The 241,149-nt window shown below is 33.1% G+C and overlaps 1 protein-coding gene and 2 pseudogenes across 2 annotated transcripts; 1 reads left to right on the top strand and 2 right to left on the bottom strand.

Annotated features, from left to right (window-relative positions):
• The first annotated feature begins 1,282 nt into the window (after positions 1-1,282).
• Positions 1,283-155,986, top strand: SYK (spleen associated tyrosine kinase). 2 transcript variants are annotated; one of them, XM_031943755.1, is made up of 14 exons: positions 1,283-1,931; positions 51,085-51,533; positions 70,292-70,452; positions 94,237-94,375; positions 103,607-103,688; positions 104,046-104,098; positions 105,963-106,031; positions 109,917-110,007; positions 112,029-112,206; positions 113,941-114,150; positions 125,889-126,078; positions 128,658-128,798; positions 132,488-132,600; positions 154,128-155,986. In XM_031943755.1, the coding sequence occupies exons 2-14, from the start codon at positions 51,120-51,122 to the stop codon at positions 154,198-154,200; spliced, it is 1,914 nt and encodes a 637-aa protein (XP_031799615.1). In that variant the 5' UTR covers positions 1,283-1,931; positions 51,085-51,119; the 3' UTR covers positions 154,201-155,986. The 2 variants fall into 2 exon arrangements, with proteins under 2 accessions (XP_031799615.1, XP_031799621.1); XM_031943761.1 differs by lacking the exon at positions 105,963-106,031.
• Positions 155,987-220,948: 64,962 nt separating this feature from the next.
• LOC111719519 lies at positions 220,949-224,356 on the bottom strand (annotated as a pseudogene).
• A 3,758-nt stretch (positions 224,357-228,114) lies between these two features.
• On the bottom strand, positions 228,115-229,315 carry LOC111719518 (annotated as a pseudogene).
• Between the last annotated feature and the right edge of the window lie 11,834 nt (positions 229,316-241,149).

The raw sequence follows: 241,149 nt of genomic DNA on the forward strand, positions 1-241,149 counted from the left end.
CTTCATCAGAATCCTTGGATATATTTTTTCCAGTTTTTTGCTTCTCTTCTAATCTTATCTGCATTGGTTTTGTTTATGCAAAACCTTTTAAATTTTTAATATTAACAAAATTATCTTTTTGCATGTCATAATGTTCTCTAGTTCTTCTTTGGACATAAATTCCTTCCTTCTCCACAGATGTGAGAGGTACAAAATCCCTTGTTCACCTAATTTGCTTATAGTATTACCTTTTATATCTAAGATATGAGCCCTTTTTGATCTTATCTTGGTAGAGGCTGTTGGGAGTTGGTCAATGTCTAGTTTCTGCCATACTGTTTTTTCCAATTTTCCCAGCAATTTCTGTTAAATATTGAGTTCTTCTCCTAGAAACTGGAGTCTTTGGGCTTATCAAACACAAGATTACTATAGTCACTGGCAATATATTATGTCTTGTGAACCTAACCTATTCCACTGGCCAACCACTTTATTTCTTAACCAGTACCAAATGATGACTGCTGCTTTATAATATAATTTTAGATCTGGTACAGTTAGGCCACCTTAATTTGCATTTTTCCATTAATTCCCTTGAAATGCTTGACCTTTTGTACTTCCAGATGAACTCTGCTATTATTTTTTCTAAATCAATAAAATAATTTCTTGCCAGTTTTATTGGTTTGACACTGAATAAGTAGATTAATTTAGTTAGAATTTTCATTTGTATTACATTAGCTGAGTCTATCCATGAGCACTTGATACTCTTCCAATTATTTAGATCTAACTTTATTTGTGTGAAAAGTGTTTTATAATTGTGTACATATGCTTCCTAACTTTGTCTTGACAAATATTTTATCTTATCTGCAATTATTTTAAATGGAATTTCTCTTTGTATCTCTTGCTGCTGGAACTTGTTGGTAACACATAGAAATGCTGATGAATTATGTGGATTTATTTTGTATCCTGAAACTTTGTTTAAGTTATTGTTTTTAGCAGTTCTAAGCTGATTTTCTAGGATTCTGTAATAATAACATTATATCATCTGCAAAGTGATAATTTTATTTCCTCATTACCTCCTCTAATTCCTTTAATTTCTTTTTCTTCTCTTACTACTAAAGCTAACAGGAAATCCTGCTTCTGTAACAGGGAGAATCTTTTCTCCCAGCCTCCTACCATGTCGCTCACCTCTTCCTAAATTTCCTCTGGGGGCAAAATGAGTTGCTTTCCTGGAAGACTAAATGCATTAAGGATTGTTTCAAACAAGTACCACCCCTCTGCCACTTTGCATGTCAGTAACCTTTCATTTGGCTTCTTACAAGATCAGGCTGGTAAAGAGTACTGTGCTCATAGTTTTCTGAGTTCAGTGGACTACCCCGAGGTGTCTTCAGTACTTTGGTAAACTAATAGTAAAGACCCCTACATGTTCCATGCAAATGGAAGGAAAGGTAGTTTAAATCGTTGTGGGGGAGAGAAAAGAGGATTGGGGGAGTCGGAGACAAAAGTAGTTTAGAATAAAAAAGGAAGTTTATTTCTTTTCTCAAGATGCATTATTAAGGAAGTCACAGAAAATGAGGAAGCGAGGAGGATTGGTGCCTTGCTAGTCCGGAGCACAAAGTGACGAAGAGCTGAGGGGGTCCGGATACTGCACAAGGTAGTTGCGGTAGCCGGCCCAGTTTCTCTGTCTTCGGCTTCTGGTTTGAGAATTTAGTCTCCTCAGTTCACCGGGTGAGAGAGGCTACCACTGCCCGGAAACCGAGCGTGGAGGAGCAACCAAGCCATAAAAGCCACAGGACAATTCGAACTTTGAGCCTGAAAACCAGTACCTTCGTGAACCACTTCTACTTCTCGTTTCTCCTTGGTCACCCTAGAGAACATCTAATTAGCCGTGGGAAGCTTTGCCTCTACTTTCCTCTGAGTTGAGCTAGCTCTCCTCCCATTGTTTCTCCACCTACGGTCAGGTAAGACTGAATCTTCCTCCGCTCTTCTTTTGTCCCCACCCTTCCTCCCTGAATTTGCTTCCCTGGTTGGTGTGTTGGCTTATTGCGGAGGGAGTGCTACGACATCGAGTCCTTTTTTTTTTTTCCATGGAAGCTTCTGCTCTTAACTCTCTAGGTTGAATGCATCGGATTGCTGTTGTTTGAAGGCATCATTATATATATATATGTAACAGATACATAAAAATGTAGTATTATTTTGAAGGAATTGGATTGTGCAAAGTGCCCGAAAGGGAAGTGCAACCTTTCCCTCACTTCCCCGTTCCCTAAAATCTTCTCCCCTCCCCTCAGAACGTCTCTCCTCCTCTCCCCCCAACTCAGGCATTTTCGTTTGTGCCTCTTGTTTTCATAACACGAAGCAAAAGTTTTAAAAACTTTATAGTAACATATATTCTGCATTGCTTTTAAAACTTACTAAGGCTCAATTTATAGGGAAAGACTGAAAACACTATCCATTAAGCAACAAGCATTTAGGCTCTGCCAAAAGCCTTGGGTATACACACTTAAAATTTGTTCTTGTTTTATTCAATCTCTACTCAACCCAGACATTAATGTGTGGGAATCGAATAGTGCAGTTGTGAAATGTACGAAGGAATTAAACAAAAAAAAAGGAATCATAGAAAAGAAACAAAATTGTCAAGTAGATAGAGTGAGGGACTTAGTTTCAGAGTTCAAATATTGCCTCAGATCTTTTTTACTAACTCTGACCTAGGGCTGGACAAGTAAAGTCTCGCACTCTTATCTATAAAATGGGAATAATAATAGCACCCACTACTCTGGATTGTTGTGAGGATTAAATGAGATAGATAGCTCAGTTAACTTTAATGAACTATATAAATGCTAGTCACAGAAACTGAAAACAAAATTTACTCCTGTCAATTTCTCCAGAGCAGACTGAAAATTAACTAAATTTGCTATACTAGAAATTGGTGTCTGATTAACTGCTATTTGAAACCATCCCTCTTTCTCTTAAAATGAAGGTGGTAGTAAAGTCCAATAAGGCAATTAGGCAAATTGACTACCATATAGCATAATTGAACATAATTATAGTATCTTTAGTAATAAAATTTTATTGGAATTTAGTTCAATAGGCCATTAAGTTTATACAGAAACACAAAACCTAAGTGACTTTGTAAAATAATTTATTTCTTCCAGTTGAAGAATTTAGAATTTACTTGTTCGAGTAGAAATCTTAATTTTTATTATATTCAAGCTTAGCTTAGCCTGCCAAAGGTTATTTTAAGTAAAATAGTAAACGTAAGAGGAAATGTAATATTTGAACAGAGTTGACAGTAACTTTTGTTGAGATATTTAAAATACTGATCAAAATTAACATAATTTGAAAGTTCTTAGTTTGAATTTTTTTAAAGAAGATTTTTATCCTTGCTTGAGAACCCCACAATTTAAAAAAATACAAAAAGGTCTACAAATAGGCCTCAAGTATATGAAAATTGAACAAATGTTTAAACTCAGTACAATAAAATCTAGGACTAGTGCACATATTCATTTATTATGTCATGAAAATAGAATAGATGAAAATGGAAAATAGTCTATTTCTGACTGATAATCTTGCTTCTAAATATATTGTATTTTTATGATCATTAAGTCTACAATATTTTACTTTTAAAAATTGAAATTAAAAAAGCATAATTTCTTTTTTGGTATCAAGTGGTTTTGATAAATTGAAGCAAATGAACATTTTGACAGCTGAAATTATTTAGTTGGAGCCTATTTAATTTTACTTGTAATTCTAATCTAAACTTTAAACAATTCCAATGGAGTAGAAAAAGATATTGCTATTGTATGGGGTTATTCCATAATTTTTAATTAAAAAATGCTAAGTTAGGGTATGACAAATATTTGTGTTCTTAGCATGATTATAACGTTGCTAGACTATTCTCAATTTCCCTCATAATTTCTTATTTGATTTTGTTGGTATTGGTGATTTTTGTAGATTTTATTTTTAGGTATCATGCTGAAATGTGTCGTTAAAGCATAGTTTTATGCCATCCAAGACTAAGGGTAGTCTTGTCTCCTTTTTGATGATGTTTGTATCTTTGATTTTGTTTTCTTATGCCTATAAAATCATTTATAGAACAATTGCAAATTTAAGGTAAAGAGGTGGCCTTACTCTACTGCTATTCACTCTGTGAAAACATCTGGCTAGTGTTTCTTCATTTTAAATATATTCCTTTCATCCTATCAAAAAAAGGGCTTGTCTTGTTTTTAAGGTTAATGTTCAGAAATAGATTCAGAATTTTGTTTTCTGTATCTTTTGAAATTATGTATTTGTTTATATAATTAATTATGCTCTTAAAAAAAATCTCATCTCTAGTACGAATACAACTTTGTTAAAGGAAATTATTTTCTGGAAGTATTTCCATAATTTTCTTTTAACATTATTTAAATTTTTTTCACTAATATTCACTAGTGATATTATTTTATTGTACATTCTCAGCTTTGTTTCTTGTCATAAAAGTATTTGATCATCTTTTCTCTTTCATCTTGAGAATAAAATTTGACAATAAAGCACTTGGGTTCATTTTTGAAAATATATCACTAAATCCAGAAATTAATTAGGTGTTTTACAATGTATTAAATTGGCAAAGATTAACAAAATTGACAGTAAGTAGGCAATCCATGTTTTTGTCCCCTTTCACTTCTGTAAATAGTATTTTATAACTATATTTAAATAAACCGTTTGGGTGTAGGTAGATTAATGCAAACTTTAAAAACCATTTCTGAGAGTACAAGTGCTTGATAGCATAACTATCATTTGCTCTTTGAATGTTTGATTTTACTTGTTAAATTAATTTGTGCCAAGATCTTTGTTTTCCTCTTTGGCAATTTATTTATGAATTGCTTAATTTCCTTTTCTTACATTGATGGTTTATGAGTTCAATTTCTTCTTTTTTTGGTTAACATAAAAGTTACGTATTTTTGTAGATAACCATATTTTTAGAATTATCTTTTTTGTTAGTGTATAATTGAGTTGATCATTATTTTTATTTTTTCCTTTGTAAATTCATCTTTTAATTTTAAAAAATTGGTAATTTAATGTTTCTTTCTCTTTTTTCTTAAATGGGTTGGATCATAGTTTGTCCATGTTTCATACATTTTTTTAAAAGCTCATAATTTTCTTTATTCATTTCTGGAGTTTTAATTTTTGAGTTTATTTTTCCTAATTTTCAGGATATTTTTGAAAATTTGGGGGTTGATAATTTGGTTTTAGAATCTAATTGTCTTCTCAGTTCATTGATCCATTCTTTCCCAATTTTCCAAAATAAATTTTTAAGGAGCACTGCTTCATTTTTGCTTATTGTTTTACCTATTGTGTCATTATTATTATCCAACATATTTGTTATTTCTTATTCATTCTTTAACTCAGTCATTATTTAAACATTTTATTTCTTTAACTCTCTTTATGTCTACTTCTTTTGGTTATATTTGCTTGATTTATTACTAATTTCATTTCATTATAGTGTGTAAGAGATGAATTTATTAGTTCTCTCTTTTTCCGTTTGCCCATAATTCCTTTATGCATTCTCAGAATTTTGATAAATATGAAAAGAATTCCTGGGATATGTATATTTCTAAGTTGATCAATCAACACATAATTATTAAGTGCCTACAACGTTTATAGTAGCATTGTGCTAGGCAAGTTTTGAGGATTTAAGTAGAAAAAAATAAACAGTCTCTATTTGGAATAAGCTTATATTTTAATAGAGGAGACAAAATATGTATAAAATGTTTATCACATAACTATAAAGTTAACAAATATGCAAAATAGTTAAATACCAAGTAGTTCAGTGGGAAGGGCACTAGCATTTTGGGGGATCATGAAAATGTTCATGCAGAAGGCTATGTTTGCTCTGTGTCTTAAAAAAACTGAATAACTCTTTGAGACAGAGGTAGGAATGGAGTCTATTCCAAGCACAAAGGGCAACCAGGCACTGAGGATGGAGGTAAAACATTTTGTATGTGGAAGAAAAGGAAGGCTAATTTGGGAGATGACAGTGGATATGGGTTTCAGGAGAGGGAAACAGGGAACAATTGTTCCCTGAGACTGAGAGGTAAATAGGTGCTGGACAGGTTCTGATGGGCTGGAAAACTCCAAATAGGAGAGTTTATATTTTGTCCTTAGTGCAGTAGGAAATCACTAGAGTTGATTGAATAAGGATCTACATTTGAAACCAACATTTAAGGAAAATTACTTTAGGTGTAGTGTGTGGAATTGACAGAAGTGTAGTCAAGGCAGGAAGGAACTTGTTTCAGTCATCTAGGGGAAAGGTGATTAATGCCCAAACTAACAGTAGCTGTATGAATTTTAAAAAGGGTTCAGAAGGGAAAGATAGCATGAAGACAGAAATGACTGTATTTGACTGATGGAATATTTGAGATGAAGGAAATAGGAGTCCAGAATAATGCTGAGGTTATGAGCCAAAGGTCAGTCAAATTTAATTTATACAACACTTTGTTCAGTAGTATATTTTCCTTATTCATCTTTCTGTTGAATTTATTAGGCCCTAAGAGAAGCATATTAAAGTTTTCTGCTATTATTGAATTAATATCACTTTCTTTCATATTTTTTTATTTTCAGTTTCAGATACTCTTCCTCCCTCCAGACCAATCTCACCCACTGAGAAGGCAAGAAATATGAATATCAGTATATTTTTGCTTATAAGCAATAAGCTTCAATACCATTTGGTTTTTATAGGCTTAATATTAAATTTTCTTTATTTAATACCTTTAATACAGCTAAGTGGTGTGTCAGATAGAATATTAGACTTGGAATCAGGAATATTATAGTTCAAATTTTACCTTACTTAGCACCACAAGCACCACAAGCACAAACACCACTTACTTCTCAACCTCAGATTACCATCTGTAAAAAAAGAAGGTAATAATAACAACTACCCAAGAGAGTGTTTTGGGATTAAAATGCTTTGAAAACCTTTAAATACTATAAAAATGCTAGTTTATGAAAATGAATAATGTTTCCTTGTTTATGTCTTGACATTATTAGTTATTACTGTCTTATCCCAGATCATGATTTTAAATGGAGTTTATAGTTTTCTTTTTTCTATTAAAACTTTTTATTGACAGAACATATGCCTGAGTAATTTTTTACAACATTATCCCTTGCTTTCACTTCTGTTCTGACTTTTCCCTTCTCTCCCTCCACCTAGATGACAAGCAGTTTTATACATGTTAAATGTGTTATAGTATATCCTAGATACATATGTGTGCAGAACCGAACAGTTCTCTTGTTGCACAGGAAGAATTGGATTCAGAAGGTAAAAATAACCTGGGAAGAAAAACAAAAATGCAAACAATTTACACTCATTTCCCAGTGTTACTTCTCTGGGTATAGCTGCTTCTGTCCATCATTGATCAATTGGACCTGAGTCAGTTCTTCTCTTTGTTGAAGATATCCACTTCCATCAGAATACATCCTCATACAGTATCATTGTTTTGTTTTGTTTTTAAATTTTTAAAAATTTATTATAACTTTTTTTTGACAGAACCCATGCCAAAGTAATTTTTTTTACAACATTATCCCTTGCACTCACTTCTATTCCGATTTTTCCCCTCCCTCCCTCCCTTCACCCCCTCCCCCAGATGGCAAGCAGTCCTATATATGTTAAATATGTTGCAGTATATCCTAGATACCATATATGTGTGTAGAACCAAACAGTTCTCTTGTTGCACAGGGAAAATTGGATTCAGAAGGTAGAAATAACCCAGGAAGAAAAACAAAAATGCAAACAGTTTACATTCATTTCCCAGTGTTCTTCCTTTGGGTGTAGCTGCTTCTGCTCATCATTGATCAATTTGAAACTGAGTTAGGTCTCTTTGTCAAAGAAATCCACTTCCATCAGGATACATCTTCATACAGTATCATTGTTGAAGTATATAATGATCTCCTGGTTCTGCTCATTTCACTTAGCATCAGTTCATGTAAGTCTCTCCAAGCCTCTCTGTGTTCATCCTGCTGGTCATTTCTTACAGAGCAGTAATATTCCATAACATTCATATACCACAATTTATCCAACCATTCTCCAATTGATGGGTATCCATTCATTTTCCAGTTTCTTGCCACTAAAAAAAGGGCTGCCACAAACATTTTGGCACATACAGGTCCCTTTCCCTTCTTTAGTATCTCTTTGGGATATGAGCCCAGTAGTATCACTGCTGGATCAAAGGGTATGCCCAGTTTGATAACTTTTTGGGCATAATTCCAGATTGCTCTCCAGAATGGTTGGATTCATTCACAACTCCACCAACAATGCATCGGTGTCCCAGTTTTCCCACATGGTTGGATTCATTCACAATTCTACCAACAATGCATTGATGTCCCAGTTTTCTCGCATCCCCTCCAACATTCATCATTATTTTTTCCTGTCATCTTGGCCAATCTGACAGGTGTGTAGTGGTATCTCAGAGTTGTCTTAATTTGCATTTCTCTGATCAATAGTGATTTGGAATACTTTCATATGACTGGAAATAGTTTCAGTTTCATTATCTGAAAATTGTTCATATCCTTTAGCCATTTATCAATTAGAGAATGGCCTGATTTCTTATAAATTAGAGTCAATTCTCTATATATTTTGGAAATGAGGCCTTTATCAGAACCTTTAATTGTTTTTTTTTTTATTTTTTTCTTTGCATTTTTATTTTTTTTAAATTTTTAATAGCTTTTTATTTACAAGTTCTATGTATGCATAATTTTACAGCATTGACAATTGCTGAACCTTTTGTTCCAATTTTCCGCCTCCTTTCCCCAACCTCCTCCCCTAAGTGGCAGGATGACCAGTAGATGTTAAATATATTAAAGTATAAATTAGATACACAATAAGTATACATGACCAAACCGTTATTTTTCTGTACAAAAAGGAATGACTCTGAAATATTATACAATTAGCCTGTGAAGGAAATTCAAAATGCAGGTAGGCAAAAATATAGGGATTGGGAATTCAATGTAATGGTTCTTAGTCATCTCCCATTATTCTTTCGCTGGGCTTAGCTGATTTAGTTCATTATTGCTCCATTGGAACTGATTTGGTTCATCTCATTGCTAAAGAGGGCCACGTCCATCAGAATTGATCATCATATAGTATTGTTGTTGAAGTGTAGAATGATCTCCTGGTCCTGCTCGTTTCACTCAGCGTCAATTCGTGTAAGTCTCTCCAGGCCTTTCTGAAATCATCCTGTTGGTCATTTCTTACTGAGCAATAATATTCCATAATATTCATATACCACAATTTATTCAGCCATTCTCCAATTGATGGGCATCCACTCAGTTTCCAGTTTCTGGCCACTATAAAGAGGGCTGCCACAAACATTTGTGCACATACAGATCCCTTTCCCTTCTATATGATCTGTTTGGGATATAAGCCCAGTAGTAACACTGCTGGATCAAAGGGCATGCACAGTTTGATAACTTTTTGAGCATAGTTCCAAATTGCTCTCCAGAATGGTTGGATGTATTCACAATTCCACCAACAATGTATTAGTGTCCCTGTTTTCCCACTTCCCCTCCAACATTCTGCATTATCTTTCCCTGTCATTCTAGCCATCTGACAAGTGTGCAGTGGTATTAAGAGTTGTCTTAATTTGCATTTCTCTGATTAATAATGACTTGGAGCATCTTTTCATATGGTTAGAAATAGTTTCAATTTCTTCATCTGAGAATTGTCTCTTCATATCCTTTGACCATTTATCCATTGGAGAATGGCTTGATTTCTTATAAAGTAGAGTCAATTCTCTATATATTTTGGAAATGAGTCCTTTATTAGAACCTTTGATTGTAAAAATATTTTCCCAGTTTATTGCTTCCCTTCTAATCTTGTCTGCATTAGTTTTGTTTGTACAAAAACTTTTCAATTTGATATAATCAAAATTTTCTATTTTGTGATCAGTAATGATCTCCAGTTCTTCTTTGGTCATAAATTCCTCCCTCTTCCACAGATCTGAAAGGTAAATTATCCTTTGTTCCTCTAATTTATTTATAATCTCATTCTTTATGTCTAGATCATGAACCCATTTTGACCTTATGTATGGTGTTAAGTGTGGGTCAATGTCTAGTTTCTGCCATACTAGTTTCTAATTTTCCCAGCAATTTTTGTCAAACAGTAAGTTCTTATCCAAAAAGCTGGGGTCTCTGTGTTTGTCAAACTCTAGATTGCTATAGTTATTGACTGTTTTGTCCTTTGAACCTAACCTATTCCACTGATCAACCAATCTAATCCATAGTCAATACCAAATGGTTTTGGTGACTGCTGCTTTGTAATACAGTTTTAGATCAGGTACAGCTAGGCCACCTTCATTTGATTTTTTTTTTTTGATTAATTCCCTTGAAATTCTTGACCTTTTGTTTTTCCATATGAATTTTGTTGTTATTTTTCTAGGTCATTAAAATAGTTTCTTGGGAGTGTGATTTTTTTTTTAAATAGCCTTTTATTTACAGGTTATATGTATGGGTAACTTTACAGCACTGACAATTGCCAAACCTCTTGTTCCAATTTCTCCCCTCCTTCCCTCCACCCCCTCCCCCAGATGGCAGGATGACCAGTAGATGTTAAATATATTAAAATATAAATTAGATACACCATAAGTATACATGACCAAACTGTTATTTTGCTGTACAAAAAGAATCGGACTCTGAAATATTGTACAATTAGCCTGTGAAGGAAATCCAAAATGCAGGTGAGCAAAAATATAGGGATTGGGAATTCAATGTAATGGTTTTTAGTCATCTCCCAGAATTCTTTCGCTGGGTGTAGCTGGTTCAGTTCATTACTGCTCCATTGGAAATGATTTGGTTGATCTCATTGCTGAGGATGCGTCCATCAGAATTGGTCATTATATAGTATTGTTGTTTAAGTGTGATTGGTATTGCACTAAATAAAGAGATTATTTCAGGGAGTATTGTCATCTTTATTATATTCGCTCAGCCTGTCCAAGAGCAGTTAATATTTTTCCAATTATTTAAGTCTGACATTATTTGTGTGGAAAGTGTTTTGTAATTTTGCTTATATAATTCCTGACTTTTTATGCATTTTATGCAAATATTTTATGCTATTGACAGTTATTTTGAGTGGAATTTCTCTTTGTATCCCTTGCTGTTGGATTTTGTTGGTGATGTATAAAAATGCTGAGGATTTATGTGGATTTATTTTGTATCCTGCAACTTTGCTAAAGTTATGAATTATTTCTAATAGCTTTTTAGTAGAATCTCTGGGATTCTCTAAGTATACCATCATATCATCTGCAAAGAGTGATAATTTGGTTTCCTCCTTACCTACTCTAATTCCTTTAATCTCGTTCTTGACTCTTATTGCCAAGGCTAGCGTTTCTAATACAATATTGAATAATAATGGTGATAATGCGCAGCCTTGTTTCACTCCTGATCTTATTGGGAAAGGTTCCAGTTTTTCCCCATTACATATGATGCTTACTGATGGTTTTAAATATATGCTCCTGACTATTTTAAGGAAAAGTCCATTTATTCCTATCTTGTCAAGTGTTTTTATTAGGAATGGATGTTGGATTTTGTCAAATTTTTTTTCTGCATCTATTGAGATGATCATATGTTTTTTGTTAATTTGGTTATTGATATAGTCAATTATGCTAACAGTTTTCCTAATATTGAACCAGCCCTGTATTTCTGGTATAAATTCTACTTGGTCATAGTGTTTTATCGTGGGGATGATTTTCTGTAATCTTTTTGGTAATACTTTATTTAAGATTTTAGCATCAATATTCATTAGGGAGATTGGTCTATAATTTTCTTTCTGTGTTTTCAACCTACCTGGTTTAGGTATCAGTACCGTGTCTGGGTCATAAAAAGAATTTGGAAGGATTCTTTCAATCCCTATATTTTCAAATAGTTTATATAGCATTGGAGTTAATTGTTCTTCAAATGTTTGGTAGAATTCATATGTAAATCCATCTGGTCCTGGAGATTTTTTCTTTGGGAGTTGGTTAATAGCTTGTTCTATTTCTTTTTCTAAAATGGGACTGTTTAGACTATTTGCTTCTTCCTCTGTTCATCTGGGAAACCTATGTTTTTGAAGGTATTTATCCATTTCATTTAAGATATCAAATTTATTGGCATAACGTTGGGCAAAGTAACTCGTAATTATTGCTCTAATTTACTCTTCATTAGTGGTGAGTTCTCCCTTTTCCTTTTTAAGACTAACAATTTGATTTTCTTCTTCCTTTTTTAAAGTCAGATTTACTAATGGTTTGTTTTGTCTATTTTGTTGTTTTTTCCATAGAACCAACTCTTAGTTTTATTAATTAATTCAATAGTTTTTTTTTACTTTCAATTTTATTGATATCTCCTTTTATTTTTAGAATTTCAAATTTAGTGTTTGACTGGGGGTATTTATTTGCTCCTTTTCCAGCATTTTTAGTTGCAAACCCAATTCATTAATCTTTTCTTTCTCTATTTTATGCAAGTAGTCCTGTAGATATAGAAATTTCCCCTTATTACCATTTTGGCTGCATTCTACACATTGTGGTATGACATCTCATTATTGTCATTTTCTTTGGTGAAGTCAATAATTATGTCTATGATTTGTTTTTTCACCCAATCATTCTTTAGCATGAGATTATTTAATTTCCAATTATTTTTGGTCTATTTTCCCCTGGCTTTTTATTGAATGTAATTTTCATTGCATTGTGGTCTGAAAAGGATGCATTTATTATTTCTGCCTTACTGCATTTGAGTTTGAGGTTTTTATGTCCTAATATTATGGTCAGTTTTCGTATAGGTTCCATGAACTGCTGAGAAGAAAGTGTACTCCTTTCTGTCTCCATTTAGTTTTCTCCAAAGATCTATCATACCTAACTTTTCTACTGTTCTGTTTACCTCTTTGACTTCTTTCTTATTTATTTTGTGGTTTGATTTATTTAGTTCTGAGAGTGCAAGGTTGAGATCTCCCACTATTATAGTTTTGCTGTCTGTTTCTTCTTGCAGCTCTCTTAACTTCTCCTTTAGGAATTTAGATGCTATACCACTTGGTACATATATGTTTGATATTGATATTGCTTCATTATCTATGCTACCCTTTAGCAAGATATAGTGCCCTTCCTTATCTCTTTTAATTAGATCAGTTTTGGAATGTTGGAAGGCATGTGGGAAAACAGGGACACTGATACATTGTTGGTGGAATTGTGAACATATCCCACCATTCTGGAGAGTAATTTGGAATTATGCTCAAAAAGTTATGAAGCTGTGCATACCCTTTGATCCAGCAGTGTTTCTACTGGGCTTATACCCCAAAGAGATACTAAAGAAGGGAAAGGGACCTGTATGTGCCAAAATGTTTGTGGCAGCCCTGTTTGTAGTGGCTAGAAGCTGGAAAATGAATGGATGTCCATCAATTAGAGAATGGTTGAGTAAACTGTGGTATATGAATGTTATGGAATATTATTGTTCTGTAAGAAATGACCAGCACGATGAATACAGAGAGGATTGGCAAGACTTACATGAACTGGTGCTGAGTGAAATGAGCAGAACCAGGAGATCATTATATACCTCAACAATGATACTGTATGAGGATATATTCTGATGGAAGTGGATTTCTTTAACAAAGACAAGATCTAACTTAGTTTCAATTGATCAAGGATGGACAGAAGCAGCTACACCCAAAGAAAGAACACTAGGATTGTAAACTGCTTGCATTTATGTTCTTCCAATTCTCCCTGAGCAACAAGAGAACTGTTCGGTTCTGCAGACATATATTGTATCCAAGATCTACTGTAACCTATTTAACATGTATAGGAATGCTTGCCATTTGGGGGAGGAGGTGGAGGGAGGGAGGGGAAAAATCAGAACAGAAATGAGTGCAAGGGATAATGTTGTAAAAAAAATTACCCTGTCAATAAAAAGTTATTAAAAAAATAATTAGATCAGTTTTGGCTTTTGGTTGATCTGAGATCAGGATGGCTACCCTGCTTTTCTGACTTCACCTGAAGCATAGTAAATTTTGCTCCAGCCTTTTATCTTTACTCTGTATGTATTGCTCTGCTTCAAGTGTGTTTTTTGTAAACAACATATTGTAGTATTCTGGCTTTTAATCCAGTCTGCTATTCACCTTTGCTTTATGGGGGAGTTTACCCCATTCACATTTATGATTATAATTACTAATTTTCTATTTTCTGCCATCTTATTAACCCCAGATTATGTTTTTCTCTTTCCTTTCCCCCTTACCCCTCTCTCCAGTATTAAACTTGTAAGTACCCCTTGCCTCATGCAGTCCTCCCTCTTTAGTATCCCTCCTCCCCTTATAGAGTTCCTCCTCTTTTCTTAAACAATTTCTGTATTCCCTTCTATTTAGCCTACTCCTTCCCTTTTGTCCCCCCACCCCACTTTTCAATGAGATGAGAGAAGTTTCTCCATAAACCGAATGTGCCATATTTTCTCTTTGAGCCAGTTCTGATGAGAGTAAGATTCGCACTGTGTTCATCCCTCTTCCTTCTTTCCCTCAGATATAATAGGTTTCCTTTGCATCTTTGTGAGATGTAGTACCTCCACTTTTCCCTTTTTTGGTACAATTTTCTTTCCACCTCTAGATCCTTTTTTATATTATAACTATAAAACCAAATTATACTTGTACTCTAGTTCTCAGGAGTTCTTTTACCTTTTTATGCTTCTCTTGAGTCCTATATTTGGAGGTCAAACTTTTTGTTTAGCTCTGGCTTTTTTTCATCAGAAATAAATGAAATTCACCTATTTCATTGAATGTCCAAGTTCTTCTCTGGAAGAAAATGCTCATTTTGGCTGGGTAACTTATTCTTGGCTTCATATGAAGGTCCTTAGCCTTTCAGAATATCATTCTAGGACCTTTGATCCTTTAATGTGGAAGCTGCTAGAATCTGAGTAATCTTTAGGTCCTGTGTATTTGAATTGGTTTTTTCTGGCTACTTGTAGTATTTTTTTCCCTTGTCTGATAGTCCTGGAATTTAGCCAAAATATTTCTTGGAGTTTTGAGATTTTGGTATCTCTTTCAGTAGGAAATCAATGAATTCTTTCAATGTCTATTTTACCTTCTGTTTCTATAACATCTGGGCAGTTCTCTTTGATGATTTCCTAAAAAATAGTGTCTAGGCTCTTTTTTTCAATCATGATTTTCAGGGAGTCCAATAATCCTTAGATTATCTTTCCTAGATCTAATTTCCAGGTCTTTTGTTTTCCCAAGTAGATATTTAACATTTCCCCCCCATTTTTTCATATTTTTGGTTTTGCTTGACTGAATCTTGGTGTCTCCTCAAGTCATTCATTTCCATTTGTTCAATTCTGACTTTTAATGAATTATTTTCTTCATTTGCTTTTTTATTTATTTTCGTAATTGTCCAATTGAGTTTTTAAATGAGTTGTTTTGATTTATGAAATTTTTTTCTATTACGCCAATTTCATTTTTAAAGGAATTATTTTCTTTTTCCAATTCACTAATTCTGTTTTTTGGGGAGTTGATTTTTTTATCCATTCTATTTTTTAATGAGTTACTTGTTATCCAGACCCTCTTGCAAAGCTTCCCTTTCCTTTTCCCATTTTTCTTCTAGCTTTTTTTAAAGAGCCTTTTTAATTTTTTCTATGAGAACCTTGTGTGATGGGGACCAGGTTATAGCACCATTTGGGGCTTCATCTGCAAATAATCTGCTTTTAGTCTCTTTAGGGTTCGAAGTCTGCTCTCTTTCAGTATAGAAGCTATCTACAGTTAGATCCAGTTTTGCCTTTTTACTTATTTTAACAAACAAACAAAAAAAGCTGCACTGTGCTTTTGCTGCAATGTGGGGTTACTGTGCTCTTCAACAGACAACAGGAAGTAGCAGTGAAGCACAGTGGGACAGCAATGGCTACACTGGGATTAGTGTCTGCACTGATAGTGTTGCTTTCTGAGAGTCTCTCACGGTGCTGGGTGGGTGTGGCCAGGTCCAGAGAGACACTAGTGTTCTTTGGGGTTATAGTCTTTACCCCTTGTATTTATAGTTTCTCTACTGATCTACTGACTTGCTGCCAGAGCAGAGTAGCCAACACTATGGTAAAGTTCTCCCTGCAAATTTTCAGCCTGCAAAGATTCTGCCCCCCACTCTGGTCTGCTCAGCGCTGATTCCCATGCTGTTACTGTCTACCTGCCTGATTCTGTGCCTGGCCTAGGCCTGTTCTGTCCCTGCATGCGAACAAAAACAGACCTTTTCTGGAAAATTTCGAGATTATCATCTGTTGGTAATGTGTTGTATTTCTATTATTCATGGGTTTTGATAGTCAAGCACTAATTTTGAGGCTGATTTTCATAAAAAATAGTTTGAGGGTAAAGGAGAGCTCAGAAAGACACATGTGTCTTCTCCACCATCTTGCCTATGCCCCTCCCTCCTAATTATTTCTTTAATTTCTTCTTCATTGCTGGTAGATTTACCCTTTTCAGTTTTAATACTGACAACTTAGTTTTCTTCTTTATTTTTAAAAATCAAATTAACCAAGGATCTGTTTTATACCTTTAATCATAAAATCAGTTTTTTCTTTTATTAGTTTAATAATTTTTTTACTTTTGATTGATTTTCAGGATTTCTAATTTGGTATTTAATTTGTTCTTTTTTCTATTTTTTTAACTGCATATTCAGTTAATTTATTTTCTTTCTCCATTTTATTGATGTGAACATTTAGAGGTATAAAATATCCTCTAAGTATTTTTTCCCATTCTATAAAGTTTTGCTATGTTGTTACATTATTATCATTCTCTTTGATAAAATGATTAATTGTTGCTATGATTTGTTGTTTGATCCACTCATTCTTTAATATTTCTGCTTTTCTCCATTTGATTGTGAGTGTTTTATACCCTAATACATGGTCAATTTTTGTCTAGCTGCCATGTACCATTGGAAAAAAAGGTATATTCCTTTCTGTCCCTAGTCAATTTTCTCCAGAGGTCAATCATAGCTAACATTTTTCAAATCTGTTCACCTCTTTAACTTCTGTTACCCCTTGTATTTATTGTTTATTTTTGTGGTTAGATTTGCCTATTTCAGAGGAGTGGGAGTGAAGTGTGGTCTTCCACTAGCATAGTTTTACTATTTCCTAATGTAGTTTTTTTTTTAACTTTTTTTTTAGATATTTGGATATTATACCACTTGGAGTATGTATGTTAAACATTAATATTGCTTCATTATCTATGGTATCTATTAGTAGGATATAGTTTTTCTTCATCTCCTTTAATTAGATCTGTTTTTGCTTTACTATCTGAGATCATGGCTGCTACTCCTGCTTCCGCCCCCCCCTCCCCCCCCACTTTGGGAATATTTCTGTTTTTTTTTTAATTCATTCAGCTTTATGTTAATTTTTAATGGGATAATTCATCCTATTCATATTCACAGTTATAATTGCAAACTATATTTCTTTTCATCCTGGTTTTTCTGTTTGTTTTCCTTTCCCTTTCCCCCACCCCCCACCCCATCCCTTATCACTAGGGTTTTACTTCTAAGTATTGCCTCTCTCAGTCTGTTCTTCTATCAGCCCTCTCTCCTTTTCTTTTTCTTTTCCCAATAGAGTAAGATAGAGTTCTCTAACCAACTGAATGCATGTGGTTAGAGTGCCATTGGTGCCAAATCCAATGAGAGTATGTTTCAAACAATATTCAACCCCCCTTCTTTCCCTTTATTGCAATAGGTGTTACATACCTCTTCATATGTTATAATTTACCCTATTCTGGCTCTCCCTTTTCTATTCTCCCAGTACAGTCCTCTTTATCCACTCCTTAATTTTTTAATATTACCACATAAAATCAATTTATCTCCATACCTTCAAGACTATGTGTACTCCTTCTAAAATTGTCCAAAAAAAATACAGATCTTAAGAGTTACAAATATAGTCTTCCTATGTAAATATGTAAACAGTTTAACCTTATTGAATAACATGTTTTCGTTTTGTTTATTTCTTTCCTGTTTATCTTTTAATGCTTCTCTTGGTTTTTTTTTTTTTTTTTTATTGCTCCATTTTCCAGGTCAGTTGTTTTCCCAATGAAGTATTTTACATTTCCTTCAATTTTCTTCATTCTTTTGATTTTATTTGTCTGATTGGTGATGTCTCATAGAGTCATTACTTGCTCAATTCTAATTTTTAAGGAATTATTTTCTTTAGTATTTGTACCTTTTCCTATTTGGCCAATTCTATTTTTAAAGGAGTTGTTTTCTTCACTGGATTTTTTTCCCTCCAATTTGGCCAGTTCTATTTTTGAAAGAGTTTTTTTTTTTTTTTTTTTTTTTAATTCACTGTTATGTTTCCTTTTCTAAGCCAATGACTTAAAAAAAATTATTTTCTGGCATAACTCTTTTTTTCTATCTCCACCATGATTTTTTCTTATTTCTTATTTGATTTTTAAGATCCTTTTTGAACTTTTCCAAGAGGAGTTTTTGCACTAGACACCAAGTCATATTTCATCTTCATGGCTTCTTCTGAGTTTGTGTTTTGATCTTCCCTATCACCACAGTATCTTTTTATGGTCAGGACTCTTTTTTTTTTTTTCTTGTTTTGTTTTATTTTGCTCATTTTCTAGCTTTTTTCATGACTTTAAATTTGAGCTCTATTTTGGGGATATAGGAGATATTGTCCTAAGCTTCTTTCACTGGGGATCAGAAGCCTACTTATTGACTTTCTACTCCAGGGCCCCTAGAGCAGGCAGCTTGCCCACCACATGGATGAACTATTTTGCCAGGGTTTCTGGGGCTGGCAGTTTTCCTGCTATGCTGGGGTTAAAGGCCTCACAGCTGACCTGCTGTGCTAATGGCCTTCTGAACCAATACTGTATGACTTTTGGTGGATGATTTGTGCTGTAGCTAAGAGCTTCCCATAAGCTTGCCTGGATACCGTCTGCTGCAAAGGGCTGCACTCCCTTTTTATCCAAATGAGTCAGACTTTTCCTGGAGTTTTTCTAAATTATCTTCAATTGGAAAATTGTTTCAATCCATCTTTTTGTGGTTTCTGTCATTCCAGAATTTTTTTAAAAGACTTGAGTGAGTGTTATGCTGAACTTAGGGAACTTTTTGACTTTTCTCCACCATCGTGACTGCAGCTTGTAGTTTCTGGAAGTATGATAAATTTTGAATCTATTCCTTCATTTTTACTTTGTATAAAAGTTTATTATATGCAGAAAATTTGGGGGTTTGGTGACTTGTCTTTTCTTCTATTTTTCTTTTTATTAAGGGAGTTTAATCCATTAATATATAAGGTTATATAAGGGGGGTTGTATCTTTTAGTAGATATAGAATGACAGACATAAAGAAAGATAGATGGATAGATAGCTAGATAATGGTGCATAATGCATTCTAGTGTTAAAATTACTTTTTTTTTTTTCTGGAGGCAATTAGTTTCTTCCATATATTTTGCTTATGTTAATTTGAACCTGGCCTCTTTCCTCTCCCATTCCCTTTAATTCTTTCTTTTTTTGGTTACCTCTCTTGGTTTCAAACTATTTAGATTTACTTTTACTGGTATTTTTGTACTGTTTTTTATGTGTAGCCCTCCCTCTTCCAAGCTTAGATTACAATGTAGTTACTAAATCTCCAAACTTCTAATGTCACTCAAATCAGTGTTATTAATTTATAATTTCAAAGAAATATCATTTTTATTCCACCTTTTCATAATCTTTCTTCCATATAGGAAGCCATTCAGCCATCCAGCAGTGGAAGATAGTAGAAAATGATCTGTAACATAATTCAAGGGGCTTTAATGCTTTTATGTTTCTTTCTCTTTTTTTATCCTCTTTATATCGGTGGTTAGGTTCATAAGTATTAATTGTCTTGTCCATACTCAAACTTTCATCTTATGACAAGTCCTGAATGTTTTCCTGTGCTAAGTTCCCTGTGGTGATAACTATCTGTACAACAGAAAGCAAAGAAGAATCTGTTTTGCTGATATACAGTTTCTGTAATTAAAGTTTCTTAACTATTTGTGGATATTTAAAAATTATAGTGTTTAAGCCCTACAAATTATAATATACAGTTCTAAAATGTACTGTAAAATTGATGAAAAGTTTTGAAATTTCATTTTGTGTATTTGTTTTCTAGTCTCTAATTGAAAGTTAAATATCCATGTTAGAATTAAAAGAAGGGATCAAATAAAAGAAAGTAAATGTTTTGTTTCTGAAAACCTTTTTCTATTCAGCTTTACCTCACAAATAATGATTTCTGGTTGATGATGACAAGTAAATCATAAACATATTCATATGACTTTTGTACTTCACGACAGTATAGGGAAATAGCAAGGTTTTGCACTTTCCAGAATACAGTAACTTCCTCCTTTAAGAAAAAATCAGTCATCTGACTTTTTTCTTGTCTTCAACTGGGATAAAGTGACATAAGAAGGGATATATTAAAGGCAAAGAAAGATAACAGCATTAGAGCCCCTTGAAATTTAATTATGACAACATTAGAAAACATATATAGTTTCCTTGATCATCTATTTCAATTAGTTCTACTTTTTGCTTTTGCTTTATCTAAGATCTTGATTGCTATCCCTGCTTTTTTTTTATTTAAACTTCATCAGAAGTATAGTGGATTCTTTTCTAGCCTCTTATTTTAACACTTTTGTGTGTCATTTTGTTTCAAGTGTGTCACTTGTAAACAACGTATTGTTAGATTTTTATTTCTAATTCATTTTGCTATTTTCTTGTTTTATGAAAGAGTTCATTCCATTCAGATTCATAGTTAAAGTTACTGTCTTTCCCTTTATCCTGTTTTCTTCTGTTTATTTTTCTTTTGCTCCCCATTTGCTTCCCCGTTTCCCCCAACACTCCTATTTAATTTTAAATATCATTTTACTTTTTCATTTAGCTTTTTCAGGAATTATTATTCATCTTTTGTCCAATTTGTGTACACACACAGACACGCAGACACACACACACACATATATGTATACTTACTCATAATTGTCTTAATCTTCTCTAGCAACACAGTAACTTTTTATGGTCAGCTTCTTCTTTCATTGTTTGTTTATATTCCCCACCTCTTTCCTGACTTTGAATTTTTTGTTAGTTTGGATCTGCTCACCCAGGGGTTGGAGGAATGGTCCCAAGCTTTTAAGCTTTTTCATGCTGTTGTTTTCACAAATGGTTTTGGGGATTTATAAGTTTTTAGTTCTCCCAAGGTGAAGTGATATAGAGAGAGGTCTGGTCATTGCTATCCTGATCTTTACTCTTGTTCTTACCTAAGAAGGGACCATGTGTCCTTGTATCTACAAATGCTCCTCTCTGCCCAAACATCAACCAAGAGGTGGCTATGGGAAATGGAGTTTTCAAATTGTATCCAGTCTAACACTGCTGGCACTGTGGTCCCTGTTATCTCTTTCTCACTTGTTAGTGAATCCAGTCCTAACTCTGGATTGAGAATTCCTGAAACTGCTGCTGCTCCTGTCCCAAACTGCTTCCAAAGTTCAGAGCTGGTGCTGTTACATACATTTCCTAGCCCAGTGTGACAGAAACGCCTTCACAGATACTTTAGACTTTTAAACTTGCTTTGGGTTAGAAAAATGCCTCACTATAATTTTTTGTTGGCTATGCCACTCCAGAATTTTATTTGTAGTGCTATTTTTTTTTTTGGCAGAGGCAATTGGAGTTAAGTGACTTGCCTAGGATCACACAGCCAGGAAGTGTTAAGTGTCTGAGGTCAAATTTGAACTCAGGTCCTATTTTAAACTTGGGTACTATTTTAAAGTTATTTGGAAGGAAATGTTGGTCAGCTTGGTTGTAAACCTCATTCTACTCTGCCATCCTGGTCTCACTTTCTAGTTGGTTTGCAATTTCTTTTATCAAAGAAGAAGAAAGAAATTTCAGTTTTCTTCAACTTTTGCATGTACCTTTGGTAGAGGAGATTAAAAATGAATATCATTTTTACAGCCAACATTATACATCTTCATTTTCATATCTACATATGGGACCCTTGTAGAGTATCTTTTTCTGTTTTGATGGACATTAAAATGAATTTTTGAAGGAAAGTGAATTTAGAATCAGATCCAGACTCTGGAATTGCTGTCTCACAACATGAGATTTAAAAAAAACAATAAAAAGGTTTGTATTATTAATAAATAAATTGATTTGAAATCATATCCTTAATTTTTTTCTATTTTTTAGTCTTCTGATATATTAGTAGATATGAATATTCATATATGAGTATTCATATTTTAATACATTAGTAAATATAAATTCTCATTACTGTACATATATGGTAAATAAATATACATACATTGGGGTATTGCTTAACAAATGAAGTAAAAATAGTCTGGAAAACACTGGTCTAAAGAAAGCCTTTCAACTTTTGACTTTAATTTAAACTTAGATATGAATAAGGTTTGGGAGTATTTATGTTATTTTCTTTTATAGCTCAGGTTGACACCAAGAAGTTCCAGAAGTTAGCTAAAATTTGTTTATTTTTTTCCAAATTTATATTCATGTTAACTCTTGACAGTGAGTCAGGTTTTTTACTTAAATTATCATATCAACCCATTTGCCTTACAGTTTCCTCTATAGGATGGATAAAATTAATCTATTTGGAAATTTATATACTTCACCAACACTTTGCTTTACTAACCTAGAAAATGTTGAAGGAATTGATGAATCAGCCATGATTAAATTTCTGGTTCTTAGAAACTTAACACATTCAGTTCTACTTTAAAATCCAACTGTTTTATTCAGTTTGGAAGGCCATGTTACTCTTAATTTTCTTTTTTTAGGCAGGTAAGTATCACAGTAGATACAGTGCAACACTATAAACAAGGTTGGAATGAGGACCAGATAAATTATTATGTAAAGTACTTTGCAACCCTTAAAGTTATGTAAATGCTAGCTAATTCCATTCTATCAAATTGAATATTTGATTGATTGTAATGAATATTGACTTTAAGTTTAAAAAATATCATTGATTCCCCAAAGCTTAACTTTGGAAATTTTCACAAGAGAATCGATATATCCAGGACCTGTTTATTGATTTTTATCTTTCAGCTCTGTTTGAATATGTTGTAAAACTTCCTTTGATATCATTTTTGAAGGTTTTTATACTTTTATCAATATGCTAATTTTAAAAAAGAAAGTTGCTGTTGAGATTCAAGGATAAACTGGTCATTGGGTCAAGTTGAAAAATATAGTTAATGATATTTTCCCAAGTATAATGTTTGTCCTATAGAACTTATTGTTGATTTTGACTATATCTTCTTTACATTGTGGTCATGCTTCAGGAAAATTAGTTAAATACACATTATCATGACCAAAACAATCAAAATGATTCTCCTTCCTAGTTTCTATCTTATATGGGAAATTATAGCTATATGATTTATGGAGGTGATTTTGCTTGTTAAAACTCAAAGTGATTAACTATACTGTCTATAAATTTTATTATCAATTTGGAGTGGCATATATACAAATGGTGTCTATTAAATGGCAAAACATGTTTTGATAAGGAATTAACCACTGCATACAAATTGTTGGTGTCAGCAAACAATTCTTACTCAATAAGGCAAAAAATTAATATTGTTACCAAAAAAACTTTTTGTTTCTCTTCGTTATTTGTATATGTTAATTTATTTCTTATTTGTATGTTGTCTAGAAATTCTTTAAGATAAAAATAGAACTGATCTGTGTAAATCTTTTTTCTTCTTTTTTTTTTTTTTACATCTTTTCTTAAATTAGATTCATTAGTGTGGGAAAATTCATTTGTAATATCGGGGTGATTTTAATGACTTGTGAGCCAATTCTTAAGTAAATAAGCTTATTTAAAACAAAAATTAAAATTTCTTATTCATGTTTTGCATATTCTAATTATAGTTTATACACATTTAAGTGTCTTTTTATTGTAGAGTTAGCTGATTTGATAACTCAAAATAAAAAGCCCTTAGCATATTATGATAGCTTCCTTAATATATGAGTTTTTTCAAAGCTAAAAATGTTTGTTTTCAGAGAAAAAAAAATCTGAATTCACAGCTGATTTTCAAATAAAGATAAATAAAAGATCAAGGATGATTTAATGAAGGAGCCAACTTATTTGTGAGAACAGCAGAAACTTTACTAACCAGATTATGAAATCACATTTCATCTAGTAGTCACCAAAAGTAAAACAAAACAAAACAACAAAAACTCCAATTTTTAGTTCATCAAATCTATGTTTTCACTTACTGAAGAGCATACCATGTTCATAGTTCCAGAGCTGTTCTATGCATATAGTCCATTAAAAACAAATTTGATCATATGCCCATATCAATATTTTAAAATTTTCTTTAATACTTAAACCTTGTTTCCTTATGGATTTCTAAAACCATACAGAATATTAAGATAATACTTTTCTAGGCATGTAGACTTTCTATGGAGTCCCCATATACCTAGGCATCAGTGGAGTTTCCATTCGAATTGAAGGAATCTTAAGGCATTCCAAATTCAATTGTAGTCTTTCAGAGTTTTTTCAGAATTGACTACAGCTATGGTGGAATAAAGGTAGGAAGGATATCATTGAGAATTAAATCACTGGTAGACTATATGGAGATACTTGGCTGAAAAAAATTTCCTGAAACAATCTTAATATTACCTTATAACCAAAAACAACCCCAGGATTCATGCTTGTATCTAAGGAAGTGTTCTGGTCACTAAGTGAGGTAGGATTATTTGGCATTTGGTCATGCAGTTGACATATGTCAACAAGCCTCAAAATATTACAAGTCTATATATTCTTGGAGTATATGGGTTGTGAATAATAATCAGATGTAACAAAGAAAAATGGGGGAAAATATGGTGTACTGCTTTAATTAAAACCATCAGTATTCTTACAAAGTGAAGTGAATGGAACCAAAATATTGTATACAGTAACAGCAATGCTGTAAAAATTAATTGTTTGAATGTTAGTTAGTATAATCAATACAATGAACAATCCAAAGGACCTGTGATGAAGAATGCTATCCACCTCCAGAGAGAGAAATGATGAATTCTGAGAGCAGAATTAATTTTTTCTGGTTTTTTGGTAACAGTTAATATGAAAATATGTTTTGTATGACTTCACATGTATAATTGACATAATGTTTCTTGTATTCTCAATGGGTAGGAGAAAAAGATAATTTGTAACTCAATGTAAAAAAATGTTAAAAATAAATTAATTGACTTGTTATACAATGAAAATGTTTTCATTTATATGTATATGACTTTGAACAAGTTAACTTTACTAAGCTTATCATCTCATTTATAAAGTGATGGAGTTAGACTAGGTCATCTTCTAGCCTGTTAGAAAAAAATTTAAATTTCTTTTCAATTTCACAGCAGAAACTTAAATCCTTTTATATGATTTGCCCAGTTAATCAAAGTGTAATCACACCCTTTCCCCATCATTATGGAATGTGGCTATTATCTAAATAGGTCATAAATAAATCACTTTCCTGGACTGTTGAAATTTTGGTCCATTAAGGGTCATAGAAGTTTTTTTAAAGATACTTTTGATAAAAGTATTTCTAAGTTGATCTTTTATACAATCTTATAATTCTTTATAAATTATAATTTAAAGTTTTCTAGTAATTCAGAGTCATTTTGAAACTTTAATTATATTGTAACTGTTAAATGATTTCAGTTTGCCCCAACGTAATTATGATGCAGGAGTATACTTAATAGTAAGCATATTTAGGATAAAATAGTTGTAGTTATGGTAAATGTTGCTCTTATACAATATAGAATATTTTTTCGACTTAACTCCTTTATTCTTTCTTCCCCTCTTTTTTAAGATTATAGCTTTTATTTTCAAAACACATGTAAAGAATTTTCAGTTTTCAACATTCATCCTCGCAAAACCTTGTGTTCCAAATTTTTCTCCCTCTTTTCCCCCACTACCTTCCCTTAACAGCAAATAATCCACTATAAGTTAAACACTAGCAATTCTTCTAAACATATTTCCACATTCATCATGCTGCACAAGAAAAATCAGATCAAAAAGAAAAAAATGAAAAAGAAAAAGCATAAAATACTTTGAGACATAACATGACATAAAAGACAGAGATCATGTTGGGAGACATGCTTTTGTGTAAAACAAATATATGACTTGTGTCTGCAATTCAAAAGTGAAACATTTGACAACTTCTAGTTTATTTCATTTACTATCCTGAAGGCTTGTATGTTTAAAGGTCTTTATTTTTTGTCTTTTTTAAGTTAAAGAGGCCAATTTTGAGACAATAGATCTGGTCTTAGTTGTTAGAATCCTTACAAAGTGATAAGTCAGTTGCCTAATTTAGCATGGACTTAGCAAATTCTCTAATTCACTAATGTATTTAAGTACTCATTGGTGTTCACAAATCCCATACTTCTTATTGCACAAGAAAAATCGGACTCAGAAAGGTAAAAATAACCTGGAAAGATACACAAAAATGCAAGTAGTCCATATTCATTTCCCAGTATTCTTTCTCTGGTTCTGTCTGTCTTTGATCAATTGGAACTGAATTAGATCTTCTCATTGTCAAAGATATCCATTTCCATCAGAATATATCCTCATATAGTATTGTTGTAGAAGTGTATAATGATCTCCTGGTTGTGCTCATTTCACTTAGCATCAGTTCATGTAAATCTCTCCAAGCTTCTTTGTATTGATCCTGTTAGTCATTTCTTATAGAATAATAATATTCCATAACATTCATATACCACAATTTACCCATTCTCCAATGGATGGGCATCCATTCAATTTCCAGTTTCTAGCCACTACAAAAAGGGCTGCCACAAACATTTTGGCACTTACAAGTCTCTTTCTCTTCTGTAATATCTCTTTGGGATACAAGCCCCATAGTAATACTGCTGGATCAAAGGATATGAAGAGTTTCACAACTTTTTGAGCATAGTTCCACATTGTTTTCCAGAATGATTGGATCGATTCACAACTCCCTCAACAATGCATCAGTGTCCCAGTTTTCCCACATCCCTTCCAACATTCATCATTATCTTTTCCTGTAATCTTAGCCAATGTGACAGGTGTGTAGTAGTATCTCAGAGTTGTCTTAATTTGCATTTCTCTGGTCAATAGTGATTTGGAACACCCTTTCATATGAGTAGAAATAGTTTCAATTTCATCATCTGAAAACTGTCTTTTCATATCCTTTGACCATTTATCAGTTGGAGAATGGCTTGATTTCTTATAAATTAGACTCAATTCTCTATATATTTTGGAAATGAGGCCTTTAACAGAACCTTTAACTGTAAAAATGTTTTCCCAGTTTATTGCTTCTCTTCTAATCTTGTTTGCATTAGTTTTGTTTGAACAAAAGCTTTTTAACTTGATATAATCAAAATTTTCTATTTTGTGATTAATAACGATCTCTAGTTCTGCTTTGGTCACAAATTCCTTCCTCCCCCACAAGTTTGAAAGGTAAACTATCCTATGTTCTTCTAATTTATTTATAGTCTTATTCTTTATGCCTAAATCATGAACCCATTTTGATCTTATCTTGGTGTATGGTGTTAAGTGTGGGTGCCTGCCTAGTATCTGCCATACTGATTTCCATTTTTATCAGCAGTTTTTGTCAAATAATGAATTTATATCCCAAAAGTTAGGATCTTTGGGTTTATCGAACATTAGATTGCTATAGTTATTGACTATTTTGTCCTGTCAATCTAACCTATTCTACTGATCTTAGTCTGTTTCTTAGCCGATACCAAATGGTTTTGGTGACCACTGCTTTGTAATATAGTTTTAGATCAGGTACAGCTAAGCCACCTTCATTTGATTTTTTTTTTCATTCATTCCCTTGAAATTCTTGACCTTTTGTTCTTCCAGATGAATTTTGTTGTTATTTTTTTGAGATCATTAAAATAGTTTCTTGGGAGTCTGATTGGTATAGCACGAAATAAATAGATTAGTTTAGGTAGTATTGTCATCTTTATTATATTTTTTTGATCTATCTAAGAGCACTTAATTTTACAATTGTTTAGATCTCACTTTATTTGGATGGAGAGTGTTATGCAGTTTTGCTCATATAGTTCCTGACTTTCCATTGGCAGATAGATCCCTAAATATTTTATGCTATCAACAATTATTTTATAAGGATATAAGGAATTTCTCTTTGTATCTCTTGCTGTTGGATTTTATCGGTGATGTATAAAAATGGTGATTATTTATGTGGATTTATTTTGTATCCTGCAACTTTGCTAAAGTTGTGGATTATTTCTAATAGCTTTTTAGTAGAATCTCTGGGATTCTCTAAGTATACCATCATATCATCTGCAAAGAGTGATAATTTGGTTTCCTCCTTACTTAATCTAATTCCTTTAATCTCTTTCTCAACTCTTATTGCCAAAGCTGGCATTTCTAATACAATATTGGATAGTAATGGTGGTAGTGGGCAACCTTGTTTCACTCCTGATCTTATTGGGAATGGTTCCAGTTTATCCCCATTACATATGATGCTTACTGATGTTTTTAAATAGATGCTCCTAATTATTTTAAGGAAAAGTCCATTTATTCCTCTCAAGTGTTGTTAATAGGAATGGATGTTGGATTTTATCAAATGCTTTTTCTGCATCTATTGAGATGACCATATGGTTTTTGTTAATTTGGTTTTTGATATAGTCAATTATGCTAATAGTTTTCCTAACATTGAACCAGCCCTGCATTCCTGGTATAAATCCTACTTGGTCATAGTGTATTATCCTGGGGATGATTTTCTGTAATCTTTTTGCTAATATTTTATTTAAGATTTTTGCATCAATATTCATTAGGGAGATTGGTCTATAATTTTCTTTCTCTGTTTTCAACCTGCCTGGTTTAAGTATCAGTACCATGTCTGTGTCATAAAAGGAATTTGGTAGGACTCATTCAATCCCTATTTTTTCAGATAGTTTATATAGCATTGGAGTTAATTGTTCATTAAATGTTTGATAGAATTCACATGTAAATCCATCTGGTCATGGAGATTTTATCTTAGGGAATTGATTAATAGCTTGTTCTATTTATTTTTCTAAAATGGGACAATTTACTTCTTCCTCTGTTCATCTGGGAAACCTATATTTTTGAAGGTATTTATCCATTTCATTTAAGTTATCAAATTTATTGGCATAAAGTTGGGCAAAGTCACTCCTAATTATTGCTCTAATTTTCTCTTCCTTAGTGACAAGTTCTTCCTTTTCATTTTTAAGACTAACAATTTGATTTTCCTCTTTCCTTTTTCTAATCAAATTTACCAAGGGCTTATCTATTTTGTTGGTTTTTCCATCGAACCAACTCTTAGTTTTATTTATTCATTCAATAGTTTTTTTACTTTTAATTTTATTAATCTCTCCTTTTATTTTTAGAATTTCAAGTTTAGTGTTTGACTGGGAGTTTTTAATTCACTCCTTTTCTAGCTTGTTTAATTGCAAGCCTAATTCATTGATTTTCTATTTCTCTATTTTATGCAAGTAGGCCTCTAGAGATATAAAATTTCCCTTTATTACCTCTTTGAGTGCATCCCACACATTTTGATATGCCATCTCATTATTGAAATTCTCTTGGATGAAATTATTAATTGTGTGTATGATTTGCTGTTTCACCCATTCATTCTTTAGGATGAGATTATTTACTTTCCAATTATTTCCCTTACCCTCTTTTGGAATTCATTTGCATTTGCATTTTTCTGTTGACTCCTCTGAGACTGGATAAGTTTTCTATTTCTACTTTCTTTTCCTTAAATCAATATATTTTGTGGTGTTTCCTCAAAATCCCAATTCCTGCTTCGTCTTAATTTAATGATTTTTTGTACTTTTGTTAATCTTTTTTTTTAATCATGCATATTTTAATTATATCAATTAGGATTTTTAAACTTTTTAAACTTTTTTTTTTTGCTTTGTTACATGTCTAGTATTTTTTACTTGAATGTTCAATCTCTTTTCTCAGTTTTAATAAAGTGTATATAAAATATATACATTTTCACCTAAGGACTGCTTCCATTGAATACAAAATTTTTGATGCATTTTTCCATTTTTAAATTTTCTTTTATAGAATTATTTATTTTTCTAAAATTTATTTTTAAAATGTATTTAATTAAATAATTTAAATTTGTTTTTAACACTGACCATCAATTTATTAGGATTAAGGTATTTAGCCCCAAATAATTTTTGTCCTTTCTTCAATGTCTTTTTTTAGCATAATATTATAATGTAAACATAGTTTTCAACATTCAATCTTGAAAAGCTTTTTATTTGAAATTTTCCTCCTTCGCTCCTGACAGTGCCTCCTCTAGAGAGCAAGTAATCCAAGGTTAAACATGTGTAGTTCTTCTAAACATATTTCCATATTTATGAAAAGGAAAAATAAATGAGAAAAAAAAGCAAGCAACGAACAACAATAAAGGTGAAAACTTTTCTCTGATCCACATTCACTGCTCATAGTCCTCTCTCTGAATGCAAATGGCTCTCTCCATCACAAGTCTATTGGAATTGGCCTGAATCAACTTATTGTTGAAAAGAGCCAAATCCATCACAGATGATCATCACATATTCTTGTTGTTACTGTGTACAATGTCCTCTTGCTTCACCTAGCATCAGTTTATGTGTCACTCCAGGACTTTCTGAAATCAGCCTGCTGATCAATTGGTATAGAACAATAATATTTCATTACATTCATATATTATGACTTATTCAACCATTCCCCAATCGATGGACATTTACTCAGTTCCCAGTTCCTTGCCTCTATGAAAATGGTTGCTACAAATATTTTGGCACATGTGAGTGCTTTTTCCTTTTTTATTATCTCTTTGGGATACAGACCCAGTAGAAACACTGGTAGATCAAAGGCTATATACAGTTTGATAGCCTTTGGGGCATAGTTTCACATTGCTTTCCAGAATAGTTGGATCAGTTCACAACTCTACCAATAATGTATGTGTTCTGATTTTCCCAGATCCCATCCAACATTTATCATGATCATTTCTTATCATCTTAGCCAATTCGACAGGTGTGTAGTGGGTTCCTAAGATTTGTTTTAATTTGCATTTTAGACTCTAATCAATAGTAATTAGAGCATTTTCTCATGTGACCAGAAATAATTTAATTTTGCCATCTGAAAATCATCTGTTTATATCATTTGACCATTTATCAATTGGAGAATGGCTTGCATTACTATAAATTTGAGTCAATTCTCTATGTATTTTAGAAATAAAACATTTAGAATCTACTATGCTTCAGATGAAGTAAAAAAAACAAAGGCAGTCATTCTGATCTCAGATCAAGCAAAAACAGAAATTGATCTAGTTAAAAGAGATAAGGAAGGGCACTATATCTTGCTAAAGAGTAGCATAGATAATAAAGCAATATTAATACTAAACATATATGCACCAAGTAGTATAGTTCCAAATACACACACACACACACACTCACACACACATATAACAGCTCTTTTCATTTTGGGAATGGCTGAATAGATAGTGGAATAAGAAATTGTGCTATAAGAAATGATGGGCAGGATGTTCTCAGAAGAAACTGGAAAGACTTCTATAAGTTGATGTAAAGTCATATGTATTTTATATAAAGTAACTCAATATTTTAAAATTTATCAGCTGTGATTGACTTAACTATTCTCAAATGATCAAAGATAACTCTGAGGGACTTAAAATGAAAAATGCTATCCACTCAGAAAAAGAACTGATGGTGCTTAAATATAGGTAGAAACATACTTTTTCAACTTTATTTTTTGTGAGGCTTTTTTAATCTAGGTTTTCTTTCACATAACTATTATGGAAATGTTTTGCATGACTACACATGTATAATATATCAAATTGCTTGCATTCTCACTGGAGAGGAAAGGAGGAAGGAGAGGTGAGAATTGAAACTGAAAGTTTTAAAATGATTGGATAAGATAGCAATAAAAAGAAATAAAAATTTTTGGAAGGGAATAGAAATACAAGCATATTGGTAGAGCTGTGTTTTGGTTTTTGCTATCATGGAAAGCAATTTAGAACTGTAACAAAAAAACATTATGTGTATCTTTAGACTCAGACCGCTATCAACTTTGTGAGTCAAAAAAATCAAATAAAAAGGGTAAAGATTCAAAGGTACAAATATATGTATTTATGACAGTTTCATTTGATGTAACTAAAACTGGAAACTAAGGGAATATTGATCTCTTGGGGAATGGTTGATAAATTAAAGTAAATAAAGTAATGGAAAATTGTTTCACAGTAAGAAGGCATGAAAGGACAATTACAGAGAAATTTCTAAATTAAATAGTGTTTATGACCTAATTGAAAATGAAGGCAGTAGAACCAGAATTGTATATATAATGACAACATTGTAGAGAAAAATAACTGCAAAACACTTAAGAACACTGATGCAGTTACCAACCACATTTATACAGAGAACTACAGATGTTAAAAATACCAACCTTCTAACAGAGGAACGGGCTTTTGAAATAACATAAGTGTGAACTCCTGTTTACCTATGTACATTTGTTACAAGTTTGTCCTTTCTTTCTAAATAGGGAAATAGGAACTTGTTGGGGAGGTAGAAAGCAGGTGCTTTCCAGAATAAATGTGAGAAATTAATATGATAAAAAAAAGAAAGGAAAACATTGGATGTTAGAGAAGATGTGGGATAACTGAGACACTAATTTACTGGTGATGGAGTTGTAGCTGATCCAAACCTTCTGGGGAACAATTTGGAACCATCCCAAAAATGCTATAAAATGCTGCATACCTTTTGATTCAGCAACAAAACTGCTAAGTCTATATCCCAAAGACATCCAAAAAAGGAGAAGGGACCAATTTGTACAGAATTATTTGTAGTAGCTTTTTGTGGTAGTTAAGAATTGAAAATCTAAGAGTTGTCTATCAATTGGAGAATGACTAAACAAGTTGTAGTATAGGATTGTAATGGAACATTATATGTAAGAAATAACAAGCACAATCATTTCAGAAAAACCTGGAAAGACTTACATAAATTGATGTGTAGTGAAGTGAACAGAACCACAGTAAGAGCAACACTGTTTGAGGAAGAACTGTGAATGAATAAGCTATTCACAGCAATACAATGATCAAAAAAAAAAAAACAAAAAACAAAAAACTAATGATGAAGCATACTATCTTCCTCCAGAGATAGAAGTGATAGTGTTTGAATACAGACAGAAGCACACTATTTTCTTCTTTGTTTCTTTCTTTTCTTTTCTTTTGTCCAAGACTTCTTGTACAAAATGACTAATAAGGAAATGTTTTACATAGTTGTAAAACAAATAAAAAAGGAGACAAAGCATAAAGTTAATGAAGCATTTGTTAAATGTATGAGATCAAGTGTCAAGTTTCTGAGGCAAGATTTGAACTCAGGTCCTCCTGAACTAGAAGCAATTTTTTTTTGTTTGTTTTTAAGTTTTGAGTTCCAAATTTAATCCCTCCTTCCTTTCCCCACTTCCTGAGATGAAAAACACCCAGATACTGTTATACATGTGCAATCATGTAAAATATTTTCATATTAGTTATTTTGTATAGGAAGACTCAAATACAATAAAAAGAATGAAAGAAAGTGAAAAATAGCATGCTTCAGTTTGTATTCAAAAATATTCATTCTTTCTTTAAAGGCAGATAGTATGAGTCAGTATTAGTTCTTTGCAATTGTCTTGATTATTGAATTGTTAAAAATAGCTATGGTATTCATACTATCATCAAACTTCATCAAATAATAATATTATTATTATTACTATCCACTTCAGTTTGCATCAGTTCATGTAAATCTTTTCAGATTTTTTTTAAAGAAATAATCCTTCTTGGATCTAGCAGCATCCACATTAAAGGATCAACGGGCTTGGAATCTGATATTCCAAAAGGCTAAGGAACTTGGTATGCAGCCAAGAATAACTTACCCAGCCAAAATGAGCAATTTTTCCAGAGAAGAAGATGGACATTCAATGAAATAGGTGAATTTCATCTATTTCTGATGAAAAAACCAGAACTAAATAAAAAATTTGATCTCCAAATATAGGACTCAAGAGAAACAGAAAAAGCTAAAAAGAAATCTTGGGGAAAATATTTCTGTTATAAATATACATAAAGAAGACATATATAATTTAGTTTTACAGTTGTAATATAAAAAAGAAACTAGAAGTGGAAAGGAAATTGTATCAGAAAAAGGGTAAAATGGGGGTACTACATCTCACAAAGAGGCAAAAAAAATCTATTATATCTGAGGGAAAAAAGGGAGGGGGATGAACACAGTGTGAATCTTACTCTCATCAGAATTGGATTAAAGAGAAAAATATTAGACATATTCGGTTTACAGAGAAACTTCTCCCACCTCATTGAAAAGTGGGAAGGGAAAAGTGAAAAGGGAAACTAAAGGAATACAGAAATTTTGAGGAAAAGGGTAAGAAAAGGGAGGAACTCTAAGGTGGGGGGAGGGATCCTAAAGAGGGAGGGCTTCATGAGGCAAGTGGTACTCACAAGTTTAATACTAGGGAGAGAGATTGGGGGGAAGAAAAGGAGAAAAGCATAAGCTGGGGTTAATAAGATGGCAGGAAATACAGAATTAGTAATTTTAACCATAAATATGAATGGGTAAACTCTCCTATAAAGCAGAGGCAAATAGCAGACTGGATTAAAAATCAGAATCCTACAATATGTTGTTTACAAGAAACACACTTGAAGTAGAGTAATAAATAAAGAGTAAAGGTAAAAGGCTAGTGCAGAGTCTACTATGGTTTAGGTGAAGTCAAAAAAGCAGGGGTAGCCAATCTGGTCTCAGATCAAGCAAAAGCAAAAGTTGATCTAATTAAATGAGATAAGGAAGGGTACTATATCTTGCTAAAGGGTAGCATAAATAATGAAGCAGAATCAATACTAAACATTAACGCACCAAGTGGTGTAGCATTTAAATTTTTAAAGGAGAAGTTGAGAGCTGCAAAAAGAAACAGACAACAAAACAATAATAGTGGGAGATCTCAGCCTTGCTCCCTCAGAATTAGATAAATTAAACCACAAAATAAATAAGAAAGAAATCAAAGGGGTAAATAAAATACTAGAAAAATTAGGTATGATAGATTTTTAGAAAAAACTAAATGGAGAAATAAAGGAGTATACTTTCTATTCAGCAGTTCATGGAACCTATACAAAAATTGGCATATATTAAGACATAAAGATCTCAAATTCAAATGCAGAAAGGCAGAAATAGTAAATAAATCCTTTTTAGACCATGATTCAATGAAAATTACATTCAATAAAAAGCCAGTAGAAAATAGACCAAAAAGTAATTGGAAACTAAATAATCTCATCCTAAAGAATGAATGGGTGAAACTGATGATTTCACCCAAGAGAATGACAATAATGAGATGGCATACCAAAATGTGTAGGATGCAGTCAAAGAGGTAATAAGGGGTAATTTTATATCTCTAGAGGCCTACTTGCATAAAATAGAGAAAGAGAAAATCAATGAATTAGGCTTGCAACTAAACAAGATAGAAAAGGAGCGAATTAAAAACTTTCAGTCAAACACTATCCTTGAAATTCTAAAAATAAAAGGAGAGATGAATAAAATTGAAAGTAAAAAAACTATTGAATGAATAAATAAAACTAAGAGTTGGTTCTATGCTCTGGGAGATGACTAAAAACCATTACATTGAATTCCCAATCCCTATATTTATGCCCACCTGCATTTTTGATTTCCTTCACAAGCTAATTGTACAATATTTCAGAGTCTGATTCTTTTTGTACAGCAAAATAACGTTTTGGTCATGTATACTTATTGTGTATCTAATTTATATTTTAATGTACTTAACATCTACTGGTCATCCTGCCATCTGGGGGAGGAGGTGGGAGGTAAGAGGTGAAAAATTGGAACAACAGGTTTGGCAATTGTTAATGATGTAAAGTTACCCATGCATATATCCTGTAAACAAAAGGCTATTAAATAAATTTTAAAAAAAAAGAAAAAAAAAGAGTTGGTTCTATGGAAAAAGCAACAAAATAGATAAACTCTTGGTAAATTTGATTAGAAATAGGAAAGAAGAAAATCAAATTGTTAGTCTTAAAAATGAAAAGGAAGAACTTGTCACTTAAGGAAGAGGAAATTAGAGCAATAATTAGGAGTGACTTTGCCCAACTTTATGCCAATAAATTTGATAACTTAAATGAAATGGATAGATACTTTCAAAAATATAGTTTTCCCAGATGAATAGAGGAAGAAATAAATTGTCCCATTTTAGAAAAACAAATAGAACAAGCTATTAATCAATTCCCTAAGATAAAATCTCCATGACCAGATGGATTTACATGTGAATTCTATCAAACATTTAATGAACAATTAACTCCAATGCTATATAAACTATCTGAAAAAATAGGGATTGAATGAGTCCTGCCAAATTCCTTTTGTGACACAGACATGGTACTGATACTTAAACCAGGCAGGTTGAAAACAGAGAAAGAAAATTATAGACCAATCTCCCTAATGAATATTGATGCAAAAATCTTAAATAAAATATTAGCAAAACAATTACAGAAAATCATCCCCAGGATAATACATCATGACCAGGTAGGATTTATACCAGGAATGCAGGGCTGGTTCAATGTTAGGAAAAGTATTAGCATAATTGACTATATCAAAAACCAAATTAACAAAAACCATATGGCCATCTCAATAGATGCAGAAAAAGCATTTGATAAAATCCAACATCCATTCCTATTAACAACACTTGAGAGGATAGGAATAAATAGACTTTTCCTTAAAATAGTTAGGAGCATCTATTTAAAACCATCAGAAAGCATCATATGTAATGGGGATAAACTAGAACCATTCCCAATAAAATCAGGAGTGAAACAAGGTTGCCCACTACCACCATTACTATCTAATATTGTATTAGAAATGCTAGCTTTGACAATAAGAGTTGAGAAAGAGATTAAAGGAATTAGATTAAGTAAGGAGGAAACCAAATTATCACTCTTTGCAGATGATATGATGGTATACTTAGAGAATCCCAGAGATTCTACTAATATATACTTCAACAACAATACTATATGATGACCAGTTCTGATGGACCAGGCCATCCTCAGCAATGAGATCAACCAAATCATTTCCAAAGGAGCAGTAATGAACTGAACCAGCTATGCCCAGAAAAAGAACTCTGGGAGATGACTAAAACCATTACATTGAATTCCCAATCCCTATATTTATGCACACCTGCATTTTTGATTTCCTTCACAAGCTAATTGTACAATATTTCAGAGTCTGATTTTTTTTGTACAGCAAAATAACGTTTTGGTCATGTATACTTATTGTGTATCTAATTTATATTTTAATATATTTAACATCTACTGGTCATCCTGCCATCTAGGGGAGGGGGGGGGGTAAGAGGTGAAAAATTGGAACAAGAGGTTTGGCAATTGTTAATGCTGTAAAGTTACCCATGCATATATCCTGTAAATAAAAGGCTATTAAAAAAATATATATATATATATAAATCATAGCTTAAAAAAAATAATAATCCACAACTTTAGCAAAGTTGCAGGATACAAAATAAATCCATACAAATCATCAGCATCTTTATACATCACTAACAAAATCTAACAACAAGAGATAGAAAGAGAAATTCCATTTAAAATAATTGTTCATGGCATAAAATATTTCAGAATCTACCTGCCAAGTCAGGAACTATATGATCAAAACTACAAAACACTCTCCACACAAATAAAGTCAGATCTAAACAAATGGAAAAATATTAAGTGCTCTTGGATAGGCCAAACAAATATAATAAAGATGACAATATTACCTAAACTAATCTATTTATTTAGTGCTATGCCAATCAGACACCCAAGAAATTATTTTAATCACCTCGAAAAAATAACAAAATTCATCTGGAAGAACAAAAGGTCAAGAATTTCAAGGGAACTAATGAAAAAAAAATCAAATAACGGTGGCCTAGCTGTACCTGATTTAAAACTATATTATAAAGCAGCGGTCATCAAAACCATTTTGTATTGGCTAAGAAACAGATGAAGATCAGTCAAATAGGTTAGACTGACAGGACAAAATAGTCAATAACTATAGCAGTGTAATGTTTGACAAACCTAAGACACCAACTTTTGTGATAAGAATTCACCATTTGATAAAAACTGCTGGGAAAATTGGAAATTAGTATAGCAAAAACTAGGCATTGGCCCACACCTAACACTGTATACCACAATAAGATCAAAATGGGTTCATGATTTAGGTATAAAGAATGAGATAATAAATAAATTAGAAGAACATAGGTAATCTACCTCTCAGACTTGTGGAGGAGAAAGGAATTTATGACCAAAGAAGAACTAGAAATCATTATTGATCAAAAAATAGAAAATTTCCATTATATCAAATTAAAAATCTTTTGTACAAATAAAACTAATGCGGACAAGATTAGAAGGGAAGCAATAAACTGGCAAAACATTTTTTCAGCTAAAGGTTCTGATAAAGGCTTCATTTCTAAAATATATGGAGAATTGACTCTACTTTATAAGAAATCAAACAATTTTCCAACTGATAAATGATCAAAGGATATGAACAGACAATTTTTAGTTAATGATATTGAAACTATTTCTACCCATATGAAAACGTGTTCCAAATCATTATTGATCAGAGAAATGCAAATTAGATAGTGCTGAGATATCACTACACACCTGTTAAATTGGGTAAGATGACAGGAAAATATAATGATGAATGTTGGAGGGTGTGTGGGAAAACTGGGACACTGATGGCATTGTTGGTGGAGTTGTGAACAGATCTAACCATTCTGGAGAGCAATTTGGTACTATACTCAAAAAGTTATCAAACATACCCTTTGATCCAGCAGTGTTACTACTAGGCTTATAGCCCAAAGAGATATGGAAGAAGGGAAAGGAACCTGTATGTGCAAAAATGTTTGTGGTAGCTCTTTTTTTAGTGACTAGAAACTGGAAATTGAATGGATGCCCATCAATTGGAGAACAGCTGGGTAAATTGTGGTATATGAATGCTATGGAATATTATTGTTCTATAAGAAATGACTAGCAGGATGAATAAAAAGAGTCTTGGAGAGAGTTACTTGAACTGATGCTAAGTGAAATGAGCACAACCAGGAGATCATTATACACTTCAAACAATAGAATATGATCATCACTTCTGATGGATGTGGCTCTCTTTAACAATGAAAGGATCCAAATCAGTTCCAATTGATCTGTAATGAACAGAATCAGCTACATCCAGAGAAAGAACTTTCAGAAATGAATATGGACCACAACATAGCATTTCCACTCTTTCTGGTATTGTTTGCTTGCATTTTTATTTTTTCTTCTCAGGTTATTTTTATCTTCTTTCTAAATCCAATCTTTCTTGTGCTGCAAGATAACTGTATAAATATGTATGTATATATTGTATTTAACATATATTTTAACATATTTAACATGTATGGGACTACCTGCCATTTAGGGGAGAGGGCAGAGGGAAGGAGCAGAAGAGTTGAAGCTTAAGTTTTTGCAAGGGTCAATGTTGAAAAATTACCCATGCATATGTTTTGTATATATAAAGCTATAATAAAAATTTGGGAGAATTTGAATTAAAATCCCCCTTTTCAGTTTTCTGTATCCTTTGTAATCGTGGATACATTGATTTTGTTTGTACAAAAACTTTTAAATTTAATATAATCAAAATTATCCACTTTGGATTTCATAATGTTCTCTAGTTCTACTTTGGCCACAAATTCTTTCCTTCTCCACAGATCTAAGAGATAGACTATCCCTTGTTCTCCTAATTTGCCTATCACCCTTTATGTTTAAATCATGAGCCCCAAATCAATCTTATCTTGGTATAGGATATTAGATGTTAGTCAGTTACCAGTTTCTGCTATAATATTTTCCAATTTCCCCAACATTTTTTGTCAAATGGTGAGTTCTTCTCCCAGAAGCTGGAATCTTTGGGTTTACCAAACACTAGATTACATTAGTCATTGACTACTATGTCTTGTGAGTTTAATCTATTCAACTTTTCCACTACTCTATTTCTTAGCCAATACCAAATAATTTTGATGACTGCTGCTTTATAATGTAATTTTAGGCATGGTACAGCTAGGCTACCTTCATTTGCATTTTTTCATTAATTTCCTTGAAATTCTTGACTTTTTGTTCTTCTAGGTAAATTAATTTCTTGACAGTTTGATTGGTATGGCACTGAATAGAACTGTCATTTTTATAGTTTTAGCTCAGTCTATCCATGACCACTTGATATTTTTCCAGTTGTTTAGATCCAACTTTATTGTATAAGAAGTGTTTGGTTATTGTATTTATATAGTTCTTGGCTTTGTCTTGGCAGGTAGACTCCCAAATATTTTATATTATCTATTTTTATTTTAAATGGCATTTGTATTTCTATTGGGTGCTACTGGATTTTGCTTGTAACATAAAAAAATGCTGATATTTATGTGTATTTATTTTATATCCTTAACTTTGCTAATTTTTAATTGTTTCAATTAGGTTTTTACTTGATCCTCTAGGATTCCATAAAACTATATATACCATCATATCATCTGCAAAGAGTGATAATTTTGTTTCCTCTTTATCTACTTAAATTCCTTCAATTTCTTTTTCTTGTTTCCAAAGTTAACACTTCTAATACAATATTGAATAGTAATGATGATAGTGCGCAACTTTGTTTCATCCCTGATCTTATTGGGAAAGTTTTTAATTTATCCCAATTACATATAATACTTTCTGTTGATTTTAGATAGATGCTACTTTTCATTTTGAGGAAAACTTCATTTATTACTATGCTCTCTAATGTTTTTTTAATAAGAATGGGTGTTACATTTTGTTAAATGTTGTTTTCAGTATCTATTGATATAATTGTATGATTTCTTAGTTTAGTTATTGATGTACTTAATTTTGGTAATAGTTTTCCTGATATTGAACTAGCCCTGCATTCCTGGTATAAATCCTACTTGGTCATAGTGTATTATCCTGGTGATACATTGCAGTAATCTCTTTGTTTATATATATATATTTTACATCAATGTTCATTAGGGAAATTGGTCTATAAATTTCTTTGTTCTGGCCCTTCCTGGTTTAGGTATGAACACCATATCTATGTCAAAAAGGGATTTGGTAGGACTTCTTCCACTATTTTTCCAAATAGTTTGCATAGTATTAAAATTACTTGTTCTTTAAATATTTGGTAGAATTCACATGTAAATCCACCTGGCCCTGGAGATTTTTTCTTAGGGAATTGTTTAATAGATTGTTCAATTTCTTTTTCTAAAATGGGACCACTTAAGTAATTTGTTTCCTTCTCTGTTAATCTGGGTAATCTATATTTTTGTAATCATTCAACCATTTCACTTAAATTATCAGATTTGTTGGCATATAGTTGTGCAAAATAACTCCTAATTCTTGTTCTAATTTTGTATTCATTGGCAGAAAGTTCACCCTTTTCATTTTTGATACAATTTGATTTTCTTCTTTCCTTTTTCTAATTATATTAACTAAAGATATAACCCTTTATAAATCTTACTATTATGTTATTTTTTTTATAAAACCAAATTTTAGTTTTGTTTATCAGTACAATAGTATCCTTACTTTCAATTGTATTAATCTCCCCTTTTATTTTCAACATTTCAAATTTGGTATGTCATTGGGAGATTTTAATTTGTTTTTTGTAGCTTTTTTAGCTACATGCCCAATTCACTGATCTTCTCCCTTTGTATATTATGCAAGTTAACATTTAGAGAAGTAAAACTTTCCCCAAGGATGGCTCTGGTTGCATCATATAAATTTTGGTATGTTTTCCCATTGTTGTCATTCTCTTGAATGAAATTATCAGTTGTGGCTATGATTTGTTGTTTTACCCACTTATTCTTTAGGATTAGATTATTTAGTTTCCATTATTTTTGGTCTATTTTTCCCTGGTCCTTTATTGCATGTAATTTTTATTGCATCATTATCTGAAAAAGATGCATTTACTATCTCTGCCTTTCTGCATTTGATTTTGAGGTTTTTAATATCCTAATACCTGGTCAATTCTGTGTACATTCTATGTATCACTGAGAAAAATGTATATTCCTTTGTGTCTTCAATTTTTTCAAAGGTCTATCATACTTAATTTTTCCTAAAATTCTAATTACCTCCTTAACTTCTTTCTTATTTATTTTGTGGTTCAACTTATCAAGTGCTGATAGACCAAGATTGGGATCCCCCACTTGAGTAGTTTTGCTCTCTAATTCTTCTTGTAGCTCTCTTAACTTTTCCTTTATGAATTTAGATGCTATATCATTTGGTGCATGTACGTTTAGTAATGATATTGTTTTACTACTTATGATACCTTTTTTTCTTAGCAAAATGTAGTTTCCTTCCTTAACTCTTTAGTTAGATCTATTTTTGCTTTTGCACTATCTGAGATCAGGATCACTACCCCTGCCTTTTTTATTTCAGCTGAAGCATAATAGATTCTGCTCCTGCCTTTTGCCTTTACTCTGTATGTATCACTGTTTTAAATGTTTCTTGTAAACAATATATTATAGGAGTTTGGCTTTTAATGCAGTCTGCTATCTGCTTCCATTTTATGGGACAATTCACTCCATTCACATTCACAGTCAAAATTATTAACTCTGTATTTTCCCTAAGTTATATTTTTCTCTTTCCTCCTTTCTCTCCTCTCCAGTACAGCTCTTTCCTTTTATAGTCCCTCCCCCTTTCTTACCCTTTTCCCTTTTTACTTCTGTTCTCCCTTCTATTAGCCTTTCCATTTCATTTCCCTTTTCCTCTCCTACTTCCCTACAGGGTGAGACAAGTTTCTCTATGAAGCTAAATATATCTGATATACTCTCTTTGAGCCCAATCTGATTAGAATAAGGTTCATACAATGCTCATCCCCCTTCCTATTTTTCCTCAATTGTAATAAGTCTTTTTGTTTCTTCATGAAATGTAATTTACCCCATTTTACTCTTCCTTTCTTTTTCTTCTGGTACAATTCCTTTTCCATTTCTAATTTCTTTTTTTTTTTATATCATCACAATAAAGCCAAATTATACCTACACTCTCTAAGTATATTTGTAACAGAGATACAGTTCTCAAGAATTAAATATATCATCTTCCCCTATAGGGATGTAAACTTTTTAACTTTTAAAAGAAATAATTTTTTTATTTCCTTTTTTACCTTTTTATGCTTCTCCTGAGTTCTGTATTTGAAGATCAAATTTTCTGTTCAGTTCTGGTATTTTCATCAGAAATAGATGAAATTCATCTTTTTGCCTGAAAGATAATGCTTAAAATTTTGCTGAACAGTTGATTTTTGGCTGCAGTTCAAGCTCCTTTGCCCTCTGAAATATCATATTTCATGCCCTTAGATCCTTTAAATTGGAAGCTACTAGGTCCTGGATAATCCTATTTGTGGCTCCTCAAAACCCAAATTGTTTCTGACTGCTTGTACTATTTTCTCCTTGTTCTGATAATTCTGAAATTTAGCTACAATATGCTTTAGAGTTTTCATTTTGGGGTCTCTTTGAAGAGGTGATTGGTAAATTCTTTCAACTGCTAATTTCCTCTCTGGTTCTAGGAGGTCAAGAAAGTTTTTCTTGATGATTTTTGAAAGATATTGTCTAGGCTATTTTTTTCATTGTGGTTTTCAGGTATTCCAATAATTCTTAGATTGTCTCTCCTGCATCTATTTTCCAGGTCAGTTGTTTTTCTAATGAGGCATTTTACATTTTCTTCTGTTTTTAAAATTTTTTGTTGTTTGACTCTTGATGTCTCCTTGAGTCATTCACTTTCATTTGTTCATTTCTAATTTTTAGAGAATTATTTTGTTCAGTTACGTTTTTATCTCCTTTTGCATTTGGCTAATCCAACTTTTAAATGAGGTGTTTTGTTCATTAGATATTTTTCTATTTCACAAATTTGCTTTTCAAGGAGTTGGTTTCTTTTTCTTTTTTGCTAAATCTATTTTTAAGGAGTTTTCTTCAGACTTTTTCTGGCTTTCCTTTTCCAAACTCTCCTACAAAGTTTTCATTTCCTTTCCCCATTTTTCTTCTAACTCTCTTTTAAGATCTTTTTTGAATTCTTCCAAGAGAACTTTGTGAGGTGGAGAGCAACTCATATCACCTTTTGGGTCTTCATCTGGAGACTTTTACCTTTAGTGACTTCAGGGTTTAAAATCTGTTCTTTCTTGTCTCCATAAAAGCTATTTATGGTCAAAGCTCTTTTTGCTTTTTTGCTCATTCTTAAAGGTTGATATCTGCTATTAAGGCAAAGGGGATATTGTCTCAAGCTTTCTCTACAGATGATAGTAGCTCCATGCTGCCCTGGGGCTGGTGCTGTTGACTTCTGTCTGCTGCTGGGTGAGCATGGGGAAGTACCATCTTATTCTGGAGTTCAGGGGTTTACTATTTGCCTTTTTATAATTGGATTGAATGTCTCACATGTGCTCTGCTGATCCACTGGCTTCTGAATCAGGACAGAGTAACCAACACCGTGGTATTTTGGTTAAGAGCCTCCTGGCAGATTTCCTCTCTGGGAAGAGGACACTTCACCCTAGGTCTCTGTGTTGTACCTGCACTTGGCCACCTCTCCTATGCCCAATTGAAACAGACCCTTTCTGAAGTTCTTCCAGAATATCTTTTTTTTTTTAAAATTAGTTACATTCCAAATATTTGTAGGTTCTGCACTTCAAAAGCAGTTCAGAGGCTTGCTCTGATGTAGATCTGAGGCAAACCAGGAGAAGCTCAGACAAAAATCTATCTACTCTCCACCATCTTGGTTCCCTGGAGTTTCTCTTAAGGGGTAATTAGTAAATTCTTTCTATTTTTACTTTCACTTTTTTTGAAATATGGTATTCCAGTAGTTTTGGGGGCATAATTTTCCAGTAATTTTGTTATACATGGATATTCCCCTCTTAACTTAGTTTCTACATTGCTTGTTTTTTGATAATATAAAACATATTTTCTTCTCATTTCTCCTTCAATTTAAAAATTTTATTTCACTATTTCTTATTGTTTCACAGTCATTGTTTTTGAATTTCATCCTTATTTTCAAAGAGTTTAGTTCTTTGTTACTACCGTCTTATCATAAGGCAGTAATTAATTTTTCCATTCTCAATTCTTAGCTATTCTGTTTTGCATCTCTTATTTTATTTCATTTTTGGAATGTTTTTTATGGTAGTGTTTGTCTTTTAAAAATGTTTATAGACTTTAATTTATTCTTTTAGAAGTGTGTTTCACAAGTTGTGATAGCTTGTGGTATGGAAGCTGTCTCTTCCCATGTAGCAATGTTAGAAACAGGGCTTAAACACAAGCCTTAAGCCCAAATTTCCTTGAATTACAGACTCGTATTTTATCTATTTCTCAGTGTTGCTATAAATAAAATATTAAAATTACTTGGAGAATATTGGGCATTGAGCCTGTGAGTAAGATTTTCCCTTAGGTAATTCACATAAGGGATAATGCCATGAGTTGCTATTATTTGATATCAAGTATTTTGGGTAAAGAATTTTATAGTACTTTTAAAAGATTCTGTTAACACAGCTTCAAGCTTTTTCTCCAAATTGTGGAGGTGCCTGATAGTTTCAACGTATTTTGATTGTATAAATAGAGCTAACGAATGTTTTGAAAAATCCAGGTAATAAACCAAAAAGATAAATGGTATCTATAAAAATGTTTTAATGAAGTGTCTTTGGCTGAATGCATGCATCAATTAATGTGCAAATTTTTGGTGATTTTGTTGCAGGTGTGGGCTGTAAAAATTACCCTACTTTAAATAGACAGTTAAAACAAGTTTTATTCTGAGTTAAGATTTTCTACTTCTTGTTTTTCAGTTTGTTTTGCATATTTTACACTGAGAGAAAGGCCTACTTCCCAAATTACATACCCCTTTTGTGTTGGTGATAGCTTTTACTAGCAACCACACATTTCCTACATTTACCTTTGGTTCTCTCTTTCAGAAATAGACACAACTTCAGTGGGAAGAGTTGTATGTCCTAATAGAGAACATACATGTAGAAGCATACATGTATGTATGCTTGGCCATACCATCTTGTGTGGCCAAAATATACACATGATGGGGGGGGCAACAGAGCCTCTCCCAACACTGGTTGATAAATAGTATCCATTGTTATGGGTCATTACATAACTTAGTTACATTTTTGTGAAATTCTAAATTGCTTTTTGGAATGTTTCTATCTAATAATAATGCATTAATGTTTCAATCTTTATACAACTTCCCTTCTCCCCATTATTCCTATCTTTTGTTACCTTTGCAAATTTTTGAGGTATGAATTGATTTACTCAGCATAGTTTTAATTTAGTATTAATAATTTGGAGAATTATTATTAGTAGTAATTAATAGTAATATTAGTACTATTATTAATAATTTAGAAAATTACTTTCTATGGTTCTTAATAGTTTATAATTCCTCTTTTAGAACTGTTTGTTTGAATCTTTTGACTATTGATCTATGTGTTACAAATATGAGTGCTTTTAAATCTGTTTTCAGATGACAATAATGAAGACCAGTAAATCACATAAAGATGATTCATATTCTAACTTCTCTGTGGTAATGATTAATGACCCCTTTATACTCTTAAAAATGATTGAGAACCCCTATCTCCAATAATTTTTGTTTACATGGGTTGTATCTATCAATATTTATTAAATGTTTTTATATGTTATAAAAATAGTTTTGACTTTGCAGATCCCCTGAAAGTGTCTCAAAGATCCCTGGTGGTCTTTTTTTACACAAAACTGCTCTAGGATGTTCCATTTCTAAGAAAATGCTGGCCAGCCCGTTTAATATTAATTAAACTTCATTCCAGCTGTCTACAGGAGTTACAGATGAGTTAACTCAAAAGCCACTCCCCTTGGAAGTCACTAGAGCATAAAGTGCTACAGGTGGTGATAGACTCATCCACCCACTTTAATTAAGCTTTTTACTTGTTTGACAAGTCTCATCACTTGTTTCAGATTACTTTTCCCTTCATATATGTATCACCTTCCTCTCAATACAAACTTAAGTGTGATAATAAGTTGTATAAAGATTGAAACACACCCCAAATTTGGGGTTCCAGGTTGGTGTCTCAAGATGTCTTAAAAGAATTTGTAGGCTTAGACCATCTCCAAATCAAGAGAAAAATATTTTATTAGTATGCCATTGACTGGTGGGATAAATTCCAAAAGAAAAGTTAGGGAAACAGGGGAAACAAAGTCTACATATAGAGATAAAAGGTTTTTGAGTATGTTTACATTAGTAGTTTTAGAATACTAATTTCTGTGGCTTAGACTCAATGAGCTTCAAAGAAAGTTTTCTACAGATATGCTAATTTTTTGGCTTAAAAGTTAGTTGGAGTTAAAGTTAGGCATCTTCCTTTCTGAGCCAGCATTGCCGGTCATAAAGTTGATCATTCTTTTTTGAAGTCAATATCCTGGTCATAAAATTATAATCTAAAAATAATGTAAAGGTAAGATACAGTATACTCCTAAAACCAGACATCTTGGAGTCAAAAAGCATACACTATCTAAATGATCAAAACAACTTGGAGCCATGGGTACAGTATTACAATCACACCATTCCTCATTCAAATAATATTCCTGAGATTATAATCACGTCAGCAGCAGCAAAAATCTTTTTAGAGAGCAATGTGTAGCTGTTTTCTTTCACCTAAGCATAAACAGTGGCTAAGAACAAGGAAATGTTTTGGTTAAACACTTTTAGAATTTATACTTGGAAATTTTCTTTGTAGTTTAGAACTGGGAATACCTACTCCAATGTAAAGGAAATACTTAATTTGAGGAGCATATTCAATTCAATTTGATTTGATAAACATTTATTAAATATTTGCTATGTATCTAGGGATACAAATTTTAAAAAGAGACAATCCTCCTTTCATAGAATTTGCAATTTAATGCAAGGAAACAACACATAAAAGGAAGCTAAAAGTTGTATAGGGTATGTACCTAGAGGTGTGGTGTTCTGTGGAGTATAAGTCCAGCAGAACAACTTATGGGTAATTATTACCTGGAAGTTTGTGAGCCCTCTCTAAAGGAAAGATCTGGGATGGATTTTGTGCTCTGTACTTTAAATTTCCAATCTTATGGGAGAGGCAGTTGAGGGTAATTTGAGAAAAGTTTAGACTATCCATAATCAGAATGTTAATAGGATATCTGCTCATCATTTTATCATAAGGTGTGGAGGTGTTCTGTGGAGGTAAAGCCTTGCAGAATTGCTGATGAAAAATGAATGACAACTGTAGTAAGAGAAAAAGCAGGTCTTTTTTTATTGTGTTTCTACTTCTTTTCTCTCTGCCAAGAATGACTTTGGTTCTAGAAATAACAGAAATAAAAATGTATAATGGGGAGCTGATAGCCGAGAAAAGTAAGAGATATGATTTTTAAATGCAATAGTCATTCTTTGAGAACCAGATCTCTGAATTGCTTATTACAGTGTTAAATCAAAAGAAATTTATTTTAGAATTTAATTAAATTTAATTTTTTTGAATTTAATAATAGGGCTTGCACTAAAAGTAAAGATATAATTTCATCATTATTTGCGCCTTTGATAATGTTTGTGTCATGCATATAACATATTACTTTAATATTATAGGAGTACATATATATGTATTTGTATAACTATATATTGATATCTTTTTGTTTTTCAATCATTTCAGTCATTCCTGACTCTTCAAAATCCCATTTGAAGTTTTCTTGGCCAAGATGCTGGAGTGGTTTGCCGTTTCATTTTCCAGATTATTTTACAGATGAGGAAACTGAGGGAATCAGGGTTAAGTGACTTACCCAGCATCATACAGTGAGTCTCAGAGGCCACATTTGAATTTAGAAAGATGATATTCTTGATTCCAGGTCTGGCACTCCATTCATTGTGCTACCTAGCTGCCCCAAATTGAAAGCTATAACTATGTATATTTTTATGTGACTGAATCTGAGATTTCATTGTTCTAAGGGAATTCCAAGGGAAACATCTCCAATATCTCTGCAACTTTTAGTATTAGAGAATTGCCTGTGGCACAGAGAAATTCAGCAGTTTGTTCAGTGATACCCAGATGCGTGTCAGAGGGTTAACTTGAACTCAGATCATCTTTACTTTGATGTCAGCTCTCTGTCCACTTTGGTTTTTTCTGCTCCCTGTTTTTTTTTTTCCCTTCTCTTCATCTCTCCCTTCCCCCTTCTCTTTAACTCATTAAAATATTAATATACAGAAAGGCCAGTGATTTTGGTCATATTTTATATTTTAAAGTTTTTTTTTTGGTTAACTTTTCCATTGAATTTTGTTGTTAGTCATTCAGTTGTATCTAATTCTTCATGACCCTGTGGACCATACAATCCGTGGATTTTTCTTGTTAAGGCTACTGAAGTAGTTTTCCATTTCCTTTTTTAGTGGTTTAAGGCAAAGATTTAAATTACTTGCCTAAAGTTACCTAGTTAGTATCTGAGGCTGCATTTGAACCCGGATCTTCTCCTGTATCCTATTACTTACAAAAATAATAGCTTTGTTTCTTCTTATCTATGCTTTTATTATTATTAATTTTTCTTGTTTAGTGGTATAGCTAGAATTTATGTTAAATGCTAATGGTCAAAATCAAACTTATTGATTTCCCCCCTAAACTTATTGTAAAGACTCTAATTTACCTCCATTGCATGTAATGTTGGCTCTCAGTTTATGTATGTGTATGTGTGTGTGTGTGTATATATATATATATATATATATATATTATATTTTGTATTTGTTTTTCATGGGAAGAACTCAGAGTTCAAAGTAATCCTTTTGCCTACTCTGTGATGCCAGTGCAAAATGATCTGTTTTGAGTAAAGATAAATTGAATTGAAAAGATGAAAATTCTGTATATATTATGTTCATGTGATTTGGGGAGGGTTCTTATTAATAAGGTCTCTCATTTTTATAGTTTTCCTAATTTGGAATGAACTTTTCATGCCTAGTATAAACACTACTGGATTAAAATGATATATGTTTTAATGTATTGCTATAGCCTTGTTGTTGTATTTCATTTAGAAGTATCGCATCAAATATTCTTTAAGAATATTGGTCTATAGTTTTCTTTATCTGATTTGTTTCTTCCTGGTTTAGAAATCATTGTCATATTTAGTCATACAATGAATTATGTATGTAATATTGAAATCAATTATTCTTTGAAAATACTTAATAGTTTGTTATTCTCAGTATTACAATCATATTACACCTACTCTGAAGGATTTATGATGAAAAATTCCATCATACTCAGATAAGAAACTGATCAATTCTGAATGTAAATCGAAGGATTCTCTACCACTTTCTCTTTATTTTTAACTTAATTTTTCTTTAGGGTTTTTATTTTCAGTAAGGTAGAAGATCTGTTTTCTTTCATAACTTGACCTTTATGGAAATGTTTTGCATGACCTCACATGTGGTTTCTTAATTGTGAGTGGGGATAAGGGAGACAATCTGGAACTCAAAAATTTTTAAAAAAATGTAAAAAAAATTGTTTTCACGGTAACTGGAGGAAAAATTAAATAAACAAATTTTTAAAAAAGAAAAAGAAAAGAAAATGCTTAGTAGAATTCACTCTGTAAATCCTTCTAGTCCTGGCATTTTTTTTCCTTCTGGGAATTAGTTATTGATTGTTCAATTTCTTTTTCTGAAATTGTGTTTCATTTAAATTCTATTTTGCTTCAGTTTGCCTTGACATTTCATATTTTTATAAATATTCATCAGTTTAATTTGTCATTTTCATTTAGTCAGTTTTGTTGATATATAATTTGGCAAACAAGTTTGGGAAATAATACTTTTATTTTTTAATTGTGAATAACAAACATTTTTATTGAGCTCTTACTATGTACGAGGCACTGTGCTAAACTCTGGGAATATAAAGCAAGGCAAAAAATATTTATGTTGTAATTTATCCTTTATATATCTCTTTTTAAATCAGACTAGTTAATGATTTTATTTGTTTTTGATTCGTCTTCAAAGTTTGTCATTTGGCCAACTGTTTTTTCTTTCACTTTTGTTAATCTCTCTACTGTACCACATTGATCCCCAAGGAATTTGTTGTAGATAATTATTAAGGATTTTTGTAGTTTTAAGAATCCTTTGCTCCCCTCTCCTCCACATTTGGTTAGGTATCCTCCTGTTCATCTGTAAGTTGACTATACTTTTTCATTTCTCTACTAGGTATAGGAGAAGTGCTTTTGGCCTAGTAAGCGGCTATGGCAGCCAGCATGATTGATAGTGCAAACCACTTACTCTTTTTCTTTGGCAACATCACCCGTGAAGAAGCAGAAGATTATCTTGTTCAGGGAGGAATGAGCGATGGACTTTATCTGCTTCGCCAGAGTCGCAACTACCTGGGTGGCTTTGCATTATCTGTGGCTTTTGGAAGGAAAGCTCATCATTACACCATTGAGAGGGAGCTGAATGGGACATATGCCATTGCTGGAGGGAGGACCCACACGAGCCCTGCTGAACTCTGCATTTATCATTCTCAAGAGTCTGATGGCCTGGTCTGTCTTCTGAAAAAACCTTTTAATAGGCCACCTGGAGTAGAACCTAAGACTGGTCCATTTGAAGATTTGAAGGAAAACCTCATCAGAGAATATGTAAAACAGACATGGAACTTGCAGGTGAGCTATTTACTGGTTTCAGTGGAAAGAAATTTTATTTCTATTTCAATTTCAATTTTATGAGTCTTTGTTTTTTACTATACCTTTATTATACTCTTTCATCATATATATTTGATGTAGTGTTTCAGTAGGCAGCAATTTAAATATATATTGACTTCAGCAGATACAAATCATGTTTTTAAAAGTACCTTCCTTTTTTGATGATCACATATCAAATTTTAAAAGATTGATATTTCGAATTTATTTTTTTCTTTCTGAGGTATGTCATTTTTATTCTTTACTCCCAATTTATTCTACTCAAAGAGCATTTCTTAAGTACCTTCTGTGTAAAAGACACTGTGTTAGGTACTGGAAGAGACGCAAAATTTAGATAAGATATGGCCCCTGACTTCATGGAGGGAATATGATATATGCAGATAACTGTAATATAACTCATCACTGACTTAAATGCATATACTTTTGCAATCCTTCATATCAAACTATAAATGCTATAAATCAATAAATTTATTGCTTATTGTGTTTTAAAAACTACTTACCTTGTAATGTGCCAGGCACTAAGCTGGATATAAAAATAAAAGCAATCATGACCTCCAGGATCTTATATCCTAACTAAAAGTAGACAGTACATACAAGAGAAGGAGCAGTAGGGGTGAGGAGGAGGGAAAATAGCTAACATCCTGACTTTAAAAAGAGTTAAAAAAAAAAAATCCTGAGCTCTGGTCTTGATCACCAATGGCTTGTTGGACATTAACAGTCTTCTTAGAGGAATCTCAAATTTAATATATATCAAACAAAATTCATTTTTTTCTCCCTTAACCAACTCCCTTCTACTAGTACCCCTGTTTTATTCACCAAGATTATGCAACTTCAGGATCATCAACTCCTTGTCCTGTTAATTACCAAAACTTGCCAAATCTGACTACAACATCCCTCAAATCCATCCCTTTATCTCTATTCATATAGCTGTCAATCTGGTTCCTCATTATCGCTCATTTGGACTATTGCAGTACCATCCTACTTGATCACTTTGTCTCCAGTCTCTCCTTTCTCTAATCAGCTTTCACCCAATTGTCAAAAGGATGTTCCTAGAGGACAGAACCTTGACCAAAAAGCTAAAAAAAAAACTCTCAAAAAGCAAAGAACAACAACAACAAAATGCAAACTCTCAGTTGGTTTTAAGTTAATATACAGACTCCTCTGTGAGCATTTAAAACTCTTCCCACTCTGGCTCCAGCCTACTTTACAAAGTTTATTACAAATTACTGCCTACTCATACATTTTACAGTTCATTGAAACTAGCCTACTGGTTAGTCTTGATAAATAACATTCTATTTCTGAACTCAAATGCCCATTTTTAGAAAGCACTCTCAAGTTCCTTTCACATTCTATGCCCTACATAAGGCCTCATTTGATTTCTTCAACTTATCTTCTCCCTCTACAAGTGTCTCATATACAGAGACCCCTTATTTTGCTTTCTCTGAAGCTGCATTGCTAAGCAGAGTTTTCAAGTGGTTAAGTATTTCAAGAGGCACTATCCTGATCAGATCAACTTAGCCAGGATGTTGCCAAAAAAACCCACTTCCTGAACAGTGAAACTTTATGTTATTCATCTCTATCCTCTCTAGACTCCCACTGTTCATGAAAGTTGATCCAACTCTTAATAGGATCAAGGGGCAAAAATTTGAAAAAGAATAAATACATGGATTTAAGGAATTTGGAATGATTAGATTTGCCATCACAAAGAGACTAGCCTCTGGTGTGACTATGACTACATTACTGTAGTAAAGTTGTTTTTAAAAAGAATTGTACAAAATGTGACTATTTTGTTCCAGTCTTAGTGTGTTTTTAGTATTCTGAGTCTCAATTTTGCTATAAAAATCCTAAATTCATAGTCTTGAATAGTCAATTCTTAGCTGTCTATTTTCTTACTCTTCTATCAGAAGTTATTAAGCATCTAATGCTTTTTACTTTGTACAGAAAACTGAAAAAGGATATAAGCTTTAGCTTCTTGAAATTTCAAATATGTGACTTGCCTTAACATATGCCTATATTTTTTTATAGGATTGTGTATTCTTAGTTCCTCAGACTCTTCTTTGAATCCTTTCCCTTCCCATTAATGAAGGATTATTTTAGTATCAAATATGGGACTCTAATGGAAAAAAGAAAATTCTCTTGTTAAAACAAGTTGTATTATGGATTATCTATAAATGTATTACTTATAAATGATTCCTCACATATAATATAAATTTCTTGAGGGAAAGAATAGTTTCATTTTCGTTTTGTCTCCAGAACTTAATATAGTGCCAGGTCCATGATAAATGTTTGTTGATTTATTTATTAACTGATGAGAACATTTTTTTTCTTTTTTTAACTTTCAAATTTATTTTATTTAAAGAAACAGAATAAGAAAAAAAGAAAAACAGAAAATGAATACAAAACAAATGAAACAAAATAAAAGAGAATATTGGCATATGCCCACCAGAACATCAGGAAGGATTCAAAATATATGACAACAAATACCAGTTCAAGAAAGTATATATAGTAGTAGAAGACATTATGTTCACGAGTGTCCATCTTTTCTTTACTTCCTTGTAAATTGTTCTTTTGTTCTCTGTTGCATACCATTTTTACTTTATTCTTCCTCCCCTTTTATTGCCTTCCCCCTCCCAAGTGGGTTAAGAAAGGATATATTTATATATGCATATGTAGAAATATATATACACATACATAAACACACATATAGCTCCCTCCCCATATCTTCTCTATCCCTGCTGATGCTTTGTTTTAATTCTTTTCCTAACTTGTTATGATTACTTAACCTCCCAGGGTCACACAGCTAGGAAGTGTTAAGTGTCTGAGGCTGGATTTGAATTCAGGTCCTCCTGACTTCAGGGCTGGTGCTCTATCTACTGCACCATCTAGCTGTCCTCTCCCCCCCCCCCCACCTTATTTCTTTTAAGTTTTTGGAGGATGCTATACCCTTCGTAGTATATATGTTCATATATATGTGCGTATATGTGTATACATATATGTGTGTGTGTATATGTATACACACACACATATATTTAACTCATTCCCGATGTGAATAGGTTTTCAGAACTGAGTCCTCTTTCCCTCTCTAATGCCTTTGTGCCTATTCTTCCTCTGCATCTCATTTGTATAATATAATTATGATTTTTACCTTAACTCTACCCCAGTCTTTCTTTTGAGCTATCAGATTGTTGATGTCAATCTTAAACATATGCTATAAATTATTTCCCATGTAAGACATAAACGATTTTTCCATGTTGAATTGATCTTTGATATTGATTGTTATATGTTGAATTTTCTATTAAGTTCAGGTTTAGTTGATAGAAACTCCTAAAAATCTGTAAGTTCATTGAATGTCCATTTTTTTTCTCATTCAATATTTATAGATAATTTTACTGGATATGACATTTTTGGTCACAGGCCTAATTCTTTTGATTGTCAGTAGATGTGATTCCAGGATCTGTGCTCTTTTATTGTGACAGCTAATAAGTCCTGTACAATTTTAATTGTAGCTCCAGCATATTTGAATTTCTTTTATTTGTTTCTTGCAAGATGTTTTCTTTGATTTGGGAGTTTTGAAATTTGGTAATAATGTTTCTATGTGTTTTCCATAAAGGATCTCCCTAATGTAGTGATTGGTGGATTTTTTCTATTTCTACTTTCCCCTCATGTTCCAGGATAATCTTCTTTGATTATAACTTGCTTTAGAGTGTCCTTTTTTTGGTCACAACTTTTAGGTAGTCCAATTATTCTTATGTTTTCTCTTCTTGATCTGTTCTCCAGATCTGTTGTTTTTCTTTTGTTTCACATTCTTCTCTATTTTTTCTCTCATTGCTTCACTGGTTTCCTCTTGCCCAATTCTAATTTTCAAAGAGTTATTTTCATCTTTGAGACTCTGTATCTCCTTTTCTAGTTGCTTAACTTTTCCCCCATAATCTTCTTGCTTTTCTTGGATGTTTTTTATTTTTATCTTTTATTTTTTTCTCAAAGTCTCTCATTTGATTTTTAAATTCTCTTTTAAGTTCTTTCTGGAGAGGAAGCCATTGGGGTAGAAGCTTTTATTACTTTAGTGTCCTCCTCTGAAGATGAGCCCAGGCCTTCCCTGTTCCCATAGTATTTTTCTATAGTGGGGTTCTTTCTTCTTTTCCATTCATTTTTTTTAAATAAGTGGTATTAGTGTAAGGACCTCTAATCTTGGGCTGGGAGGGGTATGATTGCTGACTTCACTTAAGCTCTCCCCTCTGACCAAGAATCCCAAACCAAAACTGTCCCCTTTAGCAAGTGTCTACAGTCAGTAGTAACCCTGACTATTTCTGCACATATGAATGTGCTAGTTCCTTCTCTTCCAGAGCCATGGCTCTGCAGCACAGCTTGGCCTGGCATTGCTAATCAGGCAAGATTCCCTCAGTCTTCCAGGACTCAGACACAGATTCCAGAAATAGTCGAGGAGGTGGCAGTCTCTCTGGTTTCTGCTGTAGCAGAAGTAGCCCCAGGGTTCCCCACTTAGTGTTTCTTCCAAGTTAGCCCAGAGGTGTTTGCACTTCACATGGTTTAATACTTGGCCAGGTCTTTCTTTAGATCTTCTCTGTTTCTAACTGGAGCACCCCTGTTCTACCCCAACTCTTCTTGATTTTTCATCCTATGTTCACCTGGAGGTGAAAATTTATGCTATTTGTAGGGGAAATTGGGAGAGTTTGAAATTTATCCACCTACTTCTCCATCTTGTAGGGGAAATTGGGAGAGTTTGAAATTTATCCACCTACTTCCTCCATCCATTTTTTTCTTTTCAAAAAAGTTATTATTTATTTGAACATTCTTTTTAAAAAAAATTGGGCTTCCTGGTTTTCTCCCTCTCTCTCACCACTCTCTCACCCACTGAGAAAGCAAATAATACATTAATTATACATGTGAAATCATGTAAAACATAACCATATCACAGAGTAAAAGTTCCCCAAAGTAAGAAAATTATACTTTAATTTTCATTTTCAGTATATCAATTCTTTCTCTGTAAAGTGGATAACAGTTTTTTCATTATAAGTTCTTTGGAATTTTCTTGGTTGACTGTATTGATCAGAGTAGCCAAGTCTTTCACAGTTGATCATCATTACAACATTGCTGTTACAGTTCACAATAATCTCCCAATTATTCTCACTTCACTTTGTTTGAAAATGTCAGATTTTCTATTTAGTTCTGGTCATTTTATGCTTTGAAGTCCCCTTTTTCATTGAATGACTATTTTTCCCCCTGAAGGAGTACACTCAGTTTTGCTAGGTATGTGATTCTTGGTTGTAATTATTGGTTGTGCTCCTTCCAAGCCCTCTGTTCTTTTGATATGGAAGCTGGTAAATTTTATGTGATCCTAACTGTGGCTCCATTATGTTTGAATTATTTCTTTCTGGATTCTTACTTTCTTTTTTACGTGGGAGCTCGGGATTGAGAATTTTCATTTGGGATCTCATTTAGGAGTTGATCAGTGGATTCATTCAGTTTCTGTCTTGCCTTCTGGATGTAAGATATTGAGATAATTTTTGATAATTTCTTGAATGATGGCTCTATTTTTGATCATTGGTTTTCAGATGATCCAATAATTGTTAAATTATTTCTCCTCCCAATTTTCCAGGTCAGTTGTTTTTTCTGAAAAGATATTTCACATTTTCTTCTATTTTTTTCATTACTTTGACTTTATTTTATTATTCTTTATAACAATGACTCCTGGACTCATTAGGTTCTAATTTTTGCCTAATTCTAATTTTTAAGGAATGATTTTTTTTTCAGTGAGTTATTTTCCTTTTTTTTTTTCATTTGGTCAATTCTGCTTTTTAAATAGTTCTCTTCTTAAGTGAATTCTTTTTTTTTTTTTTTTTTTTTTTACCATTATTAGCTCAATTTTTAAAGGCGGTATTTTCTTCAGTATTTTTTGTGCCTTATTTACCAAGCTGTGAATTCTTTTCATAAGTTTTTTGCAACTGCTCTCATTTCTTTCCCTAACTTTTCCTCTATCACTCATCTTTTTCTTTAACTCTTCCAGGCATTCTTTTTGACATTGAGTCCAATGAGCATTTTTTTTTTTTTTTTTGAGGCTTTGCTTGTAGCTGCTTTCACATTGTTATCATCTAAGTTTTTGATTTGGTCTTAGCTGACACTACATTAGTTTTTATGGTCAAGTTTTTTATTATTTTTATTTGCTCATTTTCCCAGACTATATCTTTACTTTGAGCTTTTTGTGAAAAGGGACTTTGCTCACCTGTTTGTAGGTGCTAAATTTCAGACTTTTTTCATGTTTTTGTTTTTAGAGGTAGTTCTGATGGTCTGCAAGTTTTTGGTGGTTCTAAGGTGGTATTATCTTGGGAGTGGTATGGTTGCTGCTAAATGGGTTTTGCATTTCAGTCTTTATTAAGGAATGGCCCTTATATTTACAGCTACAAGTGTATAAATATTATGTTCTATATGGAATGTTTTTGATTTTTGACTTTTTAGAGTCAGAGATGTATGTTTAGCTTCAAAAGTTTTTTTTTATTAAAATACATTTAATTTATATGTTAGATATATTTTGTTTTTACATCACCTACCATTCCCATATAACTCCTTGTCTTCTTCCAGTTTTTTCTCTTCAGAACTTTAGATTTCCAAATCTCCTAATATCTCTATCTTTTCCTTAGAGAGATGCTTTATATCAGATTCAATTTTTTTCTAATAATAATGAGTTTTAAAATTCTGAATTGAGAGATAAAAGTTCTCATCCGTACTCACATTTAACTTTTTTAATATACAAGTTTCTTTTAAGACTCATTCTAGATTTTATTATTATTCCATACTATCTTGGTATTTCTGTATTTCATCAGACTTTGGGCCTCTTTCTTTGCCTTATGTTTAGGAGAGTTTTTTAAAAATTATATTAATATCAATTTACAGTTTCAAATGCAATTCTTTTTTATATAGGGAAATTTAACATCTGTTATTGTTTGGCAAGTTCATAATAAAAAAGAAACATTCTCTTTCAGGAGAGAAACATTCTCTTTTCTGTTGTTAGGATACAGGTTTTCCTATGTTGGGTCCTTGCCTTGAGTATCTTCTGGAAATAAAGCATTGGCCATGTCCGATTTCATTCTTTTCTATTTAGACCAAGAACAATTATCCTCCCATCTAGTTTTCTCCCTCCACTCCCTGTTGACTGAGCTGAGAGAGTAGCTTTTTGTGAGGCAAAGGAAGAGAAGTGAGATATATGTTTTAGACAGAAACATGTAGCTTTGATAAGGGCATTCTATAATGTAGGGTCAAGCCCCAATAATAAGATATCATATTACCAGCTTTTCAGAATAAACTTTTAAAAGAAGAAATTGGATAAGTGGAATAGCTAGATGGTACAATGGATAGAGCATTGGTCCTGAAATCAGGAGTATCTGAGTTCAAATCTGACCTCAGATACATAATACTTCCTAGCCATGGGATCCCCAGGCAAATCACTTTACTCCAATTGCCTCAGCAAAAAAAAAAAGAGAGAGAGAAAGAAAAGAAAAGAAAAAAGAAATTGAACAAGCCAAACTCTTAACGTGATTGAGGTAATTTTTTTTTCCTGTTTATAAATTAATCTGAATTGTTATTTTGAAATCTGTTATAACTTATTATAAGTAAGGCAAGTTATATTTTTCTTCATTCATAGATTTAAAAGAAGTATAGTAGCCAAAAAAATATTCAGTGTTTTCTTAAGACAGTGACTATTAGAGACAAGCGGGAACTTAGTAAAGTTGGTGGATTAGAGACATTTTAACTGAACTCTCTCAATATTACCATCAAAACTACTTTAAATTCATGCCTGAAATAAAATTTTGGAGTGACAGAATCAACAAAAGATTAGAGTAAGACACTTTTCTAGACTAAAACAACTAAGGAAGTCAACAGGAGAGAGCTCTGACATGTTGGTGGGTACAGGCCTGAGCATGACAGGAGCATCCATGATGGATTTTGGAGGCATCTCCAACAGCAGCAGCTTTGGGAGCTCTTGGCCGGGAGACAGTAAGGTGGTGAGGATTTTTTGCTGGCACTGATTGGAAAATCTATTGCCGATTAGCAGTTTTTGGTTACATTTCCAGATGAATAGCAACGTTTGTGGCCTTTTACAAAGAAGCAGTATCCCAAGGGATTAGAACAATGTTTAACAAATAGTTGGTGTTTGATAAATTTTAGGCAGCTAAGTAGCTTAGTAGATACAGTGCTGGGTCTGAGGTTAGGAAGATTTGAATTAAAAAAACAGCCTCAGCCACTTACTAGCTATGTGGTCCTTGATAAATCACTTAATCTTGTTTGCCTCAGTTTGCTCATCTGTCAAAAGAACTAGAAATGGAAATGGCAAGCCACCATATCATATCAAAGACATTATCTTTCCCAAGAAAACTCCCAGTGTGGTCTTGAATAGTTGACATGACTGAAAGAATTGAACAGCAGTAAATGTTTATTGACTGTACAGTCTGATAGCTTCCAGTTTTGCAGACTTTAAAGTGACAAAAGAGGTTTTTTCATTTATTGAGGTTACATCTCTGTACAATTCTTTCAATTCTTTATTTAGGGGACTGGCATTCAAGAATCTTTACTCATCCTATAACTATTTGTTTATGATGTGAGTGGATTATATGATCACTTCCTTGAACAAATATTTCCTGGAATGGTATAGTGGAAACCAAAAAATAGCATTTAGGTACCTGCAAATGAAAACTTTTAGAAATCTATGTCATATGATGTTTTGCAGGCCTTTGGTTTGCATGGTTATAGTGATATTTAAAATTCATTTTGAGACATTTATATGTCTCCTGACATGATCATAAGAATTTCCTGTTAAATTTTTATTTTTCTTTGTTATTCCCTCCATCTTCTTCATTGAGACATGGTTCTATCTTGATGACAATTTCTCTAGCTTTACTTTCCAGTGTAAGTTGCATTTTCATTCATTCCCCTGTCATGGTAGGGGAGTTGATTTATTTTTTGCTTTCAATTGCTACTTCCAGGCTCACCCTCTTACTACAGTTACTCGATAAATCAACTCTTCTCCTTTAGGGTTCATTCAATCCTTATTCATCTAGTCAATATTCTGGTGGCCATTTTGCATAGCTGTCCAAAATAGTCATCTTCCTTCTTTAGTGAGTTCAGTACCTGGTTCAAACCCTTTCTCCTTTCTCCTGGTTTCATACTAGGAGATTTCATCATACCTGATATTCCCTTTAATACCCTAATCTCCCAATTCCTAAATTTACTAATTTCTCAGCCCTACTTCCTACATGTGCCACAAACACTAATAATTTTATTTTACTTTATTTGTCAACACCCACAAGTATTCCACATTCTTATCCATGAATTCATAATTTCCTTTATCTGATCATAATCTGTTACCATTCCATTTCCCCTTCTGCTTTTTAGCTCCTAATTGATCCTCACAACCATCTATTTCTCTCCCCTTAAGTTCTTTCTAAGGCATCACCTTTGTACTATTCTCTTCCCTTTCCCATTGTGATTCCCTATTAAATCAGTTTAATTATATATTCTCCTCTGCTTATTTTTAAAGTTAATTAATTTAATTATTTTTCAGTCACCAAAAATATGCATTCTTTATTATCTCAATTTTCACTCCATTTTAATAATAGCCTTTTATTTTCAAAATACATGCAAAGATAGTTTTCAGCATTCACCTTTGCAAAACCTTGTGTTCTAAATTTTTCCCCCTTCCATTCACCCCCTCCCCTAGAAAGCAAGTAATCTGATTTATGTTAAACTTGTGCAATTCTTCTCTCTATATATATTTCCACATTTATCATGCTGCACAAGAAAAATCAGATCAAAAAGGCACACAGAGCATTTGAATCTCACTCTCATCAAAGTGATCATCACTGATCAAAGAAGGAAAGAAAATATTCACTTATAATTTGATATAGAAATACAATTTATATATGTGTTTAATGTATTATTATGTATTATGTATATGTATATTACAAGCACACATACACACAAATTCAAACACATATATAATGACCCTCCCCCCAAAAAAGCATCGTGTGCTTCAAAGTGAGGCAGAAAAGATCCCACTGGCCTTTTTTCTCCCCATCTTTCTCCAAGAGAGATTTTATTTCCCCAGAAGGGGAACAGGAGGTTGGGGCTGAAGCTAGGTTACTCTGTTTTTCTCACACAAAAGGTATTGGGATAGAATTATATCTATCTCCTCTCTTAAATATTCTTAGTCTAGGAATGTAGTTTTAGATTCAAACTAAATGTTCATTAATGGGGAAAGAAGATCCTATCAGTTCCACAATGAATACATGTAGCAGGAAGCAAAGAAACCCATTTATCCAAATCATTAGCAAAACGGAAATCAGAAAAAAGTATACATAGGCAAATATATACCAGATAATACAGAGTGAAGGAATTTTTCTACTGAGAATGAGGTAACTAAGCTTAACCAAGAAAGTGAGAGAGAGTCTTAGATTTCACAAGGGGAAGTTCCCTGAAGTCTCTAATCAGTTCCATATGCTGCATGAGACCAACAGCCTCTGAAGCCCAAAGGACCTTAAGAGTCACACAGAAAGTCCAAAGAGGTGGAAGTAGTCCTCCAACTCTTCTTCCCTCCTCGTGCAGGCATAGGCATTGATTTCTATCAATAAAAGGACAGTCCTCTTTCAATGGGCTTTGAGTCTTGAGTCACCCACACACATACATTTATATTTACACATTATATATTCATATGTACATAGATAGCTATCATTCTGCACTTTAAGTACCTCACCTCTCATCAGGAAATAGGCAGTATGTTTATCAATAACCCTTTGACCATTTCACTGACTAGATTTCCTAATTCTTTAAAAGATGCTTATCTTTATTATATTGTTGTCATTATATAATTATTTTCCTGGCTTTGTTCACTTAGTTTCTTTAAGAGTATTTTAAAGCATAATAGTATTTCATTACATTTATATAATAGAACTTAGCCATTCTTCAGTTGATAGGCTTTCAGATTTCTATTCTTTACCACCTCAAAAATAAGTATAAATATTTTTTGTACATTTTTAATTAGAATGTGTTTTATTGAGAAATAATTCATCCCATAATCAATCTTCCTTCTAATTCTCCTTCTCTCCTCTATCTTTTCCTTCCTGTTTTCCTTTCTCTCTCTCTCTCTCTCTCTCTCTCTCTCTCTCTCTCTCTCTCTCTCCCAGTTCAGAAGAGAGTGTTTCAAGTCTCAACCATCTCTGTTTTTGTGTAGGTTCTGCTTGTGTATCCTGAGCACATTATATATTATTCTTTAACTTTCCCCTCCATTCCTCCCTGACCTAGCATATTTCTTTTCCTATCTCTTTCCATTCTTCCCTTAAGACCATCATTATGGTCTCCCAGGACTTATTTAATTAGACTCCCTCTATGACTTTGTGATGATAGGGTTAAGAAGCTTAGTATAATTCTTAGCACAATGCCTAGTACATAGAGATGTTTTAAAATATTTGGTGATTAATCAATCATCATATTACTTGACACACATATCATCTCCCAATATTAGAATGTAAACAATTTATCCTCATTTAATCCTTTATAACTGTTCATATTTACTGTTTTATATTTATATTTATAAACACATATATACTGTGTTTGAACTTCAAATTTTCTCTTAGTACTTGAATTCTTTCTTTTTGGTTCCTTGCAGTATTTTTTCTTTAACTCAGAAACTCTAAAATTTATCTACAATATTACTGAATGCTTTCATTTTGAAAGTTTTCATTTTGAGATTTTGTATAAGGAGATGACTGATGGACTTTTTTTTTCTATTTCTTCTTTGCCATTTGGTTCTAAGAGATCTGAGAAGTTTTATTTTTAAGATATGATGCTGAGGCTATTTTTTTTTTGGTCTTGGAATCTAATAATTTGAATATAGCTCTGTGCATATGAAAATTGCTACATACTTATTTTTGTTGAAAATTTCTACACAAAAGTTACAAAATCAGTGCCAAGATATTTTTATGCAGTAAACTAAAAAAACTTGTGTAGAATTGCTCTTATACATGACACATTTCCACTTGAAAAACCAAATTGGTATTGCTTGTGAAATTAAATTCCACATTTATAAAGCATAATTTAAAGCCAATACTGTCAAAGTAAATATAACCAGATATAGTGGTTTCGAACATTTATATATTCAAGAATTTCTTGAAATTCCATTGTTAATAACTTAGCATTCTCGGATCATTTCAGAGATTAAAAAAGAACTTGATATATACATATTTCTTTACTTGTCATTTGTGAAGTTTCCAACTTAAATGTCTGTGTCTGTTATCTTAGTGAGGAATGCTTTTATTGGCAGATTGTAAAGGATTATGTCCATCCCACTTAGTGAAAAACAAAACAAAAAAAAAAGCTTTTAACCTATTTTTTAAAAGGTTTTTTTTTTTATCAGTATCTGATAGACAGATATTGAAATCAGATATATTGAGTTTTCTGATATGAGAATTTTTACCAAATGTGTGGGGAGAAGAACTGCATATACCAATAGTGGAGAAAGTGCCACTATAGGAATTAAGTATTTTATAGTGAAATCAGTTCAATTCTGCTATTGTTTGGTATGTTGACTGCAAATAGTCATATCCCAGAGTATTAGCAAGGAAACCAAAGTATGATATGATAATTGTTTAAAAACTGCTTAGTTTCACCAAGTTTTCCTTAAACAAAATTTTTTTTTTCAAAAGAAAAATGTCCTTTGAAATTATGGTGGCCATTGTGTTGATTAGAGTTCTCATGTCTTTCAAAGTTGATTATCTTTATAATATTGCTCTTTACTATATAAATTGTTCTCCTTGTTCTATTTATCTCACTCAGCTTTAGTTTATCCAGGTCTTCACAGGTTTTTCTTTATCATTTCTTATCATGCAATTGGATTCTATCATTTTTTATAATTCATATAATCATATTGTTCAGATGCCCAGTTGATGGACATGCTTCAATTTCTAATTCTTTGCCACTACAAAGAATAAGTATTTTTATGCATATGGATCCTTTTCCCCTTTCTTTGATCTCTTGGGAGAAAAGATCTAGTAGTGATATCACTGGTCCAGAGAGTATGCACAGTTAAAAGTTTTTTGACCAGATTACTTTCCAAAATATTTGGACTAGGGTTCACACTTGATCAACAACAGTGCATAAGTGTATCTATTTTTCCCACTTGGCCTCTAACAATTGTCATTTCCCTTTTTTTGTTCTCTTAGCCAATATCAGAGTTGTTTTAATTTTCATGTCTCTAATTATTAGTGATTTAAGGGCATTTTGTCATATGGTTATTAATAGCTTTGATTTCTTCCTCTGAAAACTTTCTATTGATATACTTTTATGGAAACAGTTTTTATTTTTGTAAATTTGATTTAGTTTCCTATATTTGTAAAATAAGAACTTTGTCTGAGTAATTTGCAATAAAGATATTTTCCACACTTTTTTCTTTTTTTTTTTTAACATTAAGTTAGCTGCATTAGTTTTCTTTGTGTGAAAACTTTTCAATTTAATGTAATCAAAATTATTCATTTTTCCTTTTGTGAATCTTACTATCTCATTTGGTCATTGTCTGACAGGTAATTTTTCTGTTTCAGTAATTTGTTTATGATATCAGTCTTTATGTCTAAATTCTGCACACATTTTGAGTTTATCTTGGTCTGCTATGAGATGTTTATCTATGCCTAATTTTTGCCAGAGTACTGTATGCTTTTCCCTATATTTTTTTAAAATGCTGAATTTTTGCCCTAAGACCTTGGAATTTTGAGCTTATCAAATATTAGATTGTTGTGTGCATTTGTATATTGCGTTTCTAATCTTTTCCACTGATCAATATTTTTTACTTAATGCTAAATTATTTTCTTGATCACAGCTTCATAGTATAATTTGAGATCTGGTATTTCTAGGCCTCCTTCATTTTTTAAAAAATCATTCTTTCAGGTGAATTTTGTTAATTTTCTAGTTGTATAAAGTAATATTTTGGTAATTTGATTATAGTGATATTGAATAAATAAATTATTTTGGGTAATATTATCATTGTTAATATTAGCTAAGCCTGCCCATGAACAACTAATATTTATCCAATTATTTAGATTGCTTTAATATTGGAAAAGGAAATACAGCAAGAGTGTCCATTGCCATCTTATTTATTTGACTGCTGTGTAGATTACTTTATGCAGAATGCCCAGGCCTAATGAGTCAAAAGCTAGAATTAAGATTTCTGGGGCAAATATCAAATATCATACAGATGATACTACTCTGATAACTTAAAGTGAATTTGGATATATAATATCAAGAAAGCAACAAACATGAGCTTGGACAAACTTTAGGAGGTAATTGAGAATAGACAAAACTTGTGTGCTATACAAAAAGTTGATTCATGACTGAACAACAAAAAAGATTTCTAGGTATCTTGTAGAAGCCAAGATGTCGTGAAGTAAGTTGTAAATCATCATAACTTGTTATGGGCCAGAACTCTTAAATAAGGATTCTTACAAGGTGTTAAGTCATTGATGAGACAATGGTTATCTAGTTTCACATAGTGATTAATAGTTCTCTAAATTCAGTATGATTGATTTAATCTTACCACAAATAATCTAGATTTGTTTTGGGATAACCAGAGAAGAGCCAAAGAAAGACCCTAGGATAGGATTTAACCAGTATAAAGTACAAATACCTCCAGGCTAGCTCTACAGAAACTGCAACTGGGGAACCCTGGGGTTAGTTGGGTTTAGCTGGAGCCTTAGCCTGAACCACAAGAACTTTCACCTCTCAGACAACATGGGGAGTTAGAGGACTGAGTCTGGGAAAACTGAGGGAACCTCTGCTGATTAAGAACAGCAGAGACATGGCCCTGAGCCATGAAGGAACCAGCATGCCTGGTGAGTACAGAAGTAGTAGAGCAGGGACGCTGCTGATTTGGGGCATTTGCAGGAAGGTGGAGTTTTTGATTTTAGGTTTCTGGTCAGAGGGGAGAGCTGAGGTAAAGCTAGAGACAGTATCTCCCCTCTCCACCACAGGATTTTAGAGATTTTTTAAGAAATTGAACAGGTAAAGAAGAAAGACATACCATAGAAACCCCAGAAGACAGGGGTTCACCTTCAAAGGAGAACAGTGAAGTAAAAAAACCCTCTTCTACTCCAAAGGGTAATGTTAAATGTCTACCTGCCCAGAAAGAATTTATAGAAGAACTCAAAAAAAAAAAAAAAAAAAGACTTTAAAAATCAAGAGACTACCAAGAAGCCTGAAGGCTGAACTTATGTTGATAATGAGTCAGTGAATGGCAAGAGTTTGTAAAACATGCATTAGACAACATAGTTAGCAAACAGAGGATTGCCCCTGCCTGGCCATTTTAACAGACTTGTATCAGGAGTTTGTTTGGACAATATCAGTAAGAGATGAATTTTATGATTTATAATCAGCAATTCCACAAACTACTTTTTTTTTAAATTCTGAAGAGATTAATTCAGCAACCTTCCAAGAGAGGTTTGGGATGTAAGCCCAGTAGAAACATTGCTGGATGAAAGGTTATGCACAGTTTGATAGCCCTTTAGGCCTAGTTCCATATTGCTCTCCAAAATGGTTGGATCCACCAACAATGTATTAGTGTCCCAGTTTTTCCAGATATCCTCCAGCATTCATCATTATCTTTTTCTGTCATCTTTAGTCAATCTGAGAGGTGTGTAGTACTACTTCAGAGTTATCTTAATTTGCATTCTGTGATCAATAGTGATTTAGAGCATTTTTTTCATCTGACTAGAAATGGTTTTACTTTCTTCATCTGAAAATTGTCTGTTTGTATCCTTTGCCCATTTATCAATTGAAGAATGGCTAGTATTCTTATAAATTTGAGTCAATTCTCTAACATATTTTTAAAATGAAATCTTTATTAGAACCCTTGCATGTAAAAATTTCTCCCCAATTTTATGCTTCCCTTCTAATCTTGTCTGCATTTGTTTTGTTTGTACAAAACTTTTTTGAATTTAATATAATCAGAATTTCCTAGTGTACGCTCATTCTTCTTTGGCTACAAGTTCCTTCCTTCTCCACAGATCTGTGAGGTAAATTATACTTTGTTCCTCTAACTTGCTTATAATATTACTCTTTATGTCTAAATGATAAACCCATTTTGACCTGGTCTTGGTATAGGGTATTAGGTGTTGGCCAATACCTAGTTTCTACCATACTGCCAGCAATTTTCCCAGCAATTTTGGTCAAATAGTGAGTTCTTATCCCAGAAGCTGGGGTTTTAGGGTTTACCAAACACTAGATTAATATAGTATTGACTAATGTATCTTGTGAACCTAACCTATTCCAGTGATCAACTACTCTGTTTCTTAGCCAGTAATGGTTTTTGATGACTGCTGCTTTATAATGTAGTTTTATGTCTGCTACAACTAGACCACCTTCATTTGCATTTTTCATTAATTCCCTTGAAATTCTTGACTTTTTGTTCTTCCAAATGAATTTTATTATTTTTTCTAACTGTGTAAAATAATTTCTTGGCAGTTTGATTGGTTATGGCACTGAATAATCAATCAGATGTATTCTAATAATATTAACTTCAACACCCCCATTTTACATGAAGAAGTGATCTTATTCAATCTAAGGTAAGCCTTTTTACATTAACAGGTGATCCCATTCCATTTTCTACATCAAATTTCCCTCTCTATCTTCTCTTTCAATAATCTTCAGTCACTTATTGTTTACTGGTTACTTTCCTACCATCCACTAGCATGTCCGTGGCTCCTCATTTTCAAAAAAACACCCATCATTTGAGATGTCATTCCATATCTCTCCTTTCTTTTGTAGCTTAACACCTTAAGAAAACCATCTACAATCAATGCCTGCTCTTCCTTAATGCCTGCTCTTCTTTTCCTTTCTCTTTTTAACTCCCTGCAGTTTGACTTTTGACTTCATTATGCAACCAAAACTGCTCTTTCTAAAATTTACTAATGTTCTCTTAATTCCCAAGTCTGCAGCCTTTCACAATGTTGATCACACTCTTTTGGATACTCTTTCGCCTTTGGTTTTTTTGTGATGCAGCTCTCTCCTGATTCTGCTATTTTTGTCTGAATTCTCTGGATCTTTATCTATATGCACAAATTAACTGTGAATTTCCCCCAAGACTTTGTCCTCAGATTTATTTTCTTTTCCCTCCATACTGTTTAATATGTGATTTCATCAGCTCCTCCCTTTTCAATCATCATCTCAAGGCAGATGACTCTCAGTTCTACTTGTTCAGCTGTGACCTCTATCCCAATATGTTTCCAGCATCTCCATCTATTTATTAAACATATCAAATTGAATGTCCTTTAGATATTTTAAATTTACTATATTTAAAACTGGACACCTTATCTTTTTTTCTCCCAAACTCTCTTACTTTTCTAAGTTCCATATTAATTTCAAGAGTACTGCTATTTTCTATCATTTATGTTTACAACCTAGTTGTCATCTTCAACTTTTCACTCTGTCATCTCTTACCATATGTAATCAATTGCCAAATCTTATGGATTTTGTTTTTGACCTATTTTTCATATATGTCTCCTTTTCTCTGACACTGAGACTATTTTGGTGCACCAAAATGGGTGCACTTAGTTGTCCTAAATCACAAATCTACTCTATTACCCCATTCTTTAAGTATTTATGAAGTGCAAGGCATAGAACTAACTCCAATACGAATCCTTCCTCACAAGGAGTTTACATTTTAATAGGAGAGACATAAAGGATATGTGCAAATAAACAAAAGAAATGTAAAATGAACTAATATAAACATATATGCAGTAGTTGAAATAAAAAAAAAAACCTTGTAAGGAAGGATACTAGCAGTTGGTGAGATCAGGAGAAGTTTTATTCAGAAGTTATCACCTAAATAAACTGCATTGAAAGCAAGAAAATTTATGAGGTGGAAATTCCTTGCATGTGAGAGTATTTTGTGCCAGGTAATGGCCTAAGCCATGGGAATACAAAGAGAACACTATCTTTTGATAGTCCCTGACCTCAAGGAATTTACAGATGAAGACCACAGGCAAACAAATGTACACAGAGCAAGGCATATATAGGACAAGTAGGAAATAACAAATAAAGAGAATACACTAGAATTAGAATCCAATATTTTATTCATTATGTTACATCAATCCAATTCATTGAAACTTTTTGGGGTCTTAAAAATAACTCTTGAAAACTGGAAAAAAGAAATTTCTCCTGATTTTTGATGTTCAGTTCTGTTACAAGCCTTTATTAAGCACCTGCTAATATTCTTGGTTCTGAATACATAACAGCAATGAAACAGTCCTTGTTAGGAAGGAAAGCCCATTGTATTGAAGGAACATGTATAATATAAATATATATTATATAATATATATATAATATAAATATATATTATAAAGAAAATTGAGAAGAGATATAAGAGTTCTAACAAATCAAGGGGAAGGGGAGAGCTTAATGTAGTACCTGAGTTGAATCTGAAAAAAAAAGACAATAATTGTGAGAGATGGCAATGAAAAGTACATAGGGAGAGTTGCATGAGTGAAAGTGGAAATGCAGGGGTCTAGTCCCTGGACAGACTATTGGAGAGTAGGTAGGAATATATTTTAGCTGAAATAAGGAATTCTTAAAATTGAGTAATATGAAGTTTTCTCTTTTCTGATAATAAAATTTTTTTTTTAATTATCTTAGGATAATAAAAGACAGTCTTTCTTATCATACTCCTTTCCCCACAGGGTCAAGCTCTTGAACAAGCTATTATTAGTCAAAAACCACAGTTGGAGAAGTTGATTGCTACCACTGCTCATGAGAAGATGCCATGGTTCCATGGGAAAATCTCTCGACTTGAGTCTGAACAGATTGTCTTAATCGGGTCAAAAACAAATGGAAAATTTTTGTGAGTATTTTTCTTTAAAAACATTGATGACCAGTAACTGCAGTTCATTTTTTTATCTATATGAATAGAAAAGTGAGGTAGGATGAGATTTTTTGAATAATAACCCTAAAATGATATACAAGCTTAAAGAGCTCTTGAAATTTAGTTGAGGATAAATGAAAATTTTGTAGAGAAAATATGAAAACCTCATGTTCATGTTTTTCTCATTGTAACACTAAAATGAACTTCTTTGGTGATAATTAAAGAAAATATTATTAAGTTATATCACATACCTTTGATGTCAAATACAGGTTGCTTAACATTCTGTACATATACACATGCATAGCCATATTTTCATGATTCTTTTCCTAAATGATTTCAGGATTGTGAACACAGGGTGATATGAAGCAACAGAAAGTGAAGAAAAAAAAACAAAACCAAACCAAATCCTTTGAATGATTTTTTAAAAACATTTTATGAAAAACAGTCATGTCTGATTGATTAGAATCAATGCAAGAGTACAAAAAAGAATTGATACATACATATATATGAAACTTAGGGGAATTAGTCAAAATCCTTTATCCTTTTTCATATTAGGTTAAGTGAGAATTGAGTGAGTGGATTGAGTTCTCTACTTTCCTTAAGGTGAGCATTTGTTTTTTACCCTCATAAAATCTGTATCTGAATACTATTATGACAAAGCATTCCATAGTCAAAATTGCCCTTAAATTTTAAATAAGATGGGATTATTCTCATCAGAAGGGCAGCTTTATAGTTATTAAGACATGGAGTTCAGGTACTGAATGTGGACTTTGGAAAAGTCACTTTCCTTCTCAAAGCGTAAAGCAACTCCCTCAGACTATAAATTATACAATTGATGTTCTTCATCAAGAGAAAGCATTTCCCCCACTAGAATTTCCTTGCACTTATGAAATCACAAGTTTCATAGTCCTAAAATTAATTATGTATTTTTTCTTTGAAGAAATAAACTTGTCCTTTAATACTTTGTTGGTTCTGTGATCACATCAATGTAGGTACTTCTCACAAGGCAGATTACATTCATGTCTTCTATTCTATACAACTCTTATCAGTATCTTCTCATGAATTTTTTAGCGCATTCCCCAATATACTAAGTAGCCTTCCTCTAGGTTTCTTGATATTATGTGAAAAACAATATAGCATATGATTTGTCTAAATATTATTCGTCACTTTATTCAATGATCACACTAGTTTCTTTTTAGGCCATACATTATTTTGGTAGCATAGATAGAAATTCTTGTTTACACAGTTAAAAATAGACTGTGGCAACTAACACTTTTGTGACCTGAAATCTTATTTCTTCTGAGTTTTAGTACTGCATTATTTTTAGCTATATAGATAGAATGTTAGAATATGAATGTTTTTAAAAAATGGACTTTTTTTTGAGTGAAAAGAGTGGGTCATTAGAATAGTCGCTCAGATTCCTAAATGCAATCAGAACCACTCTATATTAGAGAAATCTTTTCTCTCATCTTCAGCCTCATCCTATCAAATGGTTCTTTTCCCCTGTTTCCTTTAAACTTTTCCAAGTCTCCCATCAAACAAAAAGAAAAAAAAAAACTTCCATAAACCATACCATGCCATCAAACTATTATTCTCTATTTCTCCTTTTTTTCTTAACTAATTTCCTGTAAAAATTGTTGATACTCTCTGCCTTCATTTCTTCTTTTCTCATTCAACCCTTTATAATCTAATTTCTGACTTTATCAGTCAGCTAACACTTTGCTTTGTACAGTTACCAAGTGATCTCTTAATTCTCAGTTTTCATCCCCCTTGACTATTCTCCTGCATTTGATGCAGCTGACTTCTCTCTCTCTCTCTCTCTCTCTCTCTCTCTCTCTCTCTCTCTCTCTTTCTCTCTCTAATTAAGAGCATTTATTGTATTCTCTACTAAGGTTTTGAGGACATAACTAAATTCTGGAAAACCTTCACAACAGAAGGATATAAATACAATAAACATTATGAAGCAGATATGAACAGCTGGGAAGAACTGTAACCAAGAGCCAACTGACTGAAGAGAAATTTTCAGCAATTTTTTTAGTAAAAAAAAAAAAAAGAAGGGATAGACAGGGGCTTCAGACTTTACAAGGCAAAAATGTCCTAATACATTCAGTCTTGGCTAGATTGTAACAAAATGGAAAGAGGATTTCTATAATACAAAGCTCTCACTACAGCACGCTGTACATACTGGTGTTCCAAGCCCTCCCCCCTTCCCAGCAATGCTGCCACTTGGATTATTTGCTGATGTAGAAGCAGATCTTCTCCTTGATCCAATTTTTTATAGGGCTGGTATGTCTGAGTGTCCGCTCGGTATACAAGGCAGTTAAGGTCCACCACATCATCAATGAAATCAAGCAAGATATTTGGGATGGAGGGATTGTTGGGTTTCATTCTCTTCAGATGCTCTTCATACATTTTACAAACTCTTGCCATTCACTGATTCATTATCAGCATAAGTTCAGTCTTCAGGCTTCTTGGTAGGTTGTACCAACAAAATGGTATGAGACTTCATTTCCAAATGTAAATTGCTCCCTCCATTACTCCCCAAGTTAGCCAACTCCTCACAGGTCAGAACATAGTATTTATTGTCTATGAGATATACTTAAATGCATATACGTATATATATACTTAAATGTAAATGGACACAACTGAGGAACAGTGTGTTCTTGTCTTGTGTAACCTGAATCTCAAACAAACTACACATTGTCTCAACCTATTATAGTTTAATTCCAAAATTCAGGGTGTTCATTAGAGTAAAAAAGCACTGATCTGTGAAAAATAAGCTCTGGTTCCTACTTTGTAGATCTCAGTTACCCAATTAAAATAAAAGCAATGTTTGGGGACTTTTTAAATTATTGTTTTGGGCCTTCTAGAAAATAACTATTTGACAGATGGAAAAAGGAGAAACTTTGGAAAATTGTGATCAACTGCTCCAACTCAAGGTAGTCTTCTCAACATGTTTAAAATCCCCATGCTTATAACTTGCCTCACAGTGTTGGGCCCACTATAATTGGGACAGAATCAATCAAATTGCCTAACTTTTCATGCTCTTCCCTTTTCTCTATTTTGCCTCCTTGGTGAGCCAGTTCAACTCCACATTGTCTTTTTTTTTTTTTAATTCTTAATTTCCTTGATATTTCACCAATTATTCCCTGCCAAGTCTCATTCCCATCATTTATTACTTTTTCCCCTATCCACATCCTGCTGAACAAAAATGGAGAAATTCATATAACTGTTATGGCTGAGTCCACTGTAGATTTTTGTTGCACAAGCCCAACTGGGTGCTCACTGCTGCTCAATCCTTATATATACCTGCTTTATCAATTTGCTATCTCACTTTCCACAGATACTCTTCCAAACTTTACTCATCCCTCCTTAAACTTCCTATGATTTCCCCTGTCTTCACTTTTTTATCTAGACTTTTAATTTAATTTTATTATTTTATATTTTATCTTTATTTATTTATATATATTTCTTTTATAAATAAAATTAAGGCTATTTGCAGAGAACTCCCTCTTTTCCATTCTTTTTTTCCTTTTTTTGCTGAGGCAGTTGGGGTCAAATGACTTGCCCAGCTAAGAAGTGGTAAGTGTCTGAGACCAGATTTAAACTCAGGTCCTCCTGACTTCAGGGCTGATGCTCTATCCACTATGCCACCTAGCTACCCCAAAACTCTTCATTATTTTCATCAAGCAGATGCCTTATGCCACTATTTCCTCCTTCACCCATGTCTGATCTGATGAGGTGGCCTTCTTCTTGCTCAAGTAATCCCATTCCATCCTGTCTCTTCTAACAGATTAGTCTCCCTAAAGTAGAGACATTATCACTTGTTTTTAATCTCTCCCTGTCCTGGGACTCTTTCTCTACTACCTACAAACATGTCTATGTTTCTCTCATCCTGAAAATAAAAGAAAACATAACAAAATAGCAACCCTCCTTCACTTGACTATATTGCTTTTGTCTTTTGTAGCTAAACTACTCAAAAAGGCCATTTATAATAAGTGCTTTCTCTTTCCTCTCATTCTCTTTATAATCCCTCATAATTAGCTTCCAATCTTAATCATTCCACCCAATACTGCTCCCTTCAACGTTACTAATGATCTCTTAGTAGTCAAATTCAATAGCCTTTTCTAAAGTCCCATTCATTTCCACTTCTCTCCAGCCTTTGCTACAGTTTATCACTATCATCTTTGATGGTCTCTTTTCTCTAGGTTTTCAAGATGCTACTTTCTTCTAGTTCTCCTCTTATCAATCTGACCCCTCCCTCCTTTTCCTTTGCTGGGTCCTCATCTGGACCACTTCCTTTAACCATCGGTGTCATAAGTTCTGTCCTGAGCCCTCTCTTTTATTCTCTTTATACTGCTTCATTAGGTGATTTCATTAGCTCTCATGAAATTTAATTACAGCCTCTTTGCTGATATTCCTCAAATCTACCCTTTCCATTTCATTCTGCTTTCCTCTGATTTTCAACTGCCTTTGGACATCTTAAACTCAACATGCCTCAAACAGTACTCATTATCTTTTCCTAAAGGCACTTTTTCTTCTAACTTCCTTATTATTGTTGAAAGCAACACTTTCCTCTGAGGCTTGTAACTAAAGAGTCACTTTATTTTATTCCTCACTGGCTTTACCCCACCTCCATGTCCAATCTCTTGCTAAGGCCTGCTGATTTCATCTTCGTGACATCTCTCCTGTAATCCTTCTCTCTTCTGGCACTACCATCTTGCATTTGAACTATTGAAGTAAAGTGCTAGTGAGTTTGACCATCTTAAGTCTCTTCTCACTCTAATTCATCTTCCATTGCGCTACCAAAGTGATTTTTTGAAGTTCAGGTCTCACCATGTCATTCCTCTCACCTCACTTCTTTCTCAAACTCAAATAGTTTCCCTGTCAGCTCCAAGATCAAATACAGAGTCCTTTATTTGTTATTTAAAAACCTTCATAGTTTAATCTCTTTTTCATCTTAAATCTTTCTCCCATAACACTGTAAGATCCAGTAACACTCTCTCCTAAACCTCTGGCTTCTTTTAAATCCCAATTAAAATCCCATCTTTTACAAGCTCTTTCCCAATCACTTTAAATTTGAATGCTCTCATTTTGTTAATTATTTCCTGTTTATCCTGTTTATAGCTTGTCTCAGTATGTATTTGTTTTCATTTGCCTCTCCCATTAGATTGCAAGCTTCTGGTAGACAAGTACTGTCTTTTGCCTATTTTCTCAGTACTTAATGCAGTGCTTGGCATCATAGGTGCTTAATAAATATTTATGTATTGATTTCTCATTAGCCCTTCCTTCAGTTGTGTCCTTGACCTCCCACAAGGAGGGGGCACATTTCTTGACTTCAAACAAGGCCACATTTAATATCTTGTTTTCTTCTTTTGTCATTATTTTACAAAGTTAAAAAAGGCTTGATAGGAGGCAATGAAATGGATGACCTTAAATTTCAAATTTCTATATTTCCTTTGAGATTCTATTTTTGACAATCTCCTCCACAGCTGAGATCATACTGTTTTGCATTTGTCATAAAGGAGAAGTAGATCTGTTACTCTAAAATTAGAGAAAAAAACAGCTTTATGTTGCATATGTCTCAGCTGGTAATCAGATTGTAGTTTCCTTCAGTATTTTTTAAGATGTCTTGTATATATGGATAAAATATATTTGAATCTAATTTTTAATTGTTCATTTTTACCCTTCATCTTCCCCAAAGTCTTTCTATTAGTGTTAATTTCATTGGTTCGTCCATAATCTAAAAGACTACTACTATACTTCCTTATCATGTGCTTTTTTTTTTCCTGTTCCTCATTGTACATTAGTGCATTTATTTTTACTCTGTGGTTGTAAGTTCTGTTTTAGAGTGGGTGGCAGGAATGTGTGTGCCTTTGATAACATTACTAGATTTGGCATTAAAGGATTCACTTGGTATGTGTGAGTTTTTGTGTGTTTGTATGCATGGGTATGTGTGTGCTCATTGATAATAAATTCTACATTTATTATCCCACAAAAGGAATGTTCATCTTGCTTTTGTCCTAGAAAAAAAGCAATTTAAATACATTGAAATGAGATTTCACTATTTTGTCGAATTCTTATAAAAAATGAGCTAAACACATTATATTCAATACTTCAAATTTTCTTAAGTTTTTGAAATGTCAACATTTTGAGACTTGTGAGGAAAATGTAAATATGTCAGGAGCTATATACAACCAGAAATGCTCTAAAAGTGTCTCAGAAGGAAAATGTAAAGAAAACAAAGTATTATTTTAAAAAAATAATAACTTTTTATTTTCAAAATACCTACAAAAAGTTTTCAACATTCATCCTCACAAAACCTTGTGTTCCACATTTTTTTCTCCTTCCTTTCCTTCATCCCCTTCCCTAGACAGAAAATAATTCAATATACATTAAACATGTACAATTCTTCTACACATATTTCACATTTGTCATGCTGCTCAAGAAAAATCAGATCAAAAAGGAAAAAAATGAGAAAGAAAACAAAATGCAAGCAAACAACAATAAAAAAGGTAAAAACACTTGTGATCCACATTCAGTCTCCAGAAACCTCTTCCTAGGTGCAGATGGCTCTCTCTATCACAAGTCTGTTGAAATTGGCCTGAATCACCTCACATTGTTGAAAAGCACCATGTCTGAAAAACAAAAGATTCAGTCTAGGACAGCACAATAAGAGAAACAATCCGGTACTGGGGGCAGAGATCAGGTCCTCCCATAGCAAGTATTGGGACCAGACTAATGCCCAGAAAAACAGATGTGACCCAGGGATTGCATCTCCATCTTCAAGAAAAGACCCAGAGTCCTGGAAGTTTACACATAATTCAACAATCAGACAGTCTGTGCCCTATTTAGAATCTTGGAAGCTTGGGTTTGAATGAAAGCAACAGGGAGAAGCCAGACAATTTCTATAGTAGATGATAGAACTTCATCTTAGTCACCAAAGTCAAAATTGAACAGACCTACCCATACCATCCAGATGTAAAGAATAGCTTTATAAAATGGAAACTGTCATAGTTCCTGTAACAGCACAGTTAAAATAGCATTTATTAAAAATGAGTAAGACTTCTATCCAAACATTAAAAAATGATACGGTAATATGTGTGACCTTGAGCAAGTCACTGATTTCCCTATGCTCCAGTTTCCTCAAACATAATAAAGGATTTTATGTCCTTTGTCACTCTAGATCCTTTAATTCCATGAATTTTACCTTTCATATCTGGGAATATCTTGCCTGTTTTCTTTTCTTTCTTAAAACAACTCAGAGATCTGTGATCTAATTGGTTCAAGATTTCCTTTTAGAGTTGTAGGTTGCATCCCATCCATGCCAGCCTATCCTATTTGATTTATATGTCTCTCCAGTGGTTCCAAAATAGTTCATAGTTCTAAAATGCTAGAGGCCTTTCCACTTTCCCCTACATCAAGAGAGTATCAAGATAGCACTTTTTATGATCACCTTTGTCATCCTTCCCTTTCCCCATGTGAGCAACCCAACTTTTATTACTGTATTTCTTCAGAAATCCTTGATGATTATGTGTTGCAATCTGCTCATAGCCACTGTGGATCTCTCCATTACCTTTGGTGTGATACTAATCTTTAGTTCTTTTGAAGCAATGATATTCCACCTTGTCTTAATTTAATATCCTTCATAAAATGTTTCTATTCTAAATATAGACCTTTATTATGGGAAAATTGAGGGTTCAGTAAACAGTTTCTGAAATTTCACCTTATAGCAGAATTGTAAGAAATTTAACTCATACCTTCCCAATTTTACCAGTATCCTTGACCACAAAAGATAGGTTTTTTTTTGATTCAGAAACCTTGCATGATTTCCTAATTGCTAAATACTGTAAAGTATCTTACCTATATATTTTTTCTCACTTTTGAAGATGAGAAAACAAGTTTGGAGAATTAAATGACTTTTAACATTGTCATACAACTAGTAAATATAGGATAGAAGCTTTAAATTGAAATCTCAACTAAACTCAAAACTCAGAACTCTTTTTATTATATCATATTTCTTTATCTTTATCTATATCTTTATCTTCCTCCAAATAATGCTATCCCAAGCCCTTTGCTATCTTACTTTGATCTATCTTTTTATTTTAAAAAACTATTCTTTATCACATATACTCATGCTGTAGCCAAGTAATACTAATATGGGCCTTTTTTATTTTGTATTATTCTCATCCTCTTTTATCTCTGTGCTATGAATTTATATGGATTTTGGCTGTATGTCCTTTGGTCAAGAAGAATATTGAAATTCTTTTTTAGATGTTGATGGGGATCTATGAGATTTCTAAGAATTTTTAAATGACAGTTACTTTTTAGTAACTTTTTATCTTCCTGAACTTAAATTTAACAGTTCTGGGAAACTATAGCCAAAAGTCCCTAAAATGTTCATGTCATTGAATCCAAAAATACTAGTAGAGGAGGTAGAGGATATAGGGGAAAGTATGTATAATATTTATGTGTGTGTGTGTATGTGTGTGTGTGTGTTTATGTGTGGGTGTGCATAACATATATGGCAGTACTCTGTTGCACATCAGATATTTCCATAAACTAAGAAATGACTGAGTAAATTGTATTATATAAACATTATAAAATATTACTATGCTGATAACCAATGTGATAGATTCAAAGAAATATGGAGAGATTATAAAATGATGTCATGATCACACTAATTAAGGAAAAGTACTTTGAAAGGCTTCAGACTGTTTGAAGCAGTAATCAAACATAATTTCAAAAGACTCATGGTGTTATGGGCCAGAACTTGAAACTAAATTGCTTAGTAAGTGGAATTGAGGAGACAGTGGTTAAATCTAGTTTAGCATTGATTTAATCCTACAACAAATAATGGTTTCCTAGTGATATAACGATTGGTGTATACTCAGTGTAGAACATATAAGGAGGAGCTTTCAGGGCCAGAAAGGGGAAGCCCACTAGAAGCTTTCTGAGGCCGAGACAGATTCATTCCATTGTCCACCTTTGTTGTGGCTGGAGGCTCAAGCACAAACCTTTGGAAGTTGACGAGATTCAGAAGCCAGAGAAGGCAGTTGGGCAGAACTAAGGAAGATAGAGAAGTGATGGCAGGCTGTCCTGTGGAGAACACTGAAACCAAGATCCAGAAGGCCTCCAGAAAACTAGCTGAGCCCCAAGTAAAGGAAATAAGACTTTGAAGGAGACCATAAAGGATTTGGACTTTAACTCCCGGCTGCATTTGTGGGGAGTACTGAACTGAATTACACTTTAGAGAAGAATATTACATCATGGTACAGTCTGTCTCCCATGTTTTGGCAGAATAGTTGACAAGACATACAGTGCAGGATTTATATTCTCAGACATGGCCAATGTATTATATTACTTGAATCTATTTATATGTTACAAGAGAGACCTCTGATTGGAAGATATATGGGGAAAGAATATTAATAAATCGTTTTTAATGTACAAAAATAAACATGAACAGATTGAGCAATTTTCTTACATATTAAATAAAAATTCATCTTTTTGGCACTTAAAATTCTCTACAGTCTGATTACTTCATCCCTTTTCAATTTTATTATACTTTACTTCATTTTGGGGCTTATTTGCTGTTCCTTAAAAATGATATTCCAGTTAGAAGTTGGATAAAACAAAGATAGCAGAATAGAGAAAACACTACAGTCAAGCTCTCTCAACATCACCCTGAAAATTTTTTTTAATAATGCCTAAAATAAAATTCTGAAGTGGCAAAACCAACCAAGTGGTGGGATGAGACATTTTATCCACCCCAAGACAATTTTTTTTTCTTAAAAAAAAAAAAAAAAACAGAATAAGAAAAAAAGAAAAACATAAAATACAAAACAAAATGAAACAAAAGAGAACTTTGTCATGTGCTTTGCAGAACATCAAGGATCCAAAATATATAACAACAAATTAATAGTTCAAGAAAGTATGTATATTAATTAATGGAAGAAATCATATTCATAAGTGTGCATCTTTACTCATCATTTGCATTTTATTCATTTTCCCTTTTTCATACCCTCTCAAGTCAACTCTAGTTAAAGTAAGGTATATTTATAAACACATATGTACATATATACATACACATTCCCACACATACATTCACATATATCTTTACTTTGCTTTAATTCTGCTCCTAAACTTACTTTGCTATTACTTAACCTTCCCCCACTCCTGAATCTTTTCCTTGTCTTCTTCTCACACCCTTTGCTTCACAGTCCACCCATCCTTCCCCCCTTTTTTCTTTATAGATTTGGAGGGTGCTATATCATTAGGTAATATTTGTAGTGTTGAATGTTAAACTTATTCCTGATATGAGTAGATTTTCAGAACTAGGAGCTACTAGGAGCTACCTACTCTAATGCCTCTGTGTCTGTTCTTCCTCTGCACCTCATTTGTATAACATGATTACTATTTTTATCTTTACTCTATCCAATCTTTCTTTTGAGTTTGCCCTATTGTTGATGTAAATCTTAAGCATAAAGTATAAATTTTCCATGTAGAAAAAAAATAAACAATTTATCCATGTTTAAACAGTTTGTTCATGTTGAGTTCCTTAAAACTGCTCTTTGCCTCTATGTATTAAATTTTCTGCTGAATTCAGGTTTGGTTGATAGAAAGTCCTAAAAATCTGCAAGTTCATTGAATGTTCATTTTTCCTCATTCAAAATTAGGGATAATTTTGCTGAGTGTGATATTTTTGGCTACAGACCTAATTCTTTTGATTGCCTTTAGATATGATTCCAGGCCTTTTATTGTGGCTATTGATAAATCCTGTACAATTCTCTAATTGTAGCTCTGGCATATTTGAATTGTTTTTTTTTCTTGGTTCTTACAAAATTTTCTCTTTGATCTGGGGATTTTGAAATTTGGCAATAATGTTCCTATGTGTTTTCCACAAAGAATCTCCTTGAGATGATGTTTGGTGGATTTTTTTCTATTTCTGCTTTCTTCTCTTGTTCTGTCACTCCAAGACAATTTTCATGGGTTATTTCCTACATTATTCTGGCAAAGTCCTTTTTTTTTTGGTCACAACTTTCTGGCCATCCAATTATTCTTACATCTTCTCTTCTTGATCTGTTCTTCAGATCTGTCACTTTTCTAAAATATTTCACATTCTGTTTTATTTTTATTCTTTATAATGTTTTGTTATTTCATGGGTTCTCATAGCTTCACTGGCTTCCCCTTGCCCGAGTCTAACTTTCAAAGATTTATTTTCATTTTTGAGTCTCCAGCCAACCCAGCTAGCAGTCCCCATTTGATGTTTCTATAGAGCTAGCCTGGAGTTGTTTGCATTTCACACTGGTTAATCCTGGCCTGTGATCTTTCTTTGGATCTTCTTGAATTGCACTGGGGAGACGCCTGTTCTGACCCAAGTCTTCTTGATTTTTCACCAGTTTATGTTTACCCCTAGGCACAAACGTGTTCTCTTTGTGGGGGACATCCAGAGAGCTTGAAATTTGCCACCATCTTCGCAGAATCCTCCCCACTCTCCAAGACAACTCTGAAAGGATAGATTTATGGCACTTAAGTGGGTGCTAACTTGCAACATACATTACATAGTAACATGAGTTACAGAACTTGGTTCTTGTGAAAGCCCCAGGAGCAGCAGCTTTAGACTCTCATAGTAATAGGACTGGACAGTTGGTAAGGAGAAAACATGACCCTTGTGCTAGCATTTGGCACAGAACAGGGCACTATTTTGCCAGTTCCATTGTCCATACCTACTTCCAGCTTTCAATTCCATTCCAATTCAATTCCAAGGGAATCTCGAGGGAGCAGGGGCTATGAGGAGCAATAGTCCTCTTGCCTGTAAGGGATCAGAGACTCTTCCTAGATAAGAAACAGAGCATTGAAGATAAAAGCAGAGACCAAATATCTTCTGGGATAACCACATCTTGAAAGCATCAAAAACTTTCAAAATTGCAGAATCAGTTCTGAAAACAATAACATGAAAAACCTGAAGGTTGGAAGAGGCCAGTCCTTTCTCCCCACAGGTGGTCAGAGCCCAACTTTAACATAAAATTCCAAGTCAAGGAATAGACTGAGAAATGAACAAACAACAAAAAAGTCCTTGATCATGATAATCTACTATTGTGACAGAAAAGCTTAAGAAAAAACTTCAAAGATTACAAGAATGTGAAAACAGCTATAAGTAGAGTCTCAGAAAAAATGCAAATTGCATAAAAGCCCAACAGGAATTCCTGGAAAAAACTAGAAAGTTATTTTAATAATCAGAAATTGGCCAAACATAAATGACCACCACAGGAAAAAAAAGCAGGTACAAAAGCTCACTGAAGAAAATAATTCCTTAAAAAGTAGAATTGGGATGACTATGAGATATTAAGAAACAAAGTCAAAAGAATAAAAAATAGAAGAAAATGTGAATATATATTGGAAATATGTATGATATGGAAAATAGATCAAAGAGATAATTTATGAATTATTGTACTACCTGAAAGCTATGATTGAAAAAAAAAGGAGGTTAAACATCATATTTCAAGAAATTATAAAGGAAAACTGTCCCTATATTTTAGAACAAGAGCATAAAATAAAAATACAAAAATCCACCAATTACTTTATGAAAGTGATCCCAAAATAAATACTCCTAAGTAGTATTGTAGTCAAATCTAGCGCTCCCAGGTCTAGAAGAAATATTGCTAACAGTAAATGTTCAAATGACCTAGAACCCTAGTCAAAATCAGTTCTCATGTTTAAGGACTATTGGATTTGAAATATGATATTTTGGAATGCCAAGGAGGTAGGATTATCACCAAGAATAAGTTATTCAGCAAGAATATAATCCTTTTGGGGAAAAGATGGGCATTTAATTAAACAGAATGCCTTCAAGCATTTCTGATTTAAAAAAAAGGTTTAAAAAGAAAATTGAAATACAAAGCTCAAGAGAGGTATGAATGAGAAAAATGAAAGAAAAATCACAAAGGACTCAAGCTTAAATTGTTTACATATCTATCTATCTATCTATAAATAGATAGATAGATAGATAATACCTGTAACTCTTAAAAACTTTATAATTATTACAGCAGATAGAAGGAATCTACATAGACAGAGGGAACATCTAAGTTGATTATGTTGGGGTTATTTCCCCCAAAATATGGAGGTATGAGAAACCAGAATGGATTAGGAGAATGGGGAAGGGAGAAGAATGGGAACATTATCTCACTTAAAGAGACATTCAAAGAAGACATTATTATTATTATTATTATTACGATAGGTAAATTGGAGGTGGGGTGGGCAATGCTTGAACCTCACTTATACTGATTCACTTAGGAAAGAATGCATACTCATTTGGGTATAGTATATATCTTACTCTACAGATAAGTAAGGGGTGAAAGAGATAAGAGCAAGGGATGAGAGATGATAGGAAGAAAGACAGATTAAAAGAATTAGTGGTAAGAAACAAAAAAAAAGACTTTTGAAAAGAAAAAGTATAAAAACCGAGACAGAAAATAAAGAGTAGAAAATAGGATGAAAAAATAGTAATAATAACTATAAATATAGATGGGACAAAATGACCCATAAAAGGAAGAGGATTGTTGAGTAGATTAGAAATCAGATATCAACTATCTGTTGTTTACAAGAAACACACTTGCAATAGAAATATAGAAACTGTTAAAATAAGGGGCTGGAAAAGAATCTGTTATACTTCAAATGTGTGTGTGTGTGTGTGTTTTTTTTTTTTTTTAATGATAGGGATAAGAACTCATCATCTCTGAAAAAGGAAAAAAATAAAAATAAACCTAATTAAAGGATCTCAGGGAAATTGCATTTTGCTAAAAAATGGACAATGACATAATATCAATACTACAGAAATATATCTATGTTTCTAATACACACACACACACACACACACACAGATACATACACACATGGCACAGAAATCCTTAAAGGAAAAGTTAAATAAGTTATAGAAGGAAATAGTAAAATTGTACTAGTGGAGGAACTCAATTTACCATTTACAGAACTAGATAAATCTAATGATAAAATAAGAAAGAAGTGAGGGAGATTAATGTAATTTTTATAAAAGCTATATATGATAGACCTGTGGAGTAGATAGCATCTTCATTAAAATTAATATTTATTAGGGCATAAAATTTTTTCAAAGAAAAGCAGAAATACTAAATGTGCTCTCTCTGTATTACAACGCTACAAACATACATTCATTACAAAGCTGTGGAAATGTAGATTAAAAAAAATTTTTTTTTTATTTAATAGCCTTTTATTTACAGGATATATACATGGGTAACTTTACAGCATTAACAATTGCCAAACCTCTTGTTCCAATTTTTCACCTCTTACCCCCCCACCCCCTCCCCTAGATGGCAGGATGACCAGTAGATGTTAAATATATTAAAATATAAATTAGATACACAATAAGTATACATGACCAAAACGTTATTTTGCTGTACAAAAAGAATCAGACTCTGAAATATTGTACAATTAGCTTGTGAAGGAAATCAAAAATGCAGGTGTGCATAAATATAGGGATTGGGAATTCAATGTAATGGTTTTTAGTCATCTCCCAGAGTTCTTTTTCTGGGCATAGCTAGTTCAGTTCATTACTGCTCCATTAGAAATGATTTGGTTGATCTCGTTGCTGAGGATGGCCTGGTCCATCAGAACTGGTCATCATATAGTATTGTTGTTGAAGTATATAATGATCTCCTGGTCCTGCTCATTTCACTCAGCATCAGTCCGTGTAAGTCTCTCCAGGCCTTTCTGAAATTATCCTGTTGGTCATTTCTTACAGAACAGTAATATTCCATAATTTTCATATACCACAATTTATTCAGCCATTCTCCAACTGATGGACATCCATTCAGTTTCCAGTTTTTAGCCACTACAAAAAGGGCTGCCACAAACATTCGTGCACATACAGGTCCCTTTCCCTTCTTTATAATCTCTTTGGGATATAAGCCCAGTAGTAACACTGCTGGATCAAAGGGTATGCACAGTTTGATAACTTTTTGAGCATAGTTCCAAACTACTCTCCAAAATGGTTGGATTAGTTCACAACTCCACCAACAATGCATCAATGTCCCAGTTTTCCCGCATCCCCTCCAACAATCATCATTATTTTTTCCTGTCTAGATAAAAAATTAATTGAAAACTAAATCATCTATTTCTGAAGAATGAGTGTGTCAGAACAAATAGAAAAAAATCAGTAGTTTTGTTTAAGATAATGATCATAATGACACAATATACTAAAATTTGTGGGATGCAACCAAAGCAATACTTAGGAGAGATTTTATATCTCTAAATGTGTGTATCAGTAAAGGAGAAAAATAGTGAATCCATGGGACAGCAAGGAGGCACAGTGGATAGAGCACTAGCCCTGAATTCAGGAGGACCTGAATTCAAATTTGGTCTCAGACGCTTAACACTTCATAGCTGTTTAACCCTGGGCAAGTTACTTAACCCTAATTGCCTCAGCAAAAAAAAAAAAAAAAAAGTGAATCCATGATTTGGGCATGGCATTTAATAGGTGGGGAAAAATTACGTCTCTGAACACATATATAAATAAAAGAGTAAATCAGTGAATTGGACATGAAACTAAAATAAAAACTAGAAAAACAACAAATTAAGGACCCCCCCAATTAAACACCAAAATGGAAACTGAAAATCAAAGGAAAGATGAACAAAACTGAAAGTAAAAAATTGAACCAACACATAAAAATAATGCCTACTTTTGTGGAAAAAACCAAGATTAATAAATTATTAATAAATTTGGTTTAAAAAAACAAATTACAATATTAAAAATTAAAAAGGTGAATGCACTACTGCTTCCTTTCTCTGACAAAATATCCAAAATCAAGAATATTCCTTAATAATTTATTACCAGTTAAAAGAATACAACAATCTATGTGGAAAAAGAATACATGGGTAAATAAAATTTAATGCACATATTATGATATTCAGTTGGATATTAGTAAATCAATACATATTTAATAGTAAAACACATCTGATGGACAATAAACTAGGTACAAAATGGAATTGTGGGAAATTTACATAATGCTTTCAGTAGTCCCAAGCTGTTCCTTAACATGAAAACTTTTTTTTAACATTGATATTCTCTCAAGTTCTTTATTGTTGTGAGTGAAAGAATGAAAAATGAAAATTGAGTTAGAACAAATGGCATAAGTAGTCAATAGTATATGTAAATAATGATGATATGTATGTAATAACTGAGGAACAAAACCCAGGATTTAGGTTGATCATGTAGTGAAAGAAAAAGATATCAAGTAGATATTATTCAAGTGGTGTACTATTGCCAAAGAAATATTTCACCATGGGTTTCTTGAGGCTGAGGAGAAGAGGAAGAGCATTCTAAGCATATGACCAGCCAGCAGAAAGACATAAAGTTGTAATATAATTTTTCCTCTTATTTTTCACTAGCATTCTCCTTCTTTTTACGTTTTGAGTTCCAAATTCTTTCTTTCCCTTCAGCACCTCTTCCACTAATTGAGAAAACATATAATATTATATCAATTACACATGTGACATTATGAAAAATATATTTTCATAATAGCCATATCACACACAAAAAGCAAGAAAAACAAAGCAAAACAAATATTTTGATCTATAATCAGACAGTATTTTTCATAATGGGTTCTTTGAAATTGTCTTGGATTTCCCCTAACTGATAAATGGTCAAAGAATGTGAATAGACAATTTTTAGATAATGAAAGTAAGCCATCTATAGGCATATGAAAAAATACTCTAAAACAGTATTAATTAGAGAAATGCAAATTAAAACAACTCTCAGGTACCACCTATTAGAGGGGATGTGGGAAAACTGGGACACTAATGTTTTGTTGATGGACTTGTGAAATAATCCAACCATTCTAGAGAGCAATTTGGAACTATGCTCAAAGGGTTATAAAATTCTTCAGACCCTTTGGTTCAGTAGTGTCACTACCGAGTCCATATCCCAAGGAAATCATAAAGGAGAGAAAAGGACCCACACAAGTGAGTAGATGCCCATCAATTGGAAAATGGCTGAATAAGTTATGGGTTATGAAGGTAATGAAATATTATTTTTTTATAAAAATATTTTGGAAAGTCCTGGAAAGATTTACATGAACTGATGCTGAGCCAGAAATATATTATACACAGTAACAGCCAGATTGTGCAATGATCAACTATGAAATATTTGGTTCTTCTCAGCAGTTCAGTGATCCAAGGCAATTTCAATAAACTTTGGATAGAAATGTTATCTGCATGCAGAGAGAGAACTATGGAAACTGAATGTAAATCATAATATGTTCAATTTTTTTCTTTTTTTTTCAGTTTTTTCTCTTGTGATTTTTCCCTTTTCTTCTGATTTTTCTCTCCCAACATGATTCATTAAGAAAATTTTTATTTTAAAAATTAATGTACATGTATAATCAGAAAAAAATAGAAAAAAAGGAATTTTCTTGGATCATTGTATTTTTTTTTTTATTAAATAACTTTTTATTGACAGAACCCATGCCAGGGTAATTTTTTACAACATTATTCCTTGCACTCACTTCTGTTCTGATTTTTCCCCTCCCTCCCTCCACCCTCTCCCCAAGATGGCAAGCAGTCCTATACATGTTAAATAGATTACAGTAGATCTTGGATACAATATATGTTTGCAGAACCGAACAGTTTTCTTGTTGCTCAGGGAGAATTGGATTTAGAAGGTATAAATAACCTGGGAAGAAGAACAAAAATACAAGCAGTTTACGTTCATTTCCTAGTGTTCTTTCTTTGGGTGTAGCTGCTTCTGTTGGATCATTGTATTGATCAGAGTAGCTTAGTCTTTCACAGTTAATCATGATTACAATATTTCTGTTACATTAATGCACTGTTGGTAGAGTTGCCATACTCCAGTTGGTGGAGTATATATGGATGGATATATATAATCCATCCATATATACATATATACATATACACATACAGTTTTTGAAGCAACTTTTTTGTGGTGACAAATAATTGAAAATTGACGGGAGACCCATCATTTGAGGATTGACTGAATAAGTTGTGGTATATAATTGTGAGGGAATATTATTATTTTTTAAAAAATGATGAAGGGAATAGTTTTAGAATAACCTGGGAAAACTTATATGGCTGACTTATAAGAAGATTTTATAAGTGAAAAGTGAACAGAACCAGGAGTATATTATATGCAATAACAACACTTCCTCTGGTGTGTGTGTGGGAGGGTGTGTGGGTGTGTATGTGTATGTGTGTGTGTGTGCACGTGCATGCATATGTGCCTGTGCATGCACTCATGTGCATGTGCTAGATGCCTTATCCCCTGCTAGTTCATTAATTATGGTGATATGGAGTAGGAGATTAAAACCCAATCTAATCCAATAAATTTTTATTAAGCACATATGATATGGTAAGTCTGGATATGTAGTTAATAAGAAAAACTATTTTAAATGTATAATCTAAGGGGGGAAACAACACACAAAAGAGAAAAGAAACAGGGATTAGGGTGGAATGGGCTATAGAGATGTAGTGAGCGCAGGAGCATCCCATTCTGTGGAGTTGAAACCAGGCATCAGACATCTTGATGTCCTTTTAATTTTAATTTTAATTTTAACGTCAGATGCAAAGTGCAAAGTGCTTTTCCCCTCCATAAGAGAAGGGATTGGACAAAATATGGTACTCTGTCCTCCAGTCTCTCAATCAGAGGGAGTGGATTTAGTTAAGGCTTATGTTAGCAGCATGGTGGTGAATTTAGAAGTTATAAGTGTATCTTGGGCAGAATTTAGAAGTTATGAGTATATCCTGGGCAGAACATTTTATTCCATAGAGTTGAAACAAGACAGGGCAGCAGATACAAAGTACCTTTTCTTCTTTCTAGTTACTACTATAAGTAAAGAGTCTGCCTTCACGAAGTGCTGTTGAGCCTGAATTTCAAAGTATTAATTAAATTCATTTAACCATTTAGAGCTGCTAGAAAGATAGATAGTTTGCTCAGCCAACTGAGGAGTTCCTCATTGACTGAATCAAAGACTCCACTTAGTAAAAGAATCACAAGCATAGAGACATCCTATTTACATCATAAAATTTCATCTTGTGTGATTACATTCTATGATTTTATCAATTGAGAAGAGGAGGGAAATTTCTTCCTTCACTCTTGAACTAGAGTTCAGAATACTTTAAATCATTGATTTTTCTGATGGAGTGAAGCCAGGTTTTGTAAGCTTCATCTTGTAGCTTCTTTACTTTAAATTCAGAGAAGTATTATGTTTTGTGCAAGACAGACAAAGGACTTGATCCCACGATATCCATGTTAGAATCTCATGGTAGACACTAGTTGTGTAGGACCATTAACAAATTTCAACTTTTAGAACCTCAATCTCTTATTCTCCAAAATTTGCAAAATAATACTTGCAATTTTGGTTGAATAAAAACTGCTTCAGGAAAGAAACTAAATTTTGTTTTGTCTTTGTAATTTCAACACTTATTGCCATGGTTATTGTAAGGGTATTGCTTTGAACCCTTTAAAAATGCTACATGCATTTGAACCATTATGGGAATAGTTTATTAGACAGAGAGTGGAATTGTATTATTTCCATGTCAGATCTTTAGTAGTGAAAATTAAATTGCCAAGACATACAAACTTCACCTATATCAAAGGTGGTTGTTCTACCTTGTATTAGGAAACAAATCTAGCAAAGCTAAATTATGATTTATATTTATTGATAACACAAAATAATACTGATCCTGATAAACCAGAAATTAGTTAGAGAATTCAAGAATATTGGACAGTTAAGTTAATGAATAATAAACATGATTTTTTTGGTTACTCCTCTGTTTTAATAGCATTCTATTTTTTGGGTAAGGGATTTTTGAATGTATTTTTCTGTTGGCAAAAATGTGTTCCCTAAGTAATAAGAGTAGGAAAAGGAGTAACTTTGATCTGAGTGGGAAGAGCACATTTCAGAAAGTGATTTTCAAGTCTACTCTAATGATTTCTGATAATCTCAAAGAATTTAATTGAAGAATCATTTTAAACAATAACTCTGTTAAATTAATTAAAGGAACATTTTGTTATGTTTACAAAGGAAGAGGAAAAATCATAACTTGAAAAAATAGTATTAGAGAGCTGGAGGAGAATATAAACCTCATTCTTAAAATTGTAACTGAGTGGATTAAACAATCCAATAAATGAAATAGAATGACAGCTCAGATAAGAAAACAAAACCTTACATTCTATTGCTTACAAGAAAAACACTTTAAAAAACATACAAAAAGTAAAATGAAGAGTTGAAAAATTGGCAATAAATCAGGTGAATCTAAAAAACAGGAGCATTATTACTATTACATATTAATGTAATATTAAAAAAGCAAAAAAAATTCAAAAAATTAAAATGACAAGGAAACTGATGCTGAAAGATATCATGGAAAACAGACCAATACTAGTAAGTAATATATACACACCAAATGCCTTCATCCAACTACATAAAGGAAACATTATCTAGGTTACATACAAATGAAAAATATAGACCAAAAACGACTTAACAATGAAATCCTAAATAATAAGTAGGTCAAAGGACAAATCATAGAAACAGTTGATAAATGAAAAAAAACATGCAAAAATTTCTGGGATACAATTAAAGTGGTCTTCAAGAAGAAAATTATAATTTTAGAAACATACATTAACAAAGTAGAAAAAGAATTAGTAAATTGAATATGTTGAAATATTTTGGAAAACCAGTAAATAAACAATCCTAAAATAATCACAAAAGGGAAGATATTAAAATTAGAGGGAAATGGGTAAATTAGAAACAACCCCCCCCATAAAAATGATAAATAAAATTAAAGCTGGTTTTTAGACTCATATAATATAATGGATAAATTCCTTAGCTGATATGATTAAAAAGAAGAGAACAGAAAATCATATCAATAAAATAACATATTAGTGATAAACTGAAGACAGTTAATATAATATATCTCCCTTCTTTTCACAAAGAAGTGGGAGATGATTATGGCAGAATAATATCTATACCGGCACATGTGGTCACTGGACTAGGCATTTTTTGATAAATGGTTTTTCTGTGTTACAGTAAATAGCTCACTCTAGAAGGGAAGAGAGGTTCTGTTTGTAGAAATGACTGTATTGCATATAAAAAGAAATCAATAAACAGTTTTTATGTTTTTAAGGGAAAAGAATGAAAACAATGGCACCTTTCAGAGTCTGCCTGTGACTAGCAGATGTTCCACACTTATTGAAGCCATTAATATCATGAACTTAAATTCCTTTGATATCAGGCCTGTGAGTTTCCTTCTTTAACATCCTGTCAGCTGCTATTGGTTTCTGGTCATGCTAAAAATTCATCATTGTGAGTAACTGACTTTGTTGGTGACAGTATTTTCTTATTGTCAGGCTTTTCAAAACTGAGTTTTTATCTGCTTTCATACACACTTAAGAACATATGAACATAGAATGCAATTTTCTAAGATTAGTGCTTTTTTTTTTAATTGAAGACTTTAAAGAAAATGATAAATAGACCCAAAGGATCTATTTCTTCTGCATACTCTCTTTATTTCCTTTTAGGAATACATTTCAACTGTATTTCTTTTCATCCTCTGCCATCTCACTCTGTCTACCTTCAGTCTTTCTCAACATGAGGTTCTTTTTCAATGACTCCTATCTTCTTATTATACAGACAACATATTAAAGCTTCAGCTTAATATTTAATCTTACAGTGAACAGTATGAATTAATAATTTTGGTATTGACTGATTTGATTTCTTTTCTGTTGAAAGGACTCTACAGCATCACAATTTTAAAGCACTGATTTTATGGCACTTAGCTTTACCTACACTTTCTTAGCCATACATTATTATTAAGGGAAAAAAAAAAAAAAACTATAGCTTTGATTAGTTGGACCTTTGTCAGCAAGTTGTTGTCTTTGCTTTTTTAGCATGCTGTCTAGACTTTCCATAAGTTTTCCTTCCAAGAGGCAAGCATCTTTTAATTTCATAGTTGCAGTCATCATCTGCAGTTATCTTTGGGTGCAAAAATTACAAAATTTTACGCCACTTACATTTTTTACTTCCTTTGCCATAAAGTGATATTGCTATGGTCTTGGCAGGGTTTTTTGCTTGTTTATTTTTGTTAAACTTCAAGCCAACTTTTACCTCTCCCTTTTATCACTTTCTGTAATTAGAATAGTATAGTCTGCATATTTGAAATTGATATGTCTCTTGGCAAATTTAATTTTGATTTTTGATTCACAGTGATATTTCACATGATATACTCTGCATATAAATTAAATAAATAAAGTGACAATATATAGCTTTGTTGTACTCCTTTTCCAGGCTCAAACCAATCAATTGTTCCATGTTTGTTTCTAATTATTGTTTCTTGGCTCACATGCAGATATCTCAGGAAACATGGAAGGTGATCTGATACTCTCATGTCTTTGAGAACTTGTCACATTTTGTTGTGATCCACACAATCAAAGGCTTTAGTGTAGTCAGTAAAACAAAGTACATGTTGCTGTCTCCATAATCCAATGAAAGTTGGTAGTTTGATCACTGGTTCCTTTGCCTCTTTGAAAACCAGCCTGCTCTTCTGGTCATTTTTGGTTTATCTGTTGCTAATGCCTGGCTTGCAGAATCTTAAGTATAACCCAGCTGGTGGGTGAAATGAGCACAGTTGTTGGATGTTTTGAACTTTCTTTTGCATTGCTTTTCTTTAGGATTGGGACATAAACTGCTCTTTTCCAATCTACTAGCAACTGTTGAGTTTTCCAAATTTGCTGGCATATTGAGTGCAGTAATTTGATAACATCATCTTTTTGGATGTAAAATAGCTCAGTTAAAATTCTATCACTACTAGTCAGCAATAATGACTTCCTTAGGTCCTTTTATTTAATTCTCTAGGTTGTATGACTCTAAATTCATCACTACACCTTTGTAATTATTAGTGATATAAGATCTTTCTTCTTGTTAACTCACCGAAAAAATAAAAAGAGAATGGAGGGAATCTTTGCATATTAAACCAGCTAGTACTCTTTTTTTTTTTTTCTTAATAAGGTATCAGCCTGACTTCTTCCTGATATGAATGCTTTTCTTTATGAGCATTTTTAATGCTTCAGTAGAGTGACAAGATACTAGAATTTATTTAGCTATTTCTTTGTCCTACTCCTTCTATCTTAAATTAACCATCATTAGGAAGATTAGATATTTGAGTTGACTGAAACATTTAAAATAATTGTAGTATTGAAATTCCATGGCTAATTAAAATATTTTGGAAAGTTCTTGAATTATACACACTTAGGCAAATATTATTTTCTCTATATGAATCTGTTCTCTTTTGTATATAATGAGGGAATAGAAATTGATTTTCTCAGAGTCTTATCATGACCATTTTTTTTGGTTTTATGATTTTTATATTTTGCGAAGTTTAGGAGCTTGGATGCATGGAAAATAGATGGTTGTAGGGAATGAATAGGAACTTTGGAGTCAGAATAACTTACTTGATTCTTGCGTCTGCCATTTTCTAATTATGTGTCTGTGGGCTTCAGTTTTCTCATCTGTAAAATAATGGGGCTAGATTAAGTAATTTATGAGAGCTGTTCCACCTCTCTATTTCTGTGGTTTTGTGAGAGCACTGGAACACTGAATCTGACCTGGAGGTTGACAAATGTGAATTCCAAGTGTTTGTCATCTGTTCATTTATTCATTTCTAGAATCCAACAAAGACAGTTACAGGGACTGGGTGTTTGACTCTGTTTTTTGTTCTTCTCAGGATCCGTGCAAGAGACAACAATGGATCATATGCTCTCTGTTTACTCCATGAAGGAAAAGTTCTACATTATCGCATTGATAAAGATAAAACAGGAAAACTTTCTATCCCTGATGGAAAAAAGTTTGATACCCTTTGGCAGGTATGAAATAACATGGTTGTCCCATTCGCTAAAACTTGTCTTCATTTAATCTCTTAGAAAATAATAGTGATGATTAAATTTTGTAATTTATTATATTATCTGATGTGCTATATAATATCTCATGTGACTTGAACAAGTTTATTGCCTTCTATTTCATTTTTTTCATTAATAAGAAATAACTATTAGATTAGCTCCTATAAAGTAAAAGATATACCTTTTTAATTGATTCTGATTTATTTTCAGACAAAAAAAAGTGTGTGTGTGTGTGTGTGTGTGTGTGTGTGTGTTCACATCATAAATTATCACAATTTTCACTGCCTGAAAGGTTAGGTAAGTTAGATTTTATTCTTCCCCCCTGGATTCTCCAGTTCTTTTAAGGGAAGTGGGAGATTTCTAGACTTTTTATACAAGAGTCCAGGTCCATTTGTGCTATTCAATCAATTCTAGGGAGTGATCCCTTGCTTCCCAGTTTCATTTTGCTACTATCAGCTGGATTTATTTTGACAAGGAAATAAAAAATAAGACTGATGGTTAAACCTTGTAGTTTATTCTGTTGCAAAGATATAATCACAAGTATATACATTTACTCCCCAATATATAGAAGGCATAATATATATTATATAGGTGGTTGGTTATGAAAGACTTTGAATGTCGAGCATTTTGTATTTGATCCTAGTAGCAATCAGAAGCTCCTGAAGTTTATTGATTAGAGATGGTAGTGACATTACCAGATATACACTGGATTGGAGGGGGGAGAGATTTGAGGCAGGCAGACCCATCATCAGGCTATTCTGGCATCAGCACAATGATATCTGGACACAAAGGATAGAGTGCTGGGCCGGAAGTCAGAAAGACTTGTCTTCCTAAGTTCAAATGGCCTCATATATTTCCTAGATGTGTGACTAAGTCACTTACCTCTGTTTGCCCCAATTTGTCATTTGTAAAATGACTTGGGGAAGGAAATAATAAGCTACTAACCCCAGAATGGAGCTATGAAGATTCAGAACAACTAAACATTAAACTCAGCATCACCAACCATAAATACAATTGTTTGGTTAGTGCAAGAAGTCAAAAATTAGTCATCTATCTCCAGAGCTAAATATTCTTTATTTGGTGCCTCTTCAAATTTACCTCAGGATACTTGGAACTAATTTTATGATTATGAATAACTACTTTATAATCTGAATCTGAGTTTCTTCATCTGTAAAATTAAGAGACTTATCTGGATGATTTCTAAGGCTCATTTTAACCTTGAGTATTTAGATAGAGACTAAAACTATGAGTTCATTGGTGAGAGCAGAAATAAGGAGGGATGAAACAGGCTGCACTGATAACCTGAGTTCTGGCAGCTCTCCTAAGAATAAAGAGATATTCAACATAGAGAAGAGTGAGTATGTGTGTTCATAAAGAAAGAGGATGGTTCATAGACTTAAATTTGGAAGGAAGGAAAAGGAGAATTGGAATAAGCACTTATCAAGTACTCATCACTGTTTTAAGTACCTTACATATATTGTTGTATTAAATACTATCATTAAATTATATTTCAATTAAATATTATTTCAATTAAATATGACAATAATACTAAAATAGCATCATTGTATTTATAATTAAATAAACCATTCTAGGATGAAGTAATAAAGACTGAATTGTTGAAGTACACCCATATTTGTGGAATCTGCTGCCATCTATAGCTTGAAAGTATACTTAATTTACACTATCAAAGAGATAACAAATGTTTGAAGCAAATGAATTCCACCTTAATTTTGGTCTGTTCTAAAGTCTTTGTCAAAGAATGGTGAAAATAATTGTGAGTTACTTTATAGTTCTTTGGAATGAAAGTTTTCATTTTTAAAAAAATGGTTCATTCGGGTGTGTTCACATGCAACTTTTATTTTTCATTCTGCAACCATATATTATTCTTCATATCATGTCTATCTGTGTTCCTAAATATGGGGGGAGTATCTCCAGAAAATCATTTCCAAAAGAGGTTCCAGAAAATTTGACTGCAAAGTGTTCTTACTATCATCATTGTCATCATTATCACCAATTATTATTTTATTGCTTTAGTAGTAACGTTACATAATGCTTTAAGGTTTACTTTTTTCACTTTAACCTTATACAAGATAGTACAAATGAACTCTCAGAATATGAAAATATTTCTACCTGGGAAAATGAACTTTTATTTGTAATTCTGTCTTTTTCAGTAGTCTACTTAAAAATAAATAGATCAACACATTAGAAAGAACTTGAATATTTTTTAAAAAGCTGTAGTTTCATTTGTATGGGTACCATATACATGCTCTTTACCTTAATATATGGTTTAATGAGTTGCTATAGCCACACACACACACACACACACACACACACACACACACACACTTTAATGGCAAGCTTCATGAATTTTAGCTATACTGCTTCCTAAGTGACACAATACAGTATTCCATACAGCATTCTACCAAACCAGTACTCAATTTTTCTAATTTAACAGAACCTGTAAGAGCTTGCATTTGACTAGCATCACTTTTAAAAACCAATTCAACCCTATAGCATCATGAGTCATCGCTATAGAACTTTAATTAATGAACTACTAGTTACACATTTATTGTTATTCCAAAAAGATATTTCCTTTCTGACAAAATTCAGTAGTAACTATCATAATAATAATAATATGTCAGTCATTATCAACCTAATTTTTCACCACACAATTTTTAGGTAACCATGACTAGAATGTATTGAAGTTTGTGACTCAGGTGCAGAACTGAGCCTGCTGACCTTTAATTATCATCATACAGATTTACAGAAATAATTGTCTGGGGAAGACTCTGGGAAGATGGTGGGGTAGATTGGTAAACTTTGAGCTCTCTAGATTTCCCCCACAAATAGAACAGATTTGCACTCAGGGTGAACATAGACTGATGAATAATCAAGAAGTCTTAGAACAGACGGGGGTCCTTCTGATTCAACCCAAGAAGAAAGAAAGACCCAGGGTTGGAGATTAACCCATGCTCTGGGTTCTCTTGATAGAAAAACCAAGTGGGGAGCACCACTTCAATGAGATCCTTTGTAGAACACACATAGGAACATTGCTGCCAAATTTCAAAAGCCCCAGATTAAAGAGAAAAATTTACATGAATCAAGAAAAAAAATAATTCAAATATGCTGGAGCTACAATTAGAATTAACAGGACTCATCAGCCGCCACAATAAAAGACAGCAGGTCCTGAAATCACATCTGCTGACAATCAAAAGGACTAGGTCTGTGGCCAAAAATATCACATCTAGCAAAATTATCTGTAATATTGAATGAGAAAAAGTGGATATTCAAAAAACTTACAGATATTCAGGACTTTCTATCAACCAAACCTGAACTTAATAGAAAATTTATTATATAAGAGCCAGTATCAAAGATCAGTTTCAAGAAACTCAACATGGACAAATAGTTGATTTTTTTTTACATGGGAAATGAATATCATATGTTTAAGATTGACATCAACAATAGGACCCTCAAAAGAAAGACTGGGACAGAGTTAAGGTAAAAATAGTAGTTATTTTATACAAATGTATATACAAATATACCATAGCCTGCTTGGAAATTGTGGGGGATATGAAAGGGGGGAAAAGATTAAAGTAAAAATGGTGGGTAGCAGAGAACTAAAGAACAATTTGCAAGGAAGTAAGGAAAAGATGTACACTTATGAAAATAATTTCTTTTACTAATATATATATATATATATATATATATATATAAAATTTTTTGATCTGGTAATTTGTTGTTATATATTTTGAATCCTCCCTAATGTTCTGGTGGGCATATGACAGTTCTCTTTTGTTTTGTTTCATTTTGTTTTGTATCCCTTTTCTGTTTTTTCAGTTTTCTTATTGTTTTTTAAAATAAAATTAATTTTAAAAAATTATATAAGATATCACTGATATATTTGTTTAAAATAGAATTTATAAGTTATCTGATATGTTAAAGTTATGCTTCAAAATTTAACATTGTGAGTCTATGCTTTCATATTATAGATGATAAAAATATGAATTGTAATAGTGACATTTGAAAAGGTGCTTAATCTGATAAATGTTGATGGACTTTGAGCACATTACAGATTATTGTTAAGGAAAAAAACAAACAATTATTTGCCATATCAGTTCTCAAGGAGGTTTAATAGAAAGAAATAAAAGAGTATGAAGATCTTTTTTTTTAGTAATATTTGATTTTTACCAATACATGTAAAGATAGTTTTCAGTATTCATTTTTGTAAAATTTTGTGTTACATTTTTTCTCCCTTATTCCATTACCTCCCCCTCCCAAGAGAGTAAGCAATCTGACATAAGTTATATATGTACAAGAAGATCTTATTTTTGGCAAAGATTAGGCAAAGAATTTTCTGGCAATGAATAGAGAGTTTATGGTGTGTGTGTGTGTGTGTGTGTGTGTGTGTGTGTGTGTATAAATATAACTCTCCCATGTTACCCCACAGACAATTTAAAATGAATTTTGAGCAGCAGAAATAATTAAAAGAAATAATAAATGGTATTTAAGTCTTTAGACAACTTGGGAAGATGCTAGGAAAAAATCTAATCATTTGGGGTAGTGGTCTGTCCTGATGCAAGTGCAGATACCTGTGAGCAGATTCAATGAATCAACAAAAAAACAAGTTCTAGGGGCTGTATTAGGAGGCAATCTTAGCTTCAGGAAATAATAAAATTAAAAGAATAAAAAAACAGAAGAGAATGTTAAAAGACCAAAAGGCCATGAAACATATTCATGTTTACATGAGTATGGTTTACAACCAGGAATAAACTACGTAGCAAAGTTGAATGGAATCTTGTGTAGAAAAAAAAAAGATATTTAATGAACTTAAAAGACTTCCAATTAATGTGAGGACAAGACCAGAACTAAATAGAAAATTGGCCTAAAAGAATTAGGAGAAACATAAGAAGAAAAACAGGAAAGCCCAATTATCAGTGATTTAAAGTTTATTTCTTATATAAGGAAATGATAGCTGTAGTTCAAACAAATATTGCCATTACTTTTATAGTTTGAAAGAGCAACACAAAAAGTTTGGTGTTGAGTTGAATATACTAGAATGATTCTAAAAAACAAATTTGGGTAGAGAAACGTAAAATGGAGCTATCCTCTCCAAATAAATGCAGTATGTATGGAAAAACTAATACTGAGTCTGGAGGGGAGGAAAAACCTCATTCTCATCAGAACTGGGGAATAATAATACATCTAGAAAGGTATGAAAGTCTTCTTAACTTATAAAGAAATAGGATGAGGGAATGAAATGAAGGGTGTGCAGATAAGAAAAAGAAGGATAAGAGGAGAGAATTAGGAAAGGGTTCTTAGTGGGAGTGTGAATTAAAAACAGTGGTTAAAAATAAATTAGACAGTTGAGGAGAAATAGGGTAAAAAGAAAAGGAGAGAAGCATAAACAGAAGTAGAAAAGAGAAATAGATTGGAGGGAAATGTGCAATTAGTAATTATAATTTTGAATGTGAATGGAATGAGCTCACCCATAAAATGGAAATAGCAGAATGAGCTAAACCAGAATCTGATAATATGTTGTGTACAAGAAACATCTAAAAATGAGAAATACATATAAAGTAAAGATAAAGGACTAAAATAGAATTTGTTATGCTTTAGCTGAGGCAAAAAAAAAAAATAGGAAAGGTAGCAATCATAATTTCAGACAAAGTTAAACTAAAACGAATTAAAAAGAACAATTAAAAGAGGTAAACAGGAAAACTACATTATGATAAAAAATTACCATAGATAAAATATCAGTACTAAAACTAAATGAATCACAGGTAGAAACAAAAAACAAAACTATAGTTATGAGAGACTTCAGCCATTTCCTTTCAAATCTAGGTAAATTTAATTAAAAATTTATTACTATTAAAGAATAAATAGGTTAAAAAGTAAATCATAAAAACAGTAAATAACTATAAAAGAATGACAGTAATGAGATTACATACAAAAACCTAGGGGATATAGCAAAAACAATAATTAGAAGAAAATTCATTTCTTTAAATGTTTATACCAAAAACATAGGAAGATCAGATTAATGATTTAGATATTGATTTTTTTTTCAAGTAGAAAAAGAACAACTTTTAATTTCCCAAGAAAATACCAAATTCAAAATCTTACTTGAAAGTGCATTTAATAACGTTGAGTATGAAAAAAATACTAAAAGTAAAATTTGATTTTTTGAAAAAAAAACAAAATATATAAACCATTAGTTATATGATCAGAAAGAGATACTAAATTATTAGTATCAAGAATGAAAAGAGTGGATATACCACTTGTGGAGATGAAATCCAAGCAATTATTAGGAATTATTTCTCCCAATTATATGCCAATAAATTTAACAGTTTAAATGAAATGGAAGAAAATTTACAAAAAATAGAAACTGCCTAGATTACTAGAAGAGGAAATAGAATATCTGAATAAACTTATCTTTAAAAAATATTAAACAGGCCATAAATAAGCTTCCTAAGAAAAAGGTATCAGGACCAGATAGATTTAAAGATTAATTTCAATATTAACCAATTCTTACATTATATAAATTATTTGGCAAAGAAGAAGTGCTACATACCTTTTATGAAACAGATATGGTCTGGGTACCTAAATCAAGAAGAGTCAAGAAAATTATATACCAATTTCATTAATGAATCAAAAGTCCTGAATAAATCACTAGGTAGGAGATTACAATATTATATTCAAAGAACTGGGATTTATACTAGGAATTGCAGGAGTGTTTTAACATAAGGAAAACTATTAATATGATATTAATAATAAAGATAAGAAACATCATACACATATCCAGAGATGCAAAAAAAAAAAAGGACAAAATATAGCACCTGGGAACATAGGTATAAGGATTTTCTTTTAAAATGATAAGAAACATCTACCTAAAACCCATCAGCATTATTTTTAGTGGGGATAAGTTCATGATGTTCCCAATAAGATCAAGAATGAGATAAAGATGTTTATTATGTCCATTGTTTTTCAATATTGTATTTAAAATGCTAACAATAGCAATAAAACAAAAAAAATTAAAGGAATCAAAGTGGGCAATGAAGTAATAAAATAATTTCTTTTTGTAATCAATATGACACTGTACTTGGAAAATCTTTAGAGATTCAAGTAAAAAACTAGTTGAAACAATAATTTTACCAAAGTAGCAGAATATAAAATAAACCCACAAAAATCATCAGCATTTTTATATATTATTAACAAAATCTTGTAAGAAAAAATAACAAGAGATAACCCATTTAAAATATTTGTAGACTGTATAAAATACTTGAGAGTATACCTGCCAAGAGAAACCCAGGAACTATGTAAACATAATTATACAATACCTTTTGTAGAAATAAAATAAGATTTACATATTTGGAGAAATATTCATTGTTCATTGATGGGCACAACCACTATTTTTTAAAATGGCATTTATGATAAATTTATCTAATACCACTCCAATTAAAGTACCAGAAAACATTTTATTGATCTAGGAAAGAAAACAATCAAATAGCAGAAACAAAATTAATTTGAAAGAACAAAAGATCAAGAATCTCAAAGGAATTAATTTTTTGAAGTGTAAAGGAAGGGGGTTTAGCAGTGTCAGAACCTAAAGTATATTTAAGGCAAAAATTGTCAAAACAGTCTGGTACAGGCTAAGAAATAAAAAGGTGTATGTAAATGATTATAGTAACTTGTGTTTGGCAAATGTAAAGATTTAAGCTTTTAGTATAAGAATTCTCTATTTGGTAAAAAAAAATTGGTAAAATTGGAAAGCATTCTGACAAAAAAGAGATATAAAACATCTTATGCCATTTACTAACATAAAGTCAAAATAGAATAAACAAGAGAGAGAGCAGTGTGAGATATAAAATGGATAATTTTGTTTATATTAAATTAAAAAGGTTTTATATAAACAAAATCAATGTAGCCAAGATCAGAAAGAAAGTAGAAAATTGTGTGTATGTGCATATGGGGGGTAGAGAAGATTTATGGGTAGTTTCTTAGATAAAGATCTTGTGTTGCAACTATATAGAGAACTATGTCAAATTTATAAGAATATGAGTCATTTCTAATTAATAATGGTCAAGCTATATGAACAGGCAGTTCTCTGAAGAAATAAAAACTATATATAGTCATTTAAAAAAAACTGTTTTAAATCATTATTCACTTGAGAAATACTATATTAAGGAGAGATTTTTTTTTTCTTTTGCAGTCTAGTGTCTTAAACAGGAAGTGATGTTGGATTTTAAACACTAAAGTCCTTTTTAAAAATTAATTTGTCATTTTTTGTTACATTTTAAGTTTTGAACTGTTTCTCTCCTTTCCACATCCCAGAGAGGGCATTTGACAAAATACATTTTATATAATGAACCCTTTCTAATAAAATCTGAAATAAAAATGTACATGATTGCCATGACTAATTAACATAGTCCCAGAAATGCTAACTATAGTGATAAGACAAGAAAGAATTTGAAGATACATACATATATACATATATATAGAGAGAGAGAGACTCAAGGTCACATAGCCAAGAAGTATTAAGTGTCTGAAGTCCTCCCGTCCTCCTGACTTCAAGACTGTGCTCTATCTACTATACCATCTAGCTATACCAACAGACTTCTAAAAATATTTTATTGAGCCAAATTTTATCAAGGCATAAAAAATCAAGAACCTCAAAAGAAATAACAGGGAAAAAATGGGAAGAAAAGGAAGTCTATTACAAAGCCCAATGATTAAAATGATTTAATACTTGCTTTTTAAAAAAAGTCTGTTAGTGGAATGGATTATGTATACAAAAATACAGAAGCAAACAAGCAAAATGACAATAGTAAGATAATTTAGAATAGTCTGACTTTGAGATATAAGGTGAGAATTTTTGTCTTGATTCATAAGACAATAGCAAATTGAAAAAATATAAAGTAGACTTAGTAAAATGGGAGTAGATTTAGTAAAAGCACTATATAAAAGGTACAGAACTAGTATTTATAGTTGAACAAAGTAAAAAAGTTTGTCACGAGTTAACAGTGTAACTAAAAAAGTTACTAACTTTTGGTTAGTCTGGTACCTAGTCTGGTACTAAACTAAAAAAGAAGTAATTTTCTTAGGGATATCCTTTGCAAACAAAAACACTAATTGCATTTCCATTGGAGAGTATTATGTTCTTCTTCTTTATTCATGCATCCTCTTTTTTTCCTTTATTTACAGCTGGTTGAGCATTATTCCTATAAACCAGATGGACTCTTACGGGTTCTTACAGTTCCATGTCGGAAAATTGGCTCAGAAAATGGTAACTTATTAATAAAATAGGTTTTCTTGATTCTTTGTATATTTTAGCAAGCAAAAATAAATCTCTGAAAAAAATTAGAATTTTGTGGGATTGCTTTTACCATAATTGCATTAAGAAAGCAATTAAAAACAAAGGAAACTATGATTTCATGAACTTTACATTTTAAAACTGATACATGATACATAGATGAAAAAATAGCTGAATGTAAGAAGATATACCATCTGGAGGAAAATAGTTTTTAACAGATGGGGCATGTGTTTTGAAGATAATGTGAATTTCACAATCACTATTTGGGATTCAGGAATATTTTTTGTTTTGTTTTGTTTTTAGCACTAATTGTCCTTCATATCTTTATAGGTAATATTGACTTTGGGATGTCTCGACCACCTCTTCCATCCTCTCATCCTAAGGTAAGTGTTATTAAGATCAGTGAAGATTAAACATTTATACATATCAGCAAATGAAAAATATAATCTTGTCTAACCTTAGAAATGATCATTCTGAAATTATAGAATAAATTACTTTATTAATAGGGATTCCCATGGAGTATTATATTAAACAGTAGGCTGTTATCAGTTTTAAAATAAATGTGTTCATTATTTTGAATAAAATTTATATAATTGTATATTTTTTCAGTCATGGTATTAGTGATTGAGTTTCTTTGTTAATATATGTTTAAAAATTCTGCAATTAGTGTTCAAAACATTTCTCATATTAAATTTGGAAATTTTAAATTTAGGATTCATGTAGCAAATTTAAATTAAATTTTTTTGTATGAATAAGATCAACTAATATTAAATAGTATATTTAATGATGCTTTTGAACACATTAATAAAGTTCTTATGGGGGAAATTCAGTAAACATAATCTTTTTACAAGGACGTAGAATTATAATGGTCAGTGTCTTTGGTCCTTTTTGACTTAGTTGTTGTGTTCAAAAGATTCCGATAGAAAGTTCTCCTGACTTATTGTCGACAAAGTCTATGAAATACTCAAAGAACTACATATACATATGTATGCATATTATATATATGTATATATATGTCAAATTGATAGTATAATTGCAGAACATTCTGAGTTGAAGTATGCAGAGGATTGCTCCAAAAGAGGTTATAATAGAGAATGATTGGGATTCTAGGACAATGGCACTTCTACTTATCCCCATTGTTATGTGAGCTTCCTAGTTCTGCCTAATTTTCCAATTGTGTGTGTAGAGTGAGGAGAGGGGAGAATCTTATTTTACTACATTTCAAAGAGGTAATTTTTTTAAAGGATGTGGGAAGGGTATGGAGAGTGGGTTTTTCCCTACCTTATTCATAACTTATGTTCTTAGTTCAAAGAAGAATAATTGCATTATTTTATATGCCTTGATTTTGGTGGTTAGGTTAGACTGTCATAGACCTATGGAACATAACTTTCTTAAACTAGGATGTAGGATTTAGTTTCCTTCTGCTGCTTCTTCTGTTTCTTTTCTTTTTGCAGGAATATTATCACTTCCCCATAGATCTTCCCTCTTTCCTGCTTTTAGATGTTGACTTCCAAAGAAATTTCCCAAGATTTTGATGCTTGCATCTTTAATATGATATATTTTTCTGCCTCTTCCTTTAGAAAAAGGACTTTTATTTCTGCTCCTTATTTTAGATTCTGACTCCTTTAGACTTAACTATAGTTTTTAAGACAAACTATCTAAAGAGAGATATAAGAGCTGATCTAGCTAACCTCTGTCTTCAGGGATCATGAATATAGAAAACAAGAAAATTTAGAAATTCTTTGTAAATTGAGTCCATTATAATCATGTTGTTAATTTTTCCTGGTTTAGAATTTTTTCACCAGAAAGCCACAGTTGTTTTTCTTACAATTTTTTATTCCTGAATGCTATACATTTGATGGGAGCTCAGTACTTAGGTCACTTCCCATAGATACCAGTCTCTGTGTTTACTATTTACTGAAAGCTCCCTTACTCTTAATAACTAGCCAAATTTACTTTCCACTCATTGTATTGATGTTTGTTTAAACTGTATGAATGAATAATTCTGTGTAATACAAAACTATTTCTAATGTAATAGATCTCATGTAGCCTCTAAATAAACATTTTTAAGAAAACAGATTTTAAGTTCTTTTTGATGAAAAAATTTTAAATGATCATTAAATTGAAAATTAAGGGATTAATTGGTAAAATTATTTCTAAAAGCAAGTTAAACAAGCTTCTGTCATAGAAGATATCTATTGTTTTTTTTTTAAATTTAATGTTCCTTTTTGACATTATGGTTTCTAGAGTTGGTCAACGGGTGGATTTATCTCAAGAATCAAATCATACTCCTTCCCAAAGGCTGGCAATAAAAAGGTGGCTAATGCATATCATGTTTGCTGGTTTCTGAATAAGTGGTAGGATGTATTCACACTCAGATCCATGTCTTTTCTTGTTTGTTCTAGTTAAATGTATAATTTTCTACTAACATTCTCAATGTAGAGATCCTAATGCAGTCTGTTTTTCAACTTTCATTCTTCATCATAACTGACATCAACTTTGTCAACGGTGATTCAGATGTATCCTAGGCATAGTTTGTGCTTTTTATGTCAGTTTTTTATTTATTTTGTGTCTTTAATTTTTTTAGTTTTGTAATTACTTAAATACAAACTAAAGCATGTAGTTGCATTGGAAATTATTATTCCTATCAGAAACAAGATGATATTTTGAGATAAAGCTTCAATATTAATTAGTAAAGTAAAATTTTGTATTATTATGGTAACATATACATATATAGATAAACTTTTTTACTAAAAAGAAATATTAGACTTTGTGATTGAATATAAAAAAATAATTAAAGCCTTCAGATCTTATAGTCACTTTACCATAGCTATAAACTTTAAAGCTTTTAAAAATACATATTGGAGAAGGTAGAGATTGCGAGATAGAAAAAAAGTCATTTAAGAAACAGTAATTTTAATATTTGATTTGTTTCCTTTTTTCTATTTGATTGATTTCTAAAGTGAATAACACAAAATTCTAGTCATGGTGATTAGGTTTTTCCTATAATAAAGTTTTCCCCTCAATTACTTAAAAGACAAGTTATGTGAGTCATTCTTATCCTAAATATGACTTCTAAATAATACATTTTAATAACACTTAGTAATTGTCTATTTCCTTTCATGTGTATTTGAGTCTCAAACTATGTAAAGCATAGTTTACTTCTTGAAATTACGATGTATACTTGGAGAGTAGACTAAAGAATATGCATAATTCAATTATATTCTTCCCAGTATATACAAGGAATTTCTTAAAAAAAAAAAAAAAGGCTGTTCTTCGTACCATATCTTTTTAAATAGGACATCAGTGAATTTTTCTGGCTTTGGGGTCATGGCCTGCGCACTAACTGATTCATACTCTGTATATTCAATCTATTCATTAAGGCTATCTCCCAAAACAAAAACAAACAGACAAAAAACCCCTACCTAATTTATTTTCTTGGTACTTATTAGAAAGAATGAAGGAAACCTTTATCATATAATCCAGCTTTTATTTTATTGCCATATAATAAGTAGAGTTTGTAATTATCTTAGATGTAATTATGTAAAGAGTTTGTAGTTATCTTAGAAATTTTGTTATCTTTAGTAGTCAACCAGTCAAGATGTTTCAGTATCCCTACAGATCAGAATAATACCTTTTGTGATAAAACTCCCATTTGATCATTACTATTGCATATTTAGGAAAACAGGCTTAATCAGTGAGACCTGAATATAGCATCCTTTATTAAGCATGGATAATAGCTTTTTTAAAAGATGGTAGTACTGTGAAAATAGATAATGAGATCTTTTAGTGGATAACATGCTTAATCTGGAGTCAAGAAGACCCTGAGTTCAAATTTGACCTCAGAAACTTATTAGCAGACACAGCTAAGATGGCACAATGGAGGGAGTATTGGTACTGAAGTCTGGAGGACCTGAATTCAAATCTGGCCTCAGACACTTAATATTTACTAGATGTGTGACCCTGAGAAAGTTACTTTCTCCCAATGCCTCTCTAAAAAAAAGGAAAGAAAAAAAAGGAAGGAAGGAAGAAATGAAGAGAGGGAAAGAGGGAGAGAAGGAAGGAAGGGAGGGAGGGATGGAGAGAGGGAGAGAAGGAAGGAAGGAAGGAAGGAAAAAGAAAAGTCATTGTTCTTGTTAAAACCTTCCTGGGCGTGTGAGCCAGAAATCCAGAAGACCTGGATTCAGATTCTACCTTCTATGATGACTAACCATAGAAAAGTCAGAGGAATCTAGATAAAAAACAAAAACTAAACTAAAGCCTTCAATGTACAATTCGATAGCAATAAAATGAAGAATTTGAAAGAAATAAAGGATTTTATATATATGTTATATATATGATGTTCACTTTTTTATATTTGTTGCAATAATACTATCTTGTTCTCATATGAAGTTGCAACGTCCTTTTTTTAGATTCTTCTGCTTATAAACAATTGTTGATAAATTATATAGTTGATAGATTAAGAACTATAACAAATTGTTGACTTTGTGTATTTGCCTCAATAATGTTATATCAATTAAAAAGGAAAAGATATCTCAATGTAATTTAAGAAAAGATTGCTTGTCTCATCCTTTGTGTTGGTTCACAACACATTTCAATAGCAATATTTATTCCAGATTCTCATAGTAGCTAATATCTAACCCTAAATACACAAGGAAATTGAGGCTCGTGCACTTGCTTGTCCCTGAGACTTTTGAGCTTCAGAAGGGCTAATGCCAAAAAGGTGTACACATTAAGTTCACTTTCACTTTGGTGAGCCTGTAAGAATTCAGAGTCATCAAACTGCCTAAGGAGAGACCCAGGTCAGGAATAGAATAGGTCAAAACTTTCGTACTGATAAATAGTGAGATTGGCTGCTGTACTTTCAGAAAAGGCAAGATAGAAGGATTCCATTTTTTAAAAAAATTAAGATCAAAGTCTTAGAAAAGTTGTCTATAAATTTATCAATAAATAGCTATAAATTTAAATTCAAGATAATTTCTTATATTAAGAGACTCTCTTCAAGAGGGCCTTTATTCCCTTTGTTTTATTTATTATTTGTCTTTAAAATGGCAAATGACCATATTAAGCTTTCTCCTTAGTAGTGCTCTAATTATTTGAAAAAATAATGTGTTTTCAGCACATATGCCTAGGTTATTTTTTTTTTCATTCATGGAGTAGACCACCTACTTTTAGTCTCAGTCTTAGGCACAAAATAATTTTTTTGCTATATCATAACTTATCCATATATACTTATTAGAGAAACCATGAGAGATACCTAGACCAGAAATTTTACAAGGCTATATAGCATAGTTTTGAAAGCATTCAGTTTTGTTGCAGATACTTTTCTAAAAATATATATAATTATTTATTACATGACTATAATTTTTATTTTCCTCACCACTCTTTGCCTTTAATAAACATGCAAGTGTTTATAATGTCATTTTTTTTTTATTGTAGACAAGTACACAATCACTTGATCTCAACCCATCAGTTAATTATGAGGCCTCTTGAACAAACCACCCAGTATGGGTCTTAGAAGCCTTTAAAATGCTAGCTTTAAAATTGAGTGAATTATGGAGGAGAGGATCCTGACCTGCTGGCATTCCATCATAGGAAGGAAATTATGTTTGAAAAGCCAGAGAATATTGTAAAATTTTCCATTATCTTAGTAATAGGAACTCCTTGTCATGCAAACTCAGCCAATCTAGAAGAAGAGTAGGTCCTAAGGAGGAAGGTTTGGGATTTTTCCCTTAGGCAGATGTGAATTCTTTTTTTTTTTTTTTGGTGGATAGTCTTGACTTGATAAATTAGAAAAGACTTCTTTATGTTAACACCTCCCAGGAATAATTATGTCTATTCCTTTCAATTCCTACTATCCCATATCTTGCCGGTTTACATAATTTGTGGCAGAATGGAAAACAGCACTGAATGGAGTCAGAAGACTTGGCTTCAATTCCCCATTCTGTCCTTACTACTTGTGTTAATTATGTCAGAAGAAAGGCTTTCAAATATTTACAGTGGCTTTACATTTACATACTATATACTTTTTAAAATCAAAATGTGCCTAAGCAATAACCTGAAGGAGACAAAATTTTAGTTAAAAATTTCTGTCTGTAATTCTTGTCTGTGTATTTCTTGAATAAATTATGCTATAATAAATAAACAACAGATCAAATATATATCCATGACATATATTAAATGTTTCATCTTGTGCTTCAGTCACATCCTTCCAATGTTAACCGGGCAGAAAGTTCAGTAGAACTTAATCCTTATGTGCTACAGAGGACAGATGCTTTGGGAGCTGAAATAGGTATGTAAAATCACATGCTCATTTAACTCATTGTTTTCTGTAATTTCTGTATCTTCATGGTCATCTTTTCTTTATCTCCATATTCTCCTGACATAAACATCCATTTGGGTATCTCATATCTTTATATTATACCCTAATATGTCACTAATGATCAGTCCCACCTGACTGACTGACTCTCTCCAGTTTCATCTGGATATAACAATTGTATTCTAAAACAACATGTCAAAAATGTAACCATCTTCAACCTCCAAACCCATCCCTTATTCAAACTTTAGTTCCTATTGAGTATGCTATCATTCTTTCAGGCCCTCAGATTTGTATCCTAGCTATCCTGATCCTTTCTTCTCCCCACAATCCCATCCATCAATTTGTACGGTTTGTTTATTCCATCTTCACAATATAACTCAAATCCAATATCTTTCAACCAACAAAACTGTTATCCTAGTCAGTCTCAAAACTTCTAGCTTAGACTATTGCTGTATCCTCTAAATCTCTTTAACCTCTATTTTCTTACCTTTTCAATCTAGTTTCTGCCTTGCTGTCAAAATAATCTTCAAAAGGTGAAAGTCTTAATTAATCATGTATTTCTTATCTGTACATAAATCTTGTTGCCTCTCAGATCAAATATAAAACCTTCAAATGAACATTTAAAGCCTTCCACAATGGGTTTATTAGCTTTTTCCAAAGCTGACATTCCATCTCCCATATGAACACATTTTCACAGATATGTTTCATTCCTTCAGTTTTTAGAATCCCTTGCTTTCATTAAGACTTAAATCAGTGATCAACTCCTTTCAGAGCGCTGGATGCAAAATAAAAATAGATCGTGGCATGCTAAAGCTGTTGACTGAATTCAATTTTAAGAATAAATTCAATAGAAGATAAAATTCAATATGGATAAATGTAAAGTTTCTGTTTCATAAGTACAAGGCGGAAGAAACAATTTGTCTAAAAACATTTGAAGGATTATATTTGACTGCAGTATTCACAAAAGATGATAAACAGTGTGAGATTGCATTCTAATGTAGTCTTCAACTGAATTGAGTTAGAAGGAATAAAGAAATTATAGCTTATCTTAATAATGGTTAGAACAAATCTCATGTATTATATTCAGTTCTGGACACCATAATTTAAAAATACTGAAGACTGAGAGTTAATAGTAGACTATTTTCTATTAACAATAGTTGGGAGGGGGAGAAACTAGTACTAACATATATATATATATATATATATATATATATATATACACATATATGTATATATATGTGTGTGTGTGTATATACATACACATTACATACACACACCACATTTAAAATATTGGTATCAGCCAACTCTGAAAAACTATTAATTTGGAAAATATTTTGATGTGCAATATCAATAATGATATATAGAAACATCAGAATTTGAAATAATGAACCAGAGTTTTGTAGTGTTTAAATAATGCCCTTATAGGATTCACAGGTACTTTTAAGAAGCTATGTCAATGTCAAGATCATTAAATAAGTTAGTGTTTGGTCTCCTAGTGTTCTTTTAAAAATGTAAATGGTCAAGGAGAATTTTCCAGGTGGCATATTTTTTTTTGTTTTGATAGTTGTATTATGGTATTGTCTATTTCATCAATGATGAATAAATTGCTGCATAAATTAACAATTTGCCTCTCTCGTTTCTCATTACTATTTAATTAAAAGTATCTTATCCCATTAGGATCAGTGTGGCACACAGGAGATGATAGAATAGATGTTATATTAAATCTTTTGTCCTACCCACTTGCTCAATAGAATCAAAAATCTGAAATACTGCCCCAATAGCCCAAATATTTGCTTATCACAATTTTCCTAACAACTAGTCTAAATAAGGAGTAATGTTAATTTTTTTTAAAGTAACATTAATATTATCATGGAATGCTATTTGCTCCACATTGAAAAAGTAAAAAGTAGCAAAATATGTTTATGCAGTTGCAATTATAAAGGGAAACTCATCCTCTAGTGGGGCTGGTGAAAATGTGTTTAAATGATTTGCAGACATGCAGAGGGAAGCCTTACCGATGGACACCGCAGTCTATGAAAGTCCCTATGCTGATCCAGAAGAAATCAGACCCAAAGAAGTGCGTCTGGACAGAGCATTGCTAGCTTTGGAAGAAGGAGAACTTGGCTCTGGTAACTTTGGCACTGTTAAAAGGGGTCGGTATAGGATGAAAAAGTAAGTTGCTGTTTTCAGTCATGCTCTCAAATGTATTTGCTGACTTTATAGTATTTATTAATTAAATATATATATTGTGTGTGTATTCGTGTATGTATATATCTATATCTATCTCTCTATCTATCTATATCTATAGATATCTCTATCTCTCTCTCTCAAAATAGAGAGAGAGAATGAGAGAATTAACCTCCTAGCCCATTTAAATGCAAAGGATAGCACTATATAGTTAAATCCTTACTTGACTTTGGTGTGAATTTCTGGTACAATTAATATATAATGCAATTATATGCACTACACAGTGTTTTTATTATAGTAGGCTTTGTGACATGTATCTCTGAAGACAGTGATAAGTCTGTGTGAAAGTGGCTGAGTTAATGTGTATCATGTTTTGACTTAGTTGACTTAGCCTAGACTAGATTTAGACTTAATTGGATATAGACAGTCCTAGAGCTACATATAAAATTCCTGAAAGTCCTTATCATTTGTTTAGTTTAGTTTGTTTAGTAAAACGCATGAAAGATAAAAGTATTTTAGATTTAGATTACATAATTTTTATTCACATAAAAGTGAGTTCAATAGGAATATATGACTTTAAAACTAAAAGATACAAATAGACATATAATATAGTAAAGTTTGTTCTTACCCCACACACTGATCCTCTTTTTTGGTATTAGACTGATTTAAAGTTGTCTCCTTTTCTTTTTGTATTCCTGAATCTAAGATGAAAGACCCTGTTCCTTAGGTCATGATTATCTTAATTAACTTTTGGATTTTTCCAGAGGCAAGATCTAAGATAGCCAAAAAATTTATTTAATAGTACAGTAAAATGTGTGCTTTTGAGCCAAGGTTTACAATTTTTAAATTAGGAAATGATCATTGTTTCTTTCTTTTCTCCCTGTGTCAAAGCCAACAGCCAGATTAATTACACCAACCTATGTATGTTTTTAAAGTGTTTTCTTATATTCTACTTAAAAGAAAACCATGACTTTACATATTATATTTGTTTTTGCTATTTTTCTTTTTCTTTTCTTTCTTTCTTTCTTTCTTTTTTTTTTTTTGAGGCAATTGGGATTAAGTGACTTCCCCAGGGTCACACAGCCAAGAAGTGTTAAGTGTCTGAGGCCAGATTTGAATTCAGAATTCAGATCCTGCTGACTTCAGGGGTGGTGCTCTATCCGCTACACAAACTAGCTGCCCCTGTTTTGTTTTTTCACTGAAGATATATAGTAGTACAGATGTGTTATAAGTTAAATCAGTGTTCATGAATTGCTGTGTTAGGAAAAAATATGTTTCAAGTTAAAAAAAACTATTTAAAATTGAACCATTGGGATATAAACATTTTACAAGTTGGGGAATTATTCTGTTTTTTTCCCTAGCATTAAATTTTCTTAATTATGTCTTAATATGTATTATGTAGCTGAAATCTGAAAATTAAAATAACCCCATATTTCTTTTAAAATAATTCTTTAATTAGAACTTTTCCCTGGACGTTTTGCCTCTCTCTTGCTTTCCTCACTGTGGGGGAAGGATTGAAGTAGAAAGAGAAGTATCAAGAGAAAAACTGTGAGGAAGAAACTGATTAATCCTTTATTTCAAAGGATAACTTATTCTCATTCAATGACAGAGAGATGGATAATTCTATATTATTAATAGCAATTAGGAAATATGTCTCAAAAGGTAATTTAATCTAAAAATGTAAATGTTTATGTATGTGTGTTTGAATTTGTTTTGTAGAGGTGAAAAATTAGTGGCTGTAAAGATCCTCAAAAATGAGACCAATGACCCTGCAATTAAAGATGAGTTATTAAGAGAGGCAAATGTCATGCAACAGCTAGACAATCCTTACATTGTCCGAATGATTGGCATATGTGAAGCTGAATCCTGGATGTTAGTCATGGAGATGGCTGAACTTGGTCCACTCAATAAATATCTGCAAAAAAACAAGTAAGTTTACTCTAATTACTCAGTATTTTGGAGAATCCCCTAATAGCAATATCAGTGTTATGTTTTCTTTAGAGCAGAAATGTCACTCAAACAAACAGACTTCACTAAAGCTCACAAAACTCCTAAGTGCTACCCTAACCAGATTAAAATGTGATTGAGAAATACTTAGCAAAATAAATAAAAACACATTAAAGCACAGATAACATTAATAAGGTTCTAAGTCAAGTGTGTGGCCCACAGGGGTCCTTATTTAATGATTTAATGATCTCATTTCTATTTGAGTTTTACACTACTATTCTAATAAGATTCATTAACAGCATATTGCAAATATTTCTAAAATATTTGCTACTACTCTTTTCTCCTTTCATATAGGGACCCACAAAAATGTTAACTGCATAAGGGGAGAATTTCAGTAAATTGTTTCTGAAGGTTCATTTTCTGTTTTATTACATTCAACAAAATTCCAATTCTGTGCCGTCTTGGAAATGTCAAGGAGTGAGGACTTGATTTAATGGTTTTTGTTTTCAGTATTTCATTTTGTTTAGCTTATGCTAGCCAAGTAAAGCCAATAACTTATAAGATGTTTTGACAAGGTATGCTTGCTCATTGGGGTAAATCACTTTGAGACAAATATTTGGGTAAAGCATTTTGCAAGGCAGTACAAAATGTTCTGATTCTGACATTAAACTGGCATCCATGTTTATGAATTTATGAGTTAAATTAAATCCTTCCCAAAGTTTTGTATATTGCACTTACTGTTAACTGATTTTAATACTAAAAGCAAACAATTACCACGTTAGTGTTGATATGAAGTAACTTTCATGAAATGGAAAATTCACTATGAAGCATCTCTATATCTTTTTATCCTATTCTCACATACCATTACATAATTGTAAACAATTTTAAGGAAGAATGACAGCATGGAGTGATAAAGACATTAGCAAAGTGTAAAAGAATAGTCAGAACAAATATAACAAAATAATTCAACTTATTTTGTAACAAAAATTATGGCCAGTAAAATAAAATACTGAAAATTTTACAATAAAAGGATCTCCCCAAATCCCAGAATAGTTTTGATTATCTTATCAGATTGGAAAAATAAAATATGTTTTGTGTACCTCTTTTCCCCACAGCTTCATGTATCTGTGTGTAACAAGAACTAAAACATAAATCTAATTGACATTATTATAGTCCTTCACTTTGCTGAATTCCCAAAGGTGACTGAGAATTTAAAAAAACAGCTTATTTATTTTGTTTACATCATCCTCCAAAAATATGTCTTTTCTACCCTCTCATTTTCCTATAGCATAAATCACATAGTTATGTTAAATGAAGAGCTAGGCTTGCTTCCTTTGAATTTCTTAAAACCTTTTTTTCAAGATTTCTGAAGCTGGTGGTTCTGGAAAATCGGATTTAATTAATGACTTATGGTATATAATTTGCCAAGGTTTTACCATTGTCACGCATACCTGTTGCATTCTAAGATGGAAAAAATCTTAAAAGATTTCTGGGAACAGAAACAAGATGCCAGAGTAGAGAAAGCATTTAGCTGAGCTCTCCCAACAAATGTTGGTCTGATTTTTCTGGTGCAGCAAGATAACTATATAAATATGTATACATATAATGACGTTAACATGTATCTTATATTAAAAATAAAATCAAAATCAAAATAATTGTAGAAAAAATAAAATATTTGGGTGTCTGTCTTCCAAGAGAAACCCAAGAACTATATGAACACAATTGAAAAATACTTTTCACACAAATAAATTCAGAGCTAAACAACTGGAAAAATATGAATTGTTTATGGGTGGGCCAAGCAAATAGACTTCAAACAATAATTCTAGAGTGGCAGATCTAAGAAAAGATCAGAGTGAGATATTCTTCCAACTCAAGAGAACATAGGAGAGCAGAAAGAGAGGTTTGTAATGTAAGGCTGGACTGGAGCATACATGGATAAAACCACAATTGTGGAAGCAGGTAGTGGTGATAGAAGTAGGAGCAACTTCAGGAACTCTCAAGGCAGAGATGATAAGAAATTTGACAACTGGTAAGAAAGAGATTACTATGTGTCTCTGTTCTAGCACTGGACCAGATGTTTTTGGCAATTTCACTGCTTATACCCACTTCAAGGTCAAGGTTGAGAAGAAAACTTTTAGTCAAAAGAGAATGGAAACTCTAAGGGGTACTCACTTCAGGTCCCAGGGGATCAGGGACCCTGAGGAACATTTTTGTTTCTGATTCCAAGAGTGGAGGAGTCCTAGAGAGCAGTGTTGATTTCAGTCCCAAGGGAACAGGAACCTTTGCTCAGTAAAGACCAGAGTGCAGACTAAAAGAGCAGTGTCCATACCTCTTTTCAGATCTCAGCACTTTGAAAGTACAAAAAAACTTCTAAACCCTCAGAAATAGTTCTGAAAAGAGGAGTGTGAAAAAGTCTGAAACTTGAAATAGTCCCACTCTCTGCCACTACTCACTTTGGGAACTAAGTACAATGCTAAAAAAAAAGTCTCAATCAAGAAATAGGGTGGAAGAATGAACAAATGACAAAAAAAGAGCCTCTGTCTTGTTTTCCCCATTTAGTTTTTTGGGTGAGGGGTGAAATAGAAAGAGAAGCATAAAGGGAAAAATGCTACTTTAGTGATAAGAAAGATCAAGAAACAAATGTAGAAGAGGAGAATAAAGTCAAAACAGCTACAAGAAAATCATCAAAGGAAAATATGAATTGGATATAAAGCTAACATGAACATTTGGAGAGCTGAAAAATGATTTTCAAAATCAAACAGGAGTGGTAGAGGAATGAAAGCAAAAGAAGATAATTATTAAAACAAAATTATTGTCCATTCTTCATTTTCTTTTTTTCTTTTCCATAGTTACATGTAAAATAGCATACTTTTATTTGATTATACATATACATTCATTTAAAAATATATTTCTATATGAATCACATTGGGAGAGAAAAATCAGAACAAAATAGAAAAACCATGAGAAAAAAAATAGGAAAAAACATGCCCCAGTTAATGGGCATTTACTCTTTTTCCAGTTCTTTGCCACCACAAAAAGGACTGCTCCAAATATTTTTTATATAAGTGGTCTTTTTCCTCTTTTATGATTTCTGTGGGATACCCAGTAGTGGTACTTCTGGGTCAAAGGGTGTGCACTGTTTTATAACTCTTTGGACATAGTTACAAATTGCTCTCCAGAATGGTTGGATCCTTTCACAACTCCACCAACAATGCTTTAGTGTCCTAGTTTTCCCACATTCCCTTCAACATTTAGCATAATCTTTTTCTGTCATCTTAGTCAATATAAGAGGAATGAAGTGGTATCTCAGAGTTATTTTAATTTGCATTTCTCTGATCAATAGTGATTTAGGGAATTTTTTCATATGACTGTAGCAGGCTTTAATTTTGTTATTTGAAAATTATTCATATCCTTTGACCATTTATCAATTGGGAAATGACTTGTAGTATTATAAATTTCACTCAGTCCTTTATATGTAGAAATAAGGCCTTTATCAGAAATACTGGCTTTAAAAATTGTTTCACGTCTAAATCTTCATTTTGACATTATTTTCGTATGAGGTGTGAGATGTAGGTCTATGCCAAGTTTCTGACATATTTTCCACTTTCCCAGAAATTTTTGTCAAACACTTGAGATCTCATCCCAGAAGCTGGGTTTGTCAAACAGTAGATTAATATAGTGATTGATTATTGTGTCATGTGTTCACTGATTAACCACTCTTATTTCTTAACTAATACCAGAAGATTTTGATGACTTCTAGTTAATAATATAGTTTTAGATCTAGTATTGCTAGGATATCATTCTTTGCTTTAAAAAATAATACATTTGATATTTTTTTTACCTTTTCTTTTTCCAGAAGAATTTTGTTAATATTTTACTAGCTCCATAAAATAATTTTATGGCAGTTTGATTGGCATGGCACTGAATAAGGATAATAATTTAGAATTGTCATTTTTATTACATTTGCTTGGTCCACCCATAAACAATTCATATTTTTCCAGTTGTTTAGCTCTGAATTTATTTGTGTGAAAAGTATTTTTCAATTGTGTTCATATAGTTCCTGGGTTTGTCTTGGAAGGTAGACACCCAAATATTTTATTTTTTTCTACAATTATTTTTATTTTGATTTTATTTTTAATATGTTAAGATACATGTTAACATCATTATATGTATACATATTTATATAGTTATCTTGCTGCACCAGAAAAATCAGACCAAGAAGTAAGAAAAAGAAAAAACTGAGAAATGAAACAAAATGTAAGAAATAACAACAGCAAGAATGAGAATGCTATATTGTGGTCCAAACTCAGTTCCCACATTCTTTTCTTTGGGTGTAGATGCCTCTCTTTATCACTGAACAAATGGAACTGCTTTGAATCATCTCATTGTTGAAGAGAGCCATCTCTATCAGAATTGATCATTGTATAGTCTTTTTGTTGCCATGTATGATCATCTGGTTCTGCTCTTTTTCTTTCCAAGCCTCTTTGAAATCATTCCCCTGGTCATTTTTTACAGAACAACAATATTCCATAACATTCATATACCATAATTTATTCAGTCATTCTCCAATTGATGGGCATCCACTCAGTTTCCAATTTCTTGCCACTACAAAAAGGCTGCCACAAACATTTATGCGCATGTGGGTTCCTTTCCCTCTTTTAAAATCTCTTTGGGATATAATCCTAGTAGAAACACTGCTGGATCAAAGGGACTGCACATACACAGTTTGATAACTTTTTGAGCATAGTTCCAAATTGCTCTTCAGAATGGTTGGATCAATTCACTGTTCCATCAAAAATGTATCAGTGTCCCAGTTTTCCCACATCCCTCCAATGTTCATCATTATCATTTCCTGTCATCTTATCCAATCTGACAGGTATGTAGTGGTATGTCAGAGTTATCTTAATTTGCATTTCTCTGATCAATAATGATTTGGAGCACCTTTTCATGTGACTACAAATAATTTCAATTTCTTCATCTGAAAATTGTCTGTTCATATACTTCGGCCATTTATCAATTGGAGAATGGTTTGAACTATTATAAATTTGAGTTAATTCTCTATATATTTTAGAAATGAGGCCTTTATCAGAATCTTTGGATGTAAAAATGTTTTCCCAGTTTATTTCATCCCACCTAATTTTTCATTAATTTTGTTTCTACAAAGACTTTTTAACTTAATATAATCAAAATTATCTATTTTGTTATCAGTAATGATCTCTAGTTCTTCTTTTGTCACAAATTCCTTCTTCCTTCACAGATCTGAGAGGTAAACTATCTTATGTTTTTCTAATTTGTTTATGATATCATTCTTTATGTCTAGATCATGAACTCATTTCAACCTTATCTTGGTATACAGTGTTAAGTGTGGGACCATGCCTAGTTTCTGCCATACTAATTTCCAATTTTCCCAGTAGTTTTTGTCAAATAGTGAATTCTTATCCCCAAAGTTGGGGTCTTTGGGTTTGTCAAACACTAGACTCCTATAGTTATTGACTATTTTGTTCTGTGAATCTAACCTATTCCACTGATCAACATCTTTATTTCTTAGCCAGTATCAAATGCTTTTGATGACCACTGCTTTATAATATAGTTTAAGATCTGGTACAGCTAAGCCACCTTCATTTGCTTTTTCTCTTCATTAATTCCCTTGAAATTGTTGATCTTTTGTTCTTCCAGATGAATTTTATTGTCATTTTTTCTAGTTCAGTAAAATAGTTTCTTGGGAGTTTGGTATAGAACTAAATAAATAGATTAGTTTAGGTAGTATTGTCATCTTTATTATGTTCGTTCAACCTATCCAAGAGCACTTAATATTTTTTCCAATTGCTTAGATCTGACTTTATTTGTGTGGAAAGTGTTTTGTAGTTTTGCTCATATAGTTCCTGACCCTTACTTGGCAGATAGATTTCCAAATATTTTATCCTATCTACAGTTATTTTAAATGGAATTTCTCTTTGTATCTCTTGTTGTTGGATTTTGTTAATGATGTATAAGAATGTTCATGATTTATGTGGATTTATTTTGTATCCTGCAACTTTACTAAAGTTGGGGACTACTTCTAATGGTTTTTTAGTTGATTCTCTAGAGTTCTCTAAGTATGCCATCATATCATCTTCAAAGAGTGATGATTTGGTTTCCACATTATCTACTCTTAATTCCTTTAATCTCTTTTTCTTCTCTTATTGCCAAAGCTAGCATTTCTAACACAATACTGAATAATAATGGTGATAGTGGGCAACCTTGTTTCACCCCTGATGTTATTGGGAATGGTTCCAGTTTATCCCCATTACATATGATGCTTACTGATGGTTTTAAATAGATGCTCCTGACTATTTTAAGGAAAAGTCCATTTATTCCTATATTCTCTAATGTTTTTAATAGGAATGGGTATTGGATTTTATCAAATACTTTTTCTGCATCTCGAGATAATCATATGGTTTTTGTTAATTTGGTTATTGATATAGTTTTCCTAATATTAAACTAGCCCTGCATTCCTGGTATAAATCCTACTTGTTCATGGTATATTATCCTGGGGATGATTTTCTGTAATCTCTTTGCTAATATTTTATTTAAGATTTTTGCATCAATATTCATTAGGGAGATTGGTCTATGATTTTCTTTCCCTGTTTTTTGTCCTACCTAGTTTAGGTATCAGTACCATGTCTGTGTCATAGAGGAATTTGGTAGGAGTCTTTCTTTCCTTATTTTTTCAAATAGTTTATATAGTATTGGAGTTAATTGTTCTTTAAATGTTTGGTAGAATTCACATGTAAATCTATCTGGTCCTGAGGATTTTTTCTTAGGGAATTGATTAATAGCTTGTTCTCTTTCTTTTTCTAAAATGGAACTCTTCTGTTAATCTGGGCAATTTATATTTTTATAAGTATTCCTCCATTTCACTTAGGCTGTCAAATCTATTAGCATAATATTGGGCAAGGTAACTCCTAATTATTGCTTTAATTTTCTCTTCATTGGTGAAAAGTTCTCCCTTTTCATTTTTGAGTTAACAATTTGGTTTTCCTATTTCCCTTTTCTAATCAAATTAACTAAAGGTTTATCTATTTTTTCATAAAACCAACTCTTAGTTTTATTTATTCAATAGTTTTTTTTAACTTTCAATTTTACTGATCTTTCCTTATTTTTAGAATTTCAAGTTTGGTATTTGATTGGAGGTTTTTAATTTGTTCTTTTTCTAGTTTTTTTAGTTGCAAATCCAATTCATGGCTCTTCTCTTTCTCTATTTTATGTAAGAAAGCATTTAGAGATAAAAATTTCCCCTTATTACCACTTTGACTGCTTCCCATACCATAAATTTTGGTATGTTGTAGTATTTTTATTGTAGACACAATTATTGATTGTGTCTATGGTTTGCTGTTACACATATTCATTCTTTAGGATGAGATTATTTAGTTTCCAATTACTTTTTGGTCTATTTTCCCCTGGCCTTTTATTAAATGTAATTTTTATTGCATCGTGATCTAAAAAAATGTATTTAATATTTCTGCCTTTCTGCATTTGATTTTGAGGTCTTCATGTCCTAATATATAGGTTCCTTGAACTGCTGAGAAGAAAGTGTACTCCTTTCTGTCTCCATTCATTTTTCTCCAAAGATCTATTATATCTAGCTTTTCTAGCATTCTATTTACCTCTTTAACTTCTTTTTTATTTGTTTTGTGGTTTAATTTATCTATTTTTGAGAGAGCAAGGTTGAGATCTCCCACTATTATAATTTTTGCTGTCTATTTCTTCTTGCAACTCTCTTAACTTCTCCTTTAGGAATTTAGATGCTACACCAATTGGTGCACATATGTTTAATATTGATATTTCTTCATTATTTATGGTACTCTTTAACATGATATAGTTTCCTTCCTTATCTCTTTTCATTAGATCAATTTTGCTTTTGCTTGATCTGAGATCAGGATGGCTACCCCAGCTTTTTTTTTTTACTTCACCTGAAGCACAATATCTTCTTCTGCAGCCTTTAACCTTTACTCTATATGTATAATTCTGCTTTAAATGTGTTTCTTGTAAACAATATATTGTAGGATTCTGGCTTTTCATCTAGTCTTCTATCCACTTATACTTTATGGGAGAGTTCACCCATTCACATTTACAGTTAAAAGTACTAATTCTGTATTTCCTACCATCTTATTAACCCCCAGTTATACTTTTCTCTTTCCTTTTCCCCTTTCCCTCCTCCTCAGTATTTTACCTATGACCACTACTTGTCTCAAGTAGTCCTCCCCCTTTAGAGACCCTCCCTCTTTCTTATACCTTTCCCCTACTATTTCTGTTTTCCCTTCATTTTGGCCTATCCCTTTTTCCCCTTTCCCTTCCCACTTTTCTATAAGGTGAGAGAAGTTTTTTGATGAAATCAAATATATCTAATATTCTTTCTTTGAGCCAAATCTGATGAGAGTAAGATTTACACGATATTCATTGCCCTCCGTTCTTTCCCTCAATTTCCTCAATCTCTTTGCTTCTTGCTGAGATGTAATTTCCCTCATTTTACCTCCACTTTCCCTTTTTTTTCTGGTACAATCCCCTTTTCACCTCTAGTTTCTTTTTTATATTATAACAGTAAAATCAAATTATACATGCACTTTCTATGTATATCCATAACAAAAATATAGTTGTCAAATTTTTTTTCACCTTTTTATGCTTTTCTTGAGTTGTATATTTGGAAGTAAATTTTTGTTGTTGTTGTTTAGCTCTGGTCTTTTCATCAAAAATAATTGGAATTCACCAGTTTCATTGAATTTCCATCTTCTTCTCTGAAAGAAAATACTCAGTTTAGCAGGGTAATTTATTCTTGGCTGCATTCCAAGTTCCTTCACCTTTTGGAATATCAGATTCCAGGTCCTTTGATCCTTTAAAATGGAAGCTGCTAGGTCCTGAGTAATTCTTATTATGGCTCCTTAGTATTTGAATTGTTTCTTTCTGACTGTTTGTAATATTTTTTCCTTGGTCCAATAGTTCTGAAATTTACCCACAGTATTCCTTGGAGTTTTGATTTTGGGGTCTCTTTCAGGAGATGTTCAGTGAATTTTTTCAATGGTTATTTTACCTTCGGATTCTATAATATCAGGGCAGTTGTCTTGGATGATTTCCTAAAAAATGGTATCTAGGCTGTTTTTTCATTATGTATTTCAGGCAGTCCAATAATCCTCAAATTGTATCTCCTAGATCTATTTTCCAGGTCAGTTGTTTTCCCAATTAGGTACTTCTCATTTTTTCTATTTTTTCTTTTCTTTTCTGTTTTTTTTTTTTTTTTTTTGGTTTTGCTTGACTGATTCTTGTTGTCTCATTGTAACCCCCATTTTACTATTCTCTCTTTCCTTTCACCTTTTCCCTCTTCAAAAGTGTTTTGTCTCTGACCAGCTTTTTTTCTGGTAGGCCTTCTTTTCTATCACCTTTCCCCCTTTCCGTATTCCTTTCCTCTTCTACTTTCCTGCAAAGTAAGAAAGATTTCTATACTTGTTTGGAGTGTGTATGTTATTTTCTCTTTGAGTCAATTCTGGTGAAAGTCCATTCACTCCCTCTCCCCTCCCTTTCCGTTTCTTGCCTCTTATGTCCCTTTCCCTTTGTAATACTCTCTCACCTTTAGATTTTTAAAAATTTTTTAGATATTTCTTTATATTCAACTCACATCTCAGACTTTTATTTATAGATACTTCTAACTGAGAATTGATTCTAATGAGAAAGTTATTATCTGTTATAAGTATCATCTTCCCATGAAAGAATTTAAATAGATAAATCTTGTTAAGTGCCTTATGATTTCCTTTCCTGATGACCCCTTTATCACTTCAGTCTTGTAGTTGAAAACCAGATTTTCTATTCAGAGCTGGTCTTTTCATCATGAATGCTTGAAAGATCTCTATTTCATATAAATTTTCCCTTTTCCTCTGAAGGATCATACCAACTTTTGCTAGATAGATGACTCTTGGTTGAAATCCTAGCTCCATTGCTGTTTATGAACATCATTCAGACCCTCTGATCCTTTAAAGTAGAAACTATTAAATCTTGTGTTATCCTTGAATGTGACTCCACTATACTTGAATTGTTTCTTTCTGAATATTTGCAATCTTTTCTCCTTGACCTGGGAGTTTCAGAATTCGGGTATAATATTCCTGTAAAATTTTCATTTCGGGGTATTTCAGGAAGTAATTGATGGATTCTTTCAATTTTGATTTTACCTTCTGGTTCTAGAATATCAGGACATTTTTTTCTGGATAATTTCTTGAAAGATAATATACAGGCTCCTTTTTTTTTTTTTTTTTTTTTTTTTTGATCATGGCTTTCAAGTAAACCAATAATTTTTAAATTATCTGTCCTGCATATATTTTCCAGGTCAGTTGTTTTTCCCAGTGAGCTATTTCACATTGTTTTCTATTTTTTCATTCTTTTGGTTTTGTTTTATTGTATTTTGATTTTTTTATGAAGGCATTAGCTTCCATTTGCTCAATTCTAATTTTTACGAAATTATTTTCCTCAGTGGCCAATTTTGCTTTTTAAATCATTCTCCTAATTAGCCCTTTGAATTTCTTTTTGCACCATTCTCAATTCTTTTCTTAATTTTCCTCTATTTATCTTATTTGATTTTCAAATCCCTTTTGAACTCTGCTGTGGGCTGAGACCAATTCTTATTTTTCTTGGAAGCTTTGGATGTAGGAGCTTTGATTTTGCTATCATCTTCTGTGTATTTTGATCTTTCTTGTCACCTTAGCTTTCTGTGATCACAATCTTTTAGTGTTGAGAAGATGATTATAAAAGATCCATCATGAAAAATATTTTCTACCTTCAGAGAGAGAATGCAGATTGAACTTTTTTTTAATTTTTTTTTTATTTAATAGGCTTTTATTTACAGGTTATATGCATGGGTAACTTTACAGCATTGACAATTGCCAAACCTCTTGTTCCAATCTTTCCCCTCCTATCCTCCTCCCCCTCCCCCAGATGGCAGGATGACCAGTAGATGTTAAATATATTAAAATACAAATTAGATACACAAAGTATACATGACCAAACTGTTATTTTGCTGTACAAAAAGAATCAGACTCTGAAATACTGTACAATTAGCCGGTGAAGGAAATCAAAAATGCAGGTGGGCAAAAATATAGGGATTGGGAATTCAATGTAATGATTTTTAGTCATCTCCCAGAGTTCTTTCGCTGGGTGTAGCTGGTTCAGTTCATCACTGCTCCATTGGAAATGATTTGGTTGATCTCATTGCTGAGGATGGCCAGGTCCATCAGAACTGGTCATCCATCATATAGTATTGTTGAAGTATATAATGATCTCTTGGCCCTGATCATTTCACTCAGCATCAGTTCGTGTAAGTCTCTCCAGGCCTTTCTGAAAGCAGATTTAACTTTTTAAAAAACTTTATTTTTTGTTTTCTTTGTCTGCATTTTCATTTGCAACATGACTAATATTGAAATATGTCTTGCATAACTTCATATATCAGATTTCTTTGTTTCTCAAAGAAGGGGGAGACTAGTAAAGAGGGAGAAAATTTGGAACTCAAAATTTTAAAAAAGATTTTTAACTTTTTTCATGTAATTGGGAAATATTAAATAATTAAAATTATTTTAAAAAACAAAAAATAAGAATGAATTTTATTAGAGTTGTTTATATGAAAGAAGTTTTTGTTTCAGTATTTTTTTTCTTGTCATAAAAATTAAATATTGGCTTACTAAGGACCTGTTTATTATTTTCAGGCATGTCAAGGATAAGAATATCATAGAGCTGGTTCACCAAGTTTCTATGGGGATGAAATATTTGGAGGAAAACAATTTTGTACACAGAGATCTGGCTGCAAGGAATGTCTTATTAGTTACCCAACATTATGCCAAAATCAGTGATTTTGGACTTTCAAAAGCACTTAATGCTGATGAAAATTATTACAAGGTAAGTATATTCCATCTATGTCATTAGTAACTCTTCCTTTAAAAAAAAAAACTGGAATTCAGATCTACTTTTCTGCAATGATTTTATTAACAGTAGCATTTAAAAAATTATTTAAAACCAATTATATGCCAAAAATATCCTTTGTTATGAAAATTTTTGTCTCCTACAGTTATATAAGACCTTTTGCAAATTGTCAAATCATTGGTCTTACACCCATTGCTCCTTTTTTTAACCCTTTAATGCCATTTCTATAAAACAGAGAAAAAAAGTAAAATCTTTTTCTTTTCTGTATGGGTGCCCCTAGCCATTGTTAGCCATGTAACATCTTACATTACTCTTTCAAAATATATGGAATTAGGAAGTTATAAATTATTTTTACAAGTTTTACAATATATACAATATTTATATAATTTATACAATATATTTATATAGATCGAATTTGGTAGAAACGATGGCTTGTGTTTATTGAACAGTTCTTTTACTTATGGAGTTTGTAAATAAATTTATAGTTTTATAGTTTAATAGTAAATAATAATATAGTAATAGTAAACAGTAAAATACAAGTCATGTATATTTATATATACTTATCCATATATATAAAGGGAACATTTTTATGATTTATTTAAAAATTTTTGAACTTCAAATGGTCATTTTTATGTACATAGTAGAGCAAAAAAAGCCTTTAGTTTGTACATGAATCTATAGAACTTTTGTGTACTTTTTGCTTGTCTTTTAAAACAAGTTTTTAAAAATTTAACATGTCTATCTGAAAATCATGCAATTTATTTTTTATTCTTTTTGTCTTTCATTTCTATGCATTTTTAAAAAGCTGCTTCATTGACCCTGTTTGTTGCCCTATACTTACCCTTCCTTTATTTCTTCATCTTCAAGCTGGAAAAAAGAAAAGAAAAAAATCCCTTTGACTAAATATGGATAGTCAAGCAAAACAAATTTCCACATTGGCTATATGTGAACATCTATGTCTTATTCTGTATCTTTGGAAGGGTGGTTGCTCAATGTATTTATTAGAGTTTTTAATCTTTCAAAATGTTTATTTATAATGTTGCTATTATTATATAAATTGTAGTCCATATTGTTATCACTTCATTCTGCATCAATTCATGGAGTTCTTTCCAAATTTCTCTGAAATTGTTTTTTTTCTTATTTTCCCTATCTCTCCAACAAGTGTCCTTTTTATTCTTTACCATGTATAACAATATGATGGATATGAGGAAGAACTTCAGAATTGTTTTAATTTGCATTCTTTAATTTTGAAGTTCTGAAAATTCATTGATCCTTAAAATCCTTTCATGGGGTCCACAAGATCAAAAATGTTTTCATTATAATGTCAAAAAATTAGTTGCTCATTAAAACACTGCCCTCTGTTTCATCTATATATCTATGTGAAGCTTAATTTTCTTGATATTTTTAAACAAAAAGCACATATCCCAAAAGGTTAAATAAAGAAGCAAATATGAGAATCCAGCTATCTTTTATTAAGTCAAATATTAAAGAATTTGGCAAAGTTATGTAAAACAGTCACTTTTCTCATAATTTTGTTATTTTTCATAAGAGATGTCTTATATATACATGTTAATATATAATGAGTTTATTGTTATTTTAAGTAAACTAATAAATATTTTTAAAAATTAATGAGTTTTGAGGCAGCTAGGTGGCACAGTGGATAGATAAAGCACCAGCCCTGAAGTCAGGAGGACCTGAGTTCAAATCTGATCTCAGACACTTAACATTTTCTAGCTATGTGATGCTGGGCAAATCACTTAACCCCAATTGCCTCAGCAAAAAAAATAAATTAATTAATGAGTTTTAACTTCTAATCCAATATAATCCAGCTTTTTAAAATTCTTGACAATATTTAAAACTTTAAAGGGTTCTTTAAATTTAAAAAGTTTGAAACATGCTTATCTAATTATTAGTGATTTCGAGCATTTCAATGGTTGTTAATAGTTTTGATATATTCCCTTGAAAATTGCATTTGTATCACATTGACCATCTCAGTTTCTTATGTCTTGGAAAGGACAACTTTGTTAGAGAAACATGCTGTGAAATTTTTTCCCCAAGTTTCAGTTTCCCTTCTAATTTCATCTACATCAGTTTTGTTTATGCAATTTTTTTTACTTTTTTTACTTCTTTACCTTATGTCATGTACTCCTTCCCTTATTTAGTCATAAAAGATCCTCCAACTTCAAATACAGTGTTGTTGCTACTTCTTGATGTTTTTATATGTTATTGTTTTATGTGTGCCTATTTCCTCAAAGTTGTTACATTATAAATTGGAACTTTCTAAAGAGATTTGCAGGGATGTTGAGATTAAAGTATTAAACTGCAAAGAGTTTTCTCTCTGAGGAAGAATCACATTGCAGTGAACCTATTTTTTGCTATAGATTCTATGATGTTCCATTGCCACAGGAATACTTTGGGTTTATCCCCTTTATTAAAATTAATTTCTCAGTATTTCTCTTGTTACTCATTGGTCTTTTCTTATAATATGTGTGTATATATATATATATATATATATATATATATATATATATATATATAAAATCATTTGTTCTTAGGCACAAACTCATGGAAAGTGGCCAGTCAAGTGGTATGCTCCGGAATGTATCAATTATTACAAATTCTCTAGTAAGAGTGATGTTTGGAGCTTTGGAGTGCTAATGTGGGAAGCATTTTCCTATGGACAGAAGCCTTATAAAGTGAGTTATTATTAATTGGTTAGTATATATTTAATTAGGTACCCATTCACTCAGGTAAGTAGCAAAAAATAAATCAAGTGAGAAATAAAGCTCACCCTACTATATTTAAAATGGCACAAATTGATTTCTAGATGTGCGTTGCATGAGAGAATCATCTTCAGCCTTTTTTTTTAAAATTAGAATTAATTTATTGAAATTTTCCTCTTGGCATTCTGAAATAGAAATTTTTCCATACTATAAGACTAGAACAATACCGTGAATTTCTTATTCTATGTGCTTGAGTATGGGAGCTAAAGTGGTGGCTATTTTTTTTTAACCTAGAAACAGCTAATTTGAGGAGTTTCTTTGTAGCATATTAAAATCAAATTTCTAGGAAGTTATTTTCTCCTCTACAATTATACCTACTATTATAGAAATTCTCCACTAAGGTATTTTTTCCTAATTCCTCATCATTTTATGGAAATAATCTTGAGTTGTTCTCAAAGATTCTGCCATCACCATGTGAATTCTATTGGCTGTTACCAAGTACAAACCTAGATAGGTGTGGAGACCCTTATCACCAGAAGGTTGGTAATTAAGTGATACAGTTTTTGGCTTACAGAGATGTCTACAAAGACATGGGATCCTTTCAGTTTTTAATGTTGAAGGATAAAGTGAAATTATGGATTTTTTGAAGTATTGAAAAACTTTTAATTGAATTAACCCTCTGTAATAACTTAGGTTCTATTACATAATGTGGATTTTCTTTTTTGATCTGTAACCCTGTAAGGTGATACTGTAAAAAAGAAAAAGTTGATTTATAAAGTGATATTAGAAATATAGTTTTATCCTCATCATAGAAGTGAAAATACTACTTATCAATAACATAACAATGCATGAGGGTTACTGATGAGTTGTTATTCATTATGTTTCTTTTCAGTCTGATGCCTGAGTAATTTCCAAAGAGTTAAGTTAGATAAGAAAAAAATTTCACCCTTTCTTTCTTTTATATATACTCTATCCAGATTTATCACTTAAGCCAGATTCTGATTATTTACTTGGACTTCAACATTCCAACATTTCCTTAAATAACCAAATTTCGTCATTCACTCTGTAAGACTGAGGTCTGATTTATCCCTCCATTCTTCTTCAGAAACACACAAAAAAATAGTCACACCCTCCAATTCCCTAGTAAAGAACTCTGAAATTTTTACTTTCTTTTATCCCATCTCTCTATGCTTTATTTCTCTTAAACCTATTGTTCTCACTATGCAATCTCTCTATCCTTCAGTATTTCACCAGATCATCACTCTTGCTCTGCCTATATTCTTATTACTTCCTAATCTTGACCTTTTTAATGAGCCAGTTTAAATAGACATCAGTTTTTACTCTCAAAACCTTTTGCTTCTTTCACACCATGACAAAACTCGCACCTTTACAAATTTTAATCCTAGATTGCTCCCAGCTTCTGCCATCATTCCTACTCACATTCTACTGATTAGAATTGGAAGTCATAAAACTTTGCAAATCATATCTACTAAATTTATATTTTAGCTGATCTTAATAGGGTTTTCATTTTGAAAATTCAACTCTTTCACTCTTCCCTAATTAATTCTCTATACTGCTGATTACTGTGGACTATTTAAAATGTTTTCTTCTTTCATCAGGTGTTTTACAGTGCCCTCCCAGTTGTGTCTCTCACCTAAATGACTTGACTAAAGAAATCATTCACCAAAAGATCCCTTTTCTCCTTTCTTCCTTATATCACTATTTCTTGATATCATCCATATCATCTTTTCCTTTGTCACAGATTTTAAAAAAAATCTATTTTCTTTAACAAAGCCAACCCCTTTAATACTCTGCTAATGTAATCCTTTCCCTTCTTTGACAGCAATATAACCTCTTTGCACCCGCAGTTATGTCTACTCTCTATAATGTTTAGTGTCTCTCTACTACAGATTCCTTCCCTATTGTCTACAGGAACTGCAGGTTTCTTTGCACTGTCTCTAATGCACTCATTCCTCTTCCATCTTTAAAAAACCCTCACTAAATCCTGCTATCCATGATAATTATCATTCTATGTCTATTCTTTTTCTCTTAGCCAAATTCTTTTTAAAAGTCTTCTACATTCTATGTCTTTTAATCTCCACTTATTCTCTCTTTAATCCATTGCATTTTAGTATTTAACAGCCTCCTCATTCACTTGAAACTGCTCTCTTGATTGACAAAGCTATTGGCCCTTTCTCAACCATTATCCTTCTTAATTTCTCTGAAGGCTTTGACAAATGTTGACCACACTTGCCTCCTCTTTTCTCCTCTCTGGACAGAGTCTCTGATTAGCCTCACAGATATCTGACTGCTCCTTCTTAGTCCTCTTGGCTGATTCTTCATCTACTAACTTTGGTTTTTCTTCAAGGCTCTGTCCTTTGACAGAGGGGAACATTTTGTTCTCACTCATATGTTCAATATAATTTGGATTTTAATCACTCTTTTCTTTAACTTGGGCATTTTACACAGGTTCAATTTCTATGCTTACACAATCCTATTGTCTTCTAAATTTTAATCTCACATCACAGAATGCTTATTAAAAATTTTGAAATCGAGGTCTCATAGATGTCTTATACTCAAACATGAATTTAAACTTAAAACAGAACTTATTATCCCTATATCAGAACCTACCCCTTACAAATATTTTTTGTTGAGTACACCACCATCTTTCTGTTGACTTTGGTTACCAGCACTATTGTTATCTTTAATTTCTCACTCCAAATATTTGATCAGTCATTAATCTTGTTCTTATCTCTACATCTCCCACACCACTCACATCTCTCTCTGTCTTCTCACACCATTACCACAATAGTTTAAACCCTTATCACCTCTTGTCTACACTGTATCTCATTTAATTTCCCCATCTCTATCCTCTCTCTATCCTCCATAGAACAGCCACAGTAATTTCCTTAAAATAAGTCACATTACCTCTTCTAATTAATAAAAAAAAAAAAACTTCTATGTTTGACATGTAAATCTAACACTATTCCCCTTCTTACATTTGATCTGTCACACTGTACTTCTTCAACTATTCTGTAATCCAGTATATCTACCAATTTGCTAATCTGTATACATTACCACTTATCTGCATGACTTTGCTTTAGATGTACCACATCTCTGGAATACACTCCTTCCTTATTTCTATCTCTCAGAATACCAGATTTCTTTCAAGATTCAGTTCATGTACTATCTGCTGTATAAAACCTTTTCTAACAAACCATAGCACCAATATTAGAACATTTTGTTCCCCAAAGTATCATCAATTTATTTTGTATATTTTACATAAAGAACATGCTCTCTCTTAATTAAAGGGTAGGGACTGTTTCACTTATGCCTTTGAATTACTATTGCTTAGTTCAATATTGGACATATGACAGGTGATTAACGAATGCTTGTAAATTGATCGATGAATTGTTTGATCAGAGTTGATGTCATTACTGTATGTTATTACTGTAATGAATTCTGAAGATAATATGCCTAATTAACTTTCCATCATGATGATGGCCATCATCATGAAATAAATGTGTAGATTATGATGCTTTAAAATCCTTGAATCAAAGAAATTGGTATAAACATACTTGAATACTTTTATTGTGAATTGCAGTAGAAATAGTTACTATACATATCTATTTGATTGCTTCAAATCCCTTTCACTTTTCTAGGGAATGAAAGGAAGTGAAGTTTCAGCAATGCTAGAAAAAGGAGAGCGGATGGAATGTCCTACAGGTTGTCCAAGTGAAATTTATGATCTAATGAAACTATGTTGGACATACGAGTGAGTAAAAAATTTTACCCTACTGCTTTATAAAACTGCTTTATTTAATTAGTCAGGTCCCTCTTTTTCATATGTATGGACCTGTATAAGATATGTATGTACACATAGCTTGTCTAAATGCTGCTCACCACTAGGTGGCATAGATAGATATCTTAGGAATTGCCAAACACTCTCTAAAAAGGACTAACTGCTTTGAGAAGGGAAGGTCATAGTTGAGCATTTGCTCATTTTCTTTCCCATTTCCAAGATAAGTGCCACACTAATTGTCCACTTCTTCCTAAAACAGTAAGCAATTTGATATAGGTTACGTACGTGCAATCATGTAAAACATTTTCATCTCGTGAAAGAACAAACAGACTAAAAGGGGAAAAAATAAAGTGAAAATAGTATGTGTTGATTTGCATTCACAGTCCATCAGTTCTTTCTGTAGAGGTGGATAGCATTCCGTCATGAGTTTTTGGAATTTTCTTAGATTTTTCTTTTGCTGAGAATAGTTAGGCCATTCATAGTTGATTGTCACACAATATTATAGTTACTTTGTACAATGTTCTCCTGGTTTTGCTCATTTCACTTTGTATCAATTTGTGTAACATTTTTTCTAAAATCCACTTGGTCATTATTTCTTATAGTGTAATAGCATTCCATTGCATTCATAATAACATTCCATTATATTCATATACCCCGACTTTTTCAGCCATTCACCAATTGATGGGCATCTTCTCAATTTCCAATTCTTTGCCACCACAAAAAGAGCTGCTATGAATATTTTTGTTCATGTGAATCTTTTTCCATTTTTATAATGTCTTTGGGATGTATCCCAAACACACCTAGTAGTGGTATTGCTGGATCAAAAATATATGCACTTTGATTGCTATTTTGGTTTAATTCCTAATTACTCTCCAGAATGGTTGGATCAATTCCACCAGTATTGCATTAGTGTCTTAATTTTCCCATATCTTCTCCAACATTTATCATTTTTTCTGTCACATTAGCCAATTTGACAGGTGTGATATGCTACCTCAGAGTTGTTTTAATTTGTAATTCTCTAATCAAAAGTGATTTAAAGGATTTGTTCATATGAGCACAGATAATTTTGATTCTTCTGAAAACTATCAATTTATGTGCTTTGATCATTTTATCAATTGGGAAATGCCTTATATTCAAATAAATTTGGCTTAGTTCTCTATGTATTTGAGAAATGAAGCCTATCAGAGATACTTGCTGTAAAATTTGTTTCCCTGCTTTTTGCTTTCCTCCTAATCTTTGTTGCATTTATTTTATTTCTATAAAACCTTTTAAATTTAATGTAATCAAAATAGTCCATTTTACATTTTGTGATGTTCTCTTTCTTTCATCTGGTCATAAATTCCTTCTTTCTCCATGGATCTGACGTAAACTGTTCTATAAAACTCTTCTAATTTGCTTCTGATGTCACCCTTTATGTCTAAATCATGAACCTAAAGTGTAAGATGTTGGTCTATAAGTAGTTATGCCTAGTCGTTTTATAGTTTTCGCAGAAGTTTTTGTCAGATAGTTAGTTTTTATCACAGTCTTGTCCCATCACTGTATTTCTTATCCAATACTGGATAGTTTGGTGGCCATCACTTTAAATTATACTTTGAGATTTGGTATAGCTAGGACACCTTCCTTTGCATTTTTTCTCATTAATTGCCTTGATATTCTTGACCTTTTGTTTTTCCAGATAATTTTTTTTAAGTTCTACAAAATAATGTTTTGGTAGTAAATTGGTGTGACACTGTATAAATAAATTAAATAGAATTGTCAGCCTACCTATGAGCAATAGATATTCTCCCATTATTTATACCCAACTTTGTACGAAAATTGTTTTGTAATTGTGATGACACTTCCTGAGTTTGTCTTGACAGGCAGACTACCAAATATTTTATATTTAAGTGGAATTTCTATCTTTTGCTGCTGTATTTTGTTGTTGTTTTCTAATCAGTTATAATTTGGTTGGTTATAATCTGAAAGGAATGTATTTAATGTTTCTATCTTTCTACATTTCATTTAGAGGATTTATTACATGTTCAATTTTTTTGTGGAGATGCGATGTGTTGCTGGAAAAAAAAAGTTCTATACTTTTCTATCCCCATTCAATTTTTTTTAACAGAGAGTTGTCATTTCTAATTTTTCTAAAATTCTATTCACCTCCTTAACTTTTTTCTTGTTTATTTTTGGCTTGGAGTTATTTAGTTCTGAGAGGAAAAAATCTGGCCCTGAAAGAATTTTTTCCCTGATTTTATTTGAGGTCTACCACTTATATGGGTTTGATCTCTATTTCTTTCTGTAACTCACTTTCCCTTCAGTGATACAATTGTTTTTTTTTTCCTTTTTTATTAAAGCTTTTTAATTTTCAAAACATATGCATGGATAATTTTTCAACATTAATCCTTGCAAATTCTTGTGTTCCAATTCCGTCCCTTCCCTAGATGGCAAGTAATCCAGTATATTTTAAACATGGTAAAATATATGTTAAATCCAATATATGTGTATGTATTTGTACAATTATCTTGCTGCACAAGAAAAATCAAATCAAACAGGAAAAAAATGAAAAAGAAAATAAAATGCAAGCAAACAACAACAAAAAATGTGAAAATGCTATGTTGTGATCCTTAACTCAGTTCCCACAGTTCACTCTCTGGGTATAGATGACTCTTTTCATCACACAATCAGTGGAATGGGCCCGAATCACCTCATTGTTGAAAAGAGTCATGTTCATCAGAATTGATCATTGTATAATCTTCTTGTTGCTATGTATAATGATCAAATTTTTATGAACTCTGGTCTTTTTCTTAGGAAAGCTAGAAAGCCTTCTAATTTACTGAATGACTATTGTTTTCTCTTGAAAAATTGTGCTCAGTTTTGCTGGGTAGGTTATTCTTGGTTGCAATTCTATCTCCTTTGCCTTCCAGAGTATCATATTCTATGAACTTTGATCTTTAATGTTGCAGCTTCTAGATCTTATAGCTGACTATGACTTCTCAATATTTAAATTGCTTCTTTATTGTTGTTTGCAATATTTTTACCTTCACCTGGCATTTCTGCAATTTGGCTATAATGTTCCTGGGAGCTTTCATTTTGGGATCCCTTTTTAGAGGTGATCAATTAAATAAATTCTTGAAGTATGATTTCCAGATCCTCTCCTGCTTTCTACTTGCCCAATTTTAATTTTAAGCAGTTTTTTTTCCAGTTAGCTTTTTAAGCTCCTTTTCCATTTGGCCAATTCTACTTTTTAAGGAGTTGAGTTTTTTTTCTAAATTTTTAACTCTTTTCATTATTCTCTTTCATCACTTTCATTTCTTTCCCCAATTTTTCTTCTACCTCTCTTATTTGATTTTTAACCTCCTTTATGAGTTCTTCCAGGAGTTATTTTGAACGTGAATCCAATTCACATTTTTCTAAAGAAAGGTGTTTTGAGATTGTTGTCCTCTTTTGAGTTTGTCTCTGAATCTTTTCTTTTACCATAATAACTTTCTGTGGTCAATTTTTTTGCTTATGTTTTCCAGCATTTTTGGTTATTTTAAATTTAACTCTGCTCCTGTAGTGGAAAGGGCACTATCCCACCCATCTTGTTCTAGGTTCTGTAGACTATGGCTATTTGCCTGTTGTTGGGGTGATGCTTCCTTGAGACCCACAGGGAACCTTTATGCTATGGGTTCACAGCAGTCCAGTAGTTTACTTGATGCTGTGCTAAGACACATAAGGGAAAAGTGGCATCTTGGCCCTGATACCTGCTCAATCAAACAAGATTACATAATTTGTTCAGTATGACATAGCTAGGAAATGTGAGAGGACAGGTTTGAACTCAGAAAGATGAGTCTTCCTGACTCCAGGCTCAGTACTCAGGACACAGTGGATTCACTGTGCCATCTAGCTGCCTTACTACTTACTAATCACTTAAAAACCAAATCAATGATTGTTTTTTATCTTCTTCACTTCTCTGCAGTGTCAATCACTTTCTTTTCGTTAATGCTTTCTTTCTTAGTTTTCAAGACAGTGTTTTCTTTTGATTCTCTTTTTTCATGTCTTATCTTAGCATTAATGCAGATTATATTTATTAATCATCTGTGTTTTCTTTTTTATTGTTTATTTTTTAAATTCAGTATTTGGGTTTAGTATGACATTTGAGGATTTGGTTGCATCATTGTACATATATAGATATTTTCATATAATGTGGAAATTTACAAGTATTTTTATACATATATACACATTGGATTGGAAACAATAAGTAATTTGCAATTATTTAAGGGCCATATTTAACAATATTAGAATGATGAATTTAGATATTTACCTTGTAATGGATCAAGTTAAGATGACTTTCTCCTTCCTGTTGGCATGCTCCTGCCATAACAATAATCAACTTTGAGTTTGCAGTCACATTGTAGTCTTTATCAGAAACAATCTTTGATGGTTCAGGAAAAGGCTGCCATATTGGAGATCCATCATTTCTCCTTTTAGTTCATCTTCTATGACATCAGCCAGGGCAAGTCCATTAATTAAATTTTTCATTAAGATATTGATGGAACATGCTACGCCAAGTGCACTAACCCCAACAATGGTGATCTTATTATGGTAAAACTGTTCTTTCTTTAGGATATTCACAATCAGCTGATCCTTGACAGTAGTTCTCATTTTGGAGGCACTCTGGTGGTGTGGGACAATTGAGGTTGCTGGTCAGGCAGAGTGAGGGGTATCCTAAAGCAATTTTTCCTCATCAGTACAATTATTACTAGTAAAGAACAAGAAAATGTAGAAAAAAGCCTTCAAGTAATTCTTACAAAAAATAACTAAATAACTCAACTGCTTGTCAATACTGGCCTTTCCATAGAACTTCCACTCATTGCATTCCGCCTATCATTACATCCCTGGCCTACAACATTCTTTTTTCCTGTTTTTTTTTTTTCTTTTTTTCAATAGTATTTTATTTTTCCAAATACATGTTTTCAACATTCATTTTTGTAAGACTTTGCTCCAGATTTTTCTGCCTCCTTCCTTTCTTCAGCAATCTGATATAGATTTTTAAATATATGCAATTGTTAGATATATGCAATTAAATATATGCAAATACATATTTCTGTATTTTTCATATTGTCCCAAGAAAAATCAGACCAAAGAGGGGAAATCCATTAGAAAGATAAAACAAAAATCAAGAACCAAAAGGTGAAATTACTATGCTTCAGTCCATATTCAGTCTCCATAGTTCTTTCTGGATGCAGATGGCATTTTCCATCCTAAATCTACTAGAATTTCCTCAAATCAACATATTGTTGAGAAGAGCTAAGTCCATCACAGCTGATCATTATATAATCTTGCTGTTACTGTTTATAGTGTTCTTTTGGTTCTACTCACATTACTCAGCATCAGTTCGTGTCTTTCCACAGCCTGCTCATCATAATATTGTGTTACATTCATATAACACATAAACAATAATATTATGTTACATTCATATATCATATTTTATTCACCCATCCCCTAATATATGGGCATTCATTCAATTTCCAGTTCCTCTGCAACGTTTTTAAATTCTAAAGACAGCTGCAATTTTAGGCAAAGACCTTAGTGTTACCCCCTTTGCACTCTCCCATTGAGATTCTTAACTAAGGAGCTAAGTGTAAGCCACATTACTTTGAAAGAACTTTCCTTCATAAATTAATTGCCCAACTAGCACTGTTCTGTTGAAATATCCCTCCCCAGTATGAATTGAAAATAAAGACTTAAGAAAATCAGTATTAAAAAGTAGAAGTGGCTCCAGCAAAAGATCTACTTATAAAGGTGGAAAAAAATAGACCAAATTACAGTGACCATTTAAAGTCATCTTATTGTATTATATTAATGTCAATTATTATATTTATATCCTTGTGAGGGATTCTGAACTCATCTAGTTCTAGTGGTTTCAGAGAAAAAGCAAGAGAGGAGGAAAAGCACAATAGAAATAAAAGTGCTTAAGGAAAAGTTAATATTAACCATATTTTCAGTGTATGCACACAAAAAAATCAGCAAAGGGAATGACAAAGAAAGACAGAACCTAGTTGAAAAAGAAAAATAAATATTCAGGGAGGAAAAAAAATCTATCTCAGTGGGCACATTTTATTTTTTTAATTGATTCAGAATCCCAAGACCGAAAAAAAGTATCAAAACATATCCTGCAAGGTCCCCAAGGGAAAAAGAAAGAATTCTCAAAATATTCCAGAATGAATCAGAAGAGCAAGTAAAATGTGTACATATGTAAAATGTAGAAATTAAAGTCTTAAAAGAAAAAAATAATCACAATAAAAACTAAGGGGTTCAGAGCAAAAGAAAAGAAACTTTTCCTAACGATAGATTTTCTTAAAAAAGAGAATGACAACATAGGAACACAAAAATGCAGAGGAGGAAGGAAAGTAATACAAAGAATAGTTTAAAAGTTTGGAAAAACAGAGTTCTACAAAACAAGAATCTTAAATATGAAAATGCAATATGAAAAAATGTGATTTAGTCTTCTGGAAAAAAAATTTCATAAAAAGAGAAAAGGTAGTAAGCTTCCTTCAAGAAATAATACAAGAATTTCATCAGAAAGATTGGAAATCAGATATTAATTACAGAGAGAAACCAAAAAACATCAACATTAAGAATAATTAAATTTGGCTCTTTAAGAAACAAAGTCAGATTATAGGACTTCTTTTCCCTTCTCTTCCTTCTCCTTCCCTTCCAAAGCATCAATCTTTAAAAAAAAAAAAAAAAGCCTATCCAAATTGCTAAGAAGAACAATCTTAATGTTACACAATTACTATGTGATTCCCAGAAAACAAACTTTAAAAATGGAAAAGAAATGATATTCCAAAGATCTAAAGGTATTGATTGACACCTCAGAAGAACCTATCTTAGAAAAGTGTACTCAAACATTAGGAAAACAACTATACTTTCAGTAAAATAAAAGATTTTTGTTCATTCTTTCAAAAATCCAGACAGGAGCATGGCATTCAAGATACAAACTGAACAAACAGCATAAAATTAAATATGATCAGATCATAATTAAAGACTATGAAATGATTTTAAGTGTATCTAGTATCAACTGAACTGGAACCAACTTCTAATTTGTGGGTGATCAGAGCCAAACAAAGCAGAGTAGAAACAGGAAAGTAAAGACACAAACAAAAGCTTAATTTTAAAGCAAGGGAAATGGCTTGCGAGCAAAGAAACATATTGGAGCCTCACCCCTAACTAGAGGAATCTGAGGCAGTGTGGTGAGATTTTAATACTTGCACCTATTGTGATGCAGTGAGCTGTGGAGCTGATTGACTGTAAGGGTTAACAGCAACAGTGAAATAAGTTTGATTTATAACATGGCTTAATGACTAGAAGATGAGTGCTACAGGTGCTTATAGAAACTGCTGTGAAAGACTTCTGGGATTTTGCTGTGGCTAAGACCATCAAGAGGGTTAGAGCAAAAAATGTTGTGTCAAGCTCAGAGCATAATCTGCTTATGGCTTAGCACTAGAAAATGGTGTCTCCTAATATTTGGACACCAGGTATGGAAATGGAAAGAAAGAGTCTTATTTGTTTATTTGAGTCTAGATTTTTTTTTAATTTTATTTTAAACCTTGCACAATGAGAGAAAATTTGGAGATTTTCTTGCCTTATCCAAGGCAAAGAAAGTTCCACTGGGTTGTGAAAGCTAAAGTATTAAAAAGGAAAGTATATATAAAAAGTGGATTAACATGTCAGAGAAGAAATTGGATTTTCTTATAAGAAAATGATTTTTATAGATATGCCTCTCAGGGAGAGGAAAGGTAAGAACATGGGTGGCTCAGGACTGGATTAGGAATTAAGAAGGGAACAGGACAAATGAATTTTAGTTTTTTCTCCTCACTTTAGGATAATAGTATAGAAGAAAGACAAATTACAGAAGGATGAGTGCAACTTAAGTATAGACAGATATAAGGACTTTATTGAATACAAATCCACCCCACTTCCCTTCTGGGAAGGCAAACTCTCCTGGGAGAAGGGAGAAAATGCAAAGAATCATTTTCATCAAAATGGAGTTCTATTCTTAATATTAATTTTCAGTTGTGGAAAAGAAGTGATTGAATCCTTATGATCATAGATATAGAAGCTCACAAAAGCCACCTAGTCTAATCCCTTTATTTTGTAGAAGAAATTGAATAAGATTAGATGACTTGTCAATACTTATTCAGATAGTTAACACCAGAGGAATTATTTGAAACCAGATATATTTTTACTCCAGAGGTAATTTTTTTTTCCATAAAATTATGCTGCCTACTCAGTTTTGGTTGTTTTAAAGGCAGAATATTGTGGTATTATGAGGTAAACTACAAAGGGAAACAGTCACAAGAAAGAACAGAATTGCCCCCATTTCTACCCAGGCAAGGGTTTCAGTCTATTCTCCAATTGCAAACCAACACTCTACTGAGAATTAACATTTCTGAAGACAGAATCTAGAGAATCATAGAATGGGGAAAAGGAGCATGAGGATGGTGTGAATGAAACAAATACTTAGAGAGAAGCATTACAATTTTATGTCATTGAAATGGAAGCAAGAATGAAATGTGAGGAAACCAAAACAGAGACAGAAGCTAAGAGTTGGAGCTCAGGAGGGAGAGAATTACATGCATGAATGGAAATATAGAGTTGGGGGATAGTATCTTGTATAAGGAAGGAGGCCAGGAATATCAAGACTATACCATTGACTATAATAATTATTTACATTTTTACAATAATTAAATTTCTTTAAGTGATAATAATTAGTCATTGTCTATAAATTTTGCATTTATCCAGCTTAAGTTGTTGTAAAACAGGCAATATATTCTCATTGTTATTCCGTTCTCAGTGGTATTGGTATAATATTGACCTTTACTTTTGCTTTAATTAATCATCTGATTATATTCAGTCGATTGATAATGTTTTTCATTAATCATCTTTTTCTGCTAAATTATAGTTTCATTTTTATAATAGTTTGTTATTTAACAATTTGTATTCTTTTCTTGAGAAAAGCAGTACTTTAACATTTATGTACTGTTACAATAGATTTTTGGTTTGTTGCTATTGTTTTTTGCAAAGTACACTACTACAAAACTATTGTAAAATGAGTGTTTCCAAGTATTATCATCATTTCTTTTTTGTAAGCTAGCCAATTAGACCCTAAGAGACTGACTTGCTTATGGTTATAGAATTAAAAAGTAGTGAAAGTAGTTGAACCAATGTTTCTTGTCTCCAAATCCCATACTCTTGTCATTATTACATATTGTCTCTCAATGATGATTTGTGTATTAAGTGGGAGCTTTATATTAGTCTACAAACTTTTGGCCTTTTTCATTCATAATCCAAAACCTTATTTTTCCAGCATATATATACCATCCAAGAGACAGTAGAGTATAATAAATAAAAGGCTGTCATTATATTCAGAAATACCTGGGTCACCACTTCTGTATCTTTTTTTTTTTTTTTTTTTGCTGAGACAGTTAGACTAAGTGACTTGCCCAGGGTCACACAGCTAGGAAGTATTAAGTATCTGAGATCAGCTTTGAACTCAGGTCCTCCTGACTTCAAGACTGGTGCTCTATCCACTGCTCTATCTAGCTGCTCCAACTTCTATATCTTTGGACATATTACTCAACCTCTCAGTGAACTATATGATACTTTTAGATGATAAATTGCCAGTCTATGTCATTTCTATACTGGGTGTTTCCTAAACTCTGAAGTGTAGATTTTAGACTTTATGACCATATTTACTGATAATACTGAGCATCATGCTATTTCTTTTTTTTTATTTTGTTTTAAAAATCAGAATAAACAAAAAGAAAAACAGAAAAGGAATAGAAAATAAAACAAAAGAGAACATTGTCATATATCCAGCAAAATATCAGGGAGGATTAGAAGTATATACAACAAATTCATCATTTCAATAGTAAAAACAAAAATCATGATATATATCAATAGTTGAAAAAAGCCTTTAATAAAATGCAACAATCATTTCTATTCCAACACTAGAAAGTACAGAAATAAATGGAGCCCTTCTGAAAATGATAAGTAATATTATCTAAAATAAAGAGCAAACATTATCTGCAGTGGAGATAAATTTGAAGACTTCCCAGTAAAACCAGGAGTGAAGTAAAGATGTTGATTTTCACCAACCACTATAATTCACTAATTTATTAGAAATATTAGCTATGGCAATAAGGCATAAGATATTAAAAGGAGAAAATGGGCAATAAGGACTCAAAACTGTCACTCTTTGGTATAAGGGAACACTAGTGAATAAATTTTAAAACTGGTTTAAATCATTCACAACTTTAGCAAAGCCATAAAATATAAAATAAATCCACATAAATTTTCAGCATTTCTATGTACTACTAATAAAACCCAGCAGGAAGAGGTTTTAAAGGAGGGGAAAGGACCCACATGTGATAGAAACTGGAAACTGAATGGATGCCCATCAATTGGAGAATGACTAAATGAATTATGGCATATGGATGTTATTGAATATTATTGTTCTATAAGAAATGATCAACAGGATGATTTCAGAGAGGCCTAGAGAGACTTACATGAACTGATGATGACCTTTATCCAATTTTTCTTGTGCAGCAAGATAACTCTATAAATATGTATACATATATTGAGTTTAACACATATTTTAACATATTTAACATGTCTTGGACTACCTGCCATCTAGGGGATAGGATGAGGGAAAAGAGGGAAAAATTTAGAACAGAAAGTTTTGTAAAGGTCATTGTTGAAAAATATGCATATATGTTTTGTAAATAAAAAGCTTTAATAAAATTTTAAAAAAGAAATTAGTCTTAGACCAATACCACACACTGGTCAGTATGGTTAAATGGTTTAGATATAACGGGTGATAAGTCAGAGGAACATAAAAAAAAGTACCTGTCAGATCCATGAATAAGGGGAAGAGTTATGACCAAATTAGAAATAGATTGATTATAGAAATCAAAATAGGTCAATTATTACATAAAATTAAATAGTATTTCCACAAATAAAATAAAAAATTGCGGGTAGGAAGGATTTTGCCACATTTTTTAAATATACAAGGAATTAAGCCAAATATGTTTAAAAAGAAGCAGCAGCAGCAAACAAAGAAAAAATAGTTAATAAATGTTCAAAGAATTTGAGCAGTTTTCAGAAAAAGAAATCAAAGGTGTCAATACTCACATGAAGAAATGCTCTACTGATCAGAAAAATGCAAATTAAAACAAGTCTAAGCTACCATCTCACACTTGTCAGATTGGTTACCATGAGAAAAAAGGAAAAGTGATGAATGCTGGAGCAAATATGGAAGAATTGGAACTGTTGGAACTGTGAACTAGTTTAACCATTCTGGAAAACAATTTGGAACTGCACCCAAAAGACTGTTTCTATCCTCTGACCCATTAATACCACTTCCAACTTTAGCTCTTTAGCCCAAAGAGACCAATGAAAAGGGAAAAGGACCTCTTTGAACAAAAATATGGGGTGACAATGTATTAGAAATTGAAGGGATACTGATTAATTGGGGAATAGTTGACCAAGTTATGGTATGTGATTGCGCTAAACATTATATATATATATATATATATATATATATATACACATAGGATAGTGTCCTATTGTGCTATAAGAAATGATTAGCCAGCAAATTTCAGAAATCTGGGAAAGCTTCTATGAAGTGAAGTGAGCAGAACCAGGAAAACACTGTATACAGCAAAAGCAATATTATAAGAATGATCAGCTATGAAAGACATAGCTCAAGATAATGAGCCAAGATAATTCCAAAGGTCCCATGATAAAAAAAAAAAAAAAATACTATCTACTTCCAGAGAGAGAGAAATTGAAGAGTCTAAATACAGATCGAAGCATACATTTTACTATATTTTTATTTTATTTCATGTATTTTTTTCCTCATTGCAGCATGTCTAACATGGGAATACCTTTTACAAAATTGCTTGTCTTAAGAATAGGGAAGGAAGAGAATTAAAAATGATTAATTTTCTAAATTGTACAGGAAACTAAAAAATATCTAGCAAAACAAATAGCAACAAAACAAACAAAAAAGCAAATTCTTATCGCAGACCTACTAGTACTGTCTGAAATGAATCTAGTCCCAGAATTGTCTATAGGCTAGGATTCTCTGTGAAATGCAAGGGATGAGCACTTGCTTTGTGATCTTTTATTTGACACATGCTTTAGGCAAGGGTTAGTTTTATAATTAAGCATAATATTGAATGAAAAATGGACATGCAATGAACTATTATTTTTTCAGAGTTTTGTCACAAATAAACCTGAACTCTAGAAAACTTAACATATAAGAGGCAACATCAAAGATGACAAAAAGACTCAATAAGGACAGACTTAAAGGGACTCAATAAGGACAAACTGTTTATGTTTTACATAAACCATATGTCTAACATTGACATCAGTAAATGGACAGTCCAAAACAAATATTGGTATACAACTGAGTATGATGTGACTCTAAAAAGCAAATTATTTAGAAAAAAGGTAAAAATAGTTATTATATTATACAAATAAGATTCAAGAGCAAGAACTGCTCCAAAGGAATTGGATGGGGGAGGAGGGGGTGGTTAAAGAGAGAACAATACATATACATACATGTATATATATAATGTGTGTATACACATATATATACCAAGGAGAAAACAGCACCCTCCAAAATCTATAAAGAAATAAGGGATAAGTTAACAGGATAAGATGGGCTATAGAAGAATGTGGGCTAGCAGGAGCAGGATAAGATATACAAATTAATGACAAAAAGATAAAGAAAAAGGGAAAGGGTGGGAGGAGAAGATAAGGGGAAGGCAAGTTAACAAGTAGAAGTAAAGTAGAAGAGTTAACAGATGGAAATAAGAGAATTACACAAACAACAATAATGAAGTAGAATTTATTAGGAAAAAAGTAGGGATAGTAATCATTGTTGTGTCTGGACTAACTCTCTGAAGGAACTCCATACTAGCCCGTGTCTTTGATCTTAGAAGAGGAGTGAAAAAGAGGGACTCACATGGGTGATCAAACATGGAGTCCATTTATTCCAAATTCTCTCAGCTTTATATACCCTAATATCCTAATATAACCAAAACAACACTGCACATGCACTAACTATATACTGCACATGTGGGACTATATAAACAACTTGCTATTGTATGTAGATGTCTCTTTCCCACTTGGTATCACACTGTTTTAATTACAATACAGGTTGTCACAGCCCCCTGACTTCTCAGGAAAGCTGAGAGCCCTTAAGGGACATGGAGAGCTGAACCAGACATTGTCAGCAGATTCCCTCCGGGCTGAAGGGTCTTATATCTTACCCAGAGTTCCCCCAATATCTGTGGCCCTCTACATCTCTCCATTTCTTTTGTTTTAATTGAGGCAGATATACATCAGTGGTAAAATCCATCAGCATGGGAGGAATCACACAAATAAGTAGTAATATATAAGCAAGTAGTAATATAACAAACAACATGAATAAACAAAATACTTAAACAATAAACAAAACTTCCATGAGTCCCAAAAGGAAGGTATAGAAAGTAGCTATCAATTCGCAACCACATATACACCTCCTTCGGCAGCCAAGAGATAGTCCAAAGCCAATCTATTGTCCATCACTTCATGTCTCAGGGAATCTGATGACTCCTGCAAGTTTTGAAGTCCTGCATCAGTTTCATTAATTTTTTTATGGTAATGTTCATGAATCAATTGCCATATTCATAGAGTTAACTGGTATGCTCTTTCAGTGGTGGGCAGAGTCAGAGATGGAACCACCCAATGTTTCTTGGATCTTCTCCTTTGTTTTGAGGGTCTTCTCTTTTTCCATCTCTCTCTGATGGACAAGGTGGATATGACTCATCAGCACCCACTGGATTCCTTCTCCATCTGTAGAGACACAAGCAAACCCTCTGCCCCAAGTGGTTAGTCTGTCTTCCATTCACCACTCTCTGGATCTCTCCATATCACCTGGTGATTATCTAAAGATACTGGAGTTTCTTGCACTAGACACTGCCCTTCCAATGGATTATGAAACCTGTCTGTCAGAGCCAGTGCATCAAAAATAAAAAAATTAATAGTATAAAGGGTTAAGTTTAGAAAGTCTCTAGAGTTACCTGTTATATGTAGAGGACTGTTGTTGTTGGGGGAACTCTGAGTGAGGTATAAGACCCTTCAGCTCAGAGGAAACCTGCTAAAACTATCTAGTCTGGCTCCCCATTTTTCCCTTTGGAATTTCTCACCTCCCTCCCTGAGAAGTCAGGTAGGGTATGACCACCTGTGTTCTACTTGAAGCAAGAATACTTACAGCAGGGTGCTTACTCAGTGTGATTGATGAGATAATGGTTCTCTAGTTCACATATACTTAGTGTGATGTAATGATATAATCACTCTAGTTGGCATATACTTAGTGTGATGTAATGATGTAATCATACTGAGATATTTAAGGGTTGAGACAACTGGAGACAGGACCCAGACTTGGACTCAAACTCGGACTCAAACTCAGACACGCAAACTCAGACTCAGACACAGAGGAGACACAGAAGATGGAGACAGAAACAGAGATTCTCCTGGTGGCTCTCCTGCCTTCATCACTCCTAAGACCAAGGCTTGTCCAGAGATCCTCCATAGAGCTAGTCCAGATGCTACAACCTATGGCTCCCCCCTTTTTTTTTAATATTTGGAGGAGCGTCTTGATGTCTCTGTGTCCTTGAGGATTAAAGGGTATGCCAGTGGTATATGAGATCTGATACTGTGCACAAAAGTGTGCAAAATGTTTACAAGTATATGCAGGTCCATTATCTGTTTTTATTGCTTGTGGCATGCCAATAATTGCAAAAGCCTGTATTTTGCTGTCTGTTTCACTGCTGGTATTGCAAAAGTAGATTGTAATGTCTGGACTAGCTCTCTGGTGGGCCTCGGGATCAGCCTGAGGCGTTGGGGCTTGGTAGGGGAGTGAAGTGAAGGAGGAAGGAGAGCATTCACATGGCTGGTCAAAGATGGAGTCTGGCCTCTGGAGTCTGGAGCCTGAAGTCTTCTTCTGGCTGAGATTGCCCTCTGTCTCTGGGATTCCCTTAAATACCCCAGCATGACTATTTTACAACACCACATTGGGCATGTGCAGCTGTAGAACATCACATCACCACATTATCCTAAGTATACACCAACTAAATTGACCATATCATTACATTACATCAAGTAGAGATGTAGAAAACCATCATCTCACACCAAATAGGTACTTAACTACAAGCCCTCTGCTGTCTTAGATTCAAGTACACCCTTTCAGAGTTCTGGCCTGCTATAGTAAATCCTGAAAAGGTGTCCACTACAACATGGATAAAGACGTGAATAAATCAACCAAAAGATTTATAATGGGTCATATCCATTTGACAAATTTCATTGGATCTCAAACCACAAGAGTTCCTTCCTTGGAGGGAACATAGGAGTATGGAAAGTAAGGCAAGCTGTACAGGCTTTTACTATGCTCCTAGCTTCCTATTGTTATACCAAACTGCAGACGTAAAGCTTGCGTAGCTTGATGATGTTTAGAATGAGACTCTTGGGTTACCTGAAATAGAGGAGTGTTAACTAACATTGTGAGAAGGTGATCTGGTTTTGTGTTTACATAAAAAAACAAGTTCCATATGAGAATAGAAATGCAAGATGTAAAACATTTTCTCACTTGCTCCTGAAGTTCCTTAAAAAGCTTATATATGTTAGAGTCTACAAATTTTATTTGGGCTGTGGCAATTCTTTGTACCACACCTACTGAATAAGCCAAATCAGATATGATATTTTCATTTCCCAGACAATAAGAGCGAGCTAGCATAATTGCATATAACTCATTCTGTTGAGTAGACTGAAAGGAAGTTCTGACTATTCTTTTCATACCTATATCAGAATATACAGCACAAATCTTATTTTTGGATGTGTCTGTAAAGATGGTTGGTCCTTAAAGAGGAACCTTAGAAACTTTTTTTTCAAAAATCCATGGCCAATTATGTAAAAGCCAGGTTTTCTTTAAAGTGGAGCTGTGTGTAAAATTTGGAGCTATGGCCAATAAAATTTGCCACTGGAATGGTTTTCACAGCATACATTAATTTGTGCATTGGTATAAAAGGTGCATATCTTGTCAGGTCTTATCCCAGATAATCGTATTACTTACTTAATGGCTTTTAATAAGATTCTAGTCACAAGCACTAGGTAAGGAATGAGGTTTTGGTTTGGTTGTGCTTGGAGGATCATCCACTCAATCACACTGTCTCCTTATGAAGGACTGATGTAGGTGCCTGTTTTGTAGCAAAAACTGACATTTCCAAAGATTTTTGAGTGACTCAACTACATTGGATAAGACTAGTTCAGCCTTTCTCAGAGCTTCTTGGGCTTCTTTTGTAAGCTGGCAAGATGAGTCTAAATCAGTGTCTCCCCTTAAAATGTCATACAATGGTCGTAATTGATGAGTAGTTAAGCGTAACACTGGACATATCCATTGGATATCTCCTATTGGTTTCTGAAAGTCATTTAAAATGTTCAACTTCTCTGTTCTTAAAGAAAATTTTTGTACTGTGAGTACCTTAGGATATATTTCATATCCTAAATATTGAAAAGGAACATGTCTCTGATTTTTTTTCTGAGACCATATACAGTAGTTCCTTAGTGTTTCTGTGGTCTTTTGTAGTCATGCTTCTAACATTTGCTCCTCAAGTGCACACCCCCAAGATATCATCTATGTAATGTAATAACATAACTTTTGCAAATGCTTTTCTTACTGGAGTAAGAGCAGCAGCCACATACATTTGACACATCTTAAGGGCTATTTTTCATTCCCTGTGGCAAAACTGTCCATTCAGATCTTTTGTAAGGCTCATTAGCTAAATTAATGCTCGGCACTGAAAAGGCAAATCTTTTTATATCTTCTTTATCCTGAGGGTCTATACCTCAGGTCTATCCCTCAGACAATTCTTAATGTCTATAACCCAGAGATGCCATTTCCTAGGCAATTGAGTAGGAGATGGAAGCCCAGGCTGAAGAGTTCCCATTGTCTCCACCTGTTCCTTTACTTTTCTCAAATCAGTCAACATCCTCCATTTTCCAGATTTCTTTACATGAATATTCCATGGGCTTAGAGAAGGTTGGAGGTGTCCTTGGTGAAGTTACTCCTGTACTATATCTAATAAGCCCAGGATTTTTTTTTCACTGGTTAAGGGCTACTCTTCCACCAACACTCCTGTATTAATTTTCCATTGGATGGAAGCAGGTGAGAGTGCTGGCAGGACTTTCACCACCACCCTGCCTAAAAAGCCAAAATGCTCAATAGAAATCCTAAGTGCAGTAAAATGTCTCTTTTCCTTTGCCTTGCCTCAGGACATAGGAAGACAAAAGTGTAGATGGCTGGGCTGATGGTATTATCACCTGCTTCTCCTCCCACCCATGAAGGCAGAGTTGAGGGAGGAGGATCTAGAAGCAGAGGATACCCCCCCACCCCAAAGGTGCATGTATGGGCTTAGGCGGAAGTGAAGGCTGGTTGGGAAACAAAAGCTTCATGCCCCACAAACCTTCCAGGGCAGTCCTTAACTCCCTCCCCACCCAACTCACCATACCCCTCCAGCCTCCTAGAGCAATAACAAATATAAACAAAATACTAAAAAAGACTTCCTTAGCCCCTCCCCATGTGCTGTACCCTCCACAGCTACTGGCACCAGTCCTCTGCTTGTTTTTTTCTTCATACTTCCTGGTTTGATACTGCAAGCTAAAAGCCTTCTTTTTTGTTTTCTTATATGTGGCAATTCTTAAAGGCAATTTTATCCCATTGTATTCAGTTAATTGTTCTTCTACTACCTGACTCCAAACTCTCTTCCTTAGAAAGCCAAGGAGATGTGCACTCTAGAACATCGAGAACTCATTATCTGCTTCTGAATTACCAACAAACCTTACTTCTAACTAAGCATGCTTCATACTTCCTTTGGGAGTGAGATTCTGTTGTTAGCGTTTGCCCCATTTTGGCTGAAAACAAAAGTGACTAGATCAGCCTTTCCCACTTGCCTGTCTTTATACTTATCCTATGTGAATCACAGGAACTTGTTTGCTGAACTCGTCAATCCATCAGTCAAGCTACTGTGTACCTTACCTTCTAGGGCCCCATGTTTAGGTGCCAAATGTTGTGTCTGGACTAACTCTCTAGAGGGTCTCAGTATCAGCCTGACTCCTTGGTCTTAGAAGAGGAGTGAAGAGGAGGGACTCATATGGATCGTCAAACAAGGCGTCTGTTTATTCCAAATTCTCTCAGTCTTATATAAGGGTACTTACATAAAGGTACCCCCCTTATATAACCAAAGCAACACTGAGCATGTGGAACCATATAAACAACTTGCTATTGTATGTAGATGTCTCTTTGCCACTTGGTAGTGGCAAAGTTTTAATTACAACACAGTTTGTCTTTGCCTCCTGACTTCTCAGGAAGGTCAAAAGCCCTTAGGGGAGATGGAGAGCCAACCAGACTTTGTCAGCAGGTTCCCTCCAGGCTGAAAGGTCTTATTCTCATCCAGAGTTTCTCCACTTTCTATTGCCCTTTTTATTCAGTTTAGCTATTCTAATGAGAGTGAGATGCAATTTCAAGAAATATTTTAATTTCCATTTCTCTGTTAGCAATTTGGAACATTTTTCACATAACTATTGGTAGCTTGATTTTCTTATTTTGCAAAATTACAAACCTTGACACTTATCAATTATAGAATGGCTCCTAATATTATAATGTTTAATTAGTTCTCTGTAAATCTTAAAAATAAGAACATTTCAAAGAAATTTGAAGCAATTTTCCTCATTTGTCTGCTTCTAGTTTCAGCTAAATTGGTTTTATCATGCAAACTCTCTTAAATTTTGTGTAATAAAAATTGTCTATTTTCTATGATTTTCTATCTATGTTTGGTCAGTTCCTCATTCCAGAAGAAGTAATTTTTGGCAAGTAATTTCTTCCTTGTTCCTTTAATTTATTTATATCATTGTTTATGTCAGCCATGCACTCATTTGGAGTTTTTATTGGTATTACACACACACACACACACAACTAATTTCTGCCAGACTGCTTTCCAGTTTTAGAAGCATTTTTTAAAAATAGTGACTACTTAGCTCAGTAGCTGAGAACTTTTATCAAACACAAGGTTACTGTTATCATTTGCTTTTAGATGTGTACCTAATCTAATTCACTGATCAGCTTTTCTATTTGTTAACCAGAATCAAATTATATTGTTCATTACTAATTTATAATACAGTTTTTGCTTAGCAGTGAATAGAGTGCCAGGCCTCAAGTTAAGAAGACCTGAGTTCAAATTCAGCTTCAGGCACTTACTAGCTTTGTGAGCCTGAGTAAGTGATTTAACCTTGCTTCCTTAGTTTCCACTTACATGGATTGAGCTAGAGAAGGAAATAGTAAAGTATGGTATCTTTGCCAAAAAAAAAAACAAAAAAAACAAAAAATAAAAACCAAAAACCAAAATTTGTCATGGAAAGTTGGACAACAAACTTTCAGTTTGAAATCTAGAATGTCTTTCTTACTTAAAAAAAATTATTTCTTAAAATTCTTGACCTTTTCTCCTGATAAATTTTATTATTTTATCTAGTCCTGTGAAGTTATCCTTTGTTAGATTGATTGGCATGTCTCAAATAACTAAATTAATTTAGGTAATATTCTTATTTTTATTATGTAGCCTCAGTCTTTCCCATGAGCAATTAATACTTCTCCAATAATTAAGATGTCTACTTATGTAAGGTGTTTAGCTGTATTCATATAGTTCCTCTATGAATCTTTGCAAGTAGACTCCTAAGTTTTTTATATTTTTGTAGTTATTTTAAATGAAACTTCTTTTTCTTTCTCTTCCTGATGGATTTATTACTATTATAAAGAAATGCTAGTTTTTAATGTTTTTATTTTATATTTTATAACTTTGTTGAAATTGTCAGTTTCATTTAATCTCTTGGTTAACTGTTTAGGATGCTCCAACTACAACATTTTTGGCAAAAAATAAAGTTATTGTTTTACTCTACCTTTGCTATGCTTCAATTTCTTTTCTTTTCTTTTTTTTTTTTTTTTTTTTTTGTCTTATAAATATAGCTAGGATTTCTAGCACTGTATTGAATATTATGATAATAATCAACATCCTTACTTTACTCTTGGAAAAGATCTAGTTTATTTCTATTACAGATTATGGTTGATCTTGGATTTAGGTACCACTTGTGTTCTGGAAATATCCATTTATTATGAGATTTTCTAGTATTTTTAATAGAAATAAGCTTTACATTTTTTTAAATTATCAATATAATCATAAGATTTTTGTGGATCATTTTATTAAATTATGTTAGTAGTTTTCCAAATATTGAAGCAGTCCTGCATTCCTATTAAAAATATATGGTACCTCTCAGCCAGTAGATTGTAAATCCCTTAAAGGCAGTGACTGCTTTGTTTTCACATTTGTATCTCAATTATATTTAAAAAATAGCAGCAAATTAAATACATTTTCACTTACCTGAATTTACTTGAATTGTTCTTATTAGTGGCTGGAAATTGACACTCTCAGGATAAAATTTTGACTATCATTTTAAGCAGGAAATTGAAGTAGACAATTTACCAACTGACACTCACCATGTCTTCATTTTTTTAGCCTCCATATAATCTTGTGAAATTTTAGGTAGAAGTCCCAGCATTTGGACAAACATAGCATTTACTTTAGACTTTCCATGTGTTTTTTGGAGACCAGAAATCGTCACTTTTGGTCAGCCTTTTTTTTTTTTTTTTTTCCCAGTGTGATTTAGATTTATTTTTCTTTTCTTTGCTGGCAATGGATATGTCACCATCTAACGGCACTAAGGGATCACATTCTATCTCCTCTTCAAATTAAACTATTTGTTAGTCAACACATAATTAGGAACTTAAAAAAAAAATTAAACCATATCTTTAGAATCCCTCTCTCCTTCCCCCACTCCCACCACCTCTAGAACTATACCTCTAGAAAATATCCCTCCAGAAAACCCTGTCTTGCCTTTCTTTTGTGTTCCTCCACAATTTAATCCCCAGAGTTAACTTTTGGGCCTTGCAAATTTGTAGGGTTTTTTTTTTTTTTCAGCTGATGCTGGCTCTTTATTGTTTTATTATTTTATTTCACTTTAGTTCTGTAGTTCAGATGTCCATTACTATTTTTGTTGAAGTGTAGCAAAATATATTTTGTCTTTTAAAAATAAAATAAAATAGGAGCAGCTAATTGGTGTAGTAGATGGAGCACCAGCCCTGAAGTCAAGAACACTTGAGTTCAAATATGACCTCAGACACTTAACACTTGCTGATTGTGTGACTGTGGGCAAATCATTTAACCCTAATTGCCTCTGTAAAAAAAATAAAATAAAATGATAAAAAACATCCTAAAATTGGGATACACCAATAGTTTAAAAAACAAAGTGGAAGGGTAATATGAAAGTGTCTTTTCTTATGTGTATATATCTAAATAATAATACTTCTCTTTTCATTTCAGGATTGAAAACAGACCTGCATTTTCAGCTGTTGAATTACGGCTACGCAATTACTACTATGATGTTGTTCATTAACAGATCCAGAACATCAATTCTTATTTCCTTTAGAGGGAATCATAGAAACCCTACAGCAGACAAGCTATAAAAGAAATTGTCATATTGTTAAATGAATTTAACTTAGAACATTTTATTGATAATGCTAAAGCTACCATTCAGTATTGCCAGATTGAAGAACAAAATTGCCTGTGTAACAGCTGTTGTTATAATTCCCTTTGCTTATATTCAACACAGGTTTTGTCCAAATATATATACTTTACAAAGTAAACATAGATACCCAATTACATTGAAAGAGGGGGGCAGAAAAACAGAAGAAAGAGACAAGACAGAGAGACAGAGAGAGAGACAGACAGACAGACAGACAGAGAAAGAGACAAAAAGAGAGAAAGGGATGGCAGGCAGATGAGATGGCAGGACAGAAAAAGTAGTAGAGTATGGAAGGGAACAATAGGATAAAAGGAGTCTGCTAGATTAATTTTATTTCCTTTTTACATTGTTTTCATAACAATCTTTAAAATATATTTTAATTTCTTTTATGTTTTAACTGCTCTCTGCCTCCTGTATATGCAGTTGAATGTTTAATAGGCCTAAATGAATTATAACAAATATTTTCTGATATAGACTCTCATTGAAGAATTATTCAGAATTGGACAATATGAGAAAAAAATGGAATAGGACACAGAGGAATGGAATAGAATAAGATAGAAGGAGGAAAAAGAGTGAGGGGAAAAGGTAATAGGTTAAATATAGGATTATCTTGACAAGTCTCAAATTTTACATTGTAAAATATTCCCTGAGAGTAAAAGTGCATTTTCCTGTGAAGGTTGTATTAATATGTTGGCTTGAATAGAAAAGAAATATTTTATATTTACTTTTGCTTTGTTAGATGAAATAGAAGGCATGCCAATGGAAAAAATATGAAAATCATGTTTTGTTTTTAATAAATGAATTGCTTTTAATACCTTAGTCCTTCTGTTACAAGCCATGGTGAAATGCATTTTTGCAGATGAAAGATTAAGCATATTTTATAAGATAGATACCCTAAGAAAAGCATAGTATACCTATATATACTATGTATATGTATGACTGAAACTAATAAAACATTTTCTTACTCTTTTGATTTGGCAGAAAACTATTCCTATTCGATCTATCTTCTTTCAGTTGTCATAATTATGTTACAGCTGCCACTGTTAACTGGAATGGAGCATGAAGATCTGAATTCCTTGACTAGATTGTCACTTTCTCTTTTCCTGCATCCATCATTTCTCATCCACTCTCCACCCCTGCAACATGCTTGTTGGGGCCTAGAGTGTTCAAATTAACAATAGTGTCTAAATATGAGATACTCAGATGATAATCACTTTGTAATTTTGGAGTAAAAACTTTGTGCAGAAAAACAAAACAAAATACTATTGCTATTGGGACTAAAGTGTGGGTAAAGGGAAGGAGCAAAGTGATCTATTTCTTCTAGAAATGGAGGCATGCTGAAAAATAAAGGCCAAAATCAATAAGAATTATTAAAATGAAAGGGATTTGGGTTAAGAAGGTTGAGGAGAAAACTGTAATATCCTAAAAATAACCTCCTATGCTTTCCTTTCCTGAGGTTATGACATGCTACCTTTCTGAGAAATATTTTTTATAGGCTCACTTAAATGCTTTCTAGACTGCTGAAGAAGGGCTGAAAAAACCAATTAACCTTAACAACCATCTTAGATTGTCACTTAACAGGACTTTCAAAATTGTATTATCTCAATTATGTGACTTATGTGATAATTTTTTAAAATTAAAATGTTATGTTTTGTTACATTATGTTTTTATTTAATCATGCTTTTCCCTCATATCTATTCTTTGTTTATGTAATAAGCATAATTTTTCTATATTTTTTGAAGAAATGAAAACTTTATAGAAATTAAAATTTGATTCAGAAAAATCATCTGGCCTCTCTAATAAAAAGCTGAATAAGCAGTATTTTGCATTATTTATACATTCAGACAAACCAGTGATTTTTCAGAAGACTTTACAGAAATTGATTTCTTAATAGAAATTTACAAAATAAGTTTTAGTTATTTGCAGAAAAATGATTAATAAAGATATCTGTCAGCCTAAAGAGCAGCATTTTTTCCCTTCAGATAAATGACATTAAACTAAAAATAAATATTCACAATTCATCTTTTAGGAGGGAAACAAAAAAACCTTTAACATCTAGATGGCCCAGAGTACTGTATCTTTTACTGTTAATATTAACTTACCTTTGCTATCAAAGAGTGAAAGAATCTAACTTGCAGCAGTTGGGAACTAGAAAAAATTTTTTTTAACCCAGTGAGGATTCAATTTGTCCCTCCAGACATTTAGGTTCAAATATAAACCCTCTGTAGCATTTAAAAACTTGATTGAACCTGTTATTTTTTTAATGTAGGATTTGAAGAATTTTTTTTCTTTTGTTTTTTTTTTTTTTTTTTTTAGTAAATAATATTTTTTCCATTACATGTAAAGCCAGTTTTCTTTTTTTTCTTTTCTTTTTTTTTTTTTTTTTTTTAACAATTATAACTTTTTATTGACAGAACCCATGCCTGGGTAATTTTTTTACAACATTATCCCTTGCACTCACTTCTGTTGCGACTTTTCCCCTTCTCTCCCTCCACCCCCTCCCCCAAATGGCAAACAGTCCTATACATGTTAAATATGTAAAGGCAGTTCTCAACATCCTTTTTTTAAATAAAATTTTGAGTTCCAAATTTTTCCCCCTCACTCCTCTTTCCCCTCTTTAATACAGTAAACAATCTGATATAGGTTAAATGTGTACAATTATGTTAAATATATTTCCTCATTAGTCATGTTATGAAAAAAGAAACAGAACAAAAGGGGGAAAAATCACATGCAAAAAGAAAAAAAATAAAATAGTATACTTCTATCTGCATTCAGACTTCATAGTTCTTTCTCTGGATGTGGATAGCATTTTCTGTCTTATAATCCATTATCTTGGATCATTGTATGGCTGAGAAGATCTAAGTTAGTTACAGTTAACCATCTCATAATGTTGCTGTTATTGTTTATGTCCTCCTGTTTCTGTTTACTAGTAGAATTTCAACAGAGTAACAGATGATGTTGATACTTAATAGATTTTAAAATAAAAGTAATCTTGTTCCCAGAATGTTCATTATTAGCCTTAGAGGAGGAATTCCTGACCTTTTTGTATCATGGACCCCTTTGACAATCCAGTGAAGCTTATGGATCCCCTTCTCAAAATGCACAAAACATGGAATTACAAAGAAAACCTATCACATTAAAATCATTATCAATATTTTTAAAAATTCATAGACCCAAGGATAAGGATAAGCCCCCTCCCAAAAAATGAGTAAGACAGTATTGACTGCAAAGCATCAGAAGATGTGCTCATAATGTACTCCATTGTGTCCATAATTTTAATTATATACTAAATTCTATAACTTAGGATTCTCTATTCCTAAAGGGGGTACTTGATATACTTTGATACCAGTTATGGCTCCTTTTGGAAGCATTATATCTTGTCTACAAGCTTTGTGAGCCTGGGCAAATCACATAGTCTTTTTTATCCCATTTCTTCATCTATAAAATGGACTGAAGAAGGAAATCACAAACCACTACAGTATTTTTGCCAAGAAAGCTCCAAATAGGGTCATGGAAATTCAGACACAATTGGGGCAATTCAACAAAAAGAAAGTAATAGCTTTTCTTACTGAATAATTTGTGGCTTGGTAGCACATCATCTGTTTGCTTTGCTTATTGAGAGTACTGGTTCAGAGGAAACATCTTTGAATGACTTGTATAAAAGTAACCTCGAATAATAGACCAAACAGAGACAGAATTGATAGATGAAAGTTTCAAATTATTAGTCTCTCTTTTTCTTTAATTTAACTCTTGAGACCTTCTGTTGTGTTAATCATCAAAAGTCACCTAGAGGAAAGTATGTCTTATAATTCTATTTGTAAGTATTCTATATGTTGCCTCTAAAGAAAATATATATATTCTAAAGCACTGATTCTAGATAAGCCAAAAGTATACAAAGAAATGAACTCAAATAGTGATATTGCAGGCATTGGTTGGGTTTTAATATTAGTAGTCATGTGTAAGACTAGCCTTGTTACAATTTCTTTTTCCCTCAAATTTTATATTATTTGACCATCAATAAATGAATTTGCCACCTTGGATCTCAGATTCCTCACCTATAAAATGCATTTGGACTAGATACCTAAGATTTCTTCCATAAAATTTACAACAGTGCCAACATATAGGTCTAGGAACATAAGAAAGGACATATTCTTAAGAAAAACAATTGATTTTGGTATGACAAAGTGCCTCAGATAACCTCAGCTATTCCATTGTTACAAAAGTGTGCTTCACTTCTTTTTCCTCCTTAAATCCTATCCCCCAAGTAAAACAAGATAAAAATATGTTTCATGAAAATCTTTTCCAGGCTATGAGATCTTTGTAGTACAGTAAAAGTAACAATAGATTTGGGGGATCAAAAGAAAAATAATGTAAAGTCTTAGCTTTGCCAGGGATCTTGGGCAAGTCATTAATATCTGTAGGTCTTAATTTCTTCAACTTTAAGATGAGAGATTGCACTAGATAACCTCAAGTTCAAAGTTTATGATGCCAGGAGTATTTTCTGAAATATAATAAAATACTTAAAAATTTTTTTTTTAATTTTTTAGACTTGCCATGTGTTCTTGTCTTTTTTCTGGTTATATATGTACATTTATTTTTTTAAAATACACATTTCTTTATGAAACATGTTGGGAGAGGAAAAAACAGAGAAAAGGGGGAAACCTGCATAAGAAAAAAAAAACAGAACAAAAAAATCAACATAGTATGTGCTTATTTTACTTGTTTCATTCAGCACTAGTTTGTGTGAATCTTTCCAGGCTTTTCTAAAATGAGCTTGCTCATCATTTTTTAGAGAATAATGTTCCATTATTTTCATATACTATAACTTATTTAGGCATTCTTATGCACTCATTTTCCAATTCTTTGCCATCTCAAAAAGAGCTGCTACAAACATGTTTACACACGAGGGTCCTTTTCCTTCCTATATGATTTCCTTGGGATACAGATCCAGTAGTAGCACTGCTGGATAAAAGGGTATGCACAGTTTTATGGTCCTTTTGGCATAGTTTCAAATTGCTCTCCAGAAGGGTTGAATCATTTCACAACTCTACCCATAATGCATTAGTGTCCCTGCAATATGGGAAAGCAGCTCTCACTGCTTCTCAGGGAGGTGAGAACACCAAACCAGATATTGTTAGCAGGTTTCCTCTGGACTGAACTTAACCCTTACTTGAAACAGGTATACATAAATCCATCAGCTTGGGAAGTATTACACAAGCACATAGTAATATAACATAGGCTAGTAGTGATGTAACAAATAACATGAATCAACATGAGGAATTATACATGTCCATAAGTCCTATAAGAAGGGCATATAAATAACAATCACATATACACTTCCTTCAGCAGCCAAGAGATAGTCCAAAACCAACCTATTGTCCATTACTTCATGTGTCAGGGAATACAATGATTCCTGCAGATTTTGAAGTCCTGCAACAGTCTCATAAACAATTTTTGATGTTCATGAGCCAATTGCCATATTTATATGGTTAACAGTCATACTTTTTCACTGGCACGTGTAGTCAGAGATGGAGCCATCTGATGTTTCTTGGGATCTTTCCCTTTGTTTCAAGGGTCTTCTCTGACTCTCTCCTATGGACAAGATGAATACAGCTTGTTGGCAACCATCTGATTCCTTCTCCATCTGGAGAGATACAAGCAAACTTTCTTCTCCCAAGTAATTAACCTATCTAGTCCCTTCCATTCACCACTTTCTGGATCTCTCCACATTGCCTGGCGATTATCTAAAGATAGTGGAGCCACTCGCACCGGATACTGCCATTTTGGTGGGTTATAAAATCTGTCTGCTGGAGCCAGCACGTCTTTATCAAAAATCAAAAAGTTAATAGTGTAAAGAGCTAAATTTAAAAGTTCTCTAAGGTTACCTGTGGCTCCCCCTTTCTTTTGTTTTTGGAAGAGTGTCTTGATTCTCTGTTTCTCCTCTCTACTATTGCCTGTCTTTGAAGATTAAAAGGTATGCTAGTGATGTGTAAAATCTGATACTGTGCACAAAAGTGTGCAAAATGTTTAGAAGTATATGCGGGTCCATTGTCTGTTTTTATTGTTTGTGGCACACCCATAATTACAAGCGCTTGTATAAGAAATTCAGTGACTACTCGGCCAGTCCCTTTTGTTGCTGGTATTGCAAAAGTAAATCCTGAAAAGGTATCTACTACAACACGGATAAAAGACCAAAAGATTTATAATGGGTCACATCCATTTGCCAAATTTCATTGGATCTCAAACCACTAGGGTTTTTCCCTGGAGGTAGCATAGGAGCATGGAAAGGAAAACAAGCTGTATAACCTTTTACTATGCTCCTAGCTTCTTCTTTTATTATCCCAAATTACAAATGCAAAGGCCAAATCAGATATTATATTTATATCTCCTGGATAGTAAGTAAGAGGTAACATGATTGTATACAATTCATTCTGCTCAGTAGACTGAAAAGGAATTCTGACTACTCTCTTTATATTAAGTCATGAGAATACACAGCACAAATGTTATGTTTGGATGCATCTGTAAAGATAATTGGTCCTTTCAGAGGAACCTTAGAAACCTTTTCTTCAAAGATCCATTGCCAATTATGTAATAACTAGGTTACCTTAATGGAGACCCATGTGTAAAATTTGGAGCTGTGGCCAATAAAATTTGTCACTCTGGGATAGTCTCAAAGCATACATTAATTTGTGCATTGGTACAAAAGTTGTATATCTTGTCAGGTCTTATCCCAGATAATTGTACTGCTCGCTTAATGGCCTTTAATAAAATTCTAGCCACATGCACTGGGTAAAGAGTAAGGCTTTGTTCTGATTGTGCTGGGAGGTTCACCCACTCTATCACACTGTGTCCTTGATAAAGGACTGTTGTGGGTGCCTCTTGCGTAGCAAAAACTGATATTTTGACTCTTTCAACCACATTGGATAAAGCCAGTTTAACCTCGCTCAAAGCACTTAAGTTTCTTTTCTAAGCTGGCTTGGTGAGTTTAAAGCAGTATCTCTCCTTAAAATGTCATATAACGGTTGTAATTGATAGGTAGTCAAGCCTAACATTGGGTGCATCCATTGGATATCTCCTATCAATTTCTGAAAATCATTTAAGGTGTTCAACTCCTCTGTTATTAAAGAAAGCTTTTGTATTGTAAGCACCTTAGGATATACTTCATATCCTAAGTATTGAAAAGGAGCATGTCTTTGAATTTTTTTCTGTAGCTATGGCAATTTGTAGTATCTTATGCCATTTACATAGATAGTGAGCATAGGTTGTAATGGCTGCAGTCCAGAATATTCATGGATTCTATTGCTGAGAGTCAAAATCTGCTTAAATATCATCAAATTTCATATCAGGAGTGTTTATCAGTAAACCTGATGGTACTCCTTCTCCTGGGTGATAGATCACACTTGTGTGTTGTCTACCTGTATTAGTGACTGGGCTATTAGCTACACATTCCCCAGTTTCCTAAATCACTATATGGATAGATACTGTTTTGTAAGGACTCTCAGGAGATGAAATGGTCAAACCTACTGTGTATGAAAGCAAGAGATCTATAGGCCAGACAGGGACAGATTTTACTTCTCCAAGGAATATCTCAGCAGTCCCAGCTCCATACAACTCTATTCTCCCCAACTGTGATACCTTTCCCCCATCAGGTTGCTTCTTGGCTGATTGGTCTGAGTACTGAACTCCTAAAGACTCTCAGCTGCCATCATGCCACAAGTAATTTTGCCTGTGGCTCTGGAGCCGAGCCCTGCTTCTTGTTTCCTTAAGTCAATCTACATTCTGATGCCCAATGGAAGCATAGGGTTTGGGGTCTTGTTTTTCCACTTTGTTTTTTCACTTTATCTTTATGCCAACATTGAGCTTTCAAATGCTCTACTTTACCACATTGAAAGCACTGACAAGTCTCTTTGGAAGTCCCTTGCCAAAAGGGACCCTGTTTTTCCTGTTCAGATCTTGAAAAGATAAACTGGTATATCATAACCTGGGTATAAAAGGTATTTGTGCCCATTGTGGCACAGTGTCTTCTGATTTCCTCTGAAAGGAGCATCCTTGTGTAGTCTCAGTATAATTCTTCTACAAACTTCATTAGCATTTTCTCTAGCAACTTGTCTTATAGTTCCGGATTCTATCCCCTCTTTTAAACCCCTCCCCTTCCCCGATTAAGAAGGCACATGTGAAATTATGTAAAACATTTCCATAAAAGTCAATTTGTGAAAGAAAATATTTTTCTTCCACCAAAAAACCCTCAAGAAAAAGAAAGCTAAAAAAAGTATACTTCAATCTGTATTCTCCCCATTTTTTCTATTCTCTCTTTTCACCCTGACCATTCTCCAAAGTGTTAGCTACTGATAATCCTCTCCACCCCCAAATTCCCTCTCTTTCATCACCCTTTCCCTTCTTGTTTCTCTTTTCCTCATTTTCTGCAGGGTAAGACAGATTTCTATACCCATATTGAGTTATTTCCTCTTTGAGCCATTTTCATCTCTCTCTTTCCCATTTTCTGAGTATATTTCTCTCTTACATCTTAATTTTATTGCTTTTTAGATATTATTCCTTCATATTCAACTCACAGGTACTCTCTGTCTACATATACTTCTAACTGCCATAATAACAAGAAAATTATTATAAGTATCATCCACACATAGGAATATAAACAGATTAACTTATATTAAGTTCCTTTTGATTTCTTTTTCTTGATTACCCCCTTATGCTTCTTGTGAGTCTTGTATTTGAAAGTCATATTTTCTATTCAGCTCTGGTCATTTCATCATGAATGCTTGAATGTCTCCTTTTTCATTGAATTTCCACCTTTTCCCCTAAAGGAATATACTTATTTTTGCTGGGTAGATGATTCTTAGAAGTTATCCTAGCTCCATTACTCTTTGGAATATCATATTCCAAGCTCTCTGATCCTTTAATGTAGAAACTGCTAACTCTTGTGTTATCCTGATTGTGGCTCCACTATACTTGAATTATTTCTTTCTGCATGCTTACAATCTTTTCTCTTGACATGGGAGTGCTGGAATATGGCTATCATATTCCTGGGAGTTTTTCAGAAGGTGATTGGCGGATTCCTTAAATTTTTATTTTACCCTTTGATTCTAGTATATTGGGATATATACTTTATATGTCCTTCATAATGTCTTGAAAGATGATATAAAGGCTCTTTTATTTGATCATGGTTTTCAGGAAGATCAGTAATTATCTCTCTTGGATCTATTTTCTGAATCAGTTGTTTTTCCAAAGAGATGTTTTACAATGTCTGGGTTAGCTCTCTGGAGGGCCTCGGGATCAGTCAGAGTCAGGATCAGTCTGGTCTTTAGGAGGAAAAATGAAGGAGGCAGGCAAGCGGCTACTCTGCTCATTAAACATGAATCTTGGACTCTGGAGTTTGGAGCCTGAAGTCTTCTCTCCTCAGCATGCTAGGACAGAGAGACTCTGATCCTCTCTCTCAGCCCTCCAGTCCTTACTTATGATTACCTCACCACCACACATTCAGCAAGTGCCAGTCCTGAGGAGAACCATCACATTGTCATATCATCTAAGTATATGCTTATAGAACCATAATCTCACATTGAGTAGACAATTAGCCTTAAGTGCTCTGCTGTCTTAGATTCAAAGTACACCTTTTCAGAATTCTAGCCCTCTACAATGATTCACATTGTTTTATATTTTTTCATCTTTTGGTTTTGTTTTATTATTTCTTAACTTTTCATAAAGTCATTAGGTTTAATTTGCTCAATTCTAATTTTTCTATGGTTGGAATCTTCTTGTTGTTGTCTGCTCATTCCCCAAGTTTATTATTTATTCTTTAACTATTTTTGTTAAAGAAGGACTTCATTTTCACAGTGTAGGGTGTGCAGTCCCACACTGTTTTCAGAGATCCTTCGAGGGACCCAACCACAAGCAATCTTTTCTGCCCTGGAATTGTAAGGACTGTCCCCATTCCACTGTGGCTGTACATTCTAGTATGCTAAAGCAACAGAATCTTTCCTTAGTTCTAGAAAAGAGCCTTCTTGTGAGTTGAGGTCTCCAGAAGCTGCTGATGTTGCTGTTGTCACTGCTGCCCACACCCACTCCTGGTTTGCTGGTTTCCTAAGATCTTCTCACCCTACTGACAAACCTTTCCTGCTGACCTTCCAAGTCATCTTTGGTGTTTCTAGGCTGAGAATTCTAGAAATTGACATTACTGCCGCTGATCCAAAAGTCCAAAGAAGTGCCTTCCCTTCCTGTCCTATTGTCCCTAGGGCTGCGGCTGGGACTTCTCTCACAGGGCCTGCACCAGGATTGCAAGCTGGAACTACCCTAGTGCCACAGACCTTCACTGATGACCTTCTAAGTTGTATTCAGCTGGAAAATGTTTTGCTCCATATTTTTGTTTGTATTGACATTCTATTTGTTTAGAGTCATTATTTAGAGGAATTTGGAGCAGTTCAAGGGAGAGCTTGGTGAGCCTTCACTCCACCATCTTGGTTCCACTTCTAGTCTGGAACATTTTTAAGAGACTTGAAAAAACCTTTGTCTTGGTCTCTCTCTTACCACTGTAATATCAGTTTCTCCTTTAGTTCATAGAGTACATCCCAGTTCTGATATAATACAGTTTACTGTATTGCATAATTTTCAGGTCACCACAACATAAAAGCCACATATTTGCTTCTGACAGCCCATGTTTTCTGCCTTTTGATGAGTCAGAGCTGAAGGTCTACTCAAAGCAGCATATGTAGCTAAGAAATGTAGAGCAATAAAATCTTATTTGTTGACAGGACCTTGCAAAAACAAGTTCTGATTAACAATACCTTGCTAAAAGACATCTTGGATGCTTTGTTAGACTTCTTTTACATTTAGAGCTGTTAGCCGGCTAACTGAAATCTCAAATTTTCAATATATAAAGCTCTCCTAAATTTTTTCTAATGGCTTTCTCAGAGTTTGATCCCTCTACTTTGGTGTTAATAAAGTCTTTTGTGGCTATAAGAGAATCATTGAACTCTTTTAAACTATGAACCATAACTCATGGGTATTTCAATACCATCACAAACATCTGATAACTTATGTATTTCACAGATAACTATTTCTAATGAGTTAAAAAAAGGTGAGAAAAAGAAAAATATATATTTCTGTGTGAGAGATCTTGATGAAAAGAGAGATAATAGAAAAGCTCTAAGAGGCTATTTTCTAATGCAAAAATGGGGGTGATGTTGATTCTGTGAGAAGGGTAAGAACTCTAATACAATCATTCTGTTCCTACACTAATCTCCCTAAGTAGAAATTGGCCTATTTAAAATGCTAATAATTTGTTTAGTAAACATTAATTTAAAATATTCTGTAATTATTGACACTATCATTAGTTGTTAGCAATAATTCAATGTAACTGCCTCTTCTGGGTATCTTCCTTGAGAATTATACTTTTGTGAGGATAGGGACAGGGGGGACAACATAAAAATACAAGGACATTATATTTGAAATTTTTCTCATTGATAAGAAGCTGATTGTTCTCAAGAAATAAGAATATTTTGTATATTATTGTTGTTTATTATATATATATATATATTCATGGGAAGAATAGGGGCCTGTCTTCTGCTCCTATTGTGGAGATTATGCAGTGCAATAGGGCAACTATCCAAGATTAAGAATGAATTATAATTCTATTCAGTACAAAAAGTCATTCATCCTCAGAGGATCAAAGTTACTTCAAGCATTAAGAAATGGATAAGCTGCTAAATTTAGGTCATCTAACAGCTGTTTTTGATATTTGAAGTGGTATTTAGTCTCAGGTTTTCTATTTAAAGATCAGTTACAACATCTTTTCCTGGAGCCACAACAGGCATAAAACAAAGCATCATGCTTCTGATTAAATGTTTAATCATTAATGCTTACTCTTCTGATGATCCCAACTGTGACATTTTTAGAAAATTACCTAGCAACTTTGCAAGGCATTTTAAAAGCACACTCAGCATATACAATTGAGCCATATTAAATGGATTTTAATTTTAATGTCTAAAATATGAGGTTGCTCTCTATTTTATAAGTTATGTATAATGTTTTAGTTACCTTTTTTTGATAATTGGACTAGGGTTTAATTTTCAAAGTTACATAAGACATTAGAATTAGAGAAATGAAATTGAAACCTAAGATCTGAAACCTAAAGATTAAGCTTCTGAGGAACAAAGGAAATGAAATTTATTAGAGGGAAAACATCTTTTGGTAGATGCAAAAAGGATATACACAACCAAATAAGGGTAAAAGAAAATAAAGATAAAATCACTGAAATGTGGGTAATAGGAATTGTAATTAGGGGAGTGACTGCCAATATGGTCAGTCATAGGGAACAAATAAAGTGAACACCAATGAGAGATATAATTGAGGTAGGGATTTATGTACATGGGGGAATTAGGCACTTCAAATAAATTGCAATCTCTGTATAACCCAGTTAATGAGGGAAACAGGGGAGGCACTTTGGGGACAGGGAGTAAAAGGTTGTGCTTTTGTGCTTAAACATCTGTTTTTGCAAGAATATAAAATAAAATCTTTCCTGGATTCATCAGAGAGTCAATGGAGTTCTTGGTAAGGCACTTGTAAAGCCTTCCATCAAATAGATCAGATCCCAAAGTTTCAAAGCACCCATGTCTGTAATGAATAAGAACTATCCTAGGAGGGAAGAGGGCTTTCTGATTAAGAAGTTTTTTTTAGGGACATATGTTGCAGCTTTTATGACTACACATTTATCTTCTAAAACTCCTGAACAATCACAACTTCTGGATTGCTGAGAGTTCAACTTCCAGCAGTCAAACTTCAAATTTTAGCTGAAATCATTGCAGCATTTTCATTTCATGCCTGGGAATTTTCCCACCACTTATGAGAATCCAATACATAAGAACAAGTTTAGCAGCAAAGTATGTGAAAGACCCATGGCAAACCCAGGGGTCTTTATGTTATATAAGTAATTAAGATGATAGTGGTGAAGGACTATAGGACAGGTAAAATCGATAATAAGGCCTGGGTGCTCATAGGAGACAAATGACAAAATATGGTTTTCCCCTAGGTCATCAGAATGAGTGGAGTTGTTGACTTTCATCTTATCTGTGATCCCTCGGGGCAGTTAAGCTGCTAGGGTAAAGAAGGAAAGCAATGAAAGATGGAGTTCCCAGTCTTAGAAACTTTTGCCACTGCCTGGTTGATTCCAGGTAGATTATAGCCAGAGTCCTTAACAGACTTGGTACAAGAGTTTTTTCAGAAACATACATCGAAAAAGACTTTGTAAACATATAAAAGAAACCAATTCCTCAACTTGTACTTTATTTCTGGTTCTTCCCAAAGACTCCAGGGAAAGGCCTTCTCCTTGGATAAAATAATCTTCCTCTCCTGATTTGAGCTAAGAACTTAATTTAATAAGTAGCTGAAGAGCTCTTTCATTCTTTTTATTTTTTAAATAATACTTTTTTATTTCTCAAAATACATGCAAAGATAGTTTTCTTTTTATTTGTTACTATAGCTTTTTATTTACAAAACATATGCATAGGTAATTTTTTTCAACATTGACCCTTGCAAAACCTTCTGCTCCAAATTTTCCCCTCCTTTCCCCCACCCCCTCCCCTAGATGGCAGGTAGTCCATTATGTTAAAATATATGTTAAATCATACACACACACACACACACACACACACACACATTTATATAGTTATCTTGCTGCACAAGAAAAATTGTACCCAGAAAGGAAAAAAAAACACCTGAGAAGGAAAACAAAAATACAAGCAAACAATAACAAAAAGAGGGCTATGTTGTAGTCCACACTCAATTCCCATAGTCCTCTCTCCGAGTGTAGATGGCTCTCTTCATTACTGAACATTTGGAACTGCTGTGAATCATCTCATTGTTGAAGAGAGCCACGTTCATCAGAACTGATCATCGTATAGTCAAAGATAGTTTTCAACATTTACCCTTTCAATATCTTGTATTCAAATTTTTCTCCTTCCCTCATCATCTCCCTCTTGCCTAGACACCAAGTAATCCAGCATAGGTTAAACATACACAATTCTCCTAAACATATTTCCACATTTAATATGCTGCACAAGAAAAATCAGATCAAAAAGGAAAGAAATGAGAAAGAAAGACCCAAGCAAGCAAAAACAACAAAAAAAGGTGAAAATACTATGTTGTGATCCACACTCAGTCTCCATAGTTCTCTCTATTGGCCTAAATCACTTCACTGTTGAAAAGAGTCAACTCCAGGGTAGTTAGTTGATCATCACATAATCTTCTTGTTGCTGTTTACAATGTTTTCTTGGTTCTACTCACTTCATTCAGCATCAGTTCATGTAAGTCTCTCCAGGACCAATTTACTTTCAAATCTATAAATAGAAGACTTCACAACTATATACATTTTATAGAGGATTACAAAAGCAAATGGATAATTTTGATGTTACAAAATTTAAAGTATTTGCACAAACAAAACTAATGCGGCAAAAAAGCTAAAACAAGAAAAAGAAATATTACCAAGCAAAATTAATTCATGCATAAAAACACATCTGCTACTTTAACCCAAGATTGATGTCTGAAAGGATGTAGATGGCCTAACTTTCCCATACTGCCTCCCAAGAAAACTAGAAAATTATGTCAGACCAGATACAATAAAGAAATTTTTATAATTTTATAATTATATATTTACATGTAAATATATAATTATATATTTATTTATATATAAATTTATAATTACAAACTAACAATAAATCAATTCATTCATTCTTGAACTACACAAATGTAGACTAGAAGCTCAGGGGGAAATAGGAAAGGGAACTATCAAGGGGAACTGTATCAGTTCAAACAAACTGGTAGTCTTCAGGGTGAACAGAGAACCAGAGAATTTTTATGCCAGAATAAGAGATAAGGCACTCCTAGGAGAAAGCCCTAGTTGTCGAAGAAGGGAGGAATTTATAACCAAATAAGAAATAGAGAGCATTATGAAATGCAAAATGAATAATTTTAATTACATTAAATTAAAAAGCTTTTGCATAAACAAAATCAATGCAGCCAAGATGTAGAAGAAATACAGAAAGCTGGGAAACAATTTTTTACAGCCAGTGTTTCTGATAAAGGCCTCATTTATAAAATTCACAAAAAACTGAGTCAAATCTATAAGAATATAAGTCATTTACGAAATTGATAAATGGTCAAAGGATAAGAAGACAATTTTCAGATGATGAAATTAAAGTCATCTATAGTCATTTGAAAAAATTCTCTCAATCAGTACTGATTAGAGAAATGCAAATTAAAACAACTCTGAATTACTACCTCACAATCTCTCAGATTGGTTAAGATGACAGGAAAAGATAATGATAAATGTTGGAGGGATGTGGGAAAACTGGACACTACTGCCTTGTTGGTGGAATTGTGAAATGATCCAAACATTCTGGAGAGCAATATGGAACTATGATCAAAAGGCTATCAAGCTGTGAATGCCCTTTAACTGTACTAGACCTTATGAAAGGCCATATGAAAATGGCCAGTCATATAAAAAAATGCTCCAAATCATTATTGGTCAGAGAAATGCAAATTATGGCAACTCTGAGACATTGTTATATACCTCTCAAATTGGCTAAGACAACAGGAAAAATTCATGATAAATGTTGGAGATAATTATAAATAACTACAAAATGATTTTTAAAAATTATAAAAGATAATGATAAATGAAGAACTGGAATACTAATACATTATTGGTGGAATTGTGAACTGATCCAACCATTCTGGAGAGCAATTTGGAACAATACCCGAAGGGCTATCAAATTGTGCATACCTGGGTCTGTATCCCAAAGAGAGCATAAAAAAGGGAAAAGGATTCACATGTGCAAAAATGTTTGTAGTAGATTTTTTTTGTAGCAACAAAGAACTGTAAACTGAGAGGATACCCATCAGTTGGGGAATGGCTGAATAAGTTATGAAATATTGTTGTTTTATAAGAAACAAGGTGATAAACAAGCAAGGTGATTTCAGAAAGGCCTGGAGAGACTTACATGAGCTGATGCTAAATGAAGTGAGTAGAACCAAGAGAATATTATACACAGCAACAAGAAGATTATGTGTTAATCAAACATGATGAACTTGGCTCTTTTCAACAATGAGATGATTCAGACCAATTCCAAAAGACTTGTGACGGAGAGAGCCATCTGTATCCAGAAAGAGGACTGTTGGGACAGAATGTGGATCATAGTATTTTTACCTTTTTTGTTATTGTTTACTTGCTTTTTGTTTTCTTGTGAAGAAATTAAAGTCGATTTCTAGTCATATAAAAATGCTTTAAATCACTACTGATTAAAGCAAATTAAGATACCTAACAGACTGGCTAAGATGACAGGAAAAGATAATAATAAATGTTGGAGGGGATGTGCGAAAACTAGGACACTAATGCATTGTTGGTAGAGGTGTGAAATTATCCAGTCTTTCTGGAGAGCAACTTGGATGCCCAAAGGATCAAATTTTGATCCATAAACTTGCTCTACTTGTCTCTACTGGGTCTATATCCCAAAGAGATCATAAAAGAGGGAAAAGAACTCATATGTGCAAAAACGTTTGCAGCATTTTCTTTTCTAGTGACAAAGAAATGGAAAATGAATGGATGTCCATCAACTGGGAGATAGCTGAATATGTTACAGCATATAAAAGTAATGGAATATTATTGTTCTATAAAAATGATGAACAAGCTGATTTCAGAAAAGTTTGGAAAGGCTTATATAAACTGATGCTGAGTGAAGTGAGCAGAACCAAGAAAACAGTGGACAGCAACAAGATTGTTTGATAATCAACTATGATAGACTTAAATTCTGCTCAGCAATTCCATGATCCAAGGAAATTTCAATAAACTTTGTTTGGAAAATACCATCAGCATTCAGAGAGAGAACTATGAAGCCTGAATATGGATTGAAGTATATTTTTCACTTTTTTTCTCATGGTTTTTGCCAGGTTGTGTTCCAAAATGGAATCAGTAAGTCAGCAGGAGTGGCAGCACCCAATATGGCAGATAACTATCCAGATTGTATCAGCCTTGGTGTTGAAATGTTAAGATGTCTCCAGCACTCTTTCCTAAGACACTGAAGACCTCTAAAGATCCAGTGCTCCGAACTTCAGACTAGAGCAAACAAAAATTAATCAACTCATGAGACATCAAGAAATATATTATCAAACCAAAAATTGGAAAAAAAAAAGTAGAAGAAAAGCTTATATCTTTTTTTTAAAATTGTTCTGGAAGATAAGTTTAGCACAACAAATATTTCACACTTGCCTATGCCCAATTTTATCCTCAAGAAATAGTAAGAATAAAAAAAAACCGCAATCAATTAAACTGAGCTACATAAAAATACACACCACATAAAACACACACACACACACACACAAAACATCTGCCATCTACTGAGTTTACTCTATGTGTAACTACAAGGTTACATTTTGCTATTCATTTCCATTATGAACTTATATATATATATTTTTTTTGGGGGGGGAAAACCACCTCTCTTTGAGTAACTCAAGCTGAATGAGTCCCAGCACTGCAACTTACTGAGACTACTCAAATGCCTCCTGTCAAGTTTGCCAGCCTGGGTCTCATGGGAACTGTACACAAAAGCCTAAGGCAACAGATGCCACAACCATTTATTAATTATGTATATATTTCTTAGTTATTTAACACGTATAACACTGTGCTACTGTTTTTTTATTAAGTTCCTATCTTCTATCTTTTTAAAAAATGTGTCACTGATTAAATTTTTGAGTGTTGTTTCCCTAAATCTATTTTTTTCCCATAAGCCCTATGGCTTTTATTTTGTAATTTTGCAAATTTTATAGATTTTTTTTAGAAATATCACATATATTACATTATAGTAGAACTGACAATAATTTTAAATGAGGAAAATATACCTCTAATGAAATAGGGGATTTTTATTCATTTCTAAGGAACTTAATTACTACTAGTTGTGCAACCCTGGACAAATCTCTTAACTCTGCCTCAGTTTCTTCATCTATAAAATGAATTGGAGAAGGAAATGACAAATCACTCCAAGAAAATTTGCCAAGAAAATTTAAAATGGCATAAGGAAAAATCAGAATCTACTGAAATGACTAAATAACAAAATGTGCCTTGGAGTTTGCAATATTTTTCTTTTCTGGAGATGATCTATGAATTCTTTCCAGGTATATCATTTTCTGTGTTCAAAGTTGTAGGCCATTTTCTTGTATTATTTCGTGTCTTGAGGTTTTTTAATTTGTCATATTCTTCAGGGATGCTTATAATTTTTAGGTTGTCTTCAAATTACGTTTTCAAAATCAATAAGTTTTTATGCTCAAAAAGTTATCAAACTGTGCATACCCTTTGATCCAGCAGTGTTACTACTGGGCTTATATTCCAAAGAGATTATAAAGAAGGGAAAGGGACCTGTATGTGCACGAATGTTTGTGGCAGCCCTTTTTGTAGTGGCTAGAAACTGGAAACTGAATGGATGCCCATCAGTTGGAGAATGGCTGAATAAATTGTGGTATATGAATATTATGGAATATTATTGTTCTGTAAGAAATAACAAACAGGATGATTTCAGAAAGGCCTGGAGAGACTTACACGAACTGATGCTGAGTGAAATGAGCAGGACCAGGAGATCATTATATACTTCAACAACAATACTATATGATGACCAGTTCTGATGGACCTGGCCATCCTCAGCCGAGATCAAACCAAATCATTTCCAATGGAGCAGTAATGAACTGAACCAGCTACGCCCAGAGAAAGAACTCTGGGAGATGACTAAAAACCATTACATTGAATTCCCACTCCCTATATTTATGCCCACCTGCATTTTTTATTTCCTTCACAAGCTAATTGTACAATATTTCAGAGTCGGATTCTTTTTGTACACCAAAATAACGGTTTGGTCATGTATACTTCTTGTGTATCTAATTTATATTTTAATATATTTAACATCTACTGGTCATCCTGCCATCTGGGGGAGGAGATGGGGGGTAAGAGGTGAAAAATTGGAGCAAGAGGTTTGGCAATTGTTAATGCTGTAAAGTTACCCATGCATATAACCTGTAAATTAAAGGCTATTAAATAAATTTTAAAAATTAAAAAAAAAACAAAATCAATAAGTTTTGCTTGGAATGTGTTTTCTTTTAATTTTTTAAAAATTTTCTTCTTTTAGATTGTCTTTTACTTCTTTTGTATTTTCATTCCCATTCCATTGTTCTTTTATTTTTTAGGTGAGACTTACAGAAATTAAAGTTTTTGTTTTTCATTCTGCTAATTATTTTTTCTTTATTTGTTAGTTTTGCTCTCATAATTCTCATTTCTCTTTTAAATCACTCTGGCATATTGTATTGTGGTTCCATGTTCGTATATAAATCTCAGAGTCCTCTGTCTCTACATATTGGATTGTTTTCCTTTTGCTTTAAAGTGGTTATTCATAGATATCTAAGCTAGTCTACTGAGTCTGGAGGCTGTTAATATATTTCCCACTGATTTCTCTTCTGATGTGCATGGTCGTTTAATTTCCTTTCTGAAATCTTTGGTCTTAAAATTTTTTTCCTCATGCTCACTTTCTGAATCCTCTTTCTCATGAGTTGGATCTTAAAGTAAGTCAGACTCCTCCCATACTGGGCAGTTCACAATCCACCAGCCTATTACACAAATGTCTTTTAAGGGGTCAGAACTGATTTCAGCTAGATGCTGGGGCTCTTTTCTCAGGCTTATTGGAATGCTACAATGCACACCCCTTAGTTTTCTGGCCTGAATATTCAGAGTGCTACCACATTGATGCAATCACAACAGAGGGAAATTCCTCTCTTTTGGAATTTGAGTCTCCAAAGTTCTGAGTGAAGAGAGGAGGTAGGTAGGCAGTGGCACATCTATAAAGAGCTGGGTCTGGCATAAAAAGGACTTGAGTTCACATATGACCTCAGATGCTAGTTGTGTAAGGTTGAGGAATTCACTTAAGCTCTTTTCCCTCAGTTTCTTCATTAGTAAAATGAAGATAATAATAGCTCCCACCTCCTAGGATTGTTGGGAAGATAAAATGAGATAATATTTTAAAAGCCCTTCACATAATATAGGCATTTTATAAATGTTTGCTACTATCACTATTATAATATAATTATTATTAAGAATTGGGATATGGGATTTAGGTCTATTTCAAATCTAAATATATATCCTGCCACTTTTTCTAGGTTTCTTCAGTGCCTTGTAGAAATCTTTTGCAATATATAACCCTACCTTGACCCTGGCCACCAAGACCCCACCAACCTTTTATATTCTGGAACTGTTAGCATGGAAATCAATTTTAATGAAAAGAGAGAGAAGGGACTGAAGGGTTGAGGTTGGCTTTTGTGGAGTTCTTTTTTACCTTTCTTTTGGACTCCAGTTATCATAGAGGTGATTGAAATCACTTTAATTTTGGTGTATATAAAATTTATTTTAGAAAAGGTTGAAAGGTTGTAATGTCAGAGGAAATCCTCCATGTTGTTGACACCATAACCCAGAAGACATGCTCCTCATTTTTAAGGGTTAGTAACCAGGTAAGCTAGTTACTTTTTTGTTTTAGAATCTAATTTTAAAAAATCATGCCCCTTGACTAGAACTATTTAGGGAGCGAATAGATATAATTCGAATTAGTTACCATTCTCTCTCAAAGTAGCCAGCCTTTTCTACTCCTCTACAGAGAGGAATCAAAGGCTGCATTGGAAAAGGATAGTGGTTCTGGTGATAACAAGCTTTTTGCAATCTACATTTAGCCAATCCACTAAGACTTACAATATCTTATATTTAGGCAAGACATAGCATTTAAACTTTTCAATTAAATGATCAAAGGAATCAGATTTAGTTATTTGAAAAGTTCTCTTATGTAAAAACACTTAATTTTCTGACTTGATTAAAGAAATGAGTTACCATTGTATTCATTTAAGTATGCATCCTAGCACAGTGCATGTTGTAGGTATTTATTATGTGACTATATATCACTGAGTGTGGTCCCTGCTTTTGCAGGAGAGGTATACTGCCAATAACTGTGTGGGGTAAATGCCATTATAAAATCTATTTATTTAAAAAGAAATTCTCTCACAAGCACCTCTCTCCTGTTATTTATTATGAGATATGCCACGATTGAGCTTTATATTTTCAACAGCCTGATCAACTTCTACATATAAGATAATAGCAATGTTGAGATGTTTCCAAGAGAAACTAGAAACAAGGAATATCTTTAAATATGTGTAAAGTATAAATATATAATATATAAATTAATAAGTACAATATATTAATATATTAATACTTTAAGTAATAAGTGATAGAAAATAGGTCTCTGAGGAAGTTGTGGTCTAAAACTAGAGACGATCTACAACAAATAGACACTATCATTTGTGATGACATACCAAAAAAAAAAAAAAAAGACACAGTTAGGGTTATGTTACCATATACATATGTATGTGTTTATATACCACATGTGCACACACCACATATATTTACTGTGTGTATGTGTATATGTATATGTACATATGTAAATATATATGTATATATGCATTTCCTTTCTTGCTATTGTGAGATTTCTCCTTCTCTCTCCTTGCCCAATCTCTCTCTTAACCTTTTTAATTAATGAGCTTTGTTAGTTCATTTTAATTATGCTATACTCCCTCAAAAGCTTTCAGATTACAAAGAGCTTTGTTCCAAGGTTTCTATTACAAAGTACTGTGTTGCCCTGATATTATCGTGTGACCAACATTCATTTTGCTTTTCCAAAAAGTCATTAAGCAAAGTAACTCTTGAGCTACAGGAGGAGAAGGCAGCTGTCACAATCCCTTGGCAAATATTATACACCTGAAGCTAAGTTATAAAAGCAAATAGAAAACTATCCCTTGTGCATAGCCACAAACAAAGTAATTTGATAATTGAAAGTTAGATAAGAACAGTCATAAAAATTAAATTAGAAAAACAGAAAAGTTGACATACTTAGAGAGAAGTGTATAGGTCCACAGATGGAAAGGAGAGAGACAGAGACAGAGACAGAGACAGACAGACTGACAGAGGGGGAGAGAAAGAGAGAGAGGTATTGTAGATAGAACATAAAACTTGCTGCTGAGGATCTAATTTAAGTTCCTTATTTGGCCGAATACAGTATGAGTAGCATATCACCCAATGTTAGAGATCATTTCATCCTAACCTTTTGTTTCACAGAGACCAAGAGAGATGGAATTATTTGTCTGAAGTCACAGGGATGCTAAATGGAAAAAGCAAACTTTTTTTACTCCTAAACTTGTGCTATCTCTACTGCCTATATAATAGAAATAATGGCCTGCATATTGTTGATCCCAATGTGCTAAAAGGATCATAATATATAAGGAAAAGCTTTATATTTCCAGTGTTCCATATGAACACTGGACAAGTATTATTAAATATATTTACAGACTTGGTTTCTGACTCCCAGTGAAAGCATTTCATGCAAATCATTTTGATTAATTCTCAGAACAAGTTAATGACCAAGAATAACAATAACCTATTGTAATGGGCTGAAGCTTGAGTTGATGCACTGAAGTCCCAAGCACGTGAGGCTAAATAGTAATTGGACCATACTCTATATCTCTGTGCAAGTTTTGATACCTAGGAAATGATGTAGAGATGATTTTGGGGTGGAGAGAGAGAGGGAGAGAGACTGCTGGCCGGGTTCGTGTTGTGGCTACACGCATTCCTATCGTCATCCCCCTTCACCTCCACAAAGAATAAAGATTGAGGATTTTCCCTTAACCATATTGAAAATAAGGGAAAATGCTTTATACAAAGTACACAGTGGCTGTTTCTCATCCTTTATTTTTTAAGAGGACCAAAATGATACCACTGTGTAGGAATTAAAGTACAATGTGTCTGATTGTCCCTCATCAGACTAATTTGAGCTTTGAATGCTTTACCACAGGTTGGACACAAATAGTTCATATAAATATTAATAGTGGAAATGTCTCTAAATTTGTACATCTCATGTTTCTTTTGAACTACTGCAATTTGCTTTGCTCATACAACACAGCTCTTTCTTTAATACAGGCACATCATTTTGGGCATCTGTTTTCCAGTATCTCACATATCATACAATGGATAACAAAGTTCTTCAGAGAGATCTAGAGAATGCTTGTATTGATGCTTCTTCTGATCAGTTTGTGAGAGCCTTCCTTATGTAATGGTAGAATCCAGAGGTAGAGAGAGGAAAAAAAAAAAAAGGACTCAGATTAGTAGCTCTTACAGATATATAATATCAGGGCAGCTAGGTGGTGCAGTGGATAGAGTACTAGTCCTGAAGTCAGGAGCACCTGAGTTCAAATCTGGTCTCAGACACTTAACACTTCCTAGCTGTATGACCCTGGGCAAGTCACTTAATCCCAATTGCCTCAGAAAAAAAGGATATATAATATCCTTTGATACCTATTTATTATGAGGTCACATTTATGTGGCGGCTAACCCGCAATTGCTTGTGTTGAAATATCTATATTTCCTGATACCTTCGAAATGTAAGGATAATTCTGAAATCTGGTGGAAGGTGTTCTTCCTTTTTACTTGGCCTGTCTGTGACAACCCTGTGCCTGGGATGAAGTAGAGTCCTAGGTAAAGGGATACTAAGTACTCAAATTGTTGCAGCAGTTTTACCCTAAACTCAGGCTTGTTTGAGAGTCTTGTGGATGGGAGAAAGCACAAGGATCTGGAAGCTCAAACAGTCATTGTTACATTTAAAGAAATAATTAATTTATTTAAAACAAATCTAAAATAGAAAAAGAAAAAATACAGAAAAAGAAAAAAAAAGATTGTCATGTGCACAAGTAGAACATGAGAGCATTCAAAATATGAGGCAATAAATTTCCATTTCAAGAAAGCCTATATAATAAATATAACATATTTATAAATATATATAAATTACATAAATAAATATATAAACAAATATAATAAATGATAAACATTGTGCTCAGAGCTGTCCATCTTTTCTTTGTTTCAGTGTTGATTTTCTTGTTTTCTGCTAGGCACTTTTTACTTTATTCTTTTCCCTTTCCTCCCCATCTCTCCAAAGACTATGATTAAGTACAAATATATATTTATATATACATACATATAGATGCACATACATATATACATGTATGTATACACAAACATATACACAGATATCTATAATCATACACATATACATCTATGTAAGACTTATTACACTTGATTGTTTTCTGTTTCTCTGAAGGCTGATAATATTACCCTTCATAAGTTCAAGTCTTTCCATATTTTTCTAAATCCACTAATTCATTATTTCCTACATCATAAGAATTATACATCACAACCTTATGTTGTCTAGTGATTTTTAAACAGTCAAAAACAATGTTGATTAATATGGCTAATATATAGTGTAGTTTCCCTATTTTTCCTTTTGATTAAATCTACTTTAGCTTTTCCTTTGAGATTAATGATCGTTACTTCTACTTTTTATTTCTAATAAATTCTACTCCTGATCATCATTATGTTTGTGTGTATCTCTTAATTCTATCCCTGTTGATTCCTCTACATTACTTCTATCTCCTACTTTGCCTTGCTATTACTTTATCTACCTCCCTACTACCCTGTCCCCAGGATCCCTCTTTTATTATCTCAGTCTTTCCCTTTCCCTTCCTCTTTGTCCTATTTCCATTAATTTACACACCCTATTCCACTCCCTATCTACACATCCTTCTAAACCCTGTATTACCTTATTCACTCTCCCTCTGATTTCTTTATAAACATAGAATAATTTTATACATATAGTATGTATTGTTCCCTCTTTAATGCATTCTTAATGTGAGCTGGATTCTAGAATGACCAGTCCTTCTCCCCCCACTAATTCCCCTGATTTAGCTTTTTGCTCTCAGACCTCATTCATATAATATAATTACTTAGTTCTACACCAATCTTTCTTTCAAACTACCCAATTACAAATGACAATCTTACACATATGGTTTATATTTCCTTGTATAAAATCCTTATTGAGTTCCTTGAAATTAGTCTTTGATGTCTACTTTGCATTGCTCTTGGATCTTATATGTCAAATTTTCTATTGAGTTCAGGTTTTTTTGCAATAAAATCTTGAAAGCCTGACAATTTATTGAATATTCAGGGTTTTTTTTCCATTCAGGATTATGGTTAACTGCTGGGTGATATTTTAGGCCACAATCTTAATTCTTTTGCTCTTCAATATACGATATTCCAAGACCATCCATCATGTAATGCAGCTACTGCTAGGTCTTAGATGATTCTAACATGAATGGGTAATTTTTCAACATTGACCCTTGAAAAAACTTCTGTTTCAACTTTTCCCCTCTTTCCCTCTACCCCCTACCCTAGATGGCAGGTAGTTCCATACATGTTAATTATGTTAAAGTATATGTTAAATATAATATGTATATATATATACATATTTATACAGTTATCTTATTGCACAAGAAAGATTGGATTTAGAAAGAAGGTAAAAATAACCTGAGAAGAAAAAAAAAGATGCAAGCAAACAATAACAGAAAGAGTGGAAATATTATGTTGTGGTCCGTACTCATTTTCCAATGTTCTTTCTCTGGGTGTAGCTGATTCTGTTCATTACAGATCATTTGGAATTGATTTGGATCCTCTCATTGTTGAAGAGAGTTCATCAGAACTGGTCATCATGTAGTATTGTTGTAGAAGTGTTAATGATCTCCTGGTCCTGTTCATTTCACTTAGCATCAATTCATGTATGTCTCTCCAAGCCTCTCTGTATTCATCCATTTCTTATAGAACAATAATATTCCATAACATTCATATACCACAATTTATTCAGCCATTCTCCAACTGATGGGCATCCACTCAGTTTCCAGTTTCTGGCCACTATGAAAAGGGCTGCCACAAACATTTTTTCATATATGGGTCCCTTTCCCTTCTTTAATATCTCTTTGGGATATAAGTCCAGTAGTAACACTGCTGGATCAAAGGATATTCATGGTTTGATAACTTTTTGAGTATAGTTCCAAATTGCTCCAGAATGGTTGGAATCCATTCACAACTCCACCAACAATGCATCAGTGTCCCAGTTTTCCCACATCCCCTCCAACATTCATCATTATGTTTTCTTCTTATCTTAGCCAATCTGACAGGTATAGTGATATCTCAGAGTTGTCTTAATTTACATTTCTGTGATCAATAATGATTTGTAACACTTTTTCATATGACTAGAAATAGCTTCAATTTCTTTATTTGAAAATTGTCTGTTCATATCCTTTGACCATTTATCAATTAAAGAAGGGCTTAATTTCTTATAGAGTCAATTCTCTATATATTTTCGAGATGAGATCTTTATAAGAACCTTTACTGTAAAAATGTTTTCCCAGTTTATTGATTCTCTTCTAATCTGGTCTGCATTAGTTTTATTCATACAAAAGCTTTTTAACTTAATATAATCAAAATTTTCTATTTTGTGATCAATAATGACCTCTAGGTCTTCTTTGGTCACTTACTCCTCCAGAGGTCTGAGAGGTAAACAATCCTATATTCTTCTAATTTAATTATAATCTCATTCTTTTTGCCTAGATCATGAACCTATTTTGATCTTATCTTGATGTACAATGTTAAGTATGGGTCAATGCCTAGTTTCTGCCATACTAATTTCTGATTTTACCAACAATTTTTGTCAAATAATGAATTTTTATTGCAAAAGCTGGGGTTTTTGGGTTTATAGAAAACATTAGGTTGCTATCGTTATTGACTGTTTTGTCCTGTGAACCTAACCTATTCCACTGATCAACTAGTCTATTTTTTTTTATATGTTTGTTTTTTGTTTTTTGCTGAGACAATTGGGGTTAAGTGACTTGCCCAGGGTCACACAGCTAAGAAGTGTTAAGTGTTGAGGCCAGATTTGAACCCCAGTCCTCTTGATTTCAGGGCTTGTCCTCTATCCATTGAGCCACTTAGCTGCCCCTCAACTAGTCTATTTCTTAGCCAATATTTAAATGGTTTTGGTGACTGCTGCTTTATAATATAGTTTTAGATCAGGTACAGCTAGGCCACCTTCATTTGATTTTTTTTCCATTAGTTCCCTTGAAATTCTTAACCTTTGTTCTTCCAGATGAATTTTGTTGTTATTTTTTTCTGGATCATTAAAACAGTTTCTGGGGAGTCTAATTAGTATAGCACTAAATAAATAAATTAGTTTAGGTATTATTGATATCTTTATTCTATTCACTCGACCTATTCAGGAGCACATAATATCAAATAGATCAATTTTTAAAAAATGATCTATATATTAAAAAATATTGATAGCCTCTTTTTTCAATCACAAAAAAACCCTGGAAATAAATAAGGTACCCATTAATGGAGGAATTGCTGAACAATTTATGGCCTATGACTGTTATGGAATTTATATGTCATGGACCCATAATAAATGACCAAAGAGTAGCTTCCAAGGAGCCTAGGAGCAGTTGTGTGAACTGATGTAGAGTGAAATCATTAGAATCAGGAAGACAATTTTAAAAAATAATAAAAAGAGTATATATAAAAATAATTTTGAAAGACCTAAGAATTCAGATCCTTGATCAAATATCATTCCACAGGACCAGTGGTAAAACATGCTACCTTTTCTGATTTAGAAGTAATATATTCAAGATAGGAAAGATGTTTTTTATGTTTATGCATATTTGTTACAAATTTTTAGAAAACATTTTTTAATTGAGGGTAGGTTTCATTTCCTACCTCAAAACCTGGAACTATCTTCTATTCCTTCCTGACATCACATATCTCAGTGTGGCAGTTCTTTTGTAAGAGTATTAGAACAATCTTTCCCCTTTCCTATTGGCTTTCTTTCTTTAGTCTTTAAAAGTAGTCTGATTTTTCTTTAAATCTACTGTTTTTATATCACCCTTATTTCTAAATCCCATCTCTACTGATTTCTCAGCAAGCTATCCTTTATAACAAAAAATGGGGAAAAAGGAAGGGAAAAGCTTTTTAGCAGTACTAACCAACAAGACAATTATGTTCTTGCTAACATTCTGTGAACTCCAAGTGTAAATTTTCAAAATTCCAAATTTATTAAAAGAAATCCAATTAAATAATCTCTCAATTTTTATTGTGTTTTTCCTACCTAAGAACGTTCTCCACATTCTTTGTATGTGGACATTTTGTTTATTCTAAAGAAAATTTGACTTCTGAGGACCTGAGAGAAAAATAGCCCATGAGATAAATAGAAAAAGAGGGACTTTTGGAAAGCATCTGTAAGAAATAGAAAGATGATTACAGGGACTTGCTATCAATCAGTTCATTTACATATGATTTTAAGGGTTTTGAAGAATATATATTGTTGCTATTTGCTTGGATTTGAGAATAATGTATATTGTTTGTTTGTTTTCAAGTCCCAGAAAACCCCCTGGGAAAATACCTGCTTTCTGTTCTGACTAGCTTTATTTATTTTGACTAGCTATTATTTATTTTAATCTTATTTTGATTATATTGGTTTTATGCAAAAACTTTAATTTCATATCATCAAAATTATCCATTTTATCTCATGTAAAACTCTCTAATTTTTGTCTTGTCCTGTTAATAAAACTGACAGGTAATTTCTTTCATGTTCCTCTAATTTGCTTATATCATCCTTTATGTCTCAATCATATACCCATTTTGAGCTTATCTTAATGAGATAATAGCTAATTTCTTCAACACCACTTTCCAATTTTCCCATCAGTTTTTGTCAAATAGTGAATTATTGTCTCAGACAGGGGTCCTCAAACTAAGTCCCATGGGCCAGATGCAGCAGCTGAGGATTTTTATCCCCCTCACCCAGGGCTATGAAGTTTCTTTATTTAAAGGCCCACAAAACAAAGTTTTTGTTTTTTACTATACTGCGGCCCTCCAACAGTCTGAGGGACAGTGAACTGGTCCCCTATTTAAAAAGTTTGAGGACCCCTAGATAAGACAACTTTTAAAGAGCTTCAGATATAAGACATTAGAAGTTAGGTTGTAAAATGATAGGAGTTGCCTGAGGAAAATTGGGATCAAAGAATGTCTCTTGCAGAGTAGTGAAGAATAAAAATGATAAGAGAGCTCTGAGCTTTATATGATGAGAGAACTGAGTGAGCCAGAAAGTCTCTCTAGCTACTGGGAGTTCATTGGAAAACTCGTGTAGCTACTAGAAGTGATTAGAGGAAGTAGAATATCTTTTTTCTATGTGAAGACTTGATTGGACTTTGATGCCTTTTAAAGTATGAGAATTAACTGAGGACAAACAAGCTCACAGTTTACCTGGGAATTGTTTTGACTATAAGGGAATCTTGTGACTACTGAGAGCTCATTAGAGAAAACTAAGCGTTTGTGTGAAGAGCTGACTAATGTTGTCTGTATTATTCTTTAATTCCTTCTATAGCTAGAGACAGAGAAACCTTTTGCCTGTAGATCTGAGGAACTTTGAGGCTTTTCAACTCAAAGAAACTTTCTACCGTTGACATGGATTAATGTTGCCTCTGTCTGGTCAAGAGAGCTGACCTGGAAACTTACAAACCTTAGACTTAAAGTTACTATTTCACTGAATTAATCAGCTCTGCTTATTTACTAAAAGAACGAGCATCTCAAAAATAGCAAAAGAAAAAAAAATTAGTTTTATCCAGTAAAAGAGTAGAGACTCAGAAGGGGAGCACCTAGGTGATGAGTACTAAAATCTATTTCAAGTGACCATTGGTATCCAGATCATGACTTTATCACCTCTATCTCCCTACTTCACTGGCCTACTTCAAGTCTCAATTGAAATCCTGCCTACTACAGGAAGCTTTCCCAACCTTTTTTACTTCTAGTGCCTTTGTTGTTTATTAGCTTCTATTTATCCTCTGGATAGCCTGTTTGTACATATTTGTTTGCTTATTTTTTTATTTTTTATTTTTGCTTCTACCAAATCACAATCTTTCTAAAGGTAGGGATGATTTTTGCCATTTTTGTATCCCCCATGTTTAGCATAGTGCCAGTAATAGAATTTAGTATAACTTAATAAATGCTTGTTGACTAATCTTCACTTGGTCATTTTTCCCCCCTATTTGCTTCAAATTTTCTTCCTTGGCTCCATCTCTTTCACTTTTCTGGATGCCATTTCCCTCTGAAGCAGGATGAGTAATGTCTACAAATTCCTACAAATAATATCCATTGCAAAGTCTTCATCTCCTTTCATAGAATATCTATTTCCTCCCATAGAAACATTCAATCCTCATTAATAAAACAAGGTTTTTCCCCTTTTTCTTTTTCTCTTATTCAATTTTCCCCATTCATTCTCTCATTGGCTTTCTTCTTTATTTTCCTTTCAGTTTTGTAGCCTTTGAGTTAGTGTATGTCACAAATTCTCTTCTATATTTTTCCTTCTTTTTTTGTGTGCTTTTCCATTTTGTAATCAATTCATTTGTAAGCTGAGTGTTATTAGTTTTAGTTGGTGATTTTTAATATCTAGTTGGTCTAGTTGAGATCTATTTTTATTACTTCTATTTGCCTTGATTCTTCTGAAGTTTTGGGGCGGGGTTTGATTGTTGTTTGTTGGTAACTATATTTGTAAACCCTTGTATTTTTCTTATCTGGGATATTTGAGATTAAATAATCTCTTTGCCTTTAGTTTTCTTTCTAGAAATATTTTAATATTTCTATATTGTACAATCTATATGTAATATAACCTACTATATATAATGTAATATATAATCTATAAGTAATAGAATATATAACATGTTATATATTATATTATGATTTAATAAAAAATAGAAAGAAATGTCTTTTTATTAATAAAGATGATCTTTCTTTCATTTATTGTTATGCTCACATTTGCCAAGTTGGGCTGTATTTTGAGCTCTGTTTTTCACTGTTTCTTTCCCAAAACAATTGTTAAATTTAACCATTATGTCAGAATTTGTAGTATTTGTACAGTAAAGCTTCCTGTGGAAGGTAGGATTTCAACTGAGACTTGAAGTAGGCCAAGTGAAGTAGGGAGGTAGAGGTGATAAAGTCATGACCTGGATACTGGTGGTCACTTGCAATAGACAGATTTTAGTATTCATCACCTAGGTGCTCCCCTTCTGAGTCTCTACTCTTTTACTGGATAAAACTAATTTTTTTTTCTTTTGCTATTTTTGAGATGCTCATTCTTTTAGTAAATAAGCAGAGCTGATTAATTGAGTGAAACAGTAGCATTTGTAGCATCCCTCCATAGATAGTTTATGGATTCTTTCAACTGACATTTTGTTTTCCATTCTCAGAAGCTCTGGGTAGTTTTCTTTTATTATTTTTTTCATTGTTGTGTTAAGATTTTTTTGACTTGTCACATTCTTTTGGGAGACTTGCAATACTTAAGTTGTGGATATGAATTGTGTCTTTGAGATAATTATATTTTGTTTGAAAAGAGAACAAGCTTTTTTTAAGGTTATAACTTTTTGCTTCTTGCAGATTTTCCTTCACTTTCATGTACTTGCATTTCCTATCAATTATCTTCTTTTGGTTTTTTTTGGTGAGACTTGCATGAATTCAAATTTACCTATTCTGCCTATTTTTGCTCCTGCAGATCACAAATATTGTTCTCACAATTCTTATTTCTCTTTCAAACCAACATGCTATTTGCTTTATATGCTCTTCAAAGTCCATTAGGTCCTTTGTCTTTTTAGACATGATGAAATATGGGATAATTTTACTTTTTTGCAGAATTTATTCATAGATTTCTTAACCTTTTTATTGAAACTAAAAGTCATATTTTCTTCTATTGTTAGTGTCTTCCTTGGTGTTTTATCTGCATTTGCTCAAAGTTTTTATTTTTTCTCTTCCTGAGATACTTTATCGTTTCAATTTTTTTTCTCCTTATTTTCCCCTAGTGCTCACTTTCTGGCTCCCTCCCTTCTTCTGAATTTTATCTTTGGCTAAAGGCCACTGTTCTATCTACACTGGTGTATCAGTTTTCCATTGGATAGGACCGGTGAAAGTGTAGGCAGGCCTTCAACAGTAGCCCTGCCTAAAAAACCGATGTACTAATTTGTAATCCTAATTGTTGTAAAATATCTCTTCCCCACAGATTGATGGGGATTTTTCAACTATTGAAGGAGTAAAAACTCCTATTTCACCTTCAAAAGTCCATCTCAAAGGAGTAGCACTAACTTCAGCTGCTATTGATCATCCTACGCCAGACATGTAGGTGTCTGCCTTAATCTTTGGCCAGTGACTGGGCCAGTTGGCACCTCTAATGACTGTACAATCTGCACCAGTGTCTACCAATCCTTCTAATGGTATACCATTTATATAGATAGTGAGCATAGGTTGGTCAGCTGTTACAGCTGCTGTGCAGTATATTCCTGGATTTTATTGCTTGGAGTCAGAATCTGGGTGACTATCACCAGATTGCTTATTAGGAGTCTATATCAGTAAACCTGATGCTACTACTTCTCCTGGTTTATAAGTCACACATTGTCTACCTGTATTAGTGACTAGGATATTATCTACACATTCCCCAGTTTCCCACATCAGTATATGGATGAACACTGTTTTGTAAGTGCTCTCAGGAGGTGAAATGGTCAAACCTACTGTGCCTGGAGGCAAGGAATACATAGGCTGGAGAGGAACAGATTTCACCTCTCCAAGGGGTACCTCAGTTGTCCCAGCTACATACAACTCTATTCTCCCCAATTGTAATCCCTTTCTCCCATCAAGTTGCTTCCTGGCTGATTGATTGTGTAATCCCTTTCTCCCATAAGATTGCTTTCTGGATGATTGGTCTTGTCTGGGTACCGAACTTCCAGGCACTCTTTGGGTGTAGCATCAGTTGCCATCATGCCCCAAGTATTTTTTGCCTTGGGCCCCTCATCCTGTTTCCCTGAATGAGTGTACATTCTGATGCCCAATGGAAGCCTCTGTTGCATTTTGGACATGGGGTATTGGGTCTTGTTCTCCCACCCTGTTTTCTCACTCTGTCTCTATGCCAACATTGAGCTTTCAAATGCACTACTTTACCACACTGAAAGCATTGATGAGTCTCTCTGGAAGTCCTTTGCCAAAAGGGACCCTGCCTTCCCATGTTCAGATCTTGGGAAGTCTGCATCATAGCTTGGCTAATAAAAGGTATTTGTGCCCACTGAGGCACAGTGTCTTATGATCTCATCTAAAGGAGCATCCTTGCATAGTCCCAGTATAATTCTTCTACAAACTTCATTAGCATTTTCTTTAACAAGTTGCCTTATCACAATTTCTGTTACTGCATTTTCACCATTAGTTCATATGACAGTTGTCTCCAAATATCCTACAAAATCAGCAAAGAGTTCATTTGGCCCTTGTGCAGTTTTTGTGAAGGCTTCACCTTTGTCATTTTGACCAGGGAGAAAAGTCCATGCTTTAATAACAGCAGCAGCAATTTGCTCATATGCTGCTATGGGGTAATTAATCTATATTGAAATGTCTGCATAAGAACCTACACCTGTTAACAGGTCATAGGTGATTGGAGTATTAACTCTACTTTGAGTATTTTGTTGGGATTGTATCCTACAGAGCTCACTATATTCAGAAATCCACAACAAGTTTTGTTCAGGTTCTAAGCATGTCCTTGCTATAGATTTCCAGTCCCTAGGGGTTAAGACTTCATAAGTCAAATTCTGTAATAACATCTTAACATAAGCTGATGTAGTCCCATAAAGAGTGCAAGCCTTTTTCAGGTCTTTGAGGATTTTTATATCAAAAGGAGTATATCTTCTACTTTCTTGACCTGAAGAGTTAAACTGTTGAATCACAGGATACATTCCTATTTTCAAATTAGCTAAACCCTGCCCTTCTTCTGTGGCTGTAAGTAGTGGCTTTTGCAATCTAGTCATAGGAGGGGGTGATTGCTGGGGGGGAGATGCTGATGGTATCACTGCCCCTCCCACTCCTCCTCCTCCCTCCATCCTGGAAGGTGACGTTGATGGGGGCATGTAAAGAACCAGTTCCAGTTTAGGCGGAGTTGAAGCTGCCTTGTGAGAGGGAGAATCACCATGCCCCTCATCATGCCCTTCAACTTCATTTAAATCCTCATGGTCTCTGGGGTTATTGCCATTAATCTGTTCCTTGTCTTCCTCTTTTTCCTCATACTTTCTCATCTGGCTGTTCTTAAAACTTTTCTTTTTCCTATCCTGCAGGATTCTTTAAGGCCAATTGTATTATGTTGTATATATAGAATGTTTCCTTGGAAATTGAACCAGGACCTTTATCAATGTAGTACTAATTTCAATTATCTGGCCCTATATCTTCTTCCTTTAAGAACCAAGGCAACATGCATTCTAATGTACCCAAGAGTCCAGCAATCTGCTCCCAAGTTACAATTAAGCCTTGTCCCTTGATCAACTTAAGTATGCTTCCTATAGCACCCCCTCAGGGTGGGAGTGAGGGTGGGGATGGGGAAGAATCTTTTCCTAATATCTGCCCCATTTCAGCTAGAAAAGGTTACTAGTTTAGCCCTTAACAAAGTAAGTTCCCTGTTTGTCTATTAAAATACTCACCCTATTTTCTGGTCACTGGGGACTTCTTCAGTGAAATTAAAGTCCTTGGTCCACACATTGGGCACCAAATATGAAGACCAAGTTAGCACCCTGGATGCCTTAGAATCAGCCGGAGTCAGGATAAGCAAAAGTCCTTGGTCTTTATTCTTGGTCTTTAGGGGTAGAAGTGAACAGGATAGATGTAGGATCTCTATGACCTTCCTTCTCTTCATCTACCACCAAAGTGACTCTGGCTTGTCTTACTCTCTTGGAACCAAGCAGAGAGATAGGCCTGAGCTAACCAGGCTATATTGAAGGACACAATAAAAGATCTGAACTTTTATCAGCTGGCTGCGATTTTGGGTGATTATTTAACTGTAACTGAAACTAAGGCTGCCTCCAGAAAACCTCCCTGAGAAACCCTCTCCCCCAGAGAGAACTCATCTTATATTTTAAAGAACAAGAACCCCACATTTTGGCGCCCAACGTGAGGCAAAATCCTGATTTCAATGGAAAAGCTCCAATGCTGATTTCAGTGACAAAGCTCCGATCCTGATTTCAGTGGAAAAGCCTCTGCTCCTGAATCCAGTGGAAAAGTCTCCTCAATCCAGAAATTAGGGTGAGTACAACAAAGAAATTTTGTTAAAAAAAGTTAAAGTAGAATTTCAGCCAAGATGGGACAGATGTTTAGAAAACAGCTTTCTGTTTCTGTTTAAGGAAAATATTTAGAGAGCATTATCAAAGTTATGGAAAGCCAAGGTTTGATTATAATTGTGGAGCAGATCACTGAACTTTTAGAAACTGTTAAGTACTTATGTCCTTGGTTCTCTATGGAAAAGGAATTGGATTTAGATGAGTGGAAATTAATAGGAGAAAAACTGGGTGAATACTACAGATCTAATTCAAACTCAAGGCAGTGGAAATTAGAAAGAGAGGATCTTTTTTATAATAAAAATGGACCTGACTCAATATCCAAAGACATAATTAATGCATACAATTTAATAGAACTGGCTATAAGAAGTTATATAAGTGTTAGAATGAAGAAAAAGAAAGTGCAGCAGGGAGAAATGCCAACTAAACTAGGAGAAAAGAATGTAGTTAAGTACAATTCTGAGTATGATACTTCACAGCAGAAGGAATTAGATCATTCCTCATTTCATGACCCTCCCCCCTCAATTAACCCTTCATGGGTGGAGGAAGAAGGGGGAGGGAGAGAGGCAGAAACACAGTCAGCTTCTCCTGTGAAGCAGAATATGAAAAGATTAGAAGAGGCATTAATTAAGGCAAAAAAAATGAAGTAGAAGATATATCTGATTTTATAAATGCATATCCTGTGATTGAGAAGCTTGACTCTTCAGGTCAAAAACAGAGAAAATACACTCCTTTTAATTTGGAAAAAATTAAAGATTTGAAAAAGGGTTGCACTCTTTATGGGGCTACATCATCTTATGTGAAGATGTTACTAGATAATTTATCTTATGAAATCTTAACCCCGAATAATTGGAAATCTATAGTGAAGACATGCTTAGAACTGGGAGAAAATATATTGTGGCTTTCGGAGTTTCATGAATTATGTAGGATTCAAGCCCAACGCAATAAGCAAACAGGAGCTATTGGACAAATCACTCTTGACTAATTAGCTGGTGAAGGTCAGTATGGAGAGAATTCAGAATGTTCTAAAATCAAAAGAAAAGGGGAGATGTTGGAATCTTTATTAACTTTTAAGCCATTAGAGTTGATAGAGACAATAATTATCTAATTTAGCATGGTTCAATATGATTGATTTGATCTTAGAAAGAAATATTTTGGTCCAGAACTTGAAACAAGGTACTAAGTACAACTGATAGAAACGATGCTTGTGTTCACACCTTTAGAGAGCTCATAGAAGCAAGAAATATTTAAGTACTCATTGGAGTTCACATGTTTGGGAGATTTCAGGGTTTAGAAAGAGATATCTGAATTCACACCTCCCTTAATCCCTGCCTCCAGAAGGTGGAGTCAGCCTTTTATACTCAGCATAAATACAGCTCCAGTGAGCCACTCAAAAGAATTACTCCAGAACATTGACTGGGGTCAGAGAGGAGCACTCTGGGAGGAAGCCCACAAGCCCTCTTTTCAAGGCAAGAGAGATTCATTGCATCTTCCACCTTGGTGCTGGCTAGAGTCTGAAGGACAAACCTTTGGATTTGGAGACATTCAGAGGGAGCTCTTGGAACCAAGCAGAGAGAGATAGGCCTGAGCTAACCAGGCTATATTGAAGGACACAATAAAAGATCTGAACTTTTATCAGCTGGCTGCGATTTTGGGTGATTATTTAATTGTAACTGAGACTAAGGCTGCCTCCAGAAAACCTCCCTGAGAAACCCTCTCCCCCAGAGAGAACTCATATTTTAAAGAACAAGAACCCCACATTACTCCACCCCTTAATCCTTCCCACAATTCTCTGTATACACCAAAAGATTGAACCAGCAGAGAATAGTGGGAAGGGGCATTTTCTAAGCATATGCTCATAGAGTATTGTCCAATCGGTAATTAGCCTTAAGTGCTTGGTTGTCTGACCTTAGTATATCAACTCAGAGTTTCAGCCCTTTACAAAGGACTATTTGTTTTTGTCTTTATATCCACAGACCCTAATATGTTACTTTTTACATTCCTTAATACTTGAATTAATTTGTGATACCAAAGATGTGACTTCAAGCTAAGACCTGATCTTAATGCCAATCAAGGAATGAATCAATAAATCAATAAAGAAAAATGTATATACATAATACATATTTGTGCATACACATGTATATATGCATGCTGCATAAATATACATATATGCATATGTTGAAAAGTACCTTATTATTATAATACCTTAATATATATATATAATACTTATAATTATCTAGCCTAATCTCATTTTATAGAAGAGGAAATCAAGGCCCAAAGATTTGCTTATGGTCCTAGCAGCAGCAAGTGACAGAATTGAAATGTCAGTACATTTATTGTTAATGCACTCTATTTGATATATATAATATATATATTTTGCATAGCCCTTATATATGCCTGTTCTATATTCTTTCAATAGAATAAAAGTTCCTTGAGAGCAGAAATGATTCCATTTTTGTTTCTGTCATTTTAATGACTAGTATATTTAATAAATATTTGTTGAACTGAGTGAATTTCATAGTTATCTTTGTATTTCACATGTTTTTATTTAACATAAATGATCTGCTTCATTAAAAAGAAATATCTATATAATTCTATTATTTCATATTACATCATGTTATATTATATTATGCCTGTTGATTCTACCATATTATATCATATCACATAATTATATTATGGTGTCTCAATTTTAAAACCAGAGCAAAGGTCATGGAAAAATGCTTAAGATCATAATTTTATTTGGATATTTCATCATTATAGTACAAAAAGCATTTTGTGAAGTTGAATGGATCCAAACTAGAGTTAGGAAATTGATAGGTTGTGTTTTGTGCTTGAAAAGGACCAAATGACATCACTATGTCAGGGTCAAAGTACAATATGTCCAATTGTGGCCAATCAGACTTAATACAACCTCAGAAAAATCTACCAAAGTTTAGGCATAAATAGTCTACATGGACATTTGGAGTGGTGATGTAAGTAAATTTGTTCATTTCATGTTTATTTTGAGTTGCTACAATTTTCTTCACTCATAGAGCTTAACTGTCTGATTCAGGCACACCATGTAGGGAAGTACTATATTAGTATCTTTTGTGTATCACAATTGATTCCAAAGTTCTTCAGAGAGACTCTGAGGCTAACCTTATTTATTTCTGATCTCTTATTTATTTCTTGCCTCCTGTGAACTTTTTCACTTTGCATTTGACATTTGAACAATATGGCCAACCACTGATTTTCACTCTCTGCAATAAGAGTTTGAATACTTGGCAATTCAGCTCCAGAAAGGACCTCAATGTCTAGTATTTTATCTTGCCAGATGACTTTCAGGATCTTTCCAGGATAATTCAAATGGAAATGATTTAGTTTCCTAGCACAGTGCTGGTAGACTGTCCATGTTTCACAAACACACAACAATGAAGTCAGCACAATAGCTCCATAGGACTTCAGTTTGATAGTCAATCTTATGCCTCTTCTCTCCCACACTTTACTTTGGAACCTCCAAAATACTGAACTAAATTTGGCAATACATGTATCAACCTTGTCATCTGAGTGTATATTTTTGGAAAACATATTTTCAAGGTAAGTGAACTAATCCATAGCATTCAAAATTTCTTTATTTGCCTAAATCAATGGTTCCATGCTATGTATGGATGGTATGATGCTGGCTGGTGAACAACCTTTGTTTTCTTGTTGTTAATTATCAGACCAAAATTAGCACAACCAGTAGAGAATTCAATCATTGTCTGTTGTATCTCAGCTTAAAAGAAGCTTCACTGATTGCATAACCAACTACAAACCAAAAATAATGCACCAATTCTCCCTCCACTTTAGTTTTGCCTTGTAGCCTATTCAAATTCAAAAATTACTATCAGTGCAATAAATGACCTTGATGCTATTTTTATTTTGTTGAAGGCATCTTACAATATTGCTTAAAACATTATGCTAAAAAGCACGGGAGCCAGATTGGCTGAGATGACAGGAAAAGATAATGATAAATGTTGGAGGAAATGTGGAAAAGCTGAGACACTGATAGTAAACTAATCCAACCATTAAACAATTTGGAACTATGTCCAAAAGTCTATCAACCTGTGCATACCCTTTGATCCATCAGTGTCTCTATTGGGGATGTATCCCAAAGAGATCATAAAAAAAGAGAAAAGAACCCACTCACATATGCAAAAAATATTTGTAGCAGCCCTTTTTGTGGTGACTTAGAAATTGAGTGTATACCCATCATGAGTTGGGGAATGTCTGAATAAGTTATGGTATATGAATGTAATGGAATAGTATTGTTCTTATGAAACAATCAGCAAGATGATTTCAGAAAGGCCTAGAGAGATTTACATAAATTGATGCTAAGTGAAGTGAGTAGAATCAAGAGTACATTGTACACCACAGCAATGATATTGTATGATGATCAATTGTGATGGACTTGGCTTTTTTTTTTTTTTTTTTTTTTTTAACAATGAGGTGGTTCAAGGCAATTCCAATAGACTTGCGATAGAAAGAGTCATCCGCATTCAGAGAGAGAACTATGGAAACTGGATCACAACATAGTATTTTCACTTTTTTTGCTGTTGTTATAGTTTGCTTGTTTGTTTTCTTTCCCATTTCTTTCCTTTTGATCTGATTTTTCTTGTGCGGCATGATACAGGTAGAAATATGTTTAGAAAAATGCAAATGTGTACCCTATATCAGAGTCCTTGCTGTCTAAGGGAAGAAGAACTGGGAGCAGGAGGAAAAAAAAATTGGGAACACAAGGTTTTTGCAAGGGTGGATGTTGAAAACTATCTTTCCATGCATTCTGAAAAATGAAAAGTTGTTATTAATTTTAAAAAGGAAGAAATATTTAAAATAAACAATAAGAAGAACCAAAAAGGAATCAACAATAATAAAAATTCAGCCATCAAAACCCCCCAAAAAACCCTATATCAGATTGCTACCTGCCTTGGAAAGGGGGGGAGGGATAGAAGAGAGGGGAAAATATATGGAACTTAATAATTTACATTAAATGTATTGAATTATGCAAATATTAAAAACTATCTTTATATGTAATTGGAAAAAAGTACTAGTTAAAAGAAACAAAAAAGATCACTTTAATCACTAAAAGAAGAATGAATTAGAATGCGGAGAAACTTGAGGCAAGCAGGCTATTGCTATGGTCTAGACATTAGGGAAAATCTGAAGTAGTAAAATGGTAGCAGTCTCAGGGTGAGGAAGGAGGTATATTGGAGAGATATGGTAGAATTATATAAACTGATCTTAGCAATAGATTAGATATTGGCAGTGGAACTAAGGGTTAAGAAATTATGAGGAGTCCAACTGTGATTTCTAGGTTGCAAGTCTTTGGGACTGGGAGGATGACATTGCCCTCTGTTGTTTATCCTTCATTTTCAAAGATGACCAAAGATGTCATTTGTCATCATTTTGTAGTAATATGGTACTGAGACACTATTCTTTCCACTGCTTTTCATCATTTCCCTTAAGATCTTAAATATTCATTTTTCTATAAATTAGTTTTTTTGAATAAAATATTCTTTTGGGAGTTTTAATCAAGCAATAAATAATTTTAGGTGATATTGCCATTTTAATTATATTGACTCAATCCACCAATGAACAATTAATGTTCGTCTGTTTAAGCCTTTTGCTGCAAAAAAAAAAAAGTTTTATTTGTATATGTGAACCTTGTGAATATATAGTGAATATATTTCCAATTATCTTATAGTTTCTGCAATTATTTTGAATAGAATTTTTCTTTCTCCTAAGTTTTTTAATTAGATAAAGGAATGCTGATTATTTCAACTTTCTTTTTTTTAATAATAGCTTTTTATTTTCAAAATACACATACTGAAGCAAACAAACACAGTAGCAAAGTACTTGTTAAAAAGCTGGAGATCCCAGGTGCTATGGGAAGGACTCACTGTATGAGGAAAACCTCTAAGAAAACCGAGTGGCAGTTTGTCAGAATTTGGATCCAAAAAGTCACATTATAAAAAACATTAGAAAGTAAAGGAAAAAAATTATCATTAGAATTTATGCACTGGGGATGAGTGGAGGAGGGGGGAAAGTGGAGATACCTTATCTTTTTTTCTCTCTTCCTACTTATTGAATTTAATGTATTTCTATATTAAATCCTGCATGTTTGGGAACTTGTACAATTCCTGAAAGGTATATGGAACTCCTTGAGGGAACAAATATTAAGGCAACTCTGTTCTGGGGAAGAAATAAGGACGTATCAAAGACGACCAGCCTGAGCTACATCCAAAACAAGCCTATAAGAAACCACTGGACAAGACATAATTTGCCCTTTTCAGGGTAGCATGGATTTGTCACAGACATTTGAGATTAGACATTTGGTGTGGATTTGTTGTTTCAACAGTGTCTAATCCTTTGTGACACTATTTGGAATTTTCTTTAACAAGATACTGAAGTAGTTTGACATTTCCTTCCCCAGCTCATTTTAAAACTCATTTACAATTCATTTTCCAGCTCATGTTGCCTCCAGCAACTGAGGCAAAAAGAGTTAAATGACTTGTTCAGGAATCAGGATCCAGCTAGAAAGTGTGTGAGGCCAGATTTCAATTCAAGAAGATGAATCAGTCTTCCTGTCTCCAGGCTTGGTATTTTATACATTGAGCCACCTAACTGGCATGATATAATGATGGAGCTGTTAATCAACAAATCTCTTTATTCTGATATGGTAGGTATAATCTAACTTTAGGGAAAATCATTTCAGTACGTGAATGGGGAATAGATTGGAGCAGGCTACTGTGGTAGTATAGGCCAAGTTGATGAGAGCCTCTACCAGTACACTGGCACGATCATTGGAAAGAAGGAAGCAACAAGAGATGTTGCAAAGGTGAAATCAATAGGATATTGGGAACAATTTAGATATGAAGAGTTAGAAAGAATGAAGACTCTAGGATGAATACTAGGTTGTGAGCCTGAGGACCTAGGGGGACAATGTCACCCTCTACAATAAAAGGGAGGATAGAGATGGCGATTATTTTAAGGGAAAGAAAAGGAAAGAAAATACTTGGCTATATGAACTACCTGACACCTCGTTAGGAAGATCCTAAGAGAACATGCAGAAAGGCTGAAAAATAGTATTGTATCAGATGAAAATGACTTAAAACTTTGTACTGTCAAATGCTAACTTTGTTAGCCTCAAACATGGATCAACAAGATGTGAGCGTTAACCAAGAGAAGTTAGAAACACTCCTGACTAGAATATCTAATTAGAGGATTTTCAAACATTCCTGAGGACAGATAGAGTCCAATAGAAAATCTGACATTCAAACACAAGATTCAAGAGAAGTATGAGCAGGTAAGCTTGAAAGAGCAATCAAAGAAATGGTTTACATTTCTATGTGGAAAGATTACATACATTTAACTGCTGAGAATTTTATTATTATTAAGACATTAAGAAGGAATCTATATAGACAGAGGGCATGCATTCATACCCATGAAATGATTATGTGATAAACAGATCTAAGTAAAAAGGAGTAAGGAAAAGGAATGCACTGGGAGATGGGGGTAAGAAGAAAAATGGGGAAATTTTTCTCACAAAAAAGAATCATGCTAGAAATAACTTTTATAGTGGAGTGGGATATAGAGGCAATAACATAATAGGCAATGCTTACACCTTATTGTCATTAGAATTGTCTCAAAGAGGGAAGAATATATATATATTTATATATATATATATATATATATACATACATATACATATATACACTCAGGTACAGAAGTCTATCTTACTCAAAAGAGAAATAGGAGAGTGGATTAAGAGATAGGAGGGGGGAAGAAGTGAGAGATGACAAATGGGAAGGTAGATTAAGGGACACAGAAGCAAAATAGACTTTTGAGAGGTAATAACATAAAATGAAAGAAAGGAGGATAAATAGAAGAATACCAGATGAATGGATATATACAGTTAGTAATCATAACTGTGAATATAAATGGGATGAGCTCACCCAAAGAAGTCAAGAGAAGAATGGTTTAGAAACCAGATCAAAACTATGTTGTTTACTTGTTTGTTACTACAAGACTTACACTTGAAATAGTATGACACACAGAATTAAAATAAAAAACTGGAGCAGAAACTATTATACTATAATCAAAGTAAAAAAGGCAGATAAGGCAATCATAATTTCAGACAAAGCAAAGATTTTGCTTTTGTACCTCTTTTTTTCAGTTGACAAGTCTATTTTTTAAAATTATAAGCTTCATACAAAATCTTACTCTTTTTTCATAATCTTAGGACATGGGTTTTTATAATCCAAGTAAATTTTAGACACATTTGCAAACAACTTACAAGAATACATTTTAAAAAGAATTACATATCACAATTAAAACATCAAAATACTTTCCTAATTTTAAAGACAGATTTTTAACATCATGAAAAGGATCTGTGTTTTTTATGCTCATCATATTAGAAGAAAACACCAACTCTTCACCAAGATCTATCTCTGGCTTAAAAAACAAGAAAAGTCAAGATGATTCAATCAGAAGAAAGACAACCAGGTCAAGCACAATCGAATTTTTGCTGCCAAAGGCTTACCAATGGACATGTGTAAAGAAGGGTTCTGTTACTTGGCAACTGCTGGCTCAGAAATAAGATAAGAGCATCAAAGTATAAGAGGCAAAGCCTTTGAATTCAAGGCAAGAAAATCTTAAATCAAGCCCATGAAAAGTTTAAATTGTGCTTTACAAGCAGGTAGAGGAGACCGAGCTGCATAGATCTTGCATTGTTGCAAGAAGTTGGAGAGATCAGACAATTGTTTTCCTTCTAGAACATAAAGTACAACAAAATTCCATGTAGCCAGTAAGGAAGCCATGTTTCTTTTTCATATTATCTAAAGCCCACTTCATAGAATACACCCTGGCAGGCTACTTGGATAGACTACCCCCAGTTCTGTTTTATAAAGAGTTATTTTTTTCAATTTTTGTACCTTTTTTATGAAGCTGTAAATTCTCTTTTCATAATTTTCTTATAATTTCTCTCATTTCTTTTCCAAATATTTCCCCTAGCACTTTTATTTTATTTTATCAGAAAAAAATTCCACTCTATTTCTTTAATGTTTCCAAGAATTCCTGTTAGGCTTCTTTTCTTTTTTTTTTTTTTCTTTTTTTTAAATTTTCTTTTTTATTTTTTTTTTAATTTAATAGCCTTTTATTTACAGGTTATATGTATGTAACTTTACAGCATTAACAATTGCCAAACCTCTTGTTCCAATTTTTCACCTCTTACTCCCCACCCCCTCCCCCAGATGGCAGGATGACCAGTAGATGTTAAATATATTAAAATATAAATTAGATACACAATAAGTATACATGACCAAACTGTTATTTTGCTGTACAAAAAGAATCAGACTCTGAAATATTGTACAATTAGCTTGTGAAGGAAATCAAAAATGCAGGTGGGCATAAATATAGGGAGTGGGAATTCAATGTAATGGTTTTTAGTCGTCACCCAGAGTTCTTTCTCTGGGCATAGCTGGTTCAGTTCATTACTGCTCCATTGGAAATGATTTGGTTGATCTCATTGCTGAGGATGGCCTGATCCATCAGAACTGGTCATCATATAGTATTGTTGTTGAAGTATATAATGATCTCCTGGTCCTGCTCATTTCACTCAGCATCAATTCATGTAAGTCTCTCCAGGCCTTTCTGAAATCATCCTGTTGGTCATTTCTTACAGAACAGTAATATTCCATAATATTCATATACCACAATTTATTCAGCCATTCTCCAACTGATGGGCATCCATTCAGTTTCCAGTTTCTAGCCACTACAAAAAGGGCTGCCACAAACATTCGTGCACATACAGGTCCCTTTCCCTTCTTTATGATCTCTTTGGGATATAAGCCCAGTAGTAACACTGCTGGATCAAAGGGTATGCACAGTTTGATAACTTTTTGATAAGCTTATTTTCAATCTTCATTTTTCTTTGTGGTTTTGCTTGTAGATATTTCCAGATCATTGTTCTCTCCTGAGTTTATAGCTTGAACTTCCTTGTCACCATAGTAACTTTTTATAGTTAAGTTTTTGTTGTATTGTTCATTTTCCCAGCTTCTTTCTTGCTTTTGAACTTTATGCTAGACTTAAACTTTGCTTTTAGCTTTTCTTATAGTCTAGTTCTCATAGCCATACATAGTTTTGACTATACAGACTTTTGTCAACAAGGTGACGCCTCTGCTTTTTAGTATACTTTCTAGATTTTCCAGAGATTTCCTTTTAATGAGCAAGCATCTTTTAATTTCATGACTGTTGTCACCATCTGCAATGAAATGCAGATGTGAAATATAACTTCCATTTCTTCTCCTATTTGCTAGGAAGTGATAGAAACAGTTGGCAAGATCTTAGTGTTTTTTTAATGGTAAGCTTCAATCCAGCTTTCACACTCTCCTCTCTCATCTTCATCAAGAAGTTCTTCACTTTCTGCCATGGGAATGGTACTATCCGTATATCTGAATTGTTGATATTTCTTTCAAAAACCTTAATTTCAACTTTTTCCAGCCTAGTACTTCAATAATGTGGCAATATACAGCTTTATTATACTTCTTTTATGAATCTTATATCAATCAGGTGTTCCATAGTCAGTACTAATTGTTGCATCTTGACTTGCATATAGGTTCCTTTAGAGACAAGTAAGATGATCTGGTATTCCCATCACTTTGATAACTTGCCAACATTTTGTTGTGATCCACACAAAGGTTTTAGTATATTCATTGAAGCCAAAGTAGGCATTTTTCTGGAATGTTCTTGCTTTCTCCAGCAAAGTTGACAATTTGGCTTCTAGTTTTTCTGCCTCTTTGAAAATCAAGCCTGCTTTCTTGGTGAATTATCATTTCATATATACTGAATATATATACTGAAGCATAACTTGCACATTCTTAAGAATAACCCAGCTAGTGTGTGAAATAAGTTCAGTAATCTGATCATTCCATGACATTGTCTTTCCTTAAGGTTGGGATATGAACTGACTCTTGTTGAGTTTTCCAAATTTGTGGCATATTGAATGGCTGGCGTACACGTGAACAGCATTATCTTTCAGGATTTTAAATAGCTCATCTATATCCTTCACCTCCACTAGCTTTATTGTTAGCAATGCTTCCTAAGGCCCTCTAGACATCATTCTCCAGGATATCTCACTATAGATTAGTCACCACTTTATTATAGTTATTGTATAGTTGTCTTAGGCTAAGTTGTCTTAGGCTCAAGAAATGTCTTATCCCAACCTTTTGCTGGCTCTGCTCCTCCAGAATTCTGTTTGATATATTATTTTTAAGGTTTCTTAGAAAGGAATGATGGAAGAACTCAATTTGAATGCTCCCTCCACTCTTTTTTCCTATATTTTTCTTTTGAACTATTCAAACAAAAACAAAAGTTTTTCTTGTCATTCCATGACCTCTGAGGAATTCATAGGAATTCCCATTTTTCATTTGTCACTATTGGTTTTCTTTAGATTTTTTTTAAAAAGAGCTTTAAATGTTTCTTGTTGTTTTATTTATTCTTCCTTATAGTTTTAGGATTCTTTATATTAATTTGTGGATGCACTGTTTTTAATTTTGTTTTTTTTCTTTTGATATGTTTGACATTTCAGTCTTTTTTGCTGTTTTTGTTATAGTGTTTCATCACTTTCTGGTTCTTTCTTCTTTTTTGTTTCTTTCAGGATCCCAAGGCTAAACTTTCACAGCCTGAATTCCTGCTTTTATTAACCTTTAGGGAGACACAACTGGCCCTAATCAGTTCCCTTTATTTTAGACAGTGCAGCTGCCCACACGGATATTCTACTTAGTTGTTACCCTTCTCTTTTCCTTCACATGGCTGAGCAAAGTCAGTTCTATTTCTTTTTGATTGGAGATTACAGGAAGTGTGTAGGGGACAGAGGGGGAGAGAGAGAAATATATTGGGTACAGAATTACTGCTGAAGTAGAAAATTTTTAAATAGGGCTTTCATTAAGTCTATAAATTTGTTTAACTTTATAGTGCAGCAGATACATTTGCAACTTATGGGGAAATGAACATTGTGAAAATTTTAGTGCTCATTCAATAAAGGGTTTTATATTGTTGGGCATTTGATCTTCTTCTATATAGTTAGCTGTGCTTACAAGTGGGACATAATTCCTTTTTGGGGAGTTATAGAATTGAAGAGATTTAGAAAAATGATAAATTCTTTATTTTTCTGGTCATGTGGGGGCACTGTTAAATATGAATAAATAAACGTAATAAGTCAGGTGAATCATCATTTTGAAAACTTCTGTAATCCACAGTCCAATCTTATTTACACAGTAACATTCCTTCTCTTTGTATGAAGATGACACTCTTCATTTTTCTTCATTATGGATTCTAATAGCTACATTAATACAATGGAATTTAGTTTTCCCAGAGATTCTCATTTTACAGTTATTAAGCAATGCCAGTCTTTACTTCCTCCTAGCATACATAACTACATAGTTTGTTTACCACAGTACTCAGATTATTTAGTCTCATTTAGAAGACTAGGTTTAATTCAAATAGGGTTAATTTAAGAACTTAAAAGTCCCACTGTTTGAGATATCTTTTCCCTGACCCTTTTGAGCTTTTGTTCAAAAATTTGAAAGCTGCTTACTAACAAGTGATTTGTTTCCATTAGAACATAGCTCATTCCAGCAATGCGTGACCATTTTGTACTTAGAGCTTTATAACCAGCACGTTTCAACATTCCTAAATTCCCAAAGAGGATCTCAAAATAGAATAGGGAATGAGAATTTAAATTAGAAGCAACAGTCCTTTATATGAAGCTGTCAGATTTTTATGGTAGATAGTATCTTTGCCTGGTCCACTCTCCTCACTCTCCCCCTTTTCACAGATTTGTAAACTTTGTTTTCTACACTATTTTGAAGAGATATATATGGGAATTCTAGTTCACTCAGCTATTTATAGTACCTTATTTTAAATTAAATTTTTGTCCCTTTGTAGGGGTGAGGATTACTACTTTGTTCATGCAGGAATTTACAATTCATTTACTACATCTTCCCATATTCTAACTGTAAAGGGAAATGTGGAGAACCAAAGGAAATAAATATGACTTTTATTTAAAGATGTAATATTTGTAGACTTGGTTTAGTGTTGGAGTTTTTTTTTTTTTTTAAGTGAATTAAGCATTTAGAGAAAGCACCAGATGGGCAGTCTTGGAGAATGAAATCATCTCCAGGAAAGAGAGTGGGAGACAAAACTAAAATGCAGCTATTTTTTAAAACTGAAGATAGGATAGAAAGATAAATACACAGGAATCCACTGTTGTCTATTTAGCTACATCCTAATGGGATGAAAATACATCTAGGATAGAAGAATAGAGAAAATTTTTCCTAAAATTGTACTCACTCTTTTTGGATTTTGGATTTGGGTTTCGTTTCCTAAGCAATTATTTTATGACCTGTAAAAAGTGAATACAACATTAATGATGGTTTTTTGGAATGATAGGCACAGAAGAGACACATTAGGCTTCCCAGCACAATTGTTCATGTTTGAATGAGCATTTTTCATTTTACTTATGGAACACTACTCTGCAACAAATTATTGACATAATGCAAAACCTCTTGTAGAAAAAAGTATTTATTCAAAGCATTTGCAACAACTTCTAATACTCTTTAGTTATCACAATGAACTCATGACATCCTTTATGATTATTTTAAAAGTTCTTGGTAGTTGCTAAGACATTTAGTTTAGTTGACTGAGACATTTAGAGGTTACATGATTTGCCAAGGTAACTCATCTATTAAGTTTTGAAAAATTTTAAGTCTTCCTGTCATAGAAATGGAAAGTTTGAAGAAGCTTGAGCAGCCATTTAATCTTACTCATACTGTTTCATGTTTTCTTGTATACAAATGAAAGCTGACTAGAGAAGTTTTCAGATTTAATTAGTCAAATCCCAAATGGCCAAGTGGAGCTAATTTTCAGATTTATATAAGATTCCTGTTGAAATGGGTTGACTTGTGTTATTAGATATTTAGTTTATATTTCATCATGGTTATTATTCCAGGGCCTTTGACAGAATGAAGATGCCTTGCATATCCCAACTGCTTATGGACAAATCAACTTGCCTCTCTTTGTCATAATTCCCTCAACTCTAAAATGATAATAATAGCATCTCAGGGTTGTAATGAAGATGAAATAAAATAATATTTTTAAAATGCTTAGCATAGTGTAGGTGCTTAATCAAAAACTGGTTGCCTTTCCTCCAAACAAAAATGTTTTTATTTGAAAGCAGCAAGTGAAACTTCTTGAGGAAGGAGAAATGCAATCAGAACTGATAGGAATGGACCCACACTTAATACCATTACCAAGATAAGATCAAAATGGATCCATGATTTAGGCATAAAGAATGAGATCATAAATATATTAGAGGAACATAGGATAATTTACCTCTCAGACTTGTGGAGGAGGAAGGAATTTGTGAGCAAAGAAGAACTTTAGTTCTCTAGATCATTATTGATCACAAAATAGAAAATTTTGATTACATCAAATTAAAGAGCCTTTGTACAAACAAAACTAATGCAAACAAAATTAAAAGGGAAACAACAAACTGGGAAAACATTTTTACAGTTAAAGGTTCTGATAAAAGCCTCATTTCCAAATTATATAGAGAAATGACTCTAATTTATAAGAAATCAAGCCATTTTCTAATTGGTAAATGGTCAAAGAATATGAACACAAAATTCTCAGATGATGAAATTGAAACTGTTTTCACTCATATGAAAGAGTGTTCCAACAAATCACTATTGATCTGAGAAATGCAAATTAAGACAACTCTGAGATACCAATACACACCTGTCAGATTGGCTAAGATGTCAGGAAAAGATAATGACGAATGTTGGAGGAGGTGCGGGAAAACTGGGACACTAATACATTGTTGGTGGAACTATGAACAAATCCAACCATTTTGGACAGCAATCTGGAATTATGCCCAAAACGTTATCAAACTGTGCATACCCTTTGATCCAGCAGTGCTACTACTGGATTTATATCCCAAAGAGATACTAAAGAAAGGAAAGGGACCTATATGTGCCAAAATGTTTGTGGCAGCCCTGTTTGTAGTGGCTAGAAACTGGAAACTGAATGGATGCCCATCAATTGGAGAATGGTTGGGTAAATTGTGGTATATGGATATTATAGAATATTATTGTTCTGTAAGAAATGACCAGCAGGATGAATACAGAGAGGCTTGGAGAGACTTACATGAACTGATGCTAAGTGAAATAAGAAGAACCAGGAGATCATTATATACCTCAACAGTGATATGTATGAGGATGTATTCTGATGGAAGTGGATTTCTTTGACAAAGAGAAGATCTAACTCAGTTCCAATTGATCGATGATGGACAGAATCAGCTACCCCCAGAGAAGAAACACTGGGAAATGAATGCATTTTTGTTTTTCTTCCCAGGTTATTTTTACCTTCTGAATCCAATTCTTCCTGTGCCACAAGAGAACTGTTCGGTTCTGCACACATATATTGTATCTAGGATATACTGTGACATATTTAACATGAATAAGAAGACTGCTTGCCATCTAGGGGAAAGGGTGGAGGGAGGGAAGGGAAAAGTCGGAACAGAAGTGAGTGCAAGGGATAATGTTGTAAAAAATTACCCAGGCATATGTTCTGTCAATAAAAAGTTATAATAATAAAATAAATAAATAAAATAAAATAAAAACAAAACAAAAAGAACTGATAGGAACATCATTTTAATAGATGTAAGAGAACTGAAACAATGGAAATAATAAGGCTATTGCAGTGTTAAAGAAAAAGAGATTGATATGCTGAACTAGTATGGTAATTATGTGAGTGTAGAGAAGGGAATGAATGCAAGAAATATCGTAGAGGTAGAATCAATAAAATGTTTTAAAAAAAACCCTGATATGGAGAGAGTAAAGAGTAGGGTATGACTGAGATTGTGAACATGCAATAATAGACTTCTTTGACAGAAAAGTGTTGGAGAGTAGGCATGTGTGGTAGAGATAAATTTTCTTTTGGACATATTAAATTTGAGATGTCTATGGGGCATCCAGTTTAATATTTACATTATGTGATTGGTGATGTGGGACTAGAAGTCAGGAGATCTGGTAGTCATCTATCTAGTCAGTCAACAAGTATTTATTAAGCCCTTACTATTTACCAGTCACTGGACTAAATTTTGGGGATACAAATGAAGTAAAAAACAATCCTTACTTTCCAAAAGCTCAAGTTCCAGCGAGGGTGACAAATACGAAAATAGATTATATAAAATAAATACATAATAGGGTATTTTGCAAGTGTTAAACATGTTCACAACCTCAGTCATACCCTACTCTTTACTCTCTCCATGTCAAGTTTTATTTTTTTAAACATTTTATTGATTCTACCTCTACAATATTTCTTGCATTCGTTCCCTTCTCTACACTCACATAATTACCATACTAGTTCAGCATATCAATCTCTTTTTCTTTAACATTGCAAGAGATTAAGGGTAATCTCAACTGGAAAGTACTAGTTTGTAGGAAGAGTGGAAGAGGCCAAAAAAGTAAGATATAAACTATCTTAAATTAGTCAGGATAGCTAAAAAGCAAAGGTAATGAGATGAGAATACAAATGGTTGTTGTCCTTTGTTCTCGAAGAGAACTAAAATGACATCCCTATGTTAGAGCCAAGTTACAGTGTATCCAACTATGATTGATCAGACTGATCAGAGCTCAGATTGCTCTGTCACAGGTTTGACCCAAATAGTACCTATGAACATTTGGGGTGGATTTTCTAACTTTGCGAATCTCACATTTTTTCCTGAGCTAATTCAATTCGGCTTTGCTTCTGCTTCCCTGTGTGAGGTCATCTTCTCTGATGAGAGCATGTTATACTGGACAGTCCTGTGTCAGGGTCTCCCATGTCATGCAATTGATTCTAAAGTTTTTAAGAGAGACCTTGAAGAATGTCCTTTTATCACTTTTTCTGACCACCTTGTGAGCGCTTGCTAAGTACATGGAACAAAAAATGGACCAGTCTAGTTTGACAACAATAAGTATGATGAAATGCTTATTATGTGATAATTGACTGTTTTCTTACAAATATCTTTCTTTTAATCTTTACAAAAAGTATGTCAGGTAAATGGTATTATTATCATCATATGTAAACTGAGCCAACAGAGGTCAAGTAACTTGCCCAAGGACACACTTCTAGTAAATGTTTGAGGCTAGATTTCAACTTAGATCTTCCTGGTTCCAGATCTATCTACTGTACCACGCCATTACATGGAGAGTACATGGAAAGGAATGAAGTATAAGAAGATTAGGTCTTGTGAATCTGAAGGACAACCGCAGTGAGAGTGTGAGACATGAATCCAGAAGAGATCCTTAAATATTTGAAGAATTTGAGTACCTAGAGGCACATTTGCTAAAAGTACCCTTCTTAAAGTATTAACCTATAGTTTAAAAACTAAAACTATGTTTTAGGTAGATAAAGGAAAGGGATATTGTAATATTCTCTTTAAAATGTAATGTTCTCTGTTGAGGTTTTCTTGGGGTCTCTGGAGGCAGCCTTTGTTTCAATTCAGTAATCATCATGCAAGTATAGCCTGGGGTTAAACTTCAAATTCTTTATTGTCTCCTTCACTTGGGGCTTGGCTAGTTTTCTGGAGGCTTTCCGGATCTTGGTTTCAATGGAGAAGCGAAGGAGAGCCTGCCACCATGGTCTCTGTCTTCCCTAGTTCTGATTCTGGCTGAGTTTGTCTGAGCTTATATGTGTGGAACTATATTAAGTACTAAGTACATGTACTGAACTAGAAAATAACCATTGTCTCTATCAATTCCACTGAGTTAGCACCTTGTAAGAATTCTTGTTTCAATTCAGAGTTCTGGTCCATAACAGGATATGGGTTGTTTGGACAATATAGGGCTAATATGAAGATGAACTGTTTTTTTCAATCCCCAAATATTTATCTTCCATGGTAATATCACAGCATTTTTGTGGGAACACTGTAGAGGAATAAGTATAAGAAAACTAGAAAGACAGAAAAAGACTATGTTGTCAAACAGCATATTTCTTAATTGTTCCTGGAGATAAGAGGAAAGCATTAAAAATTATTAAGTAGGAGGGTGAAATGGTTAGTCATATATTTTAGAAAAGTCAGTGGGGACTAGAGGAGAAGAATGGAAGCAAGGCATTGGTATTTCTGCTGAGTTTTTCCCTATCCTTTAAACAAATTTTTTAAAATGTGTCAAGTCAAAATCTGAGCATAGGTCCCCCTCAAAAGTCATGGACTTTCAATTTTTCTGCAGAGGACAAATCAGGATAAAAAAAAATGTCCAGACACTGGGGTGGGGGCTGGCTGGCAGCACAGTATAGTAGAGCAGTGCCAGCTGTGAGATCTGGACACAGAGGTGACAATGGCAGCAGTGTCACCGGAAGTGTTCATAACCTATGGATGGCAGATCAGAAAAATATTTCAGGAGATCCTCACGCTAGCACTGAGTATAGGACCCAGTGCCATTTGGCAGCTCATTACCAAAACAGTTCCAAAGCAGAGAAAAACAGTTATGCTCTGCAGTTGCTGAGAAGAAAGAGTCCTGGGTGGAAAAGGACCAGAATATAAAACAGAACTCTCCTCAGATTATATAACTTTGGAAGCACAGAAAACCTATAGGTCTCTAGATCTAGCCAAAAAAGCTCAAGCTAGCCATTCCCCATTCCTACCATCCTACCAGAGTTAAGCAGGGCCCAATTCTAACAGAAAGTCTAAAGTCAAGAAATAGGCTGGGGGGAAAATGAGGAAACAACAAAAAAAGTAAACCTTCACAAAAAAATGTAGATTGAACACAAGCCCAACAAGAATTCCTAGAACAGCTAAAGAAAATTCTTTTAAAGAGCAAATGAGACAGAAGGCAAAGCCAAGATGGCCAAGTAAGAAACTTGCCTGAGCTTTCTCAAATTTCCCTCCAAATAGCTTTAAAATAATGCTGCTAAATAATTTCTGGAATGGCAAAACCAATAAAAAGATGGGACAAGATAATTTTCCAGTCACAAACAACTTGGAAAGTCAACAAGAAAGATCTCTCTCACTAAGGTGAGAGTGAAGCATAGAGAAATGCAAGCCAGCAGCAGATCACATTCCAGCAAGTCAGGAGCAAGACCCCACACCTTGGCAGAGGTCAGCAATGAGATCTTGTGGGCAAGTGAATCATCAGAAGGGACTTCCCAGAGATCTTAGATCATAGATGGTTGGGAACTGAACAACTAGTCAGAAGAGATTATAGGGAATACTTTATTGGCACTGTTTGCAGAAATCTGCTGCATGGATCTATGTGGTCATGGATATAGAGCACAGAACAAGGCTCAGGGCAAGAATGAGGAGGATCATTAGCACTCTAGATTGTGCAGCCAAAGTGAAGCAAGAATCGAGATTGTGGTTCCAGAACAGAAAAGAGTGTTTGTTGTCTCTGATAGGCCAAACAAAAGTCTAGGAGAGCTCTTTAAATCATACTACCTTGAAAAGAGCTGAAAACTTACAGTAATAAAGAATTAATTTTGAAAATAGGAAACAAAAAAAATCTAAAGACTAGGACAGTGTTCCCTCTACCAAAGAGGCAGTTAAAAACCAGTTCATAGGCTGGAAAAATGACAGTGGGAAAGAGGAACAAGAACCTCACAATAGAAAATTTACAAAGGATTTTAAAAATCAAATTAGAGAATCAGATAAAATTGGGAAAAGAAATGAGGGTGACATAGCAGAATCATGAAAACAAAACCAACAACTTGGTAAAAGAAGCACAAAAAAAGAGGTGTGTGTGTGTGGGGGGGGGGGTGATGTACAAAATTCACTAAAGAAAACAAACTCTTAAAAAGTGGATATGTCCAAATGAAAGAGGAGGTACAAAAGCTCACTGAAGAAATGCTTTTTTTAAAAATTAGAATTTGGCAAGTCAGAGAAAATGACTCCATGAGATATCAAAAGACAAACAAAATCAAAAGAATGAAAAAAATTAATGCGAAAAATCTCATTGGAAAAGCAGTTGATCTAGAAAACAGACTGAGGACAATTGATTTAATAACAAGTCCAATAGACTATATCTGAAAGACATGCTTTAAAAAAAAAAAAAAAAAAAAAAGAATCTTCAAGGAAATTTTCCTGGATCTCCCAAAACCAAAAAATAAAATAAAAATTGAAAGAATCCATTGATCACCTCTAAAAAGAGATCCCAAAATGAAAACTCTTAGGAATATTATCAGCAATTTCCAGAGCTCCCAGGTCAAGGACAAAAGACTGCAAGCACTCAGAAAGAAAAAATTCAAATACTGTGGAATTACAGTAGAGATAACACAAGATTTAGAAGTTTCTACATGAAAAAACTTGGAATATGTTATTCTGGAGTTACAAAGGAGCTAGGATTACATTCAAGAATCAGCCACCCCAAAAATTGAGTATAATCTTTCAAAGGAAAAAATGGAACTTATTGAAATAGAGATAATATGTACAGTGTAGGTTGACACAAGATACAAGGAAAGAAGAAATGAAATATTTTGCAGAAGGAAAATTGAACTGAGTGATGAAGAGTTTGGATACTGATGCTATTGACTTTCCTTATGATTTATAACTAATTGGTGACCCAAAGTGACTCTGGACTTACGTAGACCTGAGACTTAAAAGGTTTCATAATAACAATAATAATAATGTAATGACTTGTGCCCCAATCAGAGATTGTCCTGAGAACATCTGGATTTGGCTCCTTTAGCAACCTTTCTTACTCACTTTTTTTTTTTTAAAGTAAAACAGAAATTTTATATGCATTTAAAGAATAAACAATGGCTCTGGATTCAGAGAATTTGGAATAAAATGCTGATCCTGATACTCATTAACCATGTAACTATGATTGAATTACTAGATGTCCCTGTCCTGCCTCAATTACTTCATGTGTAAAATGGAATTGCAGCAGATAGCTTTTGAAGTCTCTTCTAATTCAAAATCTGGTAGACATGAGTTCAAGTGATTTTCTTACTTTCAGTTTTCTCAACTTCTCATTTCATTTCCAGGATCTTTAATTTGGTTTTAAATGGAAACTTTAAAAGTATGTTCCTTTTCTAGGTTTTTTTAAGTTGCATGTTCAATTCATTGATCTGCTCTTTCTCTATTTTACTGATATGTTTAGAGATATAAATTTTGCCCTAAGCTTTTAGCTGCATCCCATAAATTTTGGTATATTATCTTACTGTTGTCATTTTTATTTAGTTAAATTAATGATTGATTTTATAATTTGTTCTTTAGTCCACCTATTCTTTAGGATTGATTTAGTTTCCAATTAATTTTTAATATATCTTTTTATGGTCCTTTGTTTTTTATTTTATCTTCTTTCTTTTAATTTCAGTTTCTTTTTTTTATAACAGCTTTTTTTCAAAATATATGCAAAGATAGTTTTCAACATTCACCCTTGCAAAACTTTGTGTTACAAATTTTTTCCCTCCCTTCTTTCCATCCTCTCCCTAAGATGGCAAGTAATCCAATATATGTTAAACATGTGTAATTCTTCTATACATATCTCCACATTTATCATGCTGCACAAGAAAAATCATATCAAAAAAGGAAAAAATGAGAAAAAATCAAGTAAACAACAACAAAAAGGTAAAAATACTATGTTATAATCCATGTTCATTCAATCCTCACAGTCCTCTTCCTGAATGCAGATGGTTCTCTCTATACAAGTCCATTAGAATTGGCATGGTCCTTTATTTTATTTTTATTGCATTATTATCTCAAAAAGATGCATTTAATAGTTTTGGTTTTTTCTACCTTGGATTGGTGGGGGTTTATGTTCTAATATCTGGTTAATTTTTGTGTTGATGCCAGGGGAAAATGTTATATTCCTTGCTTTTTCCATTCATTTTTTTCCAGATGTCTATCATATCTAAATTTTCTAAAATTCTATACACCTCCTTAACTGCTTTCCCATTTATAATGTGGCACCTCGTTATCTTAATTTGTATTTCTCTAATCAATAGTGATTTAGAACATTTTTTCATATGACTAGAAATTGCTTTAATTTCTCCATATGAAAATTGTCTGTTCATATCCTTTGACCACTTATCAATTGAAGAATGGCCAAGCCATCTTTTTTTGTCACACATTCCAGTCACATTCTTTTTAAGTTACCCACTTCTTTTCCATTTCCTTTCTAAGTTACTACCATCTTCTGTTAACTTCAGTAGGCTCTGGGTCATATCCTTATACCTCTTTAGTTTACTAGAGAAGTCCCCAATCTAGTTCTGTCAGTATTGTCAGGATCTTCATGTAATTTAGTGACACACGTGTGTGTGTTGATAATGGGAATTTTAATTTGCTTCTGGATCTCCCAACCACCAAATCTAAGAAGAGACCCAAACCTCAAACTCAAACTCAAATGAAGCAATAGCCTACTGAATTCCAGCCTACTCAAGTTATATGACCATGGATGTCACTTCAGTATTTTTGAGTGTCTCAGATTTCTTCCGGATGTAAAATTTTTGTGCCATCTGGGTCTTTTGATTATGAAGTTTGGAAATATTCAGTATATCTATGTCTGATTTTCTATATGAAGACATAGAAATGGAACTTAAAAAGGTAAGGCTAGGAAGATGTAGAGGAAATAAATATTAAATACTTTAATAGGCTAGGGGCTGTGCTGACCACTAGGGATACAAAAATAGTCCATACACTTAAGGAACTCACAGTTATATATAGGGGAGACAACAAACAACTGTATATAAATAAGTGATATACAAAATAAATCGGAAATATAACAGAAGGAAAGCCCTAGAATTAAGAGGCATTGGGAAATGCTTTCTATAGGAGGTGGATTTTTATTATTTAAAGGAAGCCAGGGAAACCAACAGACAGATATATGGAGGGAAGGCATTTCAGACTGGGAACCAGCCAGAGGAAACACTTGATGAAAGTGTTGATGATGAAAGATGAAATATCTTGTTCATAGAACACCAGTGTATTAGATCAAAGAATGGAGTAAGGTGTAAGAAGACTGAAAAAAAGACAGTAGGGGGATCAGGTTATTAAGGACCTTGAACTCCATAGGATTTTGTCTTTTATCCTGGAGGTGATTGGGAGCCACTGGAATTTATTGATTATAGAAGGTGACATAGTTGTGATGGGCCCCCACCTTTGTCCCCAGAATTTCCTCTCCCCAAAAGGCAGAAAGAGGGGAGTTGATGAGTTAGAGTCAAAAGTCTACTCAAAACTGCACACCTCATTAAGGAATGTGGAGCAATAAAAGTCCTTATTTGTTGCTATTTATTTGTCTTTTAGGGAGGAAAGAAACATATCTTTTCTGATTGACAATACCTTGCTAAAAGAAATCCTATATCCTTACCTGGATAAAAAGACATCCTGGATTCTTTTTATCTCTCTTTTACAATTTGCAAACTTGTAGGCTGTTAGCTTGCCAGCTAAGCCCAAAATTTTTAGTATATAAAACGTTTCCCAAACTATTTCTAATTTGCTAGACTACCTTTAGAGAGTAGCCCATCAGTTATGGAGTAGATAAATTCTTTTGTGACTTTAAGAGAATCTCTTTAAATTCTTTCAAACTATGAATCCTGACTCTCATACACTTCAGTTGGGCCTGTGTTTTAGGAAAATAACTTTTGAAATAAATTGAATACCTCTCACTCCCAAAAGGTTTTTGCAGTAGTCTAGGCATGAGTAATGAGGGCTTGCATCAGAGTGCTGGCAAGGTCAGAGAACAAAAGGCAAGATGTGGGATGGATGAAATCGCTAGGTCTTGGTAAAATATTGGATATGGAATATGAATAATAAATAATGAGGAGTCTAGTGTGACTTCTCTGTGTAACCTGAGGAACTGGAAGGACAATAGTGCCCTCTATAGTAATAGAGAAGGTAGGAGGCACATAGTATTTTGGGGGAAAGATAATTTTGTAGATGTTGAGATCAAGCTGTCTCTTAGCCTCTGATTCAAAGACAATTTTCAGATGAATAAATTAAAGCCATTTCTAGTCAAATTTTAGTAAATTCTAGTCAATCTAAATCACTATTGATTAGAGAAATGCAAATTAAGACAGCTCTGAGGAACCATTTCATATCTCTCAGATTGACTAAGATGACAAGAAAAGACAATGATAAATGTTGGAGGGATGTAGGAAAACTGGGACATTAGTGCATTGTTAGTGGAATTGTGAAATGAGCCAACCATTCTGGAGAACAATTTGGAACTATGCCCAAAGAGCTATCAAATTGAATATCCTTTGATCCAGCATTATCTCTGCTGAGTCTGTATCCCAAAAATATTGTAAAAGAGAGAAAAGGACCCCTAGGTGCCATAATATTTGTAGAAGTTCTTTTTGTAGTGGCAAAGAATTGGAAATTGAGTGCATATCCGTCAGTTGCGGAATGGCTAAATAGGTTATGGTACATGAATGTAATGGAATATTATTGTTCTATAAGAAATGATGAGCAGGATGATTTCAGTAAGTCCTGAGAGACTTACATGAACTGATGCTGAGTAAAGTGAGTAGAACCAAGAAAACATTCACAATAACAACAAGATTATGTGATGATTATTTGTGATGGACTTGGATTCTTTTCAACAATGAGGTAATTCAAAGCATTTCCAATAGACTTGTGATAGAAAATGTGATCTGCATCTATAGAGAAAACTATGGAGAATGAATATGGATAGAAGCATAGGAGTTTTACTTTTTGTCTGTTTATTTCTTTCTTTATCATAGTTTTTTCCCTTTTGATTTGATTTTTCTATGCACAATATGACACATCTGAAAACATATTTTAAAGAACTGCAGATATTTAACCAATATTGGATTGCTTGATGTATTGGGGAGCTGAGGGGGAAAGGGAGAAAAATTTGAAACACAAGATTTTGCAAAGATGAATGTTGACAACTATCTTTGAATTTATCTAGGAAAAAATAAAATACTATTAAAAGTTTTTTTTTTAATCTAATTCAAGATGACTGACAGAAAGTTGTAGATGTGAAATTGGAGGTCAAAAAAGAGGTTAAATGTATTGGTCAACCTGCCATCTGGGGGAGGGGGAGAAGGGAAGGAGGGGAAAAATTGGAACAAAAGGTTTTGCAATTGTCAATGCTGTAAAATTACCCATGCATATATCTTGTAAATAAAAAGCTAGTTATTATAGCAAGAAAAAAAAAAAGAGGCTAAGGCAAAATAGGTAAATTTGAGAATCATCAGCATAACAATGACAATTAAATCCATGGGAGCTGCTGAGATCACCAAGTGAAGTTTTATAGAAGGAGAAGAGAAAAGAACACAGGACAGAAGTCTGAGGGAATACTTCCCCTTAGAAGGTTTGGTCTAGACAAAGATGCAACAAAGGAATCTAAGAAGAAAACTAGGTAGGAGAACTAGGAAAGAGTGATCTCCTAAAAACTTAGAGAAAAGAATGTATCAAGGAGGAGATGGTCATCAAAAGGGCCAAAGGCTGCAGATAAATCAAGGAAGATGAGGATTGAGAAAAGTCCACTGAATTTTTTTTAAGGGGCAATTGGGGTTAAGTGACTTGCCCAGAGTCACATAGCTAGGAAGTGATAATTGTCTGAGGCTTTATTTGGATTTATGTCCTCCTGACTTCAAGGCCAATGCTCTGTCCACTGTGCCATCCAGTTGCCTCAAGTCCATTGAATTCCTCTGAAAAATTAGTGTGCTGAACTGGCTAACAAGGCATTATCCCTACTGTGTGGAACTGAGTCAACAAAATTCTATTGCCTATATCTTTCTTTTCTTTGTATCCCTCCTGACACTTTCCCCCATATTTCCACCTCAGAAAAAGCTTTTTAGATCATTAGCCAGAGCATTGTATTTGGATTAAGAAGATTTTGGTGCAAAATAGGGACAAAGCACTGATTTTTTAGAAATATCTCTTCCCCTTTTTAAAGCAATACTAGGAATGCAAATAGAGGGAAATACAAGCCTAACTTTTGTTATGGGGAAGAAATTTGTACTTGAAACAAGGATTCTTACAGGGTATTAAGTCAGTGGAATTGATAAGACACTCGTTATCTAGTTTAGCATGGTGATTAATAGTTCTCTAGTTCAGTATGATTGATTTAATCTTACAACAAATAATGGTTTCCTAGTGATATAATGACTGGTTTGTACTCAGTATACTGCATATAAACTGGGACAAACTCAGCCAGGAGACTTGGAAATGGCCTAGGACAGACTCGGAGAACACAGAGGGCTGGAGGCTGGAGCACAAGCTCTTGGACTGAGACAGACTTCAAGACAGAGATGACTGTCATGGTGGTCCTCCTGCCTCCCCCACAGAAACCAAGACACATTCCAGAGAACCTCAAGAAAGAGAGCCTGGGCCCCAGGCAAGGAAACTACACTGTGAAGGAAATAATAAAAAATTTGGACTTTATCCCTGGCTATTCTTGTAGTGATTATTAGGCTGAAACGAAGGCTGGTCCAAAGACTTCCAAAAAACCAACCATAATACTACAAACTTTGGCAACAATAAATGTGAGTAGATTAATCAATCCATGTTTTAAAAAGTGGTGGTATAAATTAGAAAATAAAAACTTACATTCTGTTGTTTAGGAGAAATACATCTAAACGGTAAAGAAAAACATTAAATAAAAATGAGTGGATGGGACAAAATTTATTATACATTAGGAGTTTTATTTATGTTCTCAAGACAGAAAAATTCACATTATCAACAGACTTAGGCAAGGAAATTATATTTCAAGGAACCATAGTCAATTAATCAACATATAAGCAACCAATGGCATATCATTTAAATTCAAAAAGGAAAAATTAAATGATTTACAAAAAAAACCTAACAAAATAATAGTAGATGGTTTTAGTGTGGCCCTCTTTGAATTGAACAAATTTAACAAAAGGTTAACAAAAGAAAAAAATATAGAACTAACCAAACTGTTGGAAAATTTACATTTAAAAAATTTATAGTTGCTTCTGATGAAATCTAAAAAAATAGAGAAATGCAAATTAAGACAGCTCTAAGGTACCACTGAGATAATCTTTAGCACTACATGTCACTTTTACAAAAAAATAAATCTAGTATCAGAACACAGAGAAATAACAAATAAATGTAAAAAAGGAAAAATATCAAACATTTTTTAGAGATGGTAATAATGAAAAAAGTAATTGATTCAGAGAACACACACAAAAGACAGATCTAAACAATGATATATGTATATATGTAAAATATATAATACATAATAAATAATAACTTGTTAAATGTTAATTAAATATGTAGGTTAAAGGTATATATGATAGTTATATATAATAATATGTAATAATTAATGATACTAACATAAGAAGAAAAACTGTCCACCATATGTATAGCATAAGTGTGTGGTTTTTTGACTTGAATAGAAGCTTAATAGACATCTCTAATAACAGATATCTCTAGCTTCCTAAAAGGTGGGGAATCAGGAGGTTTAGGCCAAAAAGCTTGGCCATTCTGCTTTCCTCAAAAGGAGGAGGTAACAGGCTATAGAATGTATCTATATTTTTGCATATATTATTAGTCTAGACGATTTGATTTTCAGGATCAAGATGACATTTGATCACTATTGCATTAATAAGGAAGCAGAACCACAAACTTTCTATCCAAGACTTGACTTCTTTCCCACCAAATACCAGTTGCACAGTGAATAAAAAATAGCCCTTAGCCAAGAAACCCATTTATTCACAAATTGATAACAAATCAGAAATCAGAGAAAATAAATTTAAGAGAATACAGAAGACAATACCGAATGAGATAATTCAACTTAACCAAGAGAAGATCTTAGATCATAACCAAGGGAAAAATGCTCCTTCTCTTTAGGTTTCCACAGCACTTTCCTGGTTCTCTTCTATCCAACAACTCTTTTTTTAGGGTCCTTTGCTAAATCTTTGTCCAGCTCATGTTTGCCTTAATGTCTCCTACTACATTATATTTGATGAAGTTCCTAGCTCCCATGGAGTCAATTATCTTCATTGTTTTGATGATTCTAAAATCTATCCATCTAGTTCTACCCTCTCTGTTTACATCTAGATTCAGATCTCTAACTGCTGATTTGAATGTCTAAAATGAAATGTCCTATAGACATCTTGCACTTAATATTTCAAAACTGAACTCCAATCTATTAAAATGATTTTCCTACAGCACAAATTTAATCATGTTACTACCCTGTTCAATAAACTCCAAGTGGTCCCTTATTACTTCAAGGATCCAATACCCTCTTTGGTATGTAATTCATAATAACCTGTCCCCCCTCCAATTTTCTTACACCTAACTCATTCCTACATTGTTGTTCCTTTGTTTTTGAAGATGATCAAAAATGATATTACTATGTTAGAATTGAGTATGTCTGACTGATGGGTGATCAGAAGATAAGACAGATCAGAGGATGAGATAGATCAGGGGATGTTCAGAGCTCATAAAGCTCTGCCACAAGTCAGACACAAATAATCCATATTAGTATTTGGGGCAGCTTCTCTAATTTTGCGTATTTTGTATTTCCTTTGGGCTAATTTAATTCTTCTTTGCTCATAGAGCACAGCACCTTTTGTGATGAGGGCACACCAAGGTGGGCAGTCCTATGTCAGTGACTCCTATGTCATACAGTAGATTCTACACTGTAGTCCAGGAACACTAGTCTTCTTGATGTTTTTTCCATAAGAAAGTATATCTCTCAATGCTGGATATTTTCATAGGCCTTCCCCTAAACCTGGAATTCTCTCCTCTTCTCTACCTCCTGACTTCCCTAGCTTCCTTCAAGTACTAAATAAAATTACATCTTCTACAAGAAACCTAACCCCTTTTAATGCTAGTGCCTCCCCTTTAAGATTATCTCCAATTTTAATCTGAAGATATCTTGATCTTACATAGTAGTTTGTATAATGTCTCCCTCATTATGATAAAATTCTAATGGTTGCCCCCAGCCAAAATTTGCCTCCTCCCCAGCCTAACCCCATAGAAATCATTAATTACTAGCTAACAGGACAGAATAGGTCTACATGGTCTATAAGTCCATCTTCCATCAAGTCTGGATATATCATAGAAATCAGATAGTAAGAAAGCAGCACTAACAAGATGTTGGCCAGGACACTGAACCACAAACTTCAAAAATTTTTTTCCCATGTGAATTTATGATGAAGTCAGACAAATTATAATATCATTACCATATATTAATGCCCTCCAAATAGGCTTTTCTGTATACATTCTGTGTAACCACATGCTCGGTTCAAATTTTAAAGGAAACAATCAGTGGGGAGGTCCATGGAATTATGGTCCCATTCATTATGCCATAAACCTGAAAAATCTTCACTTTAAGCCACTCATTCACAGTGTCCTGCATGGAGGGAAAAAAATGAGGACAGGAGATTATAAGCATAAGGGATCACATAAAATTCCCAGACAGAGTGTCCTCTGTCCAGAGGTCCCAATTAAAATGATGAAAGAGAGTTACCTTGGGCTGGAAAGAAACTGAATCAAAGATGTGGACCTCACATTGGGCAGTAGAAATATTGGGGTTTAAGCAGATAATTCACAGGATCATCTTTGAAAGAATTCAGGAGTCAGGCTATCTCCAAATAAAGTAAAGGCCTTTTTAAAGATTAATTGAAAATCACATAATCAGAGCAGACTGTGTCCCTTTAGCAGGAGTTAGCAGACAACAAAGCAAGACAAAGATATTTATGGAATCTGACTGCATCACACATACTTGAAGTTCCTGGAGGAATTTGATAATATGGGGAAGTCCTTAGACCTTGATGAAACTATGCATGTGTTTATCTAGAATGCATTTAGAAAACCCCACTTAGAGGGGTATTAAAGTATGGTAATGATATTATGATTACCCTGACTTCATCATAAGTTCATCTAAATGACAGCAAAGAAGAATGGGTTAAAGGCACCATGTCAGGGAAAGATATTTTGAAGTTTGTGGCTCACTGTCTTGGGCTACATCTTGTTGAGGGTACTTTCTTATTGATTGATTTCTATGATATGTCTAGACTTTATGGATGATGGAGTTATAGACCATATACATCTGTAATCTGTACCTCTCAGCTAGTGATTGAGGATTTCTGTGGGGTTTAGATTGGGAAGGGGGCAGATTTGGGTTGGTAGTAACAATCAGAATCCCATCAATTACACTTTCAGTTCCTTGAGAGCAGTCTTTCATTGCATTTCCTCTGCCTAGCACAGTGGCTAGACTATATGGGAGATACTAAATGTTTATTGACTCATTGACTAATATCTCTTTTTAGCATGTTCATGTTTATTTTTATTTAGTTGTTAATCCTGTTTTCCTTAGTTTACCAAAAGTAAAATAGATTCTTCCTTAGACCCACATTTTAACTCTGTGAATTTTTGTTTGATGTATCTTTTTTTCTTTTTAAAAATTTTTTTCTGAACTTAAGACATAAAGCAGCTATTTCTATAGCATATTTTTAAAAAAGCTGATTGTTGTAGTGGCCAGAAACTGGAAACTGAGTGGATGCCCATCAATTGGAGAATGGCTGAATAACTTGTGGTATATGAATATTATAGAATATTATTGTTCTGTAAGAAATGACCAGCAGGATGATTTCAGAAAGCCCTGGAGAGACTAACATGAACTAATGCTGAGTGAAATGAGCAGGACCAGGAGATCATTATATACTTCAACAACAATACTATATGATGATCAATTCTGATAGACGTGGCCCTCTTCAACAATGAGATGAACCAAATCAGTTCCAATAGAGCAGTAATGAATTGAACCAGCTATACCCAGCGAAAGAACTCTGGGAGATGACTATGAACCACTACATAGAATTCCCAATCCCTCTATTTTTGTCTGCCTGTATTTTTCCTTCACAGGTTAATTGTACACTATTTCAAAGCCAGATTCTTTTTGTACAGCAAAATAACCATTTGGACATATATACATATATTGTATTTAACTTATACTTTAACATATTTAACATGTATTGGTCAACCTGCCATCTGGGGGAAGGGGGGGAGGGGAAGGAAGGGAAAAATTGGAACAAAAGGTTTTACAATTGTCAATGCTGAAAAATTACCCATGCATATATCTTGTAAATAAAAAGCTATAATTAAAAAAAGCTGATTGTTATATGAAACTGCAAATATTTTATATGCAACTTGTTATTCCTTTTAAATATATAATAAAGTCATCAAGTAAATATGAAAAAATTTCCTCTTTTTCTTCTAATCTGTCATCTAATATATGGATGCATATATGCATCTATGATAGACTCACACACACACACACATATATATATATACACAAAAATGTTTGTATATATACACACATATATATGTGTGTATGTGTATATATACACACTCATGTAAAACCACTCTATTTATACTTCCATTTATCAGTTCTTTCTTTCTCTGGATGCATAAGCATCTTCCTTCATATGTCCTTTATAATTAATTTGGGGATTTATAATAATTAAAATAATTTAGTCACTCAAAATAGTTCTTAAAATAATATTGGTACTATTTTCTTGGTTTGTTTACTTCACTCTTCATTATTTTATGCAAGTTTATCCATGTTTCTTTTAAGATCAATCACTGAGCTCATCATTTCTTATAGCACAGTAATGTTATATACCAAAACTTGTTCAGCTATTCCCCAACTGATGGACATCCTTGAAATTTCGTACTAGAAATTTAGATTTCAAAGTACTATTTGCCACGACAAAAAGAGCCGCTTTACACATTTTAGAACATATTCATAGATTCTTTTTCTTCTCCCCTAATCATACTGGGAAACAAACTTAGTAGCAATATTACTGGATCAAAGGATATAGGCAGTTTAATGACTCTTTGGGCATAATTGCAGATTGCTCTCCAAAACAGATCACTTCACAGTTCCACCAACAGTGAATCGGTTTCCAAATTTTCAACATCCTCTCTAACAATTGTTGCTTTCCTCCTTAATCGTTTTAGCCAATCTGATAGGTGTAATTAATTTTAATTTGCATTTCTCTAGTTAATAATTTAATCATTTTTCTCATGACTACAAATTGCTTTGATTTTGCCATTAGAAAAATTGCCTGTCTATATCTTTTGACTATTAATCAGTTAGAGAATGATTTATATTCATATACATTTGACACAGTTCTTAATATAGTTGATATCTGAGACATTTATCTGAGAATCTATGTATACATCCCCCCCCTTAATTTTCTTAATTTTCTGCTTTCCTTCTGATCTTGGCTACATTTGTTTTATTTTTTTTTTTTTAAACAAAAAGTTTTTATTGTTTGTTTCTTATACAAAATACATTGTTAAATTCTGCTTTCTATCCCATTCTGATATCTGCTTTCTTTTGATTGTGGTTTTTAATACCATATTTCCCTCTTTCCTATATGCTTATACTTTTTGTCTTTGCTTTCATCCCCCTCATTAGACATGAAAGAGAATTTGCCTAACATTCATGATCTATCAATGAAGTGATTTTTTTGTTGTATTCCTCTTGTCTTCTTGCCCTGCCCTCGGTGACAGATTTTTAAATTCCTTTGCTTTTGATTCCTCCACTTATAGTTGGAGTCCTTTGGTCTGTTTTTTAATCTCTTTTTTCTTATCTTTTGTTTCATCTCTTCTAGGCTCTTTTGTAGTGCCTGTGGCAAGTTCGTTTTTTTCTTTAAGGCTCTATTTATATCTTTCCATCTTCTTATTCTTTGTATATATTCTTCTTTTGAGATTACTTAGTTGTTCATTTGATTTATTTAACCTGACTTCCTCTCTCATACTGTAATATCCTCCTCCCCTCACCCTATCTTTTCCTTTTCTCTTATTAAATTAAAGGCATTTTTACATTATGATCTGTCTGTGAGTTTCTGGGAGAGAGAAAGAGAGAGAGAGAGAAGAGAGAGAAAGAGAGAGAGAGAAGAGAGAGAGAGAGAGAGAGAGAGAGAGAGAGAGAGAGAGAGAGAGAGAGAGACTCAGTCTTCCTTTTTTCTGCTTCAAAAGAAAGTAAAGTGCATAGGATACCCATTTTCCCCACCTTTTTCTCTATCATTGACTGTTCTTAATCTCAATTATTTGAGATAGTGAGTTCCCTCCTTTTTTTTTCTACAATAGTCCCCTAAATCTCCCATTTCAATTTTCTGCTAAAACATCAAAGCAAAGCAAAACTGTCCACAGGTCCTCTGTTTCTCTTATTTCTCTTTCTCTATGACCCTTGTAGACATTAACAAGGCATTTTTTTTTTCTAAATTGTCATGAAAACAATCACCCCCTTATAGTCGCTTCCACCTGAACAAAGGTATGCACTTTGCTGTGTTTTTTTTAAATTCCTGTATTTCTATTTAAAAGTGTCTACCTAGCTTTGATCTTTTCATCAGAAATACATGCAAACCCTCTATCCTCTTCAAATGTCCATTTCCCTCCTACTCTAATAGTATTGATAAGTTTTTCTTGATTGTAAATTTTTGGGCATCTGGAATATTGTCTTCTAAGCTTTCCTCTCTTTTACCAGTGACAACTGCCAAATCTTGAGTAATCTTGACCGTAGCCATTGGTATTTGAATTCTTTGATTTTAGCTACTTGCAATATTTTTCCTTTAGTTTGAGAGATCTAAATATTAGCCATGATATTGCCAGGAATTTTTATTTTAAGGTTTCGTTCAGGAGAAGATTGGAGATTCTTTTCATTTTTCATTTGGTTCAAAGAGAACTGAATAGGTTTTGTTTATGTTTTCTTTTTTTAATTTTTGTAAATTTTAACAAACTAATTAAAAATTTATTGTTTCCATTTGAGCTATTTGTGGTAATGCATTTGTCCCCTTGAGTCATTGGTCTTTTTTCAGTTCCTGTACTTGCTTTTTACGTTGGAAGTGTCACAGTAATGAATAATAATCTTTTTGGCTCGTTCACCTTCACGCCTTTAATGTAAACTTTTGAGACTTATTTTCAGAATTCTTGTCTTCATGTGTCTCTTTTTTTCCTTTCTTGGTATGTCCTTTTTCTTCTACATCATTTTGCTCTCTGGATTGGGGCTCAGATTTGGATAGTACTTTTTCACTAAGTCCTTTGGGAATTCTAACTGCTGAAAATGTTCTGGCTTTAGCTTTGTTTAAGAATTTCTTGTGTTTAGCAATTTTTTCATCCAGAGCTTTAATAACTGCTATGGTGCCAATAGGCATCTTAGTACGCCTAGTTTGACTTATCATCAGATCCTTAGATTGTTCTTCCTCTACTTCTCTACTGGAAGAGTCATCACATTCTCTGACACTGTGAGATCTACAAAGGAACCAGATTTTCTCCTCTAAACTGAGCATTGATCTTACTACATAATTCTATCAAACACGTGCCAGAAGCTTTCTTATATCAATATTTGTATCACTCCTCTCTTCCTCCTCTTTTTTTTTTTTTTTTTCAATTACAGGTTGTGGCTTCTTGACATTTAGTTTCCCCCTCTTCCTGTTTGGTATCATGTGGTGATGCTGTTGAAAGTAATTGATGAGGGCTCTGTATTATGGAGCTTGACAAAGAAAGGGATTTGGCCCCTTTGCCAGTCATTGAGTATCATCTTGCCCACGTCTGCAAGTCAGACTCCACACCTTTTAAAAGCTTTCCTGTCCTGAAATCTAGCTTTACCAGGAAGTCCAGCCTTTTCCCAATAAACAATCTTATAAGTCTTATTGATATATTCTGGCATTGCTCTTTTTAAGCATAACTTTTATATGGTCTTCAGAACTCTTCATTTTTTTTCAACTTGAATCATTCCTTTCAACACAATGTCTATTTCAGAGTCACCAGAGTCACAACTGTGTATTATGCTTTCTAGAGCCTCCATGCTGGGATGCCAAAATATATTGTCTGGACTAGCCCTCTAGAGGATCTCGGGACCAGCCCGAGTCCTTGGTCTTACTGGAGGAGTGAAGAAGGCAGGAGACCCACGAGGATAGTCAAAGATGGAGTTCTTTATTTCAAGTCCTCTCAGCCCTTAAATACCTTAGTATGATTACATCATTACAGCACACTGAGCATGTATCAACTAGAGAACCATTACATCATCACATCACACTGAGCAAGTGCTAACTATAAGCACCCTGCTATTGATATGTAAATGCCTCTCTTTACTATAAGTATTCCTTGCTTCAAGTAGAACACAGGTGGTCATGCTGACCTCCTTGACTTCTCAGGAAGGCTGAGAGCCCTTAGGGGAGATGGGGAGCCAAACCAGACATTGTCAGCAGGTTCCCTCTGGGCTGAAGGGTCTTATACCTTACCCAGAGTTCTCCCACTATCTGCAGGCCTCTATATTTCCCGCTTTCTTTTGTTTTAGTTGAAACAAATATACATAAATCCGTCAGCATCGGCCATATTACACAAGCAAGTAATAATATAACACAGGCAAGTAGTGATGTAACAAACAATATGAATCAACATGAGGAATCACACATGCAAGTAATGATGTTACAAACAATATGAATTAACATGAGAGGAATCACTAAGGCAAGTAGTGATGTAACAACAACATGAATCAACAAGATATTATAAAAGATTTCCCTGAGTCTTAGAAGGAGGGTATATGAGTAACAACCACACATACATCTCCTTCAGCAGCCAAGAGATAGTCCAAAACCAATCTATTGTCCACTACTTCATGTGTTCGGGAATCTAATGATTCCTATGGGTTTTGAAGTCCTTCATAAGTCTCATCATGTATCAGAGAATCCAATGATTCCTGCATATTTTGAAAACCTGCAACAGTCTCAGAAGTCAATTACCATACACATAGGGATTACTGGCATGCTCTTTCAGTGGCACATGTAGTCAGAGATGGAACCACCAGTTGTTTCTTGAGTCTTCTCCTTCATTTCAAGGGTCTTCTTTTCTGTCTCTCTCTGATGGACAAGGCAAATACGGCTCGTTGGCACCCATCTGATTCCTTCTCCTGTAGAGATACAAGCAAACCCTCTCCCCCTTCCATTCATTACTTTCTGGAGCTCTCCACATCACCTGGCAATTATCTAAAGATATTAATACCAAATTGCATATCAGGAGTATATATCAGGAGACTTGATACTACTACTTCTCCCAGTTGATAGATCACACATTGTCTACCTATATTAGTGACTGGGATATTAGCTACACATTTCCTAGTTTCCCAAATCAGTGCATGGATAGATACTGTTTTGTAAGCACTCTCAGAAGATGAAAGGGTCAAGTCTACTGTGCCTGGAAGCAAGAGATCTATAGGCCACTGAGGGACAGATTTCAGCTCTCCAGGGGATATCTCAGTAGTCCCAGTGGCATACAGCTCTATTCTCCCTACTTGCAATCCCTTTCCCCCATCAGGTTGCTTCTCAATTGACTGATCATGTTGGTGTACTGAACTTTTAAAGACTCTCTGGGTGTCTTTATTTTAATTATTTGCCATAATGCCCCAAGCGTTTTGTTTTTTGTTTTTGTTTTTGCCTGGGGCCCTGGAGCCCAGCCCTGCTTCTTGTTTCCCTGAGTCATTGCATTCTGAAGTCCAGTAGAAGTCCTTGTTGCATTTTGGACATGGGGTTTTGGGTCTTGTTCTCTGACTCTGTTCTTTCACTTTATCTTTTTGCCAACATTGAGTTTTCAGTACCTGCCTTACCACATTGAAAGCACTGACTAGTCTCTTTGGAAGTCCCTTCCCAAAAGGGACCCTGTCTTCCCATATTCAGATCTTGAAAAGCCTGCATCATAGTCTGGGCTTAAAGGTATTTGTGCCTACTATGGCACAGCGTCTTATGAGCTCACCTAAAGGAGCATCCTTTTTTAGTCCTAGTATAATTTTTCCAAAATCCTTATTAGCATTTTCCTTAGCCAGTTTTTTTTTAAAATCATAATTTCTGTTGCTACATTTTCACCAATAGTTTGTATGACAGCTGTCTGCAGATGTCCCACAAAATCAGCAAAGGGTTCATTTGGACCTTGCATTATTTTTGTGGAGGCTTCTCCTCTATCTTGTCTTCCTGGGAGGATACCCCATGCTTTGCTAGCAGCAGAAGCAATTTGCTCATATGCTGCTACAAGGTAATTAATCTGCACTAAAATGTCAGCATAAAGACTTTTACCTGCTAGTTGGTCAAAGGTGACTGGTATATTAACTCCAGGTTGCCTATTTTGTTGGGCTTGTATTCTACAGAGTATTCACTATACTCAGAAATTCACAACAAGTTTTGTCCAGGTTCTAAACAGTATTTGCTATAGATTTCCAATCGTTAGGGGTTAAAATTTCATAAGCCAAATTCTCTAATAGCATCTTAACATAAGATAATGTAGACCCATAAAGAGTGAAAGCCTTTTTCAGATCTTTGATAATTTCCAGATTAAGAGTGTATCTTCTTCTGACTTGACCTGAAGAGTCAAGCTCTTCAGTCACAGGATATGCTTCTATTCTCATATCAGATATATCCTGTCTGTCCTCTTTAGTTTTAACTAATGTCTCTTGTAATGGTGACTTGGGGCAGGGAGCAAAACTGCTGCATGGGCAGTGCTGATGGTGTCATTGCCCCTCCCACTCCTCCTCCTCCCTCCCACAAAGATGGAGTTGAGGGAGGAGGAGGGAGAAGTTGAGGAAGGAGGAGATAGGGAATACCCTAAAGGGCACATGCTTGGGTGTAGGCAGAAGTGAAACTGAGCTGTGAAAGTGAAAAGCACCACACCCCTTAAGCTCATCAGCATTGTCCTCTTTTCCTACCCAACTTTCCATGCCTTCTAGCTGCTTTGTCAGTACCATCGCCCTCCTGCTTTTTCTCCTCACACTTCCTTATCTGGCTGTCCACATTAAAATCTTTCCGTGTTTTAAAACTTGTGGGTTCTTTAAAGACAATTGTATTATATTGTACATAAGGAATGTTTCCTCAGGAATTGAATCAGGACCCATAGCTTTGTAATATTTAATTAATTGCTCTCCCACTATTTTCCACATCTCTGGCTCTAATTTTTCTTCTTAGAGAGCCAAGGAGACATGCACATTAATATATTTAAGAGCCCAGTGATCTGCTTCTGAGTTACCAACAAACCTTACTTCTCTATTAACCTAATTACGCATGCTTCATATTTCCCTTGGGATGGGAGAGGTCCTTTTCTTAGTATTTGCCCCATTTTGGCTGAAAAATAAAAGTAACTAATTTAACCCTTACTGAATCTTCTGCTTCCCTATTTTTATACTCACCCTATTTCTGGTCATAGGGTGTTACGGGCCAGAACTTGAAACAAGGTGCTAAGTCACAGGAATTGATAGAGACAATGCTTATGTACTTAGTTTACACTTTTAGAGTTCATACCTTTAAGAGAGTTCACACATTAGAGTTCACACCTTTAGAGAGCATATATAAGCTAGGAGCCTCAACTAGGATTGACTTCAGGAGATTCACAAGTCAGAAATCCACAAGCCCACCCTCTGGGAGATGGAGTCAGATTCATTCCAACTTTCATCTTTGTGCTGGCTGGAGACTCGGAGGGAGCTAGAGGCTGAAGCTGGAAGAGACAAAGGACTAGTGGCAAGAGCTATTGGAACCAAGGAGAGAGATAGGTCTCTATGAAAGCTAACTGGGATATTTTGAAGGAGATAATAAAAGATTTGGACTTTAACTCCTGGCTTCATTTGAGGTAATTATTACTCTGAATTGAAACTAAGGCAGCTCCCAGAAGCCCACCAAGAAACCTGCTCCCAGAGAATATTATATTTTAGAGAAGAACATTACAACAGGGAATTCTACACTGAACTTGCTGAGGGAGCTGCTGTATAGGGCCTCACATTCAGGCCCTCATATCTAGGACCCCACATTTAGGTGCCAAAATGTAGTATGCTTTTTAGAGCTTCCAAATTGGGGTGCTAAAATATACTGTCTGGACTAGCTCTCTGGAGGATCTCAGGACCAGTCGGAGTCCTTGATCTTAGTGGAGGAGTGAAGAAGGCAAGAGACCCACAAGGACAATCAAAAATAGAGTCCTTTATTTCAAGTCCTCTCAGCCCTTAAATACCTTAGTATGATTACATCATTATAGAACACTAAGCATGTGCCAATTAGAGAACCATTACATCATCATAGTACACTGAGCAAGTGCTGACTATATTGACATGTAAGTGCCTTTCTTTACTGTAAATATCCCTTTCTTCAAGTAGAACACAAGTGGTCATGCCCTCCTTGACTTCTCAGGAAGGGTAAGAGCCCTTAGGGGAAATGGGAAGCCAAACCAGATATTGTCAGCAGGTTCCTTCTAGGTTGAAGGATTAAGACTTTTCCTTACCCAGAGTTCCCCCACTATCTGCGGCCCTCTATACAACTAGACAATCAATAAAAAATATCTCATGTGTTAAGGTGATGTACTGTCAGACTTTGATTTCTTCTGTAATGGGAGTCACATCACAAACTTTCTTGAAACAAAACGCTATTTATTTATCACAGAGTTCTTGCCAATGTTTGGATAGGCAATGAACCTACACTGACTTGCTTCTTGTTAATGTGCAATTTTCAAAAATGACATAAAAGTTATGTAAATGCTCCCTTCCCAAAGGGGTTGATGAAAGGCATGAAAGGCAAGTTTTGGATAATCTTGGGAAAGGATTGCAACCTATCATTTTGTTGCCCAAGTTAAAACAAGGTCACATTTGTTAAAAACAAAAATGAGATGTTTCCAGGGATTTTCATTTTTGAGATAAGTCTCAATGTGATGAAATTTCACTCCTCTTACCATTACCTTCTGTTTCCAGGTCACAATCTTTCTTTTGGTCATAAGTCTTAGTTGAGTTTTGCATTTTCTATAAAAGCATGTTACTCACAAGAAGAATAGCTTTCTTTGTGACTTTGGGCCAAATGTTGTTTCAAAAGTTTTTGTGTCAAGAATATGTGCTTTATAATATACATGTATAACCTATCAGATTGCTTCCTGCTTGGGGAAGGGAGAGGTAACAGAGAAAGGAAGAGAAAATTGGAATACAAAATCTTACAAAAATAAATGTTGGGGGCAGATAGATGACACAGTGGATAGAGCACCAATCCTGAAGTCAGGAGGAACTGTGTTCAAATCTGACTCTAGACACAATCATAATCTTCAATCCCAGGATATGCTTCTAGTGCCATCTATCTGTGTGACTCTGAGCACTTAACCCCAATTGCCTCACCAAAAAAAAAAAATCTTTAAAAACTTAAAAATAAATAAATAACTTTTGGAAACTATATGTATTTGGAAAAATAAAATATTATTGAGGGGATAAAAGAATATGAACTTTAGAATAATGAGTCTGGATTCTGTCCTGGATGAGAGACATTGATAATTTGCTTTGTTTTATGAACTTGGTATGGATTCTTTATAACTTGATCCATTTCTTCTTGGAATTTCTTCAACGATGACTGCTTAATCACATGGATATTTTCAAACCATTTAATACTGAGTTCCACTCTTGTCACTGAGGCAGAAGCCATCAATGACTAATACTATAAAGGCTTCATTAGTTATCACAATGGTTCCTTCATTCCTTTTGCTGATATAAATCAAGGTATTGAATTGTTGCATTGTCCTCTGTTTTAATCCCTAGCTCCTTTTAGTCAATCGAGGTTTGCTTTGGAGTTGGATGGGTTGATGGAGCACTGTCCTTTATAATTGGGCTTCACCATCCTGCTGAGACTCAGGGACTCAAGATTCAAGAGGTTTGGGGTCTAAAATCTGAAGAGTTTAGACCATGACATCTTTAATAGTATTTTGATATTCCTTTTTATTTTGTTTTAATATTCCCTGTTCTCTCGTTGAATTGTTTTCATTTGACTCATCTAAATTTTCATGGAACTCAGTAATTCAGTAGGGTTTTCCATTTGTTCTAAGATATCAATACTACTTGACATTTTTTTCCTCTTTAGCTGTTCCATATTCCTGTTTCATCCTGAAAGGTCTCCTGTTTCACTTCTGCCAAGCTCTTTTGTACTGCCTATGATCAAATCACTTTTTTTCCATTGAAACTCCATTTGGATCTTACTCTCTTCTTGTTTTTTTGGATATATTCTATTTCTGAGTTTACCACTTTAAGTATTACCTATTCTAGCCATTTCTTTGATTTGTTCCTATTATCAGTCTTATGTCAATTAAAGAACTTCTGCTTGAGTCAGCTTCCACTTTTGTACTTTAAACTCAGTGAAAGCTTCCTTCTCCTCACTTCATTTTGAGGATGAGGAAAGCAAGGGTCACCAAAACTTAACAATTTGCTCAAAATCACACTGGTTGTGAACGACTGGAGTACTGGAATATTTCTTCCTTGGGATCATAGAATTTTGAGGATAAAGGTTTTAGAGTTTTCTAATGACAACAACAGTAATATCATCAATGTATTATTAATTACTAAATTCATTATTAAATGGAAATTAATTAATTTATTAAATTAAAATAATAATGATAATAAAGACAAGTTATCTCATGCACAGAATGGTTGTGAGTTAAGTACTATTTATGAGAATGAGGTAAAGAAATTTGCACGATTAGTACTATTTTAGCAAACTTATCCATGTGACAAAGAGCAAAAGTGCTTCATGAGCATTGTTCCAAAGGTCTACTCAAATCTTTTCCAAATTGGTAAAATTAGTTGCTTATTTTGATTAGTTCCAACATGGACTCCCTCTCCTGTCCATATAACTTCCTTCAGGTTGTAGTTTTTATAATTATGTTAAGCATGATGTTTATATGTTCTCTCTCCATTTTTTGAAGCTTATTTAGATTTTTAAAGTCTAATAGTTCATAGAATCACGCAGGGTGAATATCTCATCAATTTGCAGTATCTTTAACAGGATAGGAAGTAATTTTAAATTTTGTACTAATTCAGTTATGTACTTAAAAAAAAAACTTTCTCTAAAATAAAAGTATATGATAATTCTTCAATTCAAAGAAATTGCTGACATACTTGTTATCTGCCCAACTGAGTAAAAAGAATCTGGCTCAAATAGAAATTTTTGTCGAGTATACTAAATGGGCTCTATTTTTAGCTTTTTTTTTCCCCTTACAACAAATCAAAATAGTTTAAAAATCACCATCTTTTCCTAGCAACCGAAAAAGTTTCCAAGAATTTTATGATAGCCATCCCCAAATGATAATAATCATTGCTTTTTCATAAAGAAGTTTTTTTTGTTTTGTTTGTTTGATTGTTTTTGCTGAGGCAATTGGAGTTAAGTGACTTGCCAGGATCACACAGCTAAGATGTATTAAGTGTCTGAGGTCAGATTTGAATTCAGGTCCTCCTGACTTCAGGGCCAGTGCTCTATCCACTGTGCCATCTAGCTGCCCTTCATAAAGAGGTTTGAAAAAAATATAATCCAGTATTTATCTAAGTGATGACCCTGTAAAAGAGAGATTCAGTTATCTTGCCTTTACTCCATTGAAGAGCAATTAATAATTCCAGTTACAAATTCAATTAAAACCATAAATTAAGAAACTTGAGAAAAAACAATGTCTAGGTTACCTCTTTTTAAAGTTAGAATTTTACAAGTTCATATAAATTAACACAATCTGTTTTATCTTGGTTGTCAAGATTTTAAAAAATAGTCAAAATAAAGGAAATTCTACCAAACTGTCAGGCTAGAGAATGTTATGTTAAAATAAGAAAATAAGAAAGGCATAAGTTCAAAGTTCCATGACCACAGAAAGTTATATGCTTTAATAATTATCACAGAGTATATGATTCTCATATCTATAATGAGTCATTCTCTTCTATGGAAATTCAGGGAGTACATGAAGAGAAGCAGAGCAATAAGAATTTGACTTGTGAATAATTGGACAGTCAAGTTTATATTAAAAACATTTCTTTGTTGTAGTGCTTGTTGGGGGGAGGGGGAGAGGGAAGAATGGCAATGGAAAGAACTACTTAGTACTTTGCTTATTTGGTTCACTGCCAGAATATCTTGGTGGCTCATGAGGGGAGGGGTATTTTCCCAAACAAAATCAGAAAGTCTGACTTAAGGATCCTTGAATCAGTCCTACTTGCTAGTCTGGTTAGTTTTAGTCTATGCCAAACATAGCACTAAAATGACCTGTCACACAAAAATATTTTTTCCTCATTAAACTTGAAAGAGTTCTGCTTATAAGCACAACTAGTTAAGGAATTCTATAAGAGATCTTCAAATTTTTATAACTAAGATATTTCTGTCATATAGAAAACTGGCCTGATTCCTATTGCTTTAGATTTTGTCGTGAAAAACTGCCCTTATCTTACCCAGCTTAAAAGAATGGAAAAGTTTATTCTTTCTTTGATACAAACCATCTGTTTAAAAAAAAAAATCTATAAAACCTCTGCCCTTTAAGCAGCATGACAGCTTGTTTGAAGTATTCCCTCCCTCTATTTTCACTGTTTCTTTCCTTTTTTTTTTTTACTAAAACAACCACTACTACCACTAGCCACACCCCAAAACAAAGAGAAAAAAGAAAACAAGAATACAAGAAAAAACATAACCCACAAAAATGAATCTGTCATTAAAGAAACCAAATCAAATTGTGACAAAGAGTTTTGAAACCAGCAGTGAAGTTCACCTGAAACTTCAGCATAACAACTGGTCTCTTACCTTTATCTTATTACAGAAAAAAATATATGCCATTTCATTATCATAACTGGAAGACTAGCTGGCTTTGCATATAGGTAGAAACAGAAAAAGGCCTCTTAACAATAATGAGACCATGCTGATAGCTAATATTTAGAGTCTGCTTCCTTTTCTTTTTTTTTTTTTTTTTTTTTTTTTTTTTTGCTTCTGCTCTGTCCATAAATGTTGGAATGCAGAAAAGGGCACCAATTAAAGTGAACATACAAGAAGCCAATGTTTAACATTGTTTGCTCCCAGGGAAGACTATTTTATGGCTAATGGAATATTTGAGTTGATAGCATTTCTGAATTCCTTTCCCCAAAGGAGGATCAGTTTTGAATACTATTACTTATCCAAATGTTTTACATGTTAAAGAAATTACATCTTTGTTTTAATAGTTTAAAAAAAAAAAAGAAAAAGAAAAGTTAGAATTACAATGTGCTCAGTTCACATGTAGGTGCAAGCAAATCTAGGAAAGAATTAAGGAAAAAAATAGCAAGAAACTGATAATGAGAATTATGGCTTTACAGTGAACTTCAAATTACTTTTGAAGCAATTATAAGTCCCAAGAAATTTTTTTAAGGTTTATTGAGCTAGGAAGCAGAATTACTAATGTCAGTGGAAAGAGATTAGGGAGGAAGGAAGGAATTATGATAATATTTAAATTTTTTCTCTTTCAAGATCTTCAAATTGTAGAGCCAGGGCCAGTCCATATTTGGAATACCCTACATTAATTATGGGTTCAGCATAAAATATAAAATGTAAAATTTTTTCCTTAATAAGTCTGATCATGAGAATGTGTTCACTTATAATAACTAAAAAATACCAGACATAGCAAACACATCAAAAGGAAGGAAAAAATCCACCACTATTCAAAAGTTGATATTTGCTTGTTCTTCACTTAGCAGTTAAACAGTAAACATTTATCAAGGACTTTCTACATGCCAGGTCCTCTGCTAGGGCTGGGATTACAGAGACAAAGACTAAATGGCTTTTCTCCTCAAAAGTTAAATAAAAAGGGAGCAACATGCACAAATACAGGTGTATACAGTTGTGTGTGTATACAAAACACATAAACAGCAGATGCAAAGGTAACTTTGCAAAATTGTCATGCAAAAAGATAAAACTTCCACTAAGTCTTGAAGGAAACCAAAATTCCATGAGATCTTGGTGAGGAGGGAGAATATTATATTCTAGTTATATTCTAGTTATAACTCTGCAAGGAAAAGGTAAGGAAACAGGAAATGGTGTCAAGTGTAAGAAACAGCAAGGGGGTTGAATTGCAGAGTGTATAGAGGCAAGTAATTTATATATATATATATATATATATATATATATATATATATATATATATATATATATATTTCTGCAAAAGAAAAACTTATAGAGAGAAAAACTGAAAAAAGGAATAGGGAAAAATTGATGCTTTCCTGCCAGATCATTTTGCAGCATAGTATATAATGCATGAATTTAATAGAAAGCTCTAAAACACAGAGGGTCAACAAAGAGAAATATAAACCTATTGGTTATTTCTGAGAAGCAATGAAAGAACCATGAAGTCAAAGTGTAATTTTTTAAAACCAACCAATTACAATCTGCCATTGTATTTCCTTTCTTATGTCCACGAATTCTGTTTTCAGTATTTTTTTTATTTCAGTATGTCTTTTCAGAATATAAAATGATTAATCTCATTAAGAATTTTTCATGTAGGCACACATGTATGTCAAATAATTTCTAAGAAACATTGCAGACTCATTATTTAGCCCAGAGGTTAAGTTGGAAAATAATTGATATGATTACAGATTTATTCCTAGAGAAGAAATTAAGTGATCACTTAATCCAAGAAGTTAAATGATTTGACTAAGGTCACACAGATAGTAAACAGCAACAAAGTAAGGATTTGAAGGAAGGTGTTGTGCCTTGAAGGCCAGCATTTTCTAATATTCTCCTGGCAAATAAGTATTTATATAGGAATAGAGGAATGAGAATGGGGAATGTGAATAAGATTACCTGGTAAAACCCATTTTTGCATGAAACTTTCACTCCTCAAATTAAATATTTTTTGTAATTCTCCCTAATAGATTTTTTTATTGTGCTCAGTGGATTTAAAACTATTGTTAAGTGCTATATATAGTAAACAGTCACAATGTGGTTCTGTTATTTCAAAACACATGATTTTGAAGCAATGTTTGAATTGTTCATATTTATGAGATTAGAACTATGTCACAAAGTTAATCATTTCCAGGATACTTGCATTTCAAGCTAATGAAAAACTTCTCATGCAAGCAATCATTAATCAGTGAGTATAACATTGCATAATGCTTTTTGAAGCATGTGCTATGTGATCAGAGTACAAGGCTGAATAATACAGCCCCGTGTTGGTGCCATATGCTGATCTTTTCTGAAATAGAAATGGAACCATGTGATATACTTTCCTTGCCAACTGTTGCTTATTGTCAATAATTAAGTTTGATGAGATGAAGAAAGAGAAACTCCAATTCCTTCGGAGTTTTAAAAAAGAAGAAACTTTGAGGTCCTTGGTTTCTGGCAAGGCATTGTGTATATTCATAGCCCCACTGGCTTGAATAGTCCTGTGGTCTATTACAGAACCCATCCATTAAAATTGGAGTAAATGTTCTGTGTGAGTACTTTCTGGCATTTGCACAAGAACCAACAGATACATTACTACACTAAAATTATGTCAGCAGTGAGAATAATATAAAGGTCAGAAGACCTAGAAAACCAAAGGCATGTGCATTATCCCTTAAATCTCATTTGATCATGATATTTGATATTCTTGAGCAATAATGTGAGAGGGAAGACATTACTTGATCTCTGTGCTATATTCTCCAAAAAGAATACTTGTGAAATATTTAAGAAAACTATGTAGTAGTTATGACATGAACAAAGAGGTAGTGTATCATATGATATTTTTGTAATGAATATGCTAGTGAAATATAGTAGCAATTATCCACTGGAACACAACTCCTTTTTAGGAATTATTTTAAGCAAAATAAAGGTAGAATATTATAGTTATAATAATTAAATGTTCCTAGATTCATGCACCTTTATCACAAACTCTGGCTCTTCAAAAAGATGTATTCTGTTTAATATATCTTAAATCATACCTCAAAACTTTTTTTAAAAGCTCTTTGGTTTAACTGAGGAAAAAAAGTAAGTACTCAATCAAATACAAAGAACATAGGTGTTTTTTTCATTTGTAAAAAAAAAAAAGGAAAATATTGAGTTATCATCTGATTCTATATAAATTTAAAATGCTTTATCAGGTTCCTAATATCCATCCAGCAACATAGTTTTTGTTGTAACAGTATATTTTTTTACAATACCGAATGCCCATATCACTGTATCGTTTCCTTAACCACTCTATAACAAAGATTAAAAAAGAGAAAAAAGAAAATGTTGAAAAAATTCAGAAAATTAAAAATTGGATATCTATGCAAAGTTTCACACCCATGCACCCTCCTCCACTTTCAGAACCAAAAAGGAACAGGGAAAAGTAAAAGGGAAAATTCTCATATTTCTTCTTTAGGGACAAGTTTTTTCCTTCATAATTTCACAGTATTCTTTTTTTTTTAATTCAATAATATAGCATTTCATTAGGACTAAAATAGCAAAGTAAATAGCATAGAAAATTGATGAATAGTGTTATCCTCAGCATCACCTTATAGGTGAAAGGATAAAAATGTCCATCATGCTTCTTTGACACTGGCAATATAACAACAGCTACCACTACTGCTGCTGTTATTACTACTATTACTGTTACTAGTTAACATTTATATAATACTACGAGTCAGATATTGTATTAAATGCTTTACAAAGATTAACTCATTTAATCTTCACAACAGCAGAAGGAAATAAATGCTGTTATTAATTCTATTTTACAGATGAAGAAACTGAGACAAAGAGGTTAAGTGACTTTCCCTGGGTCACACAGTTAATAAGTGCCTGAGGCCAAATTTGAACTCAAGTGTTTCTAAGTCCATGGTGTGCCATGTAGCTACCTCAATACAGACAATTCAAGTTCTATAGTTAAGAAAGTTTGTGTCATGGCTGAAACAAATCTCAACACCTCATTTCCCAGGAATTGGCTATGCTTCCTTACTTCTTGACTGTCTTTCATTATTCCAATTTTAAGGGGTAGAATCCTATTCATAATATTTTTTCCTTCTAAGTGGTGGTATGTTTTAACAGGAACAGAGGCACATTCTGTCAATACATTGCAATATTACATTACAATATATATTACATATATTTATTTCATTTGTTCAATTTGGTCATTCAACTAGGTAGTTTTTTTTTTTTTAATAAATAACTTTTTAAAAATGTTTATGGGTTTTTTATTTTTTTAAATCATATTCATTTCCCAATGTATCCCCTTCTCTCTTTCCCTCTTTTGAATTCTCAAAAAAAAAATTTTAAACTCTTTAATTCTATGCAATATTCTACACCCATGACCCTCATTTGCACTGTCCTCATAACTTTTTTTGGGGGGGGCAATATTTACAAATTTTACAAATTTCAAAAATTTACAAATATTACAATATTTATTTTCAATTTTTAAGTGCGTATTCTTATTCTTTCTACTTACATTTTCAAGTTTATCCAACAGTAATTATTGAATTCCAATATTTTTGATTCTCACTACTGTACCATGTTCTATTTTTTTTACCAGTTTTGATTATTGTTATTTTATTAATATAACTTAAAACCTAGAAACTCTATTTCTTAATCATTTTTACTTTTAAAAAAAGTATTTGACTTGAAATCTTTTAACAGTTTAATTTTAGCTTTTTAACATGTATAAACATGCCTTGTTATATTATAAATGTGGTCTAGAAACTTTAAAAAAATTTTTCAATTAAGTCATATATAAAAAGTCAGATATTAAAAGAAACTTGCTAATGAAGGGAATGCTGAGGTGAGGGAAAAAATCTATGCATTTGGCATGCAATTTGCAATAATAATAAAAGGGAAGGGGAACCCTTCCTATCTCTTTCTACAACATGATTTTGATATCAAAACCAGAGAGATAATATAGTGAAAGAAACCTGAAGATAATCTTCCTAATGAAAGTTGATGCAAATATTTGAAACAAAGCATTAGCAAGTAAGCTAAAACAATATATTAGAAAGATTACATAATATGAGCTTGGATTTATATCAAGAATGCATTAAAATTGCATATTAATACAAGAAATATTATATATTAATTATAACTGTTGAATCATGTTGTAGAAAGAGATAGGAAGGGTTCCCCTTCCCTTTTTATTATTATTGCAAATTGCATGCCAAATGTTGGGAAAATTACCCATGCATATGTTTTGTAAATAAAAAGCTTTAATAAAAAAATTAAAAATAAAGACCATCCAAGAAAAATAAGAATATGAAAAAAAAATTTAACCAACGAGAAAAGGAGATACTCTCTCAAAGAAAACATAATAATCATTTGAAAATTATAACTGAGCAAGGAGAAGCCACTGAAGCTATATGAAACCAAGAAATAACAAACCAAAATATAAAGAATGAAAAAAATGGAACGGAGTGTGATATACCTTATAAGAAAAACAACAGATCTGGAGAACACATCAAGAAGAGAAAACATAAAAATAAGTGGCTTAACTAAAAAATGTGACCAAAAAAAAAAAAAAAAAAAAAAAAAAAAGAACCTTAACATAATAATACAAGAAATAATTAAATAAAAATTTACTGGAATGATAAAACAAGAGAGGAAAGTAGAAATAGAAAAAATCCACTGAATGCCAATCTCAAAGAAATCTAATGTGGCAAACACAGACATATTATTGCCAGATTCTGGAACCCCCAGAGCAAAGAGAAAATTCTACAAGAAACAAAAAAGCAAACAACAAAAGCAATTAAAATATGCTGGAGCTACAATTAGAATTGTATAGGATTTATCAGCAGTTACAGTAAAAAAAATTACAGATCCTGGAAAAAAATATATTTTCAATAAAAATAACTACCTAGGTCTGTAACCAAAAATATCATATCCAGCAAAAATAACCATAATATTGAATGAAAAAAATGAACTTTCAATGAACTTTCAGATTTTCAGGACTTAGTCTCTGCCACACTAGAACTTAATAGAAAATTTAACAAATAAGAGCTAACATTAAAGATTAAATTCATGGGACTCAACAAGGACAAATTATTTGTGTCTTTTTTTTTTTTTTTTTTTTTTTTTTTGCATGGAAATCGATACCATATGTTTAAAATTAACATCAGTATTTGGGAATTTCAAAAGATAGACTGGGCCACAGTGAAATTTGATCTGACTCTAAAAAGCAAAACTAAGGTAAAAATAGTAATAATGTTATACAAATGTGGTGCAGAGGAAGAACCAACACAGAAGCATTAGAAAGGGAAGGAGGGCTGGTAGTTCTAAACTATTCACATTGAGAGTGGGTCAAATAAGGAATGATACATATATACCACAAAGGATATAGTGTCTTCCAAATTCTATAAAGAAATAAGGATATGGGGCTGCTAGGTGGTGCAGTGGATAGAGTACTAGTCCTGAAATCGAGGATGACCTGAGTTCAAATCTGGTCTCAAAACATTTAACATTTCTTAACTGTGTGACTCTGGGCAAGTCACTTAACCCCAATTGCCTCAGCAAAAAGAAAAAAGAAAAAAGAAAGAAATAAGGATATAGATGCATGTGTGGATTTATGACAGTAAGACAAAATGTGCAGATTAATGGAAAAGGTATTAAGAGGGAGGCAAAAAATGACATAGGATAAGGTGGGATACAGAATGGTGTTTAGATTATTGGGAGTGGAATAAGGCATGTATAGATTAATGGGAATGGGATACAAAAAGACAGAAAGGATTTGGGGGGAGAAGATAAGGAAGAGACTCACAGGGAGGTTAAGTAATTGCAATGCAAGTTAAGGAGTAGAATTAAGATAGAAGAGTTAGCAGGGATAGGAAATAAGAGATAAATATACACACTAGAAAGAGAATCAGGAATCGAATTTATTAGAAAAAAAAGGTAAGGATAATAATCATTGGTCTCCAAAAAAGCCAAACTTAAATATTCAATCAAGAGAGAAATCAATGTTATATATGTTAACCATATTAATATTTTTAGATGCATGTTTACACATTTATAAATACATATGTGTGTGTATGCATATAGGCATCTGTGTGTGTATATAGATATATGCATGTGGGGAGTGTGGGTGTGAATAGATAGACAGATAGATAGATAGATAGATATGAAGTGGGAGGGATGAAAAGGGAAAAAGAGAATAAAGTAAAAAGTGCACAGCAGAGAACAGAAGAATAATCTATAAGGTGGAAAAGAAAAGATGGACAGTCATAATCTTTTTTATTATTATGTGCTTTCTTGAAATGGAAATTTATTGTTACATATTTTTAATCCTTCCTGATGTTCTGCTGGACACATGACAATGTTTTGTTTTGTTTAATTTTCCTTTTCTGACTATTTTTTCTATTTTGTTTTTTTCTTATTTTGTATTGTTTAATTAATTTTTAGTTAATTAATTATGGACAGGAAAGGTGTCCCTAATAAATGTCAGTCTCTAAAAATATATATATATGCAATGAAAGAAAGTTAGAGGTCTTTCCAATAAAATCATGGGGAAATCAAAGATGCACATTATCACTAATGCTATTTAACATTGTGCTAGAAATACTAGGTACCACAATAAGACCAAAAGAAAAGAAATTGAGAGAATGACCAAAGGCAAAGAGGAAACAAAGTTATCACTTTTTGCTGATGATATGATGGCATACTTAGAGAATCTTAAGTAAATAGTTATTAAATAAAAATAATAGCTTTAGCAAAATTGCAAAATATGTCAAATCTACATAAATTATTAGCATTCCTATATCTAAACAACAGTATTCAGGAAGATTTAGAAAAAAGAAATTTCATTAAAAATAACTATAAAAGTTACAAAATATTTGGGAGGGTATCTACCAAAATTTGTAGTCTTTTGAGATTATATAAATCTAACTATAGAACAATTTTTGTAGAAATACAGACCTAAGTAATTGAAAAAATAAAGTGATCACTCATGGATAATGCAATATGACATAATAAAAATAAATGAAATATAAATTTATGTAT

Source organism: Sarcophilus harrisii, chromosome 1 (assembly GCF_902635505.1).
Source record: "Sarcophilus harrisii chromosome 1, mSarHar1.11, whole genome shotgun sequence".
Taxonomy (NCBI): domain Eukaryota; kingdom Metazoa; phylum Chordata; class Mammalia; order Dasyuromorphia; family Dasyuridae; genus Sarcophilus; species Sarcophilus harrisii.

Bases quoted from the DNA above. Each gene is read 5' to 3' on its own strand.
- SYK (XM_031943755.1), top strand. From the start codon at position 51,120: ATGGCAGCCAGCATGATTGATAGTGCAAACCACTTACTCTTTTTCTTT. The intron at 104,099-105,962 runs GTAAGTGTTATT...TATGGTTTCTAG, and splicing joins TTCCATCCTCTCATCCTAAG to AGTTGGTCAACGGGTGGATT. The intron at 114,151-125,888 runs GTAAGTTTACTC...TATTATTTTCAG, and splicing joins AAATATCTGCAAAAAAACAA to GCATGTCAAGGATAAGAATA.